Raw genomic sequence first — 260,600 nt, forward strand, 5'->3', positions numbered from 1 at the left:
ATTTTTATTATATATAGAGCCTTTACTAATCTAGGAATATTACTATAGAGTACTAGATCTTAAGTAAGTAAATTCAGTCTATAGAGAATATTAGCTAAAAGAATATCTTTTTAATCTTTACTTATTATAAAGACACTAGGCCTTAGTATAAATCTATTGACTAAATAATAATGCTTAAACATTAAGTTATTTAGTTAAATAAAAAAGTGTTATAGTCTTTTAGATTATTAGAATATATTATAAATGCTTTTATAGCTATATAGATATATAAATAAATAGTAATATATATAAATATTAATATAAAATATAGATAAAAAGCTTAGAGTTAGTTTAAAGAAAAAGATAAAAAAAAGAATGCTATTAAATATTATAAAGATATTATTTAGAATCTCTTTTAAAAATTTATTTTAATTTTTTAATATATTTAATTAGGCTGTCATTTGGTTCGGTTCTGGTCCTGAGTTTCTGGACCAAACCCAAAAGTGGGTCGGTTCGGTTTAGTCTTTAATATTGGAACCAGAACCGAAAACCGAACAGTTCTAGCTCTCCAAACTGAAACCGAACCACGTTAAAAAAGAATTACTAATTATAATTAGATTAATGCGAATCTGATCTGATTTTCATTCAGATAACCGAACCATATTAAAGAATTTTTAACTATAATTAGATTTTATCTTTAAAAATATATTAAAATCTTTCTAAATTTTAGTGAATTTAATAGATAAATAATATAAAAATTAGAATTAATTATTTAAATTATAATTTTCTATCTAATTATTAAAATATACTTAAAAAATAGATAGATAATGATGAATACTAATTATATTATAAAACAGATATAGAAATATATATATTTTTTCTCTAATAAAGAGATTAGCCATACAACATAATTTAAAAAGTATAAATAAAAAATAGAAAAGATATTATTATCATCTAGATAATTCTTAGATTATAATCTAAATATTAAGAATTTATTATAATATTTATAAAAATATCTAAAATAAAATCTTAATTCAAAAAATAAGAATTCAATTTATGAAAAGCTATTTTGGAAATGATTATATAATCAATAATAATTATAAAGAATTAGGATTAGCCCTAAATATTTTAGTATTATTAATGAAAATCCACTAGTATTCAGATATTCAGATAAAACTGAACTAAAAACCTAAACCAAACTAGACCCAAATAGGCCCCAAAAAACCATATAGTCCTAGACTTGGTGAACTGAACCACATCGGTTCACTGTATATAGGACCAGAACCGGACCATTCGGGTTTCAGATCGGTTTTGGTTCGGTTCGAACCAAACCAAATGACAGCCTATATTTAATAATATTATTATTTTTTTTTTTTATATATATCTATTAGATTCTTATTAAATTTGAAAATCTTATAAAAGAAATAGGAAAAGTAATCTTTAACTAGATAAATATATTGAAATTTTAACTTAGCTTTAAATTAATATTAAGTTGATCTATATATAAAGCTTTAAGATATTATAATATTAGATAAGATTTTATTCTTATAAAATTTCTATTATCTTTAAATTGACTTTAAATTAGCTTTAAAGTAAAGATCTAATATTATAAAAATCTTTAATAAAAAAAAATTTATTAAATTCTTCTTCTCAGTATTATTTTAAGATTAAAAAAGATACTTTAAGTTTTACTATTTTTTTAATATTTAGTTAATAAAAATTATAATAAATATTTATTCTTTAATATTGCTTTCTTATTATCTTATATATTAAGAACTATTTATATTCTTATAGAAGTTCTTAAACATATTCTAGTCTAGCTTTATTAATCTATATATTTTTATAGGAGAGATAATTAAGCCATTTGATTAGATATTTAATATAGTTTCTTTATTTTTAATAGATAATAATGATTTTAATTTTTTATTTTTTTTCTTTATTAATTAAAATTGATTAAATTTCCTTTACTTTAACTTTTTAATATAGATAATATAGTTCTAGAAGAGAAATATAGAATATTAAATGAATTCTATATCATTAAATAGAAAGTTAAAGTTAATAAATTTATTTACTGATTTTTTTAATAATTTTAAAAAGCTTTTCAAAATTTTAATCTAACTTTTTATTAGGCTTATAAGTGTGTATATTTTTTAAATTTAGAAGAATTTAATTTCTAATTATATATTCTTATAGTTTATGATAGCTATTATATGTCTTAGTTTAGGTCTTTAATATTTAATCTAGATTTATTTCTAATTTTTTATAGATTTTTTTGAATATTTTGACTCTTTTTTATATTATTTAATTTTTTAATTCTTTGATATATTTATTAAAGGGAGCCTTTAGATTAAAGCTAATTAAAGCTTAATATAATAATATCTTAATATTTAAATGCTTTGAATTATTATATATAAATTAAGTAGCTGCTAGATAAGTAGCTTAATTATCTTATTACTGATTTGAAAAGCAATATAAATAATATTTTAAGATTTAATTCAAGTATTTAGTCTGATCATTGATTTATAGATAAAAAGCTATGCTAAGTTAATATCTAGTTCTGAATTAGAAATAGATTTTCTTTTAAAATTGATTAATAAATATACTTTTTTAATTCGATATAATATTATTAGAGTAGCTAATCTAATTAAATATATATTTAATAATTATATCTATAAATTTCTTAACATTTATATTCTTTTTTAAAGAAATAAAGATTATAAACTTAGTATATTAATCTATTATAATTAAAATAGAGTTATAAACTTTAAATTTCTATTTATTAGATAGTAAATCTATTATAAAATCTATTATTAGATTTTATTTAGATTAATTAAGAATAGAAAGAGATTATAATTACTTATATAGTTAGTATTAATATATTTTTATTAATTAATAAATTTTATATGTCTAAATATAATCTTTGATATTTTAATTTATATTTAGTTAAAAATAGTTCTAACTAAGTAAATTCTTGATTTTAATAGCACTGAAGTAGTCTATATATAGATAATTATAATATAACTTTATGAATTTAGCTTATAGAGCTAAGTTTTTAGAAATATAAATATGATTTTTATATTATAAAAGGTTTTCTTTAAGACTTTATATTATCTTAAAGAAACTATTTTTAAGTTAGCTTTAAATCTTCTTTAAGTCAGTTAATATGAGAGTGATAGTTTTATTTAAACTAACTTTTTTTTTTTAAAGAAGATATTCCTTCTTTATAAGTAAATAATAAGCTTTAACATTAATAGACTTATATTATTAAAAATGTTCTTAGCTTATATTATTTCTTATATAAATCTTCTAGATAGATAGACTTTAGAAATCTCTTTATTTAATATTTTAAGATATATTAATCCTATTATTATAGGTTTTTTAATCTATATTTTATAGAGATATGTTAATCTTGTTATTATAGACTTTAATATTTATATTTTTTAGAAATATATTGATTTTATTAATATAGATTCACTGATCTATATTTCTAATTTTTGTTATAAGGTGGATAGTAAATCTATCTATAATTTCTTGATCTTAGTTTTAAAGAAATCCAGATATTAAGATAGAATATTAGCTAGATTCATAATTCTAGACTTATATTTAATTTAAAAATTATAAGTTATTAATAATTATATTTATCTTATCTACTTAATATTAAAAATTTTAATAATAAAGAAATACTATAAATTATTATAATCTGTCTATATATAAATAATATATTTACTATTCTTTAGATAGTAATACCACTTTTTAAAGATAAATATTATTATTTTAAGTTTTTAATTATAAATCTTTTATTAATATTTAGCTTTAATATATTTTTATAATAAGAATATTATTAGATATTAAGTATATTAGCTTTGAATTAAAGTTAATTCAGCTTTAGACTAGAATAATATAATTATAATCCTAATAATTAATATATCTATAATAATTTTAATCTTTTTTTTAAGATTAAAATACTATATTATTAAAGGGTTTTTAAAGGTCTATTTAAGCTTATTAAAGATTTTTCTTATTTATAAAGTTAGCTTAAAGCTTTATTTAAATATTATTTTATTAACTTTTAATATCTTTATTAAAGGAGTAAAGATTATAAAAAATTATATATAAAATATTTAAAAAAGTTAATAAATTTAAGAAAGATTTATATCTTATAAGTTAACTTTAGTTTAAGCTAGCTATGAATTATTTCTATTTAATCTATATCTATTAAGATGTTATTTTCGTTGATTATATAATTAAAGAATTTAATTTTCTATTGATAGAAACTATACTTAAAAATTTTAGTATAGAGATGATTATTTTAAAGTTATTATAATATAGTTTTGATATATTTTATATATTTATTCTTAATCTTAGAAAAAATAAAAATATTATCTAAATAAATAATAATAAAGTTATTAATTAGACTATATATAGTCTGATAAATATAGAATTAAAATATAATTAAAATATTGATTAATTTAAATAATATAACTAGATATTTAAAATAGCTATAGTATATTTAGAATACTATTTTTTATTTATCTTTATACTTTATTCTTATTTAATAATAAATATCTTAAAGATCTATCTTAATAAAGAATTTTAATTTTATTAAGCAGTCTAATATCTTATTAATCTATAGTAATAGATAATGATTCTTAATTATTAGGTTATTTAGATCTTAATAATCAATATAGATTTAAAGTAAATTATTAGTCTTTTTAATAAAAAGAATTGATATATCTGTAAAGCTTATAGATATATAGATTTACTCTTTTTATTATATTTCTTTAAAATATTTATATAGATAATTTAATTCAATTCTAGAATATATATAAAGAAGGCTTTATAAAGGTTTCTTTAATCTATTCTTTAATAAGATTTTATGAACCATATTCTCTAAAGATAATATATTAATCTTAAATTTAGAAAATATATTAATATATTTCTAATAGATATTAAGTAAATAGTCTTTTATTATAAAAAGATACTCTACTGTTAGTATATATATAGTAAGTGTTTAAGCTATGATTTTAAAATATTAAAGAGATTTAATATAAATCTTTATTAAAGATATTTTATTTTAGAAATACTAAATTTGATATTAGAAGTTCTTAATTATAGATTCTTTCTTAATTTTTTATAATTTCTTTAATAGAATGTTAAATCTGGTTATATTGATTATATAATATTTTATTTCTAAGATCTTCTTCTTTTTATTAGAATTGGTAATAATAATAAATAGCTTTAGAATTATATATAATATTATTATTTTATTATTAATAAATTTAATTAGATATTACAGACTAATATTTAGCTTTGAATTAGCTTTAAATAAAAGTTGATAAAAGATAAAATTCTTATTAATATTAATATCAAATATTATAATAATTTTCTTATTTTAATTTGAAAAATACATTTTTAAGCTGATTAATATAGTAAATTCTTTTAGATTATACTTTTTTTATATACTGATTATTATCATATTTTTTTATTAGATTTAATCTAAAGAGATTCTTTTAGAATTAGATTTCTTTAAGACTTTGATGGTATTAAGTTTATTTTTTAATAGAGACTTATTATCTTTATTCTTAATTATATAGCATTCTAAGGAATAGTGATCTAATTTATTATATTTATAGTATATATTTTACTTTTAGAAAGCTTTATTAGATATATTTTTTTATTATAGAGTCTTTTTAGACTCTAGTTTTATAAAACTATTTAAAGAGTGTTTTTATTTTTAATTTAGATTTAATTTAAAGCTGACTTAATTCTGATTTAGTATTAAATAATTTAAAGATTTTTTTTGATTTTAAATATTAAAATTACGCTTTTATTTCTTTATATATTTCTATTTATTGATTTAATATAGATATTAAGCTATTAATATTAAATCTAGAAGCTTATTAAGAAGATAAACTATTTTAACTAATTTTTTTTTAATTCTAAATAATAGCTTAACTAGAAATAGATGATATTTTAAGATATTATTAATTTGTGTCTTAGAAGATATTCTTTCTTTAGCTTTCTTATATAAGTGTAAGAATTTAGAATAGAAAGACTTAAAATATTAACTGCTTGTTTAGATTAATTTATTAAGTTTAATTGTAATATTGATTTTCTAATTTTATAAAAACTTAATTTAGTCTTTTAGTTAGGCTTTAAATTAAGAGAAAATAAAGTTTTTTTTATTAATTAAAAGCTGCTTTTTATATTATTAAGTTTAATAATTTTTTATAAGTTAAGTTATAATATATTGAATTTTATTGGCTTTAATTAGAAAGGCTTTTAAGTAATTATAGATATTATTTTTTATATCTTCTATTTAGATCTTAAAGTTATAGATTTATTTAGTGATAAAATATATTAGATTAGAAACTTTAATTTCTTTTTAATTATTGGTAGATTCTTTTTTGTTTAGCTAGAGCTGATTAAGGAATGTTTTTAGGATATTTTGATCTATTGAGATCTGTTTTAAGTGGTCTTACTTTCCAATTGGTTGTTAGTCATGTTTAGAAGTGATTTTGGGTTGTTAAATCTTAGAAATTTTCTAAGTTGGAGGGCTAGAAGATTTAGTGATTATCTGTTGAGATTTAGTAGTTATGTTATTTTTAGATATCTTATTGAAGTTGGTTTAATTTTGAGTGAGAAGTAATATTTAATATAATATAGTCTAGTAAGACTGTGTTTGGGGGTGTCTAGATAGACTTAATTGTAAGGCTCCTTGGCACTGCCAACCTCTAAATGCCAAAAAGTAATACTGAGGTAATTGGGCCATTGCCCAATTCCAGGGTTGGCACGCTTATAAGCCTCTGTGAGCCTGCAGCGCTCTCGCTGCTGCCAGGCCTCACATTAATATAGATGAGTTGAAGCTTTATTGATTGATATTGATGTTATAGAGTAATGCTATTAGGGAGGAAGTTATTGGTTTAGATTATATAGTTAGAGAAGACTTTAAGCTAAAAGCTATTTAAAACTAAATAAGTTTATATTAAAAATTATATTAAAGATTATATAAAAGATATTATTTAGTTTCTTCTTTTTAGATAAAAAATTAAGCCTATATATCTGAGTTTTTATTTTAGGTAATTGATATCTAATCTAATTAGATAAAGGTATATATAGTGAGATAAGGGATACTAGCATTATGCCTGGGGTTTTATGGTATCAATTATGATATATCACAATTGTCCCTGGGGTATCTCTGAGCCCCCTGGTCCTGCTGGATTAGGCTTGAACATGCTCCCTGGGTCTATCCCTGTTACATTAGGACTTTGTTTTGGATATTTTTATAAATATTATAATAAATTCTTAATATTTAGATTATAATCTAAGAATTATCCAGATGGTGATAATACCTTTTCTACTTTTTATTTATATTTTTTGGATTATATTATATAGAAGAAAATATATATATACATTTCTATACCTATTCTATAGTATTCACCATTATCTATTTATTTTTTTAGTATATTTCAACAATCAGATAGAAAATTATAATTTAAATAATTAATTATAATTTTTATATTATTTATCTATCTAATTCACTAAAATTTAAAGAGATTTTAATATATTTTTAAGGATAAAATCTAACTATAATTAAAAATTCTTTGATACAGTTCGATTATCTGAATGAAAACTAGACCAGACTCAGACCGATCTAACCATAATTAGTAATTCTTCTTTAGCGTGGTTCGGTTTCAGTTTAAAGAGCCAGAACCATTCGGTTTTTGGTTTTGGTTCCAATATTAGAGACCAAACCGAACCGACCCACTTTTGGGTTTGGTTCAGAAACTCAGGACCAGAACCGAACCAAATGACAGCCTAGTTCAGACCGAATTGACCCACTTTTGGGTTTTGTGTAACATGGTCTGGCAGGACCGTGTCCGGGGGTGTCTGGACAGACTAGATGTGGGTGAGTTGAAGCTTCACCGGTTGATATTGATGCTAAAGAGCAAGGCTACTAGAGAGGAAGTTATCGGTTTAGGTTATATAGTTAGGGAAGGCTTCGAGCCGAAGGCTATTCGCAGCCGAGTAGACTTATATTGCAAGTTATGTCAAAGATTATACAAAAGATATTGCTTGGTTTCCTCCCTCCAGGTGCGAAATCAAGCCTATATGTCTGAGTCCCTACCTCAGGTCATTGATATCTAATCTAACTAGATAAAGGCATATATAGCGAGGTGAGGGGTACTGGCATCATGCCCGGGGTCTTATGGTATCAATTGTGATATATCACAATTGACCCCCGGGATATCCCTGAGCCCCCCGGTCCTGCCGGATTAGGCTTGAACATACTCCCTGGGTCTATCCCTGTTACATTTGGTCTAGAAACTCAGGACCATAACCGAACCAAATGACAGATTAATTTTATATTAAATAGTGTACTATTATTTAGTACTTAATAGGCTTCTTACTACTACTATCTATACTGATAGATAGCTCTTGATATTGACCTTATGGTACTCTTTTATCTTGTGTTTTCAGAATATCCTCTAAGATTTCTGATCTTGAGGCGAGTTGTTAACAATTTTTGACATTAATAACATAGACATATCATTTGTATTCACAGTTATCCATAACCATGCATTTGCCTTATGGAAATTTTCTCGTTCTACTAATATAACGTGAATCTTAGTGGATACAACTCTGAAAATGACAGCGAGCATTACTAGAAAAGCAGTAAACCTGGACACTTCTAAAGGAATATATGAAATTCTTAGCCTAATATTATCTATTTATCTACCAGATTCTATTCGTCCGACTCTCCCTGGTCTCAGCAACATGAGGTGCTGATGATTTCCACTAGTGTGGTTTTTGGAAAGGGTCCAGTTTTGACAGGCATAACATCAGAAACCAGGCGTGATTCCTTCAGGATCCTCCTCTCCACCATTGTCACAGCAATGTCGAAGGCATTCTGAGTGCTAGTGACAGCCGCTAGATTCTTGCCGGCGATATCAAAGGCTGTACCATGAGCAGGCGTGGCAACAGGAATAGGAAGGCCACCTTGCACAGTAACTCCACCGTCAAATGATAGTAGTTTCATTGCAATCTGCCCCTGATCATGGTACATAGTGACAATGCCATCAAAATGCTGTCGCTTGATGAAGATGGTGTCGCATGGGAATGGACCCTGGACATTGATACCGCTTTCCCGAGCTGCTTCAACCGCGGGACGAATGTGATCTATCTCTTGCCGCCCGAACGCGCCGTTCTCACCGCTGTGAGGGTTAAGTGCGCAGACGCCTAGGCGAGGAGACTCAATCCCCGACTCCCACCTAATTGATGTCAGTTGTGTATTGGAGGGGAATCGTTGGCCCAGAGACATACCTCAGCCGGTGCAACAGCTCGATAGCTCTCAGTGTTGATACCTTGGTAATGCGTTGCGCAACCTCCTCTATCCCAATGTGGCTCGTGACTCTAGCGGTCCACAGCGGTCCCGCAATATTGATCTCGCTAGTGATGCTCTTGAAGTCCAATTGGTTGGCGAACCATCGCAGTTCGTCTTCCTCTGTCATGCCCGCGAGTTTCAGAGAGCTCTTATTTAATGGGGCGAAGACGATGGCGTCAACCTCATCGGCTTGTACCAGTTTCAATGCTCTCTTTAATTGATGGATGCTGCGTGCCCCGCTGGCCTTGGAAACCTCTCCTTGCGTAGATAAATATCGCCCGGCGCTGTTGTCGTCAAGCACTTGAATTCTATTAGGCCCAGCAGCGCCGGGAGAAATAGCGACATCCACACCTCCTGCATCAGCTCTAGCGGATTGAAACTCAGTCTCATCAGCTAGAAGAACAATGTCGGCCCTCTGGCAATTCGCTGGGTTACTAAGGAGCTTGGCAATCAGCTCAGGACCAATACCGGACGGATCACCCAATGTAACCGCAATGCGTGGACGTCGGGGTAGTTGGGGTTGAGGTGGTTCGATTGCCCCAGCCATCGCGAAATGGTTTATTTTTTATCTAAGAAGAACGAATATGATGATTTGAAGGAGAAGAGGAGGAGGCGGCCTTGAATGGAGGAGTATGTATATGGAAGAGAAAGATAGATGTTATAAGTAGAGAAATGATACAGAGTGATTGATCTGTTGATATCGCGGGAAAAGTGCAGTACACGGCGGTTTTGCCGATGTTCTGGGTCAAGCAATCGGCTAACCTGCATCTCTTAACGTCGATAAAAGTGCCTGCAGTGGGGCACGGCACCTTCGCCGATCTCCACGTACGCGCTCCATTTAACTGTGGGGGAAGTACTCCGTGCTTGGCATCAAGTCGATGCATTCCTGAGAACTGAGACTGCGGTGCAGCAATTTGCGATTAGTTATATAAGGGTGCCCTCGACGCACCATTATGACTCATGAAATTATTCTATTCCATCACTTCATTCTTCAACCCTCTGAAGTTGCCTGTCATTATGTCCCACTCTGGGGAAAAAGAAGCCAAACTCACCCAGCATATGGAGCGAGTCTCCGCCGTCGCCTCTGTCAAGTCTAGTGAGAACGGCGCCGAGTTTCATGTTAAAGATGCGGCAGATGCCGACATCGCTGAGGCCAGGCAAATTGCAGCTCAGTGGGTGGATGGCAAGCCAGAGGAGAGGAGACTTGTGCGCAAGCTTGACTGGCGCATCCTTCCGTGCACTTGGGTGCTCTATCTCCTTGGCTATCTTGACCGAGCCAACATTAGGTATGTGAAGGATCATATGAGTATCGCACCGCTCTCTTACTAAATGGTATTTCGAGCAATGCCAAAACTGGCGGTTTAGAGGATGACTTTGGTCTCTCTTCTTCTCAATACTCCATCATTGTGATCATGTTCTTCGTGTCCTACCTCATTTTTGAGGTCCCAGCCAACATGATTTTGACTCGTGTCAGGCCCAGCGTGTTTCTTCCTGGATTGGGTCTCATATGGGGGACATTAGCCGCACTTATGGGAGCGACGCAGAACTGGGCGCAACTTACCGGCATGCGATTCCTACTTGGTATTGCCGAGGTGTGTGAAAAACAAAATCCGTCAGGGAACCTTTCTGATCACCTCCATAGGCCGGTTTCGCGCCAGGATGTGCTTTCTTCCTTTCATCATGGTATCGGCGATATGAATTAGCAACGCGATATGCTGTGCTATACACCTCAGTACCAATTGCTGGAGCAATTTCTGGCCTCCTTGCGGGTATAATCACTAGTCATATGGATGGAGTATCTGGTCTACCGGGCTGGAGATGGCTCTTTGTCAGTTCAACTCTCTCCTACCCATTATCGCAGCCTATTAACCGTTATAGATTCTTGAGGGGATTGGGTCAGTCAGCGCAGCCATCGCCATTTACTTTCTCATGCCCGACTACCCCTCAAACAGCAAGCGGTTCTTGACCGAAGAGGAGAGCATACTTGCCTGTAACAGGTTGGCAGCTGACGGTATCGACCTAACCCAAGGTAACGGAGCTGAGAATATTCCTCACTGGGTCGCGTTCAAGATGACGTGCAGCGACTGGAGAGTGTGGGCTCAATGCCTGCTCTTCGTCCTCGTGACTGGAGCCCAGACGATGCAGTACTTTATTCCTACACTCGTAAAAAGCTTCGGATGGACTGGGCCGTCTGGTCAATGTAAGATCTACCATCACTATTAAGTCGGATTGCAATTACTGAACTTGATGAGTAGACCATACCATTCCTGCTTACATGGCCGCCCTGGTCTACGTAGTTGCATGCTGCTGGTTGGCAGACAGGTACCAGCGCAAGTGGCAGTTTATCGCCGGCCTGTCTGGCCTCGGCTGCGTCTTATTCATTGCCGTGACTACGGTCCAAGACAGGATGGCCCAGTACGTACTCACCATCTTCGCCTTCGGCACAATATACGGCTGCTCTCCATTGGTGAAGACGTGGGTGTCAGATGTCATTCCCCAGCCTGCGGCAAAGCGAGCTATTGCTATTGCTCTCATTAATGCAATTGGCAATGCTTCATCCATCTACTCATCCTGGTTATGGCCGGATAAGGATGCACCTCGTTACATTCCAGGCTTTGTGACTACTACCAGCTGGCTTGGTGTGCTCTGTATCTGCACGGCGGTATTTGCATGCTTGTTCAGGAAACACCCTGTTCAGAGGACTGATCATGCCACGGCCATGGCTGGCGAACTGAGAGCCCGCAGGGAAGCACAGGAGGTAAACACGAAGGTCTAGGACTTAGGCACTCGATGGTCTGGGGGTTTGATGGGAGGAATTAGGTACCAAATGTAATCGCATGTTGAGAAAACAGCCATGTTCCAAGATAATAGTAGAGTAGTATTCATTTACCTGTTGCAGTGGGCTGACTAATAAGGCCGCTATGCAGGGATGTGCCCTAGCCCGCAAGAGCTATGTACAACGTGGCGCAGCCACAGGAGAAGGTGAACCAATGAAAATTTATAAACGAATGCAAATGAACCAAATAAATAAAATCAACCAAGCGAGCGAAAACTCTAACGCCTGTGCTCTCCAATCAACCCTCTGACTAATCATCTCACTTTGCGCAGCCTGCACATGTCCTCGATGCACCGGCAGGGCCCAGATCCATGCTTCGCCCTCTGATCTCTCCACGTTGCAGCTCAGGGGCTGTATCTTGCGCAATTAATGGTCCAATAGGCTGCCATACTCACTAGTCTGGATGTAAATATGAAAGATGTCGTTATTAATAGGAGTACATATAAAACAGTGATGCAAAAGTATTTGCCAACCAAGTAATCCAAAAAAGTTTTACGTGACATGGCGCTGCTTTTGCAACGTGTATAATACTGCTTCAAACAAATATAAAATGCTTCATTATTTATGAAGATAGTGCTTTGAGGGAAGGATTCAAAGCCCAGCAACAGCTAATAACTCGACTAATGTATTTCCACGCCAGCGGAGACCCTTGAATACACTTATAAATAGTATTCAGCTTTACATATGATATAGTAATAAATAGTAACATCATACATGGACACATTATGGGATATTTTGTACCAAGAGTCGTGAATTGTACCCGGAAGTAGGCAAATTCTCTTGCATCCACTGTAATTCTTATCCCCAACATATAGTACATCTTTGAAAGGAACATTCCTTCAACGCACCATATTAATCAGGTTTACAGAAATGTCATTTCAGTATCAATGCCTTCAATTCCAAAAAGGAAGCCATCGTCAAAGCGCCAGTCTAAGTCGCCTGTAAGATCAAATGGATCTTGCTGGCCAGCGTTGTCAGATTGTACCGTGTCATTGCCCTCGCTGTCTGGCACATCAAGGTACGTGCAATCGATGCCACAACTGTGCCTCTGATCTGACGCCCCTTTTTCGATCCCTGCAGTCCATTCTCGCTTTGACCCTTTCACTGGCACAGATAACAGGTCCTTGCTTCGCGGCAATAAGTATAGGTAGCTGTTTGTATCCCGGCTGGTTGAGAACCGTTGTAGCAGTTCCACCAACCCTGTGACAACTTGTCTCGCGACGTGCCGCTGGCTTGCGTTGTCTGCTAGCTGGCCTAGCACTCGTACCAGGTGCTCCACATTTGACAGTGCTGTCTTTGTATGAAAGTTCAAGCCATACTGAGTGAGATCCTTGGGAAGATGGAGCGTGCCAACATTGCCAGAATCAGGCTCGCCGAATACGACAGCCATTTTGAGGAGGAATGATGCACAGACTGCAACCATGGCGTGTATGAAGATGGGTAATCTGATAAACGCTTTTTGAAGATTACCATCGTCGACAATAAGCTTCGCCGTATTCATGGCGGTCATGATGGCAATGTTGGACGCCTCTTGTCTATCCCAATTCATGTTGAGACTAGGGGTGGCATCCCGAGAAGTTTCCCTTGCTGAAATGCCTCTGAGAGCTACCGAGTTGAGTTGAAAGCGGGCGAGGTGGTAGTAGAGAGTATTTGCTGTGGGTGGAATCAAACTGTCTCTTGCAGACCCGACTTCCTTGAACCGGTGCTCGAGACGCCATTGATCCACGGATATGTCGAACTCTTTCAGTTGCTCAAAATCTAGTGTACTAAGCTCGAGGTCGGGGTCACAGCCATGCATGAAGTACCCGCTCGCCAGAATCCGGAACAGCTTAACCTGGGCGACAAGGCTGTTGTCACCCTTTGAAGACAAACCACTGGCTAGAAACTTTTCAGCATTGCGGATAGCTGCGTCTTCATGCATCAAGGGCGGACGCCCGTACGCCAACGCAAACTGATGATCACAAACGTAGAGGACGTACCAGAGTCGCACGCGCTCGTAGGACTCGAGAGAGCCCCGAGCAAATTGCAGAGATGATTTGTGAAGGTTCATCTCTGTTGCCACTCGTACAGCTCGGCTGCTGAGCGCCCAGCTCAGGCTTGTAAGGTAGAAAGCCCCGATACACAGAGCACGGATCACATCCAGGTTCTGGCAGCGTAACAAACATGACCCTCTCATCAGTCTCACGAATGCGCCATATGTGGTATGTAGAGACTGCTCTCGATTAGGAATATGCAGAGCAGCAACGGTGAGTACCACTGCTACTAGCAAGGACGACGACTCCCTCGCCTCGTGTAGGGACTTGTGCGAGCAGAGCATTCCATCCCACAGCAGGAGATTGATGTAGTTTCGGTAGTGATCAAAAAGTAATTCTGCCTCGGCGACTGGAAGGACACCTTGGCTAATGAAGTCGGGCCCGTTGACGTCGGCGGGATCAACGCGGATCAGCTGAGAATTGTTTGGGTCGGTGAGATTGTAAAGATTGTTCATCGGGAAGGGGATAAGGTCTGAATCATCTTGATGCCCGCGGAGACCAACTGATGGGCCTTCAGGGGTGAAGTTGCCGCCGACAGATTCCGGGTGAACTGTGCTAAACGGCGACAGTGTCTGCTTGGATACTTCGTGGTCCCGTTCTGACAGTGGGTGCAGCGCAGATATTGTACCCTCAGTAAGCCCCGGCAAATTATTGTGGTGCAAGAGATGTTGGACAGCATCTTGGAGGCGTTCAATCGTCGCTGATGCTTGCGCTTTCCACCTGTGACCATGAGAAATGCTTGATATGAGAGGGATTTTGAATGCCTACACAGCATCTTCGTCTATATACTTTTGGGCAAAGTTGTGAGGGACGCAATGAACACCGCTCTTCAAACATTTGTTGCATGCTGTCTGACCGGGCTGCACAAAGCATTTGATCTTGTGCTTCTTGCACTCGGCACCTTAACTAGATTAGCCTGATCATCCAAGAATGTGTTGTCGGGGAGGTTCCTTACAAGCCCGAGTTAGCCGTGGCTTTACGGCGGCATTCGCGCTGGTCTGGGAGCGATTGGATGCAACTCCATCTCCACTAAGCCTTGAGCGCTTGTTACTACTACTCATGTTGGACAATGTAAGATCTCTTGAGCACTGGAGACTCGTTTGGCTTCTACAAATTCGGTGGAATAACCGATTTATGTGGAAACTGAACCTTCGGTGAAAGCACCGATCGAGCTTCCGCACTGCAGCAGACTAAATCAAGTTAGGGACAATAGAGGTTTTTACATTGAAATTTTTATTTTCACATCATCAATTATTTTGCGTCATGCCACTTGTTATACTTAATTATAAAAGAGTATTAATAAAAAAAATTTAATTTCTTTAAAAATCTTTAGATATATAGATTTTTAGTTTTTAAAAGACTTTATTCCTTTTTTAATATATTTAGCGCGGTCTAACGTAACCAAATGATCGGGCCAAGGACCGAGCCAAGGACGTTACCGGTGAGGCCCACTCTTGTCCAAAACCGGCATAGCGCTTGTAATTGCACCTCCTGTTAGCTGCAATTGCGGCGTGCTTCCAATTGCCATTTACAGTATGCTTCGAATTGCCCTGAGGTGCAATCAATAGGTCACGTCCAATCGGTTCGACAAGGCGTCTCGCTGCTGATCACTTGCCTTCAGCACCCAGGAGCTGTGCTCAGGCGAGTGTTGAAGATGACGACGCATTTACTGGTCTCTGGAGCGGCTGCATAAAAATGAAAAGGCCGTCTTGTACTTTTGGTGCTGTATGCAACTGCGAGTCTCCCGCTCTGGGCATCTATCCGAGATACCTAGACACGATATCGATCTCTCTATTCTATCGTCTTCTTCCTCGTACTTTCAAATCGATAAATCCTCTTAATTACTATTTCGAAATTTCTCAATCCCGAGTTGGCTCGCCTAGTTAGTCCTTGATCCTCTTGAAGCCGCACACACTGAAATATGGGCTTGAAACTTCCTATCCCGATGGCCGACTTGAAGTTCAACGTTCCCATGCCCTACACCATAAGCGTGGATGGGGAGTTGCTGGAGCTGACCAAGCAAAAGTTGGCCCTGGCTCGTTATCCAGACGAGCAGACTGACTTTGGGGAGGGCAACTGGGCCCAGGGTGCTAAGGTTTCATGCGTGAAGCAGTTGGCTGAATTCTGGAGGGACAAGTACAATTTGGGGAGAGGAAGAGGTGAGTTGGCGACTGCCAACTCAGGGAAGAACAGTTTTCTGATCTAGAAGCGTCAGCGCCACCTGAATGCTGCCTTCAGCCACTTCTTGGTGAAAGTTGATGTTCCTGGCTAGGGTCCTCTTGTGCTACACTATACTCACAGCCAATCCACCCGCTCAAATGCGATTCCCCTCTTATTTTCGCATGGTTGGCCGGGTTCTTTTGTAGAAGCTGTCCGAATTGTTCACCCGCTTACTGAGCCAAAAGATGCGGCTGATCCAGCCTTCCATTGCATCGCTCCCTCGATCCCAGGTTTCGGCTTTTCTCCTGCTCCGACGAAGTCAGGGGTTGGCGTGCTTACAAGATACTGATGACTGATGTCCTAGGTTATCCAAGTTTTGTTACACAGGGTGGCGATTTTGGCTCCTTTATCACCGCTCCATCGCTATTCAGTATCCTAAAGTAGTGCGAGCGCAGCATCTGAACATGTTTCCTGTGCCTCCGCTATCGCTCTGGTCGGCTTCCCGTGCCTATTTGCGCTGGTGCTTATCCGCCTTCACATACTCGGAGTTCGAGAATAAGGCCTTGCAGGTGCGCCGGAACTTTGAGACTGACCAGAGTGGCTATTTAGAACAGCAGAAGACGCGGCCTCAAACGCTGGGGTTCGCACTTGGCGATTCTACTGTTGGCTTGCTGGCGTGGTTTGTCGAAAAATTCCATGACTGGGGCGATGTGTATGAGGCCTTTAGTGATACAGATATCATTACACTGGTTATGATGCACTGGATTCAGGGTGCGACACCTGGTCTATGATTCTATCGTGAAGCCTTTGGTCGCGGCATGCAAGAAGCGGACAAGACATTTGAAGTGGACGTATCTGTCCCGACTGGAGCAAGCATGTACGCAAAGGAGCAGCTTCATGTAAGTTCAGTTTCCTTACTCCTAGATTGCGCAAAGGTATTTCAATTCTAATACAACTGATGCGCAAGTGCCCCCGGGACTGGGCCGATCAGGCCGCCAACATCCACTACTGGAAGGAGTATGAGCGGGGCGGACAATTTTCGTCACTCGAGCGGCCGGACATGTTCGTGAAGGATCTTCCCAGTTTTTTCTCGTCCCCAGTGGTGCTAAAATCGTATTACTGCAGTTGAGCTAATGCTGTGCGTCGAAATGAAATTGGTCTCTCTGCCGAAGACACTGCACAAAATGAACCTGATAGAGACTGGCTTGCACACGTTAGTCGCCAGGAACAACCTTGACTTTTTCGCATTGGATTAGTATGAATAGTAATCCTTGTTTTTGGGGTGAAATTCATAAATTATATTAAATAACCATTTTGACCTTAAATATAATATAGATGGGGTTCTTCTATATTAAATTATCTAAGTTTCTTTCTTTTTTCTGAATATATAGTCTATCGTCAATGCATAATCAACTGACTAGTCTGTTGATCTAATTTTGTTAACAAACATTAGTCCTATACTAGATAAATACAAGTTAATTAATTTATTTATTCAATTAACTATTCATAACTATATATATTTAGAGTAAAGAATTAAAATTAAATAGAAAGAAGTTTCGATTTATAAATCTAAATTTCTAAATTAATTGATTTATATTTGATAGAATATTTTCTATCAAAAACCATGATCAATATGGGGAGATTGAGGATCTCCTGTAGACATATATCTCTTGCCGGAGTTGTCCTGCCAAACCCTAACACTCCTTACCGGATAATTCGCTCCCCTCCGTATTAAGTTAAAGCAATATTCACAAACAATCAACCTTGACAGTCAGTATCTCTCGAAGCAAAAAATAGCAAAACCTTGGGATATTTCTATCGACAATCTGTGCCCGAGTAAGTTAAAGACCCGGAGCTGAATTTAACCCATATTTGTGCTTTCGCTAAGACAAGAGAGTGATATATACTTCACACTCATGAAACCGTTACCGATGGTAATAATATATATTTGTGATTACTTGATAGCTGAAGAGACAAGTTTAACTTGGCCTAATGTCTGAATCCAGAATTTAGTTATCTTTGATATAGCTACTAAGGATGGGAACCATCTCCAGTCATGCCTCAATGTATGTATATTACAGGCCTCTTCTTGACAGCGAGAAGCGCAATCAGCTTTTAACCGAAGCAATAGTCAAAATAGGCTATCCTCTACCTCGTCGATAGCGGCCCATAAATCGCTGATAGCTTTTGCCTCTTTGTTTTCCAACGGACCCCTTCGAATATCCGCCACATTAGACTTCAGCTGCTCAATTTGCTTAGCACCTATAATAACTCCATCACAATCTTGCAATGATGAATGGTACACGAGCCAACGTAGCGCCGCTTCCTGCAGAGTCAGCTTCGGGTTTGCCTCTTGGCAGATCACTTCCAAACGTCGAATGGCGTTATGCATAGGTGGCTTATCAAAAGCCGTTTGATATTGCGGCATGACGCTTGCACCTTTCCATCGTGTGCGTTTAAGGTTATTGGGATCCGGACTGACTGACGCAAATGTTACTTTGCCTGTCAAGAAGCCACCGGCAAGTGGGCTAAGTACCTTTTAGTGACCAAACTTTCGAAGTGGCATAAACGGAATGTGTCAACATAAATTCGAAATTTACCATGACATACCTATAAGCGTAAAATGCACAATGATGTTGTCGAAGGATTTGCAACAAATTCTTTTCTACTCCTCTATACAAGGCATTATAACAGCCTTGATAGACTGAAGGTTTCACATAGTTGTATTGTTCACATATTTCGAAGTATTCACCCATTTGTTCAGCTGAATAGTTTGACAGGCCAAGCTAAGATATGATTAGCATAGAGATCGCATAGAATACGAATAACGGACTCGCTCAAATTTGTCTTCCAAGAACTGCTGATGAAAGTTTGCCGCCTGTTCTCGTAAAGAGACAGATGGATCCGGCATATGTGCGTATAAAGTTCTAACTTTATCTACACTCAGTAGTTCGCATGTACGATCAATGCTAGCGGCCATATTCTCAGCATTCAGTGATGGGCCTTGCTTGGGAAGCAAAATTTTCGAGTCAATGATAAATCCTTTTTTCGCTGCCTGACTCGCACCAAGAAGTGTTTCACTATTCCACGGATTTCCGGGTGGATATGAGGCTCCAGAGTCAAGTTCGTGAATGCCAAGCATTTGAAGCACATGGAGAAGCTCAGACACCTTCGCTGGGGTATCCCATGTATAGGTAAAGGAGTCTGCAGTTGTGCCGATGCCACCGGCTCCAAAAATCAGGTTAGGTGCCATTGCGGGTCGTCAGCATATACAGACGTTGCTAAGCTAGACGTAAAACTCGTAAAAGGCTACTTTTAACCCAAGGGGAAGATCAACGCCTTTTAAATATGTGTGGAGAAAGCTGAGTCTTCAAATTCAGACCCCGCTAGTGCGGTACTGGGACAACAAAACATAGTAGGCCGGAAACACATGATTGAGGGAACGAAAATTACCCCGCGCCATCTTGTTGGCCTCTGAGTCGGGTCTTCGTAATTCTGATTCGCCTTCGCTTCACCGACTAGGCATCCACCAACATAATGCTTTGGTGTATCTGTTGGGTGAGGTATCCACTGCTTAGGTGGAAGGGAAGTATTTCAGTAGCCCCCCAATCAATGTTTTAATTCAACCAATATTATATCAGAATCATCCCCACTGCTAGTCCAGTGGGGTATTTTAATACAGGTTTGTAAGTGTTAGCAGGCTAGTGCAATCTAGCGCGCGCCGTTGAACGGTATTTAAAAACCTTGGCTTTTAATAAATTAATAAATCCAATTTTATTGATTTATTAAGCAACCTAGACACTGGCCCGATCCCACAAATCTGTTACCAAATATCGCAGCAAACAAGGTCAAGAGATAATTCTATTAAGCGTGCAGGTTTCGGACTTCCTGTGCGGAGTTGAACGTGTCTCATCTTCCATTATTCACCTTTATGTATGTGTGATCTCAAACCTGACAGTTGAAATGATTATTGTGGGATCGTTGGACCACCAGGAAAATGGTCAATGAAGAGTTTTGGGAATTCTGCATAGTGGTCGGAAGCTACGCTCATTGAACAGCTTATAGAGAAAACTCATTGAACTGAACTGTTTTTAAGACTTAAATTTCTCTTGCATGGGATTATAAAGGAATCAAAGACCTAAATAGCATAATAATGATAAACATTATAGCCATGTGCCAGCATGATATAGTGATACTTACCTCAAACACCATGCTATGTTGATGGGGGCTGAAACATTTGGTGATCTGACAAACATCATGTTAAGTTATATTTTAGTCATACTTCGTATTAATTGTGTTTAAGCTTCTGACCCATTTATTTAATCTGATTATGTTGAGCAGTCTGATGATAGGATTGATTATAGTTGTTTCGGTCCTTACATCAATCCATTAAAGTATTGAAAATACTACTACTACTACTTAATTAAGCCTGAGCTTCTAGTCTCTTAAATATATATACATTGCCAATTTTAGTGTAGTAAGTGCAGCATTCTCAGACATAAGACCCCAATTCCCCAATCATACTAATCCTTAATTTTTTGATATAATTATTATATTAGGTTAGAAATTGTAAGGCTCCTTGGCACTGCCAACCTCTAAATGCCAAAAAATAATACTGAGGTAATTGGGCCATTGCCCAATTCCAGGGTTGGCACGCTTATAAGCCTCTGTGAGCCTGCAGCCTCGCTGCTGCTAGGCCTCACAGAAATTAAGATTTCAAATCAAAATAGAACGCGTTTTTAGGCAGAAGTGGACGGGTCGTTTACAATGACCGGTCACTTACATGGGCGGGTGGCATACCGATTACATTGTATTGTTGAAAATCTCTAATTTTCATTTCTCTATTCGGTCTAAGAAGTCATAATATAAAAGTATTTTAAAAGATAGCTTAGTATTCAATTATACGCTTCTGAAGATATAAGAGAGCTATATGTAATAGGAAGGATATTTCATATTTAGAAGCTAAAACACCAACCAAAGCTCTAGCTATCAAGGAGATAAAGTTCAAATCTTATTATCTTATTTATTCTACCTTACTACATAGTCTATACTAGGTGCATTTAATCGCTTACACTAGTCAGTATATCCATTCAATCAACGACGAAGAGTCCACACAAGTTGATTGCATAAGAATAAGCCATCTTCTAAACTATAGTACAGACAAAAATAATTCATTGCACATCTGATATAATTAAATTAAATTCTAGTCCCTTAAACTCTCCTCTTGTTCATGTCAGCTAGCAACCAGTCGACCCAGAATGACCTTGAACAAATAATCCAGGGAGGTGCTTTACTTATTCTCTTTATTTCATGGAACAGTGTCCACGATGCCATCATCTGTCCCCTTTTCATTAAGACAGGACTAGACTTATGGCCCGTCAGAATGAATAATACAGCGTGAACAGAGGTAAGAAGTAGTATGAATTCCATTCCCGTAGTTTCTCACACAGCTGAAGACTTAGTAGTATCTAGAATTCACTTTATAAAAATTTCTTTCTTTATATGGTAAAAACCTCAGAAAATACGTATATGTAAACTACTGAATGAACTGGACTCCCGTGAAAATTGTTGCAGCCGAGCAAATACACTGGTTATCGTGGTCATCCTTGCCCTCGCTCTATCTAAACCTGCTTTGGCTCATCATAATCTGGTAGTTTCCAACCCCCTTTTTCTGTCTCTGAGAATCTTGCTATCAGATATGGTATGCGAAGATAACAGAGCAATCCTGCAACGAAATGTAGAATAGCAATTCCCCATGCAGTATCGGGAATGCCCAGTCGCAGCAAAAAAGGGTTAATCTTTTGAATTTCTTCAATAAAAGGTCGTACTGTTTTATCATACTTTTTAAACGCGCCTGGTAAGTCATCGGAACTTCGGTTAATTTCACCAGCTAGGACGTAAGCTCCGACCAGACTCCCTGTCGTACCCATGCCACTAAACGGAGATGGGCAGTATGCGGCATCCCCAAGAAGAACCACCCGGCCTTTATGCCACGTCTCCGAGCGCACTTGTAGTGCTTCCTGGCAATAGAAGCTTTGAGTAGTCTTCATAGCCTCAAGAAATCGATCGGTCTGCCATCCGGCGTTGTGGAATCGTTTCGCCCAGAACTTCTTCTGTTGCTCAATATCCTTCCCGGGTATGAGTGAAGCATCCAAGGAATCGTCCTTGAGAATGAAATAGACTTGTGTTTCTGTTTGATTGTGAGTCCTTCGCATGATCATTCTGCCGCCGGGGGCGTGATATGTTCTGCGAATGTTATTATCGCTCTCAGTGCGCGGAATAAAAAAGTAGGCCATATATATCCCTAGTCTTTGATAAGGCTCTGGAGATCTAGCTGGTAAGATAACTTTGCGGATACGTGACCCTTGCCCATCCGCTCCGACTAGTAGATCGAAGGTATCCGACGTCTTATCGGAGAAGTGCACCACAATCTCTTTTTCGTTTTCTTCAAAGAGTTCAACAGTCTTTCCAAATACATACTTCACATTGTCTTTTGTCGCATTATAGAGTATCCGGACAAAGTCCCCACGCATAATCTCAAATTCCGACGTTAGGGACTGGGTGCCTTTGCCAGAGGTGTTGGCCATGATAGTTGCCTTAACCTCGCCTTGGGAATTGACAAAAGACACTCCAGCTTCGTCCACGAGCTTACTGTTAACGGCATTTAAAAGTCCCATGCGTTTTATAACCTCAATTCCTTGCGCACGGAGGTCTACCTGCGCACCGGACGCTCTCAGGGCCGGGAATCGTTCGACCAACACAACCTGATGGCCAGCACGGGCAAGCCAGAAGGCGAGCGCAGGCCCAGCACAGCCACCTCCACATATTAGAATCCTCAGAATTGACATAGAACGTGACGTTGAAGTCTCCCCCTTTCTGATATTGATACTGTAATGGATTTCCGTGAATAGGTGTATAGGTGTATTGAACTCCAATAAGACGCTTCCGAACAGTTGGAATCTAATGGATTATATTAACGATGGAGGTAATTCAGCTGGCTCTGTCATTTTAGTTATTATCAGGACACTATGATGTCAAACGGACTTTGTGCGGCCTTTGGTATTTTTATTAAACTCCGTACTGCGTACGAATCTCGGATTTTATGGATCGCCGCATCAAGCGAGAGCGTCGGTGATTGGCTGGAGTCCACTTCTACAAATTAGTAACTGATCTGTTCACAGATCATCTTGTGAGGTCTGAGTATGGCGTGTGCGGCTTGAGAAGGCCTCGTATGGTCAGTCACACTCAGCGTGCTTAATGCTCACTGAGATGGGTATCTAGAGCAAAGCGCGGATTATGGGATTAAAGCGGTAACCGGTGTTATCGTTTCGGAATATGTAGATATCGTCATAACCCGAGAATGGGTAATTAGATAGATAGTATCACCCAAAATCCGAATCCATAGACCCCTGACCTGCGACCCATCCCAAAACCCGTTTCATGGGCAACCCATGGTAACCCGTTTCTGCAAAATACCAGTGCCAAGGCGCATAAAATAAATAGCATATAACTACTTATAAGGCTGACAGCTTAGACTTAACCAGAATAACAATATTAATCGAAAATACCTCAACCTAGCCCTACACCAATATCTAAACTTTCTCTCTAATAATTCTCCATCCATAAGATATTTAAATTTTAAATCTATAGTATTTTTACATTTTTTCTTAATAACAACTCATATTTGATCACTGCTGCTCCTCAAGCAGCCCTACGTAGTGTCCTATCATCCGCACTTATATTATACGCACAGCGTGCGTATGTACACTTCTCATGTAAGTAGCGTCTTGTAACATAGATAAGTCCAGGAAGCATGGCCTGGATGAGGGCTGAGGATATTGAATATTTCAGACCAGTCCTCTTGACTAAAGCATGATGAAGAATTTGATTCAGTCTTTATCCTCTTGTGTTGGGAATGCAAACATCCTCTTATGACCCTACCCATTTGCGAGTCACATATCTTAGAAAACCTGCTGAAAAACTGAACGTGTCCAACAATCAACCCAACAAAACGAGACAATCACCCTTGAAATCAGTTTGACCGACAAACATATAATGATTATTTCTTTGCCCCACTGCCAAGGCTTTAGTTGTATACATTCAACTTTGTACTAATATTCGACAAGCTTTGAGCGCCGACACCAGATATATATCACCAGATACAGATCTAGAGATACGAGCTGATAAATTCTAATCCAGACCTCCCGGAGTTAGAAAGAACCGTTTTCTACATATAACGAGACCTGAGACCCCTAAAAGAACGCAAGCACGGTTCCTTTTACGACTGATTGTCAATGCTCAGCTTGGTAATTTATAATTCTCTAATGGCAGGCAATGGGCCGACCTGGGCCAATAATGTGTGGGGTTACGGTGTTTTTCTAGGATTCGGATCCGGTATAGCACTCAACGGGCTGGTCGTCGTCACGTAGCTATCAACACCTGCACACCTGATCTCACATGCGATCCGATTCCTCGTTTCGGTCCGCAGTTTCGGTGGTGCTGTAGGCCTAGATATCTACAATGCTGTTTTCGACCAAAGTCTCAGCAAACAGCAGGCGGAGAGGGTTGTATTTGCTGTGCTGCCGCTCGGCTTACCTCGCGCTTCAGTTGAACTTTTGATTGGAATGTTGAAAAGTAGCAATGTGAGCGCTGTATTCAACATCCTAGGAGTGGCTCCTGGGATTATTAAGGTAGCGGAGGCGGGAATTCAAGGATCATATGTGATTGCTTTTCTAAACCTTATATTGTTCAATAGTTTTGATGCTACAAAAAATTTTGTCTTTTTATATTATAATATACTTTTATTTTTATAATTCAAGATTTGATATAAATATCAGCTTCTAAAAACCAGAAAATATATATTTATTTGTTACTACTCTTTAAGTAATTTTAGTTAATATTTTATTTTATTTTATATGATAAGTAAGAGAGCTAGTCCCATATATCTATTTATTCCCCTTACGCCTATCAATCCTAAAAGCTTAACAATTCCTATCTTAGCGGATACAAGCGATTAGTTTCTTCTGCTCCCCGGGTGCATCTAGATAGACCACTATTCCAGGCGGCGCCTAGAGGCCGAGGTTTTGTTCTTCGCTTTCTGTCAGTCCATCTTGATGTCAACTGCTGCAAATACTGGTGTTCGCTACGGGGCTAGTTGTGTTGGGTCCATCACCTCCAGGGCTTGTAGGTGAGTCAGGTCCATGGTCCGCATCGTCTCTGCAAGTGGGAACCTTGAGTCAAAGTTTTAATGTGTACTCTGTTGGTTATGTACTGTAAAAGGTTAGTGCCTGGATGATACAACATGCTGAGGTGCGTAAACATTAAGTTCCCATGTTAAATAGAAGAAACAGGCGACACCAAACAATGAATAGGTGTATATCCAATTGATAAGCCTACTATACTTTCCTCTAACCGCTAATTTGTGACATTTAATATTATTTATATCTTTTTGAGGCCGTTGGGAGTGGGTGTTCTACATGATGATACCTGAAATATACGTCTGGTTACATGTGGGCGGTGGTTGTTTGTGTAGATATCCAGCTATTGAAATTTGGATTTGTATTCTTAAATATTTTCAGTCCAAGCCGTTAAATGCATAAGAAAGATTGAACTTTGCAGAGTAGCGAAGTGCCAATATTTGACTGCATAGCGATACATACGGTTGTTATGCTGGTGTTTCCCACGAGCGGTGAAACACAGGCTCACTTTAAGAATGGAATTCAAACATTGTCAACGCTATGAGCCATAATGCTTCCTAGCATCATATCACATCAAGGTCCTTTGCCGAATTTTCGTCTTTCAAGACGTACTATCAGACCCGACTGTTTCCAAAACCAAGCAGCATGTGTTATCCACTCAGGCGCAGGCGAAGCCCACGAAACATTGAAATGCCGAAATATTTGCGGAACAAATTTTCCCATCTCCATGATGGAGATGTTTTTACCAATGCAAGTTCGTGCACCGTATCCAAACTGATTGTGAGGTAATGCTAGTCAATAACTATGTTTTCAAGAGACAATATAATTGGCTTACTGCAAAAAAATATCGATTCATCGCTTTCAACTCCTCGAAAGGTGCTTCTAACCATCTTTCTGGGCGGAATAAATTGGCATCTTCACCGTAGACTTCTTTGTTGTGGTGTATTACAGGAGCTGAAATGCTGACATTTGTACCGCCAGGTAGTCTTCGTCCACAGATTTCAGCACCTTCTGGAGGTACGAATCTTTCTAGTGGAAAACCGACCCCGGGGTGTAATCTCATTGCTTCTTTCATTACTGCTTGTCTATATTCCCCGACAGCTTTGTCAGATACAATCACATCACTTTCTTGAAAACTCACAGGTACGGCATTCTCAGGCACTCTTCATATGTGATATATTCAGAGAGCATGTTGTTTCTGTCGGCTTCGTCTATTTCATTTTGAAGTTTAGTATAGACATGGGGATCCTGAACTATGTAATAAAATATAGCACGTAGCGATATTGCAGTTGTATCACTTCCCGCCAGTCTGACATGAGAGGTAATAGTCAGTAGTTGCAAATTTGGGGAAATATTGATACAAGTCATGAATATTTGGTAAGGCAAGACCTACAGATTGTTAGATAGATGGTTTACCATATCCGTTTGAGAGATTCTTCCCGACTTTTTCTCCTTTTCTCTCAGCTGCGCGAGAAAATCAGTGCGCTTAGTGTCTTTAGCTGCAGTACTATTGTCATACCTCTCAATCTCTTCTTCAGTGATCTATAGAGCAACCGATGTGAGTTAAGCTGGGTGGCTATGTTGCGAAGATTATCAATAGTCCCACCTTCGTGAATCTGTCCAATGTGTCTGGGAATATATTTATGCGTTGAATATACTTATTTAAAAGTGCCCATTGCAGCATCGGAATCAAATATGGAAGCTGTCCCAAGATTTTGACATATTGGAGCCCCATATCAATTTTGCCGATCATGTTATCAACATCGCGCCTCTCCTCTAGAAAGCGAAACCGTCTTTGGAAGGTGATACTACCGATCACGTCGAATGCGTACCATTGTAGCCAGTTTGAAAAGTCCACTGGCTTGCCCTCTAGATGTAGCATTTCACTGATAAATATCTGAGTGCATTCATCGGCATAAACTTCGAAGTTTTTCATATTTGTCATGGAGAAGATCTGGGATACGGAGTTCTTAAGATGTTTGTGATAGGTAGTATCGCGAGCTGTAAACATGCTGTCTAGTACCTGGCCCTCGTAAATTGGGGCCATAGTGGCGTAGAATGGAGTCTATTAAAATATAAACGTCATGTTTTTGAAAGGGAGTAGAGGGTACCATAACGAGTATCAGGCACGACTTACTTTGGTAAACTTGCTACCTATCCCATAGATAACAGGAATCATTGCAGGGTCCGCGATAGAAACTTCATTCGGCCCGACTCTCACTATGGGTCCGAATTCGTCGTGGATTTTACGATATTGTGCGGGGCCGTCACCTTTGTATACCATGAAAAGTCGATAAAAATAGGAAAATCGAGCAAATAAAGGCCCAGGAAGGTTCCTGAGTCCCTGACGAAAGTATACTCGAACATAATGGAAAATTATCAAAAGTAGCAAGCTCGCGGCCACGACCGCAGAATTCACTTGGAGAAGGCTCTGAATCATTATTATCGACTTAGTGTACGTGGAATGTTTCTGGACGGTCGTTTCTTTTCTCTTCATTTCATTTCTTCTCTTTTAAGGTTATAACGATTAGGTCAGGTGTTCTACTGAGTAGACATCGGAACAACTTCGAAGTGCAAATCATCCGCGGAGGATCTCTCGCCGTAACTCCGTTCAGCATAAAATATTTGTGTTTTGTTGTATTAGTAGCAATTAAACTAAGCCAGTTCTTATTTTGAATCGTCTTGTACATATATTAAAGTATAATAGTGCCTGTTAGCATGAAGAATAAGGTCTCAGGGAAGCGAGCAGGGGTTAAAAGTTTAATAATCAAAAGGAAATCAAGAACGGAAGACTTGTATTTAGAAAATTGGAGAAAGGATCGAAATTGATTGATTTATCTGCTCAACGATGAGCTTATGCACCTTATAAACCAAGAAATCTTTCCTTTCAAAGTACCAAACCAGGAGGCCCGGCACAATCCATCTACCGATTTGTCTTATGCCGATTGATTTTCCCACGGGCACTATCATCATCCTTCTCTCGGCCTCAGCTAAATATAGAAAAAAACGTCCTCCTCCGTGATGCAGGAAATGGTATTTGATACAACGGTAAATACCTGCACTAATAATATTGAAAATAATTGATAGGGATGGGAGGCGATGTTTCTAATTGCGTAAATATTCGTGTTACAGTACTCTAGAACCAGTTCGCGAGTCGGAAGTGAGAGTCGACGTGAACCCAGCCTTGCCGATTAAAGAAGCTTTCTGGAATAAACTGATCATTTGGCACCGCCCCGGTGCTGGAGACATATACGTTAGCTTTTATTTCTTGAGTAGTAGAGAGAGGGCAATCACCTATTTTCTTATAGATGGTCCTTGGGAAGCTTTGTTAACAGTTGCAGATTTCAGAAGCTCAATATTCTTGCTCCGTAAACGTGACCCTGTAGACTTCACCCTGCGCGGAGTTACCCCTGTAATGTGTCTGCTCTAGTACCTAGGGTTATGCCTTCCTCGAGCAAATCGCTTCAGCAAGCTATCTGGCTAGCTCGCCTCCTAGAGGGCCGCTACCGTCAATGACCACATGTGTGGCACCCTAGAGCTATTTTTAGGCGATCTGGATTGCTGTCAGTGTATCTTCGAAAGTATCCGCTTTGAACGGAATTTTGATTCCGGATTTTCTGGTTGTCGCGGGATTTATACTTCCGGAGGCGATGGTGAGGTAGTTGTACGATAATACAATATTCAAGGCCGCGTTTGACTTCACTGATTTAGCAACGGTGACACCTTTGATTCGAGACGTCAATCCCCGTAACTAATCCCTACACGAAATTGAAAGAATCCTTGGGGTGTTGGTCAAAACGTCTAGGGGATGGGGAACAGATATCTTCTACAAGGTAAGCTTTCTGTCTTGTCTAAGAACCGTAGAGCTGCGAGTTTGAAATAGCATTGGTCTGATGGATTGATCAACGTAACGGATATCCTGCTTGTTTCCGAAGCAGGTTGCGGCTTGCTTCACAATCCTGCATGGGAGCTGCCAATGATAACGACAGAGATCGGTTTTGATGCCATTACTGTTGAAGCACGATGCCGCAGGTGTCAAGAACGAAAACCCAATGAGGGATTAAAACTTGGTCATAGTGACTGTCTTTTCATAACTCTGCAGCGGGAAGTGGAAGAAGGGGATGTCTCTCATGATTCATTTTCGATAATTAAAGTTCCGGCGAGGAGCATCTTTCTTTACATACCCACACCCCAATCAAATGGAGCCCGGAAAGAACCCGGAGGCGTCAAAGAGTTTTAGCATTCGCGGACCCCGGTCGAGAAACCTTAGCCGTGCCACACGGGAACCCGCAGGTGAGCAGCGGCACGGTTAATTGGCCAAATCTTCGCCTAGTCGAAGTCGACTCGACGTCCAATCGGAGCTTCCCAAAATTCACTCGTACATCTATTACCACTCTTCGGAATGCGAAAGCCGCCTGTCAACTTTCAGCCTGTGCGGATTGTCGGAGTTTCAGTACTAATTGGTCTCGTTATCTTAAATTGGGCTAAGTTAAACTCTCCAACACAGCTTACCGACTTTCATCATGTCGGGATTTCGGAGTTGCGCTAACTGGTCTAGCTATCTTCACATTACCAATTCAATAATATTTATAGGGGCTGTACTGTACAACGACAGATATCAGTACGGATTCAACACCGATCCTCTCCCTGCGAATGGTCGCAATTTTACCGTCGATTATTGCAAAGGATTGAAGCCGCTCCAATCCGCAAGGTTGGTTCCAAAACTACTTCAGTCAAATTTGAGAAATACAACAGATTGAGATCGTGAATTCAACGATATGGATTACAGCACAGATAATGAAGCCCATCTCGGAGCGGCAGAACTCCAAGGGGAGGATCTGTAGCAAGTGGGATGGAATTAAGGAGGTGGTAATTTAATGAATTTAAGGAGTATAGCATAGCTATATTGAGGAACTGAGTAATCATGTCAATTATCAATGCCAGTTCGCTCTGCGTGCAAGTGCTCCATTTGTATCAGTGATATCTAAAGCTCGGCAACACAAACCTAGCTACTGTACGATTGCCTATCACAGGGTGTCTCAACCGCAATGAAGTGTGACTTACTTTTCGAAAGCACTTCTTGATTTCAGTATAATAGGGCTACTCCTATCTAGAAATCCTAAGTTTTGGCGCTAGTACATGCACATCATCTATATACTTCTCCGCATAGTCTCAAATCAAGGTAGAGTATAATTACTCTCAAATAGTTGCAACTCTGGGGACTCCCGCTCTTCGTCGTGAGAATTGGAATTGGGCTAATGTTACTAGGGTCTTCGTTGTGCCATCAACCGCCAACCCCATATATTAGCTAGCTCTTATTGTTTGGCCTGACTGTTAGTGAAATCTATAGACGTCGTCCAATCCACATTCTCTCGTTGGAATTGTAGTTCCAGTGGGCTTGTTCTTGTTTAGATGGACTATAAACACGTCATTTCACTGGATTGTTCCTATTATTAGGACAGCTATTTTCGGTATGGGGTAAGCTGAACCAACTCACTACTCCACTTGAAGCTATGGATTTCATTTAAGAGAGAAGAGTTCCGGATCTAACTACCAGCGACAAAAGACATTATCCATTGATATAATCACTGTTTGGTTAGAAATGGACCCGATTTGCTAACCGTTTGATCCTGCAGAACGATCTTGGTCTTCGGTGGCGTGATTACCTTTCTGGTCGATGCTTACCCACTCTACGCTGCCTCTGCACTTGCCGCAAATACCATTTCACAAAATATTTTTGAGGTAAGAAGATCAACATATGATGTAAGATGTTAAAATTAATGCATTTGGAAGCTGTTTTTCCGATTTTCAATACACAGTTGGAAAGAATGTCTCCAGCCACGTGAACATTTCCCTTACTCTGGCTAGAGCTATCGTCATCATTCATGGTACAATAAACTCCTTTTTTCGGCAAATATGCTAAAGTGTAATATTGCTCAATTCTGATCACAAACCGCGCATAACGTGAAGGTTATATCCAAAATCAAATAGGCCTTCAAATGAATCAAGATATCATTGGTCTCGCTACATCCAATTGTTTTATACAGATTATTAGCAAAATTCTAGGTAGACTTATCTGTAATATATTTTAAATGAAATTCACACTTGTGCCACGTCAGCTGCAACTTTCTGCAGCTTCAGACGCTGGCCTTACTTTGTCTCTGAAAAGACTACCCAAGGTAGGGCATTCTATATGTAGTGCAACCACATATTACCACGTTATTGTCAAGATTTGTGGAAGCGTTGAAACTCTCGCTAAAAGATAATAAGATATACTCTTTTAATTGGGAAACTCTGACGATTTATCACACATGCCCCCCTACCATTCATAGATTGCTGACCAAATTCCCACGGTGATATATCCTATTAATAGCCTCTTATTGTAGACAGAAGCGGCAGGTTAGTCGTGTTGGATCTTTCATCTCCTCCAGCCACCGAGTGTTTGTGAAGGACTTCTTGATTTAGCCCTCGAAGGCATACACAAGTCGAGCTACACGATACTCTCCTTTGCTATTGGAAACTACAACACGCCGGACGTAGCGTCTTGTCTCCGCGATGTTCTCAAAGCCCCATGTCTGCATTGTTTCTGTTAGTTTCTATGAAAGTAAAGAGTAGATTCCCAACGAAGTAACAAGGACTAGACTGAGACATACCTGCTCCGCTGTCCACTTTCCATCTAAGTTACGAATAAATAGTTGAAGCCAGAGCCCATCTCCTTCCTTCCCAACGTCCTTTTGTGGTCTCTCAACTAGAAAGCCGTCAGATGGACTGTTGTCGTCATTGACCTCACCTGCGAGAAATTTGGGAATATTATCATCGTAAACGAGAATAGTTTTACTATCAACGACTGGGAATATTTTCCCTTTGACATTCTTGGATTCGTTAATCCAATTCATAGACACCGCGGTTTTACCAAAAATATGATCTTCCTGTTTCCTCTCGTTTCCATCAACCCATCTCGACTCAGTGGTACCTGGCAGACCGCTGGTAGTGTTCTGGGATATTTCAAATCGTATCACGGGTTCCCCAGTGCTTTCATCGACCTCGGCATATTCTTTGATGCCAAGAATAACATTTGACATCCCAACTGCCTTCCGAACAACCCAATTGATGCCTTGCTACAAGCCAGTCAGCGGATGGACCTATATACATAACCTAGCATAAGCAGAGTATGTATATTGACGGCCAATATGGAACTGTAGGGAAAGAGCACAATTGGGTTCCACCCTTGTGTACTGCAGAGTCAAGAAAGACCTTACATACTAGTGCTAGCAGTGGATCTGTCGGAGAAGACAGGGATTTATCCTGTTTGCCCACCTTGTGTATTAGGATAGCAAAATAAGATATAGAAATATAGGTAAAAGCACTAACAAGGGTCCATTTTCCGTTGAGGTTTTCTATCGTTATGTCTTTGGGAGCTGCCATGGCGGATTGAGCTTTTGTCTGGGGGCCAAAACAGGAAATATTCTGAATCCAATTTTTTGCAGGAGAGATATGGAAAGAAAAGTTGCAAAACAACAATGCCTCACTCTCAATGTTCCATTAATAAATTACTCCAAAAGAGATGCCTCAGACTGCCTTAGAGTGGCGTATGGGATTATTATCAGTCATTTTGTCCACCACCGAATCAGTCGGAATTTCGGGTTTGTTTCGACGGGATTATCCGGGAACACTGTCATTGTCACAAGGAAAGTGTGAAATAGATCATCGGAGTAAACCCTGTTTTCGAGACAGTATTTCTCACACCAACCACCACATGGTCTGTCTCTGTTAGCACATTCATTCAGTTTCATGCAAGGAAAGTGCGGTTAAAGTGTCAGTGGAATACTATTGAGACGTTCCAAACGTTTTTTTACCGCGGCCTATCTAATGTTGCAATGGTGTAATTCGTTAAACCGGGATTTCGGCTTTTCTAGAGAGATGTAACGATGTTTCGGAGATTTGATTTCGCAGGTGATCAACTAGCACTCATTTCATCTGCATGGAGACATTTGAAATAACGCCACACAGAAAAGGGGATCATTTTGATGCCCTACCGATTTGGCGTTCGTGATTGTTATAAAGGGACTATGTATGTACGCTTGTTGGCCTTCAACGTCAGCACCAGCAGATCGTTATACCAGGCTTTGCTACTGGGAATAAATTTGATGCGTGCTCCAAAATACACATTGAATTACCACAGGAGGCATTTAAAATGGTGACTCAACTACTATTGAAAAGTGGCACCTTGCTTGTCCATGATGAGAAAAACCGGGTGGCTCCTCTGCGTGCGGACCTTCTGATTGAAGGCGATCGTATTAGCAGGATTAGCGCTGGTATTGAAATATCCAAATCAATGAAGGTAATTGATTGCGATGGTAAAATTATATCTCCAGGCTTCGTCGATACCCACCACCATGTCTGGCAATCTCAGCAAAAAGGACTCCACGCGGACCAGATCCTCCTTGACTACTACCACAGTGGTATGCAATATAGGTTTGAATCTTATTGACAGGATACTGTGGGCTAATCCTGTGTAGGCAATTTGGCTTCCTCCCATTACACCCCAGAGGATGTATTTTGGGGCCAGCTAAGCGGTCTCTTGGAAGCGGTCGACGCTGGAACCACAACTATTGTGGACCACGCTCATCTAAATTACTCTTCTGATCATAGTGAGCTATCACAAAAGGAGAAATTTCTCTCAAAGATCTCACGAAATCAAAACATAATTAACATTGCTTAGGCAGAGAAGCTATTCGTGCAACAGTTGCGTCAGGTATTCGCTCTGTGTTCTGCTACTGCGCGCATCCCAGGGTAGCCACCTGGCAACCAGAATTGGCATTCGAGAAAGAATGGTTCCCGGACTGGGTCATGGCCACATTTCGGCAGCTTGCTACTATGCAGCCTTTTGGGCTCAACGGCCGCGTACGCCTTGGGTTTGCAATTGATGCAGCCTTAGTCCCGCCAAGTGTATTGAAAAGCGTGTTTCATGAGGTTCGGGCTCTAGGTGCTCAGTTAATCACCTCCCATGAAACGCGACTACGTATGCTAGATAGTACGCACTCTCTATCTCTTTTTTGTTTTTTTTTTGTTTAATCAACCTTTAGTAACCGTGAATTTTGATCCGTGAAGATATGCCCTCTGCAGTTAAAGTTATGATGGACAATGATCTACTTGGACCCGACATCCTCCTCTCCCATGCCAACCATACAGACGCACATGAAAGGAGTTGTATTCAAAATTCGGGTGCACATATATCAAGTACACCTGCCACTGAGATGCAGATGGGACATGGTGACCCAATTGCTTTGCAGCCAGATATTTTCGCATCGTCTTCACTAGGGATAGATTGCCACACGGTCTGCAGCTCCTTCTTGCCCTCGCAAATGGTCACTTTATTGCACACTACTCGATCTCGCAGGTATGTCGACTTGATAGAAAAGAATGAATGGGACGCCTCCGTGGGCCCTACTGTGGAGGATGCGTTTAATCTTGGGACAATTTTAGGTGCCAAAGCAATTGGTCTCCAAGACGAGATTGGTAGTCTGAAAGTGGGAAAGAAGGCCGACATCGTAATCTTCGAAGGAAGGACCCCCAGTATGCTCTCGGTATCGGAACGTCATCCAGTAGCTGGTATTGTGTTGCATAGTTCAGTGAGGGACATTTCCACTGTCATTGTAGATGGAGTTATCACCAAGCGAAATTACTCACTATCGCCTGTTGTCTCTCCGAGCGAGTTATACGGGAAAGACTCAACTCCACAAAAGGAAGACACTCTAACTTGGGAACAAATAGCGACAGAGGTAGAAAGGAGTAGGGAGCGTCTCCAGCGCACTATTGAAGAGACCGTTAACCCAGATACAGCTAGAGATGGATTGATCCGGTCATTCCTGGAAGATATTAGCCGAATTCGTTGAATGAAATGCAATCACTGGATCCATAGTGCTCCCGGCCGGAGCGGGATTCTTCCCTTCCAATTAAGAATATTACAGTATTTACACGTTTTTTAAACCCCCGTCTATCATTTATCTACCACTACTTCTCCAAATACACCTAGTAGATACCTCGAAAGAATTGAGTGCTCCTCCGAAAATGCACATAGGTAATGCCAAAGAGTCAAGTTATCACAATTCAAACTATTAAGACCAATGTTTAGTCGGCAAAATCAATAGGCCCCTCCAGCTTCAACATCATTAATATCATCGACGAGAGCCTGCTGACCAAAGCTAACTTTGCCTAATTTAAACCCGAATAAATAAATAGAGCCCCGTATATCACTTGTTCATTAAGCCACAGATGCCAAGGATTGATACTCTTCCGAACCTTCCCATTTCGTTCGGCAGTTTGCATCATCACGTTAACGCAGAGTCTCTCTCTTCTCATCAAAAATCCTAGGAGAAGACATTCGATACACCCAACTATTCTGGGATAGTATGCTGATCAACATATAGCCTACGAACTAGATAGTAGATTTATCACAGCCAAGCAGGAAATGGGAAATTTCACTGATGCCATCTAAGAAAGTTACGGTAGCATTCGTGGCATACTCCTCAATTTGAACTAAAAGTTTACCATAATGAACAACGATCTCCACTTTGGAAATCTCCTTATAATGAATATCGAGCAAATCAGTTATGCATATCCTTAGATACCCAAAACCAGTTTTCTGTTTACTCCACGAAGTCCAAGGAACCCAACACGTGACCTCATACTCCGTGCACCATAGTTGGAGTAGATCTAGCAGTCTCAGCCCATTGGAGGGTATTCCAATGGCGCCTACGGAGTCGCGGGATCTATAAGGATCTCAAAGATAGTTATAATTATTTTTCTGTGTTGGGGCAGACGCAATGCAGCTAAGAGTCCTACAGGACCGGCTCCAATAGTGGTAAGGGGATTCACATACACTTTGCGCGCTATTCATTGCGATAAACGTTATATCGTTGGTGCGAATTCTTTTTTGAACATATTTGTCGGAAATCCAGATGTACAAGCCTGTCATCGAAAAAAGGATAATTGGAGCAAAAGTATCAAGGCATGATCTCAATATATACGGCGACTTATGAGGGCTATAATCGTACGACGCAAAACGTTGGCTGTGATTTAGTCGCTCCGCGTAGCGGCCGCCAATTCGTGATGGTAGATAGGGAAACCTCGGCGGAGTTTCGGTGTTTCGGTGTTTCGGTGTTTCGGCAGGACAAAATTGTAAGTAATTCCTACTCCCTTCCAAACTACGTGTTACGATATTATTCGGGGCCTGACCTGACTCCCAGTGCCAGTTTGTAGGTCTCAAGGCTAGAACGGAGGTTCTGTATGCCGTCCTGCTTGACCAGAAACCATATTGCAAATGAAAACCAAGTTCTTTGCAGCTTATTCAACGACCAATTTGCAGCAGACAAAAACCCCACCGGCTTGCATCAACGTCGGACTCCGGACTTTATTGGGATTAAACAAGAATATCGAGTACACAGTAGTATTCAATGCATTCAACTATTAAACTTGAATCTCCCTTCCCATCAAAACTCTTTTTTCATCCCATCTCGCTGCTAGGGTCGCCCTAACCAAACTTAATTTTACCCACGCGACAGCAAAGAAATTCTATAGGTCTAGAAAATTCCATGGGGGAAATGAAAGAGGGAAAAGGTCTATAACTTCTAGAACAATGAGTAATAGAATATTTCCGGTCCGGTTATGTATGAAACGGGGTCCCTTATAAAATCATCGCTGTAGATTTACTAGTTCTACGTAGAGCAACCATCTACAAAATTGGAAGAACCGCTTCCGCCCCTGACGCCTATACAACCAGGTAGACACCGAGTTAGCCCTAGTACCAACACGTGAATTCATCCGCAGTATGGTTGAGGGATTATTATGTTTAGAGATTAGTCAACTCACCTCAATAGTTCCCTTTCCACTCTCCCTTTGCTCGAAGACTATTTTCCCATGATCAACCACAATAGCATACCGCCGTCCTCGTAAGCCTAATACTTCTGACCAACCAATACTTTTCAAAAAACTGGCCATTGGATCCGATAGAAATAGCTGTAGAGAAGTCAATCAATTAATTAATCAATTTTGATTAGTTTTGCAATTAACATTATTGTCGATAATAAAAAAGGTAGGAAAACTTACAATATCTTTGCCTTCCACATCATTTGCCTTGCCCCGTGCACTCATCACATAGGCATCATTGTAAGCGATAAACGCAACAATGTCAACGCCTTTCTCTTTTATTTTTGACAGATTCTTGATATAGCTTGGTAGGTGAGCACCGGAACAGGTACGCATGAAAGCCCCTATATCCATGATGCAAAATTCTGATGTTAGTGGTGAAGAACTTATCAACGTAGTGGTAGGACTGCTTTTTACCTGGCACGGAAACAAGAACCACCTTTTTGTTTGCCCACTCGTCAGAGGCATGGTATGGTGCCGGTATACCGCAGATTTTATGTCGCTGGTTTCTTTTGCCCATGGTATGTGCCTATATTATCAGCACATAATTGGAATTTGATGCATTAATATAAGTTCTATTCCCTGAGGGCAGCCAAAGATACGTAGATATGGTTGGCAGGGTGCGCACAAAAGATTCTACTTACTGGAAAGTGACATTTTCCGGGAATAAATCACCGGGTTTGAGTGTAGTGACATTAGCCATTCTATCTACTCGTATAATGTAGTTAACGTAGATTAGAAGGTGTGTACACGATGAAAGCATGATTTGCAATGTCTATTCCTGTAGCTAAGATCAATAATAATGCTCTTAAACTTGAATATGTGTTCATCATTCAATCCTTATGTAAGAATAATAGCCGCCTACTTATCTCCCTGCACTAGCCAGTTGGATAATAGTACAAGATACTACCTTCCATCAAAGGCTACAATTTCAGTCATGATGACTAATCATGACTGCTATTAGGCGTTGCATTGAGTTTCAGGCATGATCTCCACGTAATGGTATTGCCGATTTTAGCTATTCAGGAAACCATTCGGGAAAAAGTAAAAAAAGTAAAATCATGCAATATGAAGGGTTATAGAACCCGTTGTTATGATCTGCGGGAAAGTAAGCACTAACGCAGTGCGTATTTCTCATAGACGCTGCAGTACAAGCTAATGCAACATTTGAGTCTTGTATATGATTTAGGTTTGATTGGTTCATATCGCTGCCTCTTTAGGTATCAGGTTTACCCAGCATGCGGAGGCCGGTTGATCACATAAGCCAAGAATTTTGGCGCAAATCCTATGGCCAAAACCTCCAAGAAGAAGGAAAATAAGATAAGACCACGGAGGAGGGTGCAAAACCTCCTGCACATATGGTGCCCTCTAATTTCTTTATTTATTATTACTGTCTTAATATTGTGCATTATCGCACTACATATAGTTATAAATTACAAAATCAGCCAATGACAGTATAGACAATTTATTGTAAACTGAATTTCTGAATAACTCTGTTTATCAATTACTTGATAAAACATGGTGGCGCCGCCATTAATTACTAGTTAATTTAGCGCTGTACATGGCATTGTGCCACTTCCGTATTTTGTATGATTGAGGTAATAGAGTGAAATAGACGACATATACCTTGGTGCACAGTGGGGTATAGTGAGAAGTGAGATAGTGAGGGGGGGAGTCAAACCCCTAAAGAAATATTGTTCTAAGGGGGTACTGGAATGCCGAGTTGCTTGATAATGTAGTGTCTCTTAACGTTCGAGAGGGGTAGAAAAAACGAAGAAAAATTAGATGATCAAGCAACATCTAGAAGGGGCAGAGATGCAATATTATTGGAAATGACATAATAACTTAGTGACATGAGCAAATCTTATTTTCATCTATTCATAGCCTATGGCCTTACCACACCTTCCGAAGAAGTTCATACGTCATGAAAGTCACTGACTGCCCAACACCTACACGCAATACCCGCGGAAGGGTTCCCTTGTAAAGTGCCATATATCCCTCGTTCTGTACAATCTGCTGGAAGAGGCGGGAAACCTGCGATGCGCTTGATGTCTTTCCCGTTTGAGAACTTTTCTGAATTTGTGTTTCTAAATCCATTAGAACCATATTTGATAGAGAAGATAGGAGAAAGAAAGAAAAGGTTTTCCTTTACTGAGTGTATCCAAAGGAGCATTCGCTAAAGGGCCCAGGGAGCCCGCTAAGAATCCACTTAACGCTGTTTGCCACGGTGGTAATCCTGTAGATTGGTACTGGGGTTGCGAATCAGTTTTTGCCGAATTCTGGTGTATGCGAAAAAATTAGCTACCTCAAGCGGATTAGTCATTTGCACGGCAAAGCGGACCTTTATACCCATGTGTCTAGATGTCAAAACAAAGTGACGGACGTACCTGCTTGATTAGTCCCTTGACGCGCCGCAGTCAGGCTAACTCCCCTCCAGAGTGTCCATATACCCTCAGTTCTCACAGTAGTCACATATGCCTCGGGTGCAGTCCTGTATCCGATCGGCAACGAGCCTCCATAGTTTTTTCCTGCCGTTTGTAAACGGATTTTGATAACTTCGGTAGGCGTCACGACCAACACTGCCTCGGTCATTCCGGCCGCCAAACCAGCTATGCAAATGGTAATTCATCAGACTAATTTTTCTTCATTCTTCTTAAGAGATCCAATGGCTACATACCCACAAACAACCTCACTAACGAAGGAGTATTCTCGCCCCGTTTTGTGAGCGCAGCCTTGTAGGTTTCGAAACTGGTAAATCGAATAGCCATCTTGGGCATAATTCCCACCATGACCGCTCCGAGGCCACGATAAAAAGCCATAGGCGACCTTTGGTAGATTTTCCGGATGCAGAACATTATAGATTTCTCTGAGGAGATGAAATGAATTGGCCCCCTGTAAATATCATTCATTCCATAAACATGGTTATGATGACAATGATACGTTACCTTTTCGGATGGAGTCAGAATTAGCTATTTCACTCGTTCGCTTTGAACTATTATCGCTTGTATCTCAACCTTTAATCGTATCTACACAACCAACCTTTAGTAAGGCCTTATATGGAGGTCTGGAAATGTACGTAATGGATGGCAGATCAATACTTCCATCATACCAGCACCACTCCCTGCCACAGTGATGATTTTTTAACCTCTGATCTCAGCATAAAAGACCGTAGATAGCGACACTTACCGTATAAGGCGGTCGTTGCAAAGTGAAGGCTAGGTGCCTTGAGTGTAGTGGGCTGAGTAGCAGCGGCCAAACTCTCAACTGGACGCAGGATAGAGCTGTAAAGAGAGTATCGAGAGAGGTTGACATTTGGCCCCGCATTCTGATAATATGTATCAATCCGTTATCCATAATTGTGACGCATCAATGAATCGATAGCAACAACTCTGATAGCTAGCTAAGGTATCTTTCGTTTCGAAGACTGGTTATTTCGGAGAGGATTTCATCCGATCTTCGGAGGAGAACACAGATCAACAATTCGGCATTCTTTTGAATTATATTGTCATATTTTTCTCCACAATCCCCTACGGCGATTTCTGCGCGCGATAATCTTAATACTCTGTAAGGAGTACAACGTTGGTTTTAACTGCGGAGCGACGTCGCTTTTCACCCCCGATTACAGGTCGAAGTCTCCTCCGGTATTACAAAGGAAGGCAGCTTGATGCTGTGCTTCAATGTTTGATCTTGGTTGCATCGATTCTATTTGTACTTCCAAGGTTACATCACGCGCATCTAAGATTTTATTAATTTAGTTGACTCTTTTTTTGTCACTGGCTTATTGCATCAAATATCGAATCTCAAGCAGCAATAATGGGCTCCTTTCTGTAAGAAACTCTTCTATTCGCTAAGCAGCCCCTTTTTGTTCTCTAATCCATCGGAAAAGAAACATCTCTGATGGTAATCAGGAGCATGTCGTTTGCGCACCACAGCTATGCCGCCTTCCGACCAATATACCCAGCTGAACTCTACCAGGCCGTGCTAGGCTATCACCAGGGAACACACAAGGCGCAGCATCGTCTCGCCGTTGATCTTGGGACGGGCCATGGACTCGTAGCAAGGGAACTGTCACCGCATTTCGACCACGTCATAGGCAGCGACCCCTCGGCCGGCATGGTGGCGCAATCACAGAAACTGTCGGGCCAATATTCCAACGTGAACTTCTTCCAGGCACCCGCGGAGTCCTTACCCACGATCAAGGCGCAAGAAGTCTATCTTGCCACAGGGGCTCAGTCTGCACACTGGTTCAATTATCCGAAGCTCTGGCCAGAGCTTGCGCGCTTTGTCCCGGCCGGTGGGAGTAGCGTTTTGGGGCTACAAGGACCACGTCCTGGTCTCGTACCCAAAGGCAAGCGAGGTAATCCAGCATTATGCGTACGACGATACGCAGCTAGGATCCTACTGGCAGCAACCAGGCCGAGGTATTGTTCAGGACAAGCTGCACGCTGTACTTCCGCCCTCTAGTGATTGGGGAGAGTGGCCTCAGCATGCGCTTCATCGGCGCCAAGATGACGCTTGGCGCCATGGAGGAGTATATCCGCACCTGAAGCTCGTTTCACAAATGGCAGCAAAAATTCGCCGATCGCGCGCGGCGTGGGCCGGAAGGGAATGGGCGAGGAGATATTATCGACGAGATGATGGATGAAGCCCGGGATGTGGAGCCGGCGCTGCGCGAATCGAACGAAAAGCCTTGGAAGGAGATCCAGGTGGATGTGGAGTGGGGGAGCGCGTTGATCCTGGCACGCAGATTGGCCTGATGAGTTGAATGGGTTCTGCCTTTGTCTCTATCCGGGGGACTAGGGGTTAATACAGGATGCTCAGCCTTGGTCTCGGCCTTGAAAGATTCCAATCTTATTCTGGACACAATTGCTAGTGGGAAGATCGTCCCTGTGTAGATCCCTGCCGTTTTTCTTCCAACCATTTATCAAGTCGTTAGTAGGCCATAGCCAGTGGAAGTTTCTGGCCTCATAAACAAATTGCCATTCAGCCCTAATGCAAGAGCAAAGTCTTGCAGGCTGACTTGCACATGTATATTGAATCCTTCCCAAAATATTGCCGCGTCATCCTACGATCGGTATCCCTCTTCGTACTAGTAGGGAGAAGGAAAAATACGGGACATATGATTAAATACGCGTTTTATTCGCCTAATTATGGATGTGAAGTAGTCTGTGGATCGTGCTGCTGGTTTAATTCCTCTAAAATGTCTCGTAACCATACGAAGTACATATACAATTTTGACTCCTGAAGATTTCTATATGCCGAGCTCAAAGGGTAGTGGAGCATGTCATGCAGCTAGCAGGTTAACATTCAAATGAATATAGGGCTTAGGGGTTAGCGGATGTGATATTGAAGAGCAATTGCCTAGGTAGTCTAGTAGATCCAACTGCATTTAACTTTGAATATTATTCATAATCTAGGCATCGCACTGATGACTCTACATCGACTAGCTAAGAGACCTTTCCCTTTACACCATACTCTGTGCGTCCTAACCCCAATAGGTAATTTAGACAGAGTATTACTACAAATACCAACGCAATCTATCAATTGAATGACTAATGCTGATCAAACCTTTTCCTGGCTTTCTGAGCCTTCCGAGTCTGACGACTTGTTATGTGTAGGGATAGAATTGTTTAAGCCCATGTTTTCTACTGGTTGAGACCCCGCGTGTGACTTTAGACTAGACTCCTCCTTTCTCTCCAACCCACAATCCTTGACGAGCAAGCAAAGAATAAGACAGAGACCCATGACAGGCGCCATTGACACAAAGACAATGTGGCTGGCATCAGCGTAAGCAGATTGGACCTGTTGCAGTTCTTCGACATCGAGGCTGCTGAGGGCTGGCAAGGAGTAGCTATAGTGTGCGATATACTTCAAATTTTCAGGTAGGGAACGCTGCAGCGTAGTCTGTTGCACCAAACTACAGCAGGCAAGGCCAATAGCCCCTCCGAGGCCACGGAAGAAGTTCCGGTTCGAAATCACCACCGCCCGAAGGTCCTTTGGAGAATGTGCTTGGATTGCGACTAGACATGGCTGAAACACGTTTCCGACACCACTGCCCAGGATTATGAGGGCAACAATGATTACACCCAAGGAAGTGTCTCTTTCGAATATACAAAGGAGACCAGCACCACTGAACGCAGAGAGTAATATAGAGAGTAAGCGTGGTTCTTTGGTGAAAACAACCCCAAAATGAGGAATCAGATAGAGGATTGTTGGAAGAGTACATACAGTGTCCAGCAAATAAATCCCACCCAAATAACCTCGCCATATCGAGAAAAGTGCGAGATGTAAAAGCCTGACCCAACTGAGAAGATCATCTGGGAAATAACTAACGGTGTAAGGAGTGCGGCTGAGACGATTGGCGTAACACCCCTCACGTTCTGAAAGTAAATGGGGAGAAAGTAGAGCTCTGCATAGTAGCAATACCCAAAAAGCAGATTCTGTATTAGGATTGCACTAACGGCTAGTGTTTTGAACATTGGAACTACCATGGTCGGGTTAATCATCTACCACGATGAAGGTAGGCATATTCACTTACGGGGAACCATTGGCAGACGGGCCACTTTGGCCTCGACTATGACAAAGGCAACAGCTGAAACACCGCCAATGGCAAGGAGCGCAATAACTAGAGCTGAGTTCCAAGCAAAATAAGTCCCTCCACCCGATATCGCTATCAGGATGCACATTATGGCTGTCGATCCCGTGATGAGACCCCAGATGTCGATCAGCTTAGCCCTTTCAAGTCCTTTTCCTTTCGGCATTGTTGACGGCAAAAGGAAAAATGAACCAACGCAGCTAATAACCATCAGTGGGCTAATAAGGTAGAAGAATCCCCGCCAGGTGGCCCGCTGCGTAAATGCTGCAGATAGAAAAGGGCCGATGGTATTACCAAGACCAATGCAGCTACCTAGAATGCCTTGATAACGACCACGTTCCTGCAGAGTGACGATGTCGGAAACAATCATCATGGTCAGCGAGTTTATTCCGCCGGTGGCTACGCCAGCTAATCCACGGAACAAATAGAGGGCCCATGAGGTTTGAGCCGTTGCGCATAGGATGTCTGCTACCGCAAGGAGAAGCACGGCGGACAGGTATATGAGCCGTCGACCAAAAATGTCAGACAGCCGCCCGTACAGGACCTGGAACACGGTGTTGGCAATCATAGACGATGTGCCTGTCCAGCTAATCGTGCTTTGTGCATGGAGATCACGCGCAATGGCTGGCAGAGCCACGGCGACACCATTTTGGTCTGCGTATGCAAACAAAAAGGCCGAAGCTAGGGTTGAAAAGACGACAAGCAAACGGCCGCGCGGGAGAAGATTTGTTTGGTCATGCAAAACGACTGCCATGCTGAGTAACCTTCAGGATGCTGCTATATGCGATAGCATAGAAGGCGACTGTCTTAGTCTATATAATGAATTTTAAATTCTTTCTCTAGCGGTTCTTTGTGTCTTCTTTGTACAGACGTTGCACACTGGTTTGGCCGGCTAGTAAGAAGGACATTCCGACAGTCGGCCCTTGGGGCCGATCCGACGTCCGGAGACAGAAGGGATGCACGAGTATCGGATCCCAATATGCGGTCTACAGTATTTATGTGAAAGTATGTCTCATAGAGCACTGTGTGTTTGAATTTGGATGGCTGGTATTTTCTATTAGGGTTTTTAGAGGTTTTTGTCTATATATGAAAGATTATCTACCTAAATTTACGCCTTAATCCCCCCGCAGTAAAAAAATTAGATAACGGGGATCTTAGGCTAGTACAGCCACTCTAATTGTAACCTATACACCGATTACTAAGTGTGATGCCAAGCCAAAAGCGTTGATCGATATGTCAAGTTTCAAATACCGTCACATAGTCCTCTAGATACGACTATAATCACTATGCTCCATAAATTTGCTGCCTTACTCGATACCATATGACCATGTTCCTCGATATTGATTGGGCTCATCTGAAAGAGAGCCCAATTGATTGTGGAAAGCGGGGGTATGATGCCAACAATTCGAGGCGTGCTTTGCCATTATAGGTGATCTTCAGCCTGAGGGAGAAACAATTCTACAATTCGCACTGAGTCTCAGAAGGGTAATTGCTCTCGAAGGAACGGGACCCCGTATTAAGTTGCACAAACGCGACTAGTGCATTGCTGAGTTTAGAGCATAAAGAGACACCAAAATCCTGTCTGAGACTGTTGTTTCAATCCATACAACTCATTTTCTTCTCAATATCAGATATTTCTCTCACCTTTTATTTAGAAGCTTTCTCAGGCCCTCCCAAAAATGGCTCCTATTGCACTTGAACTGCCTGTAGCCAAACAGTCGAATGGTGTGAGCCTGGCTGATCTGCCTCTTCATGATCCCCTATCTCAAGCCCTTCAAACCCTTCTGCAGCCTGTGATACAGCAGGTACTACGGCCCATCATCAAGTCAACGGTGTCGGAAAGTATTTCAGTAGCAAACAGGAATATTTCCGAGTCGAGCTCTGAAGTTGGTAAGGAAGAGACTGGAATGAAAAAGTTCACCACTACCTTTCCCCCTCCATTGAAGCTTAGAACTTCCATCAACCATTGGAGATACGAGGACCTTACCCGAGCACTAGGTCGCGAGTACCTAGATATTGATCTGGTCGAAGTCCTGGAAGCCCCTAGTGTAGATGATCTGCTGCGTGATCTCGCTATTACTAGTGAGGCAGCTCTCGAGAATAGATATGACTGTTAACACACTAACTAATTTTCTTCAAGTCTCTCGCCGCGGTCTAGTCGTCTTTCGCAGCCAGAAGAATCTCACCCCGGCACACCAAAAGTACTTCACAAACCGCCTTGGACAACTAACTGGTAAGCCGAAGGATTCAGCAATCCATATCCACCCGATGTAAGTCACTTAGCCGACTCGACATAACCAAGGACAAATGAAATGACAAATAAATATCATTCAATAGCAACCACACCATTCACAAGCCCGGTGAGAAGCCCGACCTCGAAATGTCCACCATCGCACGCAATCCAGCACACATGCTCTCCAAGCAAACAGGAGTCGTCGCAGGCAAAAGACAACTCAAAAAACAGAGCGTGGCGGATGGATGGCACTCAGACATTGCCTTTGAGCGAGTGACGTCTGACTACACAACGCTGATCAACAGAGTACGCTCCAATACTGGCGGTGATACCATTTTCGCTTCCGCCTATGAGGTTTACGAGCGCGTCAGCCCTCCCATGCGCGCTTTCCTAGAGACACTGACCGGCAATTTTTCTCCCGTGGGCTACAAACCCAACCCTGAGCATGCGCATTTGTATCAGGTTGCGCGAGGACACCCGCTCAATGTCGACCAGTCTCTGACTGCTGAACACCCAATTGTTCGCACAAACCCTGTTACTGGATGGAAGGCTATCTTTGGTGTTGGTCACCATCTTCAGAGTGTTAACGGGCTGGCAATTGAGGAGAGTGAATGGGTAAAAAAATTTCTCTTAAACCTAATTACCGATAACCATGACCTTCAGGTATGCTATCTCGTCCGTTGGACTCTACTTGAGTAATTCTCTTTGACATTGATTCTATAGGTCCGAGTCAAATGGGGAGAAAACGATCTTGCCGTGTGGGACAATAGAGCGACTTATCACACTGCCACCTACGATTATGATGGACCCCGCATGGCGCAACGCGTTGTGGCTGTGGGTGAACCGCCTGCTCTGGACCCTGCTGGTGTCTCATGGACTGGCGCATAGTTATAATGTTAGGATTTGATACAATGACGCTATTCTATTTGTGTTAACAAGTAGACGTATATGATAGTATCCTTATTTTCACTTTTGAGAATGCCACGAGTTAAACAGACTTTTGTTGGTCGAATATCGCTGCTCTGTGGTATTAGAATATGAGATGACCTTGGTTAGACATTTGTGATTACTATCTGCCGACAACATAAGGTTAAGAAGATAGCGTATCTAATTAAATATAGCTAGTGAGGCCTTGAATCTATCATATCCTCGTATTCTTGGTGCCCTATCATCAATGCAAAATGCCCCTACTAGTAGAAGCATTTAATTTTGATAATAAACGTTAGAGCCGTACTAGATAAAATAGAGTAAGGACATTTATGTATTTCTTATACTCTATATCTGCATTTATATTAAGATAACATACGAAGTATAATAATTTATATTTAAACTAGTTATCATAAATTAATATTATTAATATAAAATACATCTACTCAAGGTGGCTGTTTTCCCACGAAGTGAGATCTCAAGACGTCACAAACCTAGGTCCACTATAGTTGTCACTAGCTGGGTTGAGGAGCTATATGATAGCTAAACCATTTAGGTGTTTCTTAAGAATACCTATCAATATATTATCAGCAACGACAGAGCTTCAGTCATATAAAGATCCAAGCTTTTATAATTTACTATGTTACAAACTTTCTATACTATTGATTATTAAACTTATTCCCAATTCAATCACAATCACAATGTAGCTTCAAATATCTACAAATAACTATATCTTATTGTTAGACCTTATGCCATACATACATCCAGCAATAATCTCCAATATTCCATAAACACAGGCTCTGTCTTCATTGGAATTGTTACTGGAGAATCGACTTCGAAATCTTCCGCAGTCATGAGTCTCATAACCTACCTGGCGTTTCCAACAAGCGTCTCTTGGTCTACCTCCTCTGTTGCATCCAGCACACATGGCTCTTCGGACCATCCTGTACTTGGACTTTTGGGCCGGGTGCTGGTTCTGTCCTCCTGGATCCAATGGGATCATGCTCCTTGGATGGCCCGGACTGGGAGTATATCCTGGTGGAGGACGAGTTACCTGGCCATCTATGATTCCAGCAGATCGCGGATTCTGTGACAGACCTCCTGCGGGACTTCCAACCCCTTTCCCACCAATTAAAATAGAGCCGAATGATTATCCGACAAATGCACCAACTGCAACGTCTGAATCACATAGCATGGAGACCGCAACTCAAATTACATACTATGTCTCGTACGCCACTGACTATACTGGATCCACGATTACCACTGAGACTTACTCGACCTATTCGTCCCAGGTCACAGGCTGCACGGTCTCTAGGGATGTCGTCACCTTTTACTACCGTTGCAGAATACGCTTTTGACTGCACGACTGGCAATTGTATATGTTTCAATACTCGTCGCGATAATCCAACCACTACAGCAGCAGCAGCACCTCCCACTGCGATAGTAAGCAAGGGAGAGAAAAGGAACTTGTTCCATTATGCTCAATGATTGAGGTTGGATGAGCGCCATATCCTAGTCGACTAGATGTCGATATCGTTAATGGGTTATGCAATATTGTCAAGGGAGCGGCAAACACGATTCAAGTGCCTGAGGACTAAACCACGTTCAACAGTATATCGGCTCGCGATTCCCCTACTTTGATGCCTCTGAGTTTTGACCACATGCTAAGAAATTTAAGAGGCTGTACTTCTATAGTGGTGGTTTCACGATTGGGTAAGGTGCCTCTCGTTCTCCGCCATCCAACACCGACTGAAACAGTAAAAAATTGGGGCATACGTTAGCTACTTTTGGGAAGTCCTAGCCTTTAGAAAACAGTTGGAACGGACGACACATTTACCGCTGATGTTATTGACTACCTATAGTACGTTGTAATGTCTCCTATTACTCTATTTCATTGCTTCATCAAGCGCTCGAAACTGTTTTAAGCCAACCAGCCTTACGCTGCTTTGCTTCGTGTGGTTTGGTCATTTTCTCCCTCCTCAAAGAACTATCTACGGGTGAGCGATCTACTCAGTCAACGAAGCAAGACCCTACTCTTACGGTCGCTGGCTCTCGCCATTAGAATAGGTCGGACTAGCGGTGAGGAAAACACTGAGCCTCTCGAGGCTCCTACAGGGTGGTGTCATCGGTGACGCCACGACCACGAAGATCTTTATAATGACTCCGTCAATTACTAGGCTTGATCTAAATGATAAGACTGTCAATATATCTGCTTATTTTACGGAAAAGGATAATCCCCCGCTTATCGGCACTTCGCCACCTGGAGCGGTGGACCCAACAGGATAACTCAAGGCCTTCGGAAGGCTCCCGTTGACCTCCTAGGCAATTGATTCTAGAGCTCTTTCCCGAGGTTCTTCAGAAGTTTCGTCCAGATTGCTCCGTTAGCGTCACTTGAGCCGATCGTATAGCTACATTGAAAGGCACATAGAAGGAGATATGTACACTACGGTGCGGTCAATCCGGAAATTAAAAGGAAGGGACGGCTTCTGGCTAGGCTGAATCAACCATTTGCCCCACGCTAGTATGATATATAAGTTTTAGATACCTCGAGTCAAATCTCCTTTCTTCATGTCGGACTGATATTGTATCTTTTGGAAACTTCAAAGTCTGTATATACACTTCCGGCTGAGGTACTCGCTATAGCTGCGGTTGGAGTGCTTTTACACGACTATGCATGAGGTAGAACAATTTCTAGGCTCTACTTTACAGACGGCCAGCGCATGGCCACCCATGACCTGTTCACTATGAACTCATCTCTGTTGACGGAACTGCAATTCGACTATATAGGACTAACGAAGATTCTTGCGACAAGAGTACAGGTCAAAAATTGTACGCTCTCCTATCAAACCTCCTTTGTCCCTGGAGTTCCCAGAACAATAGTCTCCTGCATATCGACAGGTGGCATGCCATCTAGAATATCCTCGGGCTCAAAATAGTCTACAGGTTCTTGCCACGTAACTTCCATCTTCGAGCATGGCGGAGGATCCAGCCAGCACAGACCATAGTACGAAGCGAAACTCAAGATGAGCCCGACGGGATAAGCAAAATAATACATACGAGTGGCCGTCTCAGTGATGCTGACGCCGAAGACTCCCAAGAAACCGTAGAAATTGGGCGCAACACCGATTACGTAGGCAATATAAGCACGATAGTTCCATCCCCTGCGGTAGTAGTACAAGCCCGTCGATCTGGATGTGTAGAAGTCTGGGATCTGTAAGTAACCTTTCGAAATGAGGAAGTATTGGCAAAGCATGACGCCAGTAATAGATGAGAGGAATATTCTATTTCTCATCGTTAATATAGCCGTCCCAGAAGGGTTATGGTTCTGAAAGACCTACTGGTAAGATGCCAGCCAACTAACAAAGCTAGATGCCGTTCCTAAAATATACCACGGACACATTGCATAAGATATAACGGCGGCAAGATAGAAACCACGTCGGATGCTGATGAATCGGGGCCAAAGAGCAGCCAGGTCATTCCCCGCAGGAATAGAGTTTTCAAAGATAGAAGAAATAACTGAAGCATACATGAAGCCCAGGGATAAAAAGAATACACCAGCGCGTTTGCCAGAACTGTAGTCTTGGGCAAGAAGCATATCCAGAAGATCAATGGGGTTCCAAACAAGCTGCCGTAATAGTCAGCTAAGCGGTGTGAAGAGAGAAAAAATGAGCAAGTTACTTAACTTACCTCTCCAAATATGATAACAGAGCTGGATACGATTAGATTTCCAATCAAACCATAAATCAGTGTTGAGAGCGGGAAACCGATCAACTGTGGCCACCAGGCATTTTTTGGTTTTTTGGCATAACGAAGAAAATCAGCTGCATTGGTGGCATAGGTGGCACCGTTGGCACAGTAAATCCAGATATATCGCGCAATCGCCCAGGATTTGGCACTGCCTGAGATTGTGCTGCCCTGACGAGCAACAGTCCCAATACCTCCCGCTTCTATCAATGCCCAAACCAAAAGGGCGATACTACAAACGGCAAATATAATCAATTTCGTGTACATGTAAGGTCGTAGGTCTGGGATTTTAATGTGTAGCAGAGATGTTGTCACGATCCTGCATTTTAGATCCAACCATGTCAGTTTAGAGAGATGAAACGGCCAGGTGGGGATTTCTCTACCAAAACACCATGAAACCGATCATTCCGCCCGAATTCAGAGCTGATACTCCTGCAGGAAAGACGTCGGGAATGTTTGCAATGGACGGAAAGAGAGCATGTAGTAGGACATAGGCACATTGACCGCCCTGCACCGCGTTAACCCCAGTCCAGACCAATGTCATCACGACGCGATTAACGATGGGCCAATAAGCTCCCCAGATACCGAAACAAGCACGTGCTATAACTGGATATGGAATATGATAGACAGCACCGGCCCTGCCGTTGAAGCAAAATACTGTTGCGATCATGACTAAAAATGGCCAGTCTCAGTTCATCACACTAATTCTCATGTTTAAGGATGCCAAGCTCACTTTGTCCTCCCAACTGGCACATCAAGGCTTCCCAAAGGCCCAAGCCCGCGGCTAAGGCGGCTGATACACCGTAGAATGTGGCTGGAGTCGCATTGGCAGAGATCCAAAACCAGAAGTACGACTGCCAAGTGTATGTACGACGATTTTGCGGCACAGGCCTCAGGTCTAAATTATCGAGCCATTGGTGACGCCCCAAGCCTTGATTCTCTCTATATTCTTTTGTCTCGAGAAAAGTGATGATAGACATCTTGACCGACCTGCACTGCTGAAGAATACGTTACAGCTGTGTACCGGCGAGTTCGTACATGCATCTTTCGATTAGGAGTGAAGAGAGGCGTGATCTTATTATACGTACAACCATAGCCTTATATCGGTATCTTGTCCATATCAATGGATTATTGTAGCTATCAGCGTGAAACCACTCAAGTTTGAGCGATTCATCTAGCTTTCCTCAAAACGGGGATCCGACGGTTCTCCGGTGGTCATTACTGATAAGCTGACACAACCCGATAAGCATCGGAAATCTTTCTAGGGTGAAGATGCACTCATTGAAGCCTGTGTATCTCCCTCAACTAGTTTGGAGGCCCCATAGACAATACATCCAACTAAGGGTCGCTCGGACGCCCGTCGGTCAACGACGAGATAATCTTTTGAGGAGCCCAATGTACTCGCTCATGCGGCCGTTAACATGTCCACCGTATAAAATGTACACAACAGTTGTAATAGCGCTGCAGTGGCATTGAAACATCGCGTGTAGCACTACCTGCCAGCCTGCAAATCTGGAAACGCAGGAAAAGAATAAAAAATTGAGAAACAATATGGCGACGGAAGTCCTGCAACAACAAGCAACAGTCCAAGTTCCCGATGGGTGTACTATACTCGAGCTTATCAGCGCATATGGTCCTGTACACCGCACAATCAAGAAAGATCCTCCGCGTGACGCCACCCTGGAAGAAATTCCCATAATTGAAATCTCTCGCATTTTCAGCGATAGTTTGGATGTTCGAAAGACTGTCGCCAAAGAAATCCGTGACGCTGCTGCTACTATCGGCTTCTTCTACATGAAAGGACATGGCATTCCCGAAAAAGTCATCAACACAGCCCTTCAGAGCGCACAGGATTTCTTTCATCAGCCGGAGGAGATCAAGCAGCGCGTGAACCAAGCAAATTCAAAGTGGTTTAATGGCTGGAATGGTCCCAAATCTCATCGGGCCAATGCCGTAGAATCATTGGACGTACGCGAGAGCTTTGGGTTTCGTTACGACCCTCGCTATGACCCGAGCGTGGACGATGTGGAATCGATTCCACAAGAGATCAAAGATGGGTTTAGGGCAGAGGAATACTGCTGGACTCAAACCGCCAACCTGTCGCACTTCAAAACTGATGTACTGGAGTACTGGCGCTCATGCCTCGCTGTGGCACGCCGGCTGATTCGTATTTTTGCCCTAGCCTTGGATCTCCCCGAAGACTATTTTGATGCAATGACATCCCACCCCGACGCCGCGGTAGCTCTCAATTACTACCCGAGTATTCCAGATAGCGTGGTTGAGAAAGCAGATGCAGAAGTGGTGAGCATTGGATCGCATACGGATTTACAATTCTTCACCATGCTCTGGCAAGATCAGAACGGCGGTCTGCAGGTACTCAACCGAGACGGACAATGGCTCAATGCCAAACCGATTGAAGGCACATTTGTAGTGAATATCGGCGACTATCTCATGCGTATCACCAATGATCGGTTCATTTCAACGGTGCACCGAGCTAAAAATTTCAGCAAAAACGAACGATATTCTATGCCATTTTTCCTAGGTAAGTGAGAGCAAACTATGTCGGGCCACTTACTCACCATAGGCAGGATTCAACTTCAACGAGACCTGCGGCGTCCTGCCCAGCTGCGTAGATTCCGATCACCCAGCCAAATACGAGCCCATCTCGTGCTCTGAATGGGTTCATCTGCGTTTTAAGGCAACGAACCTGGAGAGGGGCTCTGGCGGTGTACATGATGAGACGAGACCTAGTTAGCTTGTAGCATAGACAAAATACACCAAATGACCCCAAATGAACACCCAACATTGTAAGTGATCGGATTTTTTCCATCAATATAGTAGTAGTAGTAGTAGTAGTAGTAGTAGAAGTATCATTCAAAATCTATTGTCAGTTTTAGTAGCGTTCTTTTCCTCGTCGCTATACCAAGACTCATATCGGTTAATATAGATATGCTAGTTATAATATTATTCGGATCCTAATTTCTATATAAAACGGACGTTAGAATTATATAAGCAATTATTAAGAAAAAAAATTGGGAACAATATTTACAGAAAATATATAGTGTTTGATATAAAATAAAATAAGATATATTAATATATTATATTGGTTGGCCGAGCTCCTTCCTCGAGTCTTGCCAGTGGCTGCCTCGGAAGACGCGATAAGATAACAACAGCTGGAGCCACGGATAAGACAGCCGCGTCCAACACAATTCATCCTCGTCGCTCACTACTTCTACCAACGTAATGAATACTTGAATACTAGTGGCAAGGGACAACCACAAGCACAGTGGATTTCATCATGGACCTCAGCACAAATATCCCTGAGGAAGATGCCGGTGGCAAGAAGAAGAGCCGGCTCAACCGCCCAGTGAGCGCTTGCGAGACGTGCCGAAAGCTCAAAACCCGGTGTGAGAGTGTGTCGGGGAAAAAGGCATGCCGCCGATGCATATCTTTGGGGTATGCCCTTCAATAAGTCACCTCCACAATTGAACATATTCATTGATTCTCCATTAGCATCGTCTGTGACTTACCGGGCACTGACAAAGGCCTCCCCTTAGAGGGTATGGCATCTTTCAATGATGTTGATACTAAGCTTGCAAGTATTGAGCAAAAACTTGAGGGAGTACAAAATCAGATCTCTATAGCTCCAGAAGGCATTGATGCCCGGCTAGCACAGCTCGAAAGGAGTGTCGAGGAGCTAGGACGGCTAATCCGTGGCGCTGTCCACCCCTCCTTAAGTGTGCACGCCATCTCTAGGCCTCAACAAGACACGCAACATATGCCCGGCTCATCTACAAGTGTTTATTTGGATGACACGGTAGGGAATGGCATCATGAGACCGGTTTTACTCATGCGAAATTTGCAAACCCAGTTTTTTGGCCCCAAGCAAGACTTTTCCGATGAAGTCCTGGCCTTGGGGAACGTCGTATCTGCCGGAATTATCAGGGCATCTCTTTCCAGGCACCTTATTCAGATGCAAGTCACGTCGAAGTCAATTGTCTTATTATCTTTTACTGATTAACTATGCCTCAACACAGATTCATAAAACATTACGGGTTCTGGATCTCAGTCAATCACAAGCATGACCTCCCTGATGACTTTGAGCGGAATCACCCTTTGCTATTTAGCACTGCCTGCCTGCTGGCCTCTCGATTTGTGCCCAGCATCGGCAGGACGGCTAGCCATGAAATATATTTGATGGTTCGCCGATTGGCTTCCAGTGTTGTTCTGAAGCCTCCGCCTCTCCGCTACGAAGAGCTCCAAGGCCTACTGCTTCTGAGTATGTTCAGCCCGACTATCCAGACAGCGATGCCGATTGACAGCTGGTTAATGAGTGCGCTTGGAATTAATCATGCGACACTTCATCTAAATCGTTCAGTTGATATGATTCTTCCTGGAAATTCTGATTATATGCTGCTACCTAAATTGCGTATCTGGAATGCTTTATGTCTGACCCATATTCAGCGAGTGGCCTCATTCCTGATTCCTAATAGCAAACAAAATACTAATAAAGAGCCAGATTTTCAATTGGAAATGGTAGACAGTCTATGGTTCAGAAGAAATTTGTTGATTATTGCTACGACATTTTAGAAACTCCAAAGTCCTGTTTTGAGGATGTCAAACTATCCGCGGAAGTTTTACTTTACTGGGAAACTGCACACCTCCTTAATCAGAAGCAGCGGATGGACGAATCGGAGAACCCCATCTTTGATGAACTTGCCGAATGGAAGTTGTCATGGAAGCAAGTCTTTGGTGAGCTACCTTTTATATATTCGCCGACGTCTTTTCAACATGCTGTCTAATCAACCATTATCTAGATAATCCGCGTTCTGTCACTGTAAGATTTAGTTACATGTTCTGCTATCTCCTCTTATATAGAGTTTCACTTCGAGCTCAAACTTCATCAATTATCCTCAAAGATGCAGCATTGAAAGTTTCGCGTGAGATACTGGAGGTGTTTCAAGAGCTCGATTTTACAGTAATTCTCGATCTTCCGGACTATTACTTCTTCATTACTGTATATGCAGCTCTCACGTTGTGCAAATTCACTATTAGCGACCCTCTGATAGCGATGACACAAGAGAGTTTGATAGACCTTGCCCCGAATAACGAGCATATCGCTTTCCGATTTGGAACAGTGCTTCAAGAAATCCGGCAGAAGGCTGCAGCTGCGGGCACATCGGTGATGAACCAGACGAATAGAGAAATTGGGATTGATGGTTTGACTTCAAATGAGCATTACGCATGGGATGTGTTCATGGCAGCATATTACCCACGAAATATGGATACACTTGATCATGGACTCGATGGCACCCTACTCAGTGATGAGACGCAGTTTTGAATACTGCATTGATGTTCAAATATACAGTCAAACGACTTTTCCACCTAATATCCTTTTCCGGCTGTTTACTCCTCCACACTCATATTCCTCCGATAAGCCTCCGATAGTCGTCCGTAGCTCGTTTTGACACGGCTCACTTTCGCTAAATACTCCGCCTGTGTCATCTTGTCTGTTATGGCAGCCAGAAGTTCAGCGAAGCTCAGAGCGACTAGCCTGCTGCTGCGTAACTTGTACTGCGGTCGTATTTGGGCCAACTTGCCATCCAAACTAGCCTGCCTACCTGTCTCACCCTGGCGAACGTTGAACACGTCGTTGAAAATATCTAGATCCCCATTGCACTCAAACACATGATGTGTCTCTTCATAGGTGTACATATAAATGAAATTATCAAATCCACTCCACAGAATAGCCGACAGACACAATGAGCATGGTTCATGAGTTGTGAGGAATAGACAACCATCAACTTGTGGGCGTTGATCGGCCGGGATCTCGAAGAATTGTTTCAGTGTCCAGGTCTCGCCATGCCATAGAGGAGAGCCCCGTTCCTGGTTTGTATCTGCGTATACGACACTCAGATCGGACTTGCGGAGGATAGCTGCGCCAAAGAGTTTGGATCCGGCGGCTACGGCGGGGGTTGAGAGCGGGTGGATGTCTTTTTCAATGCAAGTGCACAAGGCATCTAGAAGCGCTGTGGGGGAGTGAAGTTTCAGGGCGTCGGTCATCTTCTTTTCATTCTCTTTTCCTTATCTTTAAGGTTGTTTGCGTTTCTAGCTGACCGAATATCGTGATGATTAGCTAACAAAAGCCTAAGGGGGTTTAAGGAGATAAGGAGAATGACCGGAAGACGAACAACTTTGTATTAACTTCCATAGTCAGGATTGTTGATTTTATATACCTTTGTTAATGATTGGCGCAGTGAATATGATAGAATTAAAAATCGCTTATGGCTATCAGCCGAGCTAGCCTCGGAGCCTCCGACGGATCACCGGCAGCATACATGTACATACATATACACATTGACAGAGATTATTTGGATAATTGACTTATTCAATGCATGGTTTATTTGAAATTTGAAAACGGGCTACCTTGAATTAAATCAAGATAACATACAACCAATCTACTGCACACAACACAATAGGTAGTATTGCCTAAGTAGTATGTCCTGGGATGAGCAGTCGAGGAACTTGCGTGATTGAAAGTTGTCACTCTTTAACAATTTCTTCTCATCAAGTAGCAGTTCTTGATTACAATCTTCAACAAACGTCTATTAATGAGTTCTTCATTAAGCTGAGTTGATCACGGTTAGATTTACCAAGTCCCAGGCTGAATTTCCAGACCTTGTTGCACTACACTCCATGTACATATATATGTAGTATTCACAAGATAGCATTGAGCTGCTACTCTATATATGCCTACTAATTAACGAATAGTCACTGTCATCAATACCAGCAGTATGGTAGTCTTACTTCTCACGCTTCACCCACTTCCGTAGTGTTCTCTATGCTATCTGGTGCAGTGTTATCTTCTATCTTACTCGCAGGGTTAAGTTGAGGCCTGGAGACCCCGCACAATATACAGCGTTGTATTATATTGCTACCAAAAAACAAACGTAGATTGCTAGAAATACGGATACAACTATAGTATAAGATTTAGTAGATTTTAGAAGAATCTATGCCAAGGAATCGGAATCCGGCTTATTAAAACTAATGACATTTTATTGAAGATTATATCTGAGGGGGCGGGGGGGTTTCCACATGGAACTGGACGAAAACTCATATTGGTTCATGACTTGTTTTAAAACAGACGAATTAATTTTGATGAGGAGGCACAAAAAAGTTGAGGATAATCAGGCTGAATGAAAAGAATCAGATATTATATATTGATAATTTTTTGCCAGATTTGACGATGCGAAATATGAGGGGTTTTCCGTAATAGCTTTCGTGTAGACGGATTGGAGATTTTCCCATCTAATGCTCTTCGATTTGTGGTATATCACAATACTCTAATGAGGTGGTTGTGGATATCACATCCATTACCATCAATAGATAACTGAGATAAATGAGTCGATGCCACATAATTTTGCCTGTTAATATCTCTTACTAAAGACCACGGGAAGTTACATGTTAAATCTAAATAGAAACGAAGTTGAGTAATGAATTACTAGGAATTGATGCTAGAACTACCGTTTGCACCAAGAGCTGCTACGGAGAAGGTGGGAACACTTAGGGTTTTACCATTCTCCACCCCTTAAAAATTATGACGGGGATAAACCTCCTAACATCAATGATTGAATGTATATGAAATTTTAGGTGTTATATTTAAAACTTTAAATTCTTTTGATCGTATTGAATCAAGGAAAGCAGATATTGCGACTCGCGGGTAGTTTGAATTAATGTTTCTATTTCAATGTGAATGACCTGGCAAATCCCCATATGAGTTGGGAGTCGAGTGCTCTCTTGATCTTCGCCCATCTTATAACCTCGGGTCCGCATCTATACTAGTCGCATTAATTGCAGTGGAGATGGAAGTTTACAACTCATTAGTTTCAGTTCTATCGGCAATGGACACAGCCCAGTCGTATCAAACTAAATATTGGCATTGTGATGTACATTTGTATGGTGTATTATACCCTTGTTTACTACTTCTATACTATAACAAAACTTCCCAAATTGGTCACTCCCTGACTCGTTATATCTCCTTAACGAAGCCCACCTCTACTAGGCGATCGACTTGGACATTTAGACGTTCGACTTTGGCAGAGGTTATAGAGCGAATCCAGACGAATAAACTCAAGAAAGCCCAACGGAAGATGTTCCTACCCCTTTTGACACGCAACTGCTCCTTGCCCATGATGTATATTACTTGATCAGTGTAAGCGCGATCAAGAGTGCTGAGGGACAGACGAGTCTCATCTTTTGACTGGTCCCCGCTAAGCAGGAAGGTACGGACGGCATCAGCGACTAGTCTACCTAGGTCAGGGGTGATGAGTTCGTCGGTGTATCCGTAGCGTACTACGAGGCGGACGCAGTTGGGTATGGGAACTTTGTTCTTGCCATTAGGATGGCTAGCAAAGCAGTACGAGACGGTGTATCTGGATTCGGGGGCCACTGCTGGCATTGAGACGGGACGCAAGTGGAAGAGTACTATGAATTCCGGTGCGGCCCTGAATTTCTGGAGGAACTGCACAAAAACATGTGGAGCTACGGCTTGACTTCCAGCCTTGTCGAAGAAGATGCCTAGGCCGTTGGTCCGAGAGATTGGAGCCGCACCGAGAGCGGGAGCCAGTTGAAGCTGAACAGAATTATCATTCTCGGAATCTGATTCGGAATTGGATCTGACATGAACAACCTGCGATAGTGGCATGTTGTCTGCGGCCTCCGACTTCCATTGCTCCTCCTTGCCGAAGCGCCAGAGAACGAATATGCAAGTCAGCACACCAGCGATCATGAGAGTAACCCATGCGCCTGCGGGAACTTTGGTTAACGCAGAAGATAGGAACATTCCGTCCCATAACGCAAAGATAAGAAAGATGGGGAGCACAATGTAGACAGGCAACCGCCACACTGTAAGGGCAACCAAGGTGACCATGCAAGTGGTCAAGAATGTCACCAGGATGACGCAAACCCCATAGGCATGACCGAGATTGGTTGTCTACGGCCAATTGTAATCAGCTTCTGAAAAACATTGTGCCAGAAAATTTGTGGATAAGCAAGGGATTACTTACGTTGGTATACACTGCAGTCACCACCACTGTCCCGATCATGAGGAGCCAATTGGCGAATGGGATATAGACCTGACCATGGTATTCCTTGGATACGTGGACAACCTTGATCTGAGGGAAGTAGGATAGTTTCATGATTTGAGACAAGAGCTGTAGACCAATTGATAAACTGTTAGTCATAATATGCTAGTACTATTTTCCTTGTGGGTCATACCTGGAAGGCACCAGTAATGACGGCTTGACTGGCGACGATGCAGGCCAGGATTGCGAAGACCAGACTGGGCCAAAGCATCCCAGGTGGAACAGTCAGATAGAAAGGGTTTGCATATGCACTGGGGTTAACGCTAATGTAAGCGGCTTGTCCGATGTACTGGTAAAATTTAAGGAAGAGAAGTTAGCAACGATTAAAGTGGAGATCATGTTTCCATCCTAAAGAGGGATCCTAACCCCAATCAAAAGGCACGGGTAAGCGTAACCGCACCACGAAAGTTGGACAGCCCTGGTAATTTGGTTAGATTGATGAGGTTTTCGTAAGAGAATGCAGGGCATACTGTCTGTTGAAAGCACCAAGGTCGGCAAACAATGCCTCTACCCCTGTGAAGGCCAGTAGAATACCGCCCAGTGCAACCCAGCCATCGGAGCCATGGCGCATAAGAAATGAACCGGCGAAATAGGGCGAGAATGCCTTGAAGACCGAGGCATCATAATGAACAAGGTTCTGAGGCTATGTTAGCTACGCTAGTAGAAAGCTAGTTGGAAACGAACATAGATGCCGAACCCAAGGTTGAAAGCGAGCCAGATAATGACGATGGGTGCAAACGTCACGGCTAGCTTTCCGGTACCCAATGGTTGAATAGCATAGACTAAGACTATAATCGCACAGGAAGCACCAATTACAGCAGAACTGCTGAGGTTTGGGTTCACCACAGTGGCTCTAGAAGAGAGTGTCAGGATGTACGCACATCACTATTCAGTCGCAATAATTGTGCTTACCCTTGAATGGCACCGAGAAGAGATTGGGCAGGTGTCAAAACACCATCTGATGCACTTCAGCGAAATCTAAATAGTTTGATGTCTGACAAAAGCCACTAACCAGCAAGAAGAAGTCCCACACCCGCCACACCCATTATTTTGAAAGCCCACTTCACGATATTGTATCGCTCGATGAAAGAGCGAACATACTTGTTGGGTCGATGCATCTCGTTTGTATTGTGACGCTCTATGCGGATGGAACGTGCTTCGCGGGGATCACGTTCGACGAGATTTGCCTATGGATCGTTCAGTGAACGAAAGTCTCGTGGAGTTTCAGGGAAGAAGCATACATATCGAGAGATAAGTGTGAACAGTGCAAAAGTTCCACCCTCACCTTCATCGTCGGCAAACAGGACTATTAAGACATACTTGATCGTCACCATGATGGTAAGACTCCAGATTACGAGCGACAACGCGCCTACCAGATCGTCATAGCTAGGATTGTCGCTGAAGGTAGAGGAGTAGACATAGAGAGGACTGGTGCCAATATCACCGTAGATAACGCCAATGGATTGATAGGCAAGCCTTATAGGGACGAAGTCAGGAACCGGGCTAGAAATGCGCGACTGGAAACTGTGTCTTCTCACCACAACGTTTGGTACCGGCTATACGACTGATGAAGAGTGAGTAGGTGAACTTTAGTCTAGACACTAGTGAAAATGCATACCTGCTTCTTTCTCACATCTCGCTCATCGACGACGTCTTTCTCGAGAATGGAATCATCCTCATCGACGACTTTGTGATCTACCGTGATATCAAGGCTCTTTTGTGCCTTTCTTGTGGAGAAGACGCCACCACCACGTGAAATGACATCTGAGTCCAACTCAATGGCTGGAGACATGCTAGATAGGCTCACCGAGTGTGCTGGATTGTAGTTATACAGACAGCAAATTCACAAACGACGGATAGGTAGGAATACGCGGACGAGGAAGACTAGCTCAAAGATTTTGAACTGGGATATTGGTTCTTTAATACAGGAAAGCGAGAATGGGGGCAAAATACTCCCCGAGTGGCAGAAGATAAGGAAGTGCACAAGCTAGCAGTCAACGATTGGTCTCAAGCCTCGTCTCCACCTGGTCGTCAATCGTCCTCTGGACACATGGGTTGCAGCAAGGGGGATGAATTAAGCATTTGATAATTTTCACATGGCAACGAATCTTAGATCCGGCTGCATGATATGCCTGCAAAACTCACTGGCTTCCAATTGAATAATATGAATGACACCAAGGAACAGAGATAGGCGCAACTCCAAGTTGCTAGCTCTTAGTGTCTGGTGTCATCTCGCGCATATGGAGAGCGGGCAGAAACGAGGAGCGGGAATTATCTCGTCCAATAACGCCAGAGCGCCTTTCCGAAGTGACTGGACGTAATAGCAGGAAGAAAATCGCGCATTCATTTCCTCACTGATTAGGTCCCTATTGAGGGAAGGGTAATATCGCAACAGTGGCCTTCAGAGTCATTACCATGATGATAGATTGTGTAAATTGACGTGTTTCGCGAGCGAAGCAGTTGTCAGACTCGGATACAGTGGTGGTTGCGCCGAATATCGGTCCTGATGCCGATGAATTACATCAGCTACCGAACTAACCCTAAAATGCCCCAAACAAGTAGTCTCACCATCATACTACTGTCGGCACGAACAGCGGAGTGGTGTTATGTTTATAAAGTTAGGTTATTTATCAATCAATGTATTCAATATGGCGACGATATCTTCTTTATTTTCCACAAGGCCCAGAGAATACCGTCAGATAAGATTATTTAAAAGATTAAGGCGAACACCAAGCAGGATAACTACGATAACTCTTTGCCCTCACTCGCTGATGCTCATTTATGAATGAAGCGAAGATGAAATTCGATGCCAACGATATTGCCTACACCCCCACGACTGGGGTGACCAAGGTCTTTGAATTAGCCGTAGTGCAAGCAACCCCCGAAAGCATCAAGGGCTACGGTCAGATTGTCGAGTCACCCGAGAACTTCCCCATCGAGATAGTCCGCTGGCCGGCCCAGGGATGGCGACCGGTTGATGCGAACTCGGGGAACCAAGGCGGAACAACGGAAGGGCTCTTCGAGTTCTGGTGGAAGGACAACACGCTGTACGCCCGTAATAACGCCGTGGGCGACAACTACCTTTTTGCCTGGAGCCAATTCCCCGAGGAGGCAAGCACCAGCGGCGTTGGAAAGCCACGTGATATGGCACTGATATGGCGCGCTAACTATCATCCGGACGGCGGGCAGATGTTCTTTCCCATGGATGGGCAGAGTTTCTTGATTCCATTGGCATTGCCGGGTGACGACGTTACCCCCGAGAAGTTCGTGGCTTTCCGGTGCGACGGCGGCAAGGGTCTTTACATCCATCCCAATATCTGGCATGGTGCTGTTGTTCCTATCGATGATCACAGTCGCTTCTTGGATCGTCAGGGCCGTGTTCACGCACGGGTCTCAGTGAACTTTGCTAAGGAGTTTGGAGGCTATATCTCCATTCCACTGCGTGCTGCGGAGAAGGAGAAGCCTCAATCGACTTAAATGTGGGCTTATATATTAGATGTAGTAAAATTTGGTAGTACATCCACGTCATCCCAGATTCTCATAACCTTACGAGGAAAATATATGAAGACATATCTCTAATTGTGAGCGTAAAGTTCTTGAAAGCACGGTTTGACCGAGAAGCTACATTATGCAGTTTTAAATTACAGAGCTTACTCCAATTGATCAATTTCTAAGCCAAAGGCACCATCCTGAAGGAACAGTAAATCGTAGTTCCCAAGGAATGTGGAATCTTCAGGACCAAGCCAATCTCCATCTACTTGGCATAATTCAAAAGTGGTCACCGGAGAGTTATCCGCCAGATTACTCGTACTTTGAGAAGTAGAGTTCTGGAACCGCCCGACAAGCTTTGTGACACTTATAGATATGTCTGAAAGCACATGCTGGGAGTGCATATGCGAGGTCACATCGCTCAGAACTGCAGCAACTTGGCTCAGCAGCTTCATAGTCTCCGGCTTGTCAATCCTAATATCAATGGGGCTTTTGATAGTCATTTTCAACAGGAATACGACTGCGAAAGCGACCATGGTATCAAAGTAGGTTGGCAAGCCATCAAGATACGACCGACCCTCCTGGTTTCCCACCAGTGTGCGAAGAATGTAGCTAGCAGAATACACGGCTGTGTCGGCGAATTCATCCATTTCAGGGGATACTGTGACCTTGTCAGGCTTCGAAGCCCCTCGAAATGCATGAGTGCATAGGTAAAGTTTTGCAAAATGGAAATGAAGTCCCACACCAATCTTTGGATAGTTACCAACGTGACTGTTGAATGAGAATTTCTCACTATAGGTGGTTCGCCAGCTTTCGAGGGCCACCCCCAGACATCGAAACTCAGATAACGAACTTAGTGGAATCGGTGTGTCTGTATTAATGCCAAAGGTATCGTATATTCGACTATTAATCGACCAAAGTTCTACCTGACTCACAAGCCGTACATCATCTTCGTTGGTGGAGTCTAGTTCTAAAAAGGACCGGAGAGTGCTCAGTCCCATAAACTCACGAGTCATTGGCGGTCTCCCATGTACGACTGAGAAGTGATGGTCGCATACGTAGACAAGGAGGTAGAGACGAGTGCGCAAATAACACGTTTTCTTTTCCTGTGGTGTTTTGTTGACACACCGATGAATGCTTTTAGTAACACCCTGATGCAAATGAAGCTCAGTCGCCATTCTAACCGCTGCAACCATGCTGTTACTTAGTAGTGCCCAATGAGCATTTAGTGAACATGAGACGTACCAGCTCCTGCAAGAGCCCAAGACATACCACTCAACCAAAATGCTGCAATGCATAGTCCACGGACATCATCTATTGTATGTCTGTTGGAAGTCATTTGAGTGGAATATTCATTTATGAACTCCTTGTAGCATATTTGGTATTCAGGGGAGGCGGCATGTAGGGAACCCACCGCGCAAATGGCTGCTGTAAGTAGTGAAGAATGAGCACGGATACTAGAAAGTGAATCCCTATCGATGAGAACTCGGTAAATAAAATGATCGAGACGACCGTGGTATATTGAAAAGAAGCGTTCAGCACTGGACAGAGATATTGTGCCTCGACTAATCAGGTCTGATGGATGGGAATTGAGGGCTGGTAGGTCTGGCGGAGGTTGCTTTGAGACTGCCGAGATACAGGTAGCAGGAATTGCTGCAGGGCTACATTTCGCATCCATTATCACCTCCCATGCTGGTTGAGATGTTGGCGGATCAATCAACTCATCACCGTCTTCAACCCGAGGGAATAGGGATTCGTCGGCTATTCCAACCTTTTCGTTATCTTTCGGCATGGCATCTAGTACCTCGGACAGCATCATCCTGTTCGCAATTTTATTGATTGTTTCTTGTACAAGCACTAGTTTCTGCTCCATGGCATTCTTCCATCTAAGTTAAAAATGAGCAACGCTTAGCGAACGGCGGTGGAATATATTACATTGCATCACCTTCCAAGACCATCTGTAAACTGCGATTGACAGTGCACGAGAGTCCTCGCTTCTTGCATCGGGCACAGGGTGGCTTCAAATCTTGCATATGGCATTTTATCTAAGCATCAACGAAACATCAGGCACGCCAGGGAACAATCAATTCGAGTCTTCCATTTGCACACAAACCTTTAGCTTGCGGCAAGCCACACACGCTGTTATCTTGCGACTGATGTCGGGGGGTTTGCGATCTCCAAAGAACTCCCTCATGGCTAGTTCGGGTCTTGATGGTGACAACTGTGTCGCCATTCCAGCCAACGTTTAATGCTCTGCCTTGGCTGTGAATCGACGTGAGATCAGGTTTGGAGGACGGATTGGACAGTCACCAGATATCTTGTTGTCAGTACAATAGAGCATATGTCTACTGTTAGCGAGTTGCTAGATGAAACTTGAAACTGGAGCTCGAATAGCATATTGCATTTTACAACCCCTCCGTGATTGAAGAGGTCACGGCAGGAACGCCGACGCACGGCACGAACGCCGTCCGGCCGCATAGATCTTTACCTTGACTTCATCGGGACGGCCCGCGATTATGGCTAGTGTATATGGTGCAAGGTGCATCTAAGATATGAAATTCTCGGTTAGGACTCTCCAGACTTCCAGACTTTCTTTTTATATTTGTCACCATTTAGCCTCATTCTTAACACCCGTGGTAGAAGCTCTGTTGTAATAAGGCAGTCTCTGCAAGATATTGAAAATGGGTTTCCATGGATATAATGTTCCGCCCCCTAACGCTTCAGATGCGATCAAGCCCTGGGAAGTGCATATTCCCCAAAAAGACATCGACGATCTTGTTGCACTGCTTAAACTCACGCCACTCGCACCGCCTACGTATGAGAACGCTCTGCCTGAACAGGATGGATATTTGGGTCTTCGACGTGATTGGATGGTAGAAACAAAGCGTTATTGGGAATCCAGTTTCAATTGGAGGGAACAAGAGAAATATATCAATTCTTTCCCTCACTTTAAAGCGTCAATCCAAGATCCTGTTGGAGACTTTGAGATACACTTTGTCGCACTGTTCTCAAAGAAAGCAGATGCGATTCCAATATTGTTGCTCCACGGCTGGCCAGGATGTTTTATTGAATTTCTCTCGATCTTGGATATGCTTCGAGAGAGGTACACCGCAGAAACACTGCCGTACCATTTGATAGTCCCCAGTCTTCCGGGCTATACTTTCTCATCTCCGCCGCCCTTGGATCGAAATATCACTTCCGACGATGCCGCACGAATCTTTGACAAGTTGACTTCACTTCTCGGTTTTGAGTCGTATATAATTCAAGGTGGTGATCTCGGGGGCCGTATAGGTCGAATAATTGCAGCTAATCATCCCAACTGCAAAGCAATCCACCTGAATACCGGTCCCATGCCACCGCCAGAAGAAGCAGAAGTCAGGAGCCAAATTAACAAGACTGAAGAGGAAGGCCTACAAAGACACCTTTTCTTCAAGCACAATGGAAGCGCCTACGCGTGGACCCACGCCACACGCCCCAGCACAATTGGCTTCGTGCTGTCAAGCAACCCAGTGGCGCTTCTGGCCTGGGTTGGCGAGAAGTTCCTGGACTGGACCGACGACACCCCGCCGCTGGACCTCATATTGGTGTCAATTACGTTATACTGGGTTACCCACAGCGCGGCGAGTAGCCTATGGTCCTACCGCCAGTTCTACGGCCCGGATGCCGAGAGCCACGGCACGAAACGATGGCATATTAATAAGCCGCTAGGTTTCTCTTGGTTTCCTAAAGAGATCACGCCTGTCCCGAGGGCGTGGGTCGAGACAACCGGCGACTTGGTTTTCTACCGGCAGCACAAGAAAGGGGGCCATTTCGCGGCGATGGAGCAGCCTGAGGCTTTGTGGGCGGATGTTGAGGATTTTTTGGGGATCTTAAAAGATCGTTTCGCAATGCGTAGCATCTAACCATAGGATTTCCTTTCGTGGAGTCTCGGGATGGATTTCATGTGAAGTTGGGTTGCCGTAATATGATTTCACTTCGGTCTTATTAGTCCTTCACACATTTGAGAACGACTTCGAGATGTGGATTATTAAGTGTCAGCCAATAAGAACCAAATTAATTACCCTCACTAATGAGAGGAACCCCTTTTTGGTATGTAGTTCTTCAGCCAACATTAAGTGACACTGAAGAATGACAAATATACTAGAAATAATAAATACTTGAAGGGCACTATAGAGAGTATATAATAGTTCGTTTTATTAGCAATGTGTTATACTATTTAATAATACTAGCTATCAACTGATCAATATTATATCATTGATGCCTGAACTTATCATACTTATAACCGGATCTGTTTATATATTCGCACTTACGGGTTACCAATAAGTGTTAAGATTCCTTAATAACAAATCAAGAAATCGGAGAATTCGGTTCCAGAATTTCCAAAACAGTTAATTCATTTTTCAACTAACTACTTGTCATAGATCATAGCTCGGTAATCACGTCGATTATACTACCATCACGGCTTCTTAGCTAGCATCTTCCTCGTAATATCGACATCCCTAGGCACGAAACGCACATGGCGAACACGCGGCGTCACTCTGGAGTTCTCCTTCTCTAACAAGCCCCTCAACGGATCTGCAGCATCTGGACTTAACTCCCCATCGGCAGGCAACAGCTTAAAATGCGCGATCAGATGCAAGAACACGGTGTAAAGCGCTTTTGCGGCGAGTTGGCTGGCGACGCACATGCGACCTCCAATGCCAAATGCGTACTGATGCTGATGAGACTGGCTCTGGCTATCCAGCCAGCGCTCAGGGGCGAAAGTGTTGGGGTCTGGGAAGACGGCCGGGTCTGTTGAGTGTTAGTGGAAATTCATTGAAAAGCGGAGGAGCTATAATTTAGGTATAAAGTGGAGACAAAACACCGCATACCTCTCGAGCAGGCCCATGAGTTTAAAAATACCATCGTCCCTGCTGGAATAACGGCCCCATTCCACCGGACTTCTCTATGCGTCGCCTTCGGCAAAGCAAGTCTCAGCACAATGAAATACCTCCCAATCTCCTTCGTCAATGCCTCAATGTACTCAACCCTGGAGTGTGCGACATCCGGATTTGTTAGTAACGTCGGATCTGTCTCCTGGATGGCCTTGTATGCTCGCTCCTGCAGGTTCGGCCGATGTGCCAGCAAAAGACATGCCCACATGAGCGTCCGCTTACTTGTATCTGCACCAGCCATCATGCTGAGGCTTATGCTCAGTAACTCACCTTCGGAAAGTCCCTTGCTATCCGGGTCGCGGAGTACGTTTCCCTGGATGCACGGCTGGTCAGTCTCCGCGGCGATCTCTTCGCGTAGCCTAGCCTGAAGCTTCGCGTGGTAGGAATGACGACGCTTTCCTATTGAAGCGAGATGTGTGCCGTCTTTAAGGCCAAGAGCGGCAGCAACAGAGTTGAGAGGGCGGAGAAGAGGGATGTAGTTGTCGTAGTTGCTGGATGTTTCGCGGAGGCGGGAAATCTCTTCTTCAACGTAGATGATCTCTTTGAGAATATCGTTTGTGGAGAATTCCTTTATAGATTCAACGCTGATGTAGGGGTCAGTGGTTGGCCTCGGATGATTAAGCGCGGGAGGCAAGACGCTTACCGTGTGCCATAACTGACTGTGAGACTCAAATTGATGGCGAACTTGCGAGCAGGCAACATAACGTCCAGCGCAGTATTTCCACCATCACAATCGCGCAGAAGATCTACCAGCCAGGCTCTTGATTCTTTATTGAGGATCTAGTATTCATGTCAGCTGTCAACTGCTCTTACCTATCACGATGTAATCATACCGGGAGATAACTCTCAACACTGACGCGATTCAACGCTGATGCAGCGACCTTGCGCCTACGCTTGCAGCTATCATCCCATGGACTGGTGCCGATGCTGGTGACGGGGCCGTTTCGCTGAACTTTCTTATGCAGTACATAGAAAATGGGTCGCGAGTTGGTGGCCTCACGCTGGCGAATGAACAGGGCCTCGGCGGCAGCTGTGGTGTTGACTACTACGACGGTCGAATTTCCCAGCTGGACTTGGAATACATCGCCGTATTTGCCGGCCCATTTTCGTAGCTCTTCAGACGTGATCGTGCCGCTCAGCGATGGCAAGCTACCCACCAGGGGAAAACCCCGCGGACCAGGGAGGTTAGGCACTCTGAGCTGGAAACGAACGAGTTCATTGTAAAATAGATAGACAAGCAAGAGGGCCGCTGGCACGAATAGTGTGATCTGGATGTGGTCATCCCAGCTCTTGTCAGACGGTGCAAATAGAACTGTGCTCCCCATTATGAGGGTTTCATGCGATAACAGACGATGGATATAATCTCTCTCTGATCCAAGTCTGCCCTCTTGGGTGAAATTGATCTTGATGAATAAAATGTGGCTGATGATTGAGAGCAACAGTGAGAAGCCATAATTTTCCCTTAGCCCTAAGCCATGGAGCTCTCATCCACTACCGTTTTTATTTCCCCGATTGAGGTCTAAACGCGGAAACATTGCCGATTTAAAAAAAAAATCACGTTATCGCTACTATAATCACGACATTACCGTATAAAGTGTAAACACTACAATTGGACCAATTGCCCCGCAGGCCGAGACACTACTGCTCACTGACTCAGGAAACGGGAGTCTACCAATACAAAGATTTGGAATGATTTATGTGTAAAGTCACATCATAAATATTCCGAAAATTAAAATTGATAATGAGGAGAGTGACCAATAATCTATGGATCTCTCTCTCCTGGATTATTCAAGGCACACATATGCTAGACAGATTTTATCGATAAGACAAACATACCTAACCGCCAACGCCGGATATCGGACGCATTAATACAAGTCAAAGGAGCTCCATGTAGCAACTAGGCCACCAGTCATATGTCTTCATCAGCCTTCACAATCTTCTCCTCGTGTTTGCCGGTTTTGCCGACATTGAACTGGTTTGGCTCGCCCCACCCCTCCTTGATAGCCTTCTCCCGTGTAGACCGGTACATGTAGGGCGAGCTTCTGTAATGTGTGTGCCATTTTCGGCCTTCCCACTCTTCCTCAACCGGCTTGGAACCTTCTGCTTGAATTTCGCGGCCTCGTCGCTCAATATCGGCCCACACTCGGAGTAGATTTTCTCCCACAAGGAGGCGTATTTGCTGGTCGGTGGCCCCGCGTGCCATGAGTAGTTCGATCAAGTCTGGAAACTTAGATACGTCCTAACAGTGTCTCAGTTGGTAACCAAGTAGAATGGGTGGATCTCTCCGTAGACGTACCTCTAGTCCAGCCGGCGTGTGTGGTGTTCCACTAAAGTCAGAGCCAATACCAATGTGTTCCCAGCCTGCGACTTCGGCCAGGTGCCAGATGTGGTCAACGACGTCGTGGATAGTTACTGCGCTAGGATCCTTCATGTTGAGGAAGCGATTGACGAATACGGCCATGACGATGCCTCCGTTCCTGCGGACGCTCCGGAGCACGTCATCTGGAACGTTGCGTAGGTGTGGTGTAACTGCAAAGGCCCCTGAGTGCGAGAAGATGATAGGTGCCTGAGTTAGTGACAGCACGTCCCGCATCGTCTGGTGAGATACGTGCGACAAATCCAGCATCATGCCAAGCCGGTTCATCTCACGCACATACGCGGCACCGAATGCAGTCAGGCCCTTGTCCTCGCCCCCTGCCGCTACCGTTGACGCCGAGGTGGCCCACGCATTGTCGCAGTTGTGTGTTGTCGTAATATACCGTATTCCTAAGTCGTAGGCTTGCCTAATAGATGCTATAGAACCTCCCAGCTGATGCCCGCCCTCGATGCCGAGCATGTTTGATATTTTACCAGACTTGAAAGCATTGCGTATGCACATTGGGGTGGTGCAGAAGGTAAAGATATCAGGGTATTCAGCAATAAACCGTTTGGCGACGTCAATCTGCTCAAGAGTATCTCGTACCAGCCACTGGAATCACCGTCAGCCCGAATCTCTGACGTATTCCATAATTCCTCACCGACGGATCCTCAAAGTGCTTCTGGGCTTTGTCGCAGTGCACATAGACACTCCAGAATTGACCACCCACTAAACCCTGCTTCATGCGGTTGATATCTGTGTGGCCTAGCAGCCGCTGCGTCGGGTCGAAGCGTCCGCCATATATGCGATTCTGCAGTTCGATGCGCAGCAGCCACGGGAGATCATTGTGTCCATCGATTAACGGCGTCGACTCTAGCACACGCCGCGTCCGCAGCGCATAGTTGGTTGTATCAATAGGTGCTTCCCCCAGTCCCAGCCAAGTTGCCACCGTTGTAATGGGAGCGAGGATGACCGCAATCCCTACAACTCCTAGCGTATAACGCCAATTCCAACCCCATGAGGACCGACGCTGAGGGTGAACGATGAGCGACGTATCATCTGGTCGTTGATTGCTGCGCTCCAGCTCTTCTGAAATTCTCACAGGCGTGACCGTCGCTGGCTCGGCCATGATGGCGGTAGTTGAGAGAAGCAGGAAAACCCGTGCCTGAGGCAGGGGTTTAGTGGTGGGCTACCATACTTTATAATAGAAACTACTCTACATATCCACTCCGGCTTCGGCGTTGAGGGGCTTGAACGCTAATGTACGGAGTAGCTACTAGCTATTTACTCCACGTGGGTCTCTGCAGCCCTCAATTAATATGGTGGAAGCATCGCGCCACCTCTGCCCAGACCCGCTTGGTGGTTTTAGGGCAAAAGTCCTGCCGTTTCAAATCCAACAATACTCGTCTCTTTAATAATATTTCATCGGTGATCGAACCGGTTTCTGCCCTTCTAACTAACACATAGATGATGATACTACTCCGCTATGGCGCCATCACACTTACCTTATCAGCGGAACTTTGGTTGTGTGGAGTACCTCATCAGGCTCGATTCCCGGCTATATATGAAGCAGTCATCCTACTAGGAATTTACGGATAATGCTACTATGATTATTTACGACAAACATAGCAGTCACTATGGCCGATAGCGATCGGGATGAGAAGCACGTCGCCGTGGACGAGAGCTCCCAAGCTAGCGAAACCGTCGTACGGAGACGGCTTCTGAGGAAGACCGACTTTCTCGTTTTACCCGGACTATGTATGTATTATCTTTAGTTTCAGAGAGTCAGAAATGAGAAAATTCGACTAAGGACTGGACCCCAGGCATCGCCTACTTTACCAACACACTCGACCGCGCGAACCTGGGAAATGCAAAGACAGACGGTCTGGAGAAAGACCTTGGTCTAATTGGCAACCAGTACTCACTTCTGCTTGTCCTCTTCTATATTCCCTACGCACTATTTAACGTGCCATGGACCCTTGCCGCCAAACGGTTCAACCCGAGCTTGATCATTTCGCTCGCCATTGGCGTTTGGGGAATCTGTACGATGGCATCAACAGCGGCCACCAATTTCGGCGGCATCATGGCCACGCGCATTGTCATGGGCGCAGCAGAGGCTGCCTATAAGCCCTGCGAGGTCTACTACCTGACCCTGTTTTACACGCGCAGGGAGATTGGCGTTCGGGTGTCCATCATCGGCCAGATGGGTTTTATCGCTGGTGCAGTCAGCGGACTCATCTCCTGGAGTGTATTTCGTTGGACCGGTGGTTTGCATGTAAATTACCTACCACTATTCCGTGCATCAATTCAGCACCGTGTGACCGATAGTAATGCACAAAAGCATGAGTCGAAAGGATACTAACGCAAACAAATTATTAGGGCTGGCAATATCTTTTCCTGATTGAAGGGTCCATAACCGTAGCCGGCGCAATCGTACTTTTCCTCTTTGCTCCTCAGGGAGTACAGAAAAGTAAATGGTACTCCCAAAATGAGAAAGATTTGGCCAGACAGCGTCTTGCTGAGGATACGGAAGAGCGGGACGACCATTTCCGATGGAACGATGCAAAGGCACAACTGCTACATTGGCCGACTTGGGCATTTGCATTCCTCGCCCTGATGTATGGTGTTGGGGTCGCAAGTAGCTCGAACTTCCTGCCTGTGAGTGTTTTTTCCAATCCGCAGGGTCTCGGTTGTTTTGCGTATCTAACTGTTTATGCGCTGCCAGACCCTCATCAAACGTCTCACCAAAGACACAGTCAAAGCCAACCTCTACACCATCGGCCCGAATCTTGTGGCCTCCGTTGTCCAAATCTCAGCGACATGGGCATCCGACCGTTTACAACAACGCGCCTTAATCGCATCCAGCACCATCATCGTCTCATTACTTGGCTGGATCCTTCTCGGGACCCTCGACCTGAACTCCAATCCCGGTGTCGGTTACTTCCTGACCTTCCTAATCACCGGTTTCACTTTCATTCCCAGCAATATCGTCCCTGTGTGGTTAGCCTCCAACGTCCCCACAACAACCGGTCGAGCTGTTTCGCTGGGTCTGAATTACATGGCTATGAACATTGCCGGGATTTTTTCCTCAGTAGCATTCCGCGCACAAGACGCGCCTGTATATGTGCCTGCATTGATTATCTGCGGTGTCACCCAGGGTGTGTTCGCGTTGGCGTCTCTAGCTCTGAGGCAATATTATGTCGGCTTGAACAAGAAGCTGGACAGTGGAAAGATGTCTTATGCCCCTGGCATGGAAGGACGACCGGATTACCGGTATGCTATCTGATGAAAGAGAAAGCAACATTGGAAATTTGAAAAATATTGTATAATGACCGAGTATGTATTTTTGTATGCCCTTTTAGGGTTATCTGTAGAAGCTCCTTTTTTGATCTTCATGCGATGTTTTTTAAGAGGCACAGGTTGGCAGCTGGCTCCGGGTAGTTTCCACGAGAAAATTCATTCATGTGACACCATATCATTCTAGGTAGAATATTATTATGGCTAACTCGGAGCTGGCTTTGTATTTCTATATCCATTGGTACCAACGTAGTATTTACTACGACTGGACTCAAAGTCGGGGCAAAATCCCCTCGCATCAAAGCACGGGGAAGCTACGTCAGTCAATGTAACGCGACGGACAATGCTTGAATTAAACAGGGGAGATCTGCCATCTAACAGTTGTGTTAAGTTTACTTCTCAGGTGCAGCTACAGCAGTCTTGTTGAGGCAAATGATTGCATTTAAATCGTTGTCAGCTCGATGGAACGCGCAGTCATCAGCATTACTACCCAGCATTCCATTGCGCAGGTGGATCGAAAGATCTATTCGGGCTGCGTCGAGCACATGGGCCGTTGTGTTTACGGCGGTCTTGTCCCCTCGGCGTATCCAAAAAGGTCCGAATTGGACGATTGCACGGAAAAACACTTCCGGAAAGATGTTATCGAAACGATGAAACTGAGTAGTCAACTCGTCATCATGACATGTAATGAACCAATGGAACGGTATACACGAAGTGTTCTGTTGATGGACAAGCATCTACGAAATGCAAGTTGCAGCATAGAATGAGAAAATAAAAAGTGAGATTTATAGAACGAAGTGACAGAGTCTGTCACACCGCTGTTGCCGCACGATGTCCCTCGCACCTGCTACAGCACCTAGCCCCGACAATGACGCCTTCTTTCCTTTCGGGCTGAATCCCAACACTCAGCAATATGAGTATCGAGGCAAGAAGCACTTTCTCTCTACTCGAGCTCAAGAGTTGGACCTCTTCCGAGGAGATCGCACAGGAACAAGAAGTCAATACATTATTTATTGGGGCATACATCGAGACACTTTTTGCCGAGACTTTGAGAATACCGAGGACGAATTTAACGTTGAGTCGTATTTTCCTTGCCTTGGGATTATCCTAATCAAAATGATCTCACCACCGCATGAAGTGGCCCATGAAAGGATCTCGAGCATTATGACTCTCAAGCTCGCCGCCATGAATCGCATGGACAAAAATGTCTTCGAAACCGGGCGAAGCGATAGGACGACGGTTCAACGAACAAAGCAGCCAGATACGTCGTATCAGCCGAAGCGGTTACCAAAAGGCCGCTCCCGCCAGTGGCCGACATTGACAATCGAAGCCGGCTATTCTGAATCTCGGAGGAAGCTCGCTGATGATGCTCGTTGGTGGCTGACAGCATCTCAAGGAGATGTGAAAGCTGTCGTTACAATATCCATTGGTCAAAAGCAAAGGTCGATCACTTTTGAGAAATGGGCTTTAGTCCAACAGCAACCCGCGGTGGCATATCGGGCGGTGTTGTCACAGGAGGATGGTCGCAACTCGATTCATACTACCAACGACAATCCTCTTATAATTTCTTTCCAAGATATGTTCCTTCGGCCCGCACAAGGTGAGAAGGAGAAAGATATCGAAATCGAGATGGATGACTTGAAGGAAATGGCAGAGTCGGTGTGGGAGGTCCGGGATAGAGGGGATTCTTATCGACTTTAATTTTATCTTTTAAACTTGTATTTCAATGCACACCATCGACTCAGAGTTTCCATGGCCCTCCGCCATACTGGTCTGCAAAATTCAGTTTTCTGCTTTATTCGGCGTTTTTGGGAAACGGTGGTTGAAAAATTCGAATAGTATTATCCGAACGATTATTATTTATCCAAAATAGATATTCTAATACAATTTAACGCATTGGGTTTATATTACATACAGGATTCAGTTAATCTGGGCTGCAAAGCCCGCCCACTTCTGCAAATGATTCTCCGGTCTTTGATACGTGGAATTCGGTTCCCCTTTGGGATTTATAGATAAAGAACTCAAAGCAAGTACATTACACCCGGTTTCGTTTTCTTTGTTTAGCTATTCTGTGTCAATGGTTTCGAGAACTTCTAAATTGGCAGTTACCAATAAGCGTACGCCCTCTTACCAAAGGTTGATTAATTGACAAATCAATCGACTGCAATGTTTTTAATAGAGTAGAACTTAGAACAGTGTCCAATAATATTGAACATGATGCTCTATTCCATTATGAGACTCTGTCTTACGTCACTTCACCGTTTGTCTTTATCAATCCTCGCTTGCTCCTAAATTCGACTCCAATGCCATATCCTATATTCTCGCTGAATTGGTTGTGTATATCTTCATCTGCATGGTCCCTTTCTTAACATATTAATTATATCCTTATTCAACTTCGAGGTTCAGAATTACAATATCGCTTCTTCTACGTTCATGATAAAAGCATATAATTATTTCAAGACAACAGTCGGAAACTTGAGGAAGATGAACTTTCGAGGTTTCCATTCTAGAGATAAATATTGTTAGGACGTCATAAAGCAAAGAAAGAGAAAGCACCATTATATATTAAATAAGTTATATAGTGTCTTCGACGCCTCCTGGCAATCTAAAAAAGAAACTGTAGAGCAGCCAAAAGACCGCAAATAGTAATAAGGAACCCAGACAGGGATGATAGGTCCGACACGGAGCCGCCTGTAAACGTTGATGGGCTTGCACTCGTTGTCAAAGAGGCACTTTGGTGAGAAGATGCTAGAAGGGTGGAAGAAGGAGAGACACTTCCAGTGGCCGAAGGATTGCGGCCAGATCCAGATCCAAACCCAGAGCTAGTGGTAGAGCTGAAGCCAGTGTTAGAGATGAAATCCTGCGTAGGAACAGCCCCAGTAGGATAAACGGTAGTCCCAACAACAAGGGTTTCTGTAACCACATGCCCAGTTTTCGATGCATAAGGGCAGTTGGTAACCGACGGGGCACACTCATATACTGTAGAGACTCTAGTAGTGTAAATAGTCTCAGTAATAGAGTTGTCACCCGGTTGGGTATCAAAAATAGATCTAGTTGTAGTTGTTGGTTTGGTTGTTGAATCAATCGCAGTCAGAGGGCATATTGTTGTCGAGACGACGACAGTCTCTGTAGTGACATATGTAGTCTTTGCAGTTGCTGGGCAGTTCGAAACCGTTGAGGGACAGGCCGTGATAGTAGCAGTCCGTGTGGTAAAAATCGTTGATGTAGTCGATCCAACAGCACCAGATCCACCTTGGCTGGAAGAAGGCGAGATACCGGTATGGCTACTTCCAATGCTACTTCCACTATGGGGTGGAAATGTGGTAGTCAAAGAGACTGTAGAAGTGCTCACGGAAGATGAGCTATGGCTAGATCCTATTCCACCACTATTGCCGGCACCAGTTCCAGATGCTGTGGTGGAAGAGATGGCACTAGTAAGGGGCGATGATGAGACAGTTACGGATGACGATGGGACAGCTGTGGATGAAACCGGGATAGCTCTAGACGACGAAATGACAACAGCAGACGACGATGGGATAACAGCAGATGACGATGGGATAGCGGCAGATGATGGTGGGATAGCGGCAGATGATGGTGGGATAACGGCAGACGACGATGGGATAGCGGCAGACGACGATGGGATAACAGCAGACGACGATGGGATAGCGGCAGATGATGGTGGGATAACGGCAGACGACGATGGGATAACAGCAGATGACGATGGGATAGCGGCAGATGATGGTGGGATAACGGCAGACGACGATGGGATAGCGGCAGATGACGATGGGATAGCGGCAGATGAAGATGTGGGCCTGTGGGATGGCGTTGGAGTAGGTGTGGAAATGGTCGAGTAGGTTGTAGTGCACACATTGGAGGGCCCAGAGACCTGGAAATTGTCCCAGCCAATCGACCATTTTCCCGCTGAGTCCGTCGAACCACAGTCTATGCTAAAGATCAAAGTATGACTGGTCGCAGTTGCTTGGAAGGTGAAGGTATGTGCTGTCCACGAGCTGGACAAATCATAATTGAAATAGTTGATTTGGCTGGAGGTAGTATCCTTGTAGACATAGTTCCAGCACCTGGTTGACCAAAAGCCAGTTTGGTACAGTGCGCTATAATACGAGACTGTGTATATATTTCCAATTTCAAGACCACTGATCATTTGAGACAGGTCGAAGTCATGGATGTAACCGGTTGTTTGTAGGTAATAGCTGCCATCTTCGGCGGCTGATCCTTTGGCAGATGACGTGCCAGCCTCGACGATGCTATAAGACGTGCCCCCATATATATTACTGATCTCCCAATCACTGAGCGCACTTTCAAAACTGGGGTTTTCGAAGAATTGAACCGAAGAGGTAGAACACGTGATAACGGGAACGCTGGTCGCGGACCCGGGGCTGATTTGGTTGAGAAGTGCAAAGAGGGGGAGAAGAACCCCTGATGCAATAGATAGCTGAGACATGTTATTAACTTGTAGTTTGAGCATCATCAAAACGAGTGGCTTGGAAAAACTCCAATGAAGGAAACACGAAAACGATCGAATGTCACCGAGGGTAGAGAACAAAGGGCGAGAGGTAGGGCATTAAAACGTCATCTCAGCATGGCAGCAGTATTTTCTCTCAGGACATCAGTTTCTAGATATAATGCGCTCCCTAATACAGTAGGTGCAATATTAAGCGACAGTTTTGTTTATTTATCAACTGATCCGGGTGAGGACAGCCGAGCACGATAAGTGGATATTGAACGGCCATAATGTCGGCCTTAGCTCTGGCCCTGGTGGCCCATATTAGCAAATCTATTACGTTTTGCAGGCCAGATCAAGATGGCTAATCAGCGAGAGGCGTCAATGATGATGAATCCGTGGTTAGAGTTGCCGAACAAGGATGCTAGCTGGACTGTTCCTGGCATCTGCACCGGGCTAGAATGATTTAGACTTTTCTGTACCTTTTTCGTCTATTTTTGTACGTGGTTTGAGTTTAGCGTACCGGAACGGCCGATTTGAAAAGGTAATATAATTGCGAGATAATTGTACGAGGCACATTGATGGCATTGATAAGGCAGCTTCAGATGACCAAACTCGTGTTGTTACGGGTGCAAATTATGGCCCAGATGGGACAACGGTAGTTACAAGATAAAGAACAAAGAATGGAAGAATGGAAGAATGGAAGGACAGAAAAAGCAAAGAGAGATCGATGAGGAGCACACTAGTCACTAGTTCATCCCAGATTCGGACTAGCCCCTCTAGGAACAGGGAAAGCTCAAGCCGAGCTATTGTATCGTAAAAAACGATACACTGAAACTATTGCTGATAGATTTGCTGCGGTTTTACGGTTAATTTCGGTAGAGCCCCCATCAGCATACGTCTTTGTTATAAACCACGTGGTAATTGGCGGCAAAGAATTATTGATATAAATAATATGTACATGAGGGGGTTGACGTGAGAAGATCGATATGAGTATCAAGCAAAATATTACTACGATATCGAGGTTTAGAGCATGTGGAGTAACGGCCAGGCTATGCATATTCTGACTTGCGCCGTCAGTGTTTCAATACAAGCCACTCCCGACTACTCGCAGACCTCGTTCGCTGGGTCTTTCTAAACATGATGATGGTTTTCTCCTCTCCAACTCTCACTCTCCTCCGGATGTCGGAGGTGCTGGAAGTAGGATTGACGCAGTTGCAGGCGAAGGGGATTTCTGCGGTTTGCCATGCATCAAAAATGTCTGCAATGGGGTCTGCGACGCATCCATCATCATCCTCGTCGGTGAGATAATTAGTATGAGTCGGCTCAGAGGTACACGGTCATCGTCATCGTATCTGTCACGTCGACCGTTGTGGTACTATGGCAAGTTAGTTTGTCGACGCTCAGAATGTTCTTGGCTCACTTACACGGGGGCAGGAGCGACCGTGGCCACTGTAATAGCTGTTACACTCGGAATTTGCAGATATGAGCTTCAAAAAGCTACCAAATGCGGTCGCGGCCGCTCCGAGGCCATTAGTCTCCTGGAGGAGGTCGCTGCCCTCGTCGCATAAAACCTGACATGTAAGAAGCGAATTGCCCGTTGCTATACGAGTGCACATCGCAGGTTCAATCTGAGGGATGCAAGAGAACATATTCTTCGCAGTTGCGATAGGGACAAGCCACAGAAGCAGGAGATTCGGATGCAACATCATCATTCTCATGAAATCTATTTGTCGGCTCGATGGAAGCGTTCAACACGGAGCTAGGGTTTCGGACCTCTGTTTATTATTCCCCACTCCCACGATGACTGCTTCTTCAAGCTGCGGTACTAATTATCGCCACACCAGTAATAGACTGACTCAGGCGTCCGGCGTCCGGGTTACAACATCGGCTAACTTTACCTTTCTATCTAGGCCCGCCACTTGTTCCCTCAATAATCAAGCATATCCAGATGAAATAATGGAAGCTTGGAAAAAGTGACCTATGGCCCAGGTCTGACTTTCTGCGAATTTCATGACTTTTGGCTTTTAGACCTTAGTCTAACAAGTCCAAACATTTGAATAACGGAGGATCTGAGTTCTTTGTCAATTAAGTGTGAGGCCCAAAAAAGCTAAATTCAAAGTCACGCGAAGGTTCCTACTGAATTTGACACTAACGATACATATATACATAGGGCCAATTGGGTAGACATGCTGTACTTACTATGTACAAATAACCCTATCAACGGGGAAATTTGGACATCGTCCGAGAAGGCATTCTAATGATTCGTAGGATATAGTAGCTCCTTTTTTACATCATGGGCTACCCAACGCTAATCTAATAGCAAGAAACATATATAAGCTAATATGCTGACTGATATTTTCCTAGATATACGTCCACCCATTTTTCAAACTACCACCCAACTGTTCTCCATTGGAACGATTCGCATTACATTTCTGCAAAATACCTTTTGCCGCCAGATGTGCTTTCTGTATGATTTCAACCTCTTTCAGTCGCCCTCCAACAACTAAGAGCCCGTTCTCAATGATAATACGCCCATTTACAACAGTGATATCGACATCTCGCCCAGTACAACCGTGTACAACAGTAGTGACTGGCGAAACGCCATTCGCATTGTCATCAGCATCCCACGGCGCAATTCCTATGTTCCCCTTTCCATATGGATCGAGGACTACAAAATCAGCCTTCTTGTTTATTTCTAGACTGCCAATTTCGTCATCCAACCCAAGGGCTTTCGCGCCGTTGATTGTTGCCATTTCAAGAGCCGTTTCTGCTGGAATTAATGCTGCATCATGATTCGCACCTTTGTGAAGAATGGATGCCAGGTGCATTTCCTGAAACATGTCGTAGTGATTTGAACATGGAGCACCGTCCGTTCCCAGAGACACGTTGATATTTTGACCCCGTACGTCTGATAACAACATAGTTGGTACAGGGGCTATACCAGAAGCGAGCTTGAGATTTGATGAAGGGTTGTGGGCTACCGATGTATTTGTTGCAGCTAATAGACGAATATCCTTTTCCACGTCTAGATTTACCATATGGGCGAGAACGAGATTTCTTGGATTCGCATTGGAATTGACAGAGCTGGCATCGAAGGAAAGATGTGTTTCCTCCACAAATTCCATGGGACTGCAGCCGTATACGTCGTGGAATATCTCTAGATCTCTGGGAGCTTCCGCACAGTGCATGGTAAGTGAGATTCCGTGCGCAGAGCAGGCATCTCCAAGTTCTTGAAATGCCGACTTCGGTGCGCCCCGAGGAGTACCGGCTGCGGCCCAAACGTGTAGACGGTCATCGTATTGTCCATTATGCCTAGAGTGTGCCTCCACAAGTGCAGGAATAGACATGAAATCTAAGTCTTTATCTCTCGGGTCTGTCATGGAATTTTCTCGACTTGTTTCTGTGAACTTTACTAATTTTCCCTATTATGCTGCTCAGTATCATCTTCATGAAAGGGGAAGTGCCAAAATGCCGAAAAGTGAAAAAACAAAAAAAAAATACTTCAAGAGGGAAATAAAAGTCTATCAAAATACACTAAGCAAAGAGTGCAGAACACCTACCAAACAGCCTCGTATACCCATTTCACCCACCACTTGGCATATCCTCTCAAATCCGGCTGTATGTGTCAGCATCGGATCTAAGAAACATGTCGTCCCAGTTTTCAGCATCTCTGCGATTGTTAGTCGTGCCGCGTTATAGCCGTCGTCGTGTGAATAAACGGATTCCAGCGGCCATACGGCATCGCATAACCAAGAGTGCAACGGCAAGTCCTCAGCCAGTCCTCGTAAAAGCGATTGTACCAGGTGGGCGTGTGTGTTCACGAGGCCGGGAATGATAATTTTGTTCTTGCAATCTATAATCCGAGTGTGAGGCGGTAAGGAATTGAGTGGATAATATTTCTCAACGGACATGATGCGACTATCAACAACGTGAATATGCCCATCTCGAATAACTTGCCGACATTTATTGAGTGTGATTATTGTGGCCGAGTGAAAGAGTATGGATGATTGGTCTTTCGTTGCCATTGTAGGACATTTAACAAGGTCTGAGAGGTACACACCGTTTGAATTGATATGAAGGAGAACTAGGGATGCTAGTGATTTCAAGATGATGAATGATTGTCATAATATGATAACTTCATCCACTAATCTAACGACAATCTAAATTCATAAAGCCGGAAAAGATCCGAGCGGCTTCGGCCGAGCCCCACCCATATCTTGTAGCGTCGAATCGTTGAGCAACCGATAAACTGATAAGAGTTTTGTTATCGCAACGGCGTGGTTGTCTCCTGTCTGCTTGCGATAAGCGACACAGTCCAGCGATACAGTATACTAAATTTTAAAAAAAAGGATTGTAATAACAACCTATTTATTCAATAGTCATCCCGTAGAAATATCCCGAGAACTCTTATTGATGAGATTAATCCCTCTTTGACAAGGCTTGATGGAACCCTCACAGAAAGAAGCAAGCCTGCGTGCGGTAGCCGCTTCAGAACATCCAGATTCGTCATCAACTTATCATGCTTCAACCTCGTTATCGAGATGGAGCTACTTGAAGCTTTACTTCTCAAGTCGCGATGGCTGGATAGGAGATTATGTACAATCATCCCTTCTGGTTCTCGGTAGTAGCTAGCGCTGACCAAGGACCTCTCTTCATGTAGGACTATATGTACCTCATAACACCGAACATCTGGCCACTGAATAAAAAATACAAAGATTTTGAAACCCCTTTCTATGGTCTCAATGATCAGGTACCGATACTCCTCACTATCATTCTCGGTCTACAACATGCTTTAACATTGGTCGGTTCTGTGGTTTCGCCGCCGTTGGCTGTTGCTGACGGCGCGTTCTATTTGAACCCTGCACAAACACAATATCTTGTTTCAGCGGCGTTTATTACGACAGGAATCGCCACTGCATTGCAGGTGACTCGGCTACACATCACAAAAACGTCGTTTTATATTGGTACTGGGCTATTGTCAGTCGTAGGCCCAACGTTCGACATTCTCAACATAGCTTTCAATTACACGAACATGAGATACGCCAATGGAACCTGTCCAGTGGACTCGACGGGTGCAAAGTTACCTTGTCCAGAAGCATGGGGCGCCATGCTTGGAACCATGTTGTGTACTGTATGGATCCAGATTCTTATGTCGCTAGTTCCGCCTAAACTTCTCAATCGAATTTTCCCCAAAATCGTTACTGGCAGCCTTCTGGTTCTTGTGGGTGTGTATTTAATTGGTAATGGAATGGAGAACTGGGGAGGAAGTTCGAACTGTAACGGTGGTACGGGGTATTATGCTCTATGCCCAAATACTACTGCTCCCAAACCTCTACCTTGGTATGCAGAAACCCCTCTTATACCTTCATTCATTTTCTATGAGGTGAAACTCTTTATGAACAAGCCATTTCTCTAACTATCAGGCAGGGGTGATCCGAAATTAATCGGACTCGGATTCAGCGTTTTCATAACCATCATTCTTGTGGAAATTTTTGGCTCCCCCCTTATGAGATCCGCCTCGGTGATCTTTGGTTTGGCGGTTGGCTGTATTATTTCTGGTGCTGCGGGATACTGGTCAAGAGACGAGATAGATGCCGCTCCGATTGCTACTTTCTTGTGGGTTCACACATTCAAACTCTCGGTGGATAGCGCGCTCGTCCTGCCATTAATGATCATGTTTGTCTGTGAAGCCGTCAGCTGCATGCCAGACATACTTGCTACTGCTGAACTTTCCGGTGTCGATATTGATGGCACTGAGTTCAATAGTCGTATTCAAGGTGGAATTATGTGCGATGGTTTGGGGAGTTTGATCGCCGCCTTAGGTACTGGGTTGCCTATGGTTAGCCAGGCCGGCAACAATGGAGTAATATCATTGACAGGATGCGCAGTAAGAATTCCCCGGAAGGGTCATTCCCTATCTCTATACATCCACTAACTATTGCATAGAGCCGACGTGCTGGTTGGTGTGCTTCAGCCTTCCTAATTTTAATGGGTATATTCGGCAAATTCGGTGCTGTATTCGGCTCCATGCCGCCATCGGTTCTTGGTGGAATGCAGGTTTTTCTCTACAGCACAATTGCCATAGCTGGTATACGTGTTCTCAGTCTTATTGAATTTACGAGACGAAATAGATTCATTTTGACTGCTGCTCTAGGGATCGGCTTTATTGATATAGTTTCCCCGAAGTGGTTCTCACAGATTCTTGACTATACTGGGCCAAATGTCAATTTGCAGGGCTTCGAACAAGGGCTGAACTTGGTTGTTGAGACACCATTCATTATTGCGGCACTGATCGGGGTTGTGCTTAATTTAGCATTGCCAGAAGAAAAGATGACGGCGAAGAATGATCAAATACTTCCATGGCAACGGCAACGGACTGAAGGTTCCCACTTGGACATTTAAACTACATGGTGAATAATAGATATTAATACCAAAATACTGAATAAAGATTCGACTTAGAAGCGGGTTCAAGTTATATAGTTCGCTGCTAGTGCCAACACATCGTCGAAATTATCAGGAAAATCACTTTCGTAAGCTGGTTGATTAAGGAGAGGTGGCAGTGCCGCTTTTTCTGACGTATTAGGAGGCCAACTGCTCTGGCTGTCAGTAGCAAACCACTCAGCGGATGGATACCTGCTGACGGTAGCTGTAAAGGAATTAAGGCGATCTTGCATGTAGAAACTTCGGATGATCTCTTTGATGTCCAAATTTCTTGCGTCAATCTTATTGGGTGTATTTCCAGTGACAGATGCCTCCACCTGGTTGAAGGTCTTTTCACGAATGCGTCCTTCGTTCGCAAGCATAGCCTGTATTAAAGGAATTCCACGTGTCGCAATCATATTTGTTTCACATGTTGAGAGGAGTCGAAGACCGTCTTGAACCAGTCGGCGGTGTTCATCACATTCCGGTGAGAATTCGGGGGAGTGAATAATATCAAGACATAGTATTATCTATGTTTGGATTAATACATTTCGCGGCAAGAATTGAATCCAATGTAAACTTACACCTGCGGCTACGATAAAGGCGTGATGAATCCAAAGTACTGGGCCGCCATCACTGCTGGATCCTCTTAACTCTTTGATAATCGTCCTTGCGGCTGCAACACACGTCCTGCGAGTCCGAGAAAACATTGGGTTGGCAAAACTCATCCCTAGAAACTTTCTATGTATCATTATCACTTTATGCGAAGTACTTATCGCAAGGCAACGACGGGCCCATGGGACATAACACGGCCATGCCGGGTCAATAGGAACATTTTGTAGATAATATGGAAGCCGAACCGTGGCTAAAAGTCGCAGCCGTTGGTCGTACTCGAGGACCTTTTCATATCGTGTGTACATGGTGTTCGAGCTAGCAAGTGCATCGTGTACTTGAGGCATAAGGGTAGCCACTTCAAAAAAGAAACGCGAATAGCTCATGGTCGTTGGTATGTCATCGGATTGGACTGTCATGTCTATCTCGTTGCAATTACGTGGCTTTTCAGTGTCATAACAGCTTCGATGTATAAGATAACTTTCCGTGAACGGGATTGAAAACCAATCCTGCGTACAGAGCTGGCACCAAACCCGTCGACCGATCTCTCGATCGATTAGATCGGGCGACATGTGTTCATCTGTTTCCTTTCCCAGTCGATGCAATCCCAAATTTTGCGCAATCCGAACCGCTGATGCTAAAAGAACCGCTTGGCTATTTGAATGGCCCAACATATGGGCGGTGTGAGTAGCTGTAGCAATTGCCTGAACCGAGAATATCGAGTGAGAAGACATGTAATCGGAGTACTGCAAGCAGACATTCATTGCCTGAAACCATCTATGTGATAATTTGTTTCGTTCCTCGTCATTGAATCCCCATGACAAAATTATTTGACGAGGTGCGCAGGTGATAGAGCCTAGAATAATAGCAAAAAGCAAACTAGTCCACTGTAACTGGGTATCTGTGAGCTCAATCTGACCCTTCTTTTCATTATAGAAGTCTTCGAGAGATTTCCACAATACCGTGGCGTGGAACGATCCATGATACCAGAGAAGACAGTCACAGTGATACTGCACGAGGGTGTATACCTGCGGCCTGCTGGGCAGAAGAGACTGCAAATATGAGCGGAGCGTTATTTGTGAAGAGAAGAAAGGTATATTGTCCTCGGTCTCAATATCTCGGGGGAATACTGTGAGGCTTCGCCGTGTGCAGTGATGAGGTCCTGGTACTTGGGATCTTTCCGTCGACCCCAGGCTAGGAATTCCAGAATAGTAGCGGCATCTTCAACTTCAGAGCCACTTTGAGCCGTCGTCTCTTTGGCTTCTTTATTTACAACCTCCCGTGGGATTTCCGAGGGTATGGGCGATATGAGCGATATGGGTGATGGTGACAGTAGCTCTGGTTCATTGGACATTTCCTGCGACACGGCCATACTTTGTTTCTTTTGAAGTGCAAATTCCAGGTGATCGATTTTCGCGTTCAATTTCTCCACCAATTCCAAAAGTGCTCTATTGGAATTTTCGGCTGCATCATTGGAATCAGGAAGTCTAATATTAGATCCCGGACTCTCTTCGTCAGCTGGGCCCTGGTTCGAAATGTTGATGTGGTTTCTCGGACGCGAACAGCCGATTCCTCTGTATATTCATATTTCACCTCATTAGCGCATCCCGACCAGCTTTGCAGTTGTCCCTAGACAGAGTAACTTACTTCACAGTACAATTTCGACAAGGCAAGATCTTATCACATCGGACCTTGCGCCGGGTGCATTCTACACATGCTAGGCGCTTCCTGTAAATGGAGAAACTCATGTTCCTACATCAATTGAATTGTGTGTTCCCAACCACAATGCTAACAAAAGGCCTTATCTCGGAGTCTACCAATTTATTACCCTTGAATAATGATAATCCAAAGGGGTGTCCTCTGGGCCGAGTAGTATAGGTCCCGTAAAGGAATTTTCAAATTAATCGTTGCTCGGCCGAGTCTCTGGGGACCAGGTAGGGCCAAGGCAGAATACCAGATTCCCAATCATGGACTCTGGTGAGGTGCTGGCAGTTAGAAAATCTCCAAGAGCAACAGATGGTGCCGTGAATGGAGAAGCAGCGAGTACCGAGTCACGATGTGCGTGGGCGCAGAAAGAAGTAATTATTAACCAGGGCGATAAGCAAGCAGTGGCGTATCCGGCCGAAGATTAGAGCCTTAGGCATCAGTATGGAGCTCGCCGATAAGCCTCGGCCGAGGGTGGGGTAGCCCTCTCTTTCTTTCTCTCTCCGCATCGCTCAATCGACCAATTTAGACATCCGATCTAGCGATGAGAGGGTTATTTGAAGACTAGATGGTGCGCCTGATATTAAGCGTGGAGTTCCAAGCCTATAATTATTGACCACTTCCCTGTCAGCTTGTCTCTCACCCAACTTCAAAGTCCTAGGTTCCTCCCCATTGCAGAACATTTAGGTAGAGACGGTCTTTCTATTCTCATTTACCAGACCTCCTGACGGCTCTCAGGAACATGTGCCCTGGCCATTTTTCACCGATAGCATAATGACTACCAAAACAAGTTACGCCGACCGTCCTATTCCACAGATCTCACTGCGCGACTTTGAAGCAAGAATTGATGAAATTACTTCCGAGCTCATTGATGCCGCCGAGAATGTCGGCTTCTTCACCGTTGTCGACCACGGCCTCTCCAATGATGACATCGAAAAAATGTTCTCCAATTCCCAGCGGTTCTTCAACCTTCCTGACAACGTCAAAGCGACAGTTCCATGGAGCTCGAAAAATGTAGGATGGGAGAAGAACTCACAAATCCGCCCGTCTACAGGAATGCCCGACACGAAGGAGTCATATCAACTTCAGTTTGGTGAAAATATGAACGATGTTTGGATTGATGAAAGTCATCTTGCCGGCTTTCAGACAACTTCTCTCGAATTCATGAGCCGCGTTCAAGAAGTCTCAGAAAAGCTTATGCGCTGTTTTGCTCTCGGGCTGGGCTTTTCCGAAGACTTCTTCATTAAAGCACATGACGTGTCCCGACCGAACTCTCAAACTGTCTGTAGATTATTACACTACTTTGCCCTACCCCAAGAGTCTGACGGAAAAGTCTATCATCGAGCAGGCGCACATGCAGATTGGGATTTCCTCACATTGCTGTTTCAAAAGGAGGGACAGAGTGGTTTGGAGATATGCCCTGGTCGTGAAGTTGTAACGGAATTTGGCATTGGCGATACTTGGACCAAGATTGAAGCCAAGACGGGAGAAATTGTTTGCAATATTGGCGATCTGCTCATGTCGTGGTCTGACGATCGTTTCAAATCGACCTTCCATCGCGTTAAAGCCCCTAGCGAGCCTGAAGACTTTTACGGAGACCGGTACAGTATTGCCTTTTTCAATCAACCTTGCACGGATGCAACTATCCAGGGGCCATTGAAAAAGTACCCCATGGTCACCGGTCAACAATTCACGGCAAACGCAATGAGACGAAATTTCGCGGCTTTACAAGAAAAGTTAAAATCGATTGAATCTTCTGCGTGAGTCACCAACATGCTAGCAGCAAGATTCAATGGCATAGCTTCTTAGGCATTCAGGGATTGCAAAGTATAGGAAATGTTAACTGGTGCACGTGGCACTCCTCATATTTTATAGGATGTATCAAAATATACATTTGGACATCCATCGATTCTAGGGCTGGTTATTTAGTTAGTTGATATTCGAAAACTTATTCCCGTTATTAATGTCATTAAGCGAGGTCAAAAGGAGAGTCTGACAGAGAAAACATTTTTCTTTTATCTTCAACCAGTTCGAGAACATCATCTAAGCCTAATCTGGTACGTAGCTATTCCAAATTGGTTTTTTAATCTTTATTTGAATAAAAAATATGGCCAACGAATGCAACAGAAAGTTCAATCTGATTTAACGACATCGCTTAACTCCTGGGCTTTGCCATCCCTTCTCGGTGCCTCCACACAATCACCACTCTCTCGTCCCCAAGTCCATTTCCTGGCCAAGTGCTACTATAAGCCACTTTATATGGAGTTCAGCACTCATGTAACCGATAACAGGCGCACATAAATCTTAATAAAATAACAGTTCGGGAATATAGAAGCCGGGATATCATTGTCCACTATACTTTCTTTTTGTAGTCAATGATTTTTGCCCTTTAATTTTTAATTTTTACTCTGTTTATTTCCTCTACCTGTACTGAATGATCCCAGATTAGACAGACTTATAGCAATCTTGAGAACATAATCCGTCCATTCCGTAGTCTCTAGTAGCCCCTATGTGAAAACGGCATGTATTCGAAGTATTAAGGACATATAAGGAGGATATACGTCATTAGATACGTAGGTTTGTGCCAAACGAACCGTTTTCGATGCACTCTATAACTCCAGCTATTGTCGCCGATCTGGTTCCGAGCAGCCAGTACAAGATCTAATTTGTACATTTTTAAATTGGAAATATTGATATCACAATTAATAGAAAACATTGTGAGAACACTTAACAGAATAAACATCATAACCCACTTGAAGTTATTATTATATGTAAAGAGTTGTATAATAAATTGACCGAATTCTGTCCTGCCACAAAACAATGTGGACCTAGACTACATGTAACCAGGCAGGTAACCGAAACTGCCGATCCCGCAGATCACTAGCCATGGCAATTGTTTTACTAATCTACACAAAGTTAGCTGGTACAGAGGCTACCGATGAATTTCCGACATATTTCCTGTTAAGCCGATGGTCTTTACACCGTACTATCATTGATTGTTTGGTTATCCACTCGTTATAAGCAATGGTCTCATAGCTAAATCCGGTTTTAACATTTGCCATTGTATCTCTTCTGCACGCAGCAGATCAATCGCTCTTGCTACCTCCACTTATCGAAATGAAGTCATTTGGCCATCTATTCACAGCGCTTTTTGCTGCCATGACGCGTAAGTGATATAGATGTACACGCGATGCATATACAAATTTTTAAACAGACATTCTATAGTTGTAACACGGTCAGGCAGGACCGTGTCCGTGGGTGTCTGGATAGACTAGGTGTGGGTGAGTTGAAGCTTCACCGGTTGATATTGATGCTAAAGAGCAAGGCTACTAGGGAGGCAGTTATCGGTTTAGGTTATGTAGTTAGGGAAGGCTTCGAGCCGAAGGCTGTTCGAAGCCGAGTAGACTTATATTGAAAGTTATGTCAAAGATTATACAAAAGATATATTGCTTGATTTCCTCCCTCCGGGTGGGAAACCAAGCCTATATGCCTGAGTCTCTACCTCAGGTCATTGATACCTAATCTAACTAGATAAAGGCATATATAGCGAGGTGAGGGGTACGGGCATCATGCCCGGGGTCTTATGGTATCAATTGTGATCTATCACAATTGACCCCCGGGATATCCCTGAGCCCCCCGGTCCTGCCGGATTAGGCTTGAACATGCTCCCTGGGTCTATCCCTGTTACAATAGTGCCGCAGAGATGCCTAGGCCAGACCAGTACCCCTGTCGTGTACAAGGACCCGGATACTGGTATTGTGTTTGATACTTGGACAGCGTCCGATAAAGTTACAAATAGTGGCCTTACACTTGGTCTTGCGCTTCCAAGCAATGCACTCAAGACTGATGCCAGCGAGTTTATTGGCTACCTAGTGAGAAAATTGCGTCTAGACGAAACTGTGTCAGAGTTTTTTTACTAACTTGGCATGGGTGGAAAGCAATGTTCATCTACAAATACTACAGATATGGGGTGGTGTGGAATTTCCCTTGGGGGCAATATGATAAATTCACTTCTCTTAATGACCTATCCGTATAACCAGACAATTTTCACATCCTTCCGCTATACGACCACCTATGCCAAGCCAAGTGTATACTCCGGAAATGCTACATTGACCCAAATCTCCTCCAAGTTGAATTTGACGCATTATACATTGATATACAGGTGTCAAAACTGTTTATTTTGGACTGATGGCAGCCAAACGGGTAACGCCTCAACGAGTGCTGGAACATTGGGGCTGAGGTGGGCACAATCCATTGCGGCTCCTAGCAACCGCGACTGCCCCGATAATATCAATTTCCGCGAACATAGTGGCGAGCATTTTTGTGGCTGATCTCAGTAGCGAAGTTGCAAACCCGTCCTATTCCAGTTGGGTAGCGTTGGCGATGAAGACTGTTACTGGAAACTGTGGTGCGAGGACTAGTACCGCAGTACCTCGATCCTTATCAACAGCAGTATAGAAGGAAGTTACCTCGAGCATTGTGGTGACTTGTAGATTCATATTATCAAGCAATAAAGTATTTTGATTTTCACTATAACGGCTTGAAATATTTAGTTGCAGGTCGCAAGCATAAAACATTAACTAAAACTAAATAAAAAACAGGCAGTACCATAGTTTTCAAAAATAGAAACCATAAGGCCAAAGGACGAGCGCCCCCAGAATATGTCAATTTGTAATTGAACACCGATGTAGGAACTCCGCTCGTGCACTTTGTGGGTCTTCGGAACATTATTTGCCCAATGTCCCTGGGAACATTGAATTAATAAAGTAATATTAATATACGGGAATAATCATTCAATAACTCGATATCGGTTGATTTCAGCTATCTCTTGCACTGTTCTACCAACAGTAGTTTCCTTCGAAGTAATCAATATTACACTCAAACTAGTAGTCTCTACATGCCTTCCTGACATAATCACTCATGGTCCCAGGTCCACACGACGTGACCGCAATAGTGCCGACTGGTTGCTCGGCATTACAGCGGACTATACTATTGACATCAGGGCGTCCCGAGAATAATTGGAGATTTCCGCCTATACTGAAAGTCTCGTTGGCAATGCTGTAGTCTCTTGTAATAAAGATCTGTAAGTGAAAGACGTCCTTCGCCTTTTCAATTCTGAAGAGAGATTCTAACCAACTTCGAACCCACTCGATATGCTCAACGTTCTAAACAGTCCAAACTAGCTGTATGCGTCGACGTCCAGATAGAAAACCTTCAGCCAAGCCATTGATAATGTAACGAGCATATGATAGCTGATAGGTGATTCCAACACCTCCCGCAAACTGTATTACTGTACCGTACGAGCTTAGGCAATATTGCCCTCCTCCATATGTCCTTCAATCAATGAAGATACATTGGCAATATGGACCTCGCTTTTTTGCATCTTTCTGCAAAGGGCTGCCGTGAAACCTGTTCTATGCCTGATGATAAGGTGAATTGTAGTCTCTTTGCGTTTCTGAGATGCGTCGGTATCTGGCCATGACGGCGGCATTTCTTTCGTTGGATTTGATTTTGTTTTAATCATACCACGCAATTATAAACGAATGCGACGTCGATAATCCAATAGAAGACATGTAGAGGAAGATATACTGGCCAGGCTGGATAGTCCATGAGCGTGCCGCCGTCAGTGAGATCTGAAAGGCTTCATCTTGAACCTCCCTCACTACACCCTTGGTGATTTTGTCGGAGGCGTAACCCCTCCATATTATTAGTAAAAAACGGGCGAGCCTCTAGATTTAGAGCCTGTCAGAAAGTTACAATCTATCCCAGAACCAGGAAGTCCTGACCTGTGTGTCCCAGACGCTAATTGCCGCGAACAAATATGCACGTGCGGGAAGCTGCCCTAGGTGATGCCAAGACCCACCTAGTGCAAGGCAGACGAAAAGAATATGGGAGTGGAGAAATTTTTCGTAGAACGCATGGCGGAATATTGACGGAGAATGGATCCCAAGGGCAATGAATGCTGTAACAGTCTGATATTTCCATCAATCACTGAGCAGAAAGTCCAGTATAGATACATACTATCAATCCAGTGAAGAGGAAATCATCATTTCTGATATTAACCGATCCGGCTTTCCATCCAGCTATTTACTCTGGGCTTCCGGCATTCAAAAACTTGGAGAGGCGGCAAACGAGACTCACGCGTCGCAGATGTACCAACTAGCCACATAACAGCATGCATAATTGATGCCAAAACCACAAGGCGACCAAGCAAGCGATGGAAAACATTTATAGTGCTAAAGCTAATCCCAAAAAAGCTTGTTAAGGGGTTATTTCGACCAGCTAGAAGGACCAGCGGAACTAGGTTTGCATTCGCTAATGTGCCTGCTCGGTTTCTGACAACCGGGAGCAAGGCCTCGGTGGAGGACCGTTGAATATGGCTCACAAGAAATGTCACGTTTAGGGCTACCGTGGTCACAATGATGCAAGTCTGCAGGCGTGTTGGGATTTTGACTGTAGCTAACGCAGACAACAGTTGGAACCCGGTGATGTGGCTAGACCGAATCAGAGGAGCATAGATGAGATGTTTTTTCGTCCTTGCCACGAAGCTGCTTTGCTGACCTTTCTGCGCACAAAACCAGACTTTGAAAAGCATGCAAAAAGAGCTAACCCGCCCAGGCAAACCAGCAGGACCCAGGCATATCGAGAATTTATCACCTTGCTTGAATCCGATTTTTTTAAGTCACTGGCGCTTGTATGGCTGATAGATGTAACAGTATCCATACTTCCCAATGTAAGAACTAGTCCGACGAGGATAAGTAGATTTTTCCGCACATCGAGGTCCACTATGGCCTATAAGAATATAATAAGACCGATGGATATCGAGGTCGACTATAATATACAAAATCCGTCGGAACCACGTATGTACGGCTACATTATCTTTCACTATATAATTCGGTATCGCTCATAAATCGTTATTATTCTCCGACCACGGAGTATTGACGGGGCAGTATAACACCGGGAATAAATGAAGGTTGACTTGTAGGGACTACGAACCTGTAGCCCGCTAGCCGTGATGAGGTATGTATTTCTCTAAAGAGTTCTATTCACAAATACGGGGTATATGAGCTCATTGAAAGTTTTAAAACATACTAATCAATCTATTATGTGATCAAGGCTATCCCTATTCTTGTTATAGCCTGGGACGTAAAACAGTCTCCTCCAGGCTGGTTAACGGATTGCCTAATGCGCTTACGTCTATCGAGATCTTCCCGCTCAGAGTTGCATTTTCGAAATCAATTTCCGGACCTTCTAAATTAGGATTTTCTTAATTTGCCTTCTAAACCCTAATCTCTCACCCATCTCCCTACCAAGTTACTTATAAAGACTTATTTATTTCATTGGTATTTATATTACACGAGGGCGATCTACCATTCTCTTTTTTAAAAAATCAAGTGGAGACAGGATGCTGGCGCTTGGTGCTGGTGGAGAGCTCGACTGACCTGCGTTCTGTTGTCAATGGAATAATAAATTGCTATATCGTGCCGTCCTTACCTTCGAACCCTGAGTCCAATATGTCTAATTAACCACTCATGGCTTCCCACAGACGCCTCTTTCAGCCAATTCAATCCTGCTTTCTGCATGATAGAAACAATTCCCCGTGTGGGGTAATTCTCCGTTGTGGAGTGAAGTTATGGGGTCCAGCTGTGTGTGTTGATGTAGAATCTATACTGTGTGTGAGAGAAATTCGTGTCAGCAACTGCCAATAAACTGCAAAAATATTTCCCGACCGGAGAAATTGGTTGTGTCTCCTGATTTTTGGGGACTTTCAAGTTTCAACCGATACCTAATTGTCAAATGATACATCATTATCGTAAGCGATTCCGCGCCAAGTTCGTTCACCGCGAGCTGCACAGAGTCGCGGGCAACTAAGATACCAAACGTGTCTACTATGTAGTAGTATCAAGAACAAATTGATGACCGCATTCCGCCTGAGATTGCCGAGTAAATTTCCCGTCAACGTTTCATATTCGGGGTTTCTCTAGCCTTGGACTATCAAAGAAGCCCTTTGGAACTATTTGGGGATGGATATAAAGTTGCCAAGATGTCGCCATCAAGCTCGAAAGATGTATCTGAAAAAGACAACAATAAACTTTCTTTCTCAGGAGTCCTCTAGTCTCATCGAGCCAGATTAATACATTCTTCACTCACAAAATGCTGTTTACCTCCATCGTTGCGATTGCATTTGCAACCTCTGTTGCTGGACATGGATATATGTACATACCTCCAAGTCGTACTAGACTGGGGCACGAGGTGAGTTCTTCTATCTGCTTGTGTCGAAACGTATTATATCAAGACTAATGGTTACATTCTAGTCTGGAATAGATACATGCCCGGAGTGTACTATCCTTGAGCCTGTTAGTGGCTGGCCAGACCTTAATGGGCCTGTAGTTGGTCGTAGTGGTGTTTGCGGGTATAACGCCCGTGTTAGTGTTGATTATAATCAGCCTAATGCTTCCTGGGGTGGTCAGAAGCTTGCCGCCACTTACAAGGCTGGGGAAGTCGTGACGGTGCAATGGTGTGTCGACCACAATGGTGACCATGGCGGCATGTTTAGCTACCGTATCTGCCAAAACCAAACGCTGGTCAATAAATTCCTCGATCCCACCTATCTCCCGACCGATGATGAGAAGGAGGAGGCTGAAAAGTGCTTCGAAGAGGGACTTCTTCCTTGTACCGATGTTGACGGGCAGGAATGCGACTACAGTCCTGATTGTCAGGAAGGCGAGGAATGCTGGAACAACAAATGGTTTACCTGCAAGGCTTATTCCGGAACCAGCTGCCATGGTGTTGACAACTCTACGCTTGGCTCATGCTATACTTCCATTGCAGGTGGTTACACTGTGACCAAGAAGATCAAAATTCCTGATTATGTTACCAACCATACCCTTCTTGCATGGAAGTGGAACGCTGAAGAGACTTCTCAAGTTTACCTGTCGTGTGCAGATATTGCCATCACGAAATAAACTTGGTTCATTCTAAGAAAAACAAGCCTCGGTAACTTTAAACTTGTCTATTTAAGAGTCTATGTGGCATGGGATATGATTTACCTGTATGTTGGAATGGTTCTATATTTCTTTTTTAAGTGATTCATTTTTGAATTATTGTATGGCTTCACATGATATGAAAAAGGTGACTAGAAAATATCAATTGATATATTAGCGGACAATGACTCGGTCAGGATGGAATGCCACGAAAGTAGTGAAACCTTCAAAATAACGTTGGATAGCCTGCTTGTTGTCATTGAAAAAGGCTATATATAGAAAGTTTGTTAACTGCATTAATCCATGTCTGCGAAAGTGAGAGCCTACATTTCCTATCTGTTTGATTGTGTATGGTACTCAATGAGTACTACTTTACGAAACGAGATGCAGGGTCGACAGAAGCGAAACATGAGATTTTGCTTTAATATGTTGACCGTCACTATACGAAATAAGACTAATATTTCTTATAGTTTTAGCGTTCATACCTTTAACTAATCTAAAGGGCTAGAGTTCGAGCCTCCAGGCCTAGCTATAGCTCCAACTAAAAATTGAATAAAAATACAGATTATACACCTTTATTTAGACATCATTATGTGTATTCTTTATCTTTTCATACCCCTAGAGGAAACATTCTCATAGCTGAAGAAAGAGAACCGTCTCGAAATTGCCCTCTTGTAGATTTGCTTCTGTTTACATCTACGGTAGGGTAACCACTACAGTTCTCGTCCCATGGCCCGCATTGTGTTTTGCATATCGTTTCTCCCGACGGTACCGTGCCATATTCGAAATAGTCAGCGACAATCATTTTAGTGCAATCACTCGCAGCGGTGCCAATAGTACAGTGGCCCATAGCTTCTTGAATGATCAGGGCAGCACCGGGGTGATCAGATGCCATGGCGCGGGCAGAGTTAAGTGGTGTTACGGGGTCAAGCCGGTTACTCAGAAACAATAATGGAGCAGCTGGATGTCCTGCAGTCAGACTTGGAACAGCCTTTGGGGTTTTGAAAGGACCCTTGAATGACAAGTTGGGTCGAAACGGCCAGTTTGAGCAGCTAAAGCGAATATTGGCCCAATAACTGCCAAACAATTTTGACTTGTCCATCAGCCGATGAACGTACTTGTCCCACCAGGCAGCGTCCTTGTTAGTGATATCATCACCGTCCGCACAGACGACGGCAAAGTGTGCTTCGGGGAGGAACGAAAGTGGCGCAGTCCTATTTTTGTCGGAGCAGGTATTGTCTAGATCCGGAATATGGCCAATTGCCAACATGCTGGTGATCAGACTAGTTGTGTTGCCCCTCATAGCCTGATGAAGCGTATTGGCAAGAGATTTAAATCCCGGAACGGGATCATAGAGAGTAGCACCGACAAGTTTGCGGATGTCATTGCCAGTGACAGTGACAATAAACCCTGTAGACGTCACCACGGGGAGTGGGGCTTCATCTAGATGGGATACCCAAGACCAGAAGCGGCCTTTAGGATCGGAGGCGGATGCGTCAGACGCAGAAGCGAGGGCACAGACGGAAGGGCCTGCTTCATGACAGCCCCGCCAAAATTGTTCGAGAATCTCATCGGTATCATCAAGACTGGAGAGCCAGCCCTACGTAGTGGGAGAAGGGATATTAGTTTGATACATCTGTAGTTGGAGTCCTCCTGAAACTTCGCTGCTCAGGCTGAGAAGTAATGCACTTACCGGTCCATTTGCATAGTCATCTGCATTAACAACTCCGTCGAGCACCATCCGCCCAACGCGTCCAGGATACAAAGTCGCAAAATAGTTACCAAGCGCTGTGCCATAGGAAAATCCAATATACTGCAGCCTCGGCGCATCTCCTTCAGGCTTCCCAGTCCGCTTCTTGAGCTCCAGATGAGGCTCGTCATGTTTACTGGTGTCCTCTCGTTTCCTCAACTCGTCAACTTTATCCACCATCTGCACCATATCGCGAGCCACACTAGGAGAGTTCACATACGCCATGGCATCTCCATGTTGATCTTCCGAGTCTTTGCAGCGCTGGGATAAGCCCTTTGTCATCGACAGGCCATGCTTAATTGCGCCAAGTCCCTTGTCAAGGCCGCCGTTTCCACGCTCCTCCAGTAGCCAAGCATTTCGGGACATCAAATTTGAGTGGAAGCAGTCAGAGCTTGGAGTAGTATGGCCAATGCCGCGAGGATCCCACGATACAATCTCGTAGTGTCGGCGGCTGGGCTTATCGACAAAATTCTGCAAATTATGCCCGGCTCTCTGAATGAAGGAGACGCCTGAAGCCCCTGGCCCGCCTGGGTTCACAAAAATACTACCGCCGAAGGATGGATCACTATCGGAGACTACTGCGGGTAGTTTGGCGATGGCGATGATGGCCGTACGGTTGTCCGTGCTATTGGCCCAGTCAAGAGGCACCTCTAGACGCGCACACTGGAAGCCATCGTAACAGTCATAGTACGTCAGGTCACGACTGGGACTGATAGCTTCCCAGTCCAATCGCAGAGCCTGTGAGGTTGAGTCGGGGTTGGTGATGGCAGTGACCAACCCGAGCAATAAAGCGCCCAGGATCAACCATGGCTCAGGACGTATACTCATGGTGCAAATTTACGACGACAGAAAAATGCCTGCGCAAACCCTGAAGGTTGACTAATTGTGCAGACATCTTTTACGTTGTCCTGTGATCTAAGTTAGTTCAATGCTCTGTCTCCAGCGATTGGCTAGCAAAGCCGAGGTGACATGACACATCTCCACTATTGTCTATGAAGTCTAAACTATATCTGGATGGGCTTCGGTTCACCCAATCGGCTTAGCCGCGTTTAGCGAAACACGATACAGTATTATTATTAATATTCGGTCCATGATTAGTCCAGCCTAGAGCGAAGTTACAGATGACAAAACATTTATTTTCAGATTTAGGTATCCGCTTCCATGCCGTCCCTCGAGTCTATCTGCATGCGCAAATTAGCCAGACTACGTATATGCTGCAAACGATCTGGAAAATGTGTTCTCGGAGGGGCTCTTAAAAGAGATACCCCCAGGGCAATTAAGAGATAGACTACGTTCATACAATGAGCCTGAGAGTAATTACTTGTCATCATGGACAACAATTCAATCTAGTAATGGTGCTAATCCAGCTGTTACCAATGTTGGTTCTATTACAAAGCAGATACGACCCCTTGCAGATGGCTAGACAACTTCGAAATCTGCATAAGTGAGAGCGATTAGCAATTATTCGATTTGATAACGTACTAGACGGGAGAAATGAGATCGAAACTTACATTCGGGGTAGCCATCATAGTAAAATGGTTACCCGGAACAGACCCAGCAGTGATGGCTTGAAGCGGTAGCAGAGTTTCCCAACCGCGAGACCCAAAATTCGTGCGATCGTCTAGTATCCAATCTTCAATGGCCGTAGAGGATCCTGGAGGTGTCAACACCGGGTTTGGACCTTCATAATCTTTGAGAACCCCTTCCTGAGCCCATACGATAAATGTTTGAGGTGCTGCTGAAGCTGGGCATATAGGAGAAGGCTTGTAAAGACTTAGGTTGCTAACCGTGGCATCAAAATGCTTTAATAGCACTTGTCTATTGTCACCTGAATTTGACACAGCTGTATCGGATAATTTATCAAACAGGCCAATAGAATCAAGAAATTTAATGAGGGAGGTTGGCATCGGGGGAACAACTGTCGGGCAAGGAGAGTCAATCAGGAAAAGTGCTGGGACCAGATCACCAACTTCTACCAACTGTTTTGAGGCCTCAAATGCAAGGACACCGCCTACAGACCAGCCTCCGAAGTAGTATGGACCAGTGGGTTGTGTTGCCTTTATGGTGCGGAGATACATTCGAACTGTCGCTTCAATACCGCAGACATAGTTCTCAGGCGTGTTGATGAATGGGCAAACAAGACCATATACATCGAACTCTTTGCTGATCTGTCCCAAAGCCGCATAGGCAAATGGCGAGCCCGAGCCATCCGGAAATAGGAATAATGTTTTGGTGCTAGATAGCTCAACCCGTCTCTGAAGAAGTACTACCTTAGCGTTGTTCTCCTTGGAATCTAATCGGGGATTTTCGGGGGAGAGGGGTTTCGGCTCCTTCCTATATATCGCAATAGGATTGTTTGGTACATTCTCAATCTCGGAGGTACTAGACAACGACTGGACGACTTCCTCCATGGTGACATTTTTTATAAAGAAGTCTGCCGGGAGTTCGACTCCTGACTCCCGAAGTCTTCCCAGTACTGTTAAACTCATAAGAGAATCAACTCCGAGTGTACTCAACGGTGTAGAAGGCTCAAGTTCTTCTGCTGAGAAACCTGTCTCCTCCAAAATGACGCTTCTAGTAAGCTCCACTATGTCACTGCTGTTGCTAGCAGGAGTGAAGGAAGGCGGCTCTAAGGTCTCCGAAGAACCTGGAGATCTGTACGCCGTAACTGAATTATCGCTCACATTTTGGTTTGGGAGATTGATTGGTTGCTGCAGGGAACCACTAGCCTTCTGTCTTAGAATTCCAAGCAAGTCCATGATACTTGAAGCTGCCATAAGTTCATTGTGTGATATATCTAGTCCAAATGTTTCCATAAGCCTACCGGCTAAGGTCAAAGACATCAGAGAATCAACACCAAGATCAGATAGATTGTCATGTGGTAAAATTTCCGAGGAAGCTAGCCCGAGCTCAGATGCTATGAGATCAAGGAAGCTGTCTCCTCCTTGTCTACCATTTGATTCCGTTTTGGATGGTTTGATGATATCACTTTTCCTTTCCTGTGTATGCTTAACAATTGATTTGACTGCCTTGTTGGCAGGTCTTGAATCCTTGCCAAGTCGGGGAAGAAGAATATTGAGTACTGTGCGAGGAACACGTTGGAAGCGAATATTTTCAACTAATCCCACAACTTGCTCGTCGCACAGAATCCAAACATTGCCTTCCATCATTTTCTTTTCTCCGGGAAGCATTCTAACATATGTTTTATAATTTCCGCTAGGATTGAAGGCTTTGGCGAATCGCAAAGTTTCCCAACCATGAGAAATGTACGCCGCTTCCTCGTGGTCAACGGAGTCGTTGGCATTGAGAACAAATCCGGAGATGTGTAATAGAGCATCAATCCAATATGGACTACAAAAGAAGGCCAAATCATCACCCCTGTCGTTCAGGTTGACATTTGCAGCGGCTTCAAACAAGCCACCAGCAAGCAAAACTCGTTCCATGCGCCGATAATTCGGAGAGTAATCAACAAAGCTGCTAAAAAGACGATAAGCCAATCCTGTTGCTATTTTGCTGACTTCTCCGCACTCCGATAGTGCCTCAAGTGCCTTGATACGGTCCTGGATAAGATGAAACTCATGTGTCCATCGTCGAAGCCATTTCTCTGGGTCCTCAAATTCCACGACACACGTTGCATGTTCAGTCTCTGTTTCCTGGTCTGGAGACACGGAAACATAAAACAGTTTGACTTTGTGTGGGGCCTGATCTAAACGAGCATATACGCGCAATACACGGTCTTCATCGTTCTTGGAAGACTTGATGATGAGGGGCTGATGGACTTCCATCGAGGAAATATTGTGCCCTGAAAGCGTAAATCCGGATTGGGGGTGATTTTGAATATAATCAGCAATAGTCAGTGCAACATCTGCATATATGGACTGTAGTAGCACGTAGTAAGTATGTATGGTAATGAATGAACGTTTCATTTGACAGTTCAATAAACTTACAGATGGGCACAATGTCGCCCCATTTACGCGATGGCCGGTGATCGCAGAATAAATGGCAGTAGCTGACAGATCCGTTTCAAATATGGCAACTGCATCCCTTTCGCGGTATCTTTCAACCACAACCCGGTGAACAGACGCTGGTAATTGTTTGGGTGGTTGACGAGTCGCATTTTGTACATGGCTCGCTGGCAACGGGTCACCTTTGCGTAGCGTCCAATCATTCCGATACTCAATCCAATAGTTCTTATTGTCAAATGCATATGCTGGTAACGTCAAAAGACGGCATGTCTTTTCGAAGTCGCGATGATACTCGAACCAGTTGATCGGAAACCCCATGTCATGAAGTGAAGCGAGGCTACCAACAATCACTTTCCATGGGCTTTCTTTCCTTCTTAATGTAGGCAGAGCTTGAACATTATTGCCAAGGATTGATCTCAGCATGCCTGAACATACTGGATGGGGTCCAACTTCAATGAAGACGGTAGAATCATTAATCAGTCCAGCATCTCTTGCATTTGTCACTGCACTAGAAAATTGTACCGCCTCTCGACAGTGTCGACGCAGATACCGGGCGCCAATTGGGTCTTTGGGACCTAAAATACGCCCAAATAGGGAACTTATAACTGGAATCTGCGGGGCTCCTATGTTTGTTACACTTGCTACTTCCTCGAGGTCGTCAAGAATAGGGTCAACTTGCGCTGAATGAAAAGCGAAAGGCACTGGGAGCTTGGTGCATCGAAGTCCACGAGCCACAAAATATGACTCCAGCTGATCGATAACATGTTTGTCAGATGCAAAAACAGTTTCGCTGGGGCTATTAACACAGGCGATCTCCACGCGGGAGGATATATTAGATGGAACAGACTGGAGCACGCTCGGCGAATCTGCAACGGCAAGCATGCTATGCGAGTGCATTTCGCATTTAGTTTCAAGTAACCTAGCGCGATATCCAACCAGAAAAATGACATCACTTATTGACAGTACGCTGCTGAGTTGAAGCGCAGCATATTCACCAAGGCTGTGACCTAAAACTGCAGTTGGTTTGACCCCCCAGGAGCTCCATAAACGGGCCAGGGCTACCTGAACGCATACTAGTCCAATTTGAGTCTGGATTGGAGAAAGCGAGTTGAGATCCATGACACTACCATCAATGATGGGAAGGAATGTCGGAAATCCCTGCTGTCTAGCAATTCCATCAAAGTGGTCGATGTCTGCTCGGAACTGACTTGAGGTCTTATACAATTCATAAGCCAACGCTGGAAATGCTGTGCCCTGCCCGGTAAAGACGAACACAATTGAAGGGCCTTCTTCGGGTGTACTTGGAGCCGAAAGGATTGATTGCCGTTTCTGTTCCAAGGAAGTTTTAATGCTATCAATTGAGCTTCCCGTCACCGTGAGACGAAATCTATGATGTCTGCGACGGGCAGTTGTCGTATACGAAAGGTCTATTGGAGATACGTCATGATTTGTAGATAAGTATGCAATCAGCCTCTCCAGGTTATTTTTTGCAGCAGATACGGTATGTCCGGACACAGATACAGCATGTAGCGGACGAGGTTCGGTGCTATTTTCAATCACCGGATTCGGAGGCTCTTGAATTAACAAGGCAGTGTTTCCACCCTATAAAAAGATAGTATAGTAAGGTTAGTGAGTTAAAGCTTCATTTGGATACATAGTGGATCACTGACAGCTGCACTAAAATTATTCACGAGGATTGTTCTTCTTTTCTCATTAGTCTGTGGAAATGATGTCTTTGTCCTTGCAATTCGGACGCTGGCAACTCCAAGTCAGCTAACAGACCAGGCTATTGGAAATTTTCTATATCTCGGTCACTTACTTTCTGGCCTTCAAATCTGGGAAATCTTTATTGATTGTGTTTTTGATCCCAACATGAGGGGGGATTACATTGTGTTTGAAAATTAGAATGGACTTTATGAGAGATGCAACTCCAGATGACTATGCTTTTGTTAGCTTTAATTAATTGACATGATTGAGATGTGCGCCTTACAGCCTCGCCGTGGCCAATATTTGCCTATGATTTTTGAGTCAACTCTGTTATTCTCACGATGTATTGATATAAAGCGAATGTTATTTACGGACCTTGATTGCTCCGACATACAGAGGATTCTCTGTGGATCGGACAGGCCTCGCCGGCGCGAAAACGTCGACAACTGAACGCATTTCCGTGCCATCACCTGCCTGCGTGCCAGTCCCGTGCATTTCAATATAGCCCACATCCAGAGGATCGACACCGGATTGTTGAAGAATGTCTCGGTAAAGAGTCGACTGTGTCTCCGCATGAGGATGTGTAATGCTGACAGCGTCGGCGGAATGGTTTGTACCAGCACCCAAAATAACCGTCAGAATATTATCTCGGTCGAGTTCCGCATCTGCCAGTCGCTTGATAACCACGCTTCCAATACCGTCTGCCCGACAATAGCCGTCCGCATCATTGTCAAAGGTCTTACATGAACCGGTTTTTGAGAGAAACTGGCCACGACTCAGCCCCGAGAATAAATCAGGCGAGGTTAGAACACTGAGGCCACCTGCCACAGCTGTATCACATTCACCACTCCATAGGGATGTGCAGGCAAGTTGTATTGCAGCTAGACTTGATGAACAGGCCGTGTCAACATTATAACTAGGACCTCTAAATTTGAAGAAATAATTAATTCGTCCCTAGGAATCAGATTAATTAATGTCAATTGGATCTACATTTTAAAGTTGACTTGAATAAGTAAATGGTGTCAGGCACTCACCGGACCGAATGCTCGGATTCCTCCTGTAATAAAATACGTCCCAATGTCCTGTGCGGAATTGACATCTCGATAGTCATCGCTTGTTTGACCATAAAACGTACTGACTCGATCTAGAGAGGTAGAGCGAGTGCGGCCTGGAACAAATCCTGACATTTCTAGGGCTTCGTATGCTGTTACAAGTGCTAATCGCTGCATGGGATCTGTTTGAAGTGCTTCGCGAGGTGACATATTAAAGAACCGTGGATCAAAATCGCCCGGGCGTTCAATAAAACAACCATAGGGAGTCCAGCTTGTGTTTTTGGTTTTTCCTGTAGGGTCAACATGTTTTTCTTGGTCAAATCGATCCTTTGGCACCTAAAGACAATGTGAATAACAAATTCGCTTGGAAAATGTCAATAGTACACGTAGTGCTCACCACTCGATGTAAGTCCAAGCCCTGCTCTAGCACGTTCCATAATGATTCAACACTATCAGCACCAGGGAAGCGGCCTGAGACTCCAACAACAGCTAATGGCGCACGGTGGAATGCAGCTGACGGGCGATACTCATCAACCCCCGGCTCGAGAGCTATGAGATCACGTGTGGAAACTGTCGCTTTCGAACCACTGCGAATAGTGCTTGCAAAGCTGTCTGAAATAGGAGCTGGTCCGATGATATCGATGTTAACAGACGATATGTTATTCTCATTGATATATGAGATACAATTGCTGGTAATCAAATCCAACCGAAGAGGTGCTTGCATCGTTTGACAAACAACATTTTCGAATATGCCTAGCGCGTTATTTGATTCAATCGGCAGGCCGGTAAGGGGTGATAGAATGGTTTTTCTTGATTCAAAACAGGCTAAGAGCTCAGGGTCGATCCCAGAGCGCTGGAGAAAGCTGCGAAAGTCTAATACTGTATGAATATGAGAGGCGTGGTAAGCGGAGAAGATGGGTAGCGGTCTCGGTTTTCTATTTGGTTTAGAAGCTGTTAAGCTCTCTGAAAAACGGCTCAAAGCTGGCGGTGCACCGCTAATGGTGATGCTATTAAGGCCAACAGCACTCACGAAGCAACGATGGCGGAGAGACAGGTGTCCTCCTGCATCATAGATCTGTAAGGCAGAGAGGGCTTCGTCTTCTGTCATTTTGGGGATCGATATGGACCAACTTCGTAACGGCGGGATCTGCTCGTGGAGCATACTGCTCGCCGTGGCAGCCTGAAGACCCATTTGAAAAGCCATGGAGACAGTCGGCACAGCAAGCACCTTCAAATCGTCTAAGGACGCGGAAGCAGCGTAGGCCGCTGCAACAAGTGACCCCGTGCATAGCCCAACTACTGTGATATTCTCGTTGTTTTCTGGACGGCGTCCTCTGCCTTCAAAATATCTTGAATTGACGTTAGCAAATGGTCGATTTCGTCGTATTTCCACGCCTAAAGGACATTTGGGAAAATCACCGAAATATCTGTAACAATTGTGTTACACATAATAAAGCACTGGCAATCGAGGGATGGCATTCACCGTTACCCTCTTGATAGATTTTGGCCAACTCATGAACGTTTTTAAACAAAGGGAGTTTTTCGCGTTGAAATGGACGTAGGCGATCGTATGCTCCTTTCAATGCGGCACTAGCATCTCGAATAAATTCACTTTGCGAAACACTATGTGGTGCATCAAGCAACAGTTTCCTAAGTAAAGACGATACATTGCTTGTTTGATCACCCAGTAGGACAACGTTAAGTCGATCTTCCTGTGATAGTCGACGCATTGTGGATAATTGAAATAGTACTCTTATCGGCCATACGTATAGCAATAATGAAGCGCCTTGATATTAAGTAAATAATTAACTGAACTTTAAGTGAGGGACAGAGTTTTATCTACCTATAGCCAGCAGACTTGCCTCGGAACCATCATACTAGTTCAAGATCAATTCATACCCTCCGAATTCTAGGCCTTGCTATCCGATGACATAAACTACTCTCTCGCATTTGTTAAGCAGCCGAAAAATGTTTTAATTTGGTTTTCCCGCAGGCTCGTATACTGATATGTGCTCTTAAGGTTATGTGCACTACTCGGCGCGATGGACTATGTAGTAAACCGCCGCCAATTGAGAAGAAAACGTGGATATTATGTTGTATCCGGCATCTAGCTAGTCATTTAAAAATAACATACTCCGTATGGCGCCTGCAATTATAAGTTCATACGGAAAGCACGTGGGATTGTAGTGTTGTAGGATAACGAAGATGAGAAAGTGCGTCAGCCCTCTTCCTCCGCACCAATTACGGGACGCGTAATTATCACGCCCATCACGCAATTGAACTGCTTTCGGCGGATTAGCTACTAGGTTCGTGTCAGCTTCGGTGGAATGATACACTATCATCTTCAAGTAAAAAAATTTGATTCGTGTGTTGTTCTTTTTATCGTTTAAAAGCTAAGGAGGAGAAGAATATGCCTTAATGAGCCACTAGACTTTGCCATATGCCAGATCACTAACAGCCCACAATAGCGACTGTCGAGAACCTGGTGAGATCATGCTAGGCACATTTAGATGGTCGTCTTCTAAATCAATGAATGCGATATGGAGTTTATGGGAGACGTGCAAACTGTCTTACATCGGGATAACGGTCTGAAAGCTGGGAAGAACGACAAGTTTCATTCAATGTTGAAAGTTAAACTTCAACTAGTTAAATTTTGCAACTAATTCCTAAAATCTCGTAACTATTTTCATTCCACTTGACTAGGCTAGAGATGTACTACTTGGAGGTGCGAATCAACCTCTTTCCTTCGCTTAACGAGAACGAAAGAACACCCGGGCAGTTTGATTCGGACGACGCGAGCGATCATACCAGGTAGGCTTTGGATGGCCATTAGAAGGGTCCTCCAGACGAATATCGTAGTGTAAAATAACGTGTGCAAGCAGCAACTTGATTTCCTGAGCGGCAAAGAATCGACCAGGACACGCATCCTTTCCATGTCCAAAGTTTATATGTGTCGGAGATGTTGTGACGAACTGGTAGCGATTTTCGGCTCCAGGCTGATCACGTAGTTTAGACCAACGGAAGGCGTCAAACTCAGAGGCTCTTGGATATAGGTCATCGTCCAGGTACATTGCATACATTGGCACCAGAACATAAGAGCCTTTGGGAACAGTAGTTCCGTCTGAGAAGGTAAAGTCTCTAACGACCGCCCTAGTCATTTGAGCTAGACGGAGCATTAGATCAGAATTTTGCGCCTTAAAATACCATATTTGAATATTTGAATACTCACAGCTTGCGATAGGTGCTAGTCTTTGGCTTTCCAGCATGAAGCTGTCTAGTTTTCTCAACTGACTCAATCCACGTGCACTCCATCCATAGGTATCCAATGCGGCTTCAATCTCTTCTCTCAACTCAGTGATAATTTCAGGATGCGAAGCAAGATCGAACATGCAATTCAAGAATGTCACACTGGTTGTATGTACCGCAGAAACATTGAGATGAAGTAGACGGTACATGAGCCGCTCTGGATCGCGCTCCTGAGCACTTGGTGCAGCATCAATCACCCATTGTAGCGAGTCTACCGGCTTCGTATTCTGTAAGCCTTTCTCCTTAATTTGGTCCTCCTCTGCCAGTCGTGCTTTTATATAAGGAATAAGGTGCTTTCGGGCAATTTTCTGGCGTTCCTTAACATTGGTGACAAGATAAGTTACAGCGGGTTTGAGGAAGTCGGGCCATGCGCGCAATTTGTCTGCACCCCCGAAGACGTCCACAGTATATTTAATGGACATTTGAAGATACTCCTCGTTTCGACACAAAGGAGCACCAACGAGCAGCCTATTTGCCGTACGTGTAGCGATGCGATGAGCTGCATGCGACATGACAACTGGTTTCCAATCTGTGAATTCAGCACATAAGTACATGCTTACTAGACTATATATAGTAAAATACCTTGAGAAGAGCCGATCTCTGCAGAGAAGACAAGTTTGATTTCGTCTAATAAATCGGTGATATTCCGTTCTAGACTGGGCGTAAGATGCGTTTTAAGGATGTGAAAATGAAACTTGTTTGATTCGACAACGGGGGAGACTGTATATCTAGTTTGCACCACCTTCGATCATTAGGTCAGTAAACAACACATAGCGTTATAAAAACGGGCATGACAGAAAAAATAAATTTAATCGAACATACATCGTTGGCAGACACCTTGGCACTGAGATAATCAGGAGGTGCGGTCCGTATCTCATCGACAAATTCTGGGGGCACGACAATGACCCATCTCACCGGCGTACGGAGTTGATAAAATAGCCCCTTCTTAGAGAATTTCGCATATCCTGATCTAAGAACCCCTGAGCTATCTCTGAGATATTCCAGGGAATTGTGCCAGCTTGCGAACCACCCAGAGTGAGTGCTGTATATTGGTAGTTTTGCCCGTCGAGTTGTAAAGACGGCTTTATAAAGAAAAATGACCAGTGCAATTGCGCTAAATAGACCGAACCAGCTTGAATAACTGGGTTCGATAAGAATAGCCATCATTAGAGATGCTCAGGATAGCGGTCTAAAAGTGTTGACTGAAAACGGAAAATAGCCAAACGTGGGAAGTGCAATGTCAATTGATGAGATTAGCATTGCGGGAAAGCTGTATCTAAAACAGTGAACCACAACCTCAGAAAGGGTCCCCAAGTCAACTTACAATACGAGAGACGGAAAATATCGAAGCTCTCGTATCTCCGAGTTGCATTAAGGGCCGAGATCGCGCTAGGGTGCTCCGCCGAACTGAGCATTCCTGCCCTCGGGGGTTTACCTTTCTTCTTGTTACTTATACGGTACGGAGCATGTCACATTCGCCGAAGAGGGTAAAATTCTCTTACAATGTTATGGTTTATCCAGTATATAAGTTGTGTCGATTTGGTTGTATCAACCATAGAAAGTTTAATATACGTTAAAAGGGTTCAGCAGGGCGAAAATACTGCAATTCACGTAATTACACAAAATGACGGACTCAACTATCCTACTTGACCTTGCCGCAACAATCTCCAATGCTGCCCTCACTATCACCCGACATAACCTGCAGCAATCAAAACCAGCACCTTCTTTTCTACCCGAATCCTCGAGAACTTCAGGTATCACTACAAACGGTGTCTCATTGGCTGGAAAGAAAGATAATAGTGAGAGCCAAAATGCAGCAATATCTCTCATCCAGGCAGCAACGGATCTTCAGATACTAGTATCCGGTCCAGAGAATTATTTGAAGAGTCTTTCTTATAGTGTATGTTCTACCTCACTCCTGTTGTTAGTTGATCGGCGAAAATACCTTTTAGTGAATTAGGCCGAGATAGCTAACTTAGAATTGAACATTTTATGTCTGTGCAACAATTAGTACCATGATATCACAGCTATAGCAGTAGTGATTGAGTTTGATCTAGCCTCAAAGGTTCCGCTTAGCTCTAGCATCTCGTTCAGCGAATTGTCCGCCATCAGCGGCTGCCCTATTGGTCGGCTTCAGCGTGTTCTTCGACTTCTTTTTGTTCGTCGAATCTTTCAAGAATCCCAGCCTGGATATGTCGGCCACACGAGCATCTCAGAGCTGCTGGCAATTGACCAGGACCTTACAGCATTTCTAGGACACTGTACCCATGAAGCATTTCCTGCCGCATCTAGACTGGTAGATTCAATTCGCCAATATCCTGATACAGAGGAACCGTCACAGGCTGGCTTCAATATAGCATTTAATACGACGGATCCGTTATTCACTTTCCTTTCCAAACACCCCGACCGTTTTGACCGTTTTAATCGTGGCATGGCGGGCTTAAGCAAAAGTGGTGGCCGGTCTGATCAGCAAGTAGTCGACGGATTTCCATGGGATTCGCTTGGAAAAGCCCTTGTTGTTGATGTAAGCTATCATTTGAACTCTATTTCTTTTTTTTGGTTCATCTTATTGATTATCGGTAATCGACTAGGTTGGTGGCGGTAATGGTCACGTATCTCTTTCTTTGGCTGAAGCCTATCCTCAGCTATCATTTGTGGTGCAAGACCTCGAAGCAGCCATTTCGTCTGTAAAATATGAATCTCGATCAACACTACAAGATCGTGTCCACTTTGAAATACAGGACATGTTCCAGACTCAAACTCGCCGTGGAGTTGATGTCTTCTATCTGCGACATATTCTCCATGACTGGCCGGACGATTACGCGGTGAAGATTCTGAAAAACCTTGTTCCAGCACTTCGACCTGAATCTCGAATAATCATCTCAGACTCAGTAATTCCACCACCTGAGCACCTTCACGGTTTACACGAAAAGTTTGTGCGGTATGTCATACTTTATTCAGTTTCGTTTATATGCTATTCTCCATTCCACACCTTCCTTTCTCCTCCCCTCTCTCCAACCCTTTTTTTGGCTTTTATCCTTTCAAAAATTGGACTATCTAAGAATCTTCAGATATCTGGACATGCAAATGATGGTTTTGCATAATGCTCGAGAGCGCACCGAAGAGGATTTTGCTCAGCTTCTAGCTAGAGCAGACCCACGGCTGAAACTTAGGAAAGTTTGGCGCCGGGGACCTGACACTGCAGCCAGCACCATTATTGAAGTGGTGTTTGAAGAATGATATTGCAAAGGATTGCTTCGCCTGTGGTAAAAGCATTTCCTTTTTCAGTGATCGGTTCTTTCATTCACATCTCGCAGCATTGGTCGTCTTTTGCGTACGCAGTTACCATCTAATATGAATATTTTTGGTTATAAGATACTTTCCTATACAGAGGTACTTCATGGTTATTAAAACTCATTTTCTTGCTTCTCTGTGGAATCTCGGTAGATCTCTGAAGTAGCTAAATGAATTGACAATGGCTTTGATAAGGAAAGATTATCTATCAACATTTATTCTATCATCAGTCATGCTGTTTATTATGTATAAAATAATTTGATAATGGTACACAACATTAATAGTAATTAGAATCAATTATAGACAAAATCATGCCTATATATGTAGTAAAGGTGAGCTCGCTTCAATGTTATCAATGTTGATGTTCCGGAAGCTACAGGCAACCCTATTGGATCAATTGATGCATTTAATTTATATTTGCTTTGTATCATGATTGCTATATTGTATCTAGTTACAATATAGTCCGCTGGCGAAGTAGACAATTTTGATCATTCTATAACCTCAACAGTGGTGTTCAATACTGTCCAGCAAGTAACCTCGCCTCACAACATTGATGTATCACGACCTGGTTTCTAAAAATTCTCGTAGTTGCTCTCTAGCCTTTTCTTGTACATCGTAGCCAAAATTATGTTCAATAAACTCCGGCGGGGAGGTGGGAACTTCGGCACCAGCGGACATGTACTGCTGTGCGCGCTCTCGAATTTTCCATGACTCGTCCTGTCCTGCATTTGAAAATATCTGCATCGCTGAAGCGCGGTTATAGCGGACATTTTCAAACAAAACCAAGCGTTTATTAATATCATCTATAGTGAGGTGCAATGACGATGGATCTGAAAGAGAACCACTGAAGATCACTCCTAGAGCTCCTGCATCCTCTATTGCTTGGGCGCCGCCTTGGCCTTGGTCTGTACTAATAAGCTTAATGTCAGAAAATGATATTTTAAACTCACGAGGAAGCATAGGATGGGCAGCATCTCCGACAAGAACCAAACGACCACGATGCCATGTAGGGATAGGATCGCGATATAAGAGTGGCCAGCGCTTAACATTGTTTGCTTTCCTAAATTGAACTGATCGGTTATTCCGGGGAATCATGAACATGACCGATATAGGAAATTTACTTCAGAATTGCGAGAATACTAGGATGATTGTCACGGTACTGAGAAAGGACATCATTCACGTCCACCGAAAGGTTCCAGTCTACCTTGTAATAAGCTAAATTTTCTAATTTTCTTGTCTTTGGCATGTACAAAGTTAATACGTACCTTCATAGTCACCGACTTGTTGGTCGGGGTGAATTCCAACAAAATTTTGTAGGGTGCTACTGTTTACCCAATCACGATGAGCCCCTTAATTGAGACAGCAATAGACCATCTAGGCTGCGGGCTAGTTTTACTTACTTAGCACAAGGGTACCAAACCAGACGTCTTGAATCATCGGCAACGAGGACTTTGAAGACTCCGTCATTGTCAGTCACCATCGGCGCTGTTTCAGGATCTTTGAGTAGTTCTTTGGTCGAGATCAGAAACCGAAAGGCTGCAGAGCCTGTAGATACTGGAGGCACTGAATGGCCAATAACATGATCAACTGCTGTCGTGTGAACTCCATCCGCAGCAATGACAAGGTCAGCATAGTGGACAGAAGAATCAGCCAAAGTAATCGATCCCTCGTCGGCGTCATACTGAACTACTTCGGAGCGTAAGAAAATTTCCACAGGCAGGCCTAGTCCATCCTTGGTAGTGGCCAAACAGCGGAGGGCGGAATGTAGATCGACTCGATGCGCCAGATACCACGGTGCGCCGAACCTCCGAGAGATCGACGAGCAATCTGTCTCGACAATTGGCTTCAATGTGTTGGCCGCGGCGACAACAGACCGGCGCACGCTAACCAGACGAGCCTCTTCTGCCTTCAAACCCCAATCAAGGAGCACTCGGGAGGCGTTTGGGCAGACGTGGATGGCTGCTCCAACTTCGCGGAGAAATGCTGAGCGTTCAAACACCTAACGTACCGACCAATAACATAACAACGATCAGTTCAGTCTATTAAGCGTACTGGGCTGAAGGGGTGCAAACTTACCTTGACTTGGTGGCCAGCGCGGCGCAGGCCAATCGCCGTCGCCAGTCCAGCAATTCCACCTCCAGCAATAATAACTTTCATTTTTGAATTTTACAAGCAACAATTAGCTAGAATACACTGCCCATGCCAAAAATTGACGGTGTGGGGATCAAATGCTTATGTGTTCGAGCTAAGCAGACGGTTGGCGGTCCATTCGAGAGTTGCGCGGCTAGCAAACCGCCGATTGGAAGTATAGTGATGCTAACCCAGACGCTACAACATATGTATCGGCTCGGCTTAACTCGATGGGGGAATAGCACAGCCACTCTTCCGGAGACTAGACTTGCCTTTAATGTGACGATCATCCTCCCAAGGCCAGCGTCACTGCTCCGTAGTCTGGATTTCCACATAGAACAATTCTTGGGAATATAACAGTCGGTAATGCCCTGTAGTTAAACAGGGGCTACTTCCCGAAACGGAAAGCGTAAGAAGAGCCATCGGAGAGATCGTTAATAAATTCGATATTATTTATATCGTAAAATTAAAACCCCGTAGCTGCTGCTCTTCCAATTTGCCTCATCTTTTCTCACTTCAAACTGGCCTTTCCGAGATTGAAATCGATTTATTAGTTTTCTAAGTCCATGCTTGACTTCAAGAAATTCATAATAAGATAAAAGTAGAACCGCGATGTCGGACTCAACCTCTGAAGGGCGAATCCCATCATTTGAAATTGTGAAGGCTTCAGACGACATCACAGAAACAGGTATTCCCAAAGCTGAAGGACAAGTGGGCAAGGAAGAGACAGCCCAACCGGCACCAGCAGGGCCGCCTCCACCTCCGAATGGGGGTATCAAGGCCTGGCTACAAGTCCTCGGAGGATTTCTATTCGTTTTGAACACTTGGTAAGTTCTTAAAACTGGACAATCGACCACTGTAAGACAGGAAAATACTAATGCCATCATCATTTTCTAGGGGTCTTGCCAATTCCTACGGTATCTTTCAAACGTATTATTCGAGCACGCTGCTTGTGACGTCGAGTCAATCTTCTCTGTCATGGATCGGTTCCATTCAAGGATTTCTACTCTTATTCATCGGAGTCTTCTGTGGCCGGGCCTTTGATGGGGGTTACTTTTACCCGGTTGTGTCTCTGGGCATTTTTCTCGAGGTTTTTGGCATGATGATGACGTCCCTGGCAACCAAATATTATCAAGTTTTTCTGGCTCAGGGACTCTGTGTCGGGTTAGGATCTGGCTGTCTATTTACACCAGCTATTTCACTTGTCGGTACGTATTTCTCGACAAGACGAGCACTGGCGACTGGAATTGCTGCAAGTGGCAGTAGCGTAGGTAAGCTGAATTTCGACATTCTCTTCCTGAAAGTAACCTTCTAGACTGGCCTTGAAGCTGACTAAAATTTTGTAGGCGGTGTTATTTTCCCTATCGTCATCCGTCGACTCATTGTGACAGTTGGATTCCCATGGGCAGTGCGCACGATGGCATTTATTATGCTAGCAACACTAGGAATTGGCATCGCCTTACTTCGACCACGCTTACCACCACGCAAATCCGGGCCAATTATTGATTTGGCTGCATTCAAGGATCCGGCCTACACAACTTTCGTAATCGGTTTAGCATTAGGCTTTATGGCCTTTTTCATTCCATTCTTCTATGCCGAAAGTTATGCGCTCAATATCGGCGCCGACACGAATATCTCTTTCTACGTGCTGAGTATCATGAACGGTGCAGGGATGATTGGACGGCTACTACCTAATGCAATGGCAGATAAGTATGTTCTAATCCTCACCAAAAATAATATGATGTTAAAAAGAAACCTTACTAAAATTCTCGTTCCACAGAGTCGGGAGCCTAAACGTGATCGTTCCCTGCGCTTACTTGTCCGGCATAATCGTTCTCTCCTGGATATCCGTCCAACATTTAGGAAATTTAATAGCCACTTCGGTGCTTTATTCCTTCTTCTCGGGTGGACTAATGGCCCTGCCACCAGCCGTCTTGGTTGCGCTGAGTCCAAATTTGGCCCAGATCGGCGTTCGCGTTGGTATGGCTTTGACTGTTGGCTCTTTGGGGGTGTTAATCGGATCTCCTATCGCCGGTGCCATCCTGTCAAGTCAGAGCCAGAACAATGATCCTGATGTTCAGGGCGCTTTGGATTACACAGGGACACTGGCATTTACTGGGGTCACCCTGTTAGTATGTGGTGTGTTGATGACGGGGACGAGAGTTATCAAGAAGGGGTTCGGGTTGGAGACGGTTTGATTTTTTTTTTCCAGGCCGAGGAGGCTGGAAGTTAGCATTGTAACTAATTCGTCTATTCATGTCAACACTGCTATCACTATCTATTATCAGCTAACGTAGCAGAGTTTTGCATATGCCATAAAGATCTCACGACGATTTTATTATTATTATAGATACACTTGATCATGTTTAGTGTTATGAAAAGGGGTATGAGACACTTGTAAGGATTGCCTCCTGGTCAGACGGCAAATTTTTCGACCTTTTTGTCAATATATGTATTTTCACAGTCAGCATATACTCTATGTATGGGGCAGATATCTAATTAAAAGAAACAGGAGAGTGGCGGACTAGCATTCTTAAATCTGAAGAAAACAGGAAAAATAGATTCATGCCCATAAATTCCCATGTATAACCCCATTAACACCCCAACTAGCGTCTATGCTTCGACGGCTGTCACAATAGCACGGAACTCAGCGATCAGTGCGCTGCGCATCATGTTGTACAAGTCCAATCCATCCGTCTCATCAAGCCCACAAGCACGACGATCGAGTCTCTCTAACAAAAGTGGCACCTTATTAACATCCAACAAAAGAATTTGCTTTTTTAAAGAGCTCTCGTCTGCATCGTCCAGCTGATACGCTCCAAGGGTTAGTCTAGTACTTCCCTGACCAGGAACACTACTCGTTGTATCCTTTTCTTGATATAACTGTTCAGTAGGGAAGTTATAATCATAATGCCGGTTGCCCCCGGTCCCAAACCCCTGACGCAGTGATGGAAAGGTGAATGGGGATAATGAATGCGAGGAAGGAGAAAACAGTTCAGAGTTAGAGGTATTTGTCTCGGCTTCATTTCGGAGTCGCAATTGGTATAGCAAGTGGTAAACATGGAGGTTTCTGCGCAGGAGCACCATCGTAAGCAGTCGAGTCGTGCTATCGTGAGGAAACGTGCATTTGAGCGAGTTGCAAATTTGCATGAGAGCTTCTTTATTTTGACCGAGAGCAACATCCAGACTGAGAGAAGGCATGTTTGCCTTTTGAATTTTCTCGAGTGCACGGATAATTGACTGGAAGCAGGTACACGTCAACCCAGCACCCTTAGGGCTAAGAAGGTGATGGTAATTGAGAGATGCTTGTGAGGTTCGTTGCGGAACCATTCCTGGTTCTCTTGTAGCAAAATCGGCCATAGCAGTTGATATAGGTAATGGCATTCCGAATACTGGAGTCGTCGGCTGATTAAATAGTGATGATGTTGACGATATAGACTCTGTTGCAGATGTCACGGTGGACGGAATGGAGGATCTCCCAGTCGGGGTACTACCGGGGTCGTCGTGTAGAGACTGCTGATGATTCATGGGTAACCAGCTAGAGAGCATCAGGTCCATAGGCTCATCGATTAACGCCAGTGAATCTGTGGGAAATTCGGTTGCAGGGGGTGTCGAGAGCGCTGAAGCTGCGGGAGGAGGGGTAGGCAAAGACACTTGTGGAGCAATGTTGTCATCTTCACTCTCTGCGGAGACGCCAGGGTCGTGAATTGTGCAGCTCTGCTCTTTGCTATTGTTGTTATTCTCGTGCGAACTCCTGTCTCTATCTCTACTAGCAGCTGGCACCCTTCCGGACCGTCCAGGAGGACTATGGACGCAGAGTACATTCAAACTTAGGCAGCGCTGGCATCCAGCCGATGTTGAAACGCACTTGACTTTGGCTTGATGGCAGTTATCACATGAGGCCCTTAGCGCTCGTTTTTGCGCGACCATCGCTCTCTTGTTCACGGTTGTTTCTTATTGGTCTGAGCTCGTTGACGAATATAATACTACTCCAGCAGAAGATGAAAGGGGACAGGTGATATATCAAGGTATATGCCTGGCTACTCTTCACTCGTGCTAATATTTCCTTGCTCGTTCCTTTTCGCTTATCTTTCTCGTGTTAGCCTTGGAGGCCCTTCTGACAACCGACACCTTTTCTAGCAGTAAGACAGCCCGCTCAGATCGCCAGGGCATGACAACTTGGATGATGTCGTGATATTTAGCTAACTGATCCAATACTTAATTGCCTACTATCTCAGCGCATAACCGGAGCGTTCACGGGTAGAAAGCTTATTTCTAGTCACGGCGGCGTATTCTTTTCCACTTCGTTCGCCCTTGCCTTTTCTTTTTCGAACACTAACCAGGTCGCCAAGCCATTCACATGATATATGAATGGCGAGAACAAAAGCGGCTTTGCTCAATTCCCTGCTCCCAAGGCCGTAGCCCGTTATAAATGGGACCCGAAACCGTGGTTTTGGTGGAATACGAGAATATGGTGTTGCAGAAGATAAACTAAGACGCGATCTTGTTATTAAGCCATGTGATCTAAATATGTGTACTGATAACAAGTCGGTTTCTCTGCTGCCGCTAAGATTTTAAGCCCAAATATGCGTCAATCGGCCCGTTAGGCACGTCATCCTCGGCAGCAAATAAGAGGATAATATCATCTTACGCTGACTTACAACAGCGAATACGAGCCTAGATCCGCTCTCGGTCGGGAATCAAGTGGCACTATTGGCTGCTGTTTGCGAGCGATTGTGATGAATTCGACTTAATTGTGATGGGATGGCTTGGTTATCGTCCACTGGCTGTCCATTATTCCACATGTCGTCCATGTGGCATCCATGCTTGCTCTTTTCTTAATAAATGGACCCGAGGGCCAAGTTGAGTCTGGTGAATGGGTCGACCCGCCTTTGGCGATTCGAGGCCCTTCAGATCTCGTTGACAACTCGCTGTCGTGCGCAATTGAATACTTCTTAACAAATGCAGCATTTATCATCTGAGGCGCTTCAAGCCCTTGTGTGGTACAAACAGTTGTCTTACGAGAATACAAGGGAAAACGGACATTTGCATACATTACTTTTAAATTGCAATGTCTCTTTCAAATTTGGTTTCACTGATCATACTGGTTGTACTTTCATCTCCCTAAACCAGATATCGGCGAATAATAAATCCTATCGCCAACTTTCTACCACCACAGAGTATCCGTAACTATTCTACTGGATTCGTTTTCCACGACTTTCGAAAGGCAGAAGCAGACTTAACACAATGAGCAGGGCAAATAATGCTGCACAAACGAAAAGTGGCACGGTTGTTTCAACGTTTGCATAACTGCCGACAAGAACGCCCGAAATGCCGCCAATGCGGTTAAGCACCACACATATGGCGTAGCCCGTTGCTCGATGAGCTGACGGGAGAATTTCCGGTGTGTATGCATATATTGTTCCATAATAAATGTTTCTAAGGGTGACGAGAAAGTTAGCAAACGCATAAAATATGGCGATTGACTAGTCGAGTAGTAAACAGAAGAGGAAAAGAGCAAAAAAGGAAAATCAAACCTACGAGACAGCAGAAATCGCAGCAGACACGCCAACATTCTGTGCTGGTGTCCGAATTTGTGTATAACCAAACTGCAGGACCATTGTTGCGAAAGCACCAATTGCCATTGTGCCTCTTCGACCAAAGATCTTGCTCTCGACGAGAACCCCTGCAATAAGTGGCCCTATCAGACCAGCCACTTGATTAATGGCATAATCGCGCCAAGTCGTGTAGTTGGAATCGTCTCCAACTTTCCGGCCTTGAGAGGCAAGATAGTACGGCAAGAAGACGTAATAAAGCGGGCTCACCATGCCAATTACCAGCCAATTGAGCATGATCACGGTATACGACCAGGCGAGCTTACGTGTTCGGCACAAGGCCACAAAGTGCTGCCGAATTCGTACCGCGGACCACACAGATTGATCAGTATGGATAATGTTCCCCTCTTGACGCAGTTCCTCCAGGGTCAGTTCGAGAGGTTTGCCATGTTTTTCGGCCAGGTTTGCTAGGAAGCTGATGACTTCCTCGTCTCGGTTCTGCGACAAGAGCCACCTGGGCGTCTGTACCATTCGGATGACAACAACTCGCAGTATGCTGAGAATGAGTACAAGGCCGCCAGTAGTGAAATGAAGATAACGCCAGCCCATGTTGTCGACGCGTGCACACGTAACGGCATCAGAAGGACAACTATAATTGCTCATGAACGCCCATGCTAGAAGCCCAGAAATAGTGTAGCCGACTGCCCACCAGAGAGACATAAATGTCACCAACCAGGAATACTTGTTGGGGAGGAACTCCAGCATGTTAGTTGAGTCAAGAATATAATTGCCTCCAACGGCGGCGGAGTAGAGTGCGACTCTAGGTAAAACGAAGGGGATTATGAGTTAGTCTGACAAGGAAACTATCGATGCATGCTTACTTGGGTTTACTCACAGGGCCGAAAACGATATATAATCCGGCATCCCACCTGCAATGATGACGAAAATGGCAGCCAGAAAGAGGGAAGAGTTGAACGCAAAACGACGTCCGATAATATCTGCTGACAAGCCCCAAAAGGCGGCTCCGGCAAGCAGGCCAACCTGAGAGGCGAGCGCAATACCAGCCAGTTGCGCCGATGGGCTGCCATACTCTTGCGAAACTGCAGGCTGTGCGATGCCTTGGCAGCTGATCAAAAGCTGTTCACGAATGACATCCCCGTTAACCAATGATTTGTTATTTGTTGGTTTTGTATTCAAGACAGTATATCCAGCTATAATCCAAGGAAACCTACCGAGTCCACAGCATATCCAAACCCATTCAGAAAAAACAACTTCCATTGGAATGAAGTCATTCCAATGCGGTCAATGGCCGCATTCACAAGAGTCATTTTCCGAGTCAAAACTGGATCGATGGCAGTCGTGTCCAGCACATCTTCGTAGAAGCCGGAAGTCTCATCGTCCTCTTTTTTGCCATCATTGACCTGTACCCCAATGCTGGATTGTTTGTAAACGGTATTTCCGGAATCGCCCATGATTGTGCGTATCAATAAAGTAAATTCCTCTATATCGGGACTTGAATGCACGTATAAGTGGTATTTGCAATATTTTTGTCCTTCAAATTCCAGTCAAAGACCTAACAGAAAATCCACTAAAAAAAAATAGCTATATATGTTGACCCATCGGTAGGCATAGAAATTTCCTTCATAGTTACAGTTTTATTATTGAGTTTGATAGCTATATTGAAAATGATGGTAGCGCACGCAAATCGCACGCAATCGCATCGTACACGCCGTACGGAGGAAAGGTTACAAGAATTTCATATATCAATTCTTCTCTACGTACACATTTAATGATCTCAGATCCCTAACCACCCTACACTAACAAAGTCTAATAGATGCTGTTCCCGCTTCGGTGCTTTGACTAATCCATGGCAAAGCTCGGAGGGTTACCGTGCATCCCACCGAACCTCCTAAAATACAGCACAGTAACTACAAATCAGACTTGAGCAATGTCCAATCCCATATAAATCTTACATTTTACATCTTATCTGTGTGATTTTACGCCATCATTTTTTGCACCAAGATATTAGCTTTTCAGCCACCACCAGTGACCAAATACAATCAGGATGCCTCGCGCTCTAGCCAAGGTTGGCGACCACGTGGTTGCTGAGACTGATTCCTGGGAGTTTGTGGAAGGCAACATATACGTACGTCTATACTTTAATACGTTTTCTATTTCTATAATTATTCAAAGTTCTCAATATTTTGAAATATACACTTAAACAGTTATAGTTCCCTCCCTCCGCAATCAAGGATCAATCACTGCTGCAACATTCCGATCTGTCGACTTTTTGTTCATGGAAGGGCTACGCTTCTTACTGGAATGTTGTCGTAGAAGGTGTGTATTGAATTCTGAATGCCATTATGTCAGACGTCTCCTAACATTTATATTAGGAAAAACTTTGGAAAATGCCGCTTGGTACTACAAAGAGCCCTACGACAAGGCTAAAAACCTGAAGGATTACATTGCTTTTTGTAAGTCATTCTTGAAATTTGTTACGCCTTTTATTTGTATTATTTCATTATCTACTATTACTATACTTATTCATACCAGATAAAGACAAGGTTGATATTATCGAGGAGTAATACTGATTCAGCGTGGTTAATATATATGTTGTTCTTAAACTAAAACTAGGAACACAGATAATACGAGAATTAAATGTTTACTGAAGAGTCCTTACTATTAGAGTACAGTCGTATGTAGAGGTTTGCAATTTGAATTTCATCATTGATCCTAAATGGTGCTCCTATGCTATGTTTGCTGAAAAGAATTAATGAGCAGATAACACCAATTAGTATCGTGCACCTATCGCAAACAGAGCCTTTTCTCCTTCAAGTCAACATTAATTCAATATCAACCTTACATACTCATTGGACTGCGCAACAAATAGATTTGGGCATTGGAATCGCTGCATCGACGGTATACTCTATTACAGTATTCACCAGGACCATCCCAGCCATGGTAGATGCAATTCTGAGAAGACTTCGGGAATTCGTGATTATCCCTTTGAACACCTCGTCTCAACATACATATTCGGATATACTGAGCTTTCTGAATTATTAGCTTGTCTCATTCAAACTCGAGTGGCTCTTTCTTTGAAAATGGTGTTGAAATTGTGTTGCCTGACAAACCAAGCATTCCATAGCTTCCATTCTTCATCGGGATATGCTAGCTGAATCTAATGATATCAAAATTTAGTAAGGCTCTTGTCATATGGAACATTGTAACTGGCGGCAAAGAGGAAAAAAAACCTACGTCAAACCGTCTCAAGACACTCGGCACGGTTTTGTATATCTCCATTAAGGAGATGTTCTTACCAATGCACGTGCGACTCCCCGCTCCAAATTGAAACATGGTAGTATTCATAATCTTAAGTTTCTCGTCAGAAGCTGTCAACCAGCGCTCTGGGATATAGTTATCAACGTCCGACCCAAAGACCTCTTGCCGGCGATGAATCACCCATGCATTGCAACCGACTATCGTCCCACCAGGGATGAAATTACCAGCTATCTCGATGCCAGCTGGTGGAACAACTCGCTCAAGGGGTAGTCCGGCGGCCGGGTGCATACGGAAGGCTTCTTTGACGCACGCGTCTAGATAGGGTAGTTTCTGGGACTCGATCCAGGAGACCAACCCAGTTGAACGATTCTCAACTATACCGGCCCGAACAGCGTCATCAATTTCCTTTTGCACGCGAATCATGCACGAGGGATTTTTCAGCAGATAATAAAACACAGCTGCGATGCTGATAGCTGTGGTTTCAGACCCGGCGAATGCCATGGATGTTGCCATGGTTAAAACACGTTTTTCGGTCATAAATTCCGGACGGTTTTCGCGCGCTTTTAAGAACATTGTCAACAAATCATCTTTATACCCTGGTTTAGTTGGTGGCTTTTGATTATCAGTGTCAGTTGTCATGCGTTCTTGCATCCTCTGACGCGCAAACACTGCTACTGGATGCGAATTATCCATAATGCCCCATTTCTGCAAAACATCGAAAAGGGGATTCTTCCAGCACATCTTATCTAACCAAGGCATCTGACCCACTACGCCCGCATAATCAAATATACGTGAGAGAGACTTGATAATCCCCTCGATGTCCTCATTTTTCTCAATAAAGCCGTGGCGTTTGCTATATGTGATATTCCCTATAACATCAAAGGCAAAGAATTGCAACCACCGTGCGAAGTCGCAAATTTCACCAGTCGAGGCGTATAATTTGGCTGTTTGATTGAGAAATACTTGGGTAGTTTCGTCGACCATGGGCTCGTATTGCACCAGCGACGTCATTGAAAAGGCGTGGTTCACTGACCGACGTAAACTCGCGTGGTATGATTCGTCTAGTGTCGAGAATAGGGATGGCAGGGGCTCGCCTTTAGAGGTCGTCATTTGAACAGGATAAAATTCTGACTAGACCCAAAGCATAAATCTCTCTTCGTTTTAGCAATTTATTGTCATGATCATACCTTAACAAACCCCTTATTCAAGCCATAAATTGTCTTTATCGCAGCGGGGTCGGCGAAAGAGAGAGTATCCGGCCCTAGACGCACAACATCACCATACTTGCGATGCAAAGAAAGATGTGTGATATCCGGTCTTCGATGGGATACATCCAAAAAGCGCCATAGATTTGAAAACTTTGCCCAAATCGGGCCCGGGTATTGGTTCAGACCATTATAAAAGTAGTTTCGAAAAAAATAAAGAATAATCAAAGTAGGGAATATGTATACAGCGTAGTCGGCTATGGCACCTGCCAGGCTTTCGACAACTAACGTCATTCCCCCTTCCTTTCTTCTTCTTCTTCTTTTTTATAAAGATACTAGCGATTATCCAGTAATTTGACGAAGAAATACAACGATTAGTTTAGATTAATCTTTGGAAATTTATCAGCTCCCAGGATGCGACAATTCAGTTCAGTATATATATGGTGAGATAATATTGCATAGGGGTCTGAGGGAGGGATATCGGCAGTTGGATATTAGTCGAGATCCGAGAGACTGACGGCTCGTTCCGCTTAATTATGTGGTCGGAACCTCTTCTGAATTACTGCATATCAGATAGCAAAGAAGCAGTTTAGCTTGACATGCGTATCTTCTGACAGCATACAAGAGAGAAACTACAGACCTTGCGATACTTCAGTGGAGGATCAAAATTCAAGAATCCGCGATCGTCTTGATTAATTTATCAACACACCAGAGAAAGCAATATGGACGTGTAATACTCTCCATTAAGAACAATGACCTTCTTAACGATCAACATTCGACCCCGGAAAATGTAGTTGATGCGGTTGATAGCCAAAGGTGGGGAAATGTGGAGGCACATCATAGGAATACCGTCGGCAATTGTTCGTCGTAAAATATGCCGATATTCAAATTGCTGGATCCTGGTCAACTGCAGACACTGCCCCTCTGGAGTATATTAATAGATGCACGATTTTCGAGACTCTTCGGTAATGAGTTTGTATACTCAACTGCCGTGAATATACTTAAATCACCGGATGCTCTCTTGGGATGGCTGTCTCTAATAAATGGCTACTAACCCACGTCTAGACAAAACACTCTTATCAATTTCGACGGAAATCCTCCTGATCACGTTTTAAGCGGATTTACATAATTGTAGCTTTCCAGAGCATCGTCATTTCATCGATTGTTAATACTAGATAGATCAAATCTGCATCGCCTTCATACATTCTCTGCATTCAACTGCCCATGTCCGAGCTGACAACGTCTTCATATCATTCCGGTCAAAAGTAGTCATCTTCGGTCCATTCTTCGAATTCCAACTTCCATATCTGTTTCGACAAATACTCTAGGTCGCTCAGATCGAATTCGATAATTCTTTCATAGGGTCCCTCCGTATCTCGAAGAAACAGATGGTTGAAGTCGATGGAGAGGGGGGCTTCATTGGTGGCGTGAATATCATTCTGACCGGCCTCCTGGGATAGTACCGTACGATAGATACTAGTTCCACGACCTGCTTGAGTGGAAGACCATTTCTCGACAGTGATCTCCTTACGTCTTTGATTGATGTCAACGGTGAGGACGGTCAGCACATCCCCTTTTGATTGTGACAGCCACCACGAAACATCGCCAACCAATTTCTGATGTGACTCGGAATAACCGACTTCAATTACCAAGGTCGGCCATTTCCTGGAACGACCTTTCGGCATCCTTTTTGGCAGATAGCTCTCGTCTGCCCTTTTCATTCACTCATCCCCCTCTACATGAGCTTCTCCAAATTGTGACAGATTCAGATCCAAGTCACCCATACGCGAAATTTCCTGTTCAACAATAGATACAGTTCTTTGTGAGCAGTCGCGTGGATGTGACTCTCCATTTTGATAATGATGATCCCGTCGCGAGGAAAATACGATTCAAACGATATGCTGTAAAAGAGCTCGGTAAGCTATGATCGGAAGATTTGCTCAGTCACGCCAAAGAAGATGATGTATGGACTTCGTGTGCGATCTGCTTCAAACAAGTCGAGTTCTCGCTTCTGCATGGCAAGAAAGTGATTTTTGTTTCGGTACTCATATTCGCTCGTGGTGGCACTTAGCCCCAAAGGAAGATGCCAGTTGTGCCAGCCGCAGCTGCCTGTGCTCGACATCCTACCTGGTTTTTATTGAATATTTCGCAGGCTCTATCCGACTTGGATAATGTCAACAGTTTTGATCATGACGAGTTGGGAAAAATTGCAACCTCGTTCTTGGTTCTGCCTGCCAGAAACTCTCATCATGACGTACAAGCCTAACCAATATATGTACATGTAAACAGTTGTGACAGCCATTTCACGGAGAAAAGACGCCGCCAGTGTACAGAACATAGTGGCTTTCTCCTACCGAGAAAAGAACCAATACAACGCCGCATACTCAACTGACAATACACCAGATTTCTGTCCCTTGCAAGTGGCTGGAGGACTTCCTCCTGCCGTATGTGTCCGGTACACACTCGTGATGTCTGCCGTGGAGTCGGCGCTCGACAACAGGTACAGCCATGCCACTGCTCCATTAATACTAGGAACCTGTCCAAGTGGCGAGTTGCTCGGAGCATTCATTGAGCCAGCCTTATGAGCAATCACCTGACCATATTCGTGACTGGCGGTGTTCAAGTCAAACACCGCTGTCGTTGAATCCCCGAACCGATGATGGCCTAGTATATTCGGTGCGTCGGAGGCTATAATATCTCCCTTTGTGCTATGAATCGAGAACTGTAGTAAAATATCTGGGATATTATCGATCATGGAGGGATAGTTCTTCAAAATGCAGTTTGCGTTGTACAGTGTAGCAATAGCACCGATTGCTGCAGGGGTTGCAGCGGTGGTACTAGAGTCACAGGTATAGTTCTACAGGATATAATTAGTTTAATCCACAATTTTTTCAATGGCAGATGTCCCGTCAGACAAACTTGGTTGACATTTCGGGAGAGGATGACGTGCTTACCTGAATTCCACGCCCGACAGCTACATATCTCAATCGTTGTCCGTCGGGAGCAGGCAAACTGGATGAGAAATTTGCAACGGACGGGATCCTAGATTGATCGAGATCACATGTCGTAGTCAAAGAATCAAACAAGCTCAGCGTGGTTGTATTTGATGCCCGTCGGGAATAATGCAATGGGGATCCTGAGGTTGTTGTTACGAGAGCAAACAAGAAATATGATGCCAGCATCATGATTCTCATTGTATTAGTGAAACACAGGAAAGTACGGTGTTTGCCGAAACGAAGAAAGCCGTCTACTGTTCCAATAGAAAATCGGTTGAAACATGCAGAGTACCGAAGCGCCCTTATATGAAGAAATCCAGGCCGAGTTTGTGCATAGACGAAATTTTAGCCATCTATTCTACCAGAATATCCACCAATACTTATATCAAGCAAAATCAACCGTCAAATACTACGTACTATCCATGGACCCTTGTCATGCACAAGAATTGATATGCCGCAGTGCGGATATACGACCACCACCCGATCATCCATATCCAATCATGCCGATTATCAAGATATAAGGTGGACCTGAAGCAGGCCTCATCGAAACGATGCTTCTAAATTTAACAGCCAATAATAGGTGGCGCATGTTGTCCAGTACAATGATATAAGCCTAAGTTGGCAACCAGCGTAGCATTTGTTTCAATTGGCGCTTTGCTCAGTTTCAGGAAGACCGGGGACGGACTAGAACTGTTCATTGCGCTGGTTCACAGTTACCGCCTGAAGAAGTCAAGGAAATACCGAGCAGAAACGACCGAGTATTTGCCATGCTGGAAATGGTGTAATGTCTGATCCTATAGGCCGTTGGATCTGGCAGCACGGCGCTGATTTGCGTGTTCGGATTGGTCCCCTATTTTTAGAAGACGATGCTGGGTTATTTTGGATTCACGTTATGCAACGATACTATTGTATGGGCAGGATTCTTCGGTTAAATACAATTGCACCTTTATTATTGTCAGTCAGTCAGTCAACGGTCGCAAAAGCAGGAAGAGTAGTAAAACTGTGAAAGAAGCAGTGGAAAGGTGATTGCGGGGTCATCCGAAACCGGCATAGCGCGGCTATAGATCAGGGGTTTCGCATCACAACAACAACAATAATACAACACAACACGACACAGCACCAGTAATGACAACAATAATCATTGTATGATTGAACGATTAGACACGTCTCTATCTTCCCCCACCAGCTAGCGGGTCATTTCTCCACCAGGATACTACCCCTTCGGAAACATAATCGCATTGAAACAAAAACACCAACAAACATTGAGCTTCCCCCCCTCTTCCTCTAATCTGTGCACCGAACTGCAGTCAACCACAATGGCTGAACCAAGCTCTTTCGTGGCTGACACACCTACCTTACTGTCCATCGCCTTTGCGCTCTCCTTCATGCCAATCGCCTTTGGCCTCGGCACCTGGCTCATCCCTTCGCACCAGCTCCGCAATCGCGCGCTCTTCTTTTGGCATGCTTACGACGCGCTGACCCACCTCTTCATCGAAGGATCGTTTCTATACGAGTGCTTCTTCAGCTACGTCACCGTTCCAGCGGGTGTACTTCGTGAGCCATTTTTTCTTGGCCACACTGACCGACTCTATGGCGCCAAATACGGTACACTGCCCAGCGCGCGTCTGTGGCAAGAATACGCCAAGGCTGATCACCGCTGGGCCACGGCCGATACTACCGTGATTTCGCTGGAGTTGCTTACCGTGTTTCTGGCTGGGCCCGCTGCGGTCTATATCTGCTATTTGTTGTACCGGATCGCCAACCCGAAACTCAACGCCCAAGAGAAAGGTGCTGCCCAGGGAAAATTATGGCTTGTCTCTTCCGCCGTTGCTACGGCCGAGTTATACGGCGGCTTCATGACTTTTGCGCCTGAGTGGTTGAGCGCGAATTCTCAACTTGATGGCAGCAATCCCGTATTTTTATGGTTGTATCTGGTCTTTTTCAATATGCTCTGGGTGTTTGTGCCGTTTTGGATTTTGACGGAGGCGTACAAGGAGATCAAGACTGCGTTTGTCAAAGTAGAGACTGCTTCCACCGGAAAGAAGAAGGCATAAGCTTGGTTTTCCTTCTCTTTCGTGGTTGTACTGCCTAGCCTTTGCTGACAGGGTTTATGATAAGCGGGTATATTTTTATGGTATATAATAGGTATTATACTTTGTAATTATTAGCGATTATTGGAAATACAATCTGCAAATGTGTTGATTTAATTGTGTTACCATTTGACGCATTAAATCACGATTAAACCGATATCAATTTTGCAATCTCTGACTTACATATGTACATGTAGGAGACATTAAGTAGCTTGGGATTATATACATATATCTGCTACTGGTATCTAGTTATATAACCCTACCAACATTCCTAACACATTGGGTAGAGTAATAAAGAAAACTCGCCGAATGTATATCAATTGATGTTTGCACTTACATGGTATAAATCTCTAAGCAAATAGGGATTAGCAGTGTGTTGAGTACATACACAGTAGAGAGGAAGAAATGCACCCAGATATATATATATTAGGTTATGATTATATCATTTAACGATGTTTGGGGTAGTTATATGACGATCAATAAACATAAAGATTTAGAGGCATAACGGTATAAATTATATAACCATTGAAAACATCACCATATTAGCACGAAAAAAAGTACCCTGGCTATGATCCAGTCATAACCGCAATCTAGCATCTGCCCGTATAGTAAATATGTATATTTGGTTTTAACATGGACATGATGAACTAAAATATATCAGTCGCGTCAGCTAGTGACTATTGTTACAAACGAGCCTCACTCATATCTATTGCAATGTGTCACGTAAGGCTAAAGGTTGCCGATGGACCACATGCATCTAATGAAACGCCAGAAGATCTAGACTATTGAACGTCAAATTGCCTTTGCAACTTCCCTGTTCGATGTGCCAGATTTGTTATATAACCCGACCAAATAAGCGCCAGAAGTATGCAAATCTCAACGCCGTGGCATATGCCCCTATTGTAGAAGGGGAGAGAAGAAGTAGAGGTTAATATGGTACAGTTGCGAGTGGAGACGAAAATTGTCATCACAGTAGAAATTAAGATGTTGTTCCAAACAGCCGAAGAATAAATTCGTACCTGTGTATTGTTAGCTTCAAACACAACCGTTAGAGGGCAGCAAACAATGCTTACATTCCAAACATGATAGCCGCGGATGGAACGACGCGCAACAAGTGCGGTGTCAGTCCTCCATACAGCCCTGCAAGACCTTCCTCCCTGGCCACTACCTTGAAACATTGGACAAGGCCAGTGTACTTCACTTGAACCTTGCCTCCACCGACCGGTACGACGGGTGCTTGTCGAAGCCGTGTGCGAACCACTTCATGAGGATATGTAGCTACCGCAGCAAACAACTTGGCTATACCGGCCGCTGCGATACGACCGCCCCAGAGCTCGACGTCGTCCCAGGAGCTATGCACATGATATGGGTCTGCTAGCTTGGCAGCCTCACGCCGAGCTAGGAATATCTTCATCTGCTCGTATAAGACCCATTGTGTCGCGCTCTCAGTAACGCCTAGGAATGAGGCCGACAATCCTTTATATAATCCCCGAATACCTTCATGTCGAACTGTCTGTTTGATGCAGTCCCAACTGTTCTTGTATTGTCGACCTCCTTTGCCACTTTCTGCATTAGACTTATCGAGTTGTAGTCGCGTCTTGATAACCCAAATAGGATTTGTAGCAGTGCCAGTCGCCATTCCTGCGATAGCTGCAGCTCCTAAATGGACACTCCATGGTGTTGTCATTGAATCGTGATAACCAAGGTAATCGCTCAAGATCCGTTTTCCATTACCGTAAACATAAAAGTTGATCGCACGAGCGGGAACGACGCCGATCAAGTTCGGACCAAGGCCCTTGAACAAGGCTCGCGGGCCTTCATGCTTGTATATAGTATGCAGTATCTGGAATGTTTCTTTGAAATGTAAGAGGGCGCTGCGTGGGAGGGCGATGATGGAGGGAGCTGGGCGAACAGGATGTGAGGCGCGCAACGCTTGCAGTTGGTCCTGGTAAAAATCTGATTGAAGTCGGGTCTTTAGCACATCTAATGGGCTTGTTAAAGTAGCGGCTGTCATTCCACCGACACTATAAGGAAAAGTTTGTTAGCCATGGAGACAAGAGCCCAGGAATCTATACACATACCCGCCGGCGACAAAATGTGCCAAAGGTTTTGCTTCCGGTTTATTCTCTTTTTTGGGCACGACACCGCCCGTTTGTTTAGATTGGGTGATGGTGTTCCCTGGAGGTAGCTTCTGGGGCAGTTGCGCCTGCGCAGAGCTGCTATGGGAGGCAGTTGAAAACGTCATGCCGGGTGTAGAAAAGGTAAGAAAGGGGAAAGATTGAGGTAAAGAGGGACTTTGGTCCGAAGGCTCTATTAATCTTTCATGATGAGGAAATAATAAAATGCGTACGTGAATAAAAATGTCGATAAAGGAGTCGAGTTCTCAGTCTCCCGAGAACTTTTTTGCAGCGGCGTCGGAACGCAGCCGCAGCGCAGCCAATCAGCCGCCGTGTTACAACCTACAGCTAACAGGTAGATGCAGCATCAGATTTGCCGCCGATAAATGAGAGCGAAATGATAGCAGTTTGTGATAGCTTATAACAACTTGCTAGGGCGAAGATGCATATGGCTGATATGCTTGTCAATGCCAATACACAAATATATCAATTATGTAGCTATTACACGTATAACTTCATTCTTAGTCAATATCATCAATTATTCCAGGTTTTAACGAGACTTTGTTGCGAATACATATTACCAAATGGTAGACGTCTTTACGAACAAAACGTTAGATAATGCAACGGCAGGAATCCCGACATTTGGGAAAGGGGCAGACACCTGCCAGCCAAAATGTTCCACCATCGTGTCAATCTCAAGTGCGATTCATCTGAAGTTGAATTTTTGGTATTATTGGTTTTTCATTGAGGGACTCTATGCACAGCCATAAAAGCGCTATAAGGTTTCCCGACCTATTTTGCTCATCATGCAATCCACCCCCTGGCGGTAAATACACACACAAAACACCTGATTCCCAGAATTCCATACGTAAGACATTTAGATATGAGTATCGTAGGGGATAGGGGTGATCGTCTCAGGGAAGTTGTTCTGAGAATCGACGACGTGGGAGTCGCGGGGCTGGACGGCCTGTCTCTTCAAGTGCAGATGCGTACCCTGCTCCTTGGCCTGGCGTTTCTTGATGGCGTTCTCCTTGACACGGTTGATGAACTCATCACGGGAGCGGGAGTGAGAAATGTGCTCAACGCGAACATTGATGCGCTTCTCCATGTACCGATTGCCGACACGCTTGTAGATGATGACGCCCACGGAGGACTTTGTGACGTTGTAGACAACACCGGTCTTGCCGTGGTAGAGCTTGTAGGGTAAACTGTAAAACGTACCGTCTCAGTATACGAAAGCTCTTTCCCAATTCATGTGTGCGGGATTTCAAGATATTAGAGAAAAGTGAGAATTGACTAACCCCTTCTGAACAGCACCGTTGCACTTGATATCGACAATATCACCGACCCTGTATTCTGTCAGACTCTCCACGCTTTCAACTATGCTCGTAGTAGTCGTGCATACCGGTATTCTTTCAGGTAGGTGGAAAGAGGGATGAAACCCTTCCGTTTGAAGTCGCGGGAAAAGGCATACTATGCGCAACGGTCAGTTCGCTCGACGGTGTCTTGCGTGGGGGAAATATCGACGACATACGCGAGTACCCTTTCGGAGACCTGCAGAGTGACCCATCTCGGCGGTGTTGTCGTGGTGCTGGTGTCGTGAAGCTGTCGACTTCAAGAACGAGGTGGTTCTGCACACAAACTTTGGTGATGATGGCTGAGGCGGTTAGTGCGCGGGCTAGCCCTGATGCGGCATGGGGATAGGGCAAGCCCTCAAAAAGCCTATCCCAGCCAATCCCAACGGGCTCGCTTCGCTTGGTGGGGCTCCTCCACTGCGTTGGCGGTCTTAAAACACCTTCGAAAAGATTCATAAGTCTTCAGTATTCCGCCTCAGTCACGACAACCGGGAGAGCACCACCGCAGCCATGGCCCCAGCTCCGTGAGTCATTCTCGTGATGCACAAGCAATTCGTCTGGCAGTCTCTAATTAATTATTGTCTTCTAGGCGTTCCTACTCTAAGACCTATAAGGTCCCTCGTCGACGTGAGTAACCTAATCTACATGCGTGCTTTGCATTTTGGACTTCGCGATACTAACATTTCCCTAGCATACGAATCGGCTCGTCTGTCAGTACTCCCCGGCCACTAAGTGGAAGCGTGCTTCTGCTTATGTCGTGTTGTCCATTCCTAACCCCTCAATAGTGACTCTGAATTGAAGATCGTCGGCGAGTACGGTCTCCGCAACAAGCGTGAGGTGTGGCGTGTCCAGCTCACCCTCTCCAAGATTCGTCGTGCTGCTCGGTATGGTCAACACGTGGTAGATGTGAATCAAACATGCTAATCGCTTTTAGTGAACTTCTTACCCTCGACGAGAAGGACCCCAAGCGTCTTTTCGAAGGTAATGCCTTGATTCGTCGTCTGGTTCGTGTCGGTGTGCTCGATGAGTCCCGCATGAAGCTCGATTACGTCTTGGCCTTGAAGATTGAGGATTTCTTGGAGCGCCGTCTCCAGACCTGTGTCTACAAACTCGGTCTTGCCAAGTCTATCCACCATGCCCGTGTTCTGATCCGCCAGCGTCACATCCGGTATGATTCATGATTGAGACTAGATGAATTTCAATATTAATGGTTTCTTGTAGTGTCGGCAAGCAGATCGTCAACGTCCCTTCATACATGGTCCGCCTTGACTCCCAGAAGCACATTGACTTCGCCCTCACCTCTCCCTTCGGCGGTGGTCGCCCTGGCCGTGTCCGCCGCAAGAAGTCCAAGGCCGCGGAGGGTGGCGATGGCGACGATGAGGAGGAAGAGGAGGAATAGATCAAAAATTGATACCAAAAAGTCTTTACGGACAGGGCCTCTGAGGAGTTTTCTGATGCAGCATAGGATAGCATGTTGTATGATCATGATTCAATATGAACTAGCTACACAGGTAGCTTTATTTTCAGAGGTTCAAAATACTTAGATCTTGTAACGAACATTAGATTGTAAATGCACTAGAGTGTTTAATATTGCACTTGAACGCCGCAACCCTGCCTGTCTTAACTCAAATCAAGTCATAAGTCAATAATCGTACACATTATGTCCTAATTCTCCACATTGACCAAACTTTTCAGTGTCATTTCAGCACCTCGATACCATCGTCCCATTTCTTCCAATCCATCGCTCTCGCCCTCCATTTTCTTCCTTTGTGCTTCCCGCGCTTGACCTAGAGTCTCGACCTTTCTCCGTTCCAATGTACTAAGCTCTCGTTCGATGGCCTCAGCCTCTCGTGTTTTCCGAGGAAGAGTCGTGTGCATTGAAGTCAATTGTCGGTCAATTGCAGCCAATTCGGCCTCGCGCTCTGCGAGCAATGATAAAGTTGCTGGCAATGGCAGGTTCTGTGAAGAGGAAGGGTCACTTGGATCTGCTGCAAGTAGGTGCTTTGCCTGTAGCGCTCGTAATGAGGAAATTGTGTTTTCCAAGTTAGTTATCTCTTCTGGGAGAGTCGATAATTGTATTTTCTGAAGCTGAACATTCTTATAACCTATTGCGTAGCGGTCAGCATTCTCCCAAATCTTGCAGCACAAAAACACGCATGAAAGATAGGCGACTTACGTTTCGCTAAGTCTCGCCCGGTCTTTTCCATCACCTCCACCATGACTCGCACTTCCTCTTTCTGGTTTTGAAGCTCCTGTTTGACTTCCGCTAGCTTCGTCTCCAGTTCCACATTCTCGTTATGGCCCACGACCAGCGGGGGGTCGCCAACAATAGCGCGGAGGAATTTCTCCTTTGTGACTTGTTCCAAGTATGAAAAACGTAATTTTGAGAACAACTCCTGTAACGGTCGAAGTCAAATGGTTAGTTATATTCCAATGAACAGCTATGGATCAGGAATTATCGACCTTGTAATGTGTCAAGTCCGCATCTAATGAGGCTGGTGTAGGGCTCTCTGATGAATCTACAGACACATCTGAGGTGCGTTTGGCTGGTCTGCCCGCGCCATCTAGAGACATTGTTATCGGTTCGCTAATGCGTATAATTGCGAGTTCGGCATTTGGGTCATCGCTTTGGCCGTACTGAAGTTGTTTGATTTGGGCAACCGCCGTTGCGGGGGACAGAGGAGTTGCCATCGCCGACGAGGAGGCCGAATATGAGGGTTGAGTATTTCTGCTATTGTGAGCGTATGCCTCTATATTCAGTATTTTTCTGGTCGCAGTTCGACAGCGATCGAGTCTGCGCAGATGCTGACTGCAAATTGGCTCTGTCGCGACTGCTCAAGTAAACAATACTGTCACGTCGGGCCATGTTTGCTTTGTTTGTTCCCCAAGATCGCCGCCCGCCGAGTGCAGCTTCAGCTTTCAAGGCATTGCTCGGGTCCTTGTAAAAGCCCTTGAGGCACGAAGCATTTGATATTTATAGCAAGCAGCTCTGTATGAGAAGTATCTATTTGGAACCTTCATGCATTCGCTGCTTCTAGGTATTCAGACACAACACTATACCCTCAGCCTAAACTATGCCTCTTGGAGAGGCAATCGACGACCCCACCAGCAATGACAATTATGTCGCACAGTTGCTTGCCTCTGAGGCAAAGGATAAATCGCTGAAATACTCTGCCCTCGGACTCCAAACTTATCTAACTCGACGGTATGGCTCACTCCTCCAATCGAACATGCAGTCTTCCTTACTAAACCCTCCAGGCCGACAGACCGCGCTCCCAGGCCCAACACACGGTTCCTTAAAAATATCCTCAGAGATACCGATAGTCACAACTCAGCCCTTAGGCGCAAGGAGGAGGAAGAATCTAGGCAGCGAATGCGAAAACTTCGCGGCGAAAATTCGTCGGCTTCCCGGTCGTCGTATCGCACGGAACGAGATCAGGGCAGAACCAGAGATTACCGAGACAGGTCCCCTCGTAATTCAAGAGAGGGCCATTCGTCGCGCGAAAAAGACGAGGACCGACGGTCAACGCGGCGTCATCGCCGAGATGGAAGTGATAACGAGTCAGGTCGCGATGTGTCCTCAAAGACTCGTCGACGGCACCGTCACCGTGCTGAAGAAAAACTGCCCAGGCGGAAACGAGAATATTCAAACTCTCCTCATAAGTCGTCACAGTACGATATAGGTGAAAGGAGCGATCGTCATCGCCGGCACAGATACGTAGAACGATCGCGATCGCGATCGCCACGACGTTCGAGACACTGCGAAGTCGATGGGCATGACGACCTCGTCCAAGTGGAAAAGCCAATCTCTAAAGACTCACAGCGCCGATCAGAGAAACGGTCGGAAGAGCATTCGAAGCGACGATACTATTCAGATGAGGAATCAGACCCACTCGAAGACCTTGTTGGGCCTTTACCCGCCTCGTTGCGAAAGAATAAGGATGCTTCAGCCGTTGCATCACGCGGCAGAGGATCTTATCGCACCAACACAAGCATAATGGACAGCCATTTTGCGCACGACTACGATCCCAAACTCGATGTCAATATTTCTGAAGATGACGATGATACAAGGCGGTCTACACGCCGGCCGGTGGCCGATTTGATGACTGAAGATGACGACTGGGACATGGCTCTAGAAGCACTTCGGGACCGCGCCGAATGGAAGAGGAAGGGAGAAGAGCGACTACGAGTGGCGGGCTTTGATGGCAAGGTTGTTGAGAGATGGAAGAATCATCCGGCTTTTGCAATAGGAAATAATAGCACATCTGATACCGAGGGTAGAATTGACGAAGTAAAGTGGGCAAAAAAAGGCGAAAGCAGAGAATGGGATCGTGGGAAGGTGATAAACGAGGATGGCATCTATGAAGTTAAGGCACAGTGGTGATTTTGCATACAGGAAAAAACGGTGTGTTGCATGTACATATACATATATACATCAATTGGTATATACATATCTAACAAATATGTGCGATGCTAATGCGCGCAGCATGGTGCTGCATTATGCTCAGCCCGGGTCGCCTGGGGATTAGGTTCACAACAATTCTGTATGCTATCGCACCAATATCCCCACTCTCCTCCTCCTAATGCTGCTGCTGTTCAGGGCGGTAAATGGCGAATGACAACCGTTGAAAATGCTAGCGAACCGTGTTAGTACTCGCAACGTCAAAAAGCGACCGATCCTCGAGCACGGTGAGAGTGAATTTGTTCAGAATATCGCGGCCGTTGTAGTAGTTGAACATATCCTCCATTCTGAAACCGCAGACGCCACAAGTAGCCCAGCCAGCATCATTGTCGTAGGTTGAACGATATATCACGGACCCTGAGATGAATCGATTTTGCAATACTCATGTGAATCGAATCATCAAGTTAGTTCATTAATTTGGTTGAATTGATTGAAGCATCTAGTCAGGCGCTAAAAGGATACTGTATTAAACTCATTAACTTAACTATATATGTACTACGTATAGTGCACAAAAATTGAAAATTATTGTTATAATTATGTATGAACCCAGCTAATGATCTGGTAAATTATATTAGATCAGGTAAAAAAAACAATTAAAATTGATTTCATCTCGATACTTTAACCAATTCCACATCAAAAATAACGATCAATCCAGTCTTCTACTAGATCACTCGGTCAAGGCATGTAAGTTACCAGCTCCAAACCGCCACTATACGGAAGTGTCAGAGTCCTGAAAGGCCCTTCCGGGTCTTTGACGTAATCGAAAAATTCTTTGTATCCCACGGCCGATGATATGGTGTTGTCAGCTACAATCACTGCACCTGGTCTCAATCGCGGCTGTACGACTTTGAGCGTTGGCAGCGCGAGCGGTGTCCATACTACACAAACTCTCAACACGGTTTCCCTGGAACAGAATCTCTATCAATGTCAAGTTGGAAACCACTTACTGTCTAGTAAAAGAAGATCGATCTCTGGTAGGTCATTGTGTAGCGTCTGAAGTAGATCGCCCTCTCTCAACTCGATATGCTTCAGAACTGTCTCGCCGGCTTCCTTCCAATGCTCCTTTGCCTGCCTGGCCTTTTCAGGCTCCTTTTCAGTCGCGATCACCTTGCCACCTGAACTATTTCTGCCTACTGCCAAGGCGAGGTAGATCGTACTGACACCAAAACTCGTGCCAGCCTCGACAACATTCTTCGCGCCAGTGGCCAGAATCAGCTGGTACACAAAGTGGCATTTGTCCTTGTCGAGTGCGACAAATTTGTCGCGCATTGCGTTGTCGAGTTGACGATTCCCCGCATCGACGTCGTGATTCCGGAGTTGAACGGCGTCCTTAAGGGCGTTATTGACTAGGGGTTCTTCATCTAGCGAGAGGGCATGCAGTCTTTCCAGGAGACCTAGAATATGGGAAGGTGCTTGTACGGGAGAGTATTGGAGTGAAGACGTCATTTTTCGTTAGAAAATTCAATAGATTGACATTCCGTTTCAACATACGCTGCCAATGAATGTATGTCCTATCACAGAGTCTTATATAGATCTGTAGGATAATATTTTATGTTGTCCGGAAAGACGCCCCCTCTCCGAAGCGGGGAATCAACACATCTGGCTGGCACTTGATGTATGCGGGGGTGCCCTCGAATGAGTCATCGGTTGTAGTGTGATTGGTTGCATTGGCTGGGATGTCGACTGGTCAATCGCATATGGACCATAGGGAAACATTTCATTTTACCAAGCGAATGGTTATATGCTTTGCAAATATATAAACTAAATCAGCGGAGCGGCCAGTTGACACCAATAAACATCCTCGAACGGGAAAAGAAATAATCACAACATTGGAATACTCTAACGTAGTTGCAGCCTAAAATCAACTGAACCAAAAAGATCTAGAGCCGACTGGAATGAATTATATAGCTCTCCTAAATATAGTATAGCACTGCTAATATTTAGCGCTATGGTCAAACTATTGCACATTTAACAAAGCTATTCTTGGAACGGAATGGAGACTTGACGCTATTTACCTCTCCTCACTGGACCACGGTGAGATTGTTCACTCTCCATCCAACAGCCCAAGCAAAATAGAAACTGCCTTGACCGGAACTGGTGGTACATTGGTCTACACTGGATCACTTGATGTTGCCTTGATCCCCGCGCAAGGTCGGCAAGGCCTCTCCTCGTACGAAAACCCGTTCGGAGACTCGCAGCTTATCAGGATCCATGTCATGCAAGGTGAAAAAAAAAATAAGCGGAGACCTCGACAAGACAAGCGTCGAAAAGTGGGTAGTAGTTCCTCATAGGTCAATGTTCCTATACAAATTTTTGCTGGACGTAGAATTATCACTCTAGACTTCCTATAGATCTAGTTGTTGATATCGCTTAAATCCTACTTATCAGTCTGCATGTGTGTCCTATGGGGACATAGGCACCGAGAGGGAAGCCTAGGGCTTTGAGATTTATATCAAATTTATATAGAGAGAAAACATGTAGACCCTTTGGCGCATTTATATAGCTGTCATGGTCCTATAGAAAGGCGTACTTCTAAATGGCCTTTAAGTAACTACTCAATATCTTATTCATTTCAATCTTATACTAGGAAAATAAGAGATATAATAGTGATATACTGGATAAGAGAAAAATATATTAAATTATAATAATTTTACTGATATTTATATATTAATCAACCGAATTTAAAGAGGAAATTATATGATTTTAGCATTTTTAGGAGCTAATTAGATCATTTAAAAATTTTCTATCAGGTCATCACTCGTGTCTAAGCTTGCTTCTATGTGCGAAGCTTCGTTCTGCATTTAGTTTGATATGATTGATAAGCTCGATCAGATATCTTATCGGCTGTCCATAAAAATGCATAGAGCCCGCGAACTCGGCCCGATTCCTTATTCTATCGTGGGATCAAGTCTTAGCATAGAAAGCGCTGGCTCGGGTATGTATGTCCCTGTCGTTGATGGATGTACAGTATCCTCTACGTAACATTTCGGCACTGCCGACCAACGGCCGACTGACCCGTAGGAATGCATAGTGGAATTCGTAGATTATTGGAGGGAATCCTTCCATGATTCATTATGTTAATCCATGATTGGAAGTTGACGTGGTGATCGACAGGGCTTCCCACCGTAGTCAAGAGATTTTGGGGCTAAAGTGCCGATGGTGTAATTGACGATGTGACTGCAACCTACCTACTCTTAGGCATTGGCATGGACTTGATGGCGAAGGCAAGATTTCGCATGACATATAAGGCGCCTCGATAATATTTAAGACCGACCGAGGGCAACGTCGCCGCCCCTCACTCCTATCTCGCTGAGCTGGTCAAGTTGGAAACATAAACACATGATGAAGTCGTTTCTATCTCTCCTATTCGCCGCAGGTTGCAGCGCAACCCTGCCCGACTACGTGCTGAAATATGGTATGTGCTACTTTCTCCCTCGCTGGCGTTTTTCGGACGTTTTATAACGACGTTTTCTGCTGTAGCACCCGTAGTATGGCTTGACGTGAACGAAACTTACTTCCCAAGTGACCTCTACGCCCAGGTCCAACACTCTTACCCTGCCGTGAACTCGACTAAAATCACTGGGTATACTACGCCATTAACACTCGATAATCTCGACGAGCTCAATGATTTCGGCAACACAAGTGTTTATCTGACTTCCGACGAGGGGATCCAGGCCAATCCATCCTGGTTCAGCGGTGTAAAGCCCGATTCAAATGGCAAATCCGGGGACGCGACTAGCTGCGCCATCGTTACCTATGATCATGGAAATGGAACTGTCGATGCTTTCTTCTTCTATTTCTACGCGTGAGTGTCGAGTATCGGTGTAGAGAGCCAAAATGGTTGCGGATTTCCTGACAGCTCGACAGATACAACCAAGGCGACAAGGTCTTGGGAATGTGGTTCGGTGACCATGTCGGAGATTGGTAAATGAACGGAGTATGGTTGCTGAGCCATCAAATAACTAACTCGTTTGTAGGGAGCACAACATGGTCCGGTTCGAGAACGGCGAGCCTCAGGCCTTATGGTACAGCCAACATGCCAGCGGCGAGGCATTCACATATAATGCAACCCTAAAAATAAACGGGCGACCAGTTGCATACTCTGGCAGGGGCACCCACGCCAACTATGCTATCGCAGGGTTTGTTTGTCCTGTTCCCAAAGAAGGCTGACTATTCTGACGCTTATTAGTGACCATGACCACATCATACCAGGGATTAACTTCCCCGATGATGGCTTGGTAGTTGATTACACCAGCAACGGCACCCTATGGGACCCGACCGGTAACTATTATGCGTATAGCTATGACAACTCCAGCGCGAAATTCACCGCATATGATTCAAGCTACCCCGTCAACTGGCTGTATTTCAACGGCCAATGGGGCGACGCGCAAGTTGCCAACCAGACTGGTCTCTTCGGGGAATACAAATACGTTGGTGGTCCGAACGGTCCCAAGTTCAAGGATCTCGTGAGAACCAATGTGTGTCCCGACGGCGACGATTGTGATGTCCGTGACTACCTCGTTGCATAGCGAAATAATTGCACGCTTCAAATGTTGTATATATATCGGGATGACGTCCTAAGGGACATGATGCATTGGAGGATATAGTGGACGATCACGTGCCTCTATGGGACATTACAGTGTACAGATGTACACGCTGAACAAACAAGCAATGCACTATCTACTGTTAATAATATTATTATCCCGACCTAATTAGATACTTGTTCAAACTCGGATTATTTGAACTTTGGAATCTTTGGAGGACAAGGCTTGTTGATTGTGTTCTAGGCTCTAGCCCCTGAAATATCAATTAGTCCCAAGCGTACCTATTGGCTTAGGAAGTGAAACAGCAGCACGAGCGATGGGAGGCGGGGGCACGTGAGTGCAATTTTTGGCTGGTAGCCGGTACTGTCAGGTACCCGAGCAGCCAACCACGGTGGAAATATACCTACAGGTACCTGTGCTCTGGTGATTGGCTCAGCACAATGTTGGCCCACTAACATGTAATTAAATTCGCGAACGTGCGATCGGCGCAGAAGCTTGAAGCTTCGAAATTGGAAATTGGCGCCCCACCAAAGCTCACTCCTAATAAGCAGAGTTATTTCAGAAGCTGGGCCAGTTGGTGGATTTGTCAGGGACTTCTGCGCACGGATATGGCATTACTACTGGTGACAAAAAAGCAAGGATATGCTGTATTCTCCTCATTGCTGGGCGCTTCTTGAAGAAGGGCAGAGGCATGTTCTCATTCGTGCGAGCCGGAGCACCGGCAATGTTTGAGCCTTTACCGCTTCAGGAGGATGACGAGGATGTCCAAAGCGCCGGACAGGCCTTAGTGTTTGGCCGGCGCTTTCAAGTCAGCCAACGACTGTCTCCAATTGAAGAAGTGGGGGAGGCGAAGCAGCCCCTGAATCTGGCCTGGACAGTTTCCTGAGCTGGTGCGAGCGTCGACACTGCTTCACAGTGCAAAGGATCGCGCAGGCACGCCTAATCTAGAAAGGTTGTTAGCTGATGGACTCAGAAGTCTTTATTCGGAATAGACTCAAGCTAGGAAAAAAGTCGCCAAAACGCCGGTAGGTAATTGACGGGCAACACTCAGTGAAGAACAGTAGACTCTTCCTCCTCTTGTTCTTCATCCCGCTGCCGTTCGTTTCTTCCATTCGTGGAGTTGCTGTCGTCTTGTCTGAGGCGCGGTGACAGAATATCTTCGTGAGAGCCGGACCATTCTCTCGCTCTTTATCTCTTTCGCCAACACCCCCGTTAACCTTAACCCCTGGCCAGGAACCCAAGACAGCAGAGCCAATTCCGGTCACCACCCCGTTGATTTTGCCATCGCTTGCTGGACTTGTGAATGCCATCATTTGACTGACTCGCTGGAGACGATTGCATTCGTTTTTGCAACACTGGAGTCTTGTCTGACTGCCGTGTTCTATATTGCCAACTTCGGTCCAGCCTTGCTCTGAAACCTGGCTAGCGAAGTTCGATTAACGATCCGGAGAAAGACTCGTTTGTTGGTTGTCATTGTGATACCTGCTTGACTGACCTTGTGTGTGTGTTCCACAAACCCAGTGGTGAGTACCTATCGCGTTCTAGCACAGCTGAGCCCGCGCCTGGCAAGCAGGAGCAGGCGGCTCGCTGCAGCGACTGTACTGTTGGCTGACGAGAAAGGCGAAAACAGAGAGACAGATTATAACTTTGTTTTCGTTGTTTGTTTCCCCCGTAACCCCCGCCGAAACAGGAAGCCGCCGCCATGGCCGCAGTCAGACCGCGCACGCCTGGCAAGAGTCAGCCTCCGCCACTGCCTGAAGCGCTCCCCGCCATCACCGAGAACGGCTCTCGTCCTCCTGCCAACAACAACTTGGATGCTGCGTCGCGCAGGTCGTCCCTGGGCTTTTTGCGCCGCTCCAAGTCCACCGAACCGCTTGCCGAGCGCAAAAGCTCTGGCAGCAAGATCAACAAAAGGATGAAGGAACAGCTGAGAGAGGAGGAGCTCCGTCGCCAGCGCGAGTCCATCCCGCAACATGCCCCTCGTCTCCCGGACCTGGCTCCCGCGCCTAGAATGCAGACCTTTGGAGGCGAAGAGCGACCCGCGAGTCTTGCTGTGCCCACTCCTGCAGGAGCTGACAGCCGAGCGAGCTCTTCGCATTACAGTATGCCGGCCACTGGCTTCACGCCGTCTGTCGACCCTTACGCGAGAACCGAAAGCATGACACATCGTGGCCGGTACAGCTATGCCAGCAGTGCAGTCAGTACTATCAACAGCCCTCGCAGGTTGCGTCGACGCAAAGATCCTACTCCGTACAAGTAAGTTACTAACAAATAGCTATCCCCACTAACGAACATCACTAATGCAATATAAATAGCCTCCTTGTTGTTGGAGCCAAGAACAGTGGAAAGACCTCTTTCCTCAACTTCTTGCGCAAGTCTCTCGAACTTCCCCCTAACAAACACCCCATCCGCTCCGCTGAAGAGGTCTTGGAAGAGTCCAATTCGTCATCCAACTCCAACTTTACCAATTATTATTTGGAGACGGAAATCGAGGGCGAGCGAGTCGGCCTTACCCTCTGGGACTCCGAGGGCCTGGAAAAGAATGTGGCCGATCTGCAACTGCGAGAAATTACTGCTTTCTTGGAAAGCAAATTTGAGGACACCCTGACGGAGGAAATGAAGGTTATTCGCTCTCCTGGTGCTCGTGATACCCATATTCACTGTGTTTTCCTTATCCTCGACCCTGTTCGCCTGGATGCGAACCTTGCAGCTGCTAAGAAGGCTGCTGAGAAGGCCAATGGTGATTTTTCGGCTTCGCGTGTGATTGGTATTCTCGATGAAGACCTGGACCTCCAGGTTCTTCGTGTCATGCAAAGGAAGACGGCTGTGGTCCCCGTTATTAGCAAAGCTGACACCATTACCACCGCCCACATGGACTACTTGAAGAAAGCCGTATGGGCTAGCTTGAAACAGGCCAAAATTGACCCGTTGGAGGTTCTTATTCTCGAAGACCAGGAAGATGAAGAGCCCGAGACATTCTTTGACGAGCAGGAAGAGTATGACTCAGACACCACGCCAGGTGCTGAAGACGAGATTGAGGAAAAGTCTGAAGCTGGTGCTCATGGAGACACTGATCCAGCCATCGAGACAACACCGGCCGAGAAACGTACAAAGTCTTCATCTCGTGGGCATCGTCGATCAGAGAACTCAATTTCCATCACATCCACTACTGACGTTCCCTTCATTCCTCTCTCGATCCTATCGCCTGATCCCCACTCCCTTGAGTCGCCAGACCTGCCTGTCGGACGCCATTTCCCATGGGGCTTTGCTGATCCCTACAATGCTGAGCATTGCGACTTTGTCAAGTTGAAAGATTCCGTTTTCAAGGAATGGCGAGGTGAACTTCGCGAAGCAAGCCGAGAAATCTGTTACGAACGTTGGCGGACTAGTCGTCTAAACATCAACAGTGCTCCTCGAAAACCTTCCATTATGGGACGCTATGGGCCGCCACCGGTTCAAGGTGGCCGCATCGCACGATAAAGTGAAACTTGTTGTCGATCATCCCGATGTGATGAACTTGTCTTCTCAACTCAGTCGTTCGGCCATAATCATCCACTGTTGTCCTGCCTTGGCAGTCTCTCCAGGCAGTTCGGACAACGTTGCGCGAACGATGAACACACAGTCTCTGTTTCCTCTCCCTATTGCTCAGATGCAGTATTATGCTTTCCCTCATTCCTTTATATCTATTTTCCTTATTCCCCGTATTATCCTTTCTCGAACCTGGGGTTGAATGGCTGCTTGATCGCCCTGTTGCCAAGCCTATTTCCTTTGTCTGGCCTTTGTTTCTCAAGGGTGCATTTCGCCTCAGTATATCCGTGATACGCTTTGACATCGGTAACGTATGAATGCCCGCAGGGAAAATGCATGCGCCATTGTTTCTTAGCTTCGTGTCTCGGCTATGTATGGTCCTAGCAGAAGCTAGAGAACGCAGCGTTTGTATTATTAGCATTATCTCCCTGCCTAGTCTATCCTCTGATTCCCAATATGTTTTGCTTTTGTATGTTACCTGCGGCTAGTCTGCATTTTGATCGGATTAAAAGCGCTTATTTGTTGATTCTTGTTTATTGCAGAACGCCCAGAATCCGGCTACATCCGTATAAATGACACTTTGTCCTTTTGTCACCTGCTCCATATTCTAGTAAGTACATTATTGTACAGTTGTAGAAGGCATGAAACGTAGGACTGCGCGCTCCTGCAGCCGTCGAATTTCACATAGTGACATTATTGTCTTCAATGAATATTAATCTTATTAACCCTACCAGACACCAATTTCAAGGTTTGCAATGTCACCTTCTACATATGTGCTTGGTGTTATCGCTACTGTCACCTTCTACATATGTGCTTGGTGCCATCGCCACTGTCAATACGCACGCACTATGCCATTTGTGAATTAAATTGGCTTTTGCAACCTGCGGTTTTTCTGAGATCAAACCAATCATGATAAATTTGGATTGGCAAATGCCAAAAAGGTACCAGGGTATAAGGCCCACTCATCATCTCGCCGATCCGCGGCCGAACGCCTAACACCATACTGATGTTACATGCAAGGACGTGTTTAGTACGACTAGGCGATGTGCTCGTGTTTGACGTACTTTCTGGCTTTTATTTCTAATCCTGCTGTAGTGGTAGATACTAGTAGCAGCAATGACATTAATGATTTTTTCTCATCGTCGGATACAAATGTTGTGGTATCGCAAAAAAGGCGCGTCCTAAACGGCTCGCGCTGGATTGAATTTTAACTTTAGAATGACCAAAATTAGATAAGCATAACCAGAACTGGGTTTTAATTCGCTGCTTCCTAGTGGAGGTGATTGCCGGAGCCACTTACCACGCCAGTGACGCGCCTTCCTTGTTGGGACAGTGGGTCTTTGCGGATTTCTCTTCTTTTTTCTTTTTGTTGATGTGCGACAACAATACTAGTTGATGCTATTTCCTCGGAATATATATATTATTCTGCTCCAGCAACATCACATTATTGACCTTGACAACAAAGAGAATCAAGGCAGCTTTCTATCGATCATGCGCCTGGGCGAGTGACCTTTTCCCCTGATCGCTTATCAGGGGGCCAGCCAAGATGCCTCGTTGGTCCTATCCACAACTGCTACCCCACGATTTTACGCCATGCGACACCTGGAACCGTAGCTTATTGGTGGAGGTACAGATGAGGCCTTCTGCTTGGACGGTTTAATTAGAGTAACCCCTGTTGAAATGGTCGATAACGGCGCCAGGCTATGCTCTTATCTTGCGCCATCCGTCGAGCTTCGTGCGATAAGTGGAGAAACACCAAACAGAGCGAAATACCCAGCGCAGTACGATTCAATTAGGTTGCATTAGCTGCTGGTAGGGTATCCAGTATCCCGCCGGCGATACCCGAGCGATGTCGTGCCCGATCATGTCTTAAGTAGCTAAGATTCAGCCTCCGATCGTATGTCATTTTTCTCATTTGTTGGTGGCAAAGACCTCTGTTTCAAGGGCATCACCCGTTCAATATGCTCTCCATTCTGTCGCTCGCGACTATTTGCGCCTCATGGGCCTCGGTCGCTACCGCTCTGCCGAAGATCCCTTTGGCTCCGGGGATATCTTCTGATGATGTCAAACAGGGATCGGGCTTTTTTACGCAATTGCTTGATCATGATCATCCTGAATTGGGAACGTTTTCTCAGCGCTGGTGGTGGAATGACCAGTATTGGAAGGGCCCTGGATCACCGGTGAGCCTATGAACAAAGAAAAATCGCGACAGCATTTTGTATATTCTAATTTAAGCTTCATTTAGATCGTAGTATTCCAGCCTGGCGAAGGAGATGCTTCTGGGTACACGGGGTACCTGAGCAATAAAACATTGAGCGGCCTTTATGCCCAGGAAATGGGTGGTGCTGTTCTCATTCTTGAACGTAAGACCATTTTCGATGTTCTCGCTCATCAGCTTCTTGGCTAAACGTTTAACATGTGCAGACCGGTACTATGGCGAATCTTCTCCTGTTCAGGAATTGACCCCAAAGACCATGCAACACCTTACTTTTAAGAATGCGCTCGCCGATACCGTCAATTTTGCAAAGAATGTCCAACTACCCTTTGACAACACAACTGGAAGCTCACCGGATAATGCTGTATGATAAATATGTGGCCAAATGTGTTGAATATATGCAAACTAACCATGTGCCACAGCCTTGGATTCTTGTTGGTGGTTCATACAGTGGTGCTCAAGCTGGCTGGACTGCAGCAACCTTACCGGGCACTTTCTGGGCTTACCATGCCTCCAGTGCGCCTGTCGAGGCGATCTGGGATTATGTATGTTGAGCTTGATCTATCAAAGTCAAACCACTGACTCTTGCAGTGGCAATACTTTGTTCCTATCCAGGAGCGTCTGCCCAAAAACTGCAGTACCGATTTAGTCAACGTCGTTAAACACATCGACAGTGTTCTTTTGGGATCTGATGAGAATGCTAAACAGAGCCTTAAGAGCCTGTTTCAGCTAGGTGATCTGCGTGACGATGACTTTGCTGAGTATGCTTATGCAAAAATGAATGATGCTAGGGTTATTAACAGTTCACTATTAGAGCTATTGTTGCTGGACCTTACCTTGGACAAACTACCTCATGGGGCCCTTCTGTGGAATTGTACGGCTTCTGTGACTACATTGAAGTGTGGATCCCGTGAATTTTTGAATAACAATAAACTAACCACAAATTCAGAACGTATATGCGAACCCTCCCGCAAATGCCAGTGCCTATGGTGTCGGCGTGAAAAAAGCTCTGGCCGGCTATGCACAGTGGTGGAACTCTGTCTACTTCCCTGGATGTCAGTATTGATTAATATTCCAATTACAATATCTCCATCAGTTACTGACCATGCATAGCCTGCACATCTTACGGGTACTGGACCTCTAACTATACCACCGAGTGCTACGACTCGTATAACTCATCCAACCCACTATACGCCGACACAAGTCTCAGTAACACCGCTAATAAGCAGTGGAACTGGCTATGCTGCAATGAGCCTTTTGGTGCTTGGCAAGAGTAGGATTTCCTTCGAAAAAGGTTAGCCCAGAACACTGCTAACACTCAATAATAGTGGCGCTCCCAAGGGAGCTAGTTCCATTGTATCCCGCCTTGTGACTGCTAACTACTTCCTCCGTACCTGCGGCACATACTTCCAAACTGATGACGGATATACTTACGCCAGTGCTAAAGGCAGGCGTTCCGGCGCTGTCAATGCCTGGTCTAAGGGCTGGTTTGGAACAACTGAACGTGTAATTTGGGCACAAGGGTACTTATCTTTTCCTCCCCCGTAAAACTGTCAGTATTAACATTTGTTCTAGGCAATATGACCCCTGGCGTGAAGAAACCGTGTCATCCGACTTCCGTCCTGGCGGTCCTCTATCATCATCCGACCCCAACCCCATCTTCGTCATGGAGGATGCTAGTCATTGCTACGATCTGATTCTCCAAAACGCCCAAAACAATGCTGGTGTCCAGCAAGTCGTCGACCAGGAAGTTAAGCAGATGAAGGCTTGGGTTGCCGAATTCAAGCCTAGTGGAAATGGCACTTCAACTGCGCGCCACAGACTACGTCATTTTTAAAATGGCGTTTGTAATAAAATTTATAAAATGATGCATCTAAAGACTTGAGATAACGTTCGATGGAACTCGGCATATAATCCTACATAGCCATCAATTGACATAGTGCGCACAATTTAAAATTCACTTGTTCTTGACTATCTTATGTAATTTTGAAAGTATAAATACTCTTGATATTGACAACTACCAAGCATTGACTCCTGAGATGAGCAATTATATGATGCCTCCCATGAATTATTAGGTAGCAATTTGAATCATTTAAATATTTGCTCCTACATACAATTTTCATTTTTCATTTTACTTTTTCTATTTACCGGACTTGCGAGTCAAAAGTTAAGGAGCTCAAACAGAAATGTCTCGTACCGGAAGGAGTGAGCCACTTCAGTTCGTACAATTGTATTACTGTAGTGCTTTGGACATCACTTACTTGTCCTCGGGTCGAACTCCACCCCGAAAACGACCAACAAAGTCTCTCCTTAAGCACCTTATAGATCTTCGTATGCGGAATCCGAATAATCTCACCTCAAAGGAATATATGGAGAATGTAATTGTACTATTGCGAGCCGGGGACCGACCTGTCAATGTCGAGCGGTCGTTAGCAGAAGATGGACTTTCCATCGCTGCCTCATTGACCCGCCAGCCTACCATCGCAGTGAATTTGTCATCAGATTACGTTAAGAATCTAAAAAAGCTTGTACGAATGCTTTCTTTCAGTGAGAAAATTGCCAATCGCATTGATTATCATGATATGGACATGCTCATGAACACGTGGTATGCAGGAGAGGCTAAATCGTATGGTTTCGGCGCTGGCGTCCCCAAAGCTCTCCGTCTTCATCGGGATTCTTGGATCGGTGCTTACTGTATGGTTCTGCCTAATTTCAGTGAACCGTCGACGGATCAAGGGTTTGATGTGTTCATGCAGATTCGAGAGGATGAGTTTGAGGAGCTTGAAAAGGACGACAATTTTATGACATATTCCAGTCGTCTTAACTAATGCCGAGTGAGGTTGGGTGCATCAGATTATTCAAATGGGTTTATTTGGTGTGTTTGTTTCTTGGGTTTTTTATTTGGGTGAGGGCATTTTTCTCTGTGTCAAACTATGTATGTCTGTATGTATTTCAGACAGAAAATTGGGGTTGGGCTAGTTGGCCTGAGAGATCAGGTTACAATAATAATAATATTATAATTTCTCTCTAATAATCTATTTATAGTAATATTTCTCTATAAAATTTCAGTTTTCGGTTTCGGTTTTTAGATTATAGATTATCATGAATATTAAGACATTTAAGTAAGCTCTTTGTAAACCGGTATGGCCGTGTCCGGGAGTGTCTAGATAGACCTGATGTGGGTAAGTTGAAGATTGCACCACTCAATATTACGACGATAAAGCGCCAAGAGGTTACGCAGCAAAGAATTAGAATAAGTTAGGATCGGAATTTGATTTGATTGGAATACTAATTTAAAATTTAATTTTGCGAGTACCACCATCACTACCATTTTTGGGAGTGGTACATGTACTGGGCCAGCCAGAGTATGGAAATCGAATAATCTTATTCCCCTGTAATCGGGGCATAGTTGAAAACATCTAATTTCTAAAACTGAACGTTTACTGTCCGCCATTTCCCCCTCTTTTCATCTTTTCATTCCTGGCCTTTCTCCACCCTGGAGATTGAGTACGTAAGATTATTACCGAGCTTCCCACGACGACGAGATTCAGAACTGCAAGCCCTGTAAAGCACCAACCCCAGCCCATGTTTTTCACAAGAGGGCTAATAATAGCAGCGGCCACCGCAGCAGCAGGACTGCGAAGCATATTTCCCAGGGCAAATGCCCCTGCAGCTTGTTGAACAACACACTCCGTCAAAAAAGCGTTGGTAGTCACGAAAATCCATGACATGCCAAACCCAGCTGCCATAGGTTTCGTTAGTAACTATCCTATTGAAAAGTATCAATGCTTTTCGCAAAAATAAAAACGTACTAAGGAATGTGGAAATCAAGGTGGCAGCAGGGTGTATAGACCTATCAACGAACCAGCCAAACATGACCAGACCACCAACACATAGTAAAACACCCCAAACTTGATCGACAAGTCGAGTTTCTGGTGCTACTTGCTTCTCTCCCACAGCTGCTACCAGACGAGCACGTCGCCAATCAGAGAAACGGCCCCCAAACATAGATCCGATAACCATGGCAACACCCACAGCTACAAACCCTACACCAGACTCGGTGGTTGTCCAATGATACGTCTTTTCCAATGCCGTTGGAAGCTGCACTACAATGCAAAAATAAGAGGAATAGATAATCGCAGTGTTGAAAGAGACAATTCCGATAGGCGGGTACTTGAAGAGCCGCCAATATGTTAGTAGAGTCACTTTCGGGGGTGATGGGCCTTTTTTGTCTCCTGATACTAGCTCTGAGACCAGCTTTGGTGGAAACAGAATCCATCTACTCTCAGAATATATTTCACCATTGCCAACTCTTGCCCGAAGAGTTTCGGGCAGAAAGAAGATTATAACCATCCATAGAACACAGCTTAGAATTGCTAGAAGTAAGTCAGTGACGGAAGATACCGGCGTCTTAAGCTGGCGATTACGAATTGTACCAAGAAAACAAAACATCCATCTCCAAGATGCTCCCCCAGCCAGTGACCCTCCGAGAATGGGACCCAAAATAGGACCGCACTGTGGCCCAAGCAGAAAATATGACATTGCCTTAGCTCGGCGACTCGGTTCTGTAGTCTGAAAGTGTTTTAAATCTTTAAGTATGTAGTCATTGTAAATCCGAAGTTAGACATAAGAACGTACATCTGCTACTGTTCCAGCTCCCATCGACACCACTGCTGACGACCCAAATGCCTGTAAAATGCGGAGAAAGAACAACGCACCGATATTGGATGGCAAAGTAGCAAGCAAGACGTTGGCTAGAATATAGATCGCTATTGAAATAATATAAAGGGGACGTCTCCCTCGTCGATCTGCAAAACTAGCCCAAAACAGTGGCTGATAAATTTTCAAACTCAGCTAAATGCTGGCGTGCACATGTCAACAACGTGATGAAAGGCGCAACTCACCCCAAACGCGAAAACGACCATAAAAACCGATACTGTGGCATTTATAACGGTACTACTCACACGAAACTCGCGTGCCAGTATAGGAAGCGCTGGCAAGTATATATTGCCAGCAAGAGGCCCAAGAAGTCCCACCAGCGTCACAATACCAAGGATCAACTTTCGACGACTCGTAGGAATGGCTGTATACACTGGAGGAGTAGGAGGTGGTGATAATCCATTATTTAACGCCGGAGAAAGCATTGTTAGGTCACTTTGAACCATAGATTTATCATCATGGGGTGCTAATTGTAGTGCTCGTCCTGCCATCGGGAAATCGTAACAGTAAATCGCCAGCTATAACTACACTCACAGAACGAGCTCCAGATGCCAGTTCATTATAAAGGCTCTAGAATGTTCGTAGGAATTATCAAAAAGTAGTTCCGATAATCCTGGGCCAGCAATGAAGCTTAGGTCTTTGTGGATTGCCCCTTTCAACCATGGAAATCGCATTTCCAAACTTACAACCCCGATCATTGTACTTGTCTGATTTTTTCCTTCGTGCTAGACAATGCGATATTTAGCTGCAGAAGTGGGTCAATACCCATACTGTTCGAGCTTCGTATTCAAACCTACACGCGAAAAAGGTATATTTATGCCCAAATGGAGTTTCGGATGTTGGTATGATGGGTCGATCGGCTGTGGTGCCGACACAGCGGGTGATATTTGATTTATTTCCTTTACCTACTACGGCCGATATTTCTATGGTTCCTTTGTTCCCTGTTCTACCCGGGGCTAATTCTAACCACTGTAACCTCGATCATGGTTCGTTGGGCTAGTCGATAGAAATGTGCTCAATTATGCGCATACGCTCGGCGTGCTTTAGCTTATGTGGATTTCGATCTGTGGTATTTACTAGTACTACTTGTATTGAGCAAATTAATCCGTTAAAAACTCTTCAAGTAGCTATGCCATGGCAAAACTAAGGAAAGTGATCTTAAAGCAGATGAGTTTCGAGAAATGTCTGAGATGCGGAATACCTTCGCGTAATGTCTCATCTTGAACACTCAGAAATAGATATGCCATCGCCATATAATACGATGGATGGTCTACAGAAGAATAAAACGGTTGATACCAAGAAATTTGCGGTATCAGCAGAGCAAACTACGTCGAGTGAAGAAAATGGCTCTCATGAGGTCGGTGACTCTCAGTCACCTAGTCCTATGGAAACCAAAAAAGCTTTGTACGCCTATTTGATCTTGTGTTTCTCTGTCGGTGGCTCTTTTCATAGGCTTGATCGAAATGGAGACAAGCATGGAGGCTGACGAATAGCTTAAATATCTTGCAGACAGGTCCGACCTCCTCTATGGCTTTCAACTATGTATCTGCAGCAATCCAATCGGCCGCTAATTACGTCGGGCATCAGCCTGGGTCAAACAAGCCATGTGCACGACGTGGAAGTAATATTTCCTGTGTGGTAAAATTTGGAAGAAATGAAATTGACTACCAAAGTTTCATGTCAGTTCCTGGGATCTATTCTTGGTAGACCACAACTTATGGTTCTTTTACTAGGCTGTATTTGAAGGCTATTGCGCGTGCAATGGAAGGAGTAGTTACTATTTCGACAGCCGGAATTGCTGATTATTCTCGTAAGTAACAGGAACCATGTCGATATACTGAAGGTTTCACTAAAATTTGAGGAAACAATATTAGACTATCGCAAGAGTATGATGATGGGATCCATTTTCCTCTTCGGTGCTTTAGCATTGCCTTTCGCAGGTATGACGAAAGTTGATTACAGTCATCTGAACGCTCTAGCTTCTCTTTACTGTATCATGACTGCTGTTCAGGGTGTTTATACGGTGATTGAAGGGTCTTACATTCCGATATTCATGCGATCAGCAGGTTTGTCTCATTCTAGACCCCGGTTAGAGGTGGGGGACCTCGAAAATGTCGAGGAACAAAACCAGCGAACATGGAAGAAGGGATTTTCTGTCAGCGTGTATGGGCTTGTGGCCAGTAATATTGGGGGACTCATCGCATTGATAATTGGCGTCATACTGGTTTTTGGGAGGGGATCGTATGTCGAGATCGGATACTTCAATTACCTTCTTGCTATCACAATAGCAGGATGCATTACAAGTAAGTACGCCTCATTTACAGTTTTAAATATCAAGTGTAAGTTGACCCAAACCAAACTCGAAATAGTTTTCTTCGCATTTATAGGTCAATACCTCCTACCGTCTGTCCCTGGTCGTGAGATACCCATGGGGCAAAGTGTATTTTTCCTGCCCATCAAGGGCTGGTTCAAATTGCTATCTTCCATAACCCGCTATCCGGAGGCATTCAAGCTTTGTATCGGTTGGATTTTGTGGAATACCGGTTACAGCAACTTCCTTGGCCTGATTTCATCGCTTTTCCTCCAAGTCACTGGCTTCAGTAGTAGTGATGGGGCCTATCAAGTCTGGTCATTTACTAGCGTTATATTCGCTGTTATGGGCAGCTTGGGGTTTCTCTACCTCTTCCCTCGAGTCAAAATACACATAAAGAGCTGGGTTTACGTCTTTCTCATCATAAACATTCTTTGCGTTCTATGGGGCTGCATTGGCATTAGTAACCATGTGACTATTGGATACAAACACCAAGCTGAGTTCTGGGTGGAGCAGGTACTATTTATGTCAACAAGCAGTGCGCTGCGATCCTATAATCGGGCAGTCTACTCGTCGCTTCTTCCGAAGGGCTCGGAAGCACAGTTTTTTGGCTTGGAGATCACCTTGGATCTTGCAACAGGCTGGATTAACCCGCTGGTTCAGGGGGTTATTCAAGATAACACGCATAACTTGCGTTTTCCAATGATTCCAAATTTATTGCTGATGTTAGTGGCAACGGCACTTTATGTATGGGTGGATATTCCCAAAGGAATGGAGGACGCCAAATCCGCTTTAGAATGAAGGAATCTCATGATCAAGGGAAATAGAATTGATATAATTGATTATGTACTACAACTAATCTGCTATGAAAATGGTTCAAGGTCGAGTGCCAAATTATTCTCTCAAGTGGTTGATCGAAAATCGAAAATTATTTAACATATTCATACACAATCTTCAATATTTCTTAGATGCTTCATGGTAATATTTTTGTGCTTAGATTTTAAAAAGCGGCAGAAAGTTCCGAACATAAATTTCGAAATATCATATTTCATAAACTTGCAGCTGTGATATTTCACTCCATGTATTGTAATATTTTGGGCAAGTTTACCAATACAGGTTTCCAAGTCGCCTGTTAATACGGTTTCTAGAATACGTAGACGAGCTTTCTCTAATTATTTTGCGCTAGTATTCTTAGTGTTGAACATGCACAGCTGACAACCAACATTAAGAGCGAATATGAGCAAATATGCACTATTTTATTACATATGATTAAGCCCTGACACTCCAAGATAACCCCATCTCATCGTCTTCAGTCTCAATTTAATTTAATTTTTCCCTTCCATTGACGCAACATTAAGTCGTGTCGGACGATGAAATAGTAAACGAAGTTCGCGTGGATACAACGGACCAGCCTGCAGAAATTTTCCACTCGTTAGCCAAAACCAACTTACAGAGACTTATATAAAGATATCTACCGGTGTCATTTTATCTGGCTACCGGGGATCCAGAGTCCAGAGACAGTTCCTCACCATGTCAATAGCGTGGTGCGCATCTCAAGCAATGCTAACTTTCCCCCTACGCATGCACGACTGCCACCATGGAACGAAATGAACAGACTTTCTATTCATTCAGATAATATCGGGGGTCCGAAATTCGATATTAGATTGTCAGATTCCACTCTAGCACGCACGACGGACTCATTGAAGGATGAAATATCTAATGATATGCACTCATCTCATGATCTACTACATATCCCTACACCATGACACAATTGCGTAATCCAGTTCGAGAAAGATACAAAGTTTTATGTGGTCAAGTCGAAAGTAATTAGGGATTTCACTACCTCTGCTAATTATGTTGGGGGTAATCCAGAAAAAGCCCTAGGGGGATTCTTTTCGCTTCTATATGAATATGATTCAAGGCTTGCTTCTTCACCCAATCGTATGCAAATGGCTTTGGGCTGGAAGGACAATGTCGGAAATATGAGAATATCAACATCCTTGTCCAAGAGTGGCGAATCCACTCTTCTGTCTGTTGAGGAAATTCCGCTTATTTTCTACGCATTTCCTCCTTTATTTGGGGTTATTGCAGATTTCGGACTACCTTTATACGTGAATGGGTCGATATCGGTGTAAAAAAATTGAAATGGTTCAAAGCAAAAAATTAGATATAATTTGACTGAGAGGTTTCATATTCTCTTAACCCATCAAAATACCGAATCATAGTTGGGAAGATTTCACTGTTTTGTCCACCACACAGCATTCGACATCTGAGGTTCATCAACAGTATTCAAGACAGCTAGCACGCATTGAGTTTTGCTTCGACCTTTGGGCTATTCTCGAAGCCAATTCTTCGTCTCCCATAGACAAGTATTTCCCTCAAACCAATGGTATGCAGTTGAGTAAAGTCTAGGTCAAGGAACCAAGAGACACAGGGTCTCAATCCGAACACGCACCTCAAGCCCATAGAGTAGTTTGAAAATCCTGATGTACATCTTCTTGCTTCCTTTTCCAAGTTCGATTTTACTCGACTACCGGACCTAAAATTAGAAGGTATGATCGGACTAGGCTCGTAAAAACATGCACCAGCCGTTGGGGAAAAAATTAATTACAACCCCTTCAGGGGCTCTAAATCCAAGGGGAATCGTTCCCCCATCCATATGGCTCGTTGCGAATGATTTCTCAATTCTTCCCCTGGATTCACTGTATTTGGGTGAATCAACACACTTAATGGGCCCCTATTAATCGCCAACCATGGAACAAAAGCACCAAACTCGACCGGATTGAGAAGATTCACTTCGAACATGGCGACTGGGTGGGGACCAACGGGTCTGTCCCAGAACCGATATATGCGTAGCTCGGGGACTTTTCATCGTTGTCAGTATCAAAGTTTTACTACGCTTCTTTTATAGTGGTTTCAATATATGTACAATAAACGTACATTCGCGACGAATCCGTTCATGAAGCTCCTGGGCGAACTTGGTTTGTCCAGCATTTCTTTGTATGTAGTATATATGTACATCGAACCCGCCACGACGGCCGTTATCGAGTGGTGCGGGGAAAGAAGTATACGCGGAGGATTTTATTCCAGTTTGCAGATTAAGCAAGGATTTTCCGTCCTCTGCTTTTTCTCTTCAAAAAATCAGCAGACATTTCAAGCATTTCTTTCATATCGAGGCTGTGTTTGGCACGTAGTAAGATGTCAGAACGTACTCGGTGAGTGGCTCGAGGTTCTCGTAACCTTCTAGAGGAGAAGGGAACGTATAGTGGACAGTGTCTGCCATCGTCCAGTATTTTGATGCTTGTAGAGAAACGAGAAAAATATTGCCAGTGAGGGGTAGAAGAGTAGAATAGCAGTTGATCGATTGCCAAGTAGTAACTAATCCAGGGAGGGAGTAAACCCAAAGAAAGGCTACCTCCGATCAACAATATTTCATAGCATTACAAATACAAGCATTGCAGCACGAGGCAGTAGAGGAAGCAGTGCGATTCGCAAAACGACGGATAATCGCGGAATTCGCGTGCGAATGGCGTCACTGCCGCGGGGCAGAGTGCGGAATTAGCCGTCTCCGATCTTTTGGCAACGAGATTATTACTACGCGTGTGCAAGGCAATTCTTTCTAGGTATTCATGATAGTACTGCATGGTACTAGCTGTTATATCAATTGAACCCTAGAGTTAGGTTAATACTTTCACGTTTGGTAAAATCTACACTTTAGCTGATTATTTGAGGCACACAATGCAATCGATTCATTATCATTCCCTACATACCAGCCACGAACAAAAACACTCCTTGATTCACTCTCAATGCCTAATGTAAATAGAGAACTTTTTGTATCTACTTCAACTGGCTCAATTTGGATGAGCTCCGCGCCAGTTCGACGCAGAACTCACCCCACTCACTACCTCCACTAGACGTGATGATTTCTTGTGCAATGGCCTCCTCCACGCGCTCCTTGTACCGATGACGATATTCCTCTTTGACAAGCTCCAGGTGTTTTGGCTCCCAGTGGAGACGGACAAGCCGCGAGATGAGCAATTCAGAACGCTCTTTGCCAGGTCGAGACTCGCGGATAGCTTGATGTAAGAGTAGTGCATCGCGCATCGGGCGGTTGATCGCTCCGTTGAGAACGTGCACTAGCGTTTCGCCCTGTGGTCGATATTGTTAACATGTATTTCAGACTGAAATGAGAATATGGTACACATACAACCAGGTTTGGTGACTTTTTAATGACCTCCTTTGCAAAATTTCTCTTAAGTTGAGTATCAAACTCGTTCATAATCTCCCGTAAGTGATAATCGCTCCGAAGCAAGATAATGTTTATCATCGCTGTCTCGCCGCCTTCTCTAGAGACCAATGCACGATGCAATTCAGCAATATCGCGCTTCACCAGATGTAAGTCGATCTGCTGAGACTCTGGCTGTCTTCGCTCAGACAACGACAGCAGAATGGCGGTACGGAATTTGTCAGCTTTCAATTCAGCCTTCATGCACTTCTCGAGATCATCAGAGTATCGCGCGTCCCGGAAGCAGTTCTTGATTTCGCGGATATCCGAATTACTTCGTCCGATGAGAGACTCAATGAGCAGCTCACGCCTTGAGGTACCCGCCTGGTAATAGCAGTTGGCCCAGTAAGCTTCAGATTCCCATCGGCCAAGAGCGGTAGCGTAGCAAACTTTAGCAAAGGAAGTGCTACCCAGTCTCATTTTAATATGCTTGGCTATGTTGATTCCCTTGCCTTGGACCTTGGCGTGGGTCTTGTACTCTTGCCGCAGGGTTAGTATTTCATCGCTCGTGAGACTAGGCAAGATCTCGAGAAGCGGTGTCGTATTAACACTAGTGCGATGAGAAAGTGCTTCTTTCAATGCAATTGCATCTGGCACCGGATCATAGAACATGACTTTCTTGCGGCTTGATGGTGCAATCAAAATTACTTCTTCACCAGCGCGACTAGAATGTCTTCCGTGTTTCTTCCTATCTTTCTCTAATTCCTTTTCTCGTTCTCTTTCTTTCTTGTCGTCCCTGGATTTGCTGTACTTGTGCTTTCGGCGACGATCCGAGCCAGACCCTCCTAATCCTTCAAGGTCAGAAATATCATCATCGTGAGCAAGGCCTGCTGGGTTCATGATAGGCGAAGGCATAGGCGAAATAGACTGATAAGTGCCTTTGTATGCTTCGAGTAACGGGCTGGCCGGAGGACGGCCGCCTGTGTGACTCATTCCGCCTACTGAAAGATTGCTAGATACAGATAGACTGTGAGGACGGCCATGGCGGCTGGTGCTCTCGGCGCGAGACCGTCCCGGTGCGATCTCCAAGAATTGCGGCTCGGTGCTCGCGGTATACGGCTTTGCGAATTGACTTTCGTTACTTTGGGTGTAATTTGGTCGATCATTCTTAGAACCATACTTGATATTGGGATCGGGATTAGCATACTGCCACTGAGGTGGATTCGCATACGACGACGTCGAAGTGTATGCTGGTGCCTGCGAGTATGGGTTGGGTTGTTGGGGAGCGGTAGCTGGATAGCCGCCGGGAAAAGCACCTGGAATGGCCTGCGTGCTAGTAGGATGAGTGCTCGGCGGCACATAACCAGGCATCTCGCTCGGAGGAATAGGAGCCCAGTCAGGAGGCAAGACAGGAGGGACCTTCTGAACACCATTGTGACCGTAGAGCCTTGGGTCGGGGTACTGGCCAGGTTGCTGGAATGCGAATTGGTCTGGTGTGGAGTAACTTGGATGTGCGCCCGGTTTCTCACGACTAGTGTCATCTGGGCGATAGGTCGAGCTCACCCTGTGAGACTTTGAAATTGAATCGCGCGATGACCGAGGATCCTGAGATGAGTAATTGCGGCGATGGTCCCGGGCATCTCCATAAGCGAGTGCGCTGAGGTCAGAGTCACTTTCCGTTTCTTCGGAATCACTCCCATACGTCGGCGAATGGCGGCCACGGCTGCTACCCTTGGAAGCCAGATGCCTTTTGTCGTCTTCATCCTGATATTTACTTGACCGACTCGAGGATTTCTCATAATAACGCTTTTTCGAGTCATCTTCTTCCTCTGAATGATAGTATCGGTCTTTAGCACGCTCCTTCGCTCGGTATCGCTCCTCGTCCGATGAGTCAGAGAGGTCGTATTTCTCATATTTAGAACCGGATTCCTTGGTTTCACGGCCGCTCCGACTGGAATATTTAGCTTCTCGGCGTTTTTCACGTCTCTTTTCTTCGGCTGAGTCGGAATCGTCATAGTATTTTTTCCCTGTCCTCGAAGATGAAGAAAGATCCACAGACGGAGAAGGAGCGCGAACGTCGCGCGACCGAGAGCGCTCTTTTCGACCGCTAGGGGACTTGGAGCGGCCACGCGAGCGTGGATCGTTGACTTGCAAACTCGACATGGGATTGTTGTGCGGCCGGCGAGTGCGGGGTCAGGCGGAGAAGCTATCCAAATTCTTCAAGTAGTAATCAAAACAATGTACGTTCTGGAGGGTGTCCGGCACAGTCGTCTGTCTTCCGATGATCCCACGTCTTGGGTAAACGAAGGACGAAATTTTCGGCGCAAAGAGAACGGCAGGGGCGAAAGTTCGTCGAAAGCAGGACAAGAGGCTGAAACGAAGCTTGGCCATTCGCATTGATGATCCCCGCCACCGTGCAGCGACGGCCGGCCGCGACTGAGATTATTATCGCCTAGGCTTAGCCGAGTAGCAAATGACCCGCCTCAGCTGAACGGCAGCCCGCACGGTGCATCACAGTCTTGGATTTCTGCAGTATACTGGACCGACATAGCCAATAATGATGCACTGGCGCATTTGACTTCGACGAGTTATTTGCCTAGCCTAGCACTGGCGGGCATAGAGCAAGCCCAGTAAACACCCATGATTCGGAGCAGGAGAGTCCGTACGTAACGCGACACTCAAATCAGACGACGCCCGCTAGCAACAGCTAGCATCTATTCGTCGTCCACTTGGAGGCTGGCGGGCGGCGGTCCCAGCTACTCTAGTCAACTGACCAGCCAGTCTTCTGCAGAGCTCGTAAAGCGCACTACGTATGCAGTAGGCTAGTTCGCTGTGGTCGATGGCTGCTTTTCATGATGGCGAATAACCGGTCGTGCTGCGACTGCGCAGGGTCCACGAGGATCGACTGGCACGCAAGGATGAGGAGTCGGCGGTTATCATGCCCTCTCGAACAGGAAATCGATTGTCCAATTATCAAATGGCTAGGAGCCGTCCATTTGGCTGACCTGGCATCGTTCTTGGTTGCGATGCGAAATCAATTCAGTGCTAGAATCAGTCGAGAGCGCGAACACCTTAGTTCCGATACTGTCACGTGACTACATATTGCCTGAGGAATCAGGATGCAAGCTCGAGCCTGGGATCTGGAATCTACGAGGCGTGGGACGAAAAACACTTAGCAGTCCCTATTTATTTGTCATCGCAGAAGGGTCACAGAAACAATGTTCTTCTCATAGGAAACGGGTTCGGGGTACGGGCCCCGACACGTCCTCGCCGCAAAAGCTGGCGCTGGAGGTAGGGCTTTATCTTACTAGCCCTATATCGCAAATAATAGGCTTCAAATGTTCGGCTCGTGGGGTTATCTCTCGCATAATTTGCTTTAAAGTTTTAGGAGCCAACAAATTAAGTGATGTATAACTCTAGTACATGCATTTCTTGATACTATTCAGTCGATAGATTCTATTGCTTGAACCTTGTGAGCAATTGATGTCGGCAACTCTGACTACGTTGGCAAGAATATCAATAGTATTCGCTCACTCCAAAACTTCTCGCCACGGGAGGCATCCCTGCAAGCAACCCCCCATCAACAGGCAAACAAACTCCAGTGATCGCCTTGGCCTGATCGCCACTCAGAAACGCCACTGCAGCAGCGACATCCTCGACTTCAACTGCCCTACCCATCGGGTACCACTGTATCACCTCCTCAAACACGGCCGGGTTGTCTCTGATTTTTTCGTCCCATGCAGCTGTTCGGACGGTGCCTGGTGCAACTGCATTTGCTCGAACGCCAAACTTGCCGTATTCAACCGCAATGGCTCGCGTGAAGTGGATGAGCCCTGCTTTGGCTGTGCTGTAGGCTGGGTTGCCGAATGTACCGAGGCCGTTGGCGGAGGAAATGTTGATTACACTTGCGACTGGATTGATTGTTACACTATCGTTGCTGTTGTTGCTGCTGCTACTGGTCTTCTTGAGGTGATCGGCAAAGGCGTGGAAGCACAAATAAGCAGCGTCAAGGTTGAGTGATATCTCTCTCCTCCACGAATCTGGGTTCGTTTCATGAAGCGAAGCTGCACTGGTAGCTCCAGCGTTATTCACAAGGGTTTTGATGCTGCCAAGAGCGGATATTTTTTCTGCCAGTTTGTTGACGGCTGTAGAATCAGTGACATCGCACGTCTCGATGGCCATTTTTTGACGAATTTCAGAGGGAAATGTATCAAGTGCTTGGTTTAGTTTTGTAGAATTGATATCTACGAGCACAGTAAGAGAATGCTTCACAGCGAGCTGGCTGGCGATGGCACGACCGATATCGCCAGCACCGCCAGTGATCACTGCGATTGTTGCCATTAGACAATTAGAGCGAGGTGACAGTTAAATAGGTAAATCCCGGCATATGGATGCGGTATGCCATTGAAATGGTAACGTTAATATGTTCCAAATGTTAAAGTTGGTCTAATTTGAAGGACCTTTTACATGATAAGAAGTACGAACTGCGGGGAAACGCGCACATCTCGGGATGCACGCCGACTGCAACATGCAAGACGAATAATGTAACATTGAATGTATTTAGATAAAGATAGTATAAAGCTTGATATCGTTACTTCCGATAAACGTCTCCATCTTTCATCAAACCCTGAGCAATGAGCTTCCTTCCAGGCTGACCATTCACTGGCAGCTCATTTACAAAATGCCAATGACTCATTTTGGCCCACCCCTTTGCTTTCCAATCATTCATTTTGCCGTTGGGGAACACATCGACCACTTCTCTCAACGCAGAATCGTGTGCGATCGCAACAAATACATTTTCATCTGCGTCAAACTCTTTGAGTGCTTCGACGGAGCGTAATGCTTCCGCTGGGTCATCGTACCAGGACCAAGATTCTTGGGAGGGTTCGTAGAATGTTGACGTTCTGGACTCCTCATCATCACCTGAGTTATTATCAGAAGCCTTTCTTTTCGGATGGCATGCCGTAAATAAAGTGCAGGGACACGGAACAGGCAGCCTGGGCGTGTCTAGCTTTGTCTCGATGGGCAGTGTCAGAGGCATTGGTACGTATTTTGTTGGTCTATACATTCCCGGGAAATGGGAGATATCGCCACCTAGAAACACGAATGTATCCGGCGTGGTTCGCACAAGACCTGAGATATGACCGACTGTGTGTCCTGGGGTGTTGAGAAGGTAGAAACTGCCGTCACCAAAGTAGTCATAGGCAGCATATTTGCCGATCTTCAGTGTGCTGTCGTCAGCAAATGAAATTTCAACGAGATGTCGACCGCCTTCAAAATCGGATTGATGGAATGGCGAATCTTGTCGCACAGGATAACCCGGCAGAAACTCTTTCTTGAAACCCGGTCCCACGATAATGCTCGTTGACTGGGGGAAGCGCTGGATGTTCCCTGTGTGGTCGTAATGAAAATGGCTCCATACTACAGCATCGACCCCGTCGCCATTGACAATTTGTTCCTGACCTTGATGCTGCTGTAAAATATCATATACATCATACTTCACATCCAACCCCAAAACGCCTTTACTCGTAATTCCGTGTAGCACATGTGGCGGCAAATTCCACCAGTCCTTACGCGATCCATTGTCGAATAAAACGCGCTTGTTCAGCCTTGAGTTGTAGATGTAGAAAGCAAAAGTAGGCAGGTTGAGTTTCTCGTGGCCTTTGATTTCGGGCTGCATGAGGGAAGTGGTGGAGCAAACGATTTCGCATGTCGCATCGATGGCCCAGATATCGCACACGTTAGGTGAGGATGGGATGTTGAGGGGAGGGAGGATTGCCATCGTTTTATTTTGCTCTTCTAATTTTGATGCTATTTTGTTTCAATAAGACGAGGAATTGGAATTTGGCAGAAAGATAATTGAACGGTTCAATCCCCACTTGGTGCTTAAGGACTCGAACCTTTTCTCCAACGATTTCACCTTCTCCAAGATTTAATACTCCAGCATCCCCACTTGGTCCTTTTAATATTTGAGGGGCTATGCGCGCTCGGAATATTACTGAATCGTAAAAATACATCGATTACACCAGAAATCTTATTCATGGAAATCCACATAATTGAGCGCATTTTAAGCCCTGGCGTTAACATTGAAACTACAATGGCCAGATACAGCGTGGGACGGTACTACTTCCACTGTACACACCCCAGTTTGAAACCGTGCATTGCAAATATCCGATACGATACAGAATCTATTGCCCTCTTGGAGTGAATACTGAAACCATGGAGATTTTTTCAATATTTTGACCGGATATCTTCGAATTTAACGTGGCGTCGCTTATTATTTGCATTAATTTCAAGCACACAAGACGATTCTGGCAGCGATAAGCTATTTTAATGACTTACAGGTAAGACTCTGAAATCATATCACGTTGGTAATTTGTCCAACAGGAATGATCTAGATGGATGTGGGTTTTTTAGGATGTTACAGTAAACCGGAGCTATGCAATGGTTTCTGATGTCCGTTACAATCTGTTCCCGCAAAAGATTATTCTCTTAACAGTAACTGTACATATAATCGAATACATATCCTATAGATGTAATAAACTAAGAGATTCATAGCCAGAAAAGAACTTAGAATGACTGATATGGTGAATTTTCTTTGCTATCCAATATGTATTCGGAATTGGAGAAACGAGATATGTGTTTTGATAGAGTCGAAGGATGGATTGAGAAATTGCGGCCGAAAAAGGTCCAAGAATCTTTATATAGAATAGAATGGTCGTAGACACGTTGATAGAATTGCTGTTGAAATGGTTAGTGACATACCTTGCACCTTCCTAATCCAGAGCTGCTCAGTGCCGGCGAGCCGATCTCGTCATCCTAGCCGAATTTTGATAAGATACTAAGATACGGTGAGTCCGTGAGGGGTTGGCTGGTATATTGTGTAACTTCGGCCCTCCTCCACCCCTTTCTTCTTTCTCTTTTTCCATTGAATTGACGGCTAGGGAGGCCACGCAACTTTTAATCTTGTATTTTAGAAGCAAATCAACATGCGTTTTGTCCCCGTGCTCGCGCACGTCTTGACCACGGGCGTGGCCGCCCGTTCGGCCTTTTATCAGCCGTCGGAGCAAATGCCGATGGGTTCACACAGCCCAAGCGATGAGATATGTCCACTGCCGGCAAAAGTGGCGCCACCAAACGATGGCTTCCATTCTTCTCTCGAATTTATCCGCGATCCATCCGTCCGTGAAAGACAGGTTGACCGATTGTCGCGTGTTGTGCAAGTACCTAGCACCTCAACCGAGTTGGAGGATGATCCGTGGAGCGACTATTACGCCCCATTTGGGGATTTACATAATGTTCTAGCCGATTTGTTTCCTGTTCTGTATGTTTGATTTATTTTCTCCATTTTTCCCGGTCATTGATAGCTAATTCACACAGCCATTCGTACGCTAAACTCGAGAAAATAAACCGCTTCGGTCTCGCCTACACCTTCAATGGCAGTAACCCTGACCTCAAGCCTGTTTTGTTAATGGCACACCAGGACGTTGTGCCCATCGACGACGCTAATGACTGGACTTATCCTCCTTTTTCCGGTCACTACGATGGCCAATGGCTTTGGGGTCGAGGCTCAAGCGACTGCAAGAATACCCTGATTGGGATTCTTTCTGCAGTCGAGGATCTGCTCACCCAGGGCTGGTCACCGACGCGCACACTCATTCTCTCGTTTGGGTATGATGAGGAGTCTAAGGGATGGAAGGGTGCGGGCGAGCTGGCCAAACACTGGGAACAGCGATACGGAGCGGACAGCTTTGAATTCATTCTTGACGAAGGTGGAATGGGACTGCAGACAATTGGCGACAAGATTTATGCACGGCCGGGTGTCGGTGAAAAAGGCGCTATTGATCTTCATTTCGCATTGAGTGTTGATGGAGGGCATTCGTCTGTTCCGCCGCATCACACGGGCATTGGAATCATCTCCGAAATTGTGTATCACCTAGAACGTGAGCAGCTCTTCACAGCACGCCTGGATCTATCGCACCCCGCAAGACAGGGGCTTGAGTGTCAGGCGAAACACTCTCCCGAATACGTTGAGTCTTGGCTCTGGCCTGCCCTGCAGTCATCCGACTATGTCGGTCTCGCCGAAGCCCTCGCTGCATCTCGTGGTGAACGAACACGATACACATACCAAACCTCACAAGCAGTCGACCTTATAAGCGGGGGAGTCAAAATCAACGCGCTTCCCGAGAAGATCAATGTTACAGTAAACTATCGAGTCGCCCTCCACGAAAACACTGACATCATCAAAGCCCGGGCCATTGACATTGTCGCGCCTATCGTGAAGAAATACAATCTCACATTCTCTGCCTTTGTAGACTCGCCCCCTTCTAATTTGAAAAACCATTTGGATCTCTCCGTCTTCTCTCCACTACTTGAACCGGCACCGATTAGCCCGACATCGTCGCGTAACCCTGTCTGGGTTCGATTTTCAGGTGTCACTAGACAGCTGTTTGAATCCTTGCCAACGCCTCCAGGCTTTGGAGCGCAAGACAGTGAAAAGAAACAAATAATTGTAACCGGAGATGTCATGACAGGAAACACTGACACACGGTTTTACTGGAACCTAACACGCGATATCTGGCGGTTCAATCCAATCCGCGAAGGCGGGAGTGAGAATATTCATACAGTTGATGAGAAGATTAATATTGCAGTACATTTGGAAGGCCTTGCATTGTATTACGGTGAGTTCTACTTCTTATCCTCTGGTATGTATTATGGAGTTGTGCTAATTTTCAATAGAATTGATCCGAGCATTCGATACTTGGGAGCACTGAATACAGGTACAGGTGACATTTGAATCATAGTCAAATGTCTCCATATATTTGTTCAATGCCTATGGATTCATATATTAATTCAACCTTTGAAAAGGTATGTATATATGTAATCCTGAAGTGGAAATTGAAGAGGAATTCTTAAAACCTAAAATTGAAATAGAATCAACTGATTTGCCTGATCTTACGTTCTATCTCAAAATAAGTGTTTGTTGACTGGACAATTTGAATACGATACAGAATTAAATATGTAATAAGAGGGCTAAATTGCAACTATATCTGAGCCTCAACATTGAAATGTAGCTTTCCACAACAGATCCCTGCATCATTTAAAATAGTCTCGTCACCAACAAGTACATGTAACCTATCCAGCCCGATCACCTAGCAAGATGGTTTGGATTAGAAATCACGTCCAAGGAGCTCGTCTGTCGTGCTTATATTCGGTTTTCTTTGTGGTTCATTGGTTGCTGAATTGTGTATCGGGTTCTTTACAGCTATACCTTCGGGTTTATTCTGCATAGTAAGTCGCCAAGTTTGCCCTCCTTTTCGCGTCTTTTGTATTACAGAAAGAATCAAGTTTTATTATTATTGATTACTGATGTCAATTGCATTCACATCAACAGATTAGCACGCTTGAGTCATGCTAACTGCTGCTAAAATGGAAAGCGGAAATCGCCCCCAGAAACACTATCAGACACAATAAAAGCCACATATCCATATGGTTTAAAGATAGCTGCTATAGTGCTAGGCATTTCGCTTGGTGTCTTTGTGGTGAGTAAAGTGGTGACCAGGCACGAGTCTAGCAAATTGCTAACTAATTCCCGCTCAGTTCGCCCTCGATACTGCGATTTTCAGCTTGATTTCATGCATTTTCCTCCTGAAATTCCTGTACACAGGGTACCATAACCACAGCTATTCTACGAATAACATCAGACTTTAATTTTCTAGGGGATGTCGGCTGGTATGGCTCAGCCTTCTTTCTTACGCTTGCAGCAACCCAGTCCGTTTGGCGTAAGTTGTACAAATACTTCTCGCTACGTAATCCTTCATAGCATCTATTTTCATTTTTGAGATCAGCAGTCTTCTTTGCGCTTTGGCACCTAGTAGTCAGGTTGTCATCCTTGGCCGGGCTATCCAGGGCGTGGGGGTCTACTCCTGGCAGTTATGCCATAGCAGCATTCATAGTGCCACCATATCATGTTCCCATTATCGGCCATATGGATGTACATTTAGCATTACATTGATAATATAGTTAGGCCACTATTTGGAGGTGTGTTTACACAGTGCGTCACCTAGAGATGGTATTTCTAGGTCAATCTACCGATCGGTGGTACCAGCATTTTATCGATGCTTTTATTTTTCAGGACACCAGCCCTTGCTAAGCCTTTCAGGAAAGCGTGTTTGAAAGAAATATTGTTAATCTTTGATCCAGCTGGAGCTGTGTTGCTTATAGCCAGTCTCGTGTGCTTGCCTTTTTTTGGTGCTTTAATCCCCAAGTGGCTCGGGATCATGGTGCCTGAAGCCGGAAATGAACAGAGTGATCCAACTGATAAGATCATAATCATGGACTACATCCTACGCGGCAATCCAACATCCGGTGATCTTTACTAGTAATACTTGGTTGATCTGATCAAATTATTCCTAAAGTTAGAACTCCAATTCGAGGAGTCGCAAGAGTAATTTAATGAGATGATGTATCAACACGGCAACGAAGATATGACATGTGAATTACCATTGCTAGTGCTGAAATAGCTATTTCTTTATTGACCAATAAAAAGACCTTCGAAAAATGCAACAAATATATGATATTCAATAGAATGCCGACAATTTCAATTTTAAAGTATCAGTGATACAGTTCTCTCATTAAGTAATCTAGCAATAGCACGGCGGACTATTCTTCTTACAACTCTTAGTTAAATTCAACCAGACATCCTCCAAACCATGCCTGTATTCTCCTTTAAGGCTTGAAAAACTTGGCTCTGGGGTACCATAAGGCCCACAGGCGGACCTTCCTTCATAATTAGCCTGGAAACCAATTGTCCGGTCCACTTCCAACCATCTTCTTGAGGGGCAGGCACAAAGACACTGCATCCCGAGTCGCCTGGGGCACATACAGCCTCGCGGTCATCAAGTGGATGGAGCATAAGAAACTTGGCTCGGACAAACGTCAGGGGCCGTTTTGTCTGTAGCAATATTCGCCGTTCCGCGCTCAAATGACACGGCTTCGGATAAACCTATCCTTCCTGCTGTACAACATGTTGCCGCTCCGTCCTTATAAACAATGTCTCCAGTTTGCGGATCAATGCTGCCGACAATACCGCGTGTGCCGGGGAAATAAGATTGTTCGGTTCGGGTGTGTAGGCCGCTCAGCTCATCACGATCATACCACTGACCGTTTTCCCCTAGCCAATGGTCGTCAAGGTGAATCAGTGCAAAATCGGACCTCCACACTTCCTGGGTTATTCCGTCATGGCCGTATTTCACATACCCACAGCCTTCGTTCCATCGTTTCAGTAGTACCTCAATGTCCTCATGGGATCGGGGGTGAGGCTTAACCACCGCCTGCAATTGACTCAAGATATCAAGTCCTCCGGGTGTGATGACACGTTGCTCATTAGCTTTCTTATCCGGTACAACGTGATACGCAGTCAAGGCGTGGATTTTGGGCTCTTCAACGCCACAAGGAGATAAAAATACCCCAACCGAGCCCTTCGATTTTTTCTCCCATAAGAGAGATGGACTGTCCATGATAGACATGGCCATGCTGTTGAACGATACGTGGGATAGGATTTTTCCGAATTGAGTACACTCGTTCACTGAGCTCTAAATCGTCACTGAGCGCTAAATCGCTAACGCCTGTGGGCGCTAAGAGTTTCAAGGCTTCCGATGAATCGTCCACTGTATGGCAAAGCTTCGCCTCCTTAATAATGAGAAGCTCGATCAGAGAAGCGATTGAGTTCTCAAGGCCGGTTGTATCATCAGCATCCACATAGAGGCAGAGAAAGTCTACTGATAATCGTGGCCAGCCAAACCTGCAACGGGTAGCCACGACAGCTCTCGCGGTGCTGCTACCACGCAAGAAGTCCGGAATGTACGGAAGATCTTCATCCAGAGGCTCCACCGGTTGATGTTGAGATGGTGTAAGGACTGTTGGTACCGGTACTACCAGGGCGAATAACCCTGCCTCTAGAGGGTCACAACGCTCCACGTAAACGCCATCAAGATAGAGCCCGTTTCCGACTAAGCTAAGCTGAATGGTCAGCACTCGCTGTAAGTTATCGAACCAGATCGTTCCAACATACCGCTGATTATACCCCTTGGGACCATCAAGTAGTGCCATCGTTTCCCACAGGTTAGGCTCGTCAGCCGTCTCACTGAGATATGTTTTTACGCCCTAGCGCGACTGATTGGGAAATGTCTTGACAGCCCAACGTAGCAACGCAGTGATTGTCTGTATGTATGATTCAGGCGGATCCTGGCCCTGGACTTGGTTTCCAAGACCTGAAAGTGCTTCTATCTCGGTCCCATCCTGCAACTTCGCCGCTCCTCCCTCTGCCAATGCTCTTAGAGTATCAAGAATGGCCTGGGGATCAAGGGATGCTAATATCATCTGGATTTTCTCTGAGAACTCACGGAAGATATTCGGCTGGTCCATTTTGAAGAGTTTCGAGCGCGGTGTTACGGGGGAAGCTAGCCGTGTTCTCTCCAGCTCGATCGTTGTGGCCGTCTGAGAAGCGCTCCTCCTCATGTTAGCAAGCATTATGCAAATGGGTTTGGGTTGTGCGGATTCATTGACTGAGCGGTCTGAAGAAGCATGTGTTCAAGAGCGATAGATGCCTGGGATGAAGAGACTTACAAATACTGCTGAGCTGTACAGGCAGGAGTTTGAGGTACGAGCAAACGACAAATGGAGCGGGTGGGCACACGCATAAAAGGTAGAAGATTATGGATGTATGATGGAGAGGAAGGAAGATTCTTACCCTGGAATGGATATTGACTGGCTTTGTCCCAACCTTTTCTTTGCCATGCTTCTTTCGCCGTCTTTAGTCCACTGGTCTGTACTCTGCCATTCGCTTTGTTTACAATAAGCAGATTCTCATCTCATCCTATTAAATTGGAAGGAGTCAAAGACGTTCAGCATCAGACAATCACTGATGTGAGACGGGTTGGCTGGGAGAAGAGGCTGACAAACGCAGGAGGCTTGTTTTTCAGTTCGCCACGAAAAAAAGAAGTGGGAGGCATAAAACCACTCTACGTGCTTTCAAGGTGCTATTTACGGCTACTCCAGCTCGCGTCTCGAATGGATGCTCCATTATTTGGTAACACCTGCTAACAGGATATATTGAGCGGTAAAGGTTCTAGGAGAGTAGTTGATGACTCCTAATAAAAGCATTGAGATACATGATTATCCTGAGCCTGAGGAAGGCAGGTTAGGCACCAGTTGCAAATTAGTAGTAAAAAGTTCAAAGAGACGATAAGCCTGTTATTTCTCTATGAGGTTTTCATCTCACTGTTCTTTTGAAATTCTGCTTTAGTTATACCTGATGGCTGGTACAGACAGGAGACCCTGAACGCCTCTCATTTACAGATGGTGAAATGTTTTTACCATAACTTCTTTCATCTCTGTCGTTGATGGCAAAATACTACAGTGCGAGCTGCTGACAATGATCAATCTATCTCATATGCTCAAGAGGCCGTCATAGGGGATCTGCTCACGATCGACCAGCATCCCCGCATCTACGTGGGAAGCCGTCTAAGCTTGATAAAGCCATTGATAGACATTGAACCTCCCCTGGGTGCTATTCAATTTAAAAATAATTAATTAATTTATTAATATCTGTAAGCATTTAACAAATTTTCAATTAGAAATCTTTACCTATCATATCAAACTTGTGAAGTCCGTGTAGGATTTATGCGGGCACATAGCAGTCAGCCAACAAGCTTCAATAAACAATCTGGTATCATTTTCGTCTGTCTGCGCCAATAACCAGTAAAGGAGCGTGTAGTGTATTTACAATACATTGATGTAAGAGCAACAATGATAAAACGCGGCAAAAATGGACACATTATATATGTACAATTTCATAGCATGTTCTTTGCCTTGCCCAATTATAACAAAAGACCACACGGCCAGCCATCTATTTCAAATTCGGATGGATGAAATCGTTGCTTTTGTTCCGACTTCCACTTCATTCCTTTCGAATGGAAGCATTTCCCCGGATTACGTAGGTTTAGAGCATGAAAACAGGCAACAATGCCAAAGCGACCGCGCCCAGACCAGGCTGGATAGCGCCAGCAGCATTTGTGTGCAACGCAGTTGTGGTAGCGGCAGAGCCGGGGTTTGTGGGGGTGGCACCGCCGCCTGGAACGACGGTCGTCTCGAAGACGGTCGATTGGGGAACAACGGTCGTCAGGCTACCAGAGACGAGGGTAGACGAGATGACACTGGCCGAGGTGATGGTGCTCAGCTTGCCAGTGGAAACAGAGACTGGAGGTACAACGCTTCCGCTGGGAGTACCGGTGACGGAGGTGGTGGTAGTGGGAGTGGTAGTGGGAGTAGTAGTGGTTCTACAGAGATGTTAGCTCCTCTGGCCGTTGTATAGGGGAAAGCAAAACTTACCCAGCGCCGGGAGTGGTGATGGTGGTACTAGGGACAGTAGTAGTACCAGAGGGCGTAGTGGTAGTAGCACCAGTACTGGTGGTACCAGTAGTGGTCACAGCGCCGCCGCTGGAGATGGTGAAAGCACCAGATTCGGGGAGCCCAGTTCCAGGGGTGCCTTTGTTGCGCGGGTCAAGTAGAATCTTCCAGTTTGTGCCGTCGGCGATGGTCTGGGGCTCGACGTGGTATGTGTACTGAGCAGTTTGGCCTGAGGCGACGCTGGTGGGCTTCACGTCGGTGGCCAGGATCTTGTTAGGGACCGGGTTGGCCAGCTCGATCTCCCAGTCGAGGGGGTCTGACGAGTCGTACTCCCAAACGATGTCGAAGCCTTTGCTAGGATCGACGGTGTCGCCGGCAGCGGGCTTGGTGATGGTGATTCCTGAGCGGGTTTAGCATCTATATGCATCCAAAGCAATCGAGAGGCAGTTAACTTACCCTGCACAGCAGAGAAGAGAGTAGCCGAAGCCACGAGTGAGGCGGGAACAAACGAACGCATTGTGAAGAAAGCGAATGTGCTGGAGACTGCCAAAAAAAAATATATATATTAATTAGTATATGATGATATATCGGGAGAGCGAGGGAAAACCGGGGACTCACTCTTTTAAAGGTGATTTTTATTTATATGATGCCAGCGAATAATGTGATTAATGGATGATGGATAGATGGTAGCAAAATATTAAAATAATGACGATAATGGCAGCGTATTAAGTGGCAGCATGTAACGCTGGGCTGGGTCCGGGGGCGAAAAGCGAATCAATAGTCGGTCAGACGCAACAAGATTCATGGATTTAAAATTGGAGTGCTGTTCCAAGCGCGGACTGGGACGCAGGGGCCTTATACAGAGCCTCGAAGCGTGGCTGGCAAATAGCAGTCAATACCAGCATCCAGAAGGACAATAACAACGGGTTCAGGAACGCGAGAATGGTTCAGAATCGGGCCAAAGCCAGCAGAGCCACGGATCCGCAATGCAACATGCACGCACCGGCAGCCAACCAGCGCGCGCAGATCGGCGGCCTAGCTGACACTTTGTTTCAGTCCGCGTGGGGCCCGGCCGTGGTGATAGGGCGCCGGCCACTAACTAGTTGATAGTTGATAGTTAGTGAATAGTCAAGAGTCACTCAACACAGCAGACTGTGACGCAATTCCAAAGAGCTCAGGCTGACCACCGATCGTCGTCGTTCTGACTACCGGCCTTGGCAGTGCGCCAGGATCAGAATGGCTGCCTGTTTCGCTGGATGTATTTGACCGGAAGCGACATAGCACGATGTCATAATCACCCTTGGGGACTGTGCAGCCTGAAACGCAATCACAGTGATGCTCCTGTAAAGGTAGGATATGTAATAATCCTACCGCGTTCGTGCCGTTGAACGACCGTTGAACCGAGAGAACCGCGGCGCCGGAAGGGTGGGCCCTATACAATGGACGCTGCAAGCCGAAGCCACAAGGCCCTAGGCAAATAATGCGTTGGACCTTGGATGCGACCTCAGCCCGCTGTCTCACCGATCTCCCCGCATTAACCACCGAGTCCCTATTTTTATCCTGTTGGTTGGTCTTTGTCTGAGACAGGTCTCCTTCGAGCCGATGTACTCCCGATGCCAGTATCGCCCAGCACGGGCATTGCGCCACCGCCACTTGTCAGGGCTTGACAGTAAAGAATAATTAACTGGTAAATCCAGAGTGTTGTGAGGATATTTTATATCGTCTTTGTGTGCCCGCATTCCGTGATCCGGCGGCGGTACTTGTTGAAATTTCAGGATCTTCGCGAAAAGGACGAAAATACTGCTATTTTCCAGCCTAGCGATCAGCAATGAAGGCTCCTATGGACATGTATCGAGGCCAACTACCTCCCGCGCAGAAGATCGTTAGTAGAGAGCAGTCTGCACACAAATCAATATTGTTGGCGAAAACAATAAAAAATGTCAATCGTCGGGCTCCGGCCAATCGCTCTGTAGTTGTCCTGGCAAACGCCTCCAAATGCTCAAATCGGTATCGGCGAACCAGCCCACGTTCACAACGCCCAGATCCAGCCACAAAGCCACCCTTACCCAAAAAGCACACTGCCACACAAGAGTGAAAACAACTCAAACCCATACACTACTTGCAGTATCAATTGATTGCACCCCCCACCCTTCATCAGCCTCTCACTTTTAAATTTATGCATCCCCTCATCCCCCACATTGGTCACTACAAACGTACCAGATCTAGGGCACACCTTCGCAGTCTGCAGTTCTGCAAAATCGAGGTCGCGAACAGCAAAACAAAAAGAAGAGAAAGGAGAAAATGGTCAAAATTCTCTGCTTCGGAAATTCTCTCACTGATGGCTTTTGGCACTACGGCCTCGAGCCCCCGCATCCCTATGCCATCGCCCTGAAGGAGCATCTCGTACAACAGAAAGTCTTGGACGAAAAAGATATCCAAATCAAAGTCGAAGGGAAACCGGGTGATTTAGTCAATTGCCCGCCAGGGAGATTCGTTGAAAGAATGAAACAGAGCTGTTCGACCTCGTCTTTATTACAATTCAGACGAGGAAGCTAACTGTGGTACAGTACAAGAGGGCCAGGAATATGATTGGGTCATTGTGCTTGGAGGGACAAAGTATGAACACACTGCACACCTGCATGTTGATATATCTTGTCACTCCCACCAATTGACCATGTTATTATGAAACAGCGACCTAGGTTACGGCTCTTTTACCCCCGAACAGATCTACGCAGGCCTCAAAACAACCTGGTCGCTCGCCCTTTCATCCTCACCCACCACCAAGTTACTGGCACTCACAGTCCCTGAATGCGCCTACATTTCAAACAAGCTGACGCGCAATCGAGATGTGTTGAACAAGCACATTATGGAGCATAAAGAAGATCGATTGTATGTAATACTACTCGCACACTTATATTTTCTTTTCTTTTTTTTTTTTTTCAAAGTCATATCAACTGATTATGCAGCTTTGCATTCGATTTAAAATCGGTAATACCATATCATTCGATGGACGCAGAAAGGAGACAAGAAATTTGGGACGATGGGCTGCATTTCACAGACAAGGGGTACGATTTGATGGGGCATTTGATTGCAGAGAGACTCATTGAGTTATTAAAGGAAACTCTGTGATCTTCGGCGAGAATATATGACGCATGAATTATGAGCATAGACTAATGGCAACCTGCAACTAAACAGATTTGATGACATTAAAGAATACACTCAGAAGGCATTAAGAAATAGCAATAAAATATAAACCAAAACCGAAATCAGTGTTGCTTGAAAAGCACAAGCAGAATACGCCAAGGGTATCTTTAAAAAAAAAAGCCTGCCGCTCAAAATTCAATGCGGATATGCAGGGAAATGAATTAGAACCGTATTATGCCTCTTGGAAGAGGCCGTTCTGGGATTTGAATGCCCCTGGCTTCCAACTCTTCAATGTCCTTCTGCTTCAACGAGACAAATTCGAAATTTTTGGGTAATTCGCTCCTCCCGCCCCTAAAAGAAACAACAAATATCAGCGATATACTCCTTGACAAGTGGTTTGCAGAAAAAATACCTATACCATATCATGACCAAGTTTCTTGCCCGGTCCTTCAATTGTACCTGGTTACGGTCGGTCAATTGCGGATCAGTTGACGCATCGTCCCGATGCTTGATTACAGCCCAGCTCGTGCCATGTTTCCCAACAAGTTCAACTAGTCGATTGTCTTCTTCGGTTGTCCATCGTCGTCGTACTTGAATTGGTTTTGTGCCAAATGGAATTCTGGGGGGGGAAGTTTGACTGCTGGATGGCTGACTTGGATTTGCAGGGTTTGAGGCAGAGGGCGAGTGTTGAGTTCCTGCTGTTGATACTGCAAATGTTGCCTGAACACGAGGCTGCTCTGACTGAGATGGAGATTCTGTGTTTTGCCAAGGGATTTGGCGGTTGAGCGCTGGTGACTCCATTGACTCAGGCCCTGGTCCTCTTCTCTGCCTTTTGGTGGTCTGTGCTGGTTTCTGAGCGCGTTTATCTTGGATATTTACCGCTCTATCATTCTCTTCATACTCGTCCACTGAGTCATCTCTTCGAGTTTGCCTACGCTTACGGCCTGTACTCGGACTCGCGATGCCGAGTTGCTGAGAGTCAACCGGTGACACACGCCTAGCATCTGGCTGGCGGTCAATAAAAAACCCTCTTTGTTTTGAATTGTCTTTCTGTTTATGACTCTTGATATCAGCCATGATCGTCTGTGATGAAGGCCAATCTTCGTTTTCTTCAATGACCATATGTGGAAATCGAGGCGCGGAAGTCGGTGGTTGGCGAGCAGGTTGAGGGTTTCGATGTTGTTGGTTTCTTTGAGGACTTAGGTGCGAGAGATCTTCGTGCAAGTCATCTACCAGAGTCTGATCCGGATCGGTGGAGAATGATGGAATCGCGGGCATTTCCGTTCTTCTTGACAAAGTATTTCGGTCAGTCGAATTCCCCGCAGGCTTCGCAGCAAGCTGAGAAAGCCGAGGCGCAAAGTCTTTTGAGCTATCAACGGAAAATTCCTTGCCTTTACGCATCACCACTTGAATTGCTTTCTGGCTGCTAAAAGACTTTTTTGGCTTGCGTCCTTCAGGTACTTCTTTTGGTGCTTCACCGCGCTTTTGTATGAATTCTATAGCCGGGAGTAGCTTACGTCCACTGGAAGTAACCTCCGAGGATTTCGATGCTCCGGCCTGCTCGGGAGTGGCGGTGGTTTGACTTAGTGTTGCTCGACGATTGACTACGTCTTCAAGTTGACCACGAATGTCGTCAATCGAAGGCTGTTGCTTCAAAAAACGATCAAGCTCATCATTTCGCGAACGAAGCCATTTAGCTGTGTTATAAATAAATCCTTCCCAAGGAAAACGTGCCTCGAGTCTCTCAAAATCGACTGTTCCATCGTCGGCAAAGTATTCTTGGATGTCTCGAATACGATCTTGAACGTCCTCCTCATATTGATAGGGTAAATTGCCGTCCCTATCTTGGAGGCTAGTTAGGTTGAATCCACGAAGCAGGTCTTCGTCAGCTGCCTGTGTGTCGAGGGTTTCATTGAAGAAGACATGTTGCAACAGACCGCGTGGGTTAAAGCTATCTCGATCTTGTTGCGTTACCAAGCTGGTCATCAAAAATTGAGTTCTCATCTCAAGCGCCAAGTCAAATGTCGGTCGTCTGAGACCACTCTTCCCAGCGCTGTCAAACTGGGTGCCACGAGCCAGTTCATTTAAGAAAGGTATCGGATATTTCCCTTCCAAATCATACATACTTTCTTCCACACTATCCGTGCGGGAAGATTTGGTCAAAATTTCCAGTGCAAGCTGCGCACAGTTCGCCTTGTAGAGAATCCCATCCGCATGCCAAGCTTTCGTTGAAGGGTCAGATGAGGGTTCAAGGGAGGGAAGTTTTGGAGCAGTTTGTTCAATAGAGATATATGTCTCTGCCCCAAATTTTTCTTTTTGCGTTGCAAAATTACTGCGCATGCGCTGCAGCCGTCGGCTTTGGCTACTCTTCGGATCTTGCAGAGATCGCACTACTTCAGCCATCCCACTTGGAGATGAGGAGCTGGCCGCAAAAATATCCAGAATCGCCGTGGAAGCTCGTTGCAAGTGAGGCAAAGAGTGAACCATCAGAAGCGCATCCACATCGCCGCCAGTCTCTGGTTCAGAGTCTGTCGGGTGAAGAGTAGTCCCTGAGACATTGGGATCATCGGGAGACTCTGGAATAGCTGTGTTCGGGATAACATCTTGCGGTTCTTGGCTACCCCCGCTTGAATAGAGCTGGTTAATCCCGTAGCTTTCACTTCCAGGGCTAGAATCTGGAAGAACATTGTCAGTACGTGCTACAGTTGACTGTGTGTTGTTGCCCATGATAAATACTGTCGCGTAATGCGTAGGTTACCTGCATTGGCAGGGTAATGAAATAGAATTGAGATTGAAGTGGGAATAAGAGTTGACGTGGTTTTGTATCGTCAAATGTTCTAATGAGCAAGAAGCAAGTAAATGGTGCACCAACCTGGGCCAGTCTTCTCTTTGCCCTTAGCGCTCCCGCGAACGGCGGTACGCGGTGTTTCGTTGCTATTCAAGGCACGGCTTTGACTTCTCGTTACTTGCCTTGCTCCAGAATCGCGTAGACTCTGGTTTGTGTCTGCAGCTTTGTGAAGCCTAGAGGATGTTCTTGGAGTTGCAGTAGCAGCTTTACGAGGAGACACCTTTGTTATTGGTGACCGCAAGCCGTGCGCGACCGACCGCGTGCTACCTGCAGGTCCCGGAGTCGACTTTCTCCGCGAATCAAGAACGGATGACATACTCACGACTGCAATCACATAGGGTTGGCGATTACTTGCCGGTTAGAGTATATGGGTTGAGACAGTTACAAACCGTCCGTTCTTGATGAGAAAACGACCTGTGATGGGCAGGAGGGAAAATGTCGTAGCATGAGGGCGGATGCTTTAACCTAGGGTAGAATTTATCCCGGCCTCACCGCCTCCCGCATGCAGTTAGAAGTCCCTCTTTCCGGGGTTGTGTATTTGTAATTCCAATGCGTAGTGTAATATATACTTGTGCGAAACTGGTTTACATTTTAATAACTTACTCTAAAACCGCCATAATACACGTAACTTACGTAATGAATTGTTTTTACAACCCTAATTCAAATAATACAACAGCTGCTTACACAACGCGGACAGTACTGCGTCCAAACATCACGTGGTCTTCCTTATAGGTATCTCCTGCCACTTTCAACTGCAAATCACGTTAACCCTAACCTCGTCCATTCGAATTCCAGCTGTTCTGCCTTTGCCACCGCCGAAATATCACTTCACTGCTAGTTTTCGAAGGATTTAAGGGAAAAGCTTCGCTATTCAGCTCTTTTATAGCTATAAAATATTCGCATAGAGGGTTTGACGTTGAATGGCTTCTGTATTGTGTAGTCAAGTATTGCAGGCGTATTCGACGCTGGAAAACGAGCTTGAGGCTCCTGTGAGAACAATCCTAGCCTCCCTAAGGCTATTTAAAGGATATCAAAGCTTTCCTATTTTGCTGTTTAGCATTCTGTGTAGGTTGAGGCCAGGCATTTTTATTTCGCCCGGCAAAAAACCTGACCCTAACCCTAACCCGCATGAGCGCCCCTGTCCGCTTTCGGTAATGGCCTAATGGCCAGTATGTAAAATATTGGTATAGTTGAAAAGCACAAGTAATCGCTTGTATACATCACGTAAGTATTGAAAATATGAATTTTTCCATTTGCACTTATATATCTGCAATTTATTCATTCGAATGGCCTTCGCCAGCTTATAGAATTATCCGCAGAGAGGAAGACCAATTCCTGAACTGTAGCAAAAAAAAAAGGACACAAAATGAAGATATATTACTGACGGTTTTTCCTCTACTGATACTGAACCCTAATAATCGTAAAATTCTTGCCATAAAAAAGCTCTTGTGACAGAAGAGGTAGGAGCGAATGACACTATTGGCAATATTTTGTTCTCTGGGGAGGCTCATGGTTGGATTAATTCAAATATTAAGTCTTCCATATCAGTATCCAACCCATTCCAATCAAGATTGTCCCCTCGAGGACTCCGGAAGAGTCGTCGTAGACAAAGTTTCAACTCCGATTGCCAATTTATTGGGTTACCTACGGCCTCCGCAAAGATATTGCACCGGACCATAATATCCCAGCAACTGCCCAGGTAACCAACAAGTTCATCGTAGTTTTCTGGGTGAAATGGATCATGCGCCACAAGCAGTCGGCGCCAAGGTTCATCACCATAAGCGCCGTAGGCAAGTTCGGCAATCTCGCATATCAGCTCATCAGGTAGTCCTATAGTACGTAGAGTGCGATAGCACTCCGCAACTTCTAACTTATGAGGAACCCAAGGCGCCTCTTCATCGCAATTCAAGAATATTTCGAATGGGACATTTCCAAATGGAAAGTCATCGTCATTGATGAATGCCTTCATTCGCCAAGATCTCAGGCCCCTCAAAATCGAGAATAAAGGTTGGTTATCCGGCCTGTCGGGTGATTGAGGATATGTAGCAGTTTTGGCAAGGATCGGCCACTCCAAGCCACGTTGAATTTTAAATGAGTTACCAAAGTAATCGTCTTTGATACCGAAGAACTGTCGATGAATATGCTTTGTAACCTCGGAATAGTGTGATTTTGTGCACTTGTATAGCATTTCCTGGTAAATTTTGGTATCTCGATAGTCTCGCTCATATGATTCGTTTGATCGAGGGGGTTGACGTCCTGATATTGAACCACGAAGCTTCGGGAAGCAGTACAAGATGTTTAGGACAATATACGCATCCAAGGCCAAACTATACAAGTGATTCCACCCTAGATCGGCCTCCATACATGCACAATTCTGCACAGACTTCCAGCTCGCATACTTCACATCGGGGTGGGCACAAACGCGCAAAACCGTATCAATTTCACCATGTATCAAGAGTGTCTTAATAACTTCCAGGTTAAAGAAGCCTCCCTTGTTTACACCTTCAAAACAATAGCAATAATTAATTCGGCATTCACGGAGAAACGCATGTGCTTTTCTTTCTCGAAATGGTATTGTGCAGTCGCAGTTGAACTGAAACCCGTCGTCATAATCCCTATCCCTAGGATCATTGACATCATGTGTATAGCGCCGATTCTCATCTGTATAATGCAGACATGGCTGCGATGTAAGTTTCACCTCATTGCTCTTATCCCATCCAAACCCATTGCTGCCTGCAGCTAGGCGCCATCGGTAAACAGTTCGGCTGATTCTGTTTACTGTATCGTTGTCAAGAACAACATCTTCTTCATTCGGAGGATCATATTTCTCAGGGTACTTCTGTCGCTCCCGTAAAGTGTGCGCCGAGATGGTGCGTATGAATGTGAATATAAAAGCTTCTATATCTCTAGCCTGGTAAAGGCCGGACAGAATATATAGATTTGCCGCTGGCGGTTTTAGCGGGTGCTCTGGCAGATAGAAGTGTAGATTTGACGCCAGCGCATCCCACAAAATGTCCCCTGCTTGGTGAGCCATGATCAACAATTGGTCGACTGATGCGGATGAGGAAGCCCTCACCTTAATAGGAAGCAAACTTGAAAGACAATGAAGTGTGTTTGTGACCGAACGAGCTCTATCACAGACTTAATTGTGTATAAAACAGTGTATGATAGTCTGCGAAAAATCAAGCGGATACAGTGAGTTGGCTGGTCACGTAAGCAGAGTGAGTCATCAATTCTAGCGGCCATCTCGCTTTGGGGGTAGCTTGGGGCTGTGCTGTCAATAAATGTTCGTAGTAAGTAGTTCTTAAAGCTGTTTTCATAGTAATTGGTATGTAGTAGAAACAATACCATTAGGAAATTCGAGACGTAGATAGCACTAAAGTTAAGGCCACAATTGCAGTCTCATATGGTCTTCGTCGACAACCCTAAGGTTAACGGAGGTGGAGTAATAGCACCAACCATTAGAGAATAAGATGAATTATAATCCTATCTTCTATTGGAAATTCCAATTGAAATATGTATACATAGTATCGTTATGCCACTATGATTATAATCCAAAGTCCAACTCCGACTTGCCCATACACAAGACTCCTCAGACGCCATAACATGTATCGATGGATACAACAACTAGTTGGCAATCCAACTTCAATCCTCTTCTGGTATAACGCCAGTAAAATCTAGTCCTGAAAACCAAAAATATAATGTATACAGTATGAGATCAAGTGATACCATGAAAAGGGAAATATAGAAGGCAAGATAAATGATTGTCTTGCTGTAAATCAAACATAAAACGAAAGTGCGGTAAAACACACTTCCACTTCTATTAGTATATTGCTTCAATCAGGTAAATAATCCCAAAAATAAGGAATGCAAATGCCCCGCCCAAGGTGACTGTGAACGAAAACTGTTAGTTTTACCAACATTAGGCATAAAAAAAAAGGAGCGGCATACCGGCTCGAAGACTAACTCGCCCAGCGACTGCACGACCACCGATGACAGCGGCTGCAGTACAAATACCATGTCCAACAACTGCTCCAATTGTAACCCACCAATAATCCTGTCCAGCAGCCATGGCGATGGTCGCAATCTGACTGCGATCGCCCCATTCTCCCAAGAAAGTCATAGCAAAAGTCTGAACCCACGCTGGGCTGAGCAATAGCGAAAAGAGATTGTTGGCCCCAGCGGTTATCGTTTTCAATGTGAAACTACGCTCTGGGGAAATATCTCGTGACGATGCCGACGAAATGCTTTCTGGGGGTGATGGGAGGCGGTTCGTTGACCGCGTGCGACCACCACGGCCAGATTCCAATGCGTATGGGGTGATTGATTGGTTGCGACTCATGCGTCGTTGTTCATGCTCTTTTTCTTCTAGCTCCATCTCAACCTCTTTCATCTCCTCCCCAACGCCCTCGTCTGGCGACATGGCGTGTCCTTCCTTGAACATTTTTGCAGCAAAGGCGAGGAAAAGAAAAGCGGCGGCGAATTTTGTAATGAAGGCAGGTATAAGTGTAGGAACGGCATGTCCTAGAATGGCTGATAGGACGGTCATCGCAATTAAGGCGGAAAAGGCTGCGGTGAAGACGACCAAGCGCGGATGCCGCATTGCCATAAGAGCGGCAACAAGAAAAGTTTTGTCGCCGACTTCAGAAAATAGAATCATCGTGAGTGATATAACAAGAGAATGGATCGGACTAAAGACATTCTCGTCCGTTGTCGCTGCGGCTGCTGGGGTTGTAGAATGAGTACCGCCCTTGCCGAAGGGCTTTCTCCCAGGTGGTCGCGGCTCAAAGTCGAGAGGATCATCATGAACTCCTGCAGGAGATTTCGGTGGAGGAATAGAATGAGGTCTGTCGGGGAGGTCGTCAGGTTTCTGTATATCGCATAGTTTAGTCCACGGCCACTACAGGAAGCGAATCCCACTCAATTTCATCCACATACCTCGAGTAGTTTTTGGCTGGCCTTCGAATCCGTGGTTTCAACGGTGGTTTGGCCAGGAATTTTTTCTTGTTCACTATGAGGTAGAGGACGTGCCTCTTTGGGAGTTTCAGGAATCTTTTCCTTAAGCAGTTTGCTATCCTTGCTCTTCTCAGTCATGCCACCCTCTGTGCCCCTGGTGCCTTCTTTCGGACCTATTCTATCAGGATCATCCATCACCCCCTCATTAGAATGCGGGATATGATGTCCATCGGGGCTCAACTGTTCACCAATATCCAACGCCGTGTTTTGTGCCGTTACGCTCTGCCTGCCATCTATCTTATCTTTCTTTCGATCTCGGTCTGCGCTCGTTTCAACCCACGGCCCGTCATGAGGTTTGCCATCTTTTCCATCAACCGGGGCGTCCAGCGTCCCTTTCGGAGAGGCTTTGGGCCTCACATCCGCGGCGACTCCAGGTCGCGTCTTGCCATGCTGCAAACTGCTATCCGACAGGCTGTCGGCAGGGCTGTCGACAGCAGTTGACCCAACAGCGACGAGAAGAAGGGCGATTACGGGGGAAATGCGACTGACCCGCATAATGGTAAGTTGCTCGATATTGCTAGGCGATCAATGCAGGCTTGGGGCAATTTGAGGATCGGTGGCGGAGTTGTAGACGGCGATAAGGAAAGAGAAGCCCAAATTACATCAAAATACAGAAGTAAGAAGAGAAAGCGGTCGCTGCATGAGAAACGACACAACACACAGCAGAAATTGCCAACTGGTGAAAAAAAAAAGGAGATTTGGCGGCGAACTGGCGGCGAATGGGGGTGGATGGAATTGGCTACAAAATGCAACATATCTGTTTTGCCGGCCAGCAAGGGGCGAGACTGCGGCACGTGACCCTTTAATTCAGGTCCGCCAAGCTTTCGACTAACCATCCCTTTGCTGTGAAGTCTGGTTTATTCGCAGCTACAGATGATCTTCAATTATATGCTCGGTCTTATTGATGTATTTGTTTGGTCACCATTTCCCTTTAACATCCCTAAATGAAAACGCAATCTCGCACGGCCACACACTACCAGTTGATCCTATGCTGTGTCCATTTCGTCTGACGATTTACAATATATATGTCAGCTAGCATATATTACTGCATTGTATTAAAAATTATTTAAGCCTGGCTACTAAACCTTACATGTAATTCACACGTCCACAGACTTCCGAGACTTGCACGAATAAACTTCGTCGTTTCTACAGTTTATATAAAGTATTTCACACCTCTGGCAAGATGAGTCCTCTCATCGTCTCATGTATTCTTTGTGGATATGCCATCTATGATTATGAGAGCCCGAACTCTGAGTCTTGGTCGAAACAATTTTGAATACGTGAGTCTCCTCTGTAAGTGCGTTTTGATCATAGCAGTCTACTCCAGTCCCACGGAAGCATCTGTTTCTGGCGTCGGCCTGTACAACGACGTCAATGCAGGAAAGTGGATTGTGCCTGTAGAATATAAATCAAAATGGAATGATGCGGGATATGACTTCCCCGATCGCGACCAGATTGGCGTGATGACGCAGCATCCTGTCAACAACCGCAACGGCTTCGTCTTTCACGCAGCTTGTTGGGCTCTTTGGAGATGGCATACCATCCTCAAAAAGTTCCTTGCTTGCGACGCTTAGAAGTTTGCAAATCGATGCCGTATCCATTGCAGGGGAGTGGCGTGAACTGGGGCCACGACTTTGGTGGACTTGTCCTTCTAGACAACGAGGATCATTATCCATGGGAAGACAGGGTTTTTGAGAGGGAGGGGGACTCAGAACACTCCATATCTGTCAGAGTAAATCCAAAGGATATTCCAGAAATTGAACAACTTCTCGGGAAACCATCTCAGATACCAGCATTTGTCAAGCTTGGATCGACAGGTCAGGTCAGACAAAGAGCAGACATCTTTGGCAGGTTACCTCTGGAGATTTGTGACATGATTGCATGCTTGCTTCCCACTTCAGATGTATTCAATCTTCGTCAAGTTTCGAAGGTATTCATTCCTATTTTCTCAAACCAACAGTTCTGGGCGTCTAGATTTAAACCACATGCCGACCGCTGTTGGCTTTTCGAATTATGGAAAGTTCCAGAACCTCAGGACTGGAGATGGTTATATCGACGGACATGTGATACTCGTATATCGCCTGCGCTTCGGAATAGGAAGAGGGTTTGGAAGTTAATTCAGTCTCTAAAGAATATAATAAGCCTTTGTAGGAAGGACAATTTTGAAGAGCCTGTCTCGCAGGACAATGTCCTTAGTCGTCGGTACCGGGGGATTACTGGAGATGTGAGACAGGAGAAATCTACTGGGTCCCATCATGATTTTAACGAAGGTTGTCGTCTCTTCAATCGGCAATATGTATCCATTTGCCAGTTCATTTCCCAAACTTCATTCTCCACTGTTCAGGTTGGCGGTACAGAGTATGTCTCCGGTATACGATTTGTCTCGCCCGAAGGAACTGCCATAGAATTAGGGTACTGGTCTGAGAAGAAAGGATGCTCTGTGAACATCGCAAGTCTGAGAGGTTTCAACGTGGCGGTAGGCTCAAGAGTCATTCAAGCAATACAAGTTATCACCGATAAGCGACATACATCTCAATGGTTCGGTTCCCCGACAGAATCTCCAATAACACAGTATCTCGCAGTTTATGAACATATCAGAGCCGTAAAAGCGGGGTTTGATGTAAGTGGAAAATACTCACTATTGATTCCATTTCCGTCTATAAACATCCATTACTCAGACAGATTAGGGATGCAAAATGGTCAGCCTTGCCGTTGAATTTAACATTACATCTGCTATTAATCTGTCGATAGAAGAGGCGAAGGCATTGAGAGATACCGCATTATGGTACCCTGGAGTCCCTGGACAAAATTTATTCCTAAACGTTCACTCGTCTCCAGTTATTAACTCCTCTACAGTTGAATATCGGCCATTATGTTGGGCCTTGTTCGGAGGTCCAGGTGGTATTCAGACCTTAATTAAGAGTTTGTGCAATTTTCAAAAGTGTGGAATAGGTATTGTTTCGAAACAAATACTGGGGTTAAGATGATGGGGTTTGTTGATTGGTCCTTGCAACTGATATGGGAATGAGTCCGTCTTTACGAGCGTAGTGATAAAGGGCTAATTAATCATAGTTAACTTAGATTTCGAACTTCGACTACGTAGCTTATGTTAAATATAGCCACCTGACGTTTGATATGCACGGCACCGTCTGTGTCAACTACCCCGCAAGCCAAGGAGTTAACACTTATACCAATGATTTTAGACGATCATCAGGTCCATCCACTCATGTGCAGATGTTTCAAATCCAGGAGTAAGACTGGTAACAACGATATAATTTTACGAGCCTTGGGTCTTATTTTCCGCTGGAACGATTCAAACTCAAGGAGATAGGATCAGAGGCTTAAAGTTGCGGAGGCGGCGAACCAGGCTCCAGCGGCCCCTTAATGGCTTGCAATCATTTCCAAACTTTGTTCTGAGGGCTCGAGCGAGCGTGGGGGATTCATGTGAGGTGTTATTCTATAGCATCAAAAGCTTCATAGAGTGACGAAACGTCATCTGCTAATGCAAGTCCGTGACACGTTAGGATATGGTAAACATGGGATGGAGATTTTAATGGGTCGCAGCAACAAACCACGTGGCCCTGGTGCTGTAGCGTTGCCCGTATCTGCGGCCGTGTAGCAAATGAAGAGTTATGAACAATGAAACTATTGAGAAAGCGAAGGATAGACGATGTACGATGTCGTCATGGCGCAGTCAGACGATCTTCGGCTGCCGTGGTATAAGCTTGATAGCATTCAGACCAAACTGTTTAACGCGATTTTGTCTGGCTGGGATGATATTTCCTCGGGCGCAATTCGATGGATACCGACTGAAGGCAGTGGTAGAATAAGCGATACTGCCTACTCTTGTATGACTTAGTACACAATAATGTTAAATATGGGTTGGCACACCGACACGCCAGGTTTCCAACCAACCATGTCGGCGTGATGGCCTGTGGTGGTGGCAGCCTCGCGGTCGGGTGACGAGACCGTGCAGGAGATTGTCCAGAACTCAAATAATAATCAGTGTCTCAGCTCCTAAAGGCGACTCCTCATTGACGGACCGGGAGGAATGTCTAGTCGCCCGAACGCGTTCATCAGTGGCTGGGAATGACGGGAGCGGTGGTCACCGCGTTGTGCCGTTACGTTTCTGGTACTTGTCGATACCCGCTACTCCACGCGATCTTGGGCGTGGTGGAGGTACCGCAAGGTACTGGGGCGTATCGAGTACGCGAGCAGTCACATGGCCACGGGCGACGATCCATACCGGCAGCCGCTAATAGCTCTTATCGGCTTGCCTTATCGGACTCCCCGCGTCAATCTTCGGAGTGTCTCCTCCGCGTCCGCCTCCTCCTCTCAGTAGTATTACTCTTTTCTTTTTCTATTCCCCCATTCCTTATAAACAGAGGTCGTCTGCCCTTGAGACTGGGGGCTGCGCACCTGTCTTGCGTTCTCTCGTCGCGGACTGGGGACTATCCCCGACTTTACTTGTTCCGGCGGGAGTCATCCTGGCGTCGATCCGATTGTGAAGCATTATTAAAATCCACCTGCTCCGTGCAAGAACGTTATAATGGCTCCCTCATGGGACAACCGCTCCAAATGGACCATCGGTATTCTTAGTGACCCGCAGACAGACGAGGTGCCCGGTAAAGCTGCACTCCCCCAGGAATACCTTCAATGCAACTGACAGACTGCTTTCAGGCACCGTCCTCCTGCTGGCCTCGAATCGTAACGAGCCCTTGGGTCTACGCAATCAGCCAGCTCGCACTTCAGCCTCGTCACTTCCTTCGCAGTTTCCTCCAAGCCGATCATCCTCTCGCTCAGTTGCGCCTGTTCCCAAAAAGACATCCGATGGACGCATTCTTCTAGAGCCGCAGCCGGAGGACACGTTGAATGATCCCTTGAACTGGCCAGCATGGCGAAGAGATACGGCTTTACTTTCTCTAGGTTTCTATTGCCTGATGGGAGGAGGTATGACCCCAGTGCTGGCCGCTGGGTTCAACGAGGTGGCGAAAGACTACAATATCACAACACAACAAGTCGCGTACACGACCGGGCTGTACATGTTGGGGCTTGGGTTAGGGTCCGTTGTCATGGCCCCGACGGCCATCCTCTATGGAAAACGCCCAGTATACTTGCTGGGTGCTACTCTATTTATAATCTCCGGCATTTGGTGCGCACTCTCGCCCAACTATGTAAGTTTGGTGCTAGCTCGAATCTTCATGGGATTTGCAGTCAGCCCAGTGGAGTGTCTACCGTCTGCAACTATCGCGGAGATTTTTTTCCTCCATGAAAGGGCGTACCGAATAGGAATTTATACACTATTACTTCTGGGAGGCAAGAACTTGATACCACTGGTCAGTGCGGCAATTATTGGACGATATGGCTGGCGTTGGGTATTTTGGTATGGGCTGAGTACACATTCGCCGTGCTTCCATAACTGACAGGAAATAGGGTGGTCGCTATAATTGTTGGCGGCGCTCTTGCGCTATTATTTTTCTTTGTCCCTGAAACCTTTTGGGATCGGACACCCCGACCAAAGTCCAGATCGAAACGTCCTAATATCTACCGAAGTGTATCTGACTTTGCACACCTTGGCTTTCGTGGACGTCGTCCCGAGCCGCGGTTGAGTGAAAAGCAGCCTAGTTTACCACGCTCAAACGATGCATATGGCCCTACTGAGGAGAACGGCCATCGAAAGAGGAAAGAAATGCATGTTGGCTTTGCTGAGGACCAACTGGACGAGAAATTGCAAAGCCCTGCCGATCTAAAGAATGAGCATCCTTTTACGGCCAATGACACCCCTACCGTGGTAGTCAACGAACCAGATGCAACCCCCGAGGCATCGCATCATTCCCCTACTGAAGACACTGATGCTCATCCTGCGCCTCTTTCTCCGGTACACCTGGGTGATAATAGACTTTCTTTGGATCCGAACACGGATTACTTCAACTCCAGCAATGGCTCACAACCTGTATCACCTACCAGGGATATTGAAGGGGCTCGACGAACCTCGTTGTCTCCCTTGCCGATGAACGCGTCGGCTTTGTACACCCATAACCTCCGCGAACGGCCTCCGGTGTCTTATGTACATATGCTTCGGCCATGGAACGGACGACTTGCACACGACAAGTGGCATCGGGTGTTGGTGCGTCCATTTATTCTTTTTGCATATCCAGCCGTTCTGTGGTCTGCTCTAGTGTATTCTCTGTCCATTGGATGGCTCATTGTGCTGTCCGAATCAGTAGCACATATTTACCAGGGCAGCCAGAATTATAATTTCTCAGCACTTGCGACTGGGTTGGTTTATATCTCGCCATTTGTGGGTGGTATCATTGGTACGGCGGTTGCTGGACGGGTGTCAGATATCATTGTCCGATATATGACACGGCTTAACGGAGGCATTTATGAGCCGGAGTTTCGTCTTGTTATGGCGATTCCCGTCGCTCTGTCGACAGCGGCAGGATTGATGGGGTTCGGTTGGAGTGCGCAAGAAAAAGACAACTGGATTGTTCCTACGATTTTCTTTGGAATCATTTCGTTTGGCTGTGCGCTGGGTAGCACGACATCGATCACATTCTGCGTGGATAGTTATCGCCAATATGCAGGCGAGGCGTTGGTTACATTAAATTTTAGCAAAAGTACTTTTCCCCGTGCTCTCTGACTGCCTCTCAGACGCTGACCAAGTACAGATATCTTTCACGGACTGGTCTTCTCCCTCTTCTTCGTTGACTGGCTCGAATCGGACGGAGCGCGGAATGTGTTTATCGCAATTGGCGGTATCCAACTTGCGTGTCTGTTGACGGCCATTCCGATGTATATTTTCGGCAAGCGGGCGCGCATGTGGACGGTGCGCAAGAAGCTGATGGAGAAGTTCTGATATAAACTTAGGTCAATAGTGTGTATATGGCCGGAGCATTTGGATAGATCAATTGATACATGTATTTACGTGTTTACATCTAGGCGCTGGAAGACGGATAGCTTGAGATTTTTTCCTTTCATTTTGCGTTATATACTACGTATATACGTCTGTCCCTGGGTCCCGAGAAACACTCCATGACGAGAAATACACCAGGTACTTTGTCTTCAAATCACTATAACTTCGTGCACGCCTTAGATATATCTATAATCATCACTTTGGCATATTCTCTATTTATCCACGCCTTCACACAATGGTAACAATGTTCGGCTAATATTACTACAGTGGAGCAAACGTCTGCAAGAGATTCAAGTTAATAAAGATGGCTCAATTACTGTAAATTTGAAAATAACACACAGGAAACTGGTGATTTTTTGATCGGAGCTGAAGGGACGCATTCACCTATTAGAGAACATCTCCTTGGGAAAGAGGATTCGCAACTAATACCTTCTGATGTGGTTGCCTCATAACACTCGTAGAGTACCCCGAGATAGCCATTGATTGGAATGGTATGTTTCTGCACAGGTTGTAATGGTCAAACTTCTACTCTCTTGTTGAGGAAGCCACCATTTCCTTCAAAAATGCAAATACACCTGTAAAAAAATACTAAGCATGTCTATTCGATATAAGCTCTATGGGGACGGTGTTATCACGAGAAACACTAAACTTTCGATACACTGTACCAGTCTGGGAATCATGGAGGCAATCCAACCAAATTTTAGCATCCTTTCAGGCTCCGCCCGCAATGGAAATATTGTCGGCTTCTTTAGAAAATAATTTCTCTTTCTTCATAATCATCCCACTAACCACCGTGATAGCCCCTGACGCAATGCTGAGAATATAGACCCTGCTCATGGCATGTGTGATGGCCGCGATAGCTTGTCTTTGCAGTGAAGGACTTAAGGATGTAAACAAGCTGCTCTGTGTTCCTGCAATGACACTTCTGATCTGAGAGTCTGAGAAGTTCGAACCGATGAAAATCTGTTTTAGGCTGGCCATCGAGAGACTTTGGAAAATCTGCCCCCCTACAAGCAAGCTAACTGTCTGGAATCCAAGCTGAGAAAGATTCTGCATGGAGATGACGCGTTGGACATCCAAGCCATTGCCTGTCTCCTTCATGATGGTAACACCCGAGACAGTAAAGCCAAGATTGAAGACTAATCCAGTCCCAGACCCGAGTATAATGCTGTATCCATACAGGTTTGCCATAGTGGTATCAGTTTTAACCGTGTACAAGGTTGCACTGCCGATTGTCATGAGAATGCCACCAATAACGTACAATGCCCAGCTATAACATGTTAGAAAAGAAAGTCAGTGATGACGATAATAGCATACTAATAGTTAATTCTCGGCAAAAGAAAACCCAATGCCAAGTTAAAAGATGCAAGGAAGCATATAAAAGGCAGTAAGCGGACGGCAGCCATTAGTCCAGAATCTCCATGCGTAAACGAACAGTATAGGGGAATATAATAAACCGGCACGTAGATATTAGTCGCAGCCATGGCGGTGTTGATGTTAAGCAGCATTTGAGTTCTGTTTATAAGGATGTGCCTAGGAGGGAACATGCGCCTTTCATGAGTGGTGAACATGACAAAGTACTGCTGGAAAAAGAGTAATATAAGCAATGCCCCGAATACAACAAATGTAGAGATGGTGCGACCGTCATCCCAAGGCCAAGTTGAGCCCCCAAAAGTTAGGGCCATGGTGAAGGCTACCATGGCACAAGTACCGAGAATAGAGCCAACCCAGTCTACAGTCTTGAGCCTTGCGAGAAGAGACTCGTTCCTGGCACCATTGGGCTTTACCCACGGGAGGTACCATACGTAGACTGGTGCACACACAGCTGCTACGACACTGGAAGAAGGCTCCGTAAGCAGAGAAACGACGTGACGGGAAGCATTTTAGTCGAATTATCTGTTAACTCACAGATTAATGTAGAAGGCCCATCGCCAGGTGGCAGACGAAGTAGAAAATGCGCCTCCTATGACAGGGCCTAAGACAGCGCCCAACCCCCAAACTACACCAATACCGGAAATGTAGCGACCGCGTTCTGTTTCAGTTGTACATAGAGCAAAATAGTTCAAGATCCTAGGACAAGTTCCTGAGTAGGGGTTTGACTAGATCCTTGAGGGCAGCGACGTACCCGAGGAAAATACCAGTTCCACCAAGACCAGCTATTGCCCTCCCGACAATAAGAGCATCCATGGTGGGAGCCGCTCCACAAAGCGTAGAGGCGGCCTCGAAAAGAATGATGCTCGAGATGAACATGGGTTTAAGGTTGAAAACAGCATATAAGGCGGCTCTGTTTGACACGAGTTAGCCATACAGCCTTCCTTCTGTACTCCTGTGACAGCGTAGGGATGGAGCCTTTACACAGGCAATATTGCACACACAGAACCGAGCGGAAATGCAGTACCGATCCATGTGAGGCTCTCGACTGTGTGGAACTGTTCGATGATCGGCGCTTGGATGTCTGCGGCAATGGTTCCATCGAGCCCGTAGATGAAAGCCCCAACGTACAGACATGCTGCTGCTGCTGCCCACCTCCAACCTTGAACGGTCCGTAGACTGCGGGCTTCGTTTTCATGACCAGGCATATCGGGTGACATCTTAGAGGTGCCATCCAGGTTGGCTTCTTGGTCCTTACAGACGGTATTGGCGTTAGCCTCTTCTGAACTCATGGTGGAACAGGTAGATTTGGTAGACTTGTCGAAATAAATCAAAAGACAAAATTCAAGTTTATTACAGAAGAAGACGAACAAGACAAAATCGGACGAAGATGGTGAAATACATAGTAGCAACAAAAACTGTCACCTTACTACTATGGTATACTATATTGTAAGAGTGTTTAGTGGGGCCATCTTAGCGGGTCAAATTGGCCGCTGCGCGTCGAACTCCGCCGCTAGCGGCTAAATTGGCCCCTAGCTAACGAAGTATATCCTCGTCTCTCGCCATCCACAAGCTCACGATCAGAAAACAATATCAACGGCACCGCAGAAATATTAGTACCTCATTGCATCTTTTTCGCACCTCACGCTGGTTTTCTTGTGCTACCCATGGACCCTGTCACAGCTCCATTGCCTAGTCCCATGTGGGTCTGTGTCTTGTGTCATAAACCTATCTTGAAAGGTTGCGCCACTCCTTCTCACTTGTATTCGGAGCTCACTGCAGTCTGCAGAAACATCCTACAATCGACATCTCTTATACTGTCGCCGAACCCATAGTCATCTCAAGACTCGTGCTAGGTCATGTCGAGCTTGTAGCTTAGCTAAGAGGAAGTGTAATCTCCGGTCGCCGTGTTTGCGATGCGTTAGCAGAGGACTTGAATGTGTCTACGAAAATGCAGCAGCTACAGCTATAACTGGGGATACAGTCACGAATACAGCCATAAATAGAGCCCCGGATATGCACTGGGGAAAGCTCGAAACTAAGAACACATCAGAAAACGTGCTTTCCAGCCTGACATCTGTTGTGCCGGCCCCGAATGGTACCACAGGGCCTTTGAACAGTGGAGTAAGCATACCGACAGGCACGGACGACATGCAACCTATTATGGACTGGGATGCGCTAGATTTTCTTATGACCGACATGATGCCTCAAAGCCCCAGGGGGCTTATTCTACCACATTCCCCCGAACCGGCCTCCAGGGCCATATCAAACCACTTAGCCTCCCAGTGCAATGGCGACAGGACAGATCCTACTGACAACCTTAACGATGGCTTCAATTTAGAGGAACCCTCGGTCGCCAAAATTCCCTGGTCTACAGTAACAGCATCCTCTGAATGTTCGCCTTCCCTTCCCGTTTTTACACACCTTTCCCAGAGACCGAGCACAGACATTCTTGCCCCAATCCCAATGTCAGATCCTGTGTCGAGATTTTCAGCAGGTTCCATTATGCAGATGCTCCGTGCCTTTCCACAAATGATGCTTCGTAGGGAGACTTTTCCCCCTTTCATACACGGACATTGGCACCGTTCCTCTAAGGAGCCGTCTCTACCAAAGCCACTTATCAATTGCATGGCCCTTGCACAAGTGTTCATTTCTCATAATCTTGACACGAGGTCTTTTTTATGGCACAGTATTCGAATGGAGTTGAGATCCTCCGTTGAAAAGGTCTGTTCACTATTTCCTTTACCGCGGCAAGTTCCTAAGTGTCAAGTGCATAAAAGAAGTAAACCACTTTCACAGAGAACCAAATGCACCCCACCCCTCTAAATTATTCCTCGCAAATATCGCTACTGCAAAAAATACCATCCTTACAAAAAGTGGAACGCCCAGCTAACCACGTCGATAGACAGATCAACAACAGCTCTCGAAACCGTATCTTCTCGGGTCTATACAATCACAGTTAATCTACATGATGATGCGAGTCATCGATGGCTCCCAAACAGAGCCAGACTTAAACATGGAAATGCTAGTCACTTGGCAGGTACTATAATTTGCTCCCATGTTAAGACCGTGTCTAATCGATGCAGGGCCTTTGCGAAAGCTTTAAAAAGCTATGCAAGCAACCCTTCTGTCAGGACGAGAGAGTAAACCCAAGTCAAAACTGGGAAGATTGGGTTTTTGCTGAGTCACGAAGAAGGTATTTGAAGTTTACTTTTCCGTGCATATTCTGAACGTTCTCTGCTGATAATTGTTGGATCAAGAACGGTAATAGTATGGCTCGTGATCACTCAGATGGTCCATATCAAGATTGGCGTGCCGTGTGACATATTCGAAGGTTTCCAAGAGATCCCGCTCCCTTCGCCTAAGTCACTCTGGGAGGCTAAAACTCGTTCAGCATGGCAATCGGCATATGATATGTATAAGACCATGCCGCGAATCGGTTTGGACCTTTTTGGAGACCTACTTGACGCCCATAGACGCAGCGATATACGCTCAAACCAGTTGAAACTAGATTCATGGAATGCTGTAATGGATCATATGGGGATTTTACTTAATTTTAGCACCACGATGATATAAGGTGGAGAGCAAGAGGGAAGGAAAAGAAAAGAGATGAATTTTCTATGAACTGAACTACATTACTAATCTACAGAGTGTCTTATATCAAATTGTAGGAAAGTGTAACTACATAATTATTGTGAATTGAGTAGAATTGAACATGGGAAAAGAAGTAAAAGAGCGCGCAATTGGGGGTTCCGAGGTTTCATATGGTCCACGCGTAGGTACAATAATGTTGCCTGGTTACAATATCAACCATAGGCTTGCTACGGGCTCAGTCCTGTCATCGCCATCCTGTTTAACTCTGTCGGATATTAATACTATGTCTCCGTCAGAGCTTGTTCTCTTCTCTCTAAAACTGTTCCAGGAACCAGTCCACCATGGCTACCACTGTGGGATGATTCCATGTCAGTGTCTGCGGCACTTTTACCTTGAACACACTCTGTAGCTTTTGTCTCAGTACGATAGTCATGACGCTGTCAACACCGATGTCTGTCAGAGCGACACGGGGATCTATGTCTTCTATATCATCTATCTTCAAGATCAACGCAAGGCACTCGAGAACCTTCTGATCTAGCCAGATCTTGAGCTCTGGAATAGCCGTTAGGCGAGCTGCGATGTCACCTTTACTTTCTACAGGTGCAGCATCTTTTCGTGCGCGCGAACTATGTACGGCAATGTCTTCAAGAATTGATAACGGAGTCGGCAACTCTTCATCGACGGCAAGGATGCGTGTAACGACGGCGTGGTCGACATTATATTTCGACACATGTTCCCAAGCAATGGAGCCTTCATCACGCGTGATATCAGTGATGACCCTTACTTTTAAGCTCGATAGAGAGGAAGGCGGAGTTGGCCATTCCAAGACCTCGCCATGCAGTCCACTGGAAAGCAATTGCGTTGTCACCCTGACTCCTGCGGTGGGTTGCCAGAGTATCCAAAAAGGCGTTGCCAGAGGCGTAAGAGCTTTGGCCTGACGTTCCAAGCAGTTGCCCAATAGCCGAGTAGAGAACAAAGAAGTCAACAGTTGTAGGAGGGATTGCTTTGTGGAGAGCAAGAGCGCCTGAGATCTTGGGTGACAAGACCCGCGAGAATGAGTCTGGGGTTGTATTGACCAGGAGATTGTCCTCGAGAACTCCGCTGGCGTGAATCACTCCGAGAACAGGAGGCAGCGAGAGATGATCTAGCGAGTTTATTAATTTTGCATGGGCATCATTGGCACCAATATCGAGTGCTATTATATGTATACTGGCTCCTGGACTTTCCATGGCCTATATTCTACTGAGGATGGGAGCCATCTTGTTAGAGGTGCTTGCCCACTGGTTGCGAGGCGGTAGATCACGACGAGATACGATGACAATACGGCGTGCCCCCTTTTCAATGAGAAAGTCACAAGTCTCAAGGCCGAGATCACCGAGATCTCCAGTAATGACATAAGTGCCCTCAGGTTGAGGCAGCAAGGTAGTAGTGGTTGAAGCTGGGTGGCGCTGATCCGTCGAGAACGGTCTGAAACGTGCAATTCGAGGCACACCGTCTATCAGGCGGGTAACATCCTGTCCTTGGGCATACTTGAAGGGTAGGATGGGAAATTTTGGTCCTTCGTTGTCAATCAGACCACCCCAGATGTCAGAGTTTTCCATAGCAATGATGCGGGCAAGACCATATAGAGGGGCTTGAGCAAGGGCGGCGGCTCCATCAGCAGCGAAACCCCTATTCGTGATAATAAAGAATTTAACCGGTAGTTTGTTCTCGACAATTATTTTAACAGCTGCTGCCACTTCACAGATGAATCTATAAACAGAGATTGCAATATCTCCAAGTGCCTGGACCTGGCCCGAGCAGTAAACCACCGCGCAATCTTTCCCGCCCAACATAGCGGCGATGTTTGCGCTCTTGAGCTCCTGCACAGCATTGGCTCTAACTACCTTCGAAACGCATTCCTGTAAATCATCCTCGTACTGGTCAAGTATGCTTCTGTCTTCCGATATTAGGACAACCCGTTTGGGGAGTACGGGCTTCTCAGACAGGCGAGGCGGAACCCAAACTATCTAGTGTACTAAGCTGTCCACACCTCCACCAATCCCGGCGCCGCCCTCAATCTCAGTCAGTTTGATTCCCTCAATCTTGACAAGAAGCCCGCCTTTAACATTGAGAATACAGATATCTGCAGATCGGCTTTGGGCACACTCGGCGCTATCTGTCTCTGCAGCGTAAATATAGCAAAGTTTCGGAGGATTTATACTAGAGTAGAGCGTTAGCCTATCGATTTGAGAGACGATTCGTAGCTTTTCATCGTCAGCAAATACGGTGGCGCCAATTGAGGAGGCAGAGTCGAGGATAGCGGCCCAAGAATCGGCGTCCCAAGCCAAGTCCATGTTGTCTGGGTCAACATCGACTTGGGCAATCATCTCCTTGGAATTGCCATAATGCTGAAGCACGGTCCAAGGGAAAGCGATGCCAGTCACTCCAACTTTGGAAAGGTAGTCTATTGAAAAAGACTTGGATAGCATTGACCCAATACGCTTCTTGATGGAGTCCACATCAAAAGTCTGAGCATCTTGGACAAGGGCCGCGTTGCTCCAGCGGGCACCGCCATGATTCACCCCAAGAGTAGTCATCGGAGGAATTGAGGCGAGAGGAAACCTTAACGTTCTCGCTCTCGACAACAACTTGAACATCTCGAGGATCGTCACTAACCTAATACCGAAATCTCAGACTTAATATTACTGTTCACAGAAATAGGTAGGGGAGAAGGAAGGGAGAGATCTTCACATTGTCGTCGCTATAACGACATCTCAAAATCAAAACCTCAGCATACTCGTCCAAAGGAGCCGTAGGACCACTGACGACACAAGACGACGGCGAGGAGTCAATGGCGGCCACGATATCTTTCCTGGCTCACAGCTCAGTAGAAACTTCTGCAAAAGGTAGATTGATCAAGAACTTCTTGCCAAGGCCCTTCATTTTAGAATACAAGCGGGCGCGTCTCGATACGATAATAGCACCCTCCTCTAACGTAATACATCCGGCAGTGACCGATGCAGCGATTTCTTCCACCGAATGCCCTATAACTGCGCTAGGCTAGACTCCCCAAAATTTCAGGACTTGGCTCAGGCCGACTTGCATCAAATAAGTGAGTACCTGGATTTCGTCTGAATTTTGGGATACACCTGACCCGAGACTCGCGATCGCAAAGAAGCCAAGCTCCCGGAACACAATGCTATCCAGAGGGGCTATAGTCTTGCGAAAAATGGGGTTGTTCAGGAGTTTTTTGCCCATGTCGGTCCACTGTGCCCCATGTCCAGAAAATACCCAGACAGCCTCCCTGCTGATGCCATTCTCGAGTGTGCGACCTTGGACAGCCCATGCGCCCGGCGCACCTTCGGCGAAAGAGCTGAGAGCATACGCTGCTTCTGAGTGGCGAGACACAACGAATGCGGCGCGAAAATCATGCTGTGCCCGACGCAGAGACAAGATGGCAGCAATAGTTTTGAGGTTTTCGGAACGGCCAGCGGTAGAGATCCATTCAGCCTGAGTAGTGCATTGTTTGGCCAGTCTCTTCTCATGCGGCGCAGAGAGGACTAGCAGCGTTTCACCGCTGTCCTGGATTGTATCGGTGGTAAATGGAACTGGTGTCTGCTCAATGACGGCGTGGGATACAGTGCCACCATATCCATACGAGCAAACTGCAGCGCGACGAGGGCCATCAAGTTGGTTCCACTCCGTTTTCTCTCTCACAATCTGTATACCGGACTCCTTCCAATTGACACTCGTATTAAGTTTGTTAAGCCTGGCCTGAGGTGGTATAATACCCTTGTCCACAGCCATGACAGCCTTGATAAGGCCGATAGCGCCAGCAGCGGCTTCTAGATGGCGGATATTGGGCTTAATAGATCCAACATAGGCAGGAGCGTCCCTAACCTTTGAATCCACTCAATTACTGGATCTAGATCGGACAAGCAAAGCAGAACCGAGCCCGTAACAAACAAACAACAAATTCTATGGGGTAGAAGTTTCGCGATTCGCAACTTCTCTACTTTTCGAGTCATCACACCTATTCAATTAGCAATTATTGAAATGGCAAAGGTAAAAAGCAATATAACATTCACATGCTAATACGTCTGGCGACGGTAGCTAAGTTGGGATCATTGTCAGCTTCATGGTAGGCCCTCTCAAAGGCGGCCTTCCGGTCTTCCTCCTTCTTGCGTGCCACTTCCTCTGGCGATGGTGGTAACCGTTCGTTCTGCAGATCAACCCTTCGCGCATCCTCGAAATTGTGGATAGCCTGCTTGATACCTTCAGCACCTAGTATAAGGGTACCAGCGGGTAGACGTCCGCCGGATGCAGTCTTGAGTTCAGTAACTCGTTCAGATTCTTCACGTAACACCTGGTAGACTCGGGACAAACGACCAATGGCCAAAATTTTGTTTTTAATAGCACGTCTTTTGAACTCGCTTCGTTCATCCTTTTCAATAGCAGAGAGAGGAGAGGGTAGAGTAGGTGAGACCGGTGAAGGCGTCTCATCCTCGAGCTCTTCTTTTGAGCAGATATTCAAAATAGCGATCAGCATATCTGTAATCTTCTCTCCAACAAAGGGGAGCGACCATGTAAAAACATCCATGAAGTTGCGGAGCCAGAAAGGGTGAGGTGAGCAATTAAATTGGCGGATATTCATAATGTTGTCTTCGTATTTGAGAATGGCGGCTTTGTTATTATATTCATCAAGATAGTTTGGTGCACTGAAAATGGTCATAACACTAGGGAACCCTGTGGTGCGGGTTTTACGGTACATTCGGTAACCAGCGTCTTGGGCCTCATGCGCTCGAATAAGAGATAGAAGGTTGTTCTTCTCTAGAAAAGCGCATACTGCGGGATAGGAGAAGAAGTAAGAGCAACCTCGGATATGGTTGTGAATAAAATATTCACCGGTCTTTTCCTGACCAAACTCCTCCAGCGGATCAGCCCAGAGAAGATCACACATCAAGCCATGAGAGGGAGGCTCAATAAATCGATCAATGGTTTTGATATCCTCGAGGGTATGTAACTCTGGACTGAGACCACCATGGACACAAAAGAATTGCTTGTTTATGACAGCAGCCAATGGCAGAGCACAAAACGAGTCCATGCACGCATTATACACACGCTCGGAATACTTGTGTTTACATTCGAGTTTAAAGGTAAAGTAGTCCGTCAAGTGGCGACATTCGTGATTGCCTCGCAGCAGCCACAAACTATTGGGGTAGCAGATCTTGAGAGACCACAAATAAAGAACGCACTAGGAACGTTAGCAGCTTACCATAGCCTCATATCAAACTAGTTACATCACGAACTTCGATGCTAAAATAACCCCGGTCGACATAGTCGCCCAGGAACAAATATCTTGTTTCGACTGGGTCCCCACCCACTTCAAGCAACTTCATTAAATCGTAGTACTGCCCATGGATATCACCGCACACCGTAATCGGAGCATCCATTTCAAGAAGATTGGGCTCTGTACGAAGCAACTGAGTACCAGTGTTTATGATCCATAGGGCTTGCTTCTCTGTGAGTCGGCCCTCTCGGTAAAAGTGTTGTTTCAAGTATTGCAGATTGGGTTTATTAGGGTCCTGAGGCGACCAAAAAGTGTCGTCAGTGGGGACGGTGAGTGCCGGGGCTTGTACTTCTGTTGCTGAACTTAGTGGTAGCTCTAAAGAATTTCAATCTGATGTACCTTTACAAACTCGCTCTAATGTGGATACCTGGGTACCATCTTCCGCTGTATACAGACTAAAGTCGATCTCAGGTACATGTTTGTGCGTTACCTTACACTCAAGTTGCCGATCCATGATAAGCTAATTTTAGTATATTCCTTGTTGTCAAGAGATACACTAGAGATAGCAGCAGGGTTTGGCTCAAAAGTGTTGGAATGGAGTGGGTCGGGATGAGCACGGCGGAGTCGTCGAACTGCCACGGGAAATCATCAATAACAACAATCAATCAACTTTTCTTTTCTTTCTCCGATTACTTAAAATATTTCTTCGGAAAACCTACCGGGTAAGGGAAATGGATAAAAGAGAGAATTTGTGGGTAAGGAAATCGACCCCTAAAAGACCTATGGATAGTGAATAAGACTGGCAGGTGAAGGTCTCGTGAAGGTTTAGAAGCCAACTGGGAGGCTGAACCAGAAGATTCAAGAAAGTAATCAGCCCGAAGAACGTGGAGATTGCACTTGCTTGGAAGGAGCTGTAAGGTATTGTAATTAGGCAATCAATTCAAATGCATTCAACTGAGCGAATATATGGCCTAACTTAATATAGTTAGATATAACTCTCTTTGTTATTTGTGCCCCACTTATGACTCAAAATAATATGAGCTATGCTATAAACAGTTAGTATTATTATATGTGTAATATCAAGGTAATAGCTCATTCATGTTTTGCATTGTTAATGACAGAACAGACTTAATTAAATCGAAATTTAAACCTTTAAAGGTTTAGTGTTGTAAAAGCTGTTCCAAACAAAACAAAACAGATCTATTGAAACGCTGAAAAATACTGACTACGAAAAATAATCAGAAGGGTGTTCAATATGAAGGTGTTACGGAACGAGCCTACATGACGCTAAAAGACAACTATTCCAAGGAAGGAAAGGTCACAAAATACACGGGCATACCATCACCAGTCAATGAAAATGAATTACCGCCGTATGAGTATATGGAAAGTTACGTGAATTGTGGTGACTGGATACGAGGGAATTAGTCCGTTCAATGTTATTCAGCTACGGATTGGATAAGATAAAGCATAAGAATGACCAGATAATGATGACTGGGATGGGATCACTAGAAAATAGTCGTGATGATTACAGCTAGAAGGATATTCAAGAATCCTTATTTTTATATATCTAGTTGACCTTAGTATAGTTCTTTAATCTAAGTTAGTCTAATTACATTAAGAGGGTCAGTAAAGCAATTTGTACTTGAAGTACTACAACACTTCAAGGTATCTCTCTTACTTTAGTTGTATTCTAACTCTACTCAAATCTTTCGGTAATCTTAGTATCTCGTTACTAGTTATCCTCAAGGAACCTCTGTGGGGTTCAACACATCGTATCGTCCCTCGACACAGCTAGTGACAACTAGAGTGGGTTCAGGGCATGACAAAAGGAGGTTTCGAATCTCCCTATACCTTTGGACAAGCCGTTGAGTCAGCGGCGGGGGACTAGATACCGAGATATTCACGGCCGTGAATATAGATAGTTATTGAACGGCCAAGTCTAACCACGTGACGGGCAGGTTGGTCAACGGCCGTCAGCGGACGGTTAGTCTCTCAATCCCAATTATTCATTCCTCCTTCCCTCATCATCATCATCATCATCATCATCGGTGTAATCACGTAGAACCCTTCAGGCTGTTCGTGCCCAATACAGCTTTTCCTCGATCAATGGATAAGCCGACAATCTTGATCGTGCCAGGAGGCTTCACACTGCCCGAACTGTACAATGATGTGATAACCCATGTCGCGGGTGAGGGATACTCCGTTCGAGCTCTTCACCTTCCCAGCGTAGGCTACAAAACCAACGTTCCAGGCACCATGCAAGACGACGCCGCTTTCATCGCTTCAGAAATCTTAAAGCACGCAAACGAAGGCAAGGACGTCGTACTCATCGCCCACTCTTACGGTGGTATACCTGCTACAGAAAGCACAAAAGGACTCAGCAAAGTCGACAGACAGCGACAGGGTAATCCAGGCGGTCTAGTGAGACTGGCTTATATTTCGTGCATCATTCTACCCGTCGGAGAATCTGATGCCAGCGTTATTATGCCGGACAATATGCTTCCCCGAGCCGCTCCATTCGAGATTAGGTTGGATGTCTGTCTCGCTTCATCTAATTTGTGTGTTTGGGGTTAACGTGAAATATAGGATGATGGTTGGTTGCATCAGACGGACATCTCGGCTGCTGCTTCCAATGTCTTCAACGACTTGCCGAAGGAAGAGGGCGACAGGTGGGCAAAGATGAGTACTCGTCATTCGGGTTCTACGTTTCCTGCTACCCTGAGTCATGCTGGGTTCAAAGATGTGCCGGTTTCGTATTTGCTGTGTACTAAGGACCTTGCGCAGGAGCCCGAGCTCCAGAGAGCGAGCATCGCGATGATGGAAAGGCAGATCGGTAGCAAAATTGATGTTACAGAAATCGAATCTGGACATGCGCCAAATGCATCTCGGCCCAAGGAAGTCGCAGATTGGATCATCTCCATCACTGAGCGGTCGGCATGAATGTCGATTGCATTTTGGCGTGATTTGCAAGATCTCTGGTTGCGTGAAGCAGTGTCGCTTTGAACCACTCCGATCTCCACGGCATTTACAGGCTATCTTATCTCGACAATCCCTTAACAGTCTCGAACTCATGTATCAAACTATTCAACTTGTCTCGTACCTCAGCAGGAAAGTGTGTCCGACGTTTCATGACATCAGGCGACCCAGCGAGCATAGAGAATTTCCTGTGCATGTAAATATCGCGACGAGCTCGAATGGCTCTGCTGAGCACGATGACTCTTTCGCAATTGGCGAGAAATTGTTGCGTATCCGCAGGAGTGGATAGGGGCTAGAGAGAGATATTTTGTAGTTCAGGTAATGCGACTCCACTACAAGAGCACCTGCTGCTGTAAGAAGCTCACGGACATTTGCGGTAAGCGAATATTTGTACCTGTTGAACGAGTATTTCCATTGCTAGAGCCGTTGCTGCTATTCCTCGACATGCTGCTGGAGATGTGGTGGAATAGTGACCCTTGAAGTTGAAAATTGAATCAATTATCGACCATTTTCCCCCGATAGGAGCGAAAATTGTCACTCTATTTAGGAAAAGTTAGTCGGCGCACTTAACCACCACACTAGCATAAGTAGCAGCGACGCCGCTATTTTTCATTCTGTTCGTTCGTATAGTAAACAATGAACAATGAATAATGGAGATAAAACAGGCTAGAGCCAATCAAATCTATCCAGAGGCGGGATCCCCAGCCGACTGACCAATAATACCTTGAAAGTTGCGGCAAAAGTGGGGGGTGGCGGCTGATTGAGACTGGGAATGACATCATAGGAGTCCATCGCCGATCGAGAATAGGATGGAACGGTTGGACTGTGGCCCTCTTCTCTCTCTTTATTTTGAGGAGCGACCCCCCTCTATATTCTCTATCGTGACTTTTCCGTCTGGTGTTTGGTGCCTCGTCTCTAATAATATCAAAAGGTGCCCCCTCAACATGACGCCTCGTAGCGTCTCTTTGTGTCCGCTAGTTCGATAAAATACAACAAGCCTCGTCCTTTGGGATCCTGGGCAAGTGCGTATCAAAGTGAAAGCCTGCGAATGTAAGTGGAATAATAGGCGAGCACAGTTTCCTGCTGGATTTCCTTTTTGTCTTTTCAACAGCTGTGGAGTTTACTAGGCTTGATGTGTCGACACCTCCTGAACACATTGCAGTGACGACGAGTAGTAGTGGTAATGGCTAGACCGCGTCCGACCAGACTTTGTGGCATGGTGGCTTTTTTTTATCCCTCTCTTCTACTGCTTTTTGCTTTTTCTGCCCTCCCCTGGTTGGCCGAGACCACATAGAACCACAGATGCTGCAGTCAGCTGTCTAGTATATAGTCTAGACGTAGGCGCCCAATTTTGCTGCAAAATCGCTTTCGATTCCTTCATCGTTATTATTCCTTCACTGTCTTGCAACGACATACGCCGTGTCGATTTTACGTTAACCCCAGCTTACCCGTTTATTTGCAGGCTGTCGGATGTGGATGCGGATAATATAGCCGCCTGCGGTATTTGCCATGAATAAGAAACGGCCATGATCATCTTCTCCAAGTCGAGGAGATGATTTATTACCATTATTCGTCGCGACCACGTGAGCGCTGAACATCAATCAGTCAGCAGTGGACGGATGGGCTCCCACCAATGATGTGGAGCTTCGGTGCCGTGCCTGCCAGGAGCAGCAAACAGGTGGGTGACAAATACCAATTACCCAGTGTCTGCTACTGACTGTTTGGATGCCATCAGTTCCCGGTAGGAGACAGACACTCCTAATCAGAGACGTGCTGTGATTGTTCCCTTTGCTATGCTTCTTCGGCGGCGGTGTCTGTCACAGGCAATGAAAGCACCCTAAAAGTCGCCTGGTGCACCCATTGCAAGGTCCCTACCGTAATCGGAACGACTGCTGGAAGTTTAACCCCAACAAGAATGCTGAAAGAGACGCCTGGAACAAGGACAGGACTACAATTTGTTTCCGTAGCGGCCTCAGGCAGAAACGGTGGCGACGCACCCAGGCACCCAGGCACCCAGGCACCGATTGAGCGGGTCCAACGGCTGCGATCACCGAGCGCCCAACCTAGCCACTCACAGGCCGCTGGGGGCCCCGCTGGCAGCTTATGATTGGCGGGACCAAGGCGCCTCTGGGCTGTCACTGCCACGGCGGACTGCGCGCGATTCCCTTGGAGCTGGGCAAGAGCACCACCTATTATTGCCCGTCCCACTGCGACTCCAGGCTTCATCGATCGCGCATGCGATTGCCCTGGGGCGATCTGCCGCTATGATGTGACTCTTCTAACAAATTCGCCTCGCGGCCCTCCACCAGCCTGCTAGCGCCTGTGCCACCCTAGCTCGGCTTAGTCTCTGCAGTCAGTTCACAGAACCGGTTCTGCGCACCGTCTCCAGCCAGTCAGCGGCCGCCGTGCCTCCCGTCCATACTCCATCGTCGCACTCTCTTGGGTCGTGGGAGCAGAATACTTTTCGCTGCCCGGTCGCAACGCCAACGCCTCATACGCTCGTTCCTAACTGTTCGCCGCTTACTAGGATCAACAATCATACATCAGTCTAGAACTTGTTTTTCCTTCGCCCGCCGGCTCAAAAAAACCTGCCTATCGCCCCACTCCCCCAGCCCTTGTGAAGCCCACCGACCGGAGGCGACCTTCGTCTCTCCAAATCACCCATCGGCCTTCGCTGCTTGGCTCTTGTTTCTAGCAATTCTCTGTCCCATGCCGTTCTGAGCTTCCCCATCTGACCTCACCGCCACCCGCCTTTGACGAATTCCGACGTCTATACTACCGCTCTTCGACATTGAAACAGTCGCTCGTCTACGCATTACAACCTCGCGGGATTCGCTAGGGACAATTCAAGTCGCTTGCTCGCATAGATTGAGGGGAACCGCTGACAGAGACCCAACAACATCGAGACCCAAAAACCACACAAAAAAACAAGAACAGAAGCTCACATAACCGCCAAGAAACAATGTGTTGCGCCTAAGAAACCGTCTGGTCCACAACATCTACCATGGTTTCTGCACCGCAGGACGAAATCGCTTCTCACCGCGATGACCGCCGCTTTCGTGAGATATATCGTTTCTTTCAACCCGCCACTCCCGCTGCCCTGCTGTATTCCCATCAGATACTCCCGACCGACGGAGACGATGGCTTTGCGATACATGTGGACGGTACACCGGGACTAGAAAGTGCCGGGACCTCGTTGGCAGTTTGCCTGCCTTCCGAACAGAACACATCCAGTGCAAATACCATTTTGACGACTTTTGCCCAGACGGCAACCCTGAAACTGAACGCACAACGGGCCGTCATCAGGTACGTAGTCGCCCTGCCAATTGACGTAGGGTTTTATTGACATTTCTCGTACCTGCAGTATATTAGATCGTGAGACGGAGTATTTTCTTGCAGAAGCTTCTAGCACTTCCAAACTGCGGGATGCTACCAATACCGTCTTCTCCGACTCCTCATGGAATGCTGTCAGTAATAATGGCAACTTTGGCCCGCGTTTGACCTTGGTATGTGGCCGTTGTTTTTGTAATTGTGGTCACAACTAATCGTTCAAACTAGAAAACGGTCGCGCTAGAGCCACCCTTAAAAAACAAATATAGCTTCCACATTGTGAACGACCTGTCAACTCACGAAGAATACGCAAAATTCCCTTTTGTATCCGGGTCGCCTCAATTCAAATTCTATGCTGGCACTCCCCTGGTAACGGAAAATGGCATTAACATCGGCTCTTTTTGCGTCTTGGACACGACCCCCCGAGATGGTCTGACCGACGCCGAAATGGATGATCTCGGGTATCTCTCCTTCCTGGCCATGGATTTCCTTCGTCTGAGTCGGCGGGCTGCCGAAGGACGGCGCGCAGCTCGTCTATCTCGTGGATTGAGCTGTTTTGTGGAAGGGAGTTCGTCGTTCGTCGATGGAATGAACTCTCTCACCCCCTGCTCCTCTCATACTAGCTCTGCACGGTCGTCGGCCTCTCCTCCCGCCGCTCCCAGCCCAATCTCTCGATCGCGAGGCTCAGAGGGGTCACTGGAATCTCGTGGGTCGCGTGGGAGCTATGTTGATGTCCGCCAAAGTCGGTCGCCAGGCCCATCGTTATCGGAAGAAAGAGCCGACACTGGAGCTTCTTCTGACCTGATAACCCCGCTTCCGGATTGGTTGATAGCAGGGACGAAGGGTTCCAAGACTCGCTTGGCGGACGAAATGCATACGCACCATTGGACTTTCCGCCGTGCTGCTAATCTAATTCGCGAAAGTCTAGAGTTGACGGGAGAGAGTGGCGTTATTTTTTTGGAAAATAGCAACACGCCACTTGACGTCGATAATGGCCGGTTAGAGTTCTCTGACGACAACGAACCTCCAGCGCCTGTTCTGTGCGTATCGACCAGCGACGCGCCCTTCGCATCTGAACCAGCTTCGAGCGAAACTTGTGCCGCTGCTAATTTTGACCGCCGTTTCTTGCAAAGCGTTTTGCGACGTTACCCAAAAGGCAAAATCTGGTCATTTCATCGTGACCGAAGCCTGTTTGCTTCGTCTGACGATGACGAAAACAACCCAACCTCACCCGTCTCCGCCGTAAAAGTTCCTCCCGACGCCCCATCACGATCTAATAAGAAATGGAGGGCTACTGAAGAAGCGCAATTAGCTAAATATTTCCCGACTGCCAGTCAAGTTATGTTTGTCCCTCTGTGGAATGCTGCCACATCTCAATGGTTTGCAGGTTGTTTCTGCTGGAATTGTACAGAAACCCAAGTTTATAACGCTTCCGTGGAATTGGCGTCGATGATGGGATTTGGCTATTCAATTATGGCCGAGCTAAGTCGTCTCGAATCCATCATTGCCGACCGGCAAAAGGGCGATTTTATTGGCAGTATATCCCACGAACTACGCAGTCCGCTACATGGTATTCTTGCGGCAGCTGAATTTATGGACGGAACTCAAGTGAACCAGTTTCAGAAGTCATTGCTGGAGACGATCAACGCATGTGGTAGGACTTTACTAGATACAATGAATCAGGTTTTGGATTTCAGCAAGATTGTCTCGCTCGAAAAAAGTTGGCGTCGGATGAAGAAGGCTCGTCGGGATCAAAAGGAAGACATGGCCGACATCAAGGGCGTCGACAGTATGGCGGCTTTGCTAGATACGCATACCAGTGAAGATATCTGTCTGCTTACGGAAGAGGTGGTGGAGGGTGTATGTCTAGGCCATTCATACGGTCGGTCAGCGAATAATTCTACCGCCTCATCATACATGTCTGCCGCTCAATCACATTCCGGGTCAAGCTCGCTCTCCACTCCAGATAGTGAAAGCACGGGAGAAATTCGACTTAATGTTGAGGTCATCGTGGATATTGAGGACGGAGACTGGGTATACAAAACACAACCAGGAGCTTTACGCCGTATTGTCATGAATATTTTTGGGAATGCTATGAAGTATACCGAGAGCGGCCATGTGATTGTTCGGTTGGAGAAATCCAAGGACGAGCAGGAATTGTCGCAAAAAACGAAACTTGGAAAGGACTCGGATGAGTTCGTCGTTCTCTCTGTCACCGATACAGGTAAAGGGATATCTGAGGACTTTCTGCGGGCTCGTTTGTACATGCCATTCTCCCAAGAAGACACCCTCGCAGTAGGCACAGGCCTTGGGTTGGCAATTGTGCGTAGCATTGTCAAATCACTAGGAGGGCATATTAGCATTCGCAGTCAAGCTGGAGAGGGGACGAGAGTGAAGGTTATACTTCCGATGTCTCGGCCGGATTCAGATGATACAAGCTTGCCACTCTCGCGACCGAACCAGTCGACTCTCAGTCGAGATTTGCGTCTAATTCGAGAGCGGTATTCGGATAAGAAGGTTGCGATCGTCGGTTATAACCCCGAAGCTCCTAACAATACTGAGAGTTCTTCTGTGCTTGCTCGATATGTCACGGAATGGTGCGGGCTGAAACTCCAGCCATGGCCGACTCAGTACCCAGCCGATCTCGTGCTTGCTCAGGAGAAGGATCTGCCTGAGGAGTTGAAAACGAAACAGTTCAATCGACCAGCAGCAATGCTTGTTTTCTGTAACAACACCGCCGGCCTGGATGCTTCCCGCTCAGGCTGGTCAAAGGGGGCAAATATTGTCGAATATCTGTACCGTCCATGCGGCCCACATAAACTGATTCGCGGTATTTCTCAATGTCTGCAAAAATCAGCCATGTCATATGCACACGCAAGTGCTCAGCACTCTCAACTGGCTAATCGAACTCGCATACATCCCCCTAACCCCAAAGCTGAGGCCCCGCAAGATTCCGCTATTAGATACAACAAAACGTCCATTCCTTCCCTCGCAGGGATGCGGGCAACAAGCGATTCACAGGTGACATCGATTACCCTGGACTCGCCTGTCGACGAACAAGATTTTCAATCTTTGAACGATGAAGGTAACGTGGGACGACGCTCGGCTCCTATTACGAGCGAGATGTCAAGCAATAAAACGGAGGCCATGTCATCGCTGCCAGAGGACCAGGAAATCGCTCTTGCACCGTCTATTCCGATCAACGTGCTAGTTGTCGACGACAACCAAATAAATTTACGTCTTCTAATGACATACTTGGGCCGCCGCAATGTGGCTAGTCTAGACTCGGCCGAAAATGGAAAAATGGCTGTCGAAGCTGTGGAGAGGCGGCCGGAAGGATACGATATTATTTTTATGGGTAAGTGAAAGGACTATCTGGTTGGAGATTAAACTAATTTCCTACCGCTGAACAGATATTTCGATGCCTGTGATGAACGGGTTTGAAGCGACCCGCGCCATTCGTGTTCTTGAGAATGAGCGAGATGCGCAGCGGCCAGCGACGATTATAGCGTTGACAGGTCTCAGCAGCGCCCGCGATGAGACGGAAGCATTGACATCTGGCGTTGATCTCTTTTTGACGAAACCTGTTTCGTTGAAAGAGGTTTCTCGTTTGTTGGAGGAGTGGCAGCCAAAACAACTGGACTCCTGATTCATAATTTGATTCTCTGATCATATATGATCGAGGAATGGAAAATGATTACTTCTTTTTTTTTTCGGCGTGCATGTATGTGATTGATACCTCTGGGAGATATCAGAAGCATACGATATGATATGATACCTATTGGCTTTTGATTTGTTTCTATAAACGATTATGAACTTTGCAATCATCTCGGCTTGGATTACACACTCCCAGCTGCGATGTTTTTTGGGATTGTGGTTGATATTTGGGGATGAATAAGCACGAATCAAAGCACATGGATTTGATTCAAGAATGATGATTTGATGATGGACTACTCCCTATTGTCTCGCATTCTTCTATGATACCGATCTATACGATAGCTCGTGTGTATTTAGATGTATGTCAAGTCTGAACAGCTGCACAAGCGATGTTCAATAGTCCATGGTTGTAGCAACTCTATTACGTAGGGGCCATGCCTAATAATAGAAGTAGTTGTGCCCTTCTGGTTAGGCAAGACTGTAGCCCCACTTTGGTGCGCGGGCTGCGACACCATTGGTCGGTTTTCCCTTTGTGGCCCGTCTCACTGTCTCACGTCATCAGCTGAAGAGAACAACAACGCTTTGTCTGCTTCATCCTCATTATGATTAGGATTAGCTTTGTCCTTGCAGGCTTGACTCGGACTACTTAGCCCATTGCATTACAGTCACTGCCGTTGTGGACTGATCTGTCCTGCTGAAAATCTTTCTGCTGCCTGTGACTCTGTGTGAATGCTATCAACGCTTATCAGTAGTTTGTCTATCATGAAAATAACTGATTGTCGCGAACACTCCAAGAAGCCAAAATGATGAAAAAGAAAGAAATCTACACCAACATCACTCCGCTCCCTTCGTTCATCCCGCGCCAACTCGTTCTCTCCATTCTCCATAGTCACAGCGAAATCATTACTTTAAACCCTCTCGTCCTCTCGCACCACCCGATCAAGGCTCCGCGTGACGCCCCCGCCGAAGAATACTACTCGACGTGGTATGAGATCATCGAGCGCATCCAATATGTACCTGGAGCAGGCAAAATTGGGTCTGGCAAGATAAGTTTCAACGGCTGTTTCCACGATGTTCCATGGGGTGTCCAAACCCATATTTACGCGCCCATGGGCATTGATCTCCGGCACAATTACCGTGTCGCTGGTAACCAGCCAGGCGAACCCCCGGAACATCGCGAACTAGGCATAAATGCACCAGCGGAGGGGTTGTATCTCCGGGAGGATATTGAGATAAGGTGCAATTTCACGATGACTGGGTTCGTTAAGTCGACCCTGAAATCGGCCACAAAAGTGCTGGTTGACCGGCTGATCAAGAAAGCCGAGTTGCTGGATGCTGGCGTCCTGAAAGCCATGATGGACCAAGGCGGGAAATTGAAGACTGTCAATCCTGCGGATCGCAGCAATACGCTCAAAGACGAGCCGCAGTTGTCGCCGATGTATTCGCCACCACAGTATCAACATGCTTTCCCGTATCAGCCAGATCAGAAAATGGGAAGTACATCACCAACAGCGACGAGCCCAACAGGTGGCCGGTCTTTCGCGAACGAACTTGCCGGGGATTCGTCATACTACCAACAAATACCCATGTCTCAGCAACAGCAATTGAAGCCCCCAATTGGCGCACATAGCCATCGCGATTCGTACCAATCAACCGTTTCCTCAAATCCTAGCGGAGGATGGTCGCCATCGACTCCGCATTATCCTCACGATAGCAACTACTCTCGACCAACGTCCTATGCCGGTAGTAATAATGCTGCAATGCTGCAGTCCCCGCAGTTTGCTGCTGAACTGCCGACAACGAAGGAAGAACGAGATGCACCAGCAGTGAATAATAGTGGAAATGTTAATCCCGGACTGGGAATGAATCTGGATCGGTCGCACAGACCCCAAGAATGGAATATTCCGGCACCGGGCTCCAGGGGTAGGAATTAATCGTTTTGTCTATGGTCATTGATTACGAAAATTTGGCATCTTATTGTTTGGATTTCCAGCGGTGGCTTGGGTGGCGTTCTTGTGGACAGTTTGATGATGGTGGGTTGGTTCTTTTCTGATTATATCAATCAATGTTTTCTCCATGTTTGTCGTACAGGCTTTATGTCCAATCGAAGATCCTCTGATACCCTACATAAGTACACATCCTCCAGTAATGTATTAATTAGGACAAAATTCATGTGGAAATACATATTGCCGATGGTGTATATGCATGTGGTACCAAACCGTATAATCATAACAGATAATCAAACCTCCCTAATAACGAGCCACAGTCCTTTCTTCACCCCGCCATCCTCTTGTCCACCGATCTGAACACCACTTCCCTGCTGGCTTCGCGCATACATTTCGCTAGCCAAGACTCGCTCCTGTGCAATTTCCGCCAATGCTTGAGATGCATCACCCGGTTCGTTGTGGTCTCGTAATTTCCTTTCTCGACGGTCCAACTCAGCAATTGTCTGATTATATTCTTCAACCGATAGAGTCTGCTGGTACTGCTGTTGGTATTGGGATGGAGTGTATTGCTGCTCATGCTGAGGTTCATCGCGATGTCGTATATCCTCATTACGCTTTTTGAGCGCTGCATTGAAACGCGTTAATTTAGATTTGGCCGTCCATGGAAGAATGTTAAATTCAAGCTCTGCAATCCACGGCTGCAGAATCTTAATCCGTTGCTGCACAGCATCTGCAATGTCCCCATCCCTCTCTTCTGATTGTGGTGTTGGCGATGGTGGTCCATCGATACCCGTCTTAAGAAGTCTCTGCATCACCGGCGCATTTCTATTAATTTTTCCTTGGGAATCTAAAATCGGAATGCTCGCGATATGTGCTAATGCGTCTAATTTCGCTATCTCAATTTTCAGTCCCCTCGGTCCGAAGATATCTCTATTCGCTTGCTTGATCAACGAATCGGTGCGACTTTTGGATACACCCAGGCTCCCCAGTTTGGCAAGCCCGCTAACTGCTGACCCCAGCCAATGTATGGGGAAGAGAAGAGGTACGGATTTGAGTATTCCACCAGTCACATCAAGGACTTCGAGGGGAGGGCTGTTGGCGATGACTTTGTTGAGGTTGTCTAGAAAAGTGAGAAAGGACTCGCGAGGCAGATTGTTCTTTTGGCGGAGAATCGGGGCGTAGGCGCGGATGAAAGGGGAGTCAAAGGAGGAGTGAAGGGCAGGAATTGCTATTATTAAATTTGTGGTTTGAGAAGAGTTATTGTTGATGGTGGATTGGGAAGGCTCCTGAGGAACATATGCTGGTGGCTCAGAACTAGGTGACAGATCGTGAGACCGGAGAGATGTATGTAAAGACTCGGGTCGGTCTGTAGGAAAGCCTTGCGATTTTTCCATTGCAATTGATTTAGGTATGGAGTCTATAATGTAGTAATGAACGAGAAAAGAAAGAAGAAAGAAAACAGAATGAAGATCACATGGGAAACAAGGAAGCTTTTATAAAAGTTGATGGCTGGTTAGATCGACAAAATATCGACATCCAATCGCGAAGTCCCGATGCCACATTAGGTAAGGATCTGCGAAGTCTTTTCCTATTTGGGCATGCTTTGCGAATGCGGTGGACCTGATTGGCCAATTACCTGCACTCCCTGATTGATAAGACTGTAGATAAGTATGATCTTTGTTGAATATAATCATTATTGAATGTCGGCGAATAAGTGTATGAATTTGCGGTTCTCGATTGTTGCAGTGTCTTTCGGCAGGACAAAGTGTTCAGAAGTACTGTACCGCAATATGCGCGTCCATCAACTTTGACAAGTCCCCCATCAGCATGCTTGCGATGCACGCTGTTGCGCCGAACGCAATCGAAATGTAATAGACTCTTGGAAACGAATGCCCAAAGGCCTGGATGACTGCTTCATGTAATATATTAATTTTCTGTGGCGTGTCTGCCTGGGGAATAGTCGCCACATATTCTGAAAATGGGACTGCAATCAGACTCGGCAACATGTTTTCAATCGTCGTTGTGTTGAAAATTCCGATCTCCAGCGCCGCGGGGAGAACATAGGTGTATGCGTTCTTGGTCATGACGGAGATGAATTGGTTGTAAAATATGCTCACACCAACGACTTGCCCGATTGCTCGAAGACATACCGTTAGACAGGTCGCAGTCGCAATCAGGTCGTCTGGCGATATGAGTGTGATGATGATTTGGTTAGGGATGAGAACGCCACCCACGCTGAGAAGGCCCAATACAAGGGGTGCCCAGACGGTGTTGATATTGTGAGGGTCGACGGCGGCCATACATCCGATTGCTATATCAATATTGATTCCATGTTAGATTTTCTTTAGAAAACACAGGGAATGAAGACTTGGGATAAGACTCACCGGTTGCTTGTAAGACGCAGAAAGTTGTCATGATTGACCGAACATGGCTTTTGAAAATAGAAATCATCAATGCAGAAATCACCCCGCCGCCGAGAATACAGAACCCAAACGGCAAAGTACGTATACCGGCCTGGAACTGGTTCGAACCATACACACTAATAGACTGCATGATCCAGAAATAAAGAACGGGAATATAGTTTACACCAGCCATCAGAATAACAACCATGAGGGCGATAAAGGTACGAGGGTACTGAAGTAGCCGGCCAGGGAACATGGGATATGGGGCCCAAAACATTTCGTATGCGAGGAAGAGACAAATCAAACAGCCTCCTGTGGTCACCAAAGCTATCACATGTGCTGATCTCCAAGAGTATGTTTGACCTGCCCAATTAAGACCGATCATAAACAGCACTATTCCGGCAGTTAATAGAAACCCGCCAAAGTAGTCGATCCTGCGAAAGATGTCCCGTCGGGATAGACCTGTTGAATTGGTGCGTGGTGGCGGGTTATAAAAGATGGCAATGATAACCGCTGTGATAAGATTCCAGACAGCAATCAAACAGGCGCAATATCGCCAGTTACTTTGGGCAATGAGTCCTCCATATAACGACGCAGGTGCAAAGGGAAGAAAGGTAGAGACAAGTAGGGCTGCATAGAATCCGCGTTGCTGTCTAGGAACGAGCTCGAGAACTGCAGAAATCGACAGCAACTCTTCAAGAGCCATCCCGATGCCAGCAAATGTTTGCCCTACAATGAACCCGCTGACATTTGGTGTTGCTGCGCAGAGGATCATACCAACCATAGATGACAAAACACCAACGATAGCTATGGTTTTGCGACCTAGAAGATCTGCCAGCGGTCCTGCAAAAGGCGCTACAACACCCATAGCCACGAGGCTCGAAGAAAAAACCCAAACTAGATTACTCGCTCCGTCTAAATCGACCGTGACTGCTGTGATGATAGCTGCAAATATAAGTGGGCATACTTGCGATCCAACGAATGCCATGCCAAAGCCGACTAATATCATCAAGAATCTAAAATTGCTCAACTAAAGACCAGTCAGCTGCTGTATCAAACACTGTGTAGTATATTATTTCTCTTACCCTGAGACGCTGCTTCCCATCTGACCTTTCCAGAGCGTCATGATCCTCTGCTTCTGATGTTTCATTTCTACTGTTCAAGCATTCTGCTCTGAGATTCTCACTGATTTTTCTTTGGGTGCGTCTGGGGGCTGCTTCTCCTGCACCCATGGTAACAATAATGTTAAGATGCGAGATGAAAGAAATAGGTTGGATAAAAAAACAAACACAACCACTTAGAATAATGATGAAATATTATAATACAATTCCAATGGAAGAAGTTTGTCTATTTTAAACTGGTGAGGATGGAGGCAATAGTACTCAAGCACATTCATCCCTCACATCAAGATATGTCCTTCTAACCAATTAGAATGTCTAAATAATGAGCTAGAGCTCACTTAACCTTGCTTTCATTGGCTGGTAATTGATGAACTAACCGTTTATAGAAGGTACCTGGTGGGCCACCAATCAATAGCCGAGACCACGCCTTACAGAATATCATTAAAACTTATCACGATGTATTGACTACGTAGCTAAATATAGGCAGTGTCAACTAGTTTAAAGTCGCGGTAAGCCGCCTTTACCTATTCCAAGGAACTATGGACGCGGATTCTGCATATATATGATACACCCAAGGGCACTGGCAAAACAAGCCTCGAAGTTGCTAATTGCACTCACTGGATCTAGGATATGGTATATTCTCTAATCGGGCACCTGGGACCGCCGAAATATTGGGACCGTTATGCCCTATTAAATTCTCCAAAAGGTGGTGACTCCAATACTGACTGCCGAGCCGTCAGCCTCAATGCGCTACGCGTTGGCTGCAACCGCCAGACTATTGTCAGGACTTCAATGCTAAAATTTGTAAATTATTGTATCCATTGGCTTACATTTTACAGGAATGTTGTAAATAGCTTCACATCACCACCATCAATGCAAATGTACATATACCAATATTGATGCATTTAGAACACGAATACCCCAAAGTATGTTGTATTGTCTACCTTACACCCTTCTATCCGCCTTGGTCATTTTATTCACGAAAAACAAAGCGATGAATACGCACACGGACACCAACAAAACAAGAGGTGTGCTAACCGTAAAGCTCTTCTCGAATGCGCTTTTGCCACAATCATTTCTATTTCTGCAATTGTAATGTAGGATCATGTGGACTAGCGATATGCCGATGACGCCGCCAAATACGTGGATTGCTTCCAGCTTCGCTTGAGGGATTTCGTCGTCGTTCCGCTGTGGGGAAGAGAGGAAATCTTCTGTTTCCATTTCTAAATCCTCTTCCTCCTCATCCTCGTCTTCTGTTCCTCCTCCCTCTTCTTCATCCGATGAAGGAACTCTCTGTGACGATAACACGAATGAGGAGGATGATAGTGGAGATGGATTGTTGATGCCGATGTAATCAAAAGCCGCCAGGTGCAACCCGAACCCCGTCCCCATCGCTATAGACTGCAATGTATTGAAAAACCTCACTGGAAACCTCCCAGAAAGTGAGAACATTGTGACGCTGAATACCACCAAAATACTCCCAGTTAATGAGACGGAGTTGGGATGAAGAAACTGCTTGTTAATCGTAGCGGCACCGATGAATATGCCAACTCTACTGGGAATTATAATCCACAATAACCTGATTGCTGACCAAAGGGCTGGATAGTACACGAAGAAACGTGGCGGGGTGTCGACTAGTTGATAGCCAAGGGTCAGACTGAAAATTGTTGCGTCCCAAATAAAACCAATCAATCCCGCATGTATAGCCCGAGAAAATAGTGCGCCGTTATTAGACCCGTTGCGTGGTATTTGGATGAACCGATATGTCTGCTTGCTTCTTCTTTCCCAAAACCAAAAAATAGCAATTACAAATAAACTAATGGCAACAGCGACAAAGGTAGGAAACACTAAATCTGGTTCGTAGAATGCATCGACGGCTGTTTGTGATATGGCGACAACCAGAAATGTAGCTATTGCGAAGAGAATTGCACCGGCGATGTCTAACTGCATGAAACCTGTTCGAGAGGGGGATTCGCGCCATTCGTCATCTCTTCTCCCGCATAAATAGCACACTAAAGAAAAAACGCCGGAAACACCACTTTGGTGATTGCCATCAGCAAATAGAATTCGTGTAAGTAGAGGCGATGATCTCACTTTAGCCAGTACATCCAATTCCATCCTTTATATTCCATGCAGGCAGCTCCGATAATGCCACCCCATAGAGGACCAACCAATTTCGCACATCTTGTAGCTTTGCAGGCTGTCGTTGATACATCAGCTGCGGCGGTCGTGAACATCCCCGCCGCTCCTAGGCCTTTGATTGCCCTGAAAGCAGCAACAAGTGCGGCTGCATTAGTCCAGCTAGCTGCAGCTGAAGACACCGAAAAAATAATAGATGACATAATAAAAACCGCATTCTGATATTGCATATCGATCAATCCTTCGTAGAAAGGGATTGAAGCGGCAAACGCTATTTGATGCCCAATTATACTCCATATAGCCATCCAAGGCGTTTGGGTATCAATCGCAATGGTGTAAAAAGATATCAAAGCTGTGTAGATATCAATCAGAGCTAGAAATGCCCCTAAGCTTAGTCTATGACTTATCAGTTTCGTATCATGATTAATTTACCGAGGAAGAACTCACCCTACTAGTTTGAGGTCATTTCGGAGCCCTAGGAATCTATCAAAGCAACCCATGATAGAGATGGCGTATGAGTTCACGACGCTAGACCTGTCTTGATGTTTCTTCTTCCGATTAAAATACCCTCAGAGTGCACAGTATATCATAATCATGGTTACACTGGCATGAACTGGGGTTATTGAACAACTGAGCCTCATTACATGTATCGAAATGAATAAATCCCATAAAGCCAGGTGTATATAGTTGAACAAGTCGTAGCTGTAATAGGCTTTAATTGTAAATGTCTGCGAAGCGCAGTAATCGTGGGCTTTTTTGCCAAGCCGTTAGAGCAAACTTCCTGAATGGGGTCCAAATTGGGCGTCGCATCTGACTCCGTGCTGACTCCGGCTGCGTCTCTACAAAGTTGTTAATTATTACATTATTACGAGGATGATTTCATCAGACTGTCAAGTTTATTCCTTCAGGTCATTTCTACAAATATCAACCCCTAAAAAACCTCACAATTTTCCAAATTACCCAAGAAATAAGCCGATATCCGGAGTCGATGCTGATATTTGATATATTTGTTATTTTTTGCGGGCCATATTCAGCTGCGGTGGAGCAATTTGTTGGGCGATCTGCGCGCCTTGGCTCGGGCCTCGCAGTCAAAGTAGCCTTTGCGAATCATGCTCCTATATTTTTCAGATATGGCGAAGAAGTATTCAAGGCTATTTAATTAATCGTCTAAAGACCAGACGTTTATCACCCCGATTTAGAAATCGAAGTAATTTGATTTTTCTAATCGAAGCCGATTCAATGACAAGGTGTAGTTATTAGGAGTTATTCACAATTTTGGTGATTGTTCGAGCCGATCAGGCTTGTAGACGGTGGCCAATTGAGCAGAATAAGGTTGACATTGACGCAGAACATTCAATGCTATCATTGAAAGAGACAAGGCCAATGCGACATGGGCATGCGAGACCTTGCGTAAGTAACCCTACAACTGCAATTGACATTGGCCCTACATGTAGACGTACTCCGCCCTGCAAATAAAATTCTACGCATGTAATCAAGTATGAGCTATAGCATCGATAGTATACGCTACATGTCAATGATATAATAGAAGGCTGTATGTGTTCAATGCCGTGGAACTTCTCATGAATAATGAACGGGTAGGACATAGAAGGAAAAGAATACATCAATGATTATTTAAACTTGTAGGATTTCTTATCGAGAAATTGCGTGTGATGTGGCGCGCATAAGTATTGGTCACTATAAAATGGTCTTTCGATTATAGTCATTTTCAGCCGTCAAGCGAACATTGGCAGTTAGGTAGAATAAGTTGTAATCGCGGTTTCAAATGCAGCATCAATTTGCGACACAACCAACGGGGCCACCCCAGCCCAGGTACTCGTTAGCTTAGCAATAACTGCAGTCGACAAAGCATCGCTATCACTCTTGAGTGTTTTGAGGAGATCTTCAACCACCCAGTCCAAACTTGCCAGCCCAAGCAGTCCATGTTGAAACTCTGACTTTTTCCCTTCAATCGTCGTCAAGCTTGACTGAATCGTTGGAACTAGATTGACAAATGCCTGCGCAATGGATTGCGATTCGGTGTCGGTAAAGTTGGCGGACTGTTTTGCATCAGAGGTTGTGCTAGTGATTGCATGTTCTAGTGAAAAGGAGTCTCCTAGGATATCGAGCGCTGTGATGGTGCCCTCAATGCCTCCGGGATAGCTGCTAACTGTTTTGTTGAGAGTGATGACGGCGTCGGAAATCTTTTGGATTCCTGAGATTACTGATGAGGCTTCATCCCGTTTACAAAACCCATGAGTTGGCAAGGAAAGAGCGAGAGAAAACAAGAACACATTCTTCACAGAATACATTGTTGAGGGATCTTGTTGGTAAGAGATTGGATGTGTTCGATGCGGATCCTGTTGTTTGAATGAGGCGGTTAGGCTTGTGGAAGTTCTCAACAGTGAAGGTACCTGCCTGATTTGGAAACAAACTTATGGTTAAAGATCAGTATAAAAGTTGGAAGAGGATCAGTTCTGTGAATAAATACTCCTCTTAACCCCTGTCATCAATTCTACAACTACCGGCCCAAAACTAGACTAAGTCGTAGTCACCTAATTTGCCGTGCTCTTACGCAATTACATCTTCGCTTATAATCCCGAATGATTGAGATTCCAAGAACCTGGACTAATTTGACAGCATCGGCCTCCAATCAGATTCTGTTCCAGCAATGTGTATTGTTACAGCCTTTCCTATTTCATCGTTAAGCTGTTTTTACCCCCGGAATTCAAGGAGGCTAATCCAAACGCACCCACGGCATCCCCTTTCTTTTACGGGGGAGGCTGAATGTGGCGTTGCCCTAATCAAATATTGTCACCAATCGGTGCTTCCAGCACTTGTTGTGCCTAGGCTTAATTATTTAACAGCTTGTGATAACCCCGCAAAATAGCAAAACATCCGAACACAATAGTACTCTCGTGCAATGTTCTGTCACATCGCTTCATATTCGGTAACATTGAATTTATTGGGTGAATAATGAATATCTGGGCCGTACTGACATGTACACCCCACTGTATGTAATTGAAATATCAACGGAGTGATGAAGTGTCGGCGTGTTGGCTAATCTGCCTCTTATTCGATGTATCTAGAATCAAGGTTTTCTCTACATGTATCATTTTTCCATGGTACTCTTTCTTGACAGATAAGTATGGGAATATTTCCACTGAATGCTACGTCTATTCTCTTCTTGCGGTGTTTCATGCCACAAGGGGCGAAAACCTCGCGAAGGGCTTTCGGAACTATCCCGTCGCATATTTCATTATCGACGGTATCTAACATTTTAAATATTATATATTATCAGGTTGACCACTCAATAACCACCAGACAGAAGCAGAATGAAGATGACAAAATATCCTCATCTCCAATTCAAAAAGTGCAGCACATGTCTCGCCCCTTGGACAAAGCGGCGCGGCTAAAGAGCCACCAGAAGCCACGTGCAGTATACCTTGGATACTCGACTGAACTAATTTCTCATCTCTTTCACATGATTTTGTCTTGTATTATGGAAGTCGACGCAGGATTAACTCTGGAAAGCAGCAGCTTCCCAATGCGGAAATCGCAAAAAGGCAAGAGTTTGCAAACAGCCGCATTACCAAATCAGGCAGGGCCGAAGAATTTGCGCTTGGCAGCCGCATAAAGAGGCTAGCCGGATCCGACCAAGTGTGGACACCCGATCTTTACCCGTGATTCAAAGCCGACCTCTCATTGGCTAGTCCATCAACTACGAGCCAATCAACGCAGCTGGCCGGCGCTTAATGCGGATTAAGGTAGAGGAGCCCTGCCAGGCACTGGCCAATGATGGGAAGCCCTGCCTACACGCGCTCTGCTGGGCTTTGCTGAAGGGTCTCAACCAGCTCGAAGATTATCGCGATACGGAAGAATCAGTCATCGCTTGCAGGTTGGCCATGTCGCCACTGGTGTCCGGTATAATAACTGGCCTTTCTCCCCGTCCCCTGGTCGCAATCGTCTCGCAGCGAGGAGGGGTATTCTCCTCGCGATAGTCTATCGCTGATGTCGATGCTATTGCTGCTATCTCCGCCTGCTGTTCGTTCGAGAAACTTCAACTAGGTCGGTGGCTTTCGAGAATAGTGGCTGCAAGAACATAACCATTGACACCCGTGCAACATCTGAGTCGAGTGTCGGGCCGTCCTTGGTGTTACTCTGCGGTGCCTTCGTCTACTGCCATATATTTTGTCCGACTTTCTTCGACATCGCGTGCTCATTGCATCAAGCTTTGAACTCTCCGCGCTACGCCCTTCATCTGCACCATGAGGAGCGCGCTTTTCTTCACACTCCTCGCATTCCATGCGTGGGTGGCTGTCAGTCTACCCGTTCATTGGAACAGTGACGAGACGGTTTCATCTCATATTTCGCTGAAATACATTACATCACCTACTACGGTGGAGGAGAGGCCGCTGCACTTCTCGGACTGGCTCCGTGACGAGCGGAAAAAGTCACATATATCGGTTCTCGAGGCTGGAGGAAAAGCAGCCTCTGCCCCTTCGACTTGGATTGAGAGAACGCAAAGGACCATGAAAGCCTGGTGGGCATTTTATCTGACACAATATCCTGTCAAGTCACAATCGCAGTCAGCAAAGCAATCAAAATACTTTACGGCGGTTGAAATGTCACGAGACAGGAATGAGACAGATTCTGATTCCGACTCCTTACAGACGCAGCAACAGTTTGAGGCACCAGTCCCAGACGGTGTGACTGGAGTATACATGTTCAATTTGTCCCACCTAGACCCGGCAGTTATTTGCAACAAGTTCAGTCCGGAAATTGTAGGACTATGCATTTTCCTGCTCGTTCCTGCAGCAGTGATGGTCGTGGAAGTCGTGGATATGCTTCATGACCGGTGGACCCCGGAGCAATTCCCAGAACGTGGTCGGGGACGAGTACGGTTAACTGGGCCTGAGCGATCAATCACCGTATTATCCAACCACGAGCGCGAGAAAGCTGCTCAACATCAATCACGGAAATGGTGGGGGCATCGCAGGCGGTCTACTTGACCATTGTGAATGTTGCCACGCGCTTATTGATTGAACCTTTATTTCCATTTTGTGCCGTTTGTCTTTTCACTGCATGATACCCGCTAGTTTTTAAGATGGTTTTTTGAAGAACGGAAGAGTATTATTTGAAGAAATAATTGCGTTGTAATAATTGTTTTCTATCATCGCCATAGTAGCTAGCTGTCATTGGCTTTTTACAGTAACTGTCATCATCAATTGTATATAGGCACAACATATTGGTTCGTAGCTGGACTTGCTCTACGGCCTTTCGCACTCAGATATTACATTACCTCCCTCACTTCCGAACGTATTTCGTATTAAAGGACATACACTGGATGATGTTATTTATGATACCCCTTATTCGGAAAGGCATGCTGAGTCATAACATGAATGGTCGTCTCCTTATTTATCCCAGCTAGGCCATCTGACTCTTTATGTTTATGCCCTGGTCTGTGTATGTGAGACTGATTTTGACGAGCCTCTTCCTGGTAGGCACATCGATTAAGCTCAATATCACTCATTTGGAGATCTGCTCTCCAGTTATGCCTGTGTTGGTCCTGGCTCGAACTCAGAACGACCGTTGCGTCGCCAGTTCCAGATTCTCGAGCGAGCTTGGTAATCATTGCGGCCATGGTCATTTCAATGTTGAGCTTGACCATGTAAGTAACGGGATGAAATTGAATGTACACAAGCTGGTTTCTGAGTGACATAAGCCCTATCAACATGACCTATTCACATTAGTATGAAGCACACAGCAAAAAGGAGAGGGGAGAAACCTTACATCCATGCCCACTGATAATGCCATAAGCCAGGCGTTGAAGTTCACAAGAGGGGCATATTTCTTCAATCCATGATAGCGAACGAGGCGGCGTTGAACAATTCGGAGGAACCAGTAGTTCAGGGCAGCGTCAACAATACAGATGAGAACTTTTGATGTTCGATCCCAATACTTGTTGATTACCGGGTATCTGTGGTGATATTAGAATAGAAGAGAAAAGGAGGAGATAATCCATACACTGCATTTGCCGGTGGGTTCAGGTGCGCAGGGATCCAAATACAAAAGACAGCTATATTAATAGCGGTGATGATTCCTGCCGTTATCCATTTCACCCTGATGACAGTCTGTTTGTTCTCAGCGACGACAAAAACGCGGTTGATGATAATCTGCATCAGAAGCTGAATCTCGAAGACCCAGCAGAATAAAAGAGAGAAGAGAACGGGCACCCTGTAACACCAAATGAGAAGACTTGTCAGTACCTCTAATCAGATATGATTTCGGCTATGGATATACACACCCCAATGGAATGACTCCTTCAAGAAACAGCCATCCTATAATTCCGATAGCAAGATTAGCAACAATTTCTCCCCACATAAGGTAGACGTATGTGCTTCGATGCGGAGCTCTTATAACAGATGTCTGCTTGATGGCTTTCCAAACTGTCAAAAACCCATAACCAAGGGTAAAGCCCGCGGCGACTCCAGCAATCTTGAAGTCTCCCACGGTTGTCGCCATGGTTATAAGTTTTAGTCCGAATTGACTCTTGTGATAATATGAAAGCTTTTGGACACAATTGCTCCTTTAATCAGGTGTATTCCTGGGCGACATCAATCACCTTTGTATCCGTGGCAATCATGAAGTTTCCTCATATATTCGCTATACATATCTATGTCCCATATAACGCTTTGACCCGATCGTGTTATTGCATGGTGTGGCACATGGCCGCACTGATCGTCTCACTTGTAACGCCATGTTGACTTTGATTGGTCTCGATCTGCATTTTTCTCCTCATTTTACAACAAAATGGGTGTTGCGAAAGCACCTAATTGGAACTATCCTTAATAGACTCTCTGAGAAGCGTATCTAGTCCACGGCCGTTCGAAGTAGTGCGCTTGGACTTGAGCCAAGTTTCATGCTACCCCTCGCCAAACTTCGAGAATGTGCTTTTTCGCCATCGCAATCATGTCAATATATTCTGTGAATGTCTTTTTTCTAAGCTCAATGTTATTGACTCGGCGAGATCATACCTATGAAGTGATCCTTCTCACTCTAGTTTTCTACTCTTGTTTCAATCGGCAAATTTCGGAATTTGAAATATCGAAATACCGGTCCAGAGTTAAGACCTCTAATTGTAAGCCAGTCATATCAATATGGCACTTAACAACCGCGTCGTCTGTGCAACACGAGGGTTAGCAACCCCTGCATAAACCACATTCCTTTAGTACCTTAAGCTCAACTCGAAGGCTTCCAAATGCCTGCATGGAATAGATGAAAGCTAATTAGAAGGTCCACACCAGTAAATATTGCACAGACTACGTAGACTCACAGGCCCTTCGGAAACCACTACAACCAAGCCTTGAAGTATTTATTCTCTGCGGGGTGCAAAATTGGGTCCAATGAGTATAAGTATCCGTACGTCAGAAATGATTTAACAGCAACTAAGTAAACGGCGAAAGAGCCTTGTGTGGTAATACCTCCGGACTAGCATTCAAGACCATATCCAAATTGGGTTACAACAGCGTTACATCTCCATATCGGCCAATACCGCCCAGCTTTAAATCGTTCTAAACCCCACACCATATAAAATACTTGGCAATGGTTCCCGACAGCAGTCATGTAAAAGGCAGAATCAAGACTTCACTACTGCTATCCCTGCATATCGAAGGGGACCAAAGCGGCTGATATTCCTACTCTGAGAAACTCCTGCGGCGGTATTTGCCTCTCTCTGCTGATCGGTCGGAACCTTTATGCCGACGATATTATAGGACCCCCGCGGCGTTACGCAATTACCAGTTATCAGAGAAGATCATGCCTCACAGTTTCAGGGTCTCCGCTGTATGTTTACGCTCTAGCGTTCGGGGATATCCGCTACTAGGTCTGCTCAATTATGCGGGCTTTGTGAGTTGCTAGTTTGTTGGCTCGGGGTGCAACCATATAATGGCGTTTGGGCTAGGCTTAATGAATGGCGTAGACATTTGGAAAGCTTTTCCATTTTCTACGGGACACAGTGTGATCTAGAACAATATAGATGCCTGAGCCCCTCTAGTTAGGCATCTTTTTAAAAACATATATTTCTGTAACCAAGAAAAGAAGGAGGCATCAGGAATAAATGCTGACTCATCTCCCTGGGTCGCCAGACTCACTCCGTTACCGGAAAAACGGTAGATACCTTGACTTTGCAACTATTTTGGCCTCACACCCAGTCAATATTTGTATCAGTCTATATAAGAATTGTGGGCGACCTATGAGTATTGTTCTATTGATATTCCGTACTGCCATTAAGTGTGCATGCGTCTTGCCTCGAGCTTTTCCATCGCTAAGCCGTAATGGGGCTGCTCGACAAGATTTGCTTCGGCTACGCGCTCTTGATCAGTCTGCCTTCAACCCTCGGCATGATTGACCACTCTGATGCCAGACTCTTCTGCACCTCTATCTCTGAGTTCTGAAGATCCCAATCGCCAGCGTTACGTATGATATCCCCAATCGGTCGACTCAAGTCACAGCCCCCCATAATAAACCGCCAAAGAGGGTTCCAGAATCCTAAGCAGGTCAGCACACACCAACTTATGGAACAAAAAATGCGGCTTAAGTTGTACCTTGGACAAGTCGCGTTAAAACATCATGGCTGCGGCGATGCTCCCAGAAAATGAAAACGCCACCCGGCTTGAGCAATTTGTATATCCAACGCATCGTTTGTTCAGGATTGCTGACCGAGCACAGCGTCCCGATACACACAACCGAGTCCACCGACCCCGCTTTCAGGCCATATTCTGCCAACAAGCGTTCGTCCTCCACTGCTCCCGAGATTACCGTGTACTTGCCTTGCAGGTGAGCCGTTTCTACTTCAGCAAGTAGAGGTGAAACGAAGGCTGGGTTAAGCTCTACGCCGTAGATATGGTCAATCTTCGATTTGTCGAAGCGGTCTATCTGGGTTCCTACGCCCGGCCCTACCTCAAGCACTACGCCGTGAGCCGATGCAACAAGCGACGGTACTGAGGTTGTTGACTCGAAAGCTTTGAAAGCACTACCTGTGATTTTATCATCATCAGTCACAATGTCAAAATACGTCGAATTATTTTGGAACAAACCCAATTCTTGAAACACTTTCCCGGTTGCATAGTCTCTTGCGCTTACATTTTCTGGTCTAGTTGAACCTCCGAGCCACGTAGGACGTGTCTTAAACAGAACTATGATTTTCGTTTAGCAGCTCGGGTTTCCCACAGTACAAAGGTGGGTTCTTCTCAACTTACAGCCAATACCCATCCATACTATAGAACATGGCCGTAGGTAATTATTCAACCGCTGGCCCTGGTCTCGCCACGTCGACATGATCGACTGAAGAAAAATAGTTGATTGATTGATTATAGTGCAGCTATCAAAAATGAGATGCTTGATTAATAGTGTGGAGAGGAGAGAAGTACTTTTGGGATGTTCTGTCGCTGAATGATCTGTGCGGTTACATATGTAGGGGATACTTTGGTATCAAACTTGATCGGTGCTCGAATGGGGTGGGGACTGGTATTTATAATCTCTTTCCGGAGGGCGCTAACGCTGATTGTTTCCATCTTACTCTGTTGGCGTTGTGCAACATACAATAGTTTTGATGTGGGATATAAGCACGCTAAGACACACCAAGTCGAATCATAATGCCATTAACTCCTTTCAGCCCTTTCCTCCGCTGAGAACTCACATGGGATTGGTTTCTGAATCGGGGCTGGGCTAAGAGAGCTTCCTACTTGAACCGCTCTCTTTAGGTCAAATAGTAGACCACATCGAAATAGTCAACCCACAAAAAAGGTCTTGAATATTGCTTACTCTGCTGCAACTAATGCTACATCAATTACTGTATCCAAGCCAAGCCATGTCTTCTACCTATTATTAGCTAGATTTACCAAATCAGAAATATCTTCGCTGTCACTACCTTCGTTCCTCAAGGCTCATTCTGGCAAATCACCCAGCGATTTGCGTCTCCTATGACACTTGCGGGGTATATTGAAGTGCGCTCCAGTTATTCTACAAATGGGTAGCGTTATTAAATAGAGTCGTGAGGGAGAGATCCAATGTTCCTGAATGAGAAACCTGTCCGGGTACGGGGTGTCTCTAGTGACTTAAGGAGGGATCATTTATGAATTTATGTCTTCTATTATTTTACTGATATTTCTATTCTTTCTCATTTGCAAACATAATGGAGCTATCGTCAGGGCATTTGAATTGAGAATTACCGTGAAAATATTCCATGTCTCATATACATCAATTGAATTAATGCTGGACACATTAGTTGGCTACGAAAGTATGAAGCAATTGCGTACTTACACTCTCCGCAGAAAATCTCGGCCTAAATGTTTTGTAAAAACTAACCCTTAATTATTAATGTAAATATATTAATTAATTTATATATTTATTGTGTTTTAAAAAAAAATCTAATTTTTGTACTAAATCGGCATTAGGCCGAAACTTTCGCTAGCGGCTATAAATATCCGGGGTTTTGTGCTAGGTCGTGGATTGTCAAGTCAATGATAAAAATAAACCCCTCAAGACGGCCCAGGCCCCGAAGGCCGTGGCACGGCATCTATATCAGTTCAAGACTGGCCACGCACAGCTGGCGGCATACCTGCACCGAATTGGCAGGCGCGACACCCCCCTGTGTAGGGGATGCTCAGAGGGGGCAGAAACCGCGGCGCACCTGCTGCTCCACTTGGCCGCGACCGCGGGAGGCCAAGATTAGCAGGCCCTCAGCGGCCGAAGAGCCCCCTGAGGCGCGCATATTGGCAGATCCTAGGGCCACTAAGGCTTTACTCGCCTTCATAGAGGCCATTAGGGTCCCGGAGCAGCGGAAGGAGGCAGCTAGAGAGGCCCGGAGGGCCGATTTATAGGGGTGGGAAGCAATAGAGGAGGAGAGGAACCCAGGGGGAAGGATGACAGCTCTGGGTGGCCTGTCATCGGCAGGCGACGCCCACACGTTTGGCTCCAAGGACCGAAGCCGGGGCCCCGCCAGCCTCTATAAGGCCCCCGAATCGCCCTGCGCAAATAAGCGGTTTGGGGTGAGGAATTCGTTAGTACATCAAAACGCTGGGCACCAGTCAGGGGCAGGCATTGGGGGGGAGCAGGGGCCTAGGCCCCTACAAGGCCCCTATAAGGCCCCCTAGCCCACTGAAACGAGACCTTCATAGCTTATAGCTGGGTAAAGTCGTTAAATTTGACTAAATAAATAAATGTATACCCGAAATAACGTTTAAGTTTTGGTGATACAACAAGCTGAAAACTACATCTATGCACATATTGATCATCATATCAATAGGGTGTTAAGCAAATCATTAAACCCGTAGTATAACATGAGGCATTACTACATGCATCATCTCTCCACAATTTCTAGTGGCAGATAGGATAACATTCCACCTACTTCACCCAGAAAGATGTGCGTGCATAGTGAAATAGTATAAGCAAGTTTAATTTCCCATCTGGTTGCGGAGGTTGGTGTAGTTGGAGTTGGGGTAGGAAAGAAGGTTTTGAGACTGGTCAAGGGCAGTAGAACCACCAACGGCGTTAACAACGGTGCCGATAATGCTCTCCTCTCCAACTTTATCACCACTGATTTCCCAAAACATGGCACCACCGAGACCCTTGGACTGAGCATACTCGGTCTTCAATTTGGCGATGTTAGGGGTATCGAAGCTGTATAGAGTGCCGTCGCTGGAGGAGTTGTAGCTGTAGCTGGCAAGTACATCAGTCAATTCCGTGATGTTTGCGTTGGTGGTGTCAATTGCGTTGTAGTTGACTTCAGCCGCGGCAGTCTTATTGAAGGGCTGGCCAAGACCAGTGGTGTCGGGGAAGGTTCGAGCGTAAATAGGCATCCCAAGGTTGATCTTGCTAGCAGAGATACCTTGGCTGAGGTAGTAGGTGATGGCATCGTCGGTATTAGTAGGAGTGCTGTTGGGGTCAGACTTGGAAGCATATACATTGGCTAGATCACCGCTGTTATCGGACCAAGAGCCGGCATAATCATAGGCCATCAAGTTCCACATGTCGAGATATTTGTCCATTCCAGCGAGATCCATGACCTGGTAGCTCGAGGCACCAGCAGGCGCGGCGACACTCAGCAAGAGATTTGTATTGTTTGCCCACTGGTCGGAGTAGTTGTCCAAAGCAGTTCGGACTTCTTCAAGAAGTCTAGTGAAAGCCTCAGCATGTGCCTGGTCGGTGGGATACTAATCAAATATTAATTACGATATTTCGCTTTAGGAAAGTGAGATTGAGCAAGGGAATATTTACCTCCCAGTCGATATCAATACCATCGAAACCCAGGTTTTGAACCAACTCAACGGCACTCTGAGCAAAAGTTTGTCTACCCTCCTGAGTCAAGGTAAAGTTGGCAAAGTTGGTAGAGTAGGTGGCTCCACCAATAGACAGCAACGTTTTGAGGTTGCGGTTCTGTTGTTTCATGAGATATAATTGCTTGACGTTACCAGCAACAGCACTGGTATCACTGCTGTTGTCACCAGGGTATGGGAACTGCAAATCGGCCCATACATCGGAGAGGCCGACTGAGCCAGTGGTTGAATTGACATTAGCGAAACAGTAGATGAGGTGAGAAAGTGTCGAGGCGGTTATATTTTGGGGGAAGAAGTTAATGCTGCTGTAGATATCCTACATACATAGTACGTATTAGTATGGGGGTTTTCTTTTAGTTTCTGATATAGAAAACTGACCCAATCCGCAAAATACGCGACACTTCGGAAACCGCTGGTAGCGGTAGCAGTAGGAACCACAGAGGTAGAGGTAGCAGACACAGCAACACTGCTAGACGGCAAGGCTGTCGCTGAGTGGGCCAGCCAGCTCAGCGAGAGAACCGTAGCAGCGGAAACAGTCTTCATGGTCAAGGTATATTGCACTTGAAGGAATGTACGCGGTTAGAAAGGCGATGAAAAGAATGTAAAAATTTGGCAAAGGAGTGGACAGTCTCCAGAAGGTAAGGAATGAATGACCTTTGACTGTGTCAAGAATGACTGTGTCGGGAATGACTGTGTGAGGAGTATAAAATACGTCGAGGTTCTACGAAAGGATCTAAATACTCTGGATGACTGCTCCCTTTCATCTTCTTCTAACAACTCGCTTGGAGCTGGTTCGCTAAATTTCGCATCATGTTAACTAGAATGACTACTGTAGCAGTGTAGATCTCCAAAGGCTAAGGCCGTGATGACCTTTAATTGGGGGCTCTTTTTCAGTTTCGGTGGGTAAAACTAACGCCACACTCGCGGCTCATGGATCTGTTGACATTCAATTATGGAGGGCCACTATTTCAAGGCACTTAGATTATTAAGTTAGATAGGATTTCAGCAGACAGAAGATTACCATTCCAATGTAACAGTGCTATTAAAGATCACTTTTACCAGCCGGACCGGCCCCATGGCGCCAATTTTCAAAGTAACGTGCAAATAGGAGCCGGTTGACTATTAAACTGTAGGATTAGTGGACCGATCATACAAAGTCCTGGAAATACCGGGACTAGGTGCCAATGACGATTCATTTACCATATCAACTGCGTTTCGGAACAAGAGAAATCATTTATATGCTTGAGAAATATTCATTTTGATGACATGAGAACATGTGGGGCCAAATTCATGACCAATTCTCGATGGTTTTCTATTTGGCGGGTACTCTGCATATTATTGGTTGTTGTATGCGCACCAACAACACCATAACCCGGTGTTAACCCAAAGCGGATATATTGTGGCTAGTTGATGTTCAGCGGCGGACTAGAAGTCTAGAGCTGTAACCCTGGCCAAGCCGCGGGAGCTTCGCGTGGAATGATTGGCTGTTATTAAAATAGCACGGAAATTCTGACTGCGAATGTACTACGTGGTTCTACCGTTTAACAAATGTATTAATAGTCTTTATTCTCGAAGCTACCTAAATTGATTGGCTTCGGTAATCGGATCTAGCATCGTTTGTTGGATCGTGCACATATCCGAAATTTTTTTTGGATTAATCCCTTTTTGTCGGCCTCATTTACAAGCTGGCTGGTATCATATATCGTTCACTTTCAACCAAGACAGCTCCTAGAAGTCCATTTTGGCTAATTTCTGTAGAGCAAGATCTAACCTTGAGTTGAATTGTCAGAAATGCCAAGGTATGATGCAATATTTCGAATCACACAAAATCCGACCACAGAAAAGTCTTTGATGAATTGCTTGATGTTGTAAATTCTGGAAGCTTGTTTGGTAGGGTGATGACAACCATATTCAAGTTTATACAATCATTTATATTTTATTTAGTACATATTTATGTAAGTTCAAATCTTATACATGTTTTTGATGTTAAACGAGTTTCTATCTATGAATAAGTCAACTTTTCCTTATCCTCTGGCTCCTGATTGGTCTTTTGTTGTTGTCATGTCAGTTCATGATGATTATCACGATCATTGGGAAAATATTATTAAACATTGCCCCTGCGGTGCATTGACTTCTCATGCCGTAGATTGGAGAGAGATTCCAAAACAAACCCTGAGTCAACCAATTAGGTCCTAATAACTGGGAGCTGGTTGTCTTGGAAAACCCCCCTCAGCACCTGCATCCATCATTATCAATTTCCAATTTAGTACCAAATAACCTCCTGAAGTTCGATAGCTTGCATCGAGATATTCATATATATCCGCTTTAACTTTGAGAATTCCAAAGTTGATGTTAGTGGGTAGGCAAAAGATCAACTGTAGAGCGCTTGAATAGGAACATCTGTTAACACGTGTATTGAAAGCAAGTCTCGTTGGCCCTATTTTCCGAGTTTAACGATTTACAACAGTTTTCCAAGCTACACATTGTTGTAAGCTCTCGCTCGTTGAGATTGTGTGGTTAGATACCTTTCTAGGGCCAAGTTATGGTCTTTTAGAATTATTCTCCTATCTATGGATCTTAAATAGTTTGAGCCAAGGCCGCATTTTCCAAAAGAGACGAATTCTCGATATCTTCTATTACCGAGGTAAACTATTTTTAGAATTATATGGGGGATTCCAAGATCATTGTTATTGCTATCGAACGATCCGCCCGGCGCCCATGGATAGCTGTACATAACACCATATACAGTGGGATGAATTATGTTTGAGGATAACACAAAAAATGGCGGTAATAAAAGTAATCACTAAAGATTTAACTGAACTGGAAACCGACAAAATCTCTTTTTATAATGTATAATTTCAGATAGTACTAAAATATTATGGAGCAATACAAGTACAAATTTTTAGTGCTATCCTCAAAACATAATTCATCCCACTGTAGGATCTACTGTTACACAGGTTACGCATAGGAAAGCCTGAGGCACCATTCCCGAACCAAGATACCGAGCCATGCAGGTAGCCGAGCTGTAGGAGAACCGGCTATTTAGTTTCCTGCTTGATGGAGAAAGATGGGGAGAAGTGGGGTTCACTGCTTGAAATGACGAGGGGAAGAGCTCGGCTGCGAAACTCTCTTCTCTCAGCTTCACCCAGCGAAAATAACAATATCGCAATAACAGTGATCTGGAAGCAGATAATTTAACATGGCAAAGCAGTACAAAGTTCCATTCGAGGTATGCAAGTTGTGCTGGTGTGGTAGTCGATATAGTGGCGATGCTAATGTTATGTAGCTCAACAACCCTGAGCTTCTCCACTACGAATCATTCGTCGATAACAAGTGGATTTCAAGCAAGAAAGGTGGCCGCTTTGAAGTTGTTGGTTAGGAGAAATCTGATATGATCCTTGCCCAAAACACCCCTAGCTAAACATTTCAATAGATCCTGGTACCGACATTGCATGGGCTAGCTGCCCTGCAAACACGGTTGATGACGTCCCTCACGCTGTTGAAGTCGCACATGCTGCTTTCAATCAGTATAGAAAGGTTGTACCTCGTCAACGAGCACAGTGGTTACTGAAATGGGATGCACTCATTCGCGAAAATAAAGACGACATCGCCAAGATCATAACCTACGAAACTGGAAAGCCAATTGCTGAATCATATGGAGAAATAGACTATTCAACAGGATTTACTTGGTGGTTTGCGGGCGAAGCAGAACGAATTTTCGGTACTGTATCTACACCTGCGCTCCCAGGGCGTCGTATTTTCACGATAAAGCAGCCCATTGGGGTCGCTGTTGCGCTCGTGCCATGGAATTTTCCTATGGCGATGATCCTACGAAAGGCAGCTGCCGCGCTCGCTGCGGGGTGTACAATGATTGTTAAGCCTAGTCCAGAAACTCCTCTGACTATTCTGTCGCTTGTACATCTTGCCCAAAAGGCTGGCTTTCCGGCCGGTGTATTGAATGTGTTGACTACAGATTTGGAGAATACACCGGCTCTCAGTGAGGCGCTATGTAAACACCCTCTGGTAAAGAAAGTGACCTTCACTGGATCAACACGCGTCGGCAAGATTATTGCCGGTCATTGTGCCACAGGGTTGAAGAAGGTTACCTTGGAACTGGGTGGCAACTGTCCATTAGTAGTATTTGACGATGCGAACCTCGACCAAGCCATGGATCATTTGATGGCGCTCAAATGGCGACACGCTGGTCAGGCTTGTATTACTGCAAATCGTATCTACGTCCAGGCCGGTGTTTATGAGAAATTTGCGAACATGCTTAAAGAGCGTACGAGCAAAATCGTTACCGGCCATGGCGCTGCAGAGGGAACTACAATGGGTCCCGTGACTACACCACGCAGCCTTGACAAAGCCACCAGCCAAGTCCAAGATGCTAGAAAACTGGGTGCAAAAGTGATATTAGGCGGCAATCAAATCAAGGACAAGGGCGGATACTTCTTCGAGCCCACAATTCTTACCGACATGACCGAGAAAATGCTCATTTCTCGTGAGGAAAGTTTTGCCCCTATTGCTGCACTCTATAAGTTTGACACTGAAGAAGAGGCCACAAAATGGGCGAATGATACTAGTATGGGCCTCGCTAGTTATGTCTTTTCAAAAAACATTGACATACTGTGGCGGATGTATGAAAACTTGGAGGCCGGCATGATTGGTCTCAATACTGGTGAGTTGAGTCTCTATTTTTTTTCACACGGGATTTGCAATTTGATGCGTTCACTGACTCACAATAGGCAACTCTTCTGCAGCCGAGTCACCTTTTGGTGGAATAAAGGAGTCAGGATACGGAAAAGAAAGCGGGAAGGATGTGGCTGTGAACGAGTACTTGATAACAAAAACAGGCACTTTATCCCTGGAGGGACATTTCTAAGAAATATTCTACTTTAGGCGCAAATTTCGGCCATTAATTGTGATTGTAGAGTTATTTTAAAATAATTATAATTATCTTTTATATGATAAACACATATAAAAGCTACTTTAACGTTGAGCCAACCGGAATGTTGAGCTGGCAGGGGCCGCGTAATAGCGCGGACCTGAATGCCAATAAAACCTCCACAAGTGACCCTCAATACAGTAGTAGCCTGCAAAAAAGTAATGACGGCGGGGATCCGCAGTGCTAATGGGGGGACCATGGCGGAGTTCCGCCATAACTAATATCTTCATTTTCAACTGGCCTGAGAAATAAGAGGCAGGATGTGACGCAATTAAACTCCAAGATGAGGATCTTATCTGCTTGGATCACATCATAATCAAAGCATACCCCACGCTTATCATTAGTCGCCGACTTGTCTCGGCCAGGGCCCAGATGTGACACACACGCCGGTCAGTCACTTAAGCTTGAACTATTACATAGATCTGGCGTTCTGAGCTACTGACTGGATACGCAGCATTGGGAAATCGCAGCGCATCCTTTTTCTGGTGGGCAGTGTTACTGATCTCAGTGTTGCATTCCCCTGAAAAATCGCAGATCATCCTTGTCTTTTCATTGACAGTGTTTCACTTTTGTCAGATTAACAGCTTCTGGTTATTGGCTCTAGTTGAGAACCAGAACCGAGCGTCTGGTGCCGCACCAATCACAGCATCCTCGATTCATCAATGTAATCTCCGAAATCTCCTGAACAAAATCACTGATAAACAGTCCTTTTCCCTTCCAAGGCCGACCAATTGATCTCAATTGACATTGCATCTCTACCCAGGTTCTCCTCATTATTCCAACTATAGACACTCGCTTTTACCCTTACCGTCAACGCATCATGACTCCTCAAGAAATGTAAGCTGCAACAACCCCCCCCCCCCCCCCCCCCCCCCCCCCCGGAATGGTTATAAACGACTAACCTTTTAGCAATGTTGACACTCTGGTCATTGGCGCCGGTCCAACTGGCCTTGGAGCTGCAAAACGCCTACAGCAATTGGTATTGATATACTACATGCTCCGAGTATCATTTAATAACAAGAAGTTCACAGAACAATGTTTCCTGGCTGATTGTCGATTCCAACCAAACCCCCGGTGGTCTCGCCTCGACCGATATCACGCCGGAAGGCTTTGTAAGTCTCCTATATTGAAAAATGACAGTGGTGATACGCTAATCGATGTTTGGCAGCTATTCGATGTCGGCGGCCACGTCATTTTTTCTCACTACAAGTACTTTGATGACTGCCTTAACGAAGCCCTGCCCAAGTCGGATGATTGGTACGAGCATCAACGCGTATCTTACGTCCGCTACCAAGGACTTTGGGTTCCTTATCCGTTTCAAAACAATATAGCCGTTCTGCCCAAGGAGGAGCAGGTGAAATGCCTGAGTGACCTCCTCGATGCCGCACTCGAGGCTCGTGTGCGCCCTGCCACGGACAAGCCCAAGAATTTCGACGAGTGGAATATTCGAAACGTTGGCCAACGTTTGAATGAAATATTCATGCGTCCGTACAACTTCAAAGTATGGGCCGTTCCTACTAGCCGCGTACGATCTGCACTTCAACCCGTTACAAGATTTGAGACTCTGCTGATATGAACTAGATGAACTCCACCTGGGTTGGTGAGCGTGTTGCCGCTCCCAACGTCAAACTGCTTACTACAAATGTCATCCGTAACAAGGTGGCTGGTAACTGGGGTCCGAATGCTACATTTAAATTCCCCGCGCACGGTGGTACTGGTGGCATCTGGATTGCAGTGGCCGACACCATCGCTAACGAGAAGAAGCGTTTCGGCAATCATGGTACAGTCATTAAGGTAGACGCTGACTCCAAGAAGGTATATCTGAAAGATGGTGAGTAAATGAGGGTAAATAACATGCTCTGATAAATACTGATTCCTCTCAAAACAGGTACCGTGGTAAAATATGGCTCCTTGGTCTCAACTATGGCTGTCGACTTTCTTGCCGAGTCGATGGGTGATGCCAAACTGCAGCAAATGTGCAAACCGCTCTATTATTCTTCCACCAATGTAATTGGCGTTGGCATCCGGGGTGAACGCCCCGAGCGCATTGGTGACAAGTGCTGGGTGCGTTAACCTATTTACATCTTGGTGTTTAACCAAGCTAACCAATCTATAGCTATACTTCGTAGAGGATAACTGCCCCTTCTATCGCGCCACCATTTTCTCCAACTATTCTCCTTTCAACCAGCCCAACAAGAATGTCAAGCTTCCCACGAAGCAGCTTGCTAATGGCAAGAAGCCTGCCTCATTTGAACCCCAGGCTGGTCCGTACTGGTCTATTATGCTTGAGGTATCGGAATCATCCTACAAACCGGTCAACCATGAGACTCTGCTAGCCGATAGCATCCAAGGGCTGATCAACACCGAGCTGCTGAAGCCAAATGATGAGATAGTCAGCACCTACGTCCGTCGCTTCGACCACGGCTATCCCACTCCAAGCCTAGAGCGTGATGGCGCATTGAACGAAATTCAGCCCTATCTCCGCCAGAAGGATATCCTTTCTCGTGGTCGCTTCGGGTCATGGAAGTATGAGGTTGGTAACCAGGACCACAGGTAAGGTTTCTATTCTCAATATTAAAATCAAGAGTTCACTAAAGCTAAATTGAATATGTAGCTTCATGCTTGGTGTTGAAGCTGTTGATAACATCATTTCCGGTGGCATCGAGCTGACTTTGTCGTACCCTGACTTTGTCAACACCCGTGCCAATACGGAGCGTCGCTTGACTTCAAAAACTTCTTAACAGCACAAATCCAGTGGGATGAGCAACCACAGACAATGTATGTGGATAAAATAATATTTCCTCAAAATGCGTTCTTTCCGCGTGGGTTCGTTCATTAGAAGATTATGGTAGAATATTACCAATATCTTGAACTTTTAAACAGATGTAGAATATAAGTTTTGCCTTGGCGCACAGACTAAGCCGCACTTATGTCGATCTAAGGAAGAGAACCTAGGGCTTGTAGAAATATTAAGACCTTTTTTACACTGTCTTATTCCAGAGGTCGTGACCAGAATTTCATTCCAAGGAGCAATTAGCTACATCTTCAAGCCCCAATCTCTATAATAAAAACATAATGTAGTGAAATAAACCTCACGAATTCATCCGAACAACAGTAGCCATAAGTTATACAAATTAAAGGTTCAAAAAGTGTTAAATATCATGTTAAACCGAGTTATCACAGTTGCCAGTCATCTACAGAAATCATCTAAGTGGTCAAATATATTTGAATCATAATTCGGCCTGATATTAGATAACAAGATTGTTGGAAATTTTGCATAAGAATTCAAACTTGACACCGCTCCCGGTTGCCTCTGTCTTAGAATTATTGCGAAACAGGTTTCCTATGTGAAGCATTGATGTCTCAAAAATAACAAATGACAGAACATTCATGTTCTACCAATAAGTTATATTGGGTATTATTATATAATTGAAATGTGTTAGTTGAACATAAAACGCAAAGGAATGTAGTTGCCAGGACCAGTTAGGGCTTTCCGTCTTTGGAATGCAAAACAATGTTGAAGGTTTTTGGTTGGGACAGCCACTTACTCGCCCCACAGCATTAATAGAATATGGAATGTGTTTCTAGATTTGTTTTTAATTATTGTATGTGTATTCTGATTCAAGCTAATGACAGCCATGAATTATACTAAAATATATTAATCACTAGTGAAATGCGAGCTCATAGATATTCCCGGCTGCCACATTCCACAATACTCAGAGTGTTTCCATCCAGATCTGTGCCCTGTTTCCTCACTCCCTCAATCAAATATAACAGCTTTGACATGATCCTACTTATGACTTGGTGATTTGAACTAACTTCGTCGAGAGTGTCGTCAAAAGGGCAGATGGCTATTGTCAGTCAGTCGTTATCGAGCCAACGTGGTAATCCAAATTCACCTTGAGTCTGTTTTCATGTCATTTGTCTATTCTCCAGGTTTGCCACCGCGGTTCGCTACAGCGCATCATGATTTTCACGGACTTTTTCACCTTTATGCGAATGCAAAAGGTACAAGGATTACTAGCACTGATATGTTTGGTCACATTCCCATTTATTGTACCTTTATCATCCATAGTGTCCCTTAGCACGCATACACATCAGAAGAGGGATGTTCAATGTGGTGGTATGTACAGTTTATATTTCTTTTTTCTAGGTACAGAGAGTGTTTGAAATGTCGCTGATGAACGCAGTAAATGCGCCGCCTGGACAAGAGTTATGTTCTCAAGGAATGTGCTGTTCTCGCTATGGGTATGTTTCTGAAGGTAACTTGAATCTACGTATTCTGATTGATGTCTAGATTTTGCGGAACGGAACGAGATTATTGCGGGTTGGGATGCCAAAGTAACTGCAAGCAAGCGGTGCCGAAAATGTTCGTTGTCAATAGGCCGGCCTTGTTAGTTACGCTAGTTGCTCACATATTTCCAGTGCCACAAATTGTCCAGGAGCCATGAATCGCTCCATCGCTTACTATGAAAGCTGGGCGAGCCATCGCGTCTGCAACAAATATATGCCCTCCGATATTGACCCAACACCATACACACACATCAACTTTGCATTCGCTCTAATCGACAAGGATGGCAAGGTCATGCTGTCCCTATCTAACGACACAATATTATTCGACCAATTAAAAGACATGCGTACCAAATCTATTAGCAATTTGCATATATGGATCTCTGTGGGTGGTTATGCCGTGGGAGCCGCCCCATTTTCAAAACTTGCGGCAACTCAGCAAGGTCGGAGTACGTTTATCGACTCTGTCTGCCAATTTATGGATAAATACGGATTTGAAGGAATGGATTTGGATTGGGAGTACCCGTCTGCAATAGATATGGGCGGATCTACAGCAGACACTGCTAACCTGGTTTCGTTAGCAAAGGAGTATCGGGATAAGTGTAAGAACAAGGGGCTAAGCGTGACTGTACCTGGAGGCACCTGTAAGGATATCATTACACCTAATTGAAACAAAGGCAAAAACGGCTGACGATGAAATAAGTCTACATGAAGGGGTTCGACCTCAAAGGCCTGGAGCCGCATGTCGATTGGCTCAACCTGATGACCTACGATCTTCACGGTAGCTGGGAAAAGCCAACCACAGCACAGCCTCACACTAACCTCTCCGATATCCAACAGTCTCTGCAACTAGTTTGGAACGCCGGTGTTAGTCCAGAAAAAGTGACTTTAGGTCTCGCAGATTACGGGAAAACTTATAGATTAACCAGCGCTTCATGTACTAAACCTGGTTGTGCGGCTACAGGACCCGGTGATCCAGGGCCATGCTCAAACGAGGCTGGAAGCTTGCATAACGCGGAGATCGATACTATTTTGAAGAATAATTCAAATATAAAACCTGTTTTGGATAAGCAAGCTGCAGTAAAATACTTTGCGTGGGATACGACACAGTGGTAAGTCCTATTTATTTGTTTTCATCGCCTTTTTGGATTATCGGGTGAGAAGAATATTGATCACTAAGTGACAAATAGGGTTTCATACGACGACAACGAGACCTGGATGCTCAAAAAACAATATGGAGCTGATAAATGTCTTGGAGGGACTTTAGCATGGGCAGTGGATATGAAAACTATTTCACAGAATGGGGTTATATCAACGGACTGATTTTGTCTGAAAGATAATTGCAACCACATAGATGAAGTATGAAATATTTAGATGTTGCCACATACATTAATCTTGGCTTATGAATATTCAATGTTGATATAGCAGCTTTAACATCAGAAACTTGCATATGTGGTGTCATTAGTGTAGTATGTAATTCAATGGCTAAGACTAGTTTTACACATTGAGATATTATATGTCATATGATGATATAAGTTGATTAGGGCCTCTATGCTATTTTAATAGAACTTCTTAGCTGAAGTCAGTCAGTTGGACTAGCGCATTTGGCTTTTGTCTATTATAGCTTATTGCTTCTCACGTAGATACATTCTCAATATTCAATGTTGGAATGCATCAGCTTCAAATATTGCAGAACCAGATTCAAAGTTGATACTCCCTTGTTGAAATTCAAGTGAGCCAGATATGAATACACTTAACTCTTAATACACTTGAACGCTGGGTATGCGGAAAGGTTTCCGCGTGATTTCCGGAAATGCACACGTGTGATATATATCACATGTAATGCATGTGTCTAGATTAGGCAGTCCTGTAGATTTTAAGCAACTTATTACCAATCACAGTCACACCCGCGGATGTAGCGGCTGTTGCGGGGGAATCTCCATCAATAAGACGTGTCGCAGTACGTAGGTAACTTATAAACAAGCTAAATATAATATTACAGTTCTATATTCAGACTTTTCGTGCATAAACTCTAATATGCTGGCGAGAAAAAAGCTTAGCTATAAAGATTCAACTCTTAAGTATTACGAAGTGTATCGAAAACGTTAAAGTACCAATATAACCATGGTTAAACTGATCGCTGTTACTGGCGCCACTGGAAACCAAGGTACGTCCGTGGAGTACATGTAGGGGTTATTTTAGCAAAGAAAGTGAGTAACCTAAATTAAATTGAACACTAGGTGGATCGGTCGCAAAACGTCTACTCCAGTTTCCAAGAGAATATAAAGTACGAGCTCTAACTCGCAACCCCGATTCTCCAGCTGCAAAGAAACTTCAAGTGCTGGGAGCCGAAGTTGCGAAGGCTGACTTGACTGTTCCATCCTCCCTGGAAGTCGCTTTGCGAGGGTGCTGGGGTGTATTTGGTGTTACAAACTTTTATGACTCGGTGAGATTCTCGTTCATTTTAAAACAGGCATTGATCCTTATCCGCGGCCATTGAAGAAAATAAAGGACGATCCGGGCAGTGAAGAGCAACAAGGTAAAAACCTAGTTGATGCATCATTGAAAGAGGGAATACAATGTTTTGTCTGGAGTACACTACCTAGCTCCGCCAAACTCTCTGGAGGGGAGCTGGTCTCTAGGATCTACGAAGGTATGTTGACAATCCCAATATCACTGGCGTTTTTCTTATTATGAACAGGCAAGCATCACGTCGATGATTATATTCGCGAGACAGATCTACCCGCCACCTTTCTGTACACGGGGAACTTCCTGGAAAATATGATATATCGAAACCACGTCCGTTATGAAGCAAAAAAAGATATTTTAGAGTTCCATCAAGCGATAATCAGATCAGATACGAAACGTAAGTCTCCGCCATCTTTCAAATTTTCGTTATACTTTGTCTGATACTATTCAACTTGAATATAGTAGCTATGCTTTACGTGGAAGAAGATCTCGCCGACATAGCGAAGGCAATTTTTGATAAATGGGAGACTCAGAAAGAACAAATTAGACACGCTTATCTATATGCGTCAAACGGCAGGTTCTCGCCTAATGATATTGTTGGTATTATCGAGAAGGGTATATCTTATTGTTGAGTCATTGAATTTTCAATGTTGTATATCGCTAATCGTTTTGCTAGTCTCTGGTCGCCGTGCTATTTACAATGTACTACCAACAACGGGGGTTGCAGATCGTGATATCATGTTTGAACTATACAACCGTGTCGGAATGTACCCCGGCAAGGACATTCCAGATCAAGCCGTTCTCGATTTGGGGGTGGGTTTTCACAGTGTTGAGGAGTTTATACGGGACAAACTCCTCCCTCATTTAGGGCTGAATCCTGTCAATTGAAGATCCAAAAATAGAGATTAATGCTTATATGATGAACACCAGATTTGCTGGCATGTAATCAGTCAATCCTTTTTCTTTGATCACGTAGTATTTTCGAATGTGTCATATCACGCGAGACCGCGCTGGCCAATGAAACGCACGCTTCAGCGCTGATGAGGGGCAACATTGAAGCTATCCTGGAGCTCTTTACTGTTTACCACCTCGCGCCAGCGGCAGACAGTTGCATTTCTTTAGCTGAATGCAACTCTTCTCTCTATGTAAAAAGAGAAAGACAGCTATAAAAATTAACAAGGACAATGGCCCAGCACGGAGAAAATGTTGACGGCCTGCGCGCGCTGATCCAGTCGCATCCTCTCATCGATAATCACGCCCACAATATTCTGTCCGCTCAACATGTGCTCAATTACAAGAGCTACCCTCTTGAATCCGTAACTTCTGAAGCGCATGGCGAAGCTCTGCGGCAATCCCAGCAAACACTGCCTCATCATATCGCAGTCAAACAACTCGCAACGTTGTTTTCGTGTGAACCCTCTTGGGAGGCTATCAAGGCTGCCCGAGAAGAGTGGGTGACTAGAGATTACAAAGGCTTTGTGAAAAAGTGTCTCGAGGGCACGCATGCACTCTTGCTGGATGATTTGATTACCGACTCCGACATTGAAGACTACAAATGGCATGACCATTTCACAGCGTCCAAGACAAAGCGCATCGTGCGTATTGAGACTGTCGCATCGAAGGTCCTGGACGACTTGTCTGTAGCAGAGCAGACCTCAAGTGTTCGGCCCACGCTCACCCGATTTGTACAATTCTTGAAGCAGCGCATCCGGCGAGACATCAAGGACCCGGAAGTGGTTGGCTTCAAATCGGTTGTCTGTTACCGAACTGGATTGGACGTTGCAGTGACACCAGCTCCTACAGCTCCCCATGCAGCCGACTATCTTGCTGCGGTCGAGAAGTCATTCCAGCGAATTGTCCGTAAAGGAGCACCATTTAGAATTGCCGATAAGGCGTTCAATGACTATGTGGTGACGCTAACGCTAGACGTCATTCAAGAAGCCGCGGAATGGAGTGATGCCAAAACGAAGCCTATACAATTCCATACTGGCCTGGGAGACTCAGATCTAGACTTGGTGCGCGCCAATCCTGCATATTTGCAGCCTCTTATTACCCAATATAAGAAGATTGATTTTGTACTACTTCACTCTTCCTACCCATACACCAGAGAGGCCGGTTACCTTGCTTCGGTATATCCCAATGTATACCTCGATCTTGGCGAGGTATTCCCTATGGTTAGTAGGGATGCCGAGGAATCAATTTTGCGACAGAGCTTTGATCTGACGCCAACGATCCGTTTACTATGGAGTACGGATGGACATTTCCATCCCGAGACATTTTGGCTGTCAAATAAACAATTCAGAGATGCATTGGAAACGGTAAGCTAGGACCTTTCGCTCCACTATATTCCAAGGATAAAAGCCCGTCTAACGTTGTATATTCAGGTTTTGGTGGACTATGTACAAAAGGGTAGCCTTACTCTTGAGCAAGCTAAACAAACGACAAAGGACATTTTATTCAATAACTCAAACGTGTTGTATAACCTCAACTTACCGCCACCCAAAGACAAAGACATGCTTCAACTAGCCACGAGATCCACAGAATCAGAGGCAACGCTAGATCTCGATACACTGGTGACTCATAACCCAAACCTGGTTGTCTGGGTTCAATGGGTCGACTATACAGCCACCGTTCGCGTACGCATGTTCCCACTTCGAGAATTCGTCAAAATCGTCAAGAATCAACGAAGGATCGGCATTACTTTGGCAGTTCTACACATGTTGCAAGATGACCTTTTAGCCCCTGGTGGAGCTACCACTGGGCAATTCTACATGAGACCAGACCTCTCAACATTCACTCGCAATGCCGCTCTGAACTCTAACAGCGCTACGGTGATGACATTTTGGAAAGATGAGAATGGTAAAGATCTAGAAGGCTGTCCGCGAACAACTCTTCACAGAGTCGTCACTGCATTAAAGCCAATTCAAGTAACACTCGGATTCGAAATCGAAGTTGTTTTCCTGCGTAAATCAGACCAAGATGGTGGCGAGTGGAAGCCATTGACCAAGACACATTCCTGGTCCAACATGACCACTGACATTCGTCAAAACGCGCTTTCTATTCTCGAGGAAATCGTCACTACTCTAGCCAGCATAGACATCCATCTTGAGCAATTCCACGCCGAATCGGCCCCCGGACAATTCGAGTTCATCCTCCCTCCAGCTTCACCACTCGCCGCAGTCGACACCCTTCTCAAAGCCCGTCAAACCGTGCAGCACGTTGCTGAAAAACACGGTCTACGCGCTACTCTCTATCCGCGCCCTTATCCGTTTGCAGCAGGGACAGCGTCTCACGCGCATTTCTCCATCTCCCCAACTTCCCACGAAGAGCCCTTTCTAGCCGGAGTCCTAGAACACTTCCCGTCGATAACCGCTTTTTCCTTATCGCAAGAAATCAGCTACTCCCGAGTTGCCTCTGGTGTATGGGCAGGAAGTGAATGGGTAACATGGGGATCTCAGAACCGTGAAACGCCGATCCGCAAGATCGAAGCGGGGCACTGGGAGCTCAAATCTATTGATGGTTTGGCAAATATGTATTTTGCCATGGCCGCGCTTCTTGCCGCTGGTCTGATTGGCATAGCTAATGAAACACCGCTGATGCACGCGGACTGCCCTGTTGACGCTGCAACATTGTCGACCGAGGAACGCGAGATGTTAGGTATTGTACAGCAGATCCCGAAGACATTGGAGCAGAGCCTTGCTGCGTTGGAGGCCGATAAAGATTTGCGTAGGATAATGGGTCCCAGATTCGTAGAAAGATATTGTGCTGTGAAAAGAGCAGAAAACCAAAAGTTGGCGGCGATGGAGGAGGGTGAAAGGAAGCAGTGGTTGATTGAACGATATTAGCTGGCTATGTACAGTCGTGACTACTCGACCCTTGCATATATTGCTATCGATATGAGAGGTTAAATTGGATACGATCTTCTAACTGTCGAATTTGTATTGACTACAAAGGAATTCGTTCTCATTCGCTTTATTAGAGAACGTGTCAATGAATCATGAAAAATATTATTTAAATTATATCGACGCCAATGCTAATCCCAATTTCTTCGGATTATTGGCCTAGCTGGGTCCCACGGTCCTATAACAACATTTTTATACTTCTGAAGGCTAATAAGCCACCAGCTGCAAGACCCCATTGCTAATGCTGTGAGAATGCTGCCCATGATTGACCCTACTATAGCAGCGGCCCATCCACCTCGAACCGTTATTCCAACGCCCGCACCAGCGACGAGAACCAACCCAAAAGTTAGGATGAGATGGCCAGTCCAGGACACCTGCCGCAAATGACGTCGAAAAACAGGAAAGAGCCCGAATACCTCGATGGAAAAGAGGGTTAAACTGAACACATGCGTGGTCGAAGGAAGACGCGAGGCGAGCACCGTTGACGCCATCAATGCCGCATTTGTGGATAAGGAAGCAGGGAATTTGGTGACATCTGCTCCCCCCTCCCCGCTGCCATAGTCGAAGGAGAAAATATTGATTATCATCAACCAGCAACTCATAGCCCAGATAGAATCACTTGCAGTGGACTTTGTGAGGGATTTCAAAATTGGGCTGAGGCCGAGCAAAGCGCAATATATTAGAGCGGCGGATTTGACCGTTGCAAGGCGCTGTCGATTCCGCGTTGACAACAATGATTTGCCGTCTTCATTGAATGGATATAATATGTTCGTGGGTTGTAGAATAGGGGAATTTGGATTACCATTTTGCAAGGACGATGCGCTCATCTCCGTGCTTCGGCGTCGCAGACGAATTTCTGAGCTTGACCGGGGGATATTGAGACCTAGACCATGAACATTGCCAGCGTTCCCGTTAGATTGAGATCCCGCTGATGGTGGGTGATGTGAGCTTGTAGAACTTGCACTCGACCCGTCGTCAGCCTCACCACTCTCGGAAAGCTGTGTTGCTATTTGCAAGGCTTCGCGTTGTTCTTTCCAAACCCAAGAATCCCACAGAACCCAGCCTAATACGGTGCCTATACTACCCCAGCCGACCACGGACACCGGGCTCACTCTATCGTGAACAATCCCCACAAAACAACAGACGAAAATTGCGACAGAGCACACATGTTGAACTATGACTGTAGAGTCGGCAACAAGCGGCCAGAAGTCGTACGGCCGCAGACGTGGATTTCGTTGGAGGTGATCGAGGAAAGTTTCTGCGTCGGTATAATTATCCGGATCTAGAACTGATTAGCAATTTTTCTACCCCAGAAAACCGGAAGACCCAGGAAAGAGTTCCATACAAGATTGTCGAACCCAAAGAAGTTTCTTCCACGCCCCTTTGCGCTTCTTTCGCCGTCCATCTCTGAGCTTGCGGCCGTCGGACTTTCTAGGCGCCGTGCCAGGTACTGCAGGCGGTGGCCTTAGAGCAGCAACAGCAGCCGGGGTGGAAATAGCACCGCTAATCGGTCTTAAACTGGCGGAATCATCGTGCCACAATCGTGGCTGTGAATGAGAGTAATATGCATGTTCTGGAGCAAGTCGTGTTGGATCGGGTGGGACACGGTTTGGCAACGGCGGCTTCAACCCTCCGGCCCTGTTGGGATGAGTCTCGACAGGGACTGGGGGTGGAATCGGAGGCGGCGACTGCGGTTGAGGGGCCATCAGGCCTCGGGCGACGTTATAAATCGCCCATGACAAGTAGTTGAGTGTTTGTCCAGGAGTATACTCGCTGCCAAGACAATCCCCAAAAAGGGGATCACGTGCCAAAGCGTGCGGGCTGATGCAAACAAATGAAACATTCTCCTAAATGCAAACACATCAAACAAGTCTCGAACAGCTCTCATTTAGCAGGATTGCAATATCCTCCGCCGCATGTACATGTACATCAATTGGTAGGATTAGATTTAAAATAGGCTGTACGGTTTCCACTTCCAGTTTTCACATTGCAATTGGTGTTCAAGGACCTTTGAATGGCGTAAAAAAATAGAGGTAAAACAGAAAGATCGTCTATAATTCCAAAATGGCATGTCTAATATCATACGCGGCCAGTCAAAACACAAATGCACCGACCCAGTGGAAGTTAAATTATACAATGTAAAATATTCATGACTCCATCAACAGCCCGACTCTTAAACCTCTATCGGCATCGGACAAATTGGGTATCATATAATCTGAAGAGAAGTGTTCATGGTCTAGACCGCTTCATCCACTCAGTCTGAACTCAAGATTCAGCGGAAAATGGCAGAAAAATGAGCAATATTCAGGTCTGAGATTTACCGTGTTCTTCGCTTTCTATATCGTTGTTTTCGCTTCTTATCATGAGGAGCTTTGCAGTTGAGCCTGGCTGGATTGCTGCTGTTTTTGTTGGAGCTCTTGGCGCAGATCCTCCTGAACTTGTTTGAAAGGCGCAGGGTCTTCGATACTGTTCCGTCGGCCCCAGTTCTGTGGCTGTCGTTTGAGAAAGGCGCCAACTGCGCCGAGGTAGCCCTCGTGTCGAAGGAAGTAGGCTTGCTTCTCGCCCTTGGACCAGAATTTGATAGCATAGGAAAGAGTATTCATAGTTTGACGATGCCCGCGAATAAACGAGCCGCCGAAGTAAATATGCTGAAGTTGATGCTTTTCTGACTGTAGGTACGCGATTTGACCAATGTTGTTACTGGTTCCGATTTAGCTTGTTGTGGCTCTTAAAAGGTTTGCTACGAGAAAACCTACCTGATGGCAAAAAGAAGGCTACGACTCATGTCTTCATGACTGAATTGCACAGACGACGTATTTTCATGGTCCTCGCTAAGGTTTCGTCCATCTTCGGCCTGACGCTCCGCAGCTCGCTTCATCTTGAAAACTTTGCCGAATGTACTCGCAATCGCGGTGCTCTTGAGACCGATTTTTGTGTAATCCATGCCATATATGTCGCCGACCAGCATGTCGACACCGCTGTTATCTCCACGGTCCGCCATTGCGAGCATATCGTCGAACGTGGTGGCCCCGGTCAAAAGTGCCAATATGCCCCAAAAGGTTCCTCCACCGAGATGTGTTCCACCGACGCGCAGGAATTGATTAGGTCCAGACACCTTAATCATTGACACTCCAGACCCGATATTCACGAGTAAGTAAGGATATGCGCCTGCACGGGGTTCTGTGAATTTCATGGGCTCCGTTTCACTGTAGCTGAATACTTCGTTCGGTATCTCGTTTATGAAAAAGTCAAGGCCTAATGAACCGAAAGCAATGTTAGTCGCAAGCTTAGAAGTGACATGACAAAACACGATATTACCAGTTATAAGACAGTCCATCTCCTCCTCCCGCATAATGTCGACATTGAGTGTCGCCTTCAGCTTGTCGTAATATTTATAAGCTCCCCCTCCGGTCGCAATAACGCACAGCTCGCCTGGTGCGGAGCCATTGAGTCGCTCGTGGTCCTCTTTCAGCTGCTTAATAAACTCGATGCACCGGTCAATGCGCTCCGTCTCGAAATTGATAAAATTGAGACGGCCGCCTTCCTGCGGCGACTCCAATTCTCTTGTAAAATATACCAACTTTGCCAACGAGCCGCCAATCTGTTGCGTACCAAAGCCTCGTCAGCCACTTCCTTTTTCTTTTGTAGTGGTGCATTGTTCTGCGGGGAACTGGAATGCAATTGCGGGGAATATTGAACACGAAAAAGAAAAAAAGGCACGAGACTCACATCAACAGCCACATGGCTCACCACACTTGTATGATGAGGAAGTCGGATATCCTTCCGCTCGTAATGCACGCCGTCGCCATCGGTCGCACTTTCTGGCGTTTGGGGCTGGTCGTCCACGATGTAAGCGCCTTGCACGTTGATTTTGACAGTACCCGGGTTGATGATGGCCGCTTCTAGGCTCGGGCGGGCAGGGTCAGCCTCAGCGTCTGTTGGATTCTGGAGAGGCGACATGGAGGCGACAGGCTGCGAAGGGCCGAGCAAGAGAGAAGAGAAAGATTCAAAAGAAAAAGCGCCAATGCGATAATAATGGTGCCAATTGTGGCCGGATCATGACGGGAAGAATCCCTCCTCCCTTGGTTTTTCCTGTTCTTGTGTTTCGCAGCGCTGATACCGCAGTCGTGCCCAGGCTTACGGCGTATATCTCCTTCTGGCCGGTGGGAGCGATGCCTAGGGTGGAGTAGCCAGCAGCAGTTGGTGAGCAGCTCTGGCTTCTCAGCACTACTAGCAGTCTAGCACTAGAAATTAATAGGAGTGATAATTCAACTGTTGAGTAATTAGTAGTGGCATGGTGGGGGAAGATTGCTCGGGTTACTTGATCGGCCCGAGGAATCTGACGGCCTCGTCCATTTTCAGTCGTCGCAAACAGCAGGCAAATTGCACATCCAGGCACCAGCTTATTTCTCGTGATTATTAATATTGCGCATTCAATATTCCATGTTGGCAGCGGTCCAGCATTGTAATAATCTCATATCAATTGATCTAGTGCAGCCAGGTATTGGTTGCCGGTGGATCTTATCTACAGAATTCATTGTCACATCCCACGTCGTTTATACATGTACATCTTTAAATGTTATAATGAAGCGCTCACTCTTTCTCATCCCAGACACATTTTCTGGTAGTGGTCTGCTGTCTCACGCATTGAACGTATAAGTGCGACTCTTCACTGCATTCCCACCCCCTTCGTCTGTCACGTTACTATTTCCATGGAGTCGAAACTTTAGCCCATGCGGGTGCTTGAAAACGTCTTGTTCAGCTAGCAATCCCTTTTGCTCAGCCTGGTAAAGGAAAAGCAGGGGCAAGGGGTCATTCTTCCATTTGGGCGCATGTTCTTGCCGAGTCTTCCAGATTGTCCCAATCAGCATGATAGTCCCCAAAAGCCACACAAGAATCGACAATACAATCCATTCCCAACGCACGGTAACGTGAGTGACGAGAGACATTGCATGCCCAGAGGTCATGTTTGCCTGGCTCGGATTTGAGTCTGCAGAGATAAACTCAGAATCGCGTAGTGTCTTTGAAATTGCTGCCGCAACGTTGTTCATACTGCAAGACAGCTTTTCCGCTGCTTCGAATCCACAGCCAGTGATATTGCCCATAGTGAGGGTCTGGATAACATCCAAGGCGGCATAAATTTGACTACTATCGGTGCGAAATAGAAGCCTCCCCATCCCTGTATTATCTCCATACGCATTTCCAGTGAAGAGCTCGGTGAGGAATTCGTTAATCGATGCTAGAGACTCACTATATATCTGGAACGTCTGGTTTGGTTGAGTGCCCATTTCAGAACCCCATGGTGGCTGTAAGGCCCGTACTGAGGTGCCGTTAACCACTTGAGTGTCTTGGTTTGACCAAGTTGCTATTGTCGTCTCACTGTACGCACTGTTGTTCACAGACGCATTAAAGCTCCGAACCATTGGCTCCAAGGAGCATTCCGTTGCCAACCAAGAAGTGGATGTGGTGAATCCCGGTATTGCAAACTTATCACCTTCTAAGCTTGTGATCCCATACGGTGCAATGTACTGAATCACTGTCGTCCCATTTTTGTACACCAAGGCATTTTGCGGATGGACTGGCGAAGTGGTGACCGCCACGCCGACAGTCATATTGAGCAGGAACCAAGCTCCTATGGTACTGTTTGGGAGACCGAGTGAAATATTCACTGCTCCTTGATAACCTCCTGATGTTAGTTCTTTGGCCGTTATATTAAGGCTGTCTGTCACGTTGGCGCACAAGGCACGGTACTCTAGGGATGCCACAGGGCCCCAGGTGCAGTTGTTCGAGCTGCAGGTATATTGAGCTACAGACCATGGCACCTGCTTGTCAGTATTAAATAGTGAATTATACACGTTTGCTTTCAGCACTGGGTCCACATATAAAACTATACAGGTCTATTAGTTGAGTCAAGGTCTTAGTCTCGACTGTGGTTGACTTACGGCCCCCGTTCATGTATGGTCCTCTGGTTTTGTATATTGTAGTATTTGCTAGCAAAGCTGTTTGAGAGGGATCCACTACCATTTGCTCGTAGTAGCGGACTAGATTTTGAGCAAAAGGATCCAAAGCCAGCGCCAAAATAACAGCAAGGCCCCCAAGGGCAGCGAAATGCCTGGAACCAGTTAAAAAATCGTTGTCACGCAGCGTTTTTACAAGCTGATTTGTAAAAATGACAACTTACCGGCCTCTTAGTTCCCAAATCAACTGAGCGCTCCCCCAGAACCCTCTACTAGCTGTATCAAAGCTTCGGAGATTCGGCACTGGCCGTGTCTTTTGCGTAAACCACACCCATTTTAGCTGACCCAGCGTCTCGTTGATCGCAAATAAAATGCACCCTTTCGAAATGGTGCTCAGCCAGGAAATGAGGGAGTTTAGTGACATGAGCTTCCACCCGGGTTGCGGTTTTTTATTGAATGCGCCAAGAATGGCGAGCATTGCAACCAGGGTACCTGCCGATACGATTACAGCCAGTACTTCCCAGATATACCACTCGGATAGTAACTCCCAGGCTGTTGTGTGTGCATCGCTTGGTGCTCTAGTTTCCTTGACGTTTTGTAGATATTCGTATGGCGCTGAATTTGGGTTGGAGTCACGCAAGGTGGAAATCGGGTGAGTCTGTGTCGATACATGGTCTTTATGTTTGTGTGTCGAAGAGGAATCATATGCGTCTAGGTTTTCCCCTGGTAGCAATTCTAAACGCACATCTTGTAGTCCGTCTGTGTGTTCCTGTCGATCAAACATCCTCCCCCGTAGTCGCTTAGAAGCGATCGAAGTCAGTCTTGTGTATGTCCCGCTTTAGTATCAGCTGAGAATGTTTCCGAACGTCTCTTCAACTGGGTGATTTCCATCAGATGGGATATTGTAGAGGAAACACTTTAGTAGATAAAATGCGATCTATTTTTATGAATGAAGTAGGTCCATGCGTTGGTTGAATTAGCGGCTTTCCTTAGAGCCAACACAACACAGCGCGGATCGCCAGTCACAGCTTTCCAATATTCCAGCCGCATGGTGTGAATATCTTCCGCTCTGATCCTATGTGAACTGATCTGCATGTCTTCGAGCAGAAATGGAAGCTTCTGATTCTCCATATTCATGTCGATATTGAATTGTCACCTTATCAATATCAACCTTTGTTTTAAACACAGCTATCCAGCAATAGGACCGGGCTGAGCCGAGTCTCGACGTTTGCCAACTAGCCAATAGTTAGGTGACGATGTATTTCTATTCCTGGGCCAACAGCTAAAGCCACTCGGCCAATCATAGCTGCAGAATCCATGCATCTAAGCCCCATCTAATGACATGCATCTAGAGAGGCTGGGAGAGGCCTGGTAGTTCAGTAGTCCATCCTGCAAGCCATTCTGTCGCTCTGCAATGCAATCGGATGGATAGATATTCCAAGTGTTGGCGTCATTGAGAAATGTCGGGCCGGTATCGCTGTTTGCGAAACAACTCTCAGCGAAGAATTGCGCAGAAGGAAACCCGATCCCACGATTTGTACGGCACAACACCAACCACGCAATTAATTTTACCAACTTGTGAAATATGGAAGGTCAAAGCAAAGCGTGTGCAGCTGTGGGCGGACGGCAGGAGGCAGGTGGTGAGGCGCGCAAACGGGCTCCTTCCCTCTACCCAGTTGTTTCCAACCATGTCGGACAGGCTGTTTTGCTGCAAGCAGAGCTGCTTTCTGCCATGAAAACACGAATCAGAGTGCAAGCCGCAGATTGCACTGCTACCTGACTCCTGATCTCTGACCAAGTTGAGACAGCCCTGTTCTTATCCCTATCTTGTTTATCAATATACGCAGCCGTAGCTTTCCACTGCGGCTTGGAAGCCATGCTGCACCCTCTTTTTCTACTGCTATCTTTCTTAATTCACTATGCACAATCGATTCCAGTCGGTAACCCTCAAGTATCGCTACATTACGGCGACTCCAAGTCCAACCTTCACCCGAATCTAACCCAGCACCGAGCCAGCAATGAAAACAATACCCTCGATGCTCCCACCACCAGCAGATACGCACCGCGACCATATCCAGAAGGGAAGTTTCGTGTCGTCGGTCAGTCGGGAGTCCCGGTAATGGCTGCAGCGTTGATGCCGGATGGAAATGCTGTCTTCCTAGATAAGGTCGAAAACTACACTCAACTGACGTTGGGGACCGGTCGGTACGCCTACTCCGCCGAATTCAATTTTACCACCAATACGCCACGTCCACTGTCTTACAAGACGAACGCATTTTGCTCTGGTGGCTCGTTTCTTGCTGATGGCCGTGTTATATCAGTGGGCGGTAATGAGCCCCTTGCAGAGATTGATTCAAGTGTTGGCAACGGTTTTCGCGGAATACGTTACTTCCAACATGGTAATCACCGTGACGGTTGGGATGAACCTGGCCACTTATTATCTTCTGCTCGCTGGTACTCCAGTGTGCAAATAATGCACAACAAGACCCTCTTGGTGGTATCCGGCAGTCTGAATGGCTTGGATCCAATGAACGGCGACAATAACAATCCAACTTTTGAAATTCTAAACGAGATTGGCGTGTCAATAACCCACAGCATTGGCTTATCAATTCTGGAGAGAAATCAACCCTATTACATGTATCCTTTCCTGCATTTGCTCAAAGATGGAAATATTTTTATCTTCGTGTCTCGCTCAGCAGAAATATACGATGCCCAGAGACAAGCAACTGTTCAGTCACTGCCAGATCTACCTGGGGCTTACCGAACATATCCCAATACAGGGGGGAGCGTGCTGCTACCATTGGCTAATAATAAGGATTGGGTCCCCGAAGTCATGATTTGTGGAGGCGGAGAATACGACGATCCAGAGAGCCCTGCGGATCCGACTTGTGGGCGAATCCAGCCACTGTCCGCAGACCCTGTATGGGAGATAGAGCGTATGTTAGAAGAGAGAATAATGGTCGAGGGAGTACTGATCCCCGATGGAAAGGTGGTTTGGTTGAACGGTGCTCGACAGGGTGCCCAAGGTTTTGGGACTGCCAAGAAGCCGTGCTTTGATGCTCTGCTTTACGACCCTGACCAGCCTCGGGGCTCTAGGTGGACAATTGCAGGTACATCCAAAATACCTCGGATGTATCATTCAGTAGCTCTGCTGCTTCTGGATGGCACTATAATGGTAGCTGGCTCTAACCCCGTCGAGCAACCACTCCTGGAATCCGACCCCAGCGAACTAGCTACTGCGTATCCGACTGAATTTCGAGTCGAGATTTTTACACCACCTTACCTTTCTGGCGACAGAGCTTTAAGACGACCGCAGGATATTTGGATATCTCAAAAGAATCTCACAGCAAACGGTAGCCATTTCATTGTCGGCTTCACCGGCACAGAGAGCGCACAGTCGTTGAAGATTGCTCTCTACCACGGCGGGTTCGTGACTCACTCACTACACATGAGCCAGCGATTACTTTTTCTGGACTTTGATAAATTTTTCCCCGGTTCCAAATACCAAGTAGTGAATGTGACCATGCCACCGTCTAGCAGTATTGCACCTCCTGGGCCGTATGTTGTGTATGTTGTCCTGGATGGTGTTCCTGGAATCGGCCAATTCGTTATGGTCAACTAGTTCGGCGGCCCCGTAGATTCTGTCAACCTGCACATATAGTTTAGCCTCTATAACCAAGCAATGAAAATATATATCTGCTAGACTGATATCCAGAGTTTTAAATCTTAATGTATGTAACGATATCAATTGATATCAATTCGTATTAAACGTTAATGTGTAATCTTAGGCGTTGAGGTTAAGAATATATCATTGATATAGAGCATTTGAATTTACAAATTTATTCCTTGGGCGCATGCTCTTCTTCAAAATATCAATGTTTTGACAACCACCCCGACACTCAGTAAAGAACAGCTAGATCTACCATACACAGATGTCTTCATTTTTTGCTGCAGTAAATGCGTCAATGATTCCTTGTGGGACAGCTCAAAAGCGTCAAACGTTCAAATATACGTATTGAAAGGGCGGTATGGTCAACTGGTATCTCGAATCAAACTAGGGAATACAACGGTACGACTAGCTAGTCATGACTTCGAGGAGTAGGTTTAATGGACTACATCGATTAGTTTACTAGAGTCCGTGTATATGTTTCTAGATTTATTATCATATTTATATCTTTTATTGCCTACCACATCAATTAATATGTAGCTTTACACATGTCTAGGTCTTTAACCCGTTCAACATATTGAGAGCTCCGTTGGGGCCTCAGGACTGTATGGCGGGGGCATAACTGGCAGGCAAGGCGGTCTCTTTACCATCGCATCATTGGGCAGCCGTAGTCTTTGTGTCCTTATAAGGAATCTGATTTCTCTCTCACACCCTCTCTTCTTCTTCTCCTATCCTCACCCCCGTCTTCAACCTCATCCTCCCTCCATCTAGCCGAGTTCGGGAAATCCGTGCTCTTGAGGTAAGTTGCTATATATTCCTTCTTTAGTTTGTACAAGGATAGTATGATATCATTTCAGCACATTCATACTCTTCGACGATGCTAGGTGGGTGTTGTTTACCAGTGCAAACGCAGCAGTTGCTCCCAGCCCCCTGCAGCCGCAGCTTTGATTGGCCCACCTGCCTGTGTTTGTTTCCTGTGCGTTTGTTCAGCCTTTTTTCTCATCCTCTTTTTTCTCTTTTCTTTACTGCCTTTGCCCTCTCCTCTCTGTGCATCTCGTACATTCTCAAGTTTGTCCGTCCCCTCTCTGATTTTCCCATCCCCATGTGGATATGGCTTATTAGACGCACCTCTTTCGTGGTCTAAGTCTTCACAATGGACACCTTCGATACCGAGGAGCTCGCTGCTGCTCTTCCTTCCACGGACGAGCGCAAGAGTCGCATCGACCCTGCAGCCGCAGCCTTGGCTCGTGAAAAGGGTTGGAATGAACCAGAGAAATATGATTATGCCAAATACGGCGGTCCTGCTGCGAAGTCTGGCGAGGATGGCGAAGCTACTGAAGACGTTGAGTCCTCTGACGATATAGGGTGGGCCTCCAGCGCTTCTCGTTACGAGTGGAAAGAGGAGTATGGCGATGTTGGCCCCGAGGATAAAAGTCTGGAGGCACAGCTGTTCCGTAGTGCTTTTATCAACCGTGTGGGTGTCAAATTCGAAAAGTAAGTCAGACACCTCTCCCAAACCAATATGCTTCGATGGCCGAGTCTTTATTTCCTTGGTGATTGATCGATAGATCACTGATAAAGTTGCATTCTTTCGCGGGCGGGAGACGTTGGAGCAAAGGTCTAACCAAGTCACAGCATCAAGAACATCCAAGTTACCGCGGAATCTTCTCAGCGTCCCGCACCCATCACTAGCTTTGAAGATGCCGGCCTTCATCCTGCGATGCAAGCGAACGTCCGTCTCTGTGGATACAGAGTGCCAACTCCAATCCAGGCCTATGCCATCCCAGCTGTTCTCACTGGGCATGATCTCATTGCTGTGGCTCAGACCGGTAAGTAACATTAGATCCGTGACTATGAAGGTGCAATTTTGACCAGAACCATAGGGTCGGGAAAGACTGCAGCTTTTTTCATTCCAGTCCTATCCAAACTCATGGGAAAGGCAAAGAAGCTGGCGGCGCCTCGTCCTAACATTGCTGCGCCGGGGTTCGCTTTGGAAGGCAATACCGTTCGTGCTGAGCCGCTAGTCCTTGTCATCGTGCCTACTCGTGAGCTTGCTTATCAAATCTTTGATGAGGCCCGTCGTCTCTGTTATCGTTCTATGCTCCGACCTTGTGTTGTGTATGGCGGTGGCCCTGTCAGAAACCAGCAGGAAGAACTTCAAAAAGGGTGCGACATTCTCATCGGAACTCCGGGTCGTTTGATCGACTTCATGGGCCGACCACATGTTCTGTCCTTGAATCGTGTTAGGTAGGAAAACATAATTTGGCACACCCGTTATAATACTGGACCGAAATCGAATCAGTTTAATCTCAAGGCTAATCACTTTCTAGATACACTATCATCGACGAGGCTGATGAGCTCCTCCATTCGGATTGGGAGGCTGAGTTTTCCCAACTTCTCGCTGGTGCTGGTAAGCATCTCCTAAAGTTTCTAGATCCTGTAAGGATACTTACTATCATACACAGATGCAAATGAACACGCGGATCATCGCTACATGATGTTCTCGGCTACTTTTAACAAGTACTGTCGTCAGCTCGCTCGTAAGTTTCTCTCTGCTGATCACGTTCGTATCCGTGTTGGGCGTGTTGGAAGTACCCACGTAAATATCCAGCAGCGAGTAAGTACAATTACCTGAGAGTCGAGAGACTAGAGCTAAGCACAAGAATAAGGTTGTATTCGTAACCCCCGACATGAAAAAACAGTGCCTTTACGACTTGCTTCTGTCTATGCCTCCAGCTCGGACCTTGATTTTCGTCAATACCAAGAACGAGGCCGATCTAGTGGATGATTATCTGTACAACAAGGGTCTGCCCAGTACCTCCATCCACAGTGAACGTACTCAGCGCGAACGTGAAGATGCCATGTGAGTAGGTGTATATCCTTGTAACAGTCATTCTCTAATTTTTTTTATCTCAGGCGTGCTTTTCGTAAGGGCCAAGCACCGATTTTGGTTGCAACCGGTGTTTCAGCCCGCGGTTTGGATGTGAAGCTTGTCATGCACGTCATCAACTATGATCTTCCCAGTGCTGACCACGGTGGTATTGATGAATACGTTCATCGCATTGGTATGAATTAGGCTTGCAATACGGTAAGGGGTGAAACCATGCTAACCAATCCAAATAGGCCGTACTGCTCGCATTGGTAATGAAGGCTTTGCGACTTCTTTGTACAATGAGAGGAACAGTGACATCGCCCCTGCCTTGGTCAAGCTTCTGATTGAGGCAGGACAGGAAGTCCCTGACTTTCTCGAGGAATACAAACCAGAGGGTGGAAGTCCTGATTGGCACTCGGACGATACTGACGGTGAAGGAGAAAATGGTGAACAGGAGCCAAAACACGAACCGGAGCCATTCGAATCTTCTGCCTCTGCTGAGCCTTCTCAAGCTGATAACGGATTCGACTGGTAAATGTCAGATTTACGTCGATCTGGCTGTGTGACTTTGCGTGAATCAGCATTTTAGTCTGGTAGGAATGATGGGCACATGTTCGAATATGCTATGGAACACTCTTCGATAGTAGCCTGGTGGAAGTTGGAGGATTTAGAAATCGTCTAGCAATTTTCCGAAAGGTTTCATGATGATTTTGTCTCGACGAGGATCAACCGACTGTCAGCGATGGAAGTTGGGGCATCAGGCAAGGCAGGTGTAGTAGTTTAGCAGTAGCCGTAGCTTCCCTCAATGCAAGACAACCGTTTCCTTAAAACCTTGCAACATCTGCTGCCCAAAATTCTCTTATCTCCTCACATTCACTGGCAGATATTTTTACCCAGTGCTGTCACGATGGGTTCTCCTTCATCTGTGGTCAAGTTGACCATTTTTCTGTTCGTCGCGATTGCTCGAGGGATGATGCCCAGTCGCATCCACCAAAATGAGCTGCACATCGACACATTCCATGATAGCCCAGTCAACGACCTGGGCTACTGGCATGGACCAGGCGAGAACCTCATGGTTGAATACGATTACGATGAGCAAGACGACTCCTTTGTACGGCTATTTCCATCAGATCCAGACAACAACTATCACACCCAGCTATCAGACTCATGCGTCGACTTGACGGATTATAACGATATGTATCTTCACCTCTCTTTCTCAGGGAGCAAAAAGTTTTCGATCTCGCTCTACCAGCATAATGGCGATTGCGATTCGCACCGGGCACCGTATCCAGGCACCTTCGATAGCGTCGAAGCATCTCGCTACGCATCGCATGGGGAAATTTATATCCCTTTATCACATTTCTATATCGACTTTTCTCGCGTGTCTTCAATAGCTTTTCATGGATTTTACACGCGTGAGGAGGTTGTTCTCCGCAGTGTGGAAATCGTAGACGACATACCTGAGCACGTCAGGATTGCTCGCAAGTTGCCAACAGGCACAATGGTTCTCACCTGCAAACGGCCCGATTCTTTTGCGTTTGGGATTGATGATGGTGATCCGCAGTTGGCCCAGGAAGTGATGAGGATTCTCGACGATGAGAATATTAAAGTTACGTTTTTTGTTGTTGGAAAAGGTTTGCTGGATGAGAGCACAAACCTCACAAATGTCTATGCGGAGATGCTACAACGAGGTCATCAGGTTGCACTGCATTCATACTCTCATCCTAAGTGAGTCGATCCATGCATTGATTCCAGGCTGATACTGATATTGATTCTGTGTAGGATGGAAGGCCTCA

General features: G+C 45.1%; 105 protein-coding genes across 105 annotated transcripts in view; 47 read left to right on the plus strand and 58 right to left on the minus strand.

Moving 5' to 3' along the window:
• Positions 1-8,749: 8,749 nt before the first annotated feature.
• BGW36DRAFT_364015 (4-hydroxythreonine-4-phosphate dehydrogenase) lies at positions 8,750-9,911 on the minus strand (the record flags this gene model as incomplete). Its single annotated transcript, XM_046214515.1, has 2 exons — positions 8,750-9,251; positions 9,304-9,911. 2 exons carry the CDS (start codon positions 9,909-9,911, stop codon positions 8,750-8,752), a joined length of 1,110 nt encoding a protein of 369 aa, XP_046066631.1.
• Positions 9,912-10,423: 512 nt separating this feature from the next.
• On the plus strand, positions 10,424-12,140 carry BGW36DRAFT_306681 (nicotinamide mononucleotide permease; the record flags this gene model as incomplete). The annotated part of the gene is made up of 5 exons (XM_046212170.1): positions 10,424-10,650; positions 10,707-10,956; positions 11,007-11,192; positions 11,243-11,564; positions 11,620-12,140. The coding sequence occupies 5 exons, from the start codon at positions 10,424-10,426 to the stop codon at positions 12,138-12,140; spliced, it is 1,506 nt and encodes a 501-aa protein (XP_046066632.1).
• A 542-nt stretch (positions 12,141-12,682) lies between these two features.
• On the minus strand, positions 12,683-15,353 carry BGW36DRAFT_411309 (uncharacterized protein). The gene is made up of 3 exons (XM_046219168.1): positions 15,189-15,353; positions 15,002-15,134; positions 12,683-14,953 (listed from the first exon to the last, which is right to left on the minus strand). Exons 1-3 carry the CDS (start codon positions 15,292-15,294, stop codon positions 13,063-13,065), a joined length of 2,130 nt encoding a protein of 709 aa, XP_046066633.1. The 5' UTR covers positions 15,295-15,353; the 3' UTR covers positions 12,683-13,062.
• An 801-nt stretch (positions 15,354-16,154) lies between these two features.
• BGW36DRAFT_364018 (putative hydrolases or acyltransferase) lies at positions 16,155-17,522 on the plus strand (the record flags this gene model as incomplete). The annotated part of the gene is made up of 5 exons (XM_046214516.1): positions 16,155-16,392; positions 16,600-16,711; positions 16,758-17,164; positions 17,198-17,292; positions 17,361-17,522. 5 exons carry the CDS (start codon positions 16,155-16,157, stop codon positions 17,520-17,522), a joined length of 1,014 nt encoding a protein of 337 aa, XP_046066634.1.
• Positions 17,523-18,321: 799 nt separating this feature from the next.
• BGW36DRAFT_388783 (NADP-dependent oxidoreductase domain-containing protein) lies at positions 18,322-19,787 on the minus strand. The gene is made up of 3 exons (XM_046217264.1): positions 19,227-19,787; positions 19,004-19,179; positions 18,322-18,921 (listed from the first exon to the last, which is right to left on the minus strand). Exons 1-3 carry the CDS (start codon positions 19,644-19,646, stop codon positions 18,525-18,527), a joined length of 993 nt encoding a protein of 330 aa, XP_046066635.1. The 5' UTR covers positions 19,647-19,787; the 3' UTR covers positions 18,322-18,524.
• Positions 19,788-22,014: 2,227 nt separating this feature from the next.
• On the minus strand, positions 22,015-23,241 carry BGW36DRAFT_306503 (uncharacterized protein; the record flags this gene model as incomplete). Its single annotated transcript, XM_046212155.1, has 1 exon — positions 22,015-23,241. One exon carries the CDS (start codon positions 23,239-23,241, stop codon positions 22,015-22,017), a length of 1,227 nt encoding a protein of 408 aa, XP_046066636.1.
• Positions 23,242-26,163: 2,922 nt separating this feature from the next.
• On the minus strand, positions 26,164-28,030 carry BGW36DRAFT_306533 (cytochrome P450; the record flags this gene model as incomplete). Its single annotated transcript, XM_046212160.1, has 6 exons — positions 26,164-26,364; positions 26,426-26,675; positions 26,732-26,899; positions 26,984-27,117; positions 27,197-27,655; positions 27,728-28,030. The coding sequence occupies 6 exons, from the start codon at positions 28,028-28,030 to the stop codon at positions 26,164-26,166; spliced, it is 1,515 nt and encodes a 504-aa protein (XP_046066637.1).
• A 4,021-nt stretch (positions 28,031-32,051) lies between these two features.
• Positions 32,052-33,169, minus strand: BGW36DRAFT_349845 (uncharacterized protein; the record flags this gene model as incomplete). The annotated part of the gene is made up of 4 exons (XM_046213300.1): positions 32,962-33,169; positions 32,854-32,895; positions 32,244-32,708; positions 32,052-32,165 (listed from the first exon to the last, which is right to left on the minus strand). Exons 1-4 carry the CDS (start codon positions 33,013-33,015, stop codon positions 32,052-32,054), a joined length of 675 nt encoding a protein of 224 aa, XP_046066638.1. The 5' UTR covers positions 33,016-33,169.
• A 615-nt stretch (positions 33,170-33,784) lies between these two features.
• On the plus strand, positions 33,785-35,486 carry BGW36DRAFT_400919 (uncharacterized protein; the record flags this gene model as incomplete). Its single annotated transcript, XM_046218686.1, has 4 exons — positions 33,785-34,052; positions 34,110-34,241; positions 34,313-34,624; positions 34,702-35,486. 4 exons carry the CDS (start codon positions 33,785-33,787, stop codon positions 35,484-35,486), a joined length of 1,497 nt encoding a protein of 498 aa, XP_046066639.1.
• A 1,838-nt stretch (positions 35,487-37,324) lies between these two features.
• On the minus strand, positions 37,325-38,221 carry BGW36DRAFT_400920 (Redoxin; the record flags this gene model as incomplete). The annotated part of the gene is made up of 5 exons (XM_046218687.1): positions 37,325-37,360; positions 37,462-37,608; positions 37,699-37,862; positions 37,936-38,027; positions 38,163-38,221. 5 exons carry the CDS (start codon positions 38,219-38,221, stop codon positions 37,325-37,327), a joined length of 498 nt encoding a protein of 165 aa, XP_046066640.1.
• Positions 38,222-39,407: 1,186 nt separating this feature from the next.
• BGW36DRAFT_439539 (mitochondrial carrier domain-containing protein) lies at positions 39,408-40,625 on the minus strand (the record flags this gene model as incomplete). Its single annotated transcript, XM_046221505.1, has 6 exons — positions 39,408-39,605; positions 39,671-39,797; positions 39,898-40,127; positions 40,196-40,410; positions 40,497-40,503; positions 40,595-40,625. 6 exons carry the CDS (start codon positions 40,623-40,625, stop codon positions 39,412-39,414), a joined length of 804 nt encoding a protein of 267 aa, XP_046066641.1. The 3' UTR covers positions 39,408-39,411.
• Positions 40,626-41,430: 805 nt separating this feature from the next.
• On the plus strand, positions 41,431-42,275 carry BGW36DRAFT_432248 (uncharacterized protein; the record flags this gene model as incomplete). The annotated part of the gene is made up of 3 exons (XM_046221100.1): positions 41,431-41,875; positions 41,934-42,049; positions 42,087-42,275. The coding sequence occupies 3 exons, from the start codon at positions 41,431-41,433 to the stop codon at positions 42,273-42,275; spliced, it is 750 nt and encodes a 249-aa protein (XP_046066642.1).
• Positions 42,276-42,879: 604 nt separating this feature from the next.
• On the minus strand, positions 42,880-44,966 carry BGW36DRAFT_388795 (major facilitator superfamily domain-containing protein). The gene is made up of 3 exons (XM_046217265.1): positions 44,057-44,966; positions 43,747-44,002; positions 42,880-43,648 (listed from the first exon to the last, which is right to left on the minus strand). The coding sequence occupies exons 1-3, from the start codon at positions 44,865-44,867 to the stop codon at positions 43,081-43,083; spliced, it is 1,635 nt and encodes a 544-aa protein (XP_046066643.1). The 5' UTR covers positions 44,868-44,966; the 3' UTR covers positions 42,880-43,080.
• A 1,054-nt stretch (positions 44,967-46,020) lies between these two features.
• Positions 46,021-47,234, plus strand: BGW36DRAFT_305869 (uncharacterized protein; the record flags this gene model as incomplete). The annotated part of the gene is made up of 4 exons (XM_046212103.1): positions 46,021-46,195; positions 46,254-46,383; positions 46,451-47,009; positions 47,070-47,234. 4 exons carry the CDS (start codon positions 46,021-46,023, stop codon positions 47,232-47,234), a joined length of 1,029 nt encoding a protein of 342 aa, XP_046066644.1.
• Positions 47,235-48,199: 965 nt separating this feature from the next.
• BGW36DRAFT_432251 (uncharacterized protein) lies at positions 48,200-48,631 on the plus strand (the record flags this gene model as incomplete). The annotated part of the gene is made up of 1 exon (XM_046221101.1): positions 48,200-48,631. One exon carries the CDS (start codon positions 48,200-48,202, stop codon positions 48,629-48,631), a length of 432 nt encoding a protein of 143 aa, XP_046066645.1.
• Positions 48,632-50,115: 1,484 nt separating this feature from the next.
• BGW36DRAFT_432252 (permease for cytosine/purines, uracil, thiamine, allantoin-domain-containing protein) lies at positions 50,116-51,997 on the minus strand (the record flags this gene model as incomplete). Its single annotated transcript, XM_046221102.1, has 5 exons — positions 50,116-50,554; positions 50,612-50,898; positions 50,961-51,336; positions 51,401-51,689; positions 51,751-51,997. 5 exons carry the CDS (start codon positions 51,995-51,997, stop codon positions 50,116-50,118), a joined length of 1,638 nt encoding a protein of 545 aa, XP_046066646.1.
• Positions 51,998-52,568: 571 nt separating this feature from the next.
• On the plus strand, positions 52,569-53,772 carry BGW36DRAFT_439553 (uncharacterized protein; the record flags this gene model as incomplete). Its single annotated transcript, XM_046221506.1, has 2 exons — positions 52,569-53,559; positions 53,606-53,772. 2 exons carry the CDS (start codon positions 52,569-52,571, stop codon positions 53,770-53,772), a joined length of 1,158 nt encoding a protein of 385 aa, XP_046066647.1.
• A 543-nt stretch (positions 53,773-54,315) lies between these two features.
• On the plus strand, positions 54,316-56,358 carry BGW36DRAFT_432254 (uncharacterized protein; the record flags this gene model as incomplete). Its single annotated transcript, XM_046221103.1, has 5 exons — positions 54,316-54,473; positions 54,531-55,007; positions 55,055-55,484; positions 55,562-55,769; positions 55,835-56,358. The coding sequence occupies 5 exons, from the start codon at positions 54,316-54,318 to the stop codon at positions 56,356-56,358; spliced, it is 1,797 nt and encodes a 598-aa protein (XP_046066648.1).
• Positions 56,359-56,423: 65 nt separating this feature from the next.
• BGW36DRAFT_432255 (cytidine deaminase-like protein) lies at positions 56,424-57,080 on the minus strand (the record flags this gene model as incomplete). The annotated part of the gene is made up of 1 exon (XM_046221104.1): positions 56,424-57,080. The coding sequence occupies one exon, from the start codon at positions 57,078-57,080 to the stop codon at positions 56,424-56,426; it is 657 nt and encodes a 218-aa protein (XP_046066649.1).
• A 1,826-nt stretch (positions 57,081-58,906) lies between these two features.
• Positions 58,907-62,378, minus strand: BGW36DRAFT_349851 (putative potassium transporter). Its single transcript, XM_046213301.1, has 11 exons — positions 61,779-62,378; positions 61,699-61,724; positions 61,402-61,636; positions 61,173-61,347; positions 61,073-61,118; positions 60,845-61,013; positions 60,631-60,797; positions 60,527-60,578; positions 60,294-60,449; positions 60,083-60,229; positions 58,907-60,009 (listed from the first exon to the last, which is right to left on the minus strand). Exons 1-11 carry the CDS (start codon positions 61,950-61,952, stop codon positions 59,047-59,049), a joined length of 2,310 nt encoding a protein of 769 aa, XP_046066650.1. The 5' UTR covers positions 61,953-62,378; the 3' UTR covers positions 58,907-59,046.
• A 578-nt stretch (positions 62,379-62,956) lies between these two features.
• On the plus strand, positions 62,957-63,637 carry BGW36DRAFT_432257 (RmlC-like cupin domain-containing protein; the record flags this gene model as incomplete). Its single annotated transcript, XM_046221105.1, has 1 exon — positions 62,957-63,637. The coding sequence occupies one exon, from the start codon at positions 62,957-62,959 to the stop codon at positions 63,635-63,637; it is 681 nt and encodes a 226-aa protein (XP_046066651.1).
• Positions 63,638-63,810: 173 nt separating this feature from the next.
• On the minus strand, positions 63,811-65,882 carry BGW36DRAFT_306168 (uncharacterized protein; the record flags this gene model as incomplete). Its single annotated transcript, XM_046212127.1, has 4 exons — positions 63,811-64,835; positions 64,895-65,535; positions 65,585-65,694; positions 65,763-65,882. The coding sequence occupies 4 exons, from the start codon at positions 65,880-65,882 to the stop codon at positions 63,811-63,813; spliced, it is 1,896 nt and encodes a 631-aa protein (XP_046066652.1).
• Positions 65,883-66,330: 448 nt separating this feature from the next.
• On the plus strand, positions 66,331-67,551 carry BGW36DRAFT_305843 (Alpha/Beta hydrolase protein; the record flags this gene model as incomplete). The annotated part of the gene is made up of 1 exon (XM_046212100.1): positions 66,331-67,551. The coding sequence occupies one exon, from the start codon at positions 66,331-66,333 to the stop codon at positions 67,549-67,551; it is 1,221 nt and encodes a 406-aa protein (XP_046066653.1).
• A 554-nt stretch (positions 67,552-68,105) lies between these two features.
• Positions 68,106-69,908, minus strand: BGW36DRAFT_432260 (cytochrome P450; the record flags this gene model as incomplete). Its single annotated transcript, XM_046221106.1, has 4 exons — positions 68,106-68,440; positions 68,521-69,167; positions 69,227-69,363; positions 69,417-69,908. 4 exons carry the CDS (start codon positions 69,906-69,908, stop codon positions 68,106-68,108), a joined length of 1,611 nt encoding a protein of 536 aa, XP_046066654.1.
• A 317-nt stretch (positions 69,909-70,225) lies between these two features.
• Positions 70,226-72,093, minus strand: BGW36DRAFT_349859 (membrane dipeptidase-domain-containing protein). Its single transcript, XM_046213302.1, has 3 exons — positions 71,601-72,093; positions 70,880-71,551; positions 70,226-70,822 (listed from the first exon to the last, which is right to left on the minus strand). The coding sequence occupies exons 1-3, from the start codon at positions 72,066-72,068 to the stop codon at positions 70,493-70,495; spliced, it is 1,470 nt and encodes a 489-aa protein (XP_046066655.1). The 5' UTR covers positions 72,069-72,093; the 3' UTR covers positions 70,226-70,492.
• A 277-nt stretch (positions 72,094-72,370) lies between these two features.
• Positions 72,371-74,273, plus strand: BGW36DRAFT_388807 (major facilitator superfamily domain-containing protein). The gene is made up of 4 exons (XM_046217266.1): positions 72,371-72,697; positions 72,763-73,214; positions 73,319-73,597; positions 73,665-74,273. Exons 1-4 carry the CDS (start codon positions 72,577-72,579, stop codon positions 74,223-74,225), a joined length of 1,413 nt encoding a protein of 470 aa, XP_046066656.1. The 5' UTR covers positions 72,371-72,576; the 3' UTR covers positions 74,226-74,273.
• Positions 74,274-75,067: 794 nt separating this feature from the next.
• Positions 75,068-75,937, plus strand: BGW36DRAFT_364041 (uncharacterized protein; the record flags this gene model as incomplete). Its single annotated transcript, XM_046214517.1, has 1 exon — positions 75,068-75,937. One exon carries the CDS (start codon positions 75,068-75,070, stop codon positions 75,935-75,937), a length of 870 nt encoding a protein of 289 aa, XP_046066657.1.
• A 904-nt stretch (positions 75,938-76,841) lies between these two features.
• On the minus strand, positions 76,842-78,698 carry BGW36DRAFT_364042 (uncharacterized protein; the record flags this gene model as incomplete). The annotated part of the gene is made up of 1 exon (XM_046214518.1): positions 76,842-78,698. One exon carries the CDS (start codon positions 78,696-78,698, stop codon positions 76,842-76,844), a length of 1,857 nt encoding a protein of 618 aa, XP_046066658.1.
• Positions 78,699-79,866: 1,168 nt separating this feature from the next.
• On the minus strand, positions 79,867-80,419 carry BGW36DRAFT_364043 (uncharacterized protein; the record flags this gene model as incomplete). The annotated part of the gene is made up of 2 exons (XM_046214519.1): positions 79,867-80,076; positions 80,126-80,419. The coding sequence occupies 2 exons, from the start codon at positions 80,417-80,419 to the stop codon at positions 79,867-79,869; spliced, it is 504 nt and encodes a 167-aa protein (XP_046066659.1).
• Positions 80,420-81,061: 642 nt separating this feature from the next.
• On the minus strand, positions 81,062-82,726 carry BGW36DRAFT_306523 (putative guanine deaminase; the record flags this gene model as incomplete). Its single annotated transcript, XM_046212159.1, has 2 exons — positions 81,062-82,123; positions 82,262-82,726. The coding sequence occupies 2 exons, from the start codon at positions 82,724-82,726 to the stop codon at positions 81,062-81,064; spliced, it is 1,527 nt and encodes a 508-aa protein (XP_046066660.1).
• Positions 82,727-83,144: 418 nt separating this feature from the next.
• BGW36DRAFT_439571 (putative purine permease) lies at positions 83,145-85,191 on the plus strand (the record flags this gene model as incomplete). Its single annotated transcript, XM_046221507.1, has 4 exons — positions 83,145-83,297; positions 83,362-84,041; positions 84,129-84,588; positions 84,648-85,191. 4 exons carry the CDS (start codon positions 83,145-83,147, stop codon positions 85,101-85,103), a joined length of 1,749 nt encoding a protein of 582 aa, XP_046066661.1. The 3' UTR covers positions 85,104-85,191.
• Positions 84,816-87,796, minus strand: BGW36DRAFT_388813 (uncharacterized protein). The gene is made up of 4 exons (XM_046217267.1): positions 87,381-87,796; positions 86,903-87,307; positions 85,706-86,870; positions 84,816-85,651 (listed from the first exon to the last, which is right to left on the minus strand). The coding sequence occupies exons 1-4, from the start codon at positions 87,479-87,481 to the stop codon at positions 85,169-85,171; spliced, it is 2,154 nt and encodes a 717-aa protein (XP_046066662.1). The 5' UTR covers positions 87,482-87,796; the 3' UTR covers positions 84,816-85,168.
• A 159-nt stretch (positions 87,797-87,955) lies between these two features.
• BGW36DRAFT_388817 (putative gibberellin 20 oxidase) lies at positions 87,956-89,462 on the plus strand. The gene is made up of 3 exons (XM_046217268.1): positions 87,956-88,008; positions 88,069-88,124; positions 88,176-89,462. The coding sequence occupies exon 3, from the start codon at positions 88,212-88,214 to the stop codon at positions 89,199-89,201; it is 990 nt and encodes a 329-aa protein (XP_046066663.1). The 5' UTR covers positions 87,956-88,008; positions 88,069-88,124; positions 88,176-88,211; the 3' UTR covers positions 89,202-89,462.
• A 1,637-nt stretch (positions 89,463-91,099) lies between these two features.
• On the plus strand, positions 91,100-91,768 carry BGW36DRAFT_432270 (uncharacterized protein; the record flags this gene model as incomplete). Its single annotated transcript, XM_046221108.1, has 2 exons — positions 91,100-91,309; positions 91,376-91,768. The coding sequence occupies 2 exons, from the start codon at positions 91,100-91,102 to the stop codon at positions 91,766-91,768; spliced, it is 603 nt and encodes a 200-aa protein (XP_046066664.1).
• Positions 91,769-95,591: 3,823 nt separating this feature from the next.
• Positions 95,592-96,403, plus strand: BGW36DRAFT_432271 (uncharacterized protein; the record flags this gene model as incomplete). Its single annotated transcript, XM_046221109.1, has 2 exons — positions 95,592-95,690; positions 95,753-96,403. 2 exons carry the CDS (start codon positions 95,592-95,594, stop codon positions 96,401-96,403), a joined length of 750 nt encoding a protein of 249 aa, XP_046066665.1.
• A 454-nt stretch (positions 96,404-96,857) lies between these two features.
• On the minus strand, positions 96,858-99,045 carry BGW36DRAFT_349873 (TAP-like protein-domain-containing protein). The gene is made up of 2 exons (XM_046213303.1): positions 98,115-99,045; positions 96,858-98,021 (listed from the first exon to the last, which is right to left on the minus strand). The coding sequence occupies exons 1-2, from the start codon at positions 98,997-98,999 to the stop codon at positions 97,032-97,034; spliced, it is 1,875 nt and encodes a 624-aa protein (XP_046066666.1). The 5' UTR covers positions 99,000-99,045; the 3' UTR covers positions 96,858-97,031.
• A 514-nt stretch (positions 99,046-99,559) lies between these two features.
• BGW36DRAFT_432273 (beta-ketoacyl synthase) lies at positions 99,560-106,625 on the minus strand (the record flags this gene model as incomplete). Its single annotated transcript, XM_046221110.1, has 10 exons — positions 99,560-99,607; positions 99,683-102,049; positions 102,119-103,738; positions 103,807-103,891; positions 103,956-104,074; positions 104,127-104,150; positions 104,219-104,797; positions 104,878-105,231; positions 105,293-106,244; positions 106,315-106,625. The coding sequence occupies 10 exons, from the start codon at positions 106,623-106,625 to the stop codon at positions 99,560-99,562; spliced, it is 6,459 nt and encodes a 2,152-aa protein (XP_046066667.1).
• Positions 106,626-107,645: 1,020 nt separating this feature from the next.
• Positions 107,646-109,365, minus strand: BGW36DRAFT_364052 (cytochrome P450; the record flags this gene model as incomplete). The annotated part of the gene is made up of 3 exons (XM_046214520.1): positions 107,646-108,730; positions 108,784-108,943; positions 109,024-109,365. 3 exons carry the CDS (start codon positions 109,363-109,365, stop codon positions 107,646-107,648), a joined length of 1,587 nt encoding a protein of 528 aa, XP_046066668.1.
• Positions 109,366-109,825: 460 nt separating this feature from the next.
• Positions 109,826-111,441, plus strand: BGW36DRAFT_432275 (S-adenosyl-L-methionine-dependent methyltransferase; the record flags this gene model as incomplete). The annotated part of the gene is made up of 4 exons (XM_046221111.1): positions 109,826-110,101; positions 110,213-110,725; positions 110,793-111,142; positions 111,273-111,441. The coding sequence occupies 4 exons, from the start codon at positions 109,826-109,828 to the stop codon at positions 111,439-111,441; spliced, it is 1,308 nt and encodes a 435-aa protein (XP_046066669.1).
• Positions 111,442-111,897: 456 nt separating this feature from the next.
• On the minus strand, positions 111,898-113,652 carry BGW36DRAFT_349876 (2-polyprenyl-6-methoxyphenol hydroxylase; the record flags this gene model as incomplete). Its single annotated transcript, XM_046213304.1, has 6 exons — positions 111,898-112,400; positions 112,446-112,555; positions 112,617-112,695; positions 112,761-112,819; positions 112,896-113,494; positions 113,572-113,652. 6 exons carry the CDS (start codon positions 113,650-113,652, stop codon positions 112,054-112,056), a joined length of 1,275 nt encoding a protein of 424 aa, XP_046066670.1. The 3' UTR covers positions 111,898-112,053.
• Positions 113,653-114,237: 585 nt separating this feature from the next.
• BGW36DRAFT_306800 (putative MFS monocarboxylate transporter) lies at positions 114,238-115,823 on the plus strand (the record flags this gene model as incomplete). The annotated part of the gene is made up of 4 exons (XM_046212182.1): positions 114,238-114,452; positions 114,523-114,896; positions 114,972-115,335; positions 115,406-115,823. 4 exons carry the CDS (start codon positions 114,238-114,240, stop codon positions 115,821-115,823), a joined length of 1,371 nt encoding a protein of 456 aa, XP_046066671.1.
• A 415-nt stretch (positions 115,824-116,238) lies between these two features.
• BGW36DRAFT_432278 (uncharacterized protein) lies at positions 116,239-117,555 on the minus strand (the record flags this gene model as incomplete). The annotated part of the gene is made up of 1 exon (XM_046221112.1): positions 116,239-117,555. One exon carries the CDS (start codon positions 117,553-117,555, stop codon positions 116,239-116,241), a length of 1,317 nt encoding a protein of 438 aa, XP_046066672.1.
• Positions 117,556-118,820: 1,265 nt separating this feature from the next.
• BGW36DRAFT_305847 (major facilitator superfamily domain-containing protein) lies at positions 118,821-120,508 on the minus strand (the record flags this gene model as incomplete). Its single annotated transcript, XM_046212101.1, has 4 exons — positions 118,821-119,064; positions 119,167-120,000; positions 120,076-120,317; positions 120,413-120,508. The coding sequence occupies 4 exons, from the start codon at positions 120,506-120,508 to the stop codon at positions 118,821-118,823; spliced, it is 1,416 nt and encodes a 471-aa protein (XP_046066673.1).
• A 737-nt stretch (positions 120,509-121,245) lies between these two features.
• On the plus strand, positions 121,246-121,765 carry BGW36DRAFT_432280 (uncharacterized protein; the record flags this gene model as incomplete). The annotated part of the gene is made up of 4 exons (XM_046221113.1): positions 121,246-121,326; positions 121,412-121,517; positions 121,574-121,654; positions 121,734-121,765. 4 exons carry the CDS (start codon positions 121,246-121,248, stop codon positions 121,763-121,765), a joined length of 300 nt encoding a protein of 99 aa, XP_046066674.1.
• A 147-nt stretch (positions 121,766-121,912) lies between these two features.
• Positions 121,913-124,048, minus strand: BGW36DRAFT_328289 (cytochrome protein). The gene is made up of 3 exons (XM_046212768.1): positions 123,647-124,048; positions 122,436-123,590; positions 121,913-122,358 (listed from the first exon to the last, which is right to left on the minus strand). The coding sequence occupies exons 1-3, from the start codon at positions 123,956-123,958 to the stop codon at positions 122,254-122,256; spliced, it is 1,572 nt and encodes a 523-aa protein (XP_046066675.1). The 5' UTR covers positions 123,959-124,048; the 3' UTR covers positions 121,913-122,253.
• Positions 124,049-124,820: 772 nt separating this feature from the next.
• BGW36DRAFT_56109 (uncharacterized protein) lies at positions 124,821-125,485 on the minus strand. Its single transcript, XM_046222422.1, has one exon. The coding sequence runs from the start codon at positions 125,383-125,385 to the stop codon at positions 124,924-124,926; it is 462 nt and encodes a 153-aa protein (XP_046066676.1). The 5' UTR covers positions 125,386-125,485; the 3' UTR covers positions 124,821-124,923.
• Positions 125,486-125,594: 109 nt separating this feature from the next.
• On the minus strand, positions 125,595-125,744 carry BGW36DRAFT_261867 (uncharacterized protein; the record flags this gene model as incomplete). Its single annotated transcript, XM_046210082.1, has 1 exon — positions 125,595-125,744. A coding segment is annotated over one exon (150 nt), but the record flags the coding sequence as incomplete, so codon positions are not given.
• Positions 125,745-126,014: 270 nt separating this feature from the next.
• Positions 126,015-126,846, minus strand: BGW36DRAFT_306250 (uncharacterized protein; the record flags this gene model as incomplete). The annotated part of the gene is made up of 2 exons (XM_046212132.1): positions 126,015-126,521; positions 126,619-126,846. 2 exons carry the CDS (start codon positions 126,844-126,846, stop codon positions 126,015-126,017), a joined length of 735 nt encoding a protein of 244 aa, XP_046066678.1.
• A 920-nt stretch (positions 126,847-127,766) lies between these two features.
• On the plus strand, positions 127,767-128,927 carry BGW36DRAFT_388825 (putative EBP domain protein). The gene has a single exon (XM_046217269.1). The coding sequence runs from the start codon at positions 127,977-127,979 to the stop codon at positions 128,712-128,714; it is 738 nt and encodes a 245-aa protein (XP_046066679.1). The 5' UTR covers positions 127,767-127,976; the 3' UTR covers positions 128,715-128,927.
• An 802-nt stretch (positions 128,928-129,729) lies between these two features.
• Positions 129,730-130,995, minus strand: BGW36DRAFT_400944 (putative mitochondrial carrier protein; the record flags this gene model as incomplete). Its single annotated transcript, XM_046218688.1, has 3 exons — positions 129,730-129,769; positions 129,824-130,774; positions 130,832-130,995. The coding sequence occupies 3 exons, from the start codon at positions 130,993-130,995 to the stop codon at positions 129,730-129,732; spliced, it is 1,155 nt and encodes a 384-aa protein (XP_046066680.1).
• Positions 130,996-131,744: 749 nt separating this feature from the next.
• BGW36DRAFT_306088 (putative 60S ribosomal protein L21) lies at positions 131,745-132,437 on the minus strand (the record flags this gene model as incomplete). The annotated part of the gene is made up of 4 exons (XM_046212118.1): positions 131,745-132,075; positions 132,169-132,216; positions 132,273-132,340; positions 132,402-132,437. 4 exons carry the CDS (start codon positions 132,435-132,437, stop codon positions 131,745-131,747), a joined length of 483 nt encoding a protein of 160 aa, XP_046066681.1.
• A 255-nt stretch (positions 132,438-132,692) lies between these two features.
• BGW36DRAFT_388835 (40S ribosomal protein S9) lies at positions 132,693-133,763 on the plus strand. Its single transcript, XM_046217270.1, has 6 exons — positions 132,693-132,746; positions 132,812-132,849; positions 132,914-132,932; positions 133,008-133,106; positions 133,157-133,390; positions 133,444-133,763. The coding sequence occupies exons 1-6, from the start codon at positions 132,733-132,735 to the stop codon at positions 133,619-133,621; spliced, it is 582 nt and encodes a 193-aa protein (XP_046066682.1). The 5' UTR covers positions 132,693-132,732; the 3' UTR covers positions 133,622-133,763.
• On the minus strand, positions 133,733-135,157 carry BGW36DRAFT_56361 (uncharacterized protein). Its single transcript, XM_046222423.1, has 3 exons — positions 134,686-135,157; positions 134,399-134,618; positions 133,733-134,327 (listed from the first exon to the last, which is right to left on the minus strand). The coding sequence occupies exons 1-3, from the start codon at positions 134,911-134,913 to the stop codon at positions 133,888-133,890; spliced, it is 888 nt and encodes a 295-aa protein (XP_046066683.1). The 5' UTR covers positions 134,914-135,157; the 3' UTR covers positions 133,733-133,887.
• BGW36DRAFT_388840 (uncharacterized protein) lies at positions 135,049-136,741 on the plus strand. Its single transcript, XM_046217271.1, has 2 exons — positions 135,049-135,427; positions 135,481-136,741. Exons 1-2 carry the CDS (start codon positions 135,297-135,299, stop codon positions 136,604-136,606), a joined length of 1,257 nt encoding a protein of 418 aa, XP_046066684.1. The 5' UTR covers positions 135,049-135,296; the 3' UTR covers positions 136,607-136,741.
• Positions 136,742-137,199: 458 nt separating this feature from the next.
• Positions 137,200-138,517, minus strand: BGW36DRAFT_388843 (O-methyltransferase). Its single transcript, XM_046217272.1, has 2 exons — positions 137,632-138,517; positions 137,200-137,562 (listed from the first exon to the last, which is right to left on the minus strand). Exons 1-2 carry the CDS (start codon positions 138,128-138,130, stop codon positions 137,360-137,362), a joined length of 702 nt encoding a protein of 233 aa, XP_046066685.1. The 5' UTR covers positions 138,131-138,517; the 3' UTR covers positions 137,200-137,359.
• Positions 138,518-140,026: 1,509 nt separating this feature from the next.
• BGW36DRAFT_439623 (uncharacterized protein) lies at positions 140,027-141,377 on the plus strand (the record flags this gene model as incomplete). Its single annotated transcript, XM_046221509.1, has 5 exons — positions 140,027-140,099; positions 140,165-140,489; positions 140,552-140,608; positions 140,662-140,823; positions 140,874-141,377. The coding sequence occupies 5 exons, from the start codon at positions 140,027-140,029 to the stop codon at positions 141,211-141,213; spliced, it is 957 nt and encodes a 318-aa protein (XP_046066686.1). The 3' UTR covers positions 141,214-141,377.
• Positions 141,378-142,930: 1,553 nt separating this feature from the next.
• Positions 142,931-144,708, plus strand: BGW36DRAFT_400951 (septin; the record flags this gene model as incomplete). Its single annotated transcript, XM_046218689.1, has 2 exons — positions 142,931-143,484; positions 143,544-144,708. 2 exons carry the CDS (start codon positions 142,931-142,933, stop codon positions 144,706-144,708), a joined length of 1,719 nt encoding a protein of 572 aa, XP_046066687.1.
• Positions 144,709-146,637: 1,929 nt separating this feature from the next.
• BGW36DRAFT_420069 (putative serine peptidase) lies at positions 146,638-149,046 on the plus strand. Its single transcript, XM_046219486.1, has 10 exons — positions 146,638-146,936; positions 147,002-147,119; positions 147,181-147,335; positions 147,394-147,516; positions 147,563-147,732; positions 147,786-147,870; positions 147,921-148,026; positions 148,085-148,244; positions 148,300-148,494; positions 148,547-149,046. Exons 1-10 carry the CDS (start codon positions 146,718-146,720, stop codon positions 148,806-148,808), a joined length of 1,593 nt encoding a protein of 530 aa, XP_046066688.1. The 5' UTR covers positions 146,638-146,717; the 3' UTR covers positions 148,809-149,046.
• A 111-nt stretch (positions 149,047-149,157) lies between these two features.
• BGW36DRAFT_364071 (uncharacterized protein) lies at positions 149,158-149,799 on the plus strand (the record flags this gene model as incomplete). The annotated part of the gene is made up of 1 exon (XM_046214521.1): positions 149,158-149,799. The coding sequence occupies one exon, from the start codon at positions 149,158-149,160 to the stop codon at positions 149,797-149,799; it is 642 nt and encodes a 213-aa protein (XP_046066689.1).
• A 612-nt stretch (positions 149,800-150,411) lies between these two features.
• Positions 150,412-152,332, minus strand: BGW36DRAFT_349907 (putative bicyclomycin resistance protein; the record flags this gene model as incomplete). The annotated part of the gene is made up of 5 exons (XM_046213305.1): positions 151,876-152,332; positions 151,610-151,804; positions 151,408-151,543; positions 150,784-151,347; positions 150,412-150,713 (listed from the first exon to the last, which is right to left on the minus strand). The coding sequence occupies exons 1-5, from the start codon at positions 152,179-152,181 to the stop codon at positions 150,412-150,414; spliced, it is 1,503 nt and encodes a 500-aa protein (XP_046066690.1). The 5' UTR covers positions 152,182-152,332.
• A 619-nt stretch (positions 152,333-152,951) lies between these two features.
• On the plus strand, positions 152,952-154,802 carry BGW36DRAFT_306078 (autophagy-related protein 22-like protein; the record flags this gene model as incomplete). Its single annotated transcript, XM_046212117.1, has 5 exons — positions 152,952-153,122; positions 153,200-153,369; positions 153,424-153,500; positions 153,565-153,993; positions 154,060-154,802. The coding sequence occupies 5 exons, from the start codon at positions 152,952-152,954 to the stop codon at positions 154,800-154,802; spliced, it is 1,590 nt and encodes a 529-aa protein (XP_046066691.1).
• A 503-nt stretch (positions 154,803-155,305) lies between these two features.
• Positions 155,306-156,083, plus strand: BGW36DRAFT_388851 (uncharacterized protein). Its single transcript, XM_046217273.1, has one exon. It carries the CDS (start codon positions 155,609-155,611, stop codon positions 155,765-155,767), a length of 159 nt encoding a protein of 52 aa, XP_046066692.1. The 5' UTR covers positions 155,306-155,608; the 3' UTR covers positions 155,768-156,083.
• Positions 156,084-156,372: 289 nt separating this feature from the next.
• BGW36DRAFT_56498 (DOPA-like domain-containing protein) lies at positions 156,373-157,485 on the minus strand. Its single transcript, XM_046222424.1, has 3 exons — positions 157,214-157,485; positions 156,942-157,132; positions 156,373-156,865 (listed from the first exon to the last, which is right to left on the minus strand). Exons 1-3 carry the CDS (start codon positions 157,282-157,284, stop codon positions 156,609-156,611), a joined length of 519 nt encoding a protein of 172 aa, XP_046066693.1. The 5' UTR covers positions 157,285-157,485; the 3' UTR covers positions 156,373-156,608.
• Positions 157,486-157,838: 353 nt separating this feature from the next.
• On the minus strand, positions 157,839-160,389 carry BGW36DRAFT_364074 (uncharacterized protein; the record flags this gene model as incomplete). The annotated part of the gene is made up of 2 exons (XM_046214522.1): positions 157,839-158,150; positions 158,209-160,389. 2 exons carry the CDS (start codon positions 160,387-160,389, stop codon positions 157,839-157,841), a joined length of 2,493 nt encoding a protein of 830 aa, XP_046066694.1.
• A 1,353-nt stretch (positions 160,390-161,742) lies between these two features.
• BGW36DRAFT_400957 (putative short-chain dehydrogenase) lies at positions 161,743-162,567 on the minus strand (the record flags this gene model as incomplete). Its single annotated transcript, XM_046218690.1, has 2 exons — positions 161,743-162,137; positions 162,183-162,567. The coding sequence occupies 2 exons, from the start codon at positions 162,565-162,567 to the stop codon at positions 161,743-161,745; spliced, it is 780 nt and encodes a 259-aa protein (XP_046066695.1).
• A 203-nt stretch (positions 162,568-162,770) lies between these two features.
• On the minus strand, positions 162,771-164,120 carry BGW36DRAFT_388856 (beta-lactamase-like protein). The gene has a single exon (XM_046217274.1). The coding sequence runs from the start codon at positions 164,006-164,008 to the stop codon at positions 162,818-162,820; it is 1,191 nt and encodes a 396-aa protein (XP_046066696.1). The 5' UTR covers positions 164,009-164,120; the 3' UTR covers positions 162,771-162,817.
• Positions 164,121-165,215: 1,095 nt separating this feature from the next.
• Positions 165,216-167,000, plus strand: BGW36DRAFT_306549 (putative vacuolar carboxypeptidase Cps1; the record flags this gene model as incomplete). The annotated part of the gene is made up of 3 exons (XM_046212162.1): positions 165,216-165,550; positions 165,607-166,907; positions 166,966-167,000. 3 exons carry the CDS (start codon positions 165,216-165,218, stop codon positions 166,998-167,000), a joined length of 1,671 nt encoding a protein of 556 aa, XP_046066697.1.
• Positions 167,001-169,124: 2,124 nt separating this feature from the next.
• On the minus strand, positions 169,125-170,337 carry BGW36DRAFT_364078 (uncharacterized protein; the record flags this gene model as incomplete). The annotated part of the gene is made up of 3 exons (XM_046214523.1): positions 169,125-169,666; positions 169,695-170,242; positions 170,300-170,337. 3 exons carry the CDS (start codon positions 170,335-170,337, stop codon positions 169,125-169,127), a joined length of 1,128 nt encoding a protein of 375 aa, XP_046066698.1.
• A 1,891-nt stretch (positions 170,338-172,228) lies between these two features.
• On the minus strand, positions 172,229-173,152 carry BGW36DRAFT_432304 (uncharacterized protein; the record flags this gene model as incomplete). The annotated part of the gene is made up of 3 exons (XM_046221114.1): positions 172,229-172,565; positions 172,618-173,035; positions 173,092-173,152. The coding sequence occupies 3 exons, from the start codon at positions 173,150-173,152 to the stop codon at positions 172,229-172,231; spliced, it is 816 nt and encodes a 271-aa protein (XP_046066699.1).
• Positions 173,153-174,842: 1,690 nt separating this feature from the next.
• Positions 174,843-175,947, plus strand: BGW36DRAFT_56588 (SGNH hydrolase-type esterase domain-containing protein). The gene is made up of 4 exons (XM_046222425.1): positions 174,843-175,150; positions 175,203-175,251; positions 175,327-175,524; positions 175,602-175,947. Exons 1-4 carry the CDS (start codon positions 174,937-174,939, stop codon positions 175,762-175,764), a joined length of 624 nt encoding a protein of 207 aa, XP_046066700.1. The 5' UTR covers positions 174,843-174,936; the 3' UTR covers positions 175,765-175,947.
• Positions 175,948-176,000: 53 nt separating this feature from the next.
• BGW36DRAFT_432306 (uncharacterized protein) lies at positions 176,001-178,943 on the minus strand (the record flags this gene model as incomplete). Its single annotated transcript, XM_046221115.1, has 3 exons — positions 176,001-176,130; positions 176,192-178,454; positions 178,652-178,943. 3 exons carry the CDS (start codon positions 178,941-178,943, stop codon positions 176,001-176,003), a joined length of 2,685 nt encoding a protein of 894 aa, XP_046066701.1.
• Positions 178,944-179,883: 940 nt separating this feature from the next.
• BGW36DRAFT_388868 (uncharacterized protein) lies at positions 179,884-181,791 on the minus strand. The gene has a single exon (XM_046217276.1). It carries the CDS (start codon positions 181,659-181,661, stop codon positions 180,135-180,137), a length of 1,527 nt encoding a protein of 508 aa, XP_046066702.1. The 5' UTR covers positions 181,662-181,791; the 3' UTR covers positions 179,884-180,134.
• A 659-nt stretch (positions 181,792-182,450) lies between these two features.
• BGW36DRAFT_306182 (uncharacterized protein) lies at positions 182,451-184,138 on the minus strand (the record flags this gene model as incomplete). The annotated part of the gene is made up of 3 exons (XM_046212128.1): positions 182,451-182,518; positions 182,579-183,497; positions 183,566-184,138. 3 exons carry the CDS (start codon positions 184,136-184,138, stop codon positions 182,451-182,453), a joined length of 1,560 nt encoding a protein of 519 aa, XP_046066703.1.
• A 1,036-nt stretch (positions 184,139-185,174) lies between these two features.
• BGW36DRAFT_364084 (uncharacterized protein) lies at positions 185,175-186,359 on the plus strand (the record flags this gene model as incomplete). Its single annotated transcript, XM_046214524.1, has 1 exon — positions 185,175-186,359. The coding sequence occupies one exon, from the start codon at positions 185,175-185,177 to the stop codon at positions 186,357-186,359; it is 1,185 nt and encodes a 394-aa protein (XP_046066704.1).
• Positions 186,360-187,954: 1,595 nt separating this feature from the next.
• On the plus strand, positions 187,955-190,848 carry BGW36DRAFT_388878 (putative MFS transporter). The gene is made up of 4 exons (XM_046217277.1): positions 187,955-188,268; positions 188,324-189,026; positions 189,077-190,263; positions 190,315-190,848. The coding sequence occupies exons 1-4, from the start codon at positions 188,193-188,195 to the stop codon at positions 190,500-190,502; spliced, it is 2,154 nt and encodes a 717-aa protein (XP_046066705.1). The 5' UTR covers positions 187,955-188,192; the 3' UTR covers positions 190,503-190,848.
• A 422-nt stretch (positions 190,849-191,270) lies between these two features.
• Positions 191,271-193,138, minus strand: BGW36DRAFT_420082 (putative efflux pump antibiotic resistance protein; the record flags this gene model as incomplete). The annotated part of the gene is made up of 5 exons (XM_046219487.1): positions 191,271-191,829; positions 191,877-192,395; positions 192,468-192,629; positions 192,685-192,843; positions 192,915-193,138. The coding sequence occupies 5 exons, from the start codon at positions 193,136-193,138 to the stop codon at positions 191,271-191,273; spliced, it is 1,623 nt and encodes a 540-aa protein (XP_046066706.1).
• Positions 193,139-193,642: 504 nt separating this feature from the next.
• On the plus strand, positions 193,643-195,561 carry BGW36DRAFT_388879 (uncharacterized protein). Its single transcript, XM_046217278.1, has 5 exons — positions 193,643-193,670; positions 193,720-194,654; positions 194,836-194,970; positions 195,017-195,126; positions 195,191-195,561. The coding sequence occupies exons 2-5, from the start codon at positions 193,947-193,949 to the stop codon at positions 195,504-195,506; spliced, it is 1,269 nt and encodes a 422-aa protein (XP_046066707.1). The 5' UTR covers positions 193,643-193,670; positions 193,720-193,946; the 3' UTR covers positions 195,507-195,561.
• A 276-nt stretch (positions 195,562-195,837) lies between these two features.
• Positions 195,838-198,163, minus strand: BGW36DRAFT_364087 (KR domain-containing protein; the record flags this gene model as incomplete). Its single annotated transcript, XM_046214525.1, has 4 exons — positions 195,838-196,274; positions 196,309-196,719; positions 196,768-197,529; positions 197,557-198,163. The coding sequence occupies 4 exons, from the start codon at positions 198,161-198,163 to the stop codon at positions 195,838-195,840; spliced, it is 2,217 nt and encodes a 738-aa protein (XP_046066708.1).
• A 403-nt stretch (positions 198,164-198,566) lies between these two features.
• On the minus strand, positions 198,567-199,382 carry BGW36DRAFT_306206 (thiolase-like protein; the record flags this gene model as incomplete). The annotated part of the gene is made up of 1 exon (XM_046212129.1): positions 198,567-199,382. A coding segment is annotated over one exon (816 nt), but the record flags the coding sequence as incomplete, so codon positions are not given.
• Positions 199,383-199,590: 208 nt separating this feature from the next.
• On the minus strand, positions 199,591-201,310 carry BGW36DRAFT_400968 (calcineurin catalytic subunit CnaA; the record flags this gene model as incomplete). The annotated part of the gene is made up of 3 exons (XM_046218691.1): positions 199,591-200,760; positions 200,816-201,147; positions 201,196-201,310. 3 exons carry the CDS (start codon positions 201,308-201,310, stop codon positions 199,591-199,593), a joined length of 1,617 nt encoding a protein of 538 aa, XP_046066710.1.
• Positions 201,311-202,902: 1,592 nt separating this feature from the next.
• On the plus strand, positions 202,903-203,736 carry BGW36DRAFT_400969 (Alpha/beta hydrolase fold-1; the record flags this gene model as incomplete). The annotated part of the gene is made up of 2 exons (XM_046218692.1): positions 202,903-203,331; positions 203,383-203,736. The coding sequence occupies 2 exons, from the start codon at positions 202,903-202,905 to the stop codon at positions 203,734-203,736; spliced, it is 783 nt and encodes a 260-aa protein (XP_046066711.1).
• A 1,827-nt stretch (positions 203,737-205,563) lies between these two features.
• BGW36DRAFT_432316 (uncharacterized protein) lies at positions 205,564-205,998 on the minus strand (the record flags this gene model as incomplete). The annotated part of the gene is made up of 1 exon (XM_046221116.1): positions 205,564-205,998. The coding sequence occupies one exon, from the start codon at positions 205,996-205,998 to the stop codon at positions 205,564-205,566; it is 435 nt and encodes a 144-aa protein (XP_046066712.1).
• Positions 205,999-206,387: 389 nt separating this feature from the next.
• BGW36DRAFT_56778 (uncharacterized protein) lies at positions 206,388-210,932 on the plus strand. Its single transcript, XM_046222426.1, has 4 exons — positions 206,388-207,078; positions 207,137-207,278; positions 207,331-210,460; positions 210,516-210,932. The coding sequence occupies exons 1-4, from the start codon at positions 206,777-206,779 to the stop codon at positions 210,749-210,751; spliced, it is 3,810 nt and encodes a 1,269-aa protein (XP_046066713.1). The 5' UTR covers positions 206,388-206,776; the 3' UTR covers positions 210,752-210,932.
• Positions 210,933-211,270: 338 nt separating this feature from the next.
• BGW36DRAFT_328352 (uncharacterized protein) lies at positions 211,271-212,513 on the plus strand (the record flags this gene model as incomplete). The annotated part of the gene is made up of 2 exons (XM_046212769.1): positions 211,271-212,230; positions 212,432-212,513. Coding segments are annotated over exons 1-2 (750 nt in total), but the record flags the coding sequence as incomplete, so codon positions are not given.
• Positions 212,514-213,313: 800 nt separating this feature from the next.
• On the minus strand, positions 213,314-213,937 carry BGW36DRAFT_264533 (uncharacterized protein; the record flags this gene model as incomplete). The annotated part of the gene is made up of 1 exon (XM_046210111.1): positions 213,314-213,937. A coding segment is annotated over one exon (624 nt), but the record flags the coding sequence as incomplete, so codon positions are not given.
• Positions 213,938-214,474: 537 nt separating this feature from the next.
• On the minus strand, positions 214,475-216,339 carry BGW36DRAFT_439666 (fungal trichothecene efflux pump; the record flags this gene model as incomplete). Its single annotated transcript, XM_046221510.1, has 3 exons — positions 214,475-215,016; positions 215,090-216,137; positions 216,193-216,339. The coding sequence occupies 3 exons, from the start codon at positions 216,337-216,339 to the stop codon at positions 214,475-214,477; spliced, it is 1,737 nt and encodes a 578-aa protein (XP_046066716.1).
• Positions 216,340-217,173: 834 nt separating this feature from the next.
• BGW36DRAFT_465441 (uncharacterized protein) lies at positions 217,174-219,064 on the minus strand (the record flags this gene model as incomplete). The annotated part of the gene is made up of 3 exons (XM_046222294.1): positions 218,815-219,064; positions 218,323-218,763; positions 217,174-218,266 (listed from the first exon to the last, which is right to left on the minus strand). The coding sequence occupies exons 1-3, from the start codon at positions 218,865-218,867 to the stop codon at positions 217,174-217,176; spliced, it is 1,587 nt and encodes a 528-aa protein (XP_046066717.1). The 5' UTR covers positions 218,868-219,064.
• Positions 219,065-220,118: 1,054 nt separating this feature from the next.
• On the minus strand, positions 220,119-220,676 carry BGW36DRAFT_432322 (antigenic cell wall galactomannoprotein; the record flags this gene model as incomplete). Its single annotated transcript, XM_046221117.1, has 1 exon — positions 220,119-220,676. The coding sequence occupies one exon, from the start codon at positions 220,674-220,676 to the stop codon at positions 220,119-220,121; it is 558 nt and encodes a 185-aa protein (XP_046066718.1).
• Positions 220,677-222,632: 1,956 nt separating this feature from the next.
• BGW36DRAFT_364097 (uncharacterized protein) lies at positions 222,633-223,376 on the plus strand (the record flags this gene model as incomplete). Its single annotated transcript, XM_046214526.1, has 1 exon — positions 222,633-223,376. The coding sequence occupies one exon, from the start codon at positions 222,633-222,635 to the stop codon at positions 223,374-223,376; it is 744 nt and encodes a 247-aa protein (XP_046066719.1).
• Positions 223,377-223,546: 170 nt separating this feature from the next.
• On the minus strand, positions 223,547-225,100 carry BGW36DRAFT_56907 (uncharacterized protein). The gene is made up of 4 exons (XM_046222427.1): positions 224,672-225,100; positions 224,392-224,601; positions 224,158-224,344; positions 223,547-224,104 (listed from the first exon to the last, which is right to left on the minus strand). The coding sequence occupies exons 1-4, from the start codon at positions 224,887-224,889 to the stop codon at positions 223,718-223,720; spliced, it is 1,002 nt and encodes a 333-aa protein (XP_046066720.1). The 5' UTR covers positions 224,890-225,100; the 3' UTR covers positions 223,547-223,717.
• A 1,629-nt stretch (positions 225,101-226,729) lies between these two features.
• On the minus strand, positions 226,730-227,379 carry BGW36DRAFT_306360 (S-adenosyl-L-methionine-dependent methyltransferase; the record flags this gene model as incomplete). The annotated part of the gene is made up of 2 exons (XM_046212141.1): positions 226,730-226,914; positions 226,971-227,379. Coding segments are annotated over 2 exons (594 nt in total), but the record flags the coding sequence as incomplete, so codon positions are not given.
• A 1,517-nt stretch (positions 227,380-228,896) lies between these two features.
• On the plus strand, positions 228,897-229,555 carry BGW36DRAFT_56935 (uncharacterized protein). Its single transcript, XM_046222428.1, has one exon. It carries the CDS (start codon positions 229,290-229,292, stop codon positions 229,518-229,520), a length of 231 nt encoding a protein of 76 aa, XP_046066722.1. The 5' UTR covers positions 228,897-229,289; the 3' UTR covers positions 229,521-229,555.
• BGW36DRAFT_262775 (uncharacterized protein) lies at positions 228,917-229,066 on the plus strand (the record flags this gene model as incomplete). The annotated part of the gene is made up of 1 exon (XM_046210088.1): positions 228,917-229,066. A coding segment is annotated over one exon (150 nt), but the record flags the coding sequence as incomplete, so codon positions are not given.
• A 265-nt stretch (positions 229,556-229,820) lies between the features above and the next one.
• Positions 229,821-231,245, minus strand: BGW36DRAFT_432326 (chitinase; the record flags this gene model as incomplete). The annotated part of the gene is made up of 3 exons (XM_046221118.1): positions 229,821-230,579; positions 230,644-231,018; positions 231,081-231,245. 3 exons carry the CDS (start codon positions 231,243-231,245, stop codon positions 229,821-229,823), a joined length of 1,299 nt encoding a protein of 432 aa, XP_046066724.1.
• Positions 231,246-233,901: 2,656 nt separating this feature from the next.
• On the plus strand, positions 233,902-235,584 carry BGW36DRAFT_306021 (putative succinate-semialdehyde dehydrogenase; the record flags this gene model as incomplete). The annotated part of the gene is made up of 4 exons (XM_046212115.1): positions 233,902-233,931; positions 233,989-234,076; positions 234,136-235,380; positions 235,448-235,584. The coding sequence occupies 4 exons, from the start codon at positions 233,902-233,904 to the stop codon at positions 235,582-235,584; spliced, it is 1,500 nt and encodes a 499-aa protein (XP_046066725.1).
• Positions 235,585-236,467: 883 nt separating this feature from the next.
• BGW36DRAFT_432328 (uncharacterized protein) lies at positions 236,468-238,388 on the plus strand (the record flags this gene model as incomplete). The annotated part of the gene is made up of 8 exons (XM_046221119.1): positions 236,468-236,484; positions 236,557-236,626; positions 236,679-236,759; positions 236,816-237,172; positions 237,229-237,478; positions 237,536-237,711; positions 237,764-238,200; positions 238,262-238,388. 8 exons carry the CDS (start codon positions 236,468-236,470, stop codon positions 238,386-238,388), a joined length of 1,515 nt encoding a protein of 504 aa, XP_046066726.1.
• A 1,439-nt stretch (positions 238,389-239,827) lies between these two features.
• On the plus strand, positions 239,828-241,260 carry BGW36DRAFT_306386 (putative brain chitinase and chia; the record flags this gene model as incomplete). Its single annotated transcript, XM_046212144.1, has 5 exons — positions 239,828-239,895; positions 239,945-240,016; positions 240,073-240,581; positions 240,641-241,049; positions 241,128-241,260. 5 exons carry the CDS (start codon positions 239,828-239,830, stop codon positions 241,258-241,260), a joined length of 1,191 nt encoding a protein of 396 aa, XP_046066727.1.
• Positions 241,261-241,948: 688 nt separating this feature from the next.
• On the plus strand, positions 241,949-243,352 carry BGW36DRAFT_388923 (NAD(P)-binding protein). The gene is made up of 6 exons (XM_046217279.1): positions 241,949-242,104; positions 242,178-242,383; positions 242,440-242,590; positions 242,639-242,803; positions 242,869-243,021; positions 243,083-243,352. The coding sequence occupies exons 1-6, from the start codon at positions 242,062-242,064 to the stop codon at positions 243,292-243,294; spliced, it is 930 nt and encodes a 309-aa protein (XP_046066728.1). The 5' UTR covers positions 241,949-242,061; the 3' UTR covers positions 243,295-243,352.
• Positions 243,353-243,590: 238 nt separating this feature from the next.
• On the plus strand, positions 243,591-246,251 carry BGW36DRAFT_306713 (extracellular developmental signal biosynthesis protein FluG; the record flags this gene model as incomplete). The annotated part of the gene is made up of 2 exons (XM_046212174.1): positions 243,591-244,724; positions 244,791-246,251. 2 exons carry the CDS (start codon positions 243,591-243,593, stop codon positions 246,249-246,251), a joined length of 2,595 nt encoding a protein of 864 aa, XP_046066729.1.
• Positions 246,252-246,328: 77 nt separating this feature from the next.
• On the minus strand, positions 246,329-248,200 carry BGW36DRAFT_56983 (phosphatidylinositol:UDP-GlcNAc transferase PIG-C). Its single transcript, XM_046222429.1, has 2 exons — positions 247,654-248,200; positions 246,329-247,590 (listed from the first exon to the last, which is right to left on the minus strand). Exons 1-2 carry the CDS (start codon positions 248,012-248,014, stop codon positions 246,440-246,442), a joined length of 1,512 nt encoding a protein of 503 aa, XP_046066730.1. The 5' UTR covers positions 248,015-248,200; the 3' UTR covers positions 246,329-246,439.
• A 468-nt stretch (positions 248,201-248,668) lies between these two features.
• BGW36DRAFT_306607 (putative pantothenate kinase) lies at positions 248,669-250,268 on the minus strand (the record flags this gene model as incomplete). The annotated part of the gene is made up of 4 exons (XM_046212166.1): positions 248,669-249,008; positions 249,065-249,563; positions 249,627-249,909; positions 250,038-250,268. The coding sequence occupies 4 exons, from the start codon at positions 250,266-250,268 to the stop codon at positions 248,669-248,671; spliced, it is 1,353 nt and encodes a 450-aa protein (XP_046066731.1).
• Positions 250,269-250,948: 680 nt separating this feature from the next.
• Positions 250,949-253,049, minus strand: BGW36DRAFT_364108 (uncharacterized protein; the record flags this gene model as incomplete). The annotated part of the gene is made up of 3 exons (XM_046214527.1): positions 250,949-252,195; positions 252,251-252,420; positions 252,490-253,049. The coding sequence occupies 3 exons, from the start codon at positions 253,047-253,049 to the stop codon at positions 250,949-250,951; spliced, it is 1,977 nt and encodes a 658-aa protein (XP_046066732.1).
• A 1,335-nt stretch (positions 253,050-254,384) lies between these two features.
• Positions 254,385-255,887, plus strand: BGW36DRAFT_400979 (glyoxal oxidase N-terminus-domain-containing protein; the record flags this gene model as incomplete). Its single annotated transcript, XM_046218693.1, has 1 exon — positions 254,385-255,887. The coding sequence occupies one exon, from the start codon at positions 254,385-254,387 to the stop codon at positions 255,885-255,887; it is 1,503 nt and encodes a 500-aa protein (XP_046066733.1).
• An 816-nt stretch (positions 255,888-256,703) lies between these two features.
• Positions 256,704-259,721, plus strand: BGW36DRAFT_465452 (putative DEAD/DEAH box RNA helicase). The gene is made up of 9 exons (XM_046222295.1): positions 256,704-256,731; positions 257,055-257,426; positions 257,568-257,761; positions 257,816-258,179; positions 258,263-258,342; positions 258,398-258,549; positions 258,602-258,795; positions 258,849-258,997; positions 259,056-259,721. The coding sequence occupies exons 2-9, from the start codon at positions 257,086-257,088 to the stop codon at positions 259,337-259,339; spliced, it is 1,758 nt and encodes a 585-aa protein (XP_046066734.1). The 5' UTR covers positions 256,704-256,731; positions 257,055-257,085; the 3' UTR covers positions 259,340-259,721.
• BGW36DRAFT_439694 (putative polysaccharide deacetylase) overlaps positions 259,712-260,600 on the plus strand; it is a gene marked incomplete at its 5' end in the record, with an annotated part of 2,280 nt that continues 1,391 nt past the window's right edge. The window contains 2 exons of the mRNA XM_046221511.1: positions 259,712-260,532; positions 260,587-260,600. The exon at positions 260,587-260,600 is cut by the window's right edge and continues 72 nt beyond it. Of these exons, the coding sequence (XP_046066735.1) occupies positions 259,712-260,532; positions 260,587-260,600 (835 nt within the window). The remainder of the gene's footprint in view (positions 260,533-260,586) is intronic.

Source organism: Talaromyces proteolyticus (assembly GCF_021365285.1).
Source record: "Talaromyces proteolyticus strain PMI_201 chromosome Unknown BGW36scaffold_13, whole genome shotgun sequence".
Taxonomy (NCBI): domain Eukaryota; kingdom Fungi; phylum Ascomycota; class Eurotiomycetes; order Eurotiales; family Trichocomaceae; genus Talaromyces; species Talaromyces proteolyticus.

What these genes read in the sequence shown, in the direction of transcription:
- BGW36DRAFT_411309 (XM_046219168.1), bottom strand. Translation starts at nt 15,294, where the DNA reads ATGAGTAGTAGTAACAAGCGCTCAAGGCTTAGTGGAGATGGAGTTGCA. An exon ending in GCCACGGCTAACTCGGGCTT is followed by an intron (nt 15,135 to 15,188) that starts GTAAGGAACCTC and finishes AATCTAGTTAAG; the next exon opens with GTGCCGAGTGCAAGAAGCAC. An exon ending in TATATAGACGAAGATGCTGT is followed by an intron (nt 14,954 to 15,001) that starts GTAGGCATTCAA and finishes TCATGGTCACAG; the next exon opens with GTGGAAAGCGCAAGCATCAG.
- BGW36DRAFT_388783 (XM_046217264.1), bottom strand. Translation starts at nt 19,646, where the DNA reads ATGGCACCTAACCTGATTTTTGGAGCCGGTGGCATCGGCACAACTGCA. An exon ending in TGGAAGACAAATTTGAGCGA is followed by an intron (nt 19,180 to 19,226) that starts GTCCGTTATTCG and finishes ATCATATCTTAG; the next exon opens with CTTGGCCTGTCAAACTATTC. An exon ending in TGTGCATTTTACGCTTATAG is followed by an intron (nt 18,922 to 19,003) that starts GTATGTCATGGT and finishes AAAGGTACTTAG; the next exon opens with CCCACTTGCCGGTGGCTTCT.
- BGW36DRAFT_388795 (XM_046217265.1), bottom strand. Translation starts at nt 44,867, where the DNA reads ATGGCAGTCGTTTTGCATGACCAAACAAATCTTCTCCCGCGCGGCCGT. An exon ending in CCGTCTGCCAATGGTTCCCC is followed by an intron (nt 44,003 to 44,056) that starts GTAAGTGAATAT and finishes CGACCATGGTAG; the next exon opens with TTCCAATGTTCAAAACACTA. An exon ending in GGATTTATTTGCTGGACACT is followed by an intron (nt 43,649 to 43,746) that starts GTATGTACTCTT and finishes CTCTGCGTTCAG; the next exon opens with TGGTGCTGGTCTCCTTTGTA.
- BGW36DRAFT_349851 (XM_046213301.1), bottom strand. Translation starts at nt 61,952, where the DNA reads ATGTCTCCAGCCATTGAGTTGGACTCAGATGTCATTTCACGTGGTGGT. An exon ending in AGCCGGTACCAAACGTTGTG is followed by an intron (nt 61,637 to 61,698) that starts GTGAGAAGACAC and finishes CGTCCCTATAAG; the next exon opens with GCTTGCCTATCAATCCATTG. An exon ending in TGACTGCAGTGTATACCAAC is followed by an intron (nt 60,010 to 60,082) that starts GTAAGTAATCCC and finishes AATTGGCCGTAG; the next exon opens with ACAACCAATCTCGGTCATGC.
- BGW36DRAFT_349859 (XM_046213302.1), bottom strand. Translation starts at nt 72,068, where the DNA reads ATGGCCGAGCCAGCGACGGTCACGCCTGTGAGAATTTCAGAAGAGCTG. An exon ending in AGCACTTTGAGGATCCGTCG is followed by an intron (nt 71,552 to 71,600) that starts GTGAGGAATTAT and finishes CGGTGATTCCAG; the next exon opens with TGGCTGGTACGAGATACTCT. An exon ending in ACACGCCGGCTGGACTAGAG is followed by an intron (nt 70,823 to 70,879) that starts GTACGTCTACGG and finishes AGACACTGTTAG; the next exon opens with GACGTATCTAAGTTTCCAGA.
- BGW36DRAFT_388807 (XM_046217266.1), top strand. Translation starts at nt 72,577, where the DNA reads ATGGCCGATAGCGATCGGGATGAGAAGCACGTCGCCGTGGACGAGAGC. An exon ending in TCTCGTTTTACCCGGACTAT is followed by an intron (nt 72,698 to 72,762) that starts GTATGTATTATC and finishes ACTGGACCCCAG; the next exon opens with GCATCGCCTACTTTACCAAC. An exon ending in GTTGGACCGGTGGTTTGCAT is followed by an intron (nt 73,215 to 73,318) that starts GTAAATTACCTA and finishes ACAAATTATTAG; the next exon opens with GGCTGGCAATATCTTTTCCT.
- BGW36DRAFT_388813 (XM_046217267.1), bottom strand. Translation starts at nt 87,481, where the DNA reads ATGAGTTTCTCCATTTACAGGAAGCGCCTAGCATGTGTAGAATGCACC. An exon ending in GGTCGACGGAAAGATCCCAA is followed by an intron (nt 86,871 to 86,902) that starts GTACCAGGACCT and finishes CACACGGCGAAG; the next exon opens with CCTCACAGTATTCCCCCGAG. An exon ending in CCTTTATCGTAGCCGCAGGT is followed by an intron (nt 85,652 to 85,705) that starts GTAAGTTTACAT and finishes ATCCAAACATAG; the next exon opens with ATAATACTATGTCTTGATAT.
- BGW36DRAFT_388817 (XM_046217268.1), top strand. Translation starts at nt 88,212, where the DNA reads ATGACTACCAAAACAAGTTACGCCGACCGTCCTATTCCACAGATCTCA.
- BGW36DRAFT_349873 (XM_046213303.1), bottom strand. Translation starts at nt 98,999, where the DNA reads ATGAGTATACGTCCTGAGCCATGGTTGATCCTGGGCGCTTTATTGCTC. An exon ending in ATGACTATGCAAATGGACCG is followed by an intron (nt 98,022 to 98,114) that starts GTAAGTGCATTA and finishes CCCACTACGTAG; the next exon opens with GGCTGGCTCTCCAGTCTTGA.
- BGW36DRAFT_328289 (XM_046212768.1), bottom strand. Translation starts at nt 123,958, where the DNA reads ATGACGTTAGTTGTCGAAAGCCTGGCAGGTGCCATAGCCGACTACGCT. An exon ending in TGAATAAGGGGTTTGTTAAG is followed by an intron (nt 123,591 to 123,646) that starts GTATGATCATGA and finishes CTTTGGGTCTAG; the next exon opens with TCAGAATTTTATCCTGTTCA. An exon ending in GTGTCTTGAGACGGTTTGAC is followed by an intron (nt 122,359 to 122,435) that starts GTAGGTTTTTTT and finishes TGATATCATTAG; the next exon opens with ATTCAGCTAGCATATCCCGA.
- BGW36DRAFT_56109 (XM_046222422.1), bottom strand. Translation starts at nt 125,385, where the DNA reads ATGAAAAGGGCAGACGAGAGCTATCTGCCAAAAAGGATGCCGAAAGGT.
- BGW36DRAFT_388825 (XM_046217269.1), top strand. Translation starts at nt 127,977, where the DNA reads ATGGCTGAACCAAGCTCTTTCGTGGCTGACACACCTACCTTACTGTCC.
- BGW36DRAFT_388835 (XM_046217270.1), top strand. An exon ending in AAGATTCGTCGTGCTGCTCG is followed by an intron (nt 133,107 to 133,156) that starts GTATGGTCAACA and finishes AATCGCTTTTAG; the next exon opens with TGAACTTCTTACCCTCGACG. An exon ending in ATCCGCCAGCGTCACATCCG is followed by an intron (nt 133,391 to 133,443) that starts GTATGATTCATG and finishes GGTTTCTTGTAG; the next exon opens with TGTCGGCAAGCAGATCGTCA.
- BGW36DRAFT_56361 (XM_046222423.1), bottom strand. Translation starts at nt 134,913, where the DNA reads ATGGCAACTCCTCTGTCCCCCGCAACGGCGGTTGCCCAAATCAAACAA. An exon ending in CGGACTTGACACATTACAAG is followed by an intron (nt 134,619 to 134,685) that starts GTCGATAATTCC and finishes CGACCGTTACAG; the next exon opens with GAGTTGTTCTCAAAATTACG. An exon ending in CGGGCGAGACTTAGCGAAAC is followed by an intron (nt 134,328 to 134,398) that starts GTAAGTCGCCTA and finishes GCTACGCAATAG; the next exon opens with GTTATAAGAATGTTCAGCTT.
- BGW36DRAFT_388840 (XM_046217271.1), top strand. Translation starts at nt 135,297, where the DNA reads ATGCCTCTTGGAGAGGCAATCGACGACCCCACCAGCAATGACAATTAT. An exon ending in CAAACTTATCTAACTCGACG is followed by an intron (nt 135,428 to 135,480) that starts GTATGGCTCACT and finishes TAAACCCTCCAG; the next exon opens with GCCGACAGACCGCGCTCCCA.
- BGW36DRAFT_388843 (XM_046217272.1), bottom strand. Translation starts at nt 138,130, where the DNA reads ATGACGTCTTCACTCCAATACTCTCCCGTACAAGCACCTTCCCATATT. An exon ending in CGATCTTCTTTTACTAGACA is followed by an intron (nt 137,563 to 137,631) that starts GTAAGTGGTTTC and finishes GAGTTTGTGTAG; the next exon opens with TATGGACACCGCTCGCGCTG.
- BGW36DRAFT_420069 (XM_046219486.1), top strand. Translation starts at nt 146,718, where the DNA reads ATGCTCTCCATTCTGTCGCTCGCGACTATTTGCGCCTCATGGGCCTCG. An exon ending in TGCTGTTCTCATTCTTGAAC is followed by an intron (nt 147,120 to 147,180) that starts GTAAGACCATTT and finishes TAACATGTGCAG; the next exon opens with ACCGGTACTATGGCGAATCT. An exon ending in GAAGCTCACCGGATAATGCT is followed by an intron (nt 147,336 to 147,393) that starts GTATGATAAATA and finishes CATGTGCCACAG; the next exon opens with CCTTGGATTCTTGTTGGTGG.
- BGW36DRAFT_388851 (XM_046217273.1), top strand. Translation starts at nt 155,609, where the DNA reads ATGAACAGACTTTCTATTCATTCAGATAATATCGGGGGTCCGAAATTC.
- BGW36DRAFT_56498 (XM_046222424.1), bottom strand. Translation starts at nt 157,284, where the DNA reads ATGGCAGACACTGTCCACTATACGTTCCCTTCTCCTCTAGAAGGTTAC. An exon ending in AACCTCGAGCCACTCACCGA is followed by an intron (nt 157,133 to 157,213) that starts GTACGTTCTGAC and finishes GATTTTTTGAAG; the next exon opens with AGAAAAAGCAGAGGACGGAA. An exon ending in TGAACGGATTCGTCGCGAAT is followed by an intron (nt 156,866 to 156,941) that starts GTACGTTTATTG and finishes AACGATGAAAAG; the next exon opens with TCCCCGAGCTACGCATATAT.
- BGW36DRAFT_388856 (XM_046217274.1), bottom strand. Translation starts at nt 164,008, where the DNA reads ATGGCAATCCTCCCTCCCCTCAACATCCCATCCTCACCTAACGTGTGC.
- BGW36DRAFT_56588 (XM_046222425.1), top strand. Translation starts at nt 174,937, where the DNA reads ATGGTCAAAATTCTCTGCTTCGGAAATTCTCTCACTGATGGCTTTTGG. An exon ending in ATTGTGCTTGGAGGGACAAA is followed by an intron (nt 175,252 to 175,326) that starts GTATGAACACAC and finishes ATTATGAAACAG; the next exon opens with CGACCTAGGTTACGGCTCTT. An exon ending in GAGCATAAAGAAGATCGATT is followed by an intron (nt 175,525 to 175,601) that starts GTATGTAATACT and finishes CTGATTATGCAG; the next exon opens with CTTTGCATTCGATTTAAAAT.
- BGW36DRAFT_388868 (XM_046217276.1), bottom strand. Translation starts at nt 181,661, where the DNA reads ATGGCTCACCAAGCAGGGGACATTTTGTGGGATGCGCTGGCGTCAAAT.
- BGW36DRAFT_388878 (XM_046217277.1), top strand. Translation starts at nt 188,193, where the DNA reads ATGGCTCCCTCATGGGACAACCGCTCCAAATGGACCATCGGTATTCTT. An exon ending in GGCTGGCGTTGGGTATTTTG is followed by an intron (nt 189,027 to 189,076) that starts GTATGGGCTGAG and finishes GACAGGAAATAG; the next exon opens with GGTGGTCGCTATAATTGTTG. An exon ending in TACATTAAATTTTAGCAAAA is followed by an intron (nt 190,264 to 190,314) that starts GTACTTTTCCCC and finishes GACCAAGTACAG; the next exon opens with ATATCTTTCACGGACTGGTC.
- BGW36DRAFT_388879 (XM_046217278.1), top strand. Translation starts at nt 193,947, where the DNA reads ATGCACTGGGGAAAGCTCGAAACTAAGAACACATCAGAAAACGTGCTT. An exon ending in AAATGCTAGTCACTTGGCAG is followed by an intron (nt 194,971 to 195,016) that starts GTACTATAATTT and finishes TAATCGATGCAG; the next exon opens with GGCCTTTGCGAAAGCTTTAA. An exon ending in TTTGCTGAGTCACGAAGAAG is followed by an intron (nt 195,127 to 195,190) that starts GTATTTGAAGTT and finishes TGTTGGATCAAG; the next exon opens with AACGGTAATAGTATGGCTCG.
- BGW36DRAFT_56778 (XM_046222426.1), top strand. Translation starts at nt 206,777, where the DNA reads ATGGTTTCTGCACCGCAGGACGAAATCGCTTCTCACCGCGATGACCGC. An exon ending in GCACAACGGGCCGTCATCAG is followed by an intron (nt 207,079 to 207,136) that starts GTACGTAGTCGC and finishes TCGTACCTGCAG; the next exon opens with TATATTAGATCGTGAGACGG. An exon ending in ATACGATATTATTTTTATGG is followed by an intron (nt 210,461 to 210,515) that starts GTAAGTGAAAGG and finishes ACCGCTGAACAG; the next exon opens with ATATTTCGATGCCTGTGATG.
- BGW36DRAFT_56907 (XM_046222427.1), bottom strand. Translation starts at nt 224,889, where the DNA reads ATGGCGACAACCGTGGGAGACTTCAAGATTGCTGGAGTCGCCGCGGGC. An exon ending in GAAGGAGTCATTCCATTGGG is followed by an intron (nt 224,602 to 224,671) that starts GTGTGTATATCC and finishes TTGGTGTTACAG; the next exon opens with GGTGCCCGTTCTCTTCTCTC. An exon ending in CATTATCAGTGGGCATGGAT is followed by an intron (nt 224,105 to 224,157) that starts GTAAGGTTTCTC and finishes TAATGTGAATAG; the next exon opens with GTCATGTTGATAGGGCTTAT.
- BGW36DRAFT_56935 (XM_046222428.1), top strand. Translation starts at nt 229,290, where the DNA reads ATGACAGCTCTGGGTGGCCTGTCATCGGCAGGCGACGCCCACACGTTT.
- BGW36DRAFT_388923 (XM_046217279.1), top strand. Translation starts at nt 242,062, where the DNA reads ATGGTTAAACTGATCGCTGTTACTGGCGCCACTGGAAACCAAG. An exon ending in GGTCTCTAGGATCTACGAAG is followed by an intron (nt 242,591 to 242,638) that starts GTATGTTGACAA and finishes TATTATGAACAG; the next exon opens with GCAAGCATCACGTCGATGAT. An exon ending in AATCAGATCAGATACGAAAC is followed by an intron (nt 242,804 to 242,868) that starts GTAAGTCTCCGC and finishes ACTTGAATATAG; the next exon opens with TAGCTATGCTTTACGTGGAA.
- BGW36DRAFT_56983 (XM_046222429.1), bottom strand. Translation starts at nt 248,014, where the DNA reads ATGGCCCCTCAACCGCAGTCGCCGCCTCCGATTCCACCCCCAGTCCCT. An exon ending in TCTTTGGGTTCGACAATCTT is followed by an intron (nt 247,591 to 247,653) that starts GTATGGAACTCT and finishes AATCAGTTCTAG; the next exon opens with ATCCGGATAATTATACCGAC.
- BGW36DRAFT_465452 (XM_046222295.1), top strand. Translation starts at nt 257,086, where the DNA reads ATGGACACCTTCGATACCGAGGAGCTCGCTGCTGCTCTTCCTTCCACG. An exon ending in CCAACTTCTCGCTGGTGCTG is followed by an intron (nt 258,343 to 258,397) that starts GTAAGCATCTCC and finishes TATCATACACAG; the next exon opens with ATGCAAATGAACACGCGGAT. An exon ending in CGCGAACGTGAAGATGCCAT is followed by an intron (nt 258,796 to 258,848) that starts GTGAGTAGGTGT and finishes TTTTTATCTCAG; the next exon opens with GCGTGCTTTTCGTAAGGGCC.